Source organism: Pangasianodon hypophthalmus, chromosome 11 (genome assembly GCF_027358585.1).
Source record: "Pangasianodon hypophthalmus isolate fPanHyp1 chromosome 11, fPanHyp1.pri, whole genome shotgun sequence".
NCBI classification, from domain to species: domain Eukaryota; kingdom Metazoa; phylum Chordata; class Actinopteri; order Siluriformes; family Pangasiidae; genus Pangasianodon; species Pangasianodon hypophthalmus.
In genome coordinates this window covers 5,471,006-5,759,363 of record NC_069720.1, presented here as the reverse complement: position 1 = coordinate 5,759,363, position 288,358 = coordinate 5,471,006, and the positions used below count along the sequence as shown (strand labels likewise).

The 288,358-nt window shown below is 38.1% G+C and overlaps 12 protein-coding genes and 1 pseudogene across 23 annotated transcripts in view; 9 read left to right on the top strand and 4 right to left on the bottom strand.

Annotated features, from left to right (window-relative positions):
* sos1 (son of sevenless homolog 1 (Drosophila)) overlaps window positions 1-19,324 on the top strand; it is a 48,103-nt gene extending 28,779 nt beyond the window's left edge. For 2 of the 3 annotated variants that reach the window (XM_034308690.2, XM_053237892.1), the window contains 13 exons: window positions 7,307-7,388; window positions 7,593-7,715; window positions 7,998-8,101; window positions 8,730-8,952; window positions 10,582-10,701; window positions 11,105-11,267; window positions 11,373-11,490; window positions 11,596-11,768; window positions 12,630-12,746; window positions 12,872-13,145; window positions 14,418-14,462; window positions 14,856-14,977; window positions 17,898-19,324. In XM_034308690.2, coding sequence (XP_034164581.2) covers window positions 7,307-7,388; window positions 7,593-7,715; window positions 7,998-8,101; window positions 8,730-8,952; window positions 10,582-10,701; window positions 11,105-11,267; window positions 11,373-11,490; window positions 11,596-11,768; window positions 12,630-12,746; window positions 12,872-13,145; window positions 14,418-14,462; window positions 14,856-14,977; window positions 17,898-18,317 — 2,084 coding nt within the window. In that variant the 3' untranslated portion in view covers window positions 18,318-19,324. The remainder of the gene's footprint in view (window positions 1-7,306; window positions 7,389-7,592; window positions 7,716-7,997; window positions 8,102-8,729; window positions 8,953-10,581; window positions 10,702-11,104; window positions 11,268-11,372; window positions 11,491-11,595; window positions 11,769-12,629; window positions 12,747-12,871; window positions 13,146-14,417; window positions 14,463-14,855; window positions 14,978-17,897) is intronic. The other variant, XM_034308691.2, reaches the window with a different exon arrangement.
* Window positions 19,325-20,453: 1,129 nt separating this feature from the next.
* Window positions 20,454-23,411, bottom strand: gemin6 (gem (nuclear organelle) associated protein 6). Its single transcript, XM_026930579.3, has 2 exons — window positions 23,130-23,411; window positions 20,454-21,949 (listed from the first exon to the last, which is right to left on the bottom strand). Exons 1-2 carry the CDS (start codon window positions 23,270-23,272, stop codon window positions 21,577-21,579), a joined length of 516 nt encoding a protein of 171 aa, XP_026786380.2. The 5' UTR covers window positions 23,273-23,411; the 3' UTR covers window positions 20,454-21,576.
* An 84-nt stretch (window positions 23,412-23,495) lies between these two features.
* Window positions 23,496-35,476, top strand: LOC113536561 (serine/arginine-rich splicing factor 7). 2 transcript variants are annotated; one of them, XM_026930577.3, is made up of 9 exons: window positions 23,496-23,633; window positions 28,220-28,400; window positions 28,982-29,158; window positions 31,046-31,120; window positions 31,788-31,865; window positions 32,558-32,611; window positions 32,723-32,767; window positions 34,867-34,902; window positions 35,037-35,476. In XM_026930577.3, exons 1-9 carry the CDS (start codon window positions 23,606-23,608, stop codon window positions 35,089-35,091), a joined length of 729 nt encoding a protein of 242 aa, XP_026786378.3. In that variant the 5' UTR covers window positions 23,496-23,605; the 3' UTR covers window positions 35,092-35,476. The 2 variants fall into 2 exon arrangements, with proteins under 2 accessions (XP_026786378.3, XP_053093868.1); XM_053237893.1 differs by lacking the exon at window positions 34,867-34,902.
* A 31,405-nt stretch (window positions 35,477-66,881) lies between these two features.
* Window positions 66,882-141,414, top strand: LOC113536546 (heterogeneous nuclear ribonucleoprotein L-like). The gene is made up of 13 exons (XM_053238097.1): window positions 66,882-67,298; window positions 111,461-111,579; window positions 115,919-116,156; window positions 117,479-117,566; window positions 121,210-121,304; window positions 121,444-121,516; window positions 128,801-128,872; window positions 129,261-129,475; window positions 129,644-129,765; window positions 135,070-135,271; window positions 136,472-136,529; window positions 137,725-137,823; window positions 140,196-141,414. The coding sequence occupies exons 1-13, from the start codon at window positions 67,077-67,079 to the stop codon at window positions 140,249-140,251; spliced, it is 1,659 nt and encodes a 552-aa protein (XP_053094072.1). The 5' UTR covers window positions 66,882-67,076; the 3' UTR covers window positions 140,252-141,414.
* A 15,962-nt stretch (window positions 141,415-157,376) lies between these two features.
* On the top strand, window positions 157,377-163,277 carry ist1 (IST1 factor associated with ESCRT-III). Of its 6 annotated transcripts, none has more exons than XM_053238263.1 (11): window positions 157,394-157,516; window positions 157,731-157,833; window positions 158,305-158,405; window positions 158,490-158,670; window positions 160,053-160,140; window positions 160,219-160,302; window positions 160,388-160,492; window positions 160,581-160,754; window positions 160,858-160,971; window positions 162,271-162,319; window positions 162,414-163,277. In XM_053238263.1, the coding sequence occupies exons 2-11, from the start codon at window positions 157,805-157,807 to the stop codon at window positions 162,578-162,580; spliced, it is 1,092 nt and encodes a 363-aa protein (XP_053094238.1). In that variant the 5' UTR covers window positions 157,394-157,516; window positions 157,731-157,804; the 3' UTR covers window positions 162,581-163,277. The 6 variants fall into 6 exon arrangements, with proteins under 6 accessions (XP_026786428.1, XP_053094238.1, XP_053094239.1 ...); XM_053238264.1 differs by having other exon boundaries at window positions 157,396-157,516; window positions 160,388-160,498; window positions 160,858-161,049; XM_053238262.1 differs by having other exon boundaries at window positions 157,400-157,516; window positions 160,388-160,498.
* A 2,231-nt stretch (window positions 163,278-165,508) lies between these two features.
* Window positions 165,509-181,280, bottom strand: LOC117598428 (polycystic kidney disease protein 1-like 2). The gene is made up of 22 exons (XM_053238261.1): window positions 180,852-181,280; window positions 179,002-179,127; window positions 178,772-178,846; window positions 178,628-178,686; window positions 178,476-178,538; window positions 178,208-178,351; window positions 177,973-178,091; window positions 176,739-176,856; window positions 176,433-176,561; window positions 175,585-175,798; window positions 172,935-173,119; window positions 172,593-172,823; window positions 172,373-172,474; window positions 171,473-171,651; window positions 171,187-171,330; window positions 170,395-170,597; window positions 169,789-169,979; window positions 168,936-169,071; window positions 168,542-168,737; window positions 167,411-167,627; window positions 166,183-166,267; window positions 165,509-166,065 (listed from the first exon to the last, which is right to left on the bottom strand). Exons 1-22 carry the CDS (start codon window positions 181,189-181,191, stop codon window positions 166,019-166,021), a joined length of 3,303 nt encoding a protein of 1,100 aa, XP_053094236.1. The 5' UTR covers window positions 181,192-181,280; the 3' UTR covers window positions 165,509-166,018.
* Window positions 181,281-184,986: 3,706 nt separating this feature from the next.
* On the top strand, window positions 184,987-193,459 carry dhodh (dihydroorotate dehydrogenase). Of its 2 annotated transcripts, none has more exons than XM_034308452.2 (9): window positions 184,987-185,073; window positions 185,838-186,050; window positions 186,331-186,530; window positions 189,941-190,023; window positions 190,150-190,334; window positions 191,110-191,223; window positions 192,033-192,186; window positions 192,704-192,863; window positions 192,950-193,459. In XM_034308452.2, exons 1-9 carry the CDS (start codon window positions 185,050-185,052, stop codon window positions 193,038-193,040), a joined length of 1,224 nt encoding a protein of 407 aa, XP_034164343.1. In that variant the 5' UTR covers window positions 184,987-185,049; the 3' UTR covers window positions 193,041-193,459. The 2 variants fall into 2 exon arrangements, with proteins under 2 accessions (XP_034164343.1, XP_026786161.2); XM_026930360.3 differs by having other exon boundaries at window positions 190,147-190,334.
* A 9,304-nt stretch (window positions 193,460-202,763) lies between these two features.
* LOC113536777 (adenosine receptor A3-like) lies at window positions 202,764-219,663 on the bottom strand. Of its 3 annotated transcripts, XM_053238298.1 has the most exons (5): window positions 217,456-219,663; window positions 214,874-214,991; window positions 211,568-214,752; window positions 207,929-208,275; window positions 202,764-206,961 (listed from the first exon to the last, which is right to left on the bottom strand). In XM_053238298.1, the coding sequence occupies exons 4-5, from the start codon at window positions 208,191-208,193 to the stop codon at window positions 206,096-206,098; spliced, it is 1,131 nt and encodes a 376-aa protein (XP_053094273.1). In that variant the 5' UTR covers window positions 208,194-208,275; window positions 211,568-214,752; window positions 214,874-214,991; window positions 217,456-219,663; the 3' UTR covers window positions 202,764-206,095. The 3 variants fall into 3 exon arrangements, with proteins under 3 accessions (XP_053094273.1, XP_053094272.1, XP_053094274.1); XM_053238297.1 differs by having other exon boundaries at window positions 214,874-219,663; XM_053238299.1 differs by having other exon boundaries at window positions 214,537-214,752; window positions 214,874-219,663.
* A 791-nt stretch (window positions 219,664-220,454) lies between these two features.
* Window positions 220,455-224,537, top strand: hp (haptoglobin). The gene is made up of 4 exons (XM_026930788.3): window positions 220,455-220,614; window positions 220,820-220,905; window positions 222,946-223,223; window positions 223,933-224,537. The coding sequence occupies exons 1-4, from the start codon at window positions 220,607-220,609 to the stop codon at window positions 224,443-224,445; spliced, it is 885 nt and encodes a 294-aa protein (XP_026786589.3). The 5' UTR covers window positions 220,455-220,606; the 3' UTR covers window positions 224,446-224,537.
* Window positions 224,538-231,914: 7,377 nt separating this feature from the next.
* On the top strand, window positions 231,915-233,093 carry LOC113536778 (ADP/ATP translocase 2-like; annotated as a pseudogene).
* Window positions 233,094-235,516: 2,423 nt separating this feature from the next.
* Window positions 235,517-241,978, bottom strand: sult5a1 (sulfotransferase family 5A, member 1). Its single transcript, XM_026930286.3, has 6 exons — window positions 241,771-241,978; window positions 241,445-241,653; window positions 237,694-237,820; window positions 237,496-237,593; window positions 236,033-236,213; window positions 235,517-235,901 (listed from the first exon to the last, which is right to left on the bottom strand). Exons 1-6 carry the CDS (start codon window positions 241,922-241,924, stop codon window positions 235,744-235,746), a joined length of 927 nt encoding a protein of 308 aa, XP_026786087.1. The 5' UTR covers window positions 241,925-241,978; the 3' UTR covers window positions 235,517-235,743.
* Window positions 241,979-249,678: 7,700 nt separating this feature from the next.
* Window positions 249,679-269,381, top strand: dpep1 (dipeptidase 1). Its single transcript, XM_026930552.3, has 10 exons — window positions 249,679-249,901; window positions 250,058-250,184; window positions 251,759-251,891; window positions 252,796-252,946; window positions 253,233-253,302; window positions 261,470-261,646; window positions 261,893-261,977; window positions 262,058-262,133; window positions 265,439-265,574; window positions 268,020-269,381. The coding sequence occupies exons 1-10, from the start codon at window positions 249,786-249,788 to the stop codon at window positions 268,203-268,205; spliced, it is 1,257 nt and encodes a 418-aa protein (XP_026786353.2). The 5' UTR covers window positions 249,679-249,785; the 3' UTR covers window positions 268,206-269,381.
* A 14,472-nt stretch (window positions 269,382-283,853) lies between these two features.
* The window catches only part of kcng4b (potassium voltage-gated channel, subfamily G, member 4b), a 19,403-nt gene continuing 14,898 nt past the window's right edge, over window positions 283,854-288,358 (top strand). Inside the window, exons 1-2 of the mRNA XM_034308719.2 lie at window positions 283,854-284,189; window positions 286,130-286,958. Of these exons, the coding sequence (XP_034164610.2) occupies window positions 286,209-286,958 (750 nt within the window). The 5' untranslated portion in view covers window positions 283,854-284,189; window positions 286,130-286,208. The remainder of the gene's footprint in view (window positions 284,190-286,129; window positions 286,959-288,358) is intronic.

The following is a 288,358-nucleotide window of genomic DNA, read 5'->3' as shown; positions in this document are numbered from 1 at the left end:
TATAATTCATATTAATGCAATAGTGCATTAATATAAATATTTAACTTCATGCCTAAATGATTTCTACTCATGTTCTACTCATGCATGTTCTCCATCACGGTCTGGAAAATGTGCAGTTAATTGTGTTGCATAACTCAGATTTCCAGCAGTGGCGTGTCGTTGCGCACTCGTAAGGTTTTTACAGTCATTTGCTGTTCTATTTGCCCAACAGCACCATGTGTTTGCCTTCTAGCACTGTAGCATAATTACGCCCCGATTACACAAGTTAAAGACCCAAATGCCATGTGTGAAAAAAGCGGAGGCTCAAAGGTCACCGCGTTTGTTTGGGCTGTTTGTCACCTCGTTCCTATTCCTGGCTGTTTTCTCACGCTTGCTAAATATTTGGACGTCATTTTACGTCATAGAATGCTGTGTGACGACCTGCTTTGTTTTAGTGTCATGGTGGTGCAGATAGCGTTTTTAAAAACTGATAAGAAGCTAAAGGAGGTAATAAAAAAAAAATGACATCAGCAGCTGTTTTTCCGGTGCAAGTTCAAGACAGCTGTCCAAAAGGCCATTGCTTAATTAGCTTTCAGAAGGTGCCTGTGTGTATGTGTGTAAATATATGTGTGTGTGGCTGTTTTATTTTTATTTTATTTTATTTATTTTTTTTTAAACAGGCAAATCCCTTAAACAGGGGCCTGGATAACCCGACCCAAATCCACTCAGGCTTGTGGGCAGCTTAGAGCTCATTTGGCTAATCAAACACAAGCCTATTTATAGGTTTAAGAAGGAGAGAGTGAGGTACAAACTTAAATTTTTGCTTTAGGTTGCATGATACTGTGATGATGATGAGATGCAGAAATCGCACTGATTTTCTTGCTGGCACCCCAGCTTGCGATCTGATTGGTCGAGAGGTGTAAAAAAAAAAAAAAAAAAAAGCACTTGACATCACTCCACAACCTTTTTTTTTTTTTTTTCTTTTTCTTTAAATGAAAGAATAAAGCACTAGATATTCTCTAACAATAATGTAAACTATAGCTATACACTGATCTGATGTCTAATGTTACGTAGGTCACCCTTGTGCTGCCAGAACAGCTCTGACCCATCGAGGCATGGACCTCTGAAGGTGTGCTGTGATAACCGGCACCAAGATGTTATCAGCAGATCCTTTAAGTCCTGTAAGTTTCAAGGTGGGGCCTCCATGGATCAGACTTGTTTGTCCAGCACATCCCATAGACGCTCAATCAGACTGAGATCTGGGGAATTTGGAGGCCAAGTCAACACCCAGAACTCTTTGTCATGTTCCTCAAACCATTCCGGAACAATTTTTGCAGTGTGGCAGGGCGCATTATCCTGCTGAAAGAGGCCACTGCCGTTAGGGAATACCGTTGCCATGAAGGGGTGTACTTGGTCTGCAACAATGTTTAGGTAGGTCGTATGTGTCAAAGTAACATCCATACGAATGTCAGGACCGAGAGTTTCCCAGAAGAACATTGCCCAGAGCATCACACTGCCTCTGCCAGCTTGCCTTCTTCCCATAGTGCATCCTCGTGCCATCTCTTTTCCAGGTAAGCGGCGGACACGCACCTGGCCGTCCACATGATAAGAAAACATGATTCATCAGACCAGGCCAACTTGTGACACAGGACAGGGGTCAGCATGGGCACTGAGACCGGTCTGTGGCTACGCAGCCCTGCTGTGTGTTCTGACACCTTTCTATCATAGCCAGCATTAACCTTTTCAGCAATTTTTGTTACAGTAGCTCTTCTGTGGGATCAGTCATGACAGGCTAGCCTTCGCTCCCCACATGCATCAGTGAGCTTTGGGTGCCCATGACCCTTTCACCGGTTGACTGGTTGTCCTTCCTTGAACCACTTTTGGTAGGTTCTAACCACTGCATACCAAGAACATCCCACAAAACCTGCCATTTTGGAGATGCTCTGACCCAGTCATCTAGCCATCACAATTTAGCCCTTGTCAGAGTCGCTGAGATCCATACTCTTGCCCATTTTTCCTGCTTCCAACACATCAACTTTGAGAACAGACTGTTCACTTGCTGCCTAATGTATCCCACCCCTTCACAGGTGCCATTGTACTGAAATAGTAAATGTTATTCACGTCACCTGTCAGTGGGTTTAATGATATGGCTGATCCATGTATATTTGGCCTACAACTCCATCATCAATACATCTTCATGCAGAAATATATATTTTTTCATCCATGCTCCATGAACAAACAGTTAGGCAGGGCATAATAAAGATCCAAGTGACTTTCTAGATTTATGCTCTTTGCCTAGGGTACACCCTACATAGTGAACTACAAGGGCCTGCAATTTGAAATTGAGCTGCAGTTTAAAAAAAAAAAAGTGGTGGAAAAACAGTAGATGATGTAATAAGTTATCGTTTCTATAGTAACAGCAATTTCACAGGGACTTGTATGGCAGATGCTACACAAACTTAAATATAATGATTAAGATGGTGACACTTTCTGTAAGGAAACATTTATTTTAACATTTGTAGATGGAGTCTCCAGTGTCAGGAATGGGAAAATAATGAACTTTGGATTGATAACCCTTTTTTTTTTTATTATTATTTTTAAAAACCTACTCTTCCAAGTACAAATTACTTTAAAAATTCTCAATTGCTTGACACATTTTACACAAAACTTTGGCAGGTATGGTCATGATATTTAAAACTAAAGTACAGATAGGGATTTTCTTCACTGCACTCAGCACAACAATGCTCATGTTTTTCAGTCTAACATCTAATAACAGAAGTGTTTATGGCTGTTCATGTGTGTTTTTGCTCTGCGGTCCCGGTCCCACTCCAGTCATCTCTCACACACGCATGCACGCACACGCACATACAAGTCTACAATGCAGCTGCCTCTGCTGATGTTCCCTGGAAAAGCAGTTTCAGTTTTGTTGTTATTCCTAGCTTTTAAGCCCTTCTATTATTGTAGCATTCTCTATGTGTTTATCATAGTAACTCGCACTGCGAGAACAATATAAATACGAATAATCATGCAGATCTAGTGATCAGCCAGGAATTTATCCTAATCCAGAAACAAATCCGACATCAGCAGGGAACGTATGAGATTATAATATAATGTTCCACGTGCAGGAGGACATGCTGCACTAAACAGTGCTGAACTCGTCTGTGTGCGAGCAGAGTAAGGATTCCTCTAATGGGTGGTCCCAGCCGTTCACACCCCAAAATAAACTTCCTTTCCAAAAGTGTGCGTGTGTGTAAGTACAGGTCCCTGTTTTCCTGCAGAGACTCCAGCAGCGTGCATCTCGCTCATTTCTAATAACTCAAGGGAAGCGCGGGCCTTTTGAGGAAAACGGTGTGTGTGCATGTAAATTCTCCCTTTTTTTCTTTCGGCACTAACAAGCGGGGAAAAAGGTGCATCCTGTCCGATTCACCTCGGGGCTGCCGCCCACAACTGGACACAGCTGGGTGGAGGATTGATGGATGCTGTTTGCTTGATTCCACCATATCAACCCCAACATACACACAACAATACACACGCACACATGCATGTTCATGCTACTCTCTCTCAAGCCTCTTTTCCAAATGATGCACTCATTCTTGTTTGTGTGGCAACCTGGAAAAACCTTCATGTGGTGAAATTTGGACATTTTCTTCAATATTTTTCTGAAAACTACCAATTTCCAGAAGTAAAATATTTCTCTTTTGCCTGTTTCTCAACCAGAAACATTTTAAAATCCCCAAAAGGGAGAAAATAACATTTAAAGATTTCAAAAGTTTGTGGACACCTGACCGTCACACCCATATGTGGTTCTTCCCCAAACTGTTTCCACAAAGTCTGCCTTGCACTAAACTGGCTCCTTATCCACCGTGATCTCCACAGAAAGCCTAGCCAAGATTAAAAAGTCCACATCTGGCTTTCCAGACTGCCTCACATATGCCATGAGAGTCCCATTATTTATCAAAAAAAAATTATTCAGTGTGGTGGAAAATGTTTCAACCACTGGAGTTTGTTTATCACCTGTGTCCTCTCTCCACTTAGTCATATTCTTGGAACATGCTTCTGATTTTCTCCCAACCTGAATTTCGTTCTCGATTCAAATGGCCTGTAATGGGATAATTTCTGAATTTCTCCAGTTTTTTAGAGAATACTTTTTGGATTTTCTGCCAATATGGTCACTTGACAATTCCCACCCACCAGCCAGTTCTCCACTATTTCATGAGTGCTAACACAGCTATCATGTGTTTCGTCCATAATCTTTCAAACAGTTGCTCATGCTGCCTCACAGGGCAGCGTAGCACACAGAGGAATTTCTGCCCTCTTCCACATATATGAACTCACGGACACCCACGATTGACAGGAGAGCATGTATGCCATGCCTCCAACCCATGACACCTACAGCCAAGCCAAAGTTTTTACCACGAACCTGAAATGCTAGTGTGGAACAAAGTGTTATCAATTTAAACTGATGTGTCTTATGCCGAGTTCACACTGCACGATTTTAGCCCGATTTTTCACTCTCTGACAGGATTTGCGAAATCGCCGACAAATGCCTGAAATCGGAGGCAAGTCGGTGCTCGTTCACGCGAGTGACGATCACGCAGTGTGAATTATCAAAGACGCGATCTGAGAGAAGCGCTGATGCGTCGCCGATGCTCGTGAAATATTTGGCATGCTAAATATCTGGACCTGTCGGCGATTCAAAATCCTGCTGTGTGAAATGAGTTCTGACTGAAACAAACATCGGCGATGACCTCCAGCCAATGAGAGAGCAAGATACAGGGCAGCGCGAAGCTCGTGGAGGAGTTATAGAATATCAGAGAACATGGCTTCGGTGCGGAAAAAGGCTCCTTCTCTGTCTGTTTGGACCCAAGAAATGGAGGAAAGCTTGGTCGAACTTTGGCAGGAGCACCCATGTCTTTTTGATGTTTCGTCTGAGCTGTACCACAACAGGGTCGGGAAAGGAAAAAAGTCTCCCCAACCATTTCCTCCTCCATAATCTTTTTTTCTTTTTTGCCCTTTCGCTGCAAATCAGCGCACAGACCATTTGGATTACGAACTTCTTGCGGGGTACCATTTCCAGTCTCGCGCGAGAACTCTGATCTCACGTGTGATCTTGCGTTATTTCCTTATCACTTCTCGTGTGCGTTTGGTTGTGAAATTTAACCTCTTTCTTAATTGTGGTTCAATTTTCATTCGCACATGAAAACCAACTTCTGCCTGTTTGTGTCTATGTCTGAGAGAGGGAGAGAGACATTTTTGGATTTCTGGATCTGTTTGTCCTGTCTGTGACTCCTAAAAGCTGATAGTTCTAAATCTATTTTAAGTGCACTGTGTATACAGATGTGTGTGTGTGTGTTAGTCCGTGTGAGGGCAGCCTTGTGCGTCAGAGCGGCGTCTGTTTCCTGGCCAGAATAATTCCAGGCTGATTGTTTGTAAACGCAAACTGAGGCAGCTATTGTTCCTTACTGGCCTCGCTGAGGAACCCAGAACTCAGCAGATCCATCATATGAACAAACAGCTCTCTGCACTGCGCACACACACACACACACACACACACACACACACACACACACACACACACACACACAATAGGAGTATCAGGGAAAATCTTAAGACTCTCTAACCCTTAAGATAAATATAAACTCCCAAGTGTAAATGTTTGTGACAGCTTAAAGCATTTAAATCTTTTCATGACCTTCGTGTTATAAGGTTCTCTGGGCGAGGGATCATTTTGAAATCATAGAGACATCAAAGTTTTGACATTCCAGCTTGCAAAACTCTATAGTGATACAAACTATATGTGCAGTTCAGCCAGAGCTCCACTTTAAATTTACGTCTGTGGATGGAATTTAAATCTGTGGATTTTTAACACCACGTTATTCTCTATGCTACTGTATATACAGTTTGGTTTTATTTTTAAGGTTCTTGCGATTTTCCCAGTTTGTATGCAAAATATAGACGACACGGCTACACAGCTACAAATCTAGTCGCTTTTATAGCGCAGTGCTGTTGAATTCTCGATTCTGATTGGTCGGGTGGTGGTGTCTAATTTTCTATGACAGCAGCTCTGAGAGTAGTTCCAGCTACAAGGCAAATCACAGGTTTATATTAATGCACTCTAATATGTGATTGTTTCTATACTAACTCATTGATACAGACGTCTTTGTTGGGCACTGCATGTTTTTAGAAGTGTATGAGGAGTGAGTTTTCTATGAGGAGATGCTTATTTAGCATTTTTGGAAGGAGTCTCCACTGTCTTCAGGACAGAGGGCTTTGTGGTTTTTCGGTTAATAAGGACTTATTCATTTCAAGAGAAAGAAATGAGGGAATGACTGTTTATAGCTGCTATAACATAAGTGATAACAGGAACTAACTTGTTTCAAGGACGTTCCACAACATTAAATGTAACTATAAGTGGATTAAAAGATGTGATGTATTGTTGATTATTTTCCTAGCAGTGTTTTATTCCGTGCATGATAAACAGAAGTAACATGGAAGTGTGTACAAATGATACAGTACACTACATACATTTTAGATAATACCAGTTATTATTTAAAAAAAAAAAAAAAAAACACAAAGTGCACACCACACATGCACAAAAAACAAACAAAACAATAACGGGGCCATGATTTGGTATAAATCCTCTGTTAGGGTCCCACAGTGTGAATAGAATACGCTATTGCAGTTTCATTGCAAAAAATTGTACATGTATGATATACCGTTCAATATTTAAAAATCAGAACCCCTGAGGTGGCCTGAGTTTATTTTGACCATAATTACTTACATTTGTTGAATCATTAGGGCTTGTGATTCTTTTTAGAGAGTGCAAAAACATTATGCAGTTTCCAGGTAACCCCTGTATCCTGTTTAATCCTAATGTAGCATTGTGCCATCTATAGGCCTTGTATGGAACTGCGCTTGCCTCGGTTGCAATGTAGATTAAATATAGAGCATAGCACTTTGTTCAGATGTACAGCAATCTCTAGAGTGTATTAGGCTCACATGTGGCTTCTGTGTCTTGCCCATAATTCAGCTAGAATAGCCAAACTGAGTCCTTATGACCACATGCAATATTTTTTATATGTTATATATTTAGTGTTATCCCTTATTTCATCAAGCAGTCATGAAAACAGGTGCAGCTCAAGGCCACTTCATGTTTCCCACCACTGACCAAAACAATATGAAGCCCAACAGGACAAAACAAAACCCTGGAGTCAACACTGAAATAGGAACAATGAAGTTTTTTTTTTCTGAAAAAAAAAAAAAAAAAAAGAATGACCATTAAGCGGCTGTTTTTTTTGTTTTGTTTTGTTTTTTTGTTTTTTTGCAGATCCCAATTTTGTGCGGACCTTCCTCACCACCTACAGGTCGTTCTGTAAACCACAGGAGCTCTTGGACCTGCTCATTGAAAGGTGAGATGACACTTTAACATTTGTGAAAATAATTACAATTCATTTAAACTCTTTCCAGGTGCAAAGTTAGTCTCTTGCAAACATTCTTAGTTCACTTCATTTTTAAAGTAAAGACTGTAGTGTTGCAGCAGCTTTGTGTAAATAACCTGCTTGACTTTTTCTCTGTGCGTGTGTGTGTGTGTGTGTGTGATGTCCGATGTCCAGGTTTGACATTCCAGAGCCCAAACCCACAGAGGCGGATCAGATGGCCATGGAGAACGGAGATCAGCCGCTCAGTGCTGAGCTCAAACGCTTCCGCAAAGAATATGTCCAGCCAGTGCAACTCAGGTGTACTAACCAGAACAATAACATGCTAATTTGGACATTTTGACACACAAAAAAAAAGCACAAAGTTCATTGATGGTGTCTAATAATAAAAGGTCCAGTTGACTAGATTTATTAAAACGTTTCACCACTCATTGTTGGGTGAGAGCTCAGGTTTTTTTTTTATCTCTGTGGTTGATTACTGCACATTCAGAATGTTCTGGAGGAATTAAAACCTTTTATAGACATATTTTGAGTTTGAGTTTTGTGTCTGCACAAAGTTAAGTTTGAGTTTTGTGTCTGCAGGGTGCTGAATGTGTGCCGGCACTGGGTGGAGCACCACTTCTACGACTTTGAAAGGGACGCTCAGCTACTCTGCCGACTGGAGGAGTTCATCGGAACAGTCCGAGGTAATCTCTCTCTCTTTCTCTCTCTCTCTCTCTCTCTCTCTTCTGAATGTTCTGAATGTGTTCAAACTTTTTTTGCATTCAAGGTGCCGTATGAATAAAAAAAAATTGTTAAATAAAAAAAAATAAAGAGAGAAATATGTAATTTTTTTTTTTTAGCTATTTATTGGAGCCATTTTTTAAATTAAAGTTATTAGATTCAAGGTTTGGATTAAATCTTAAATTCAACTGAAATCATATAGCTGAATAACTATAAGAAGTCAATAATTAATATAATAATTTTGATAATGTTGGGTTGTGATTTCCACTAAAATAATTATGGACACCTTGAGAACCATGGGCTTACAGCAAGCATCAGTAGTTAAATAAATAAAACAAAACTATACCTGGATGGAAAATATGTACATCACACTCTGCTCCTTTGCATGGAGTGAGAGATTTTTTCATTCTATGCAATCGATCCTGCGATGAACGTTAAAGCTGTTGTTCAGGAACCCAGCAGAGGGACTCTGGGATTTCTGAGAACTCTTAACCAACTTGTCCTATCAAATTAGATTTAGATTTTAAGGAACAGAGTGAAAGCATTTCATTCAGTTTTGAAAGATTTCTCGTCTCTCCTTCCTCTCCACAGGCAAGGCCATGAGGAAGTGGGTTGAGTCCATCACCAAGATCATCCAGAGGAAGAAGCAGGCACAGGCTAACGGCCCGAGCCACAACATCACCTTTGAGAGTTTACCTCCACCTATCGAGTGGCACATCAGCAAACCGGGCCAGATCGAGCAGTTTGACCTGATGACCCTTCACCCCATCGAGATCGCTCGCCAGCTCACACTGCTCGAGTCTGACTTCTACAGGTACACACAGTTTATTTTAGATTAACTGTAGTGATGTGATTTAATGGGTTTATTGAACATTAGGGAACAAGGCCGCTTCCTGTTTGTATTTTTATTTTTTTGATCACCCGCCAACTATCGGCCAAGAAAATGGGGCACTTTAACACAATGCAGGACATGGGAGTATTACTTATTGTATCCACATCTTGTATGCACACACACACACACACAAAAGGGAACAAGGGGACACACTTCCCTTTAGCTCTGTGCGCCTGTGGGAACAGGGGATGACCGTCGTACCCAGGGTTCTCGTTTTCCCTTGAGGCTGTGTTTCGACTCCCTACAAGAGCTTCAATAGTCTCTGAGTGGGTGTTCTGTGTACTCCAGCTTTGATCCAACAAAGCTTTGTTTTTGACAAATCACGATTTCTTCAAAAAAAAAAAAAAAAAAAACCAACCAAAGCACTTTCCTCACCTTTGGCCAAATACAAAAAAATTATGTCTATCAGGAAGATATAGGATATAAATTCAGAGATTAGTGAGTTTATAGATTTTCCAACTGATATTACAACCTGGCAACCCATGCATTTAAACACTAATGCAGTTAAGTGTTTAATGATGTAAAAGAAAAAAATAAACAAGTATAATATCTAGTCTAAGATGAATGGTCCAAATAATATTTAAATATGCTTTGCATTACTTAGGCTGTTATATTAGCTATACACCGATCAGCAATAACATTAAAACCACAAACAGGTGAAGTGAATAACGTGGATTATCTCGTAACAATGGCACCTGACAAGAGGTGGGATATTTTAGGCAGCAAGTGAACAGTCAGTTCTCAAAGTTGATGTGTTGGAAGCAGGAAAATTTGGCAAGCGTAAGGATCTGAGCGACTTTGACAAGGGCCAGATTGTGATGGCTCAATGTCTGGGTCAGAGCATCTCCAAAACGGCAGGTCTTGTGGGCTGTTCTCAGTATGCAGTGTGTATACGACACATCCCGGTATACGACAGGGTCATGGGTGCCCAAGGCTCATTGATGCACGTGGGGAGCGAAGGCTAGACTGTCTGGTCCGATTCCACAGAAGAGCTACTGTAGCACAAATTGCTGAAAAAGTTCATGCTGTTTATGACAGAAAAAGAAGTCCGATCCAGGGAGGCCCATCTCATCCTCTTAATAACAGTCTCTGCCAGCTTATAGTGCTGTGTTTTAAGACTACTTGTGTCCTGTGCTTCACAATCAAAAATATTGCATTGTGTAAACTAAATCAGTATATTTGTGGAGTTTAAAAAAGTACAATAGCATTAAATCATTGTATTTGCTTTGATATGTAGCTTGTGTTTTGCCTTAATGGTGTAATGAGTGTGTCAAATTGTAATTAAAATATGAGAAAGTGGCATTCAGATGCCTTAAAAAGCATTTTAAAAGCATTGAATTTGCTAATATCTCTTGACTTATTTTAATGTCTTACTGCGGCACATGGGTGATCATTTATTCTTTTTTATACCAGTAAACCAGTCCCCATAAATAATATCAATGTGATGATTTCGTGTTACTGTGTTCTGGCCAATTTTTCTCAGTGTAGTAGAAAGATGAGAGAAAGCAGGCCGCCATTTTGAACTTTGTATCCCATCTCTGTATCTCTCAGAGCGGTTCAGCCGTCAGAGCTGGTGGGCAGCGTGTGGACGAAAGAAGACAAAGAACTGAACTCACCCAACCTTCTGCGTATGATCCGCCATACCACCAATCTCACCCTCTGGTTCGAGAAGTAAGTCAATGGCTTCTGTCTAGTCATCATGCTTAGATTAGATACAGTATAATGCATGTAGTGCAGTCAGAAAATAATACAACTACCATAAGGCAATTGTACTTGGTATCGACCTAACTCTTAAGGGTTATAGCTCTAAGATTTCAGAATTTCACCCTCACTGGTAGCAAATTGCACAAATTACTCTCACAGATTTAATTGGGTTTATTCAGAGAGAATTCAAGGCTGTGTTCCAAACTATAAAATGCATAATAAGTAGTGTGCCTAAATAATAATGACACCAGTGGTGTACTGACAAATTATTTAGTAGTTTGGGACACTGGGAAAGTATTCATAATTCTGAGGATCTAATTATCTGCTGCTGTTTCATCAGAACTGACAGCTAATATTGTGTTCTCCTCAGGTGTATTGTGGAAACAGAGAACCTGGAGGAGCGTGTAGCTGTGGTGTCCCGCATCATCGAGATCCTGCAGGTCTTTCAGGAGCTCAATAACTTTAACGGCGTCCTCGAGGTGGTCAGCGCCATGAACTCTTCTCCTGTATATCGGCTTGACCACACCTTCGAGGTAAACTTTGCAGGACTCATATGAGAACCTTGTGTCAGATGATTACTGAGGAGAAACAAAGTATATAGTGAGTTTATAGTGAGAAAATTTTGCCTATTCTTCCAGCAAATCCCGAGCCGACAGAGGAAGATTCTAGAAGAGGCGCATGAACTCAGTGAGGACCATTATAAGAAGTATTTGGCCAAACTCAGGTCCATTAACCCACCGTGTGTGCCCTTCTTTGGTACGCTTTTCCTTTGTGTTTCAGTTGAACAGAATAGGACTTTTTTTTTTTTTTCTTTTCCCATTTTCAGGTCAGTTTAATTGTATCTGATTTGTCTTTGTTCAGGTATATATTTAACAAATATCCTGAAAACGGAGGAAGGCAACCCTGACTTCCTTAAGAGACACGGTAAAGAGCTGATTAACTTCAGTAAGCGGCGGAAAGTAGCAGAGATCACCGGAGAGATCCAGCAGTACCAGAACCAGCCGTACTGCCTACGGGTGGAGAGCGACATACGGGTTAGTCCGCTTGCAAAAATGAAAAATAAATTACAGTCCTTTTCCAGGACATGTAATTGAAATGATATTTAATCTAGCAGCTACATAAAACAATGGATAACAATGGATTTTAAATGACTTACTAGTATTACTTACTTATTAACAATTAAATCAGCAAGTTGAAACAAGTACCTTGTGCATACTTTACTACCTATAGAGCATGTGAATGATTCATTCCTGCGCTAACTATGGCTGCAGAGATTGACATAAGATCTGCACAAATATGCCTGAGAAATATTAGTGGAATTTTTTGAGGAATACTTTTATTATAATACTTGAATCACTGAATCAAATTGGTGTGTATTGCTTTTGAATCAAATCAGTGACTCTGAAGAAGAGCCTGAAGAGCCTGAAGAGTTTCACCCCTATCTCCTTAAAGAAATTGAGAAATATTTTGTTTTTAGATTGAAACATGTGTTTGTTTGTGTGTGTGTATGTATGTATGTATGTGTATATATATATATATATATATATATATATATATATATGTATGTGTATATATATATATATATATATATATGTATGTGTATATATATATATATATATATATATATATATATATATATATATATATATATATATATATATGTTGAGTCCGGTCATTTCTTCATATATGAAGGATTTTCAAAATATGGCAACATATTTTAATGGCTGAAAATCAGGAAAGGTGAATTAATATTTTTGTGATCTACACTGATTCTTCTAGTTGTTAAAGAAGCATGAATTAATGCTATTAAATTAAGTGAATGGAATCAGAAAGTCTCACCTAACATCAGCTCTCTGCTTTCTCTCTGCTCTTGTTTTATTCTAATGCTGATGCAGAAATTCTTCGAGAACCTGAACCCAATGGAGGACATGACAGAGAAGGAGTTTACAGACCATCTTTTTAACAAATCTTTAGAGATCGAGCCTCGCAACGCACGTTCCCTGCCTCGATTCGTAAGCTCATCCTGCTATACTAAATCTTCAGATAAAAGTGTTGGATAGTGTTTTTTTTTTTTTTTCTCCACACAAGGAATACACATGGATACAGTGTTAAATCTGCTTCCGCTTCCTACCCACAGCCTAAGAAGTACAGCTGCCCGCTGAAATCTCCGGGCGTACGACCGTCCTCAAGTCGACCCGGCACCATGCGCCACCCGACGCCGCTGCAGAACGAGCCGAGAAAGATCAGCTACAGTCGTATTCCGGACAGCGAGACAGAGAGCTGCGCAGCATCGGCGCCCAACTCGCCCCGAACGCCCCTCACACCCCCACCCGCCTCCGCAGCCTCCAGCTCCACGGACATCTGCAGCGTGTTCGACTCTCCGCAGGGTCCCTCCAGCCCCTTCCACTCGAGTACGTACTGTACACTCACACACACTCGCGCGCACACACGCAGATACGCAAGTGTGTCTATTTTGTTGTTATCTCAAGATCTTGTATGCAGCTTGTTTACTCTACACTCCTGCCACATGTAAAACACTCGATGGATTGTTTCAGTGATGACTGAGTTTTACTAACACCAACTAACCCACTACATTTTATTCAGCATTTAACCAGCATTGTACTACCACTGATCTGGCTGCAGTTTTTAGGAATGTGTGCATGTGCTGTGTGTGTGTGTGTGTGTGTGTGTGTGTGTGCATAAGCTACCCGCACAAAAAAAAAAAATAGAGCAGCAACAGTTGCTTTTCGGACAGCGAGACAGAGAGCACCCACCTCAGCACCTTTGTCTGACCAACCCGTGTGTCTCTTTGTATGTCTCTCTCGCTCTCTCTCTCTCTCTCTCTCTCTCTCTCTCTCTGTGTCCGTCTTATGTCTGTCTTTTGCCCTCTCTGTCTCTCTCTCTCTGTCTCTCTCTCTCTTGCTGTTTGTATGTGTTTCTGTCTCTTTCTCTATGACTCTCTCTCTTTGTGTGTCGCTGTATGTCTCGCTGTCTCTCTCTCTTTTTCTCTTTGTGTGTCTCTCTATACATGTCTCTGTCTCTGTGTCTCTCTTTTTCTGTGATCTTTTCTCTCTGTGTGTCTTTCTCTCTGTGTTTTTGTCTCTCAGCACCCAACGCTACCTGATTTTCTCTTGCTCTCTCTCTGGCTTTCTGTTCGTTCTGTTTTTATGTCTCTCTCTCTCCCTCTCTGTCAGTGCATCTCTATAACTGTCTGTCTCTCTGTATCTCTCTCTCTCTCTCTTTACAAGCATTTTTGACTTGCAATTCTTCTTTGATTGATTGATTGATTGTAATGGCTTTTACATTACATTTAACCTTTAGCCAGCATAATACTAACAGATGTACTGATCTGGGTGCAGTTGTGAGAAGTGTGTGTGTGTGTGTGTGTGTGTGTGTGTGTGTGTGTGTGTGTGTGTGTGTGTGTGTGTGTGTGTGTGTGTGTGTGTGTGTGTGTGTGTGTGTGTGTGTGTGTGTAAGCTCCCTGGAAAAACATATACAAAAATTCTCACAGATTTTTTTACCATTTTGCATTTGTTCTTTGATTGATGATGATGATGACGATGATGTATGGCAGATGTCTTCACATTTCAAGGCCTTGTCTACGTTGTTCCTCTCTCAGCATGTCTCTCTCTCTCTTTCTCTCTTTCTTTCTCTCTCTCTCTCTCTTTTCTTTTTGCTGCCAGACAGCGACACCATTTTTGCCCCGGTTGCGCTGCCTCATGGCCCACGTTAGTATAATCCCTACTTTAACCTTTCTCACTCTCTCATCTCCCCCCGCTCCCTTCACTCACTCATTCACACTTCCATTACATTTGTTTTGTCTTTCCATCACCAGAGCTGGAAAATGTTTCACATGTGCTATTATATGGGGGTGGGAGCCAAATGATCACTGCTTTTTTTGATCACAGGGATCACAGATGCCCTCAAGCCATTGTTCACATGATTAAAAAAAAAAATAAATCTGGGTGAGGATTTGGGGTCGGGGTCATGTGTCTATGATTCGTGTCTCACCCTTTATTTCATGCTTTGGTGTCTCATCGGTCATAGTAAATGATTAAAAGTTGGATTTGTGGTCTAACTTCTTCGTCTCTTCTCTCTCTCTCTGTCTCTTTCTTTCTCAGGGTCATCGTCCGTGTCCTCCATGGTGAGTTTCCACAGGAGTACAGACGACCCCCCTATCCCTCCTCCAGTCCCACCACGACGGCGTCCTGAATCTGCTCCTGCTGAGTCCTCGCCCTCCAAGGTAAAATGTCCTCACCCGTCTTCTACTGTTCCACTGCTGTCTATGGTTTTCAGATGGCACATGAGGTGAAATCAGAGCCATCGGCCATCATTGCATTTCTCTTAATAAGTCTGTTATAATAGACTAAAGCCCTATCCAGATGGGATGAAATTTATCCCGGGGTAATTTCCTGTTTTTACAGGTGCTACTCTGTGATTTTATTTCCATCCGGATTGCCCATGTTGGTGTTTTTCTCCATCCTCCTCTGAGAAAATTACAGGCTGCAATACCTAATGTTTTTTGCCAAAGTCAGCACTCGTCCGATCATTTTAGTCTCGTCTGGATACACGTGTGATTTTCTATGTAAATGCCTCCTAGAGTTGAAAAAAAAAGATGTCTGACTGCTGCTACTTGCTGTATTTAGTCTCGTAGTGCGTGTATCAATGGATCGGTGTCTCTTCCCCAGATATTAAACATTCCCAAATCCTGAAATTAAAAAAGGTTGCTTAAGAAGAGGCACTCAACCGTGTACTTGGTCTGGCGGTAAAACCATGACTACACACGCTACCTGGGAATTTTCAGGAGGAGAAATAAAATAAAGTCATTAAGAAAGTGAGATCCCGCCCGCAGGCTGATTAAAGGAGCCATTATAACAGCAGCTTCAGGTTTAAAGCATTACTTTAAATTCACATAGGCACAATATCATCAACTATAATTTTCTATAAATAATGACTAGTTGCATCACAGCCAGTTTCTTAAGTATATAATGACACACATGACGCAAAATACAACCGACTAGAAACTTGCTACTTCTGTGCTATTTTTTATTGCTGTCCAGATGCAAGAGTTTTATCACTAAGGAGACGTGTAATAAAAAAAAAAAAAAAAATGTATAAACTACTCCAGTCCGAATACGACTTAATTATATAATTTTGCCACAGACAGCATGAACATTAGCAGTGGCTAATTTTATCATTAATATTATTGCTTCTTATATTTATTTGTTCTTATGCTCATATTTTTTCGCACTGGTATTACTCTCCACTTTAGTACTCGTACAAATCTGGCACATTCAGATCTTTTTCCCAACTCTCCTATTCACCATAAATGCTCACTACATAGTGTAATATCTTTATAGCGTTATTTAATACCATTTAAGATACAGCCACAGAAAATTAAATTAAAAATTTAAAAAAAAAATCCATTTTATAACTTTATATATATATATATATATATATATATATATATATATATATATATATATATATATATATATATATAATGTGTGTGTATGTGTATATATATATACAGTTGAGGTCAAAAGTTTACATACCACTTTCAGAATCTGCAAAATGTTAATTATTTTACCAAAATAAGAGGGATCATACAAAATGCATGTTATTGTTTATTTAGTGCTGACCTGAATAAGATATTTGACATAAAAGATGTTTACATATAGTCCACAAGAGAAAATAATAGTTGAATTTATAAAAATGACCCCGTTCAAAAGTTTACATCCCCTTGATTCTTAATACTGCGTTGTTACCTGAATGATCCACAGCTGTGTTTTTTTGTTTAGTGATAGTTGTTCCTGAGTCCCTTGTTTGTCCTGAACAGTTAAACTGCCGTTCTTCAGAAAAATCCTTCAGGTCCCACAGATTGTTTGGTTTTCCAGCATTTTTTGTGTATTTGAACCCTTTCCAACAATGACTGTATGATTTTGAGATCCATCTTTTCACACTGAGGACAACTGAGGGACTCGTATGCAACTATTACAGAAGGTTCAAACGCTCACTGATGCTCCAGAAGGAAAAACCATGCATTAAGAGCCGGGGGGTGAAAACTTTTTGAATTTGAAGATCAGGGTAAATGTAACTTATTTTGTCTTCTGGGAAACATGTAACTATCTTCTGTAGCCTCTGAAGGGCAGTACTAAATGAAAAAATACGATATTTAGGCAAAATAAGAAAAATGTACACATCTCCATTCTGTTCAAAAGTTTTCACCCCCCGGCTCTTAATGCATGGTTTTTCCCTCTGGAGCATCAGTGAGCGTTTGAACCTTCTGTAATAGTTGCATACGAGTCCCTCAGTTGTCCTCAGTGTGAAAAGATGGATCTCAAAATCATACAGTCATTGTTGGAAAGGGTTCAAATACACACAAATGCTGGAAAACCAAAGAATTTGTGGGACCTGAAGGATTTTTCTGAAGAACAGCAGGCAGTTTAACTGTTCAGGACAAACAAGGGACTCATGAACAACTATCACTAAACAAAAAACACAGCTGTGGATCATTCAGGTAACAACGCAGTATTAAGAATCAAGGGGATGTAAACTTTTGAACGGGGTCATTTTTATAAATTCAACTATTATTTTCTCTTGTGGACTATATGTAAGCCTCTTTTATGTGAAATATCTTATTCAGGTCAGCACTAAATAAACAATAACATGCATTTTGTATGATCCCTCTTCTTTTGGTAAAATAATAAACATTTTGCAGATTCTATATATATATATACACACATATATATATATATATATATATATATATATATATATATATATATATATATATATATATATATATATATATATATATATATATAGAATCTGCAGAATCTGCAAAATGTTTATTATTTTACCAAAATAAGAAACAAGGGCTATATATATATATATATAGCCCTTGTTTCTTATTTTCTTAAATGTACCCATTTCCCCAGGCAACAAGACAATTTTACACACTTAAGAGAGTGAAAATAGAGCATGGGGTCTCCATACTTTCAAATATTTTTTTGTCATGTGTATAAAACATTAGGAAAACTGAAATAGTGTGCAAACAGTAAAATTAGTTTTGATCATCCTAATAACAATTTTCCTTGTTGTGTTTTCTTCAGGCCTCATCAATATATTCATATTCTGTCTTTTTTTCTCTCTCTTTTCAGATGATGTCAAAACACGTGGACAGTCCCCCAGCCATCCCCCCGAGGCAGCCCACTGGTAAGCTGTATCCAATGCGCTACTCCGTGCCGGACGCTCCCTCCAGCCCGCCCTCCCTGCCTCCCCGCGAACCCTTGCGCACTCCGGATGTGTTCTCCAGCTCACCTCTGCTCCTCCAGCCTCCTCCCCAGGGCCGCCGGGCCGAGCCCAGCCACTTTTTTCCCTCGTCCCCGTCGCCGCTGGGACCCCGGAAACTCCCGGCCTCGGCTCCGGCGCTGCATCTGCTCGAGTGTGACGCTCCACACGGCGCTGCCGGACCCCCTCTGCCCCCTCGCCACAGCACGGCTATCCCTAAACTGCCCCCAAAAACGTATAAAAGGGAGCGGGAAGGTCCGCCGCTTCTCGAGAACGCCAACCCTTCCTAAAGAGGAAACACTAAAGACTGCAGATGAGAAGTGTGATATATATATACAGAATAATGACTTTTTCAAAAAAACAAAAAAAACAAAAACAAAAAGAAGACTGTTGGATGAAATGCCAGTTTTGGACTTTGGAGGAGAAAAAAAAAAAAAAAAGACAAACATGAAATGAAAAATGTGCCCTTAAACCGTTCAGATTGTGTTTTCATGATGTGAAAACTTTGTTTGAGATTAGCCAGCCCTCCTGCAGGTTGTCTCTCTGTATATTTTTTGGGGTTGATTTCTTTTTTTGTTTTGTCTTTTTGAAAGCTGTTTGTGTTTTTGTCCTTGTCTGATGTTTGTTCATTTCATTTTGCTGTTCTTTTTCTTTTTTTTTTTTTTTTGTATGTTGCTTATTTTCAGCCGTGAGCTCATCGGCCTTTCCTCCTTTCCTCCCCCTGCACAGCTGCAGTCAGGACCACATTTAAAAAAAAAAAAAAACAAAAAAAAAAAACATACGCAAATCATTAACTTTAATGCTGGACCGCAAAAGACTATAGAGCAGTTTGAACCAGCTCCTAAATAAAGCAAATCAACAAAGCACGGTTTCTCTTCACAGACTATATGTGCCTGCTTCCTCGATGCCGAGGACTGTTTCGGCCAGCGTGATGCTAGACGACAGGTAGGACTCGACCAATAGGACTCCTTCTGCCTCAGCCTTTGGCTTAACCACACCTCATTACGTTTAAAGAAAAAAGGGACTGGGAGATGTGAGCTGCGTTTGTGTTTAACCCCCACGGGGAGAGGTCTGTGTGCCAGTAGTCTCAAGAGTACCACCAGTTAAAGGTACCCTCCCACAACCAAAGAGGTACTTTCATGCATTCAAGAAACATGAAAAAAAGAGAAGTGATTGTCCTTTATGTGTTAGAACTTTTATTTTCTGAATCATTTCTGTTTTTGCCAATAAGTATGTAAAGAAGAAAAAAAATGATTGCCTTCTTAAAAACAAGGGAATAAAAGTGTTTCTACCACTGTGTGCTGAGAAAATCATGCTAATGTTCAATATGAGTAATGAGGAATAATTAATTAAAAAACAAACAAACAATGGGTACAATGAAACCACTGGAAGAAATTTTTTTTTTTTTTTTTTTTTTTTAAAAAGTGCTTTCAGAGAGTCAGGAAATTGCAAGAACAAATCCTGATGATGCCACAGCCATGGCGTGCTCTCTCTCCAAACCCCCCCCCCCCCCGCAATCAATCACAGCAACACTAGCCAATCACGGGTGCCTATGAGATCATGTATGCAGAAGAGGGCAGATAACGCTTTCTTCCAAGTGTGTTATGTTGTCCTGTGACACACCACGAGCAGCATGTGTTAGTCCTCACCATGTCTGCTTGGTACAGTAGCTGTCGACAGTGGACAGATGACTGGAGGGTGGGAATTGTCAGGTGGCCAAATTGCAGAGAAAATGGGAAAGAGTGAAATTCTTGCTTTTCCCTGGAACGTATCCATATGAGTAATCAGTTCATGATATGATAGAATCGTGTGCAAGCGTGTGATGTACATGTGCAGATTTATGTTTTATTCAGAGTGTTTATGTGATGATCCTTTATGTTTAGGGACAGGTGCTAGAGCTGTGCATTAGTAAGTGATAAATGACACTTCAAGGAGAAACACTATCTCACAACACTACTGTTTAGGGGAATGCAATTAAAGCAATGAGAAAAACATCATGGTTGAGGTTCTGTAGGAGTGGAATGGAATGAGGTTTGATGGTGAAACTGGTGAGTACACACAATGCGTGTGCACACGCACTTTTATACAATAGATAACACAGACTATAACTTGCATTCATAGAATTCTATATCTAGATTTTTGTAATGCCTTTATACATATTATTGTTACACCAACCAGGAACTGACAGTAAACTGTTTTTTAATGTAATATAAGTAATGAAAATGTGGAGCTGATGGGCGTGGTCTCTTCCAGGATGACCCGCCCCATTCACAGATCTCACTGAATGGTTTGATGAGGATGTAAATGTAATATAGATATAAATCATATGCTACGGCCTTCACGCTCGCCCCAGTTAACATCTATGGGAGCTTTTGGAGTGACGTGTTAAACAGCGCACTACCACCATCAAAACACTCGCATACATGGAGGGACAGAAAATAAATTCTATTATTACTCATAGTATTCAACAAATAACAATGTGATATGACAAAATTTTGTATAAAAGTTTAATCCATTTTTTTTTATCTTCACCAAACAAATACTCTGCACCCTCCAGTAGGGTTTATTAATACATAACTACAAACAGTATTACTTCAGAATTATTTCCTGTTCTCAGGTCCTGATCAGTCAACAGTTCTCATTTATTTGGGCCTCATTTATCAGTGTTTTAGTGAAGTTTTGTGTAAATATTTTCATAGGCTGAACTCTACTAAAAATTCTTGCCAGAAACATGTCTATGTTGATCACCTGTAAAGTACCAAGCACGTTCATGGCACTCTTACATTTAGTGATGCCCATAAAACTCCATAAAAGGTTAAGAGCTGAAGATGACAAAATGACAACAAAACAGTGAAAGAGCGCCTCATAAGCACGGCATGTGCTAAATCTTCCAGTAATGCAGCTCAGCCACTGCAGCGCATTGGCTGCCGTAGACACACACTAATGCGCCCTTTTATAGGGGTTCATTACTTTTGCTGTAAGTGAAAAGCTAGTCTTATTTGTCTTGATTTATGGATTTGTTTGGATTGCTTTCTTTCAAGTCAGGAATATGAAATGACAGTTTCACAAAATTTAAAACAAATTATTTGTATAATTGAAATAAATAACCATTTTAAACTAATTTATATATATATATATATATATATATATATATATATATATATATATATATATAAATAAAATATTGCAGTAACACATCGCCATTTATATGATTTGAAGCTGATCAATCAAGATTGACATTAGTGAGTCTCATTATACACTCTTGTAGGATATTAATTTTTTTTGTACTAACTTTTCATTAGAGAAAAAAAGAAAATTGTTTCATAAATGCTCCTGTGAATGATTTGTTCATATCCAGATTGATAAATGAGGCCCATTGTTTGCTTTGGCATTAAGGACGTATGTAGAAGTAAAAAAAAGTAACAGCCTGTCAGTGCAGCAAGTGCTTTAATCAAAGTCCAGTGGATTCTAAGTCTCCCTCAACAGAAAGAGGAACGCATGGACTTCATGAACTCTCACAGAGAGGACACAGTGTGACGAGTTGAACTCTTACTGCTGGTTCCCTCCTCCTGGCTTGCTTTCCACGAGACTCTGCACTCTGGCTAGAATGATTTCGTTGCTGCTGCTGCACTGCTCGGGTCCGTACGGGGCGCTGATGGTAAGCACGTTGGCCACGTGCAAGACGTCTTCCTCTTCCGTAACGGGAATGAGGTTCTTCTCCAGCCATGCTCGCAGGTCCTTCTTGCGTTCCACAAGCTCCTCTGTGCTGAATTCCTGACTGCCAGTAGGTATAAACAGAGACCTCATCTTCCTCTCTGTATCTTCATCTCCTGCCCTGAGGAGCTGTACGTCTCTCACCGTGTGACCCAAGACAACCCTCACAGAGGCGCTTCTTTTCTCTTCGAACGTCACAAGGACGAGGCTTGTGGGGAAAAAAAAAAAAAGATTAGTAGCTGTTCCAAAACAATCTTGTTTGAATTCTATAACAGACTGTGCGATAAAGTGATAAATAGGATCTTCATTGTATGTCAGATTATATGATAAAGATCCTCTAATCAGATAATCATTTACCGTGATCCGGGCTCATGTGGAAAACGGGCTTGTATAAACAGAAATAATCTTAATAATTGAGTTTGAGGTAATAATTATTTTTGTCCATTAGCATGTCTCGCTTATGTTTCGTCATTGCCACTACTGTGTTTGTAGCTGTCCCATGAGTTTTGTGTCATTCTCTGCTGTAACTGTGCGGCCATTTTAATTTCCTAGCTAAATACCTTGTGCATTGGTCCTGTCTTGGAGATAGGCCTGTTTATCTGAAATTCAAAATATTTCATTTAACTTATTTAAGAAAACATACCTTTAATTTGTTAGAACGCAATATGAATACTCAAAGTGTCCTACATTCGAATAATCGACTCCAGGTGACAATTTACCTGCATGTACTTTAGCAGAAAGATGGGTGTTGAGATCTCTCCTGGAGGATCTTTGCTGTTTGGCAGTATTGTTGAGATTTTTTAAAAATTAAATTGTCTAGTTAAAGATGTACATCTCGTATTAAAATTTGATAAATCAACATCCATATCTATGGAGTTGGCGTTTTACCATAATGAACCTTAAGCTGGGTGATGTAATCAAGGATCGGTTCAGAATTTCCACATAATTTCACATTGACATTTTAATTTGTCATGAGTGGGGAGGAAAAAGAAAAAAAAAACAAATTCTGAAAGAGCAAAATGTTCTAAAAAGGCGATTGTTTGCCTTCTACGTTGTCATTATGATTAATGGCAGCAGCTTTCCATAACCTATGGCTTTCTTCAGAAAATATCTGAGTCAAAAACAAAAAAAGAAGTTCTTGCTCTGAGCATTATCCTTAAAGTTTGAGATTGTTGAAATGTTGAACCATTATTAATTGCAAGCCATGTCTTCCTGTGACATCAGCACAGGACACAAACACTAACTTCTCACAAGAATAACTAAAATACTTCACCAGCTATCCAAATGGCACCAGAATCACTACATACATCAGAAATATTTCAATATACTTATATCTAATGTGTTTGAGGGTGGACTTTTCCTTTAATGTGGATTATCAGTGTGCACACCTGGCAGAAACAGGATCCACAGTGAACACAAAGCCTTCATACTGCTGTTGATCCTGCGCGGTCACTTTTACCTCCTGGTTCACAAATTTCCACCATTCCTGCGGTAGCTTGTTGCACCATTCCCCCATTTCCGCTGGATACATTTACAGAAAAAAATTAACAGCTCTTAATAAACCCTAATGACAAGAGCAAAAACGTACTTCTACTTCATAAAACAAAAATATTCCAGTGGGGAAAAAATATCACCGCTTTTGAGCTTGAACGTACCGGAAACTGAACATGTTCGAGAATTGCATTGTGGGATTTTGAGTTTTTAAATGCTACTTCCCGTACTTTACTCGCGTGTAAGGACTACAAAGCGCGAGAGAACGGACACTTTTAAATGTAACACGCATTTTCCTTTTCATATTGGTTCCGTTTCCATCTGTCAGTCTGTGACGTTCTTTCCAGAGGACAGTGTGTTTGGGTTCTGTGAGATGTCAAGATACAGTCGGCACGGAGGAGGTAAGCTAGTTGTAAATATTAAATAGCATATTTATCGTCAAATTTATAAATAAATAAATAAATAAAGATTAATGGTATCCGAGTAGCATCACAGCACGCGTGCTTTTGCTCGCGCCTCTACAGCGGCTGTAATGGCCGACTGCTGCGCGTGCACGAATTTCTTCGAATGCGGGGATTGCTAAACTAAGCTAGCTAGCGATAATTTTCTTTTTTCTTCCATGAAAAATGTACACAACCACAATTAATCTGATATAATAATAATACTTTAAATGTGTTTATGTAAAATTTCTCACTATATATCGTAAATAAATAGGTATTAGCCATTGTCTAGAACGGCTAAGCGAATAATATTTATGAACAATTCCGTTAAAAATACAGATCCGCCATTTTGGACACAATCCTTATACGAAATTTTTTAAAATACTTTTTTAAATACTAATTTGCGAGTCCAAAATTAGTGTGTGCTGCGGATGTTCATACCTTTGATCATTTGCGCATATGCAAAAAAAAAAAAAATTACTTTTAACCTATAAACCTTTGAATTTTACTAATTTATTGAAGTATTTGTCTTTATGTTTATGCACCTTTGCTTCAGTGGACACTGTAGACTTGTACCCCAGAGCTGCTGCTGTAATCATAATGACTGTGCTCATCCCAGGACTCTTTATTTTCACAATCTGCTCATACTGAGCATCTTTTCTTACACACTTAGTACCGGTAGTCTTTCCTCTTCTACACCTGTATTCTGTAATGATTTCTAATCCCACTATCCAGTGTCACTGAGAAGATGACGGGATCCATTTTGAGTCGTAACGTTTCTTCCTAGTGTCCTCTCAGGGAGATTTTCCTCACCACTGTCACCTCTGATCTTGATCTACACCTGTAAACCTGCTTTGTGCTAAAAGCAATATACATATGAAGGTGAATTGAATATCTGCGTTTAGGAGTGTTATTGAAGAGGAAATAAACTTCTGCACACTGATCAAACAGGAAAGACCAACTTCTAAAAGTTCAAACTTTCAAGCAGACTTTCACATGGTTGTATCTCTGACAACCATGACAATCTCCTCTGTAATTACATCGCAGTATTGAGTTTCTGCTTTACCCTGACTGTAGGGCTGGGTGATATTGCAAAAAAAAAAAACCCTTGCTTTTTTTCAACTTTATGAACAAAAGTTGAAAAATAATGCAAAGTGTTTTTATTTATGAGAAACATGTACATGTGCAAAAATTATTATTAAAAAAATTATTATTTTTGCACACGTCAGTGAGCCCTTCTTTCGCGACAGAGTAAATGGGAACCATGTTTTTCATGACATGAATTTTGCTGCCGCAACAGAGAAGTGAACATGGGCTATTCTTCTCAAACCCGAATTCCTTCCCTGTTTACGGAGTGATGTCCAAACAACAAGGCTGTGCACAGCATCAGAAATGAACATAGTAAAACTTATTGCCCTTGAATTAGTTATACTGTAGCCCTCCCTCCGATCCTCTCACTCACGCTGCTCGACTGGTCCCACCATCCCTCAGGGTACAAGGAAGGCATATGTCAAGATTCTTCTCTATTCTGGCGCATAGGTGGCGGAATGAACTAGATGTCAGAAAAGCTGAGGCACTGGCAGTCTTCAAATGACCTCTAAAGACCTACCTCTTCCAGAAGTACTTACATTTAAAACAGATTGTGTTGTCTGTGTGCTTTTCTTACTATATTACCTCCCCAACAGAGTTTTTCGACTGATTGTGTTCTTAGTAAGTTCTGTTTGTGCACTTCTGTAAGTCACTCTGGATAAGGCCGTCTGCCAAATGCCATAAATGTAAATGAATCAACATACAGACATTCGCTTGTTAAATCTAAAACACTGACTATACAGTTTGCCGTTTGAGAAGGATATTATACATCATTCATTGAAGTTAGCTGCCTAGCTTGTTGCTAACAAAATACGAACATGGGGACGTCCAGTTTCCCACTTCGTCTGTTGAACGTGCCGAGGTTGAAAATGGCATAATTCCGACTGGCGAATTACCGCTTAGGATGTAATGCAGCATTATATTTTACATATACTTGTTCATTTGACTTTAAAAACCTGTACCATTTTCATATCTCTGAAGTGATAATTGAACCTTTCTTTGCTACGAGCTCAGTCCTCGGCGAAGTGCTGCCTGTTTTTCTTTTTTTTTTTTTTTTTTTTTAAATCTAAGCGCACAGTGTTTGGGACTCGCGCAGGTTGTAGCAGGCGTTTATCAGGTTAAGAAGGCTGTGTTTTTCCTTCATATTGGTTTAAACTTTTAAATAGCACTGATGGATGTTTTATTATGGAAATTAATAAGGAATGTTGGACCGACAACATCCAACTAATCAGCATAAAGAAGTAGAGTCAACGTGCCTGTCAGTCATTTTACCTGTAATTACAGAAACCTCTGTCTCTTGGACTAGCATCCTGGCAGTGTGTTTGTGTGTTTTGGGGAAGAAGCTTTGAACGAAACACAGAAGAGGGTGTTTCAGCTAATGTCCGCTCACCTGACTGACACCTTTAAGCGCTAGAGTCTACTAGAACATGTGCACTGCCTTTGTTGTAATGTTATGTTACCCTGAGGACCTTCATCAGCTCCTGTGGTGGCTATTATTTGAGTCGAACTGCTCCACACACTCCTCCTCCGGCATTCTCTCACTGACTTGGGTGTCCTCTGTGATGTGACTGTCTTTCAGTCTTCTGTTTCTTTCCACATGGTTTGATGGACCGTTTAGACATCTCAGACTGTTTTCCTGGTTAGATATTGTGTTCTGCTTACACAGCTTCATGTCTGCTGCCAGGTTCTCTTCTAATCTGGTTGCAATCTTCACCACTTTAGGAGCTGTAGTGCCAGGGGAGTTTCATCATTCTCTTCGAGAGGGTCGTAAATGTTGGTGCTCAGTGACATCTGGCACACACACAAATCCTGACCATATGGCTTCAACTCTCTTTGTAGTTTCTTGGTGGCTTTCTGTTGGCAGAATGCCACTTTGCTCAGTAGACGCAGTGCAGTGTTTTCAGATTTTTGAAACCCCGGGGCAATCAATGCTTTTTGTTGCACCTGTCTTTCTTGCTTTGGTCTTGATTAGTGCAGCAATACTGTTTGCTTGTAATGGAAAAATATAGTATTTTAAGAGTGGACACTTCCTTCTCTTGACACTGAGGCCATATAGTCTTTGCTAGTTCTGATAAACACGGAGGCAAACCTTACCTCACTGGTACAGATGAGCACACAGAACTTTGCTTCTTTGCTGGACAGATAAGCACAGCGGCCACACCTCTTTTTTTGGACCAACATGCATGGCATGCCTCTTTTGCTTGGGCTGACAGTCATGGTGTATATGCCACTCTGATGCCTCCTTTGCTGAACAGACAGACGTATCAGCCACACCTCCTGTTTTTGGACTGACTATCAGCCATGCCTCCTTTGCATGTGTATATTTACATTTACATTTAAAAAAAAAATGGTGCTGGGGATTGAACTCCTGACCTTCCGATCAGTAGTCCAATGTCTTAACCACTAAGCTACCACTGCCCTTTGCTTGACTGACTGGTATATCGGCCACGCCTCCTTTATTGGGCAGGCTCACCCATAATGCCTGTGTTTACCCTGTGTGTAGTACAAACCCATGTGTAACCTTTTTTTGTATCATAAATCTTGTGACTAGTGCAAAGTAACCTCTGTAACTCACTATTGATGTTATGCTTCCTGATTTTTTTTTTTTCCCTGGACTGCTGATATGAGAACAGTTTTGCTGGCAAATGAGTCCTTGTATTTACATAAACACTGCATTTTTCCTAATGGAGATTAATTAAAGTTCTGCTTCATTAGGTTGCTCTTTTGGTAACTGAATTTTACTCCTTAGCCCTTTTCTTGACCACATTACACAAACTACATATTTCTCTAAATCAGTGGAATAATATCAAACAATATCTTTTTGGAGTGAAAGAGCTTTTTATTCCTGAATTTCCCACAGATAGAATACATTACGTCTGAGTTGATTTTGGTGCTTGGACTCCTAAATACCACAGACCCCCCGGCTACGCTTCACGTTCCCCTGGAGCTCCTCTGATCCCGTTTTGAGAACCACTGCTTGAAATGATCTAATAGTTTTGTGTGAAAGTTTATTGAAGTTAGCATGGCTGCCATTTACATTTGTGTTTATGGCATAACGCTAGCAAAGAAATGTTTGCAGTTCTTGCACTGCAAAAGCTCATTTTCAGCAAGGGTTAGGCCCTGAAGCAATATTTAATTGTGCATGTGACCGTGGTCGAGGCATGATGGTTACAACCACTGCTCCTTAGAATAGGTGAGCACATGATGTTCATTAGATTACTTGGGCATGGCTTAACATCTGCGTGCAGCTGGCAGTCATGCAGAATGATCAAATTTACAGGGAGGAACATCTGCTAGGACCCAGATTCTGTCCCAGTTCCTGGAGTGATTTTAATCTGCACTGTTAATTGTAAAAGCTTATGAAAAGTGTTCATGTTTTGATCAGATTTACTGGACCTGGACTAGGCTCAGAAGTAAGAATGGTCTGAACTACAGCTTCTTTATTTATTCTTTTGTAGAGACTAAAGTTTATGTGGGGAACCTGGGCACTGGTGCAGGGAAAGGCGAACTCGAGCGGGCTTTCGGTTATTACGGGCCTTTGAGAACTGTGTGGATTGCCAGAAACCCTCCAGGATTTGCCTTTGTGGAGTTTGATGATCCCAGAGATGCTGAGGATGCCGTCCGTGGCCTCGATGGCAAGTAAGTGGGAACATGCACAAATCACTTTATCACTCAGCTATTACTATGACAGAAGAAGGGTCCTATAGCATATAGGGTCATTTTTTTTCATGCTTAATTACAGCAATTATTTCTGAAACAAAATGCCAGCTGATTATTCAGCCATTTCTAAGTGTGTAAAGTGTTGTTGTTTTTTTTTTTTTTCCCCCATTAATTTATGGTCACTGGTCTGTGATTAAACATCAACTAACAAGCCTAATATCAAAAGTACAAAATAAATTTGCCTTTTTTTTGGCAGCAAGGCTTTATTGGAAAAAGTCTTCCTTTTATTCATTTGGATTAAACCAAATCGTTAATATAATAAATGAATGTAGCAGTAATTTAGCCCACATTTCCTAATCATTAGTTAGCCTTGTTAACTTCAAAATAATGTATTCATGGATATTAAGAGAATTGCTTAATAACAGGACTTGGACAATAAACTTTTGTTCAAATCAGAAGCACAGTTTAAGATATACTGACATTTTTAATCTCATGTTTAGTGAAAATGAACTGTGATCTACTTTTACACTACAAGTATTTTATTCGCGTTTCTGTTTCAGAGTGATCTGCGGAACCCGTGTGCGTGTAGAGTTATCAACAGGTATGCCGCGCCGCTCCCGTTACGACCGCCCACCCACTCGGCGCCCCTTCGACCCTAACGACCGTTGCTATGAGTGCGGAGAGAAGGGACATTACGCGTACGACTGTCACCGCTACAGTCGCCGCAGACGGAGCAGGTAAAGAACCGCCAAAGCAACCACCACCAATTCAACACCTACACACATTAATGTTAATGAATAGTCAGTAAGTAATACAGAACATACATTACATACAATGTGTAATGTGTTAGTTAATCTTCAGAAAGACTGCTTTATGCAGATATTCTGCATGTTGGTGTGTTAATGTAAATGTAAATACAGTCTCAGATTTTCTCTACACTGTATTTCCCTTGAGCTAGGTTCTCACACAGGAGTGTCTACGTGTCTCTTTATTGTTTAAAATTCTGATGTTGCTCTCATTTTCTCCTTGTTTGGCTCCTGTATATACATATAGTGGTCGACCGATTGTTTTATAAAGGGCTGACATTTAGACATTAATGAGGATATTTAGAGATTAATGAGGCAGATGGCATGTGGCCAATATTAAATTTTAATTAAATACCTTGTAAGAAATGAGAATGACACTATTTAAATGTATTAGGCATTAATGTTATGACTTAAACAGCCCTATTAAACATGGAACAATTTTAGACCTATCCCACATCTACAAGCTTCCCATGATCATAAGCACAAACCATTTTTTAATTAAGTTACCTGTTTGGAGTCAACATTCCTTTTACTTACTTACTGACTTGCTTGCTTGCTTATTTATTTATTTATTGATTATTTGATTATTTGGAAAACCAGTAATCTATAGGGATGGGTGTTATGGTAAAAAACATTTCTTCTCAACATTTTCTGTCTAATCTAAATGGAAATAAGGCCTAAAGTCTGCCTTGGGTGTTAAATATAAAGAGGCTGTGACTTTTCAGGATGGCCAACCAGTCAGGAGCTCACTTATATCACTATATCACCAAGCCAGTGTATCGGTCAACCACTATATCCATATATAGCTATATAAATGTTGTTTGTTTTACTTTCAAGGTTTATATAATGCTCAAATGTTGTGTGCGATTTTATTTAATGACTCACCTGGTCAAAACCTTTCAGGTTTCATCGTTTGATTCAGAGTGTCACGACCCTTTACGATTTCATGAATCTTCTAGCAAATGCCACACTTACGGTCACCTGCTTTGACCAGGGCGTGACCAGCCAGACCCTCTCTAAGTCTCCTGCCACTTCTACCTGCAGCTAATCGTTTCATTCGGGGCACATAAGCGTGTGTGTGTGTGTGTGCGTGTGCCCCCTCCTCCCCCAACTCCAAACCCAAGTGATCAGCAATCTGAGCCAATTTGACTATCAATTCGGGCCCACGCTTTTGCTAACGAGAGCATCGAGACCTCGCCAGACAAAGCACTTCGCACACTTCTATCAAGTCTCAATCAAGCGATTTGGCTGTCAGTGCGATCATCGTTAGAAAGCGAAGAAAACGACTAGATGCAGAGGTCGACTGATGATAGATACTTCTAGATCGCCTAGATCTGCTAGACCTCGGTTCCAAAGAGGGTCGACCTGCAAACTTGCAAGGTTTATTTTAAGTACCAATTAATGTGTCTTTCTCTCTCTCTTTTTTTTTTATTTATTTTTTTTTTAAATTTCCTTTGCCTGAAATTAGTCAAGCGTAATGTGTAGTGTCATAAGCTGTCTTCACTGTTTTTTGGTTAAGCTTGAGAAAGACCTACTTTATGCAGGGTTCCTGTAAAAAGTTGACTGCTGTAAGTAATGTAGTGCTAAAGTGAATTACTGTACCTTTTTCCGTTCATGCTAGGTAAGGCCAGTGGCAGAGGTGCAGAATGGTGTAAGCAGATGTAGGAAGAGGTGCAGGGACAGTTTCAGAGACAGAAATAATGTCTGAATGTCTTACTCACTGTTTCTCTGTAGAGTCAGTACTTAAAGTGTTTTCTTTCTCATTGCATCCTTTCGCCCATGCCTCCATCTCTGCGCCCTTGTTCGTGGATTGGACAGGTCTCGTTCTCGCTCCCGCTCTCGTGGAAGGAGGTATTCTCGTTCCCACTCTCGCAGCCGGAGCCGAGGCAGGAGGTGAGTGTGTATACTTGTGGTTTATAATCTTATAAAGATTTTATAAATACATATCGCAAAATTATGATCATGCGTTCTTTTATAGGAATTTTATAGACTGTTTTTAAACAACATAGCTCGGTATTAGCCAACATCATTGCATATATTAAAAAAACAAAGATATTTGGATTGTAACATTCCAAATGTATGTATAATGTAAAAATGTAGCACTGTTCCTTAAGGGAGCACTTTATATTTGTTTTGCTTGTGGTGCTGATTTTAATTTAATGACGAGTAAAATACAGTGAAAAAGCTGACCAGGTTTCCCTTCCTTTCATTTATTAAAAGTGCACTTTAAATAGTTGGCAGAGGTGAGAAGCTGTTGCAACTGGAGCCAGACAAAATATAAAGTAAAGTCTGTAACATAAGCTAGACAAGTCTATTATCTAGCAATATTGTGAGTCTCCAGTTTCTTTTAAATATATCTCTGAAATTACAAGTATTATAGTTTTAGAAAGACTTTACGCACTTTAAACATTACACACTTCAAACATTACGCACTGCATCTTTTTTAATAATGTATCTTTCTCATATTGGTGGTTTGTTAGTGTTATATACATGTTTTAAAAGTGAATATTTTAGGCTTTGCTTGCTGTGAATGTGAATTTAACAGCAGTTTGTGTTCCAGGTCGAGGTCCTTCTCTCCGCGCCGTTCCCGCTCAGGCTCTCCGCGGAGGTCCAGGTCTGGCACACCCAGAAGGTCCAGGTGGGTCTCGGTGTAAGATTTCAGAGTGCGTCTTTAGCAACTAAAAGCCGGTTTCTACTTGACGCATGACTGTGTGCAGAAGCAGCAGAAAGGCATGCTGCATTGTTCACACACACAGACTAGATGAGCTTTGTTAAACCAACAAACCGTCATCGTGATTGTTGTCATGAGCTGCAAATTTTTTGTTTTGAAGACTGTTTGAAAGGTTTTTAAAATTCAAACACAAAACATAATAGGAAAACCGGTTAGTATTAGTCTTCAGTAACAGTCCAGAATAGTACATAAGTATGCGATTTGATGGCGTTGGTTTGTTCAGTCAGTAACAGATGTTGTCTCATATGGTGCTACACTGACCCCTACTATTTACGTTGATATTACACTACACAAACATGTCGCATTAATTTCCGAGGGTGTGCACAAGCGACGCTCCAGACGACTGTAGGATACGTGTGGCAGCCATCTTGCGTACGTGTAGTTAAGTTTTTTTTTTTCTTTCTTTCTTTCGATTTTACTAGTCCAACCTTGTACAAAGCAAATGAAGTGTGCTCCTTCTTCAAGATATGATGTACTGGAGAATAAACGGGGCTCTTTAAACAGTTTCTGCAACATCAGCCTCACCCTGATTGCTCAGAGGGACTTTAAACCAACTCATGCATTAATGATGTAATTTTCTCTTTTTTTGTGGTTTTAAGGTCTAGATCACGATCCAGATCTCGCTCTCGCTCTGCCTCTCATCCGAGGAGCAGGTACAAAATACCAGCCAAAGGAGCTGTCCATAAAATTTTATTCTTTAGATGATTTAGAGACATGATTACTTTGTCCAATTAATTGTCTTTTTTGTGTGATTTTAAATGTAGATCAGGCTCTGTTGGGAGATCCAGGTCTGGTTCTGCAGCCAGGAGGTAATCCCATACACACACAAACACACACACACACAATAATGTCATGACATTTGTGATGCCTTTCTTCATGTTTAGCATGAGCTGTGATGGTCAAACAATGTACCTCCGCATGCTAGTCGATGATAAAGAGCTGCTTTTAGATACTTAAACTCCAGGGAATATATATAGCTGCTTACATGCTACAAGCATTACTTTTGTTTGCTTTAGAAGAAATGTTGACCTTTTAAATGTCCTACTTTGCAATAAACACAAAGAGCTTGTCATAATTATGCAATGATACAGGATAAACAAAGACATTAGAGCATTTCATTATTCTTAAAATAAACAAAGAATAAACAAAGGTTAACGTTAATTAAAGGGCGTGCTCAGAATAAGACAAACATAACTAAGGAATAAAACACGGTGGGATGTGTTGGGAGTTACTGTTACCACCCCGAAGTTATGAAATGGATTTCCTATAACAGCATGTCTCGAAGTGTTTTATTCCTCTTATACCACAGCAATTTGCAGACAATTACATTTTTTACTTATTAAAGAAGGACATGTGACACTGTTTCAGTTTACTGCACAGGTGATTGCTTTAATTGCTTCCTGGGAAGCTCAAACTCTCCTAAAACTTCATTAAAATGTGGCAGTGAAATGTTTCTGTATTATATGTAAAAATCTGTCTATATTGTTCATCACTCTTGGTGAAATTCAGTATATTCACATATCAAATGCAATCTCGTTTGAAGCCTGTAGATGCACCGCCAATAGATCCTATGGGATTCTATGGCGGATTCAAGTACACTGTGTTTAATAGGAGGAAAGACTAATGTTCATTGGACAACAGACTTTTCTTAAGTCATTTGGGTCCCTCCTGGATGCATGGCTTATCTGGGAGTCAATGAGTGCTTTAAACGCTGGTTTTTCATAGATAAACATATCTCAGCATATATCTTAGACAGTTCGCTATTTGTTTGTCCTGCCCGAATGCACAGCATCTCCTTATGATGACTGGGAGATCTCTCAAAGGCTCTGAACCTTGTAACCAATTGCCAGTCATTGAAACGTTAATGAACATGACTGACATCACAAACTTAAACATGTTGGCGCCCGTCGGACTCTCAGAGCACTTGTAGAAGTTGTTCAGTAACCGAATCCTTAACAGGTTTACACAATTTGTATGGCTTGTTTTTCTAATCCTTCTAATTGGTAAATATTGTAAATAAATATAAAAACTATAAAGTTGTTTGATTATTATTTTTTTTTGTTTCTGACTTTTTTCAATTTATTTATAGGTCTACCTAGTGGTCACTACCTTCTAAAGTGAAACTTAGCTGGCTACTTAGCAGCTTCTCTGCTTTTTAACGCGATATGACACTAATTTTGTCGACTTGTATTTTTGTCGGCCTGATTTTCTCTTACTTGTGCAGAGAGACTGAGAATTAAAAATGTGATCAACAGATGAGACCGATTAAACAGAACGCACACGCATCTATGCTTCACACAGCTTTTGCTGTTTTGAAAACCACCAGCCACTGCTGGTTTAAGGTTGTAGAACATCAGCAAAGGTATTTCCAGTTATCACTTACATTAAAGCAGGTAAAAACAGTCGTTCCCTTCACTGTCAGGAAGTTAATAATCAAAAAATGCAGCTTGTTACAACGAACCCGTAACGCAGTGTCGTCTGTCCTTAGACTTTTCCCATTGTGGATAACTAAACGTCTCATAAATATATATTAACTGTCTAAACATTTTTTTCTTAAATGTTAAATAACGTGTTTTAATCTGTTGGAGTGTCCGCTATACACGTCTTTATGAATGACCTATAGAAATGATAGCGTATCAGAACGAGAGCACTAATATATACCTGTGATTTGCAGCTTCACTACTGTCAGAGCTGCTGTAACTGAAAATTAATCCAATCAGATTTGAGAATTCAACATCGCTGTGGTATAAAATTGAAGTATTCAGTATAATCAGACCATCTCTAATGCATGGCACACTTTATTATCTTGCATGGGCCAGAGGCTGTCCCTGACAGGATAAGGAAACAAAATAAAGCCACTTGAGTAATTTCTCAGTAAACTGAAAGAAAGTTTTTGTTTCAATCTCAGCCCTGGCAAATCTAGAGCATCACCTCAAAAACAAAGGTAGGTTTCCTTCGTCACTCAAAGGTTGGGTTTATAGTTGATTTTGAGATTTTGGTTTTCTTTTGTCTTGTACATGCACCCTAAATCAGCGGTTTGTTCTTGCAATAATTATCTCATTTTTTTTCTTTTTACAGTCGCTCTCCTTCTCAAAGCCCCGGCAGAAGCAAGAGCCCAGAACGAGACGACTGAGGATCCTTCAGCTATCTTTTCTTTCTTTCTTATCTTTCTCTCTATCATTGTTTGCAAGTCAGTTTGAATTAAATTTTTCTTTTTTTTCCCCCTTCTTGTTTACATGACCAATATGGTCATTGTTTACTTCAGTACAGGTAAATCAGAAAGATAAAGAAATTGTGTGTTGCTTTATATTCAATAGTTGAGATATCAGGAATGACCTTTTGTGTGTGGTGTTTGTTTATAGAAGTAAGAAATAATTTTATCATTGTGTATTTCTTATTGAATACAGTAGCTGGTGTTTACAGTACAGATAGGTTTGGATTGTTTTGTGCTGTTTTTTTTTTTTTTTTTTTTTTTTAAATAAATGTGCTTATTAAACTAAGTTCACATTTCACAAAAATGCAGCCTGGTTCATTATTTTCAATGCATCAATCTGATTCCTGCCCGTAGGTGGTGCTGTGGTGTCGACTTGAACACCAAATCACGAGAAATATCTCAGCTGCCTTCAGTTGTTCGCCTACACAAATACCCAGGAATATTTCATTTTTAGCGACCATCTCCATGATGTCAGGTCTGCATACTGGATTTTATTGATTTCTTTGTTCAAACAAGTCATATATTATTAACAAAATTGTTAGCATTACTATCACAGATGTGCACAGTTTAAGGTTAAAGAGCAGAGGAAATGAAAAAAGGTCAATTTTCTCGCTTTAAATGTGTCCCAAATTGCAGGTGAAAAGAGCGAAGCTATGTGGTGTGTGTGTGTGTGTATGTGTATGTGTGCACGCATGTTTCATCTTGATAAGGTGTGAACTGCATTAGCAAGTGGAGCATCTGCCAGCCTGTGGTGTGTGGCACAACATCTGTTTAAAGAGACGCCTGTGAGAGGTCCACCCCCCCACCACACACCTACACCTCCTCCCCATTGCTGCTGTCTCTCAGTTGGCATAGAGAAGAAAAGGGTGAGTCAATGCAGCTGTATTAGGGTTTTTTTTTTATTTATTAAAAAAAATTTTTTTTTTAAATCTCCATCATGATGCTAAGCCACAGAGACAGCCTGCGTTCTTTTAATAGCCCCATTAGCTGAAGGCAAAATGTCAGCCACCTAATGTGATCCAAGCCGTGCGCGGCTCAGAGCTGATGCGACTCTGATGGAGGAACAGCAGGACGGATATGGCCTTCTGAGGCACATGAGCATGGAAACGATTACGAGGGACATTTATTTAACGAACCAGGGTCATTCATTCCTTTAGTGGCATTATAGCAAGTGTATATCCGGTCATCACATTAAAGGCTTGTTTACAGAGCTAATGGGGGTTTGATCTTCTGACTGTTAATATTCCGAACCAGGGCTGGGCAGTATGATTAGTATATGATAGCAATATTACGATACGTATTTATGATAAACATCTAAACGCAACACTAATTCCATTGTAACTCACAATAACAAGTACCTGATGGGACGTTCTTCCTTTTTTTGCAACAGCCACTTAATATTTCCTTCACTTTCTTTGTAAATTATTTAGGAAGATTACCCATAATTCTTATTTAAGTTTGATGTAGTAACCAGGCACGTGAAAGCTCCAGTGTGCTTGCCCAGTCTCATGTTTTGGTTGCCCCAAAACTAGTTAAGTGCATTAACAAAGACTTAGAGAGATGATCAAGAGTATTATTATCCGCTAATAAAGTTTCTGTCCTTGCATTGCACATAAAAATTTTTATTGAAATCTGGTTAGTGTCTTTCTTTATTTTTCTCTCTCTGTATATACTGTATATTTAACTGCAAGATGACTGTTAGCAGGAGAGTTGTGTGAAGGATTTGCACCGAGTTTCATCACTTTTTCCACATTTTTAAAAGCTCATTGGTCATCCATGCACACTAATTCAGAACAAGTGGTGTGTGTTATAGTTCCAGCATCGAGGTGCTCAGCACCGCTGTGAAGCGCATTACATCGAAATATACATACCAAATGAAAACTTTTTTGAAAACATCAATAAAGACTAAGGTTTTTTTTCCCCCTAACTCTGATGATGCATATACATACTCAAGGTACATAGAACTTTTCAGCATGTCTTTTCATTTCAGAAGAGCTCCAGGTAGAACCCTTTTGGGAACCCAAGAGTATCCATAGAATCATTGAGGAACCCTGTTTTTCTAAGCATATACATGCATATTGACTGATCCCAGGGACATTGTTATTGCTAGCGCAGTTCCAATGGAGAAACCAATTCCGAGATCTCAGTTATATGGAATAATGGTCAGTCTCCTAAAAACAAAAGAGCAAGAACTTCTTTTGTCACTCACCATTTTACAGCAACATTATATTCATGAGGGATCCAGTGTAGAAGTAGTGCAGATGCCGTTGCAAACCTTGGACTCAGAGTCCAACTATATAACACAGTTATATAACAGAGTTACAGCAGAGCCTCAGCTTGGCTAGATAGCGATCTACGAGATGACGAGCGCAATGGTGTTGGTGGTATTAACAAAAGTTGAAGCTTTGGGAGCTGATCTGTTGGAGCAGAGTGTACAGAAGAAGAGGTGAGAAAGCTGGACAGACTAAAAGACTAAAGCGCTGCTGCATAGCTCTCTTTAGGTAGAGACGGCTAAAGTGAGGGCTAAATCCCACTGCACCACTACCAGCAGGTTGTTAAGTGGTAATGTAGGAAAGTGAAAATAGACCAAAGGAGTTTAAACTAAAAATATCCACTTCATTTGTAATTCAAAATAAATCTTGGATGCCATATAAAGGTTAATATGCTCTATGTACAGGGTTCTTTTGTTTGTTTATGTGAAAGATCAGTTGCAGAACCTGCCAAGACTATTTATTTAAGCTACTAATGGACCTAATGGACTCTTCAATAACCATGATACAAGATTGCAGTTCATAATGCAAATGTCTAGCACAGTCAGAATCCCTGGCTATTATCTGATGAGTAGAGTCAGGTTTGTTGATCTGCCCTGTTTCAAGGTTATTTCTTTCATCTTGGCTACAGAATGACACCTTTGGGTTAGAGCTGTGCTTGAGCTGTTGCAAACATGATCTATGGAAAGAAAAAAAAAAACTGTGTTGTACAAGTATCAGGAAATGAGCTGAATACGTTCTGCATCTCATAGCAAGCTACAAACCACCGCTGAACCATTGAGCCTTTTGCTCACAAGCCTTGCTGTTATGCTGTGCCAACTGGAAAAAGCAAAGACTTAGATGAACTACAGGGTGTCCCAAAAGTCTGCATACATAGGGGACTTTGTTTCCTAGCACTACGTCAGTTGTCCCTTCGTCAGTGGATGTTCATGGACGTCCACTTCTCACTTCCAGTCTTTTTGAATTTGTTAAGTTTGGCAACAGTGATGTGTGTGATGTGCTTGCCATGTTTCCTGTTAAAGTCCATCGCAACCTTGTGACAGCTTTCCGATCCAGCCATGAGAATGATTTTGTCAAAGCCATTCTTAAAGGCTGTCTGAAAAAATATATAACATAAACAAAGTATGAAAAATTTTGGAAGACATTTTGCTAAGTGTTAATTTCCCCTATGTCTGGAGACTTTTGGGACACCCTGTAGAGCTAAACTTTACTAGGAGTCTGGGACTTTTTTTTTTTTTTTTTGCCATCTGTAAGACAATGACGTGATTAATTCAAGTAGGTTTGTTAGAGAAGGCAAAATGCAAAGAAAATATGAGGTCCCTAGAGCTAAGCATGAGATCCAGTACTAATTAGGTGGGTTTTTGCTAGATCTTGGCATCTTTAGATATATACAGCGTGACTAGCATGATGCATGATGAAAGTTTATTTTCTTAAAGCCTGTTTGTTATTGATTTATTTAGTCTTTGCATGGCTTTACCCTCAAATAGATCCCTGGGGCTTTTGCAAGAGAAAATTCACTCTCCTAACATTGTAACACGATGAGCTAGGTTCAAGGTGCTTCAGTAATGATGACTGCATTATTCAAATGTATGCGCTGGTGACATTTTCCATCCTCTCGGTGTGACAAATTAAAAGCAGCACCAGGTACTGGCGGCGTGGACTACAGCCGATCAGGAGAGCTGCTGTGTGCCTTGTGGAGGGTATCGTAAGCATGATGTGCGTATTGCATGAAAAAGATATGGTATAAGTGTGTAAAAGACAGGAGAGTAAGTGGATATTACTCTCTTGGGTGGATTTCATCCTGTTAAGTCTTTAATGTCCCTGCATCATTGGCTAAACTGTTATTAAATGGTTTGAATGTCATGATTGTCTGAATGGCAATTAGAGCTCAGGTCCCTCTGGTGCCAGTGTGCACCGGCAATCTATTAAAAAGCAAATGAGTCCATCAGAATTACAACCAGGGGTTCAATATGTCAATTTCATCTCTGATCATATGAGGGCCACTTCATTTCAGATGCAGATTATTATGTATTCATACCTCACAAACTTTAGCCCAGGGCTTAAAGAAAGTACAATGAAAAAGTGTAATGGACTGTAGTATAGATATAATGTAAAGAAAGTGTAATGTTCTATTCTGTATCTGGCTGCTGTGTGCCACCATCCATTATCAGCTATATATACACTCACCGTTCACTTTAATAGGAACACCTGTACACCTGCACATTATGTAGTTATCTAATCAGCCAATCATGTGGCAGCAGTGCAATGCAAAAAAAAAAAATAAAAAAATAAAAAAAATCATGCAGATACAGGTCAAAAGCTTCAGTTCAGTCAAACAGAATGAAGAAAAAGTGTGATCTCTCTGATCGTGGCATGGTTGTTGGTACCAGATGGGCTGATTTGAATATTTCAGAAACTGCTGATCTCCTGGGATTTTCACACACAACAGTCTCTAGAGTTTACGCAGAATGGTACAAAAAACAAAACAGGAAAAAAACATTGAGTGAACGACAGTTCTGTGGGTGGAAACACCTTGTTTATAAGCGAAGTATCTAATTAGATAAGTGCATGAAGTACAGCTGTTTCTAATAAAGTGGATGGTGAGTGTACACTATTTATTTATTTATTTTTTAATTGTATTTTCTTTGTGTTCATTTTCATACCTCTAATATTTAATTAGTGTTGCGATCATGGGGAAAAAAAACAGAACGAAAAAAATCATTTTACTGAACAATTCCTCTACAAAAGTTCTCATACATCTCCATAATTTATAATAATTTTATATTTTATGAAAGATTATCTTATTATAATCAGACTGTCTATATACCAACTATTATATTTAAACTCAACCCTTAAATGTTTTTCATTTTATATGTCCTTAAATATAAAGTTTCTGTGGAAAGCCCTACAACAAAGTATTTCTTTATCAGAAAAGCTCTCAAACTTGAATAATAAGAAGAAGCTAAGAACTCCTATCTTTACAAAGAACCTCTTGAAGAAGACTTTTCAGTATAGGCTGAATCAGCTGTACTCAGTGGTGGCACATTTCCTCATTCAACTGAGTGATGAGTGATGAGAACTTTTGACATTTAGCAATTCGTCCAGTACATACTGCCATGACAGAAATTAGTACTTGAAATTTAACTGTGAGTAGTAGTAATGGAGCAAGAAGGATTCAAGTGTACTGTTATACCTAAAACCAGGATTTAATAATGATTTCAGTGGTTTCAATGTGATGGCCTTGTTTATTTGTCATTTGTGTCCACATTGTTTAGTTTTTTTTTTTTTTTTTTTTTTTTTTTTTTTTTTTTTTTTTTTTTTTTAATACTTTGGCCCTATTTTGTCAAACTGGCACAGTCGACTATGAATCTAGCTTTAGTGCTATTAAAGCACAGTTTGGTGCACAATTCAAATGACCACAGAACATAGTCCTTGGCGTTCTGCTCTTTTACAATAAAGTAGGAATAATAGCACTGTTGGAGAATATTGCATCACTGCATTAGTGTATTAAAGTCTGTGAAAGGAGGATTCCTGGCAGGAGGTCATTTAAAAAAAACTTTAAAATACGGCAAGATATACAGACTTTATTTTTTTTTTTTAAGAAAAAGGGTGTACATTCATATTTTCCTTAAGTCCCTAGATTCATGGCTTATTATCCAAGTATTCATTTTAAACTATATTATTCAGTAGCTATGAATAATTCAGTAACTACTATGAAGCTAATGAGAAAGGTGTGTAGGTATGCCAATGAGCAATGTAAGGCTGGATCCATCGATGACTCTGGGGAGTTTAAAGGGTTAATGGTTGACTAACCAAATTGCACATATGGCACAAGATGACATTTAAAAGCATGAACTAATTGGCAGCGCAGGCACCCGCTGGACAGGCAAACTTCTTTTTATGGATTGTAATTGCTAAATTTGAATAATACATTCAAACTCCATGTAGTTGTTCATCCCACTGGAATTAAATATGCTTGAAATATCCTGACGATGGATTATTTGGACTGCGCGCCCTCAGGAGCTATCTCTCCTACCACATTCTCTACAGGGACTAAACAAGGATTGATTTATTTTTCTGTTCTTGTCCACTAGTAGCCTGGCAGACTGCAAAACTTTGATTTTTACCCCAAAATAATGTCCCTGCCGCCTGAGTTTCTGAGCCTTGAAATGGGTTTTCATCAGTTAATGGCATTTAGAAGGTCTACAGAGTGAGCATGTCCTACCCTGAGAGGTTTCCCTCCATATTCGCATTCATCACTTACCTCAGTGTCTGTCATGAACTCTTTTTCTTGTAAGATTGATGGCTCTACTGAACTCCTGTGTATAAATATTTCTCTGTGCACTCTCTGAGAGGCATTAAATGTTCGACTGTGATCGATAAATGAGGCTAATTGAATTATAAAGTTCCCAGACAGGAAACGGCAGAGGGTTCATTTGTCTAAATGGTTTGGTAATGATGCCTCTCGGGTGCGAGGCGGGGGAGCTCATTTGTTTTTCGGTCTGATGTTGGGCGGTTAGAGTGCTCTTCACCTCTTCGCCGAGCCACGGCACTTTAGCTAAACTCAATTTCTGACTGGACAGACCACCGCAGGTCAAAACCGATTACAGCTCCAAATCTGGCTGAGAGCTGCATTTGCAGCTTTTCAACAATCATTTTTCCATTAGCAAACACAGGCAGGTGCATTAATTAAAAGTCAAGCGCATTACCTTGCACCACTTTAAGTCACTTTTTCAGCTGTGATTCCATGTGAGATTACCTGACCTGGTGGCACACACCTGATAACCTGAAGTAACACATCAGCTGCCTGGCTTCTGACTGGAGAGGAAACAAGTGCTCTAATTATCATGCTTAAATTAGTAAGGACAAAAGTATATTGTGAAAATCAACTTATTTCCTTTGATGTCTTCAGTTTATTGAAGAAAAATCAAGCCGAAGTAAAAAAAAAAAATAATAATAAACCCTCGGATGTTATCTACATCATGCAAGAGATTCATTTAAATAATTCCCTCTGATTGGCCCACAGCAACCAATTAGCATACGGCACAACCCACAAAACAGCATGCAGTTGTTTTAAGAAGAAGCTATTCCTCTTTATACTACTGTTGAATTCTTGATTCTGATTGGTCAGAAGGTGTTGATTAATTTTCTGTAACAGCAGTGCTGACAGTTCTGGCTGTAAGGCAAATCACAGGTTTATATCACTCGTACTAATACGTTATCGTTTCTATAGTAACAGCTCAGTCACAAGGACTTATATGGCAGCCAATACATAATGTAAGTCTAATATCAAACGGATTAAGAAACATGTTATTTAGCCAAGAAAAATGCATAATTGTCAATAAGGTGAAGCTTTCTGTAAGGAGATGTTTAGTATTTATGGAAGGAGTCTCCAGTGTCAACACTTTGTTACAGTCAATTTTCCGCCATGGGAAAGTCTTCAGGACTGAGGGCTTTGTGCTGTCCGGTTTCTCTGTAACATGGCAAACTACATTTTTTTTTTTCATTTTTTGTCTTTTTTTTTTTTTTTTTTTTTGTCTTCTTAACTTCAAGAGAACGAAAAGGGAAGTTGGTGAGCGTTTAGAGCTGTTACACGTGAGAACAGGAACTAACGTGATCTAAACATGTTCCACAACATTAAATGCAATTATAAATGAACAAAAAGTATGTGTTGTTCTTTAATACATAAACTCTGTGGCAGGTTGCATCACACCGTCATGAAGCTGATTTTTTTTTTCAGGTGTTTTATTCTTTAAATATGTTTTAAGAGATGGTGTGACACCCATGTGTATGTTTACATACTGTGTAGTATACTAGTGTGCGATTTGGGATGTTACAGCAAACTTAAAATAGGAAGTGAAAAAAGTCTGTAGAAATGAGCCATTCCTGCTGCAAAGTGGAAAATCCATAAATAAATAAATAAAATAAAATAAATAAATAAATCCTTTCATTAGTCCCCCAAATGCGAAACTCTGTAATCTCTGTGTAAAGTTGGTTTTTGGAGATCTTCCAACTGCTCTCATACTCCAAATCTTATTCCTCTCAGGACAGCACTGAAAACACACACACACGCAGCTCATTTTGCTTCATCAACTTCACCACATAATAAATCAGCCATATATCAGGTTCGGGTCGAAATGGTTTCAAAAACGTGGAAATTGCTTCACCCTTCTTTCAGAAGGCTGTTAAAATGAATATTAATGAACATTAGGGGTCTGATTTATGAATATTAATGACTAGTGCGGGTGTCTGTGAAAATCAGTTATGATTTTGTGAGAGAAAGTCTCTCCAACAAGTTTACATATGTATGTATGTATGTATATATATATATATATATATATATATATATATATATATATATATATATATATATATATATATATATACACACACACACACAAACACCAAAGACCAATTGAAATATGTTTTATGGACATCCTGCTGCTATTAGGCCGAGATGATCAAACTGGTAGACCATCTTTGCCAGCTGGTAGAGAGACACCAGTATCTGAATTACTGCTACTAATGCTACCTCATAAGCAAATTATTTTAAGAAATGCAAATAACATCTCAAACTTTTTATTGGGCAATTTAGTCAATAATAAGTAAGCTGGAAAATAGTTTATGCAAAGAGCTCACACTACATGCTCGATAAATGACAAACAAAACCCCTATTGAAGTCAACCATTAAAAGGAAATAAATTGAACTGTGTTGCATTGTCATGGCTTGCTTCTTTGTCAGTTTTATTAATGTGTATCAGGGGTGCGTGACAGAAATCTGGAGACCTTTCCCAGAAAGATTCCGGCCCCTGACGCTTTTCTCAGCCGCTTCCCTTCTGCCAAAGGAAGCTCCCGCTGTTGCCTTGGCATTTAGGGAGGTCATACTGCTCGACCTGCTCTGGGATCAGTTTGCCCTTTCTGCTGTCATGGCTGTGAGCTTGTTTGAGGTCAGGAAAGTTGGTTCTGGATCAGCGTGTTGGCGTACCAACAGGCACATGAGCACAACTGCCACCCACAGCTAGTTTGGCAGACATGTTGGCAGAGAATAAGGTCTCTGTTCACCCAGTTTGGCAGCTTCCTCCTACACCATGTCATTCCTGCGCCATTCTGCTGCTGCCGCCTGCGAAAATCAACACCAACAATGAAAAAATTGTCTCTGAGACCTTCAGCTGCATGTTCTGAACATTTCCTTCTCACAGAAACTGTATATGTGTGTAGGTGAGTACAAAAGCTTGTGCACCCTTTGGGCAAAATGACAAAGGCAAAGGATGTAAGTTTATAGCAAATGTTCCTTGCATTTGCTACCAACACTGGTATCAGGTATCTCTTTGATACCATGCTCATTTACTTGTACTCATCAAAGATACCAACATACGAGACCATGTGATACTATGTGACTTAAGCCTAGCGTACGTTGTTGTTCTAATAAACACAAAATGACAGCGATCTGGACGTATTTCACGCTTGATGATGGCAATCAAAGCAAAGCAGACTGCAAACTGTGCTCTGTGGAAATGTCAAGAGGAGGAACTATAGCATAGTAAACTGATAAATATCTTCAACATAAAACTCAGCAGGACGAGTTCATTATTGCTCAGAAAATGGTCTGTTGATTTGATACTTCATAAAAGAAAATGCCTTTTATGCTTTAGGAACACTAACACCATTTCACACAGCAGTACCTGAAGTTGCAGGCAAACTAAATAGTTTCCTAAGCAAACATTTGATGATGCGAATAACTGATAGGAAACCTCTAACTCCAGCATCTCACACATTGCATGGTTAGGTTTAGTGATTGCAACATACTTCACACATATTTTTGTCTGTGTTCTTGAAGCCACAGAGTCATAGGAAGTGATGTTGTCTGGGGAAGATGTGTGTTTGAGAAAGGCAAGATTATATATATATTATATATAAATATATATATATATTTAAACAGTGTTTAAAAAAAAAAAAAAAAGCTTGTGAGCTCAGCACACTTTGTTCATCTGGGAGAATATGTGGAGACCTGCAACTCAATATGTGCAAATAACTTCAACAAAGCAATAACCTTCATTTCTCAGGCCATTTCAGTGTGGAGGAGGAAGGATGTGGACATTGTGTCCTTTGCGGAGGCAATGTCTAACATATGTTTCAGACCATGACACTTTTGTACACACTAACACCCAGGGCTGACTTCTTGTTTTTATCCATGACATCATTCAAAAATATGCTATGCTGTGATGTTTGTATGTATTTTCTTTGAGGACTAATTAGATGCCTTTGCAAGAAACTGGAGAGACATGTTCAGGACGAGGTTCTGCAGAGGTCTGCACAGTTCGGGTGGTGGTCATTGATAGGGGGTGGAGTTATCCAACATAAATCTTGAAGCGAGAGGAGTTCATTGCTAGTGGCACATGTTGGCTAGGTGAAAAAAATGTCTACAGACAGTGTTATGTGAGTGAAAATAACAGCTATGACCCAGTATATTGTTCTTGGCAATCAGTTTCATTCAGTGAGAATGAGCAAAGTTAAGTTCAACACAATTAGCGCTGAACAAGTCACAAAACTTTAAAAGTGTGTTCATTTGTGGTCTTATTGTTCTGTGTGTCTTGGCAAGAGCTGGTCACTGGGAGTGATAATGTGAAGAGTGCTTGGACCCCGCAGATTGCTGCTTGCAGCTATATTTATTATTATTAGAGGTCCAAGCACACTAATAATATCACCCTTCTTCTTCTTCTTCTTCCTTAAAACAAATTGTGCAGACCAAACCGTAAGTCCTACCTTTTAAACACAATCTCTCAACCAAAACCTCACAGGAAAAAAAAAACCCATAAATTTCATGTGATTATGTGAATGAAATGTGACCATGTGAAAAACATGTGATTGTTCGTTTCAGCACGTGGCATCATGTGAACAATATGCATTATTCATGTGAGAAAATCACAGGAAACTTGAAAACACACTGTGAGAAATTGTGTGTGAAAAATTGATTCACATGCCCTACATATGTAAATTAAATGTGAGAAATCACATATGAAAATAACTGAATCATGGAAGAAATAACATGAAAAATTAAAATCACATGCCCCAAATGTGAAAAATAATAAAAAAATAGTGTGAGAAATCATATTTGAAAAATAAATAAACATGAAATAAATGAATCCTGTGAGAAATCACCTGAAAAATTAAAATGACATGCATTACATGGGAAAAATTAATAGGTAAGAAAAATAAATCATGTGAGGAATCAAAAATAAAACCACATGCAAAAATAAAACCATGCAAAACATTTTGTTGTGAAAATAAATGAACTTTGTGTAAAAATAAGTGTGAAAATAAAAATGTGAAGTGGCTAAAAACCATGTATGTAAATTGAATGGGAATTAAAGTTCGCAGGACTTTTTTTCTTTTTGGGAAACCACAGACATTTGTCATTTTGCACAACAATTTGTGCCGCTAGCACCGAGGTCAGCAGCCCACAACAGTGAGAAGATGTGAAACCCAAAGCGGAAGCATGTGTGTTTGTACTGAAGCCCTTGTGGCCTGAGAGTTATTTCCTGTCCGTGTTGTGTGCAGCGTAACATTTTAATCGGTGGCTTTGTTCACACACATCAGCTTTCATTCGGCCCATCACCTGATTAGGTGCTTTCTACAACATGAAACCATCTATTGTACTGAGTAAAAATTCTGTAACATGAATTTAAATACTATGTTTTAATAATGAAAGCGTGATTCGATGATTGCGGTGCCATTTAGCTCTTCTAACTTTCAAAAATGAAATTTATATTTTAATGCTTTTAACCATTCAAAAAAATGTTACTCCATCTCAGGTGACATTTTCATTATTTACAAGTTTTTTTTTTTTATTTTGCTGACTGGCTGCATGTTTTTTGCATAGAATTAGCAAAATATGGTTAACTAGCCTAACAGCATGAAGACGTGAAGGCCTTTCTAATGATTTACTTGCTTTCAATCTATAATTTGACAGGGTTATACTTTCAAAGTGATCTTGTCACTCAATATCACAATATCATTGAAAATAAAGAAAAAGAATGAGAAACCTTGATGATCGGATGATGAACTTCCTGTTGACGTGTGACTTGTGACTTATATATACTCCTTATATATAGAACTAAAATGTACCTTTCTCTTAACCTATGATGGACGACTCATGGAAAAGGATGTTACAAGCATGAGATGTAAATGGATTCACAAATTAGTGCAATAACAGTAAGAAGCATTTTAAAGATTAGGTTTGATTATTTGTTTAGTGAAGTTATATCATCTCTGATACACCTGATAGTGATGGGAATTCTGACTCTTTCCACTAAGTAAGAACAGTTGGCTTAGCTCAGCAATAAGAGTTTACTCCCAAAACTGGCCCAAGTTGTTGGTCTTTGCAAATCTATCACCTAAATTGTTGTTAAATTTCTACCACCCAGAGTATACGTGTTGGTTAACAAGTTCTTGTTATAAATCTTATGCCTCTTGTACTGCAAGATGAAGAGTAGATGCAGTAAAGGAGCTAATGCGCCATCGTTGCAACAGCCGCCTGCTCTTTTCGCTGTGCCCTCGACTCCTCATTCCTCGACTAGCTCAGATGCACAAGCTGTGCATGCGGTGGCGTCAGATGACAAGGCTGCCCTCAAAGCTGAATTACTATCGTCACTACGCAATGAGATTGCAGAGATATACCGTTCCGAGTTGCAAACCGTGCTGGGGAACAATTTTCGACTATTAAGAGTGAGCTACAGGCAGTGAAAGCGGAATTCGCCAATAGCACGGTCATGGAACAATCTTTATCGACTTGCTTGGACGATGTCACCATGATTCAAGAGGAAGTGGAGTTTATCTCTGCGGAAGTGAGATGATTGGAAGATAAATGCGAGGACCTAGAAGCTAGAGCTTGACGTAATAATATCAGGATCGTGGGAGTCCTGGAAGATAGACCCTCCACTACGGTCGCCGTTTCTAAGTAACTTAAGGATGCACTACAGACTGATAAAGATTGATAATAAAGATTGTTATCATTGTTGATAGATCTCATCACACACTGCAGCCAAGGCCTAAACCTCATGAACATCCACATGCCATCGTTGCAAGGCCACATTATCATTCGGATTGTGTAGATATCTTACGTCAAGCAAGAGAGCTGAGGCACTTCAAGATTGGGGACATGAGTATAACCATCTTTGCTGATCTCACTGCTAAGGTTGCTCGTGCAAGTGCGAAAACACTTTTTGATAAAGTGTGTCAGCAGCTACGGCAGATTCTTGGCTTGCGTGTCACATACAAAGGTTTGGAGAAGCAGTTCAATCTTCTGGATGAGACTGAGGCTTATGTCAAGTCCTAACTGTCACAGGCTGATGGTTCAACTGATTCATGAGCAGGATGGTGGCTTAAATGTTTAATGAGTCCTTTCAAATGGTCACTTAAGTTGGGTGAATTAGGGCGGCTGGTTGGTTTTTTGGCCTCTGGATCTGGACCATTGCATATAGGACATATCATTAATAATAGTTATTATATTCAATTTATACAATACATTATTCGTATGGTTTTTGGTTATGGTTTTTTGGATATTGAGGCATGCTTCGTTAACACTCGTCTTTTAAAATATGCTTTGAGGCTGATTTATGTTATCCAGTCACTCTTCTTATGTGGTTGCTTTTTCTTCTCTTTGAAAGTGCGGGGCGGTGGGAGATGTTTGTGGGGTCTGTTGCTTGTACCGTTCTCAATCTTTCCACCTGCTTCCTTTTCAATTTCCCTTTCTTTTTTCTCCTCTTCTTTTTGGGTTGGTGGGTTTACTCATCTCTAATGAGGGAGGCCTAGAGTAGTATCGTAAATGAGTAACACTCTTGACAGTTTGAGTAACTCCGCTCTTCCATTAGATTTCTGAGTTGGAATGTTAAGGGTATGGGCAACCTGGTTAAGAGATCTAAGATATTTTCCCATCTGAAATTTCTTAAAAGTGATACTGTGTTTTTACAAGAGACTCACTCAAGAAATCGAGACTATTTGAGGCTTGGGTGGTCATGGGTGGGTGAGGTGTTCCACTCTAATTTTAACTCTAAGGCCAGAGGGTTGCAGTTTTAATTAATAAGAGAGTTCAGTTTTCTGCTACAAAGGTCATAGCTGATAACAATGGTAGATATTTGATTATACTAGGCATATTATTGCAAAATCCTGTTCTCATAGTGAACTACGATGACCCAAATTTCATAAACAGGTTATTTGAAACTCTTCCCTCATTGAATAGTCATATATTGATTTTTGCCGCTGATCTTAATTGCGTAATTGAGCCTGCTTTGGATCGTTCAAATCCTCCAGTGTTGACTCCATCATCCATGTCTAGAGCAGTGTCAGGGTTTATGGCTTGTAATGGATGCATGGATCCATGGAGACTTTACAATACTCAGGTCAAAGTATTATTATTTTTTTTTTTCACAGGTACATTAGTCATATTCTCGTATTGATTTTTTTTTTTTTTTTATAGATGGCAGTCTTTCCCTAAAGTTACATCAGTTAAATAACATGCTATTGTTATCTCTGATCACGCTCCCCTCAGTGCAGACATCCAATTGTCTGTTCGGCCTCGCTATTTACCACCATGGAGGTTTAATTCTTTTTTGTTGTCTGATAGATTTATTGAGTTGATTTCAACTTCAGTTGATATTTATGTAGAATATAAGTAATTTCAAAGAGTCGACTCGTCTGTGAATGACACAGGAATAGCACCTGAAGGAGAGGAAGAATAATGCAGCATATGGTGTTGTTTAATACATGTTTCTGTGTTTATCTGCGACCCACACACATCATCGTAAAACTGTCCTTCATCCTCCCACACACACTCTCACACCAACATCCATTGTACTTGAGGCTTAGTAGATCAATACACACAGCTGTTTCTCTCCCTCTCAAGCCACAGTCCCACCTCCTCCTTTGCCCTGGTGATGCAGCACGAGACAAAGACACGGATAAAAAAAACAGGATGAGTGAAAGGGTAGAGGTGGGCTGCAATGCGACAGCCTAATGGCAGGGCAGAGAAAAGGGTGAAGAATTAAGCGGATAAACTCTTAGATTTGGAGCTTTTCAAGTTCATGAATGAGAGATGTGTTTGGAGTGTGAGGGAAGACAGATTTGCCTCGCTCATGGGTCTCGCACACCTACGGGAGTAAAACTAGAACATATGGCATAGAGGGGCTTTTGGGTTTCGTAGAAAGGGGGGATGGGATGGGGTTCAAAACAGATTTTCACTAACTAAAAATAAGTCATGATCACAATATGGCAACAAAACCAACATATATCAAAATGTACTAACAGATACAAAATGTACTAACTACACTACAAATATATCCTGTCTTAAGATTTTCAGGCTCTCTCTGCCCACCATCGACACTTCCTACCACATATACTGCACACATTTTGTGTGCTTTGTCTTTAAGAGATCGCAAGTTTGAATCTGTGGCTGGTAGCTAAGAAAGCAAAATTGGCCATGCTCTTTAGGTGGGAGGGATGAAATACTCTCTCCCCTGTTAATCACAGCAGTACTAGCCAATCACCAGCATCTGTGAGCTCATGCGTGCAGAAGAGGGCAGATAGTGTTTTCCTCTGGATTTGTTACGCTACCCTGAGACACAGCATGAGCAGGTTGTTTGGCTTCTTGTGTCTCGGAGGGAGCACGTATTATCCTTCACCCTCACGGTTGGTAGCTGTTGTAGGAGAGCTGGTTGATAGGTGGGAATTGGCAGGTGAAAAAATTGGGGAGAAAAGGTGTGGGGGGGGAACGCTGAGACGCTGCATCTGCACCAGCTTCTTCCCCGAGGCAGTCAGACTATTCAACACACTGCTGTCTCCCAACACCCACGATTTTACAGCCATCACTATACTTGTGCACTTTATAATGCTGCTATGAGACACTTTTTACTACTTATCTTGCAGCCACACTTCCTCCATCTCCTTTTCTAAACAACTGCATAATATGGTATAGCTTACAGTTTACAGAGAATCATTGCACTGGTTTCTTCAATCTGGCACTGTTTTGTTTTCCTGTCTAGTTAGCACTGTTTTGTGTATTTATTATAGTAATGTGTAATATGCTACTGCTTTGTTATGAGTTATGTCGTGATCTTGAAAAAAACATTTCATTCGAATGTATGGAAGTTAGAAAGGTGAATGACAATAAAAACCCACTTGACTTGACTTAAAGGCTAAGACTGTAATGATGTAATTGAGGCTAGAGGCGTGCGTCAGGACATCTTGATATCCAGCAGGCTGTAGTTACTAGGGCTGTAATCAGGACCAACATTGTCAAATCCAAGACCAGGACTAGCCAAGGTTGTGTTAAGATTGAGTCTTAAAGGGGATTGAGGCCCTTGAAGTTAAGATCCAGTCCAAATAACAGCCAGAGTCAAGATTGAGACAGAAAAACCATCAAATTGTTACCGAGGTCAAGCTTTTACTTCAACTAGTTGGCTTCATTCGTGCATTGCGCCAGTGATTAGGCTGTTTTCTAGAAGAAAGATTTATTTCTTGTAAAAATTTGTGCATGAAAAAAGAAAAGAATATGTAGGAGAACATTATTTTTACCAAGACCGATGAGTATTGAGTTAAGTCCAAGTCCAAATGCCAAGAAGTCCGAGACAAGTCCAAGTCAGTACACAAAACACTCAAAATGGACTCAAGTCCTACAGCCCATGTTTTTACTTTCATCCCTGCAGGTCAGATGTGAAGCTTGTACAACAAAAAGCCATAATCATTAACATAACATTGGACATGGAGCTTGTGCAGTGCTGTGTACCGCATTCATTCATTCATCTTCAGTAAATGCTTTATCCTGCTTTAAATGTCTGATTTGTTTATGTTTTTGGAAATACAACTGATTACGTTCATTAGAAAATATTACATTCAGGGTAAAACCAAACTAATTTCGGAAGCAGGCAGGATTGGTCAAAATTCCTTCGGGAGCGGTGGGAATGGGAAGAGCATATCTCTTATATAGGCCCAGTAGCAACTAATAAAGATGCTCCAGTCATGTCCTTGTGTACTTTTAGTGGTACTGCATTTATTTGCTTCAGTGAATAATCTCAGGAGAATACTGTAGATTTGTACCTAGTAACTGTACAAGGGAGAGAGGGTGAGTGGAGAGAGTGTGTATGAGCAGCTGAATCTGATGTATCCTGTGTTCTGCTACAAGGATTTTATGTGTGTCAGTGATAAAGCATAGAGCAGATGTGTGTGTCTGTGTGTGCGTGTGTGTGTGAGATAGGAGGGGGGGGGACCTGCAGTGTGTGAGTGTGTTTTAAATAGGACTCACCACGGGCTGACACAATCCACTCGCCCTTATGTTGGCAGGGGATGCTATTGAGAGACATCAGATAAACTCAGTGATGTGTCTCAGCTTTTGTGTGGTGTGTGTGTGGGGGTGTGTGTGTGTGTGTGTGTGAGCGAGCTCAGCTGTACCTAGTGAGAGTGCGTGTAAGATCCAGAAAGCCTTAATGAGTCTTAACTCCGCCCTGCTGTTTACAATATTCCCCTGCCATGAGACATTAGTGCTGCAAGCTAAGGCCAGGACTTCTTTAGACAAACAAAGCCAAATGCTTTCCTAGAAGCTCCAGTAAGACCTTGTTGGGCCAGACATCTTAGAAATGTAGAGGATCTAAAGCCGGTTCATAAATATTAAAATCTATAAGTCATCGGGCTGTGCCTGTGGCCTATAAACCGGCAGCCATTTCAAACAGGATGCTGCCTTTATGAGGGCTCAGGGGTGACATAAAGCTAACATTGTAAAGCTAGCCTGAGCTCTTTAGACATATATCGATTATTTTAGCCTGTCAAAACCGCTTAGGCAACCATTGCAGCTGTAAATGGGGGATGATAAATCTCTGCATCCTGCGCAGTGCCTTCTCCATAAAGAAATCAAATCAAAAGTGAACAACACAGCATTAACGACACAAGCCTTAATGTTACCCAACATGAGCTCCCCACCCACACACTGACAATACTTCATTTCTGAAACCAGTTATAGGGAAGAAACATAAGTAACTATACTTGAGTATAATTGTGCCAAAACCTGTGTGGTTAATAGCAAAAGACTTCCTCACTACCCATACTTCCTGCTCAATGTGCTACAAGCAGCACATTTAGAACCAAACTCCTCCTGTTCAGCCTTAAACTGGAATAAAATAAAGCATTATTAGCTCAGCTCGCTGTTAGCTCAGCTCAATGTACAACCTTTATTATACCACAACACAACACTGCTGAATTCTTGATTCCGATTGCTCAGAAGGTGTTGATTAATTTTCTATAACAGCAGCTCTGACAGTAGTGCTGGCTTTAATGCAAATTACAGGTTTATATTAATGCACTCGTTCTAATGTTATTGTTTCTGCAGTAACAGCTCATTCAGAGGAATGCTACCTAATCAAAGGCTGATAAAAATGATGAAAAATATGCTGTTGTTTAAAAAAAAAGAAAAACATATCCTTATTGATATGGTGAAGTTTTCTGCCAGGAGGTGTTTATTTAACATTTATGGAAGGAGTCTCCAGTGTCAGCACTTTGTAACAGTAAGTACGTTTTCAGGGCATGACAAGCTGCATTTTTTTGTTTTATTAACTTCAATAGAGAAAAAAATAGAGGCTGGTGAGGAAAGGACTGTTTATAGCTGCTATAATGTAAGTGATAACAGGAACTTCCACAACATTAAATGTAACTATCAAAAACCTCTGTGTCATTCAATAATAAATAATTTAAAAAAATGGAATCGCTGGCAAATTGCTGTGATATAAGAGAAATAAAGATACGGGGATTTGCCGTTATAGGAAAATGATCAACTTCAGGGTGGTAGCAGCACTCTGTTTTGCGTTGCTTAACCTGTAGACTTGTTTAAAACAGAATTAGGGGACAATTAAAACAGAATTCAGGCTTTATCCACTCTTTTTGGTAAGAATCCAGGCTTCACAACTACTTTAAAATCCAACTTTTATATACGATCCAAACACTAACTTTTTTACTGTAGCATTGTAGTAAAATGTAACATTAATACTTCGAATAAAACATCTAATCAGACAGTTGATTTTTGGATTTGTCTATGTTTTAATTTTTCTCTGCTATGAAAAAATAGTTAGACATTTCCTTCAACAGTGCTTCTATGTACTTTTACATCCTTACATTTAATTTTTTAAGCATTTTGGTCATGAATCATTAGAGGTTTCATTATACTGAAATTCAGACACTGAGTAGCTGAAGATTTTAGATGAAGAGCTGATACTTTTCTCACAAAATAATTATGTAACCTGAAAGTTGTTGTACTGTAAAATTCGATTTTACACATTGTGCATAAAGACAACAGCAGCTCACCATCTGCATAATCTGTTATATTTTGTAATCTAATGTAATCTGGTATTTTTATATTAATGAGAGAACTGTATGAGGAGTGTCATCCTAACTGTAGTCTCAGCGAAAGATGCCAGTGTTATAAGTTCTAAGTGTTTTGGGTTTGTGTTGAGTTACTTTCTGATCTGTTCTCATTTTCCACATGGCTCCCTGGAAAACAAGAAGCCACTACTTTTAACCCCCCCCCCAACCACACACACACACACACACACACACACATATGCTAATCTCACATTCCTCTGTAGCACTGAATTAACCGCTAAACCCAGTTGATGTTCTTTCTGATCCTGAAGGCTGCTGGGACTTCTCCAGAAAACAGAAGTGTGAACGGGTAACGTGAAGTCCTGTGATTGTTTAACTTATAGCAGATACCACTACTGACACTGTAGTAAAAACACACAGTTCCACTTCCCACAGGACTCTTCTGTATTTACACAAGAGCCAGCATAGACATAGAAGCTAATAAGTAATAAACTAGTGGAAAATGAGACACTTCAGATGACTACAGTGGAAATGTGAAACATTCCATACGATTATGTACTACATGCTCTAGGTGCTCGAAATGAATTCCTGAGTGGTCCGAAAGTGTTGATTAATTTTCTATAACAGCAGTACAATAGTGCTGGCTGTAATCAAATCACAGATTATATTAATGCACTCGTTCTCATATGTTATAGTTTCAATAGTAACTCAGCTAGAGGGACTTGTATAATAGATGCTCCACATAAATAATTTATAAAAATGTATAATCCTTCATATGGCAAAGTTTTCTCTGAGGAGATTATTTATTAGTTTTGGAAGGTGTCTCCAGTGTCAGTGCTTTGTAACATTAAAACTGTAAAACTATAACTAAGTTTTCCCAGGACAAAGGAGTTAACACAGGAACTGGATAAAAAGGACTAGCTTGTTTCAGGGATGTTCTGCAACATTTTAAATGTAGCTCTAATTGGATTTAAAAAAAACTATGATGTGTCATTCTTTAATAAATAAAAAAAAATGGCAATTGTTGCTGTGGCATACAAGGCGTTAAATACATCTGAGCAATGCGGTTTTTGGAAATTAATCAACTTTGGGTGGTAATAGTAACTCCATGTTGTGTCGGGCTGTATCACACCACCTCATTGTTGATTAGTTTCTTATAATAACATACCGAATCGTTGTTATCAAAATGTTCCTTGTTTACACTAGGATTTAGCTCAGCGTTAGCTGTCGTATTGCAAAGCTGTGGACTGCTAGCTTCTCTCGGGTGACTTGCGTTGCCAGAATCAGGGAAATTCATCAAACAAGCATTGATTTTGTTTGTTTTAAAAATGCCAGGAATGAAAAAAGTGTGATACAATTGTTGTGCCAATAGTTGTGTCACAACACCTATAAAGAGGAAATAGGACATAAGCCAGGGTGTGAGTCCTGTGCATGTCTCACTCACGATACTGAAAGTCCTAGTACCTATATTTGGAGAGTAAATAGATATGTTGTCTATTTATTAGAAGTGTAGAACTTTCTATTTCTGAAGTTTCCACTTCCCTGTGACAGAACACATTAGATCCAAGTTGTTTTACTAACTATAAGAAAACAATAATAAATATAATAATGGAGTGTTGTGATTTTGACCACTTTAACCCTCTTTATGCTTCACAGACACCTGGGTGTCAGAACCAGAGAACGTTTTGGGTGGCCCCACATGGACGGCCTGAAGATCTCTGGGATTGCTGGGGATGATGGCGCTTGGGGTCTGTCGAGATGGCTTTGGACTGCGGTTCATACTGGCAGTTGTACTGTGAAGGCTTTGGACTGCGGTTGCTGTGGTGGCTTTAGGGAGCAGGTTTGCACTCAGGACTCCATCAGTGGACCGTCGATAGGTTCAACAATACAGACTTCATGTGAAAACTGTAATGAATTTCCTGGTTACACAATTGCGCTATTTGTCCATGTAGTACACAGTTATAGAAGGGATTTATTTATAATTTCACTATCCATTGTCACCCAGATGAGGATGGGTTCCCTTTTGAGTCTGGTTCCTCTCAAGGTTTTTTTCCTCATAACGTCTCAGGGAGTTTTTCCTCACCACTGTCACCTCTGGCTTATTCATTAGGGATACATTTATAAATGTACAATTTATATCCTGAATGTATTTGTTTCTGTAAAGCTGCTTTGTGACAATGTCCATTGTTAAAAGTGCTATACAAATAAAATTGAATTGGAATTGAATTGAATTTGTTCTAGGGTTCTGTATGGAAGGTCATATCCCAGCACTGCCCATGAGGCTCTACTAAGTCTTTGACTCTGGGAGGTCTGTAATCCTGTATGGATCGTGTTCTGCTTGGCTTTGTAATTCGCTGTAGGCAAAGCGTCTGGCCAGTGAATAAATATAATGAAAGCCAATCACTGATGAAGTGACACAGCTCGACCATGTAATAGCAATCAGTCAGCTTAAATTGTTTGATTAATCTCAGTAACTGATGTGAAATGACCAAAATGGTTTCAGTGGAGGTACGGCTCTGTCTTACTGCATCTCTCCTCCACCCTCCCCCTCACTTCATGCCTATTTTACAAGGATTCACGATTAAGATGCAAGATGAGAGAAGACTCTCGAAGGCCAAACATGTTCCTATAGAAACTGGGTCAGCGATGGCCATTTATAATGAATTGTTTCTGAAGCACAGCTGCTGAAGTTGCTTTTAGAGATTGACTGACACTCAGGACCTCAGGGTTTTTTCGGCTGTGTCTAACGTTTGAAACATTAGAGCATTATGCTGCTGTGAAATGCCCTGACATCTCACTGCAGGGCAAAATAAATAAGTAATAAAGTTACAACATGGTTTTTTTTAAGGGTTACAAAATTATGTGCACCATGAACAATGCTATATATTTTGTATTACATTAATACTTTGATGTAATATTTATTCATTTGCAATTAAAACATGACACAGTCCAGTCACACAGCTGAGCAGCTGAGGGTTAAGAGCCTTGCCCCAAAGGTCCAACACTGTTTTCTGTAAGGATCTGAATTCCAAATCTTCTAAAATCAGACTCCACAGAATCCACTAAGCAAACCATCTCTCAACATATCTAATGCACAATATCAGGCTCCCACAGCTCAGTAATTGCTCTGCCCACTGTTCGATGCATAATGTATGATGATGTCTAGACTCCTTTTTTATTTTTAGATGTTGAGTATATCACTACAGTAGTGAAATACTGTAAACTGATCACTTCCTCAATCTTCTCGGCGAAGTGCTGGTGATATTTCCCTATATTAACATCATGATATCGTTTTGCTGTGTATCAGGTGTCAGTGTTTTTCTAACTCCATTATCAGTCGCTGTAACAAATACCTTATCTGATTCTGAAATGTATTTTTGTACCATGTTTCATTATTACCCATACTGCAATATAACCATATCACTCACTCCTACATGCATGGCTAGTTTGGTTATGGTCAGGGAGAATACAGAAATCAAACAGAAACTGTTTCAAACAGAATGCATTTAGCCTTAGAGGAGAGAACATTGGGACTGGCTTAGTCTGGTCCCTTCGGTGTAAAGGTAGCTCAAAGGGCCTGGACTAAAAAAATTTGCACTTCCAAGAGATGGTAAAGGAGGCCCCATATGCTCTGAGGAAAAAAAAAAGAGTTCCATCTAGCACCCTTCCACATTCTCCTGTTTATCCTTCTAGTGAAATCTTTAATAGTTCTGTGTAGAAGCGTGAAACTTCAGGAAAGAGTCCAATAGAACCCTTTTAGAAAGATGTTATCCAAAGAACCACTGAGGAACCTTTTTTTTCTAAGTGTGTAGAAAGTTTATATTATATAATTTTACAAGACCCAGGGATACAAAGCCATGGCTAGCATGTCCATTTAAAGAAAACACATTCATGCAAAGGATTAGGGATGTAAACCCCAGGCTTCCACATGATACGATACGATTTTGATTTTTAAAGCATCGATTTGATATTTGATAATACCACAGAATCAGCTATTATACGACACATTACGATATGATTTCTAGTCATAAAACAATGAACAATATTTGACCATAACACAAAATCTGCTACGATATGATATGATTCTATCTGCTAAGATATAATACACTGCCTGGCCAAAAAAAAAGTCGCACACTCTAATATTTTGTTGCACTGCATTTAGCTTTGATTACGGCACGCAGTCGTCCTGACATTGTTTCAACAACCTTGTGCAACTTCACAACATTTATTTCCATCCAGAGTTGCATTAATTTTTGGCTGAGATCTTGCATTGAGGACAGGAGAGTCTAACCGCTCTGTAAAGTCTTCTCCAGCACATCCCAAAGACTTTCAATGGGGTTAAGATCAGGACTCTGTGGTGGCCAATTCATGTGTAAAAATGATTCCTCATGCTCCCTGAACGACTCTTTCACAAGTTAAGCCTGATGAATCTTAGCATTTTCATGCTGGAATATACCTGTGCTGTCAGGGAAGAAAAAGTCCATTGACGGGATAACCTGGTCATTCAGTACATTCAGGTCCTCAGCTGACTTCATTTTACTGCCACACAATGAGGCTGAGCCTCGACCTGACCAGCTGATGCAACCCCAGATCATAACACTGCCTCCAGAGGCTTGTACAGTAGGCACTATGCATGATGGGTGAATCACTTCATGCATTTCCCTTCTTACCCTGACACGCCCATTGCTTTGGATTAGGGTAAGTCTGATTTTATCAGACCACATGACCTTTTTCCATTGCTCCACAGTCCAGTCTTTATGCTCCCTAGCAAATTGAAGTCATTTTTTCCAATTAGTCTCACTAACAAATGACTTTCTTGTGGCCACACAGCTGTTTAGTCCAAATCCTGTAAGTTCTCAACACATCGCGCGTGTGGAAATGCTCTTACTTTCACTATTAAACATAGCCGTGAGTTCTCCTGTCGATTTTTTTACGATGTGACATCACCAAGCGTTTTAAAGATCTCCGATCACGATCATTCAAGATTTTTTTCCAAATACATTTCTGCTGTAAAGTTGACGGATCACCACTATCCTTCCAGGCTTTAATAATGCACTGGACATTTCATAACCCAGTTCCAGTGATTTCAGCAATCTCCTTAGTTGTTTTCTTTGCTTGATGCAGGCCAACAATTTTCCCCTTCAGTAACATCTTTTCCACGACCATGGGATACGTAATCTGCCATGGTTGTTTAAGAAATGAGAAGCTACACACTGCATCAGTTAAGGTTAAAAGAATTGTTGCCAGCTGAAACATATTAATCACTGCAGTAATGATCCAATCATAGGCTCTTAAGTATTTGCTTATTTAAACCCAAACAGCGACCTTTTTTTTGGCCAGGCAGTGTATGATTTCAATTCATAACACACTGATTCCTTATTTGACCATAATATAATGAATATTAAAATAAATATGATACTATTTGATACGGTTTTGATTCAGTAGGCAACGATTCGATATTTGACACTATCAATGATTCTGCTAAAATACAATTCAATAGGATACGATTTTGATTCTTAAGGCAACAATCTGATGATGGACAAAACTGTATCTGCTATGATATTATACAGTGCAGTTTCAATAAATACCAACTGTTCATTATCTAACAATACCACTAAATATACTATTCAATATTTAGTACTGCTATGATATGATACTATTTCGATTTTTAAGGCAATGATTCAATATTTGATGCTACCACTGAATCTGCTATAATACAATATGATTTTGATTCATAAGGCAATGATTTGATATTTGACCATTTGTTATTTGAATCTGATTGAATATGATTCGATTTAGTAGCCTCTGACTGATACTCTCATTAAATATCAAATTGTGACCAGCTTTGTTGAGAATCTGTGTTACTCCTGCAGTTAATTCACAATTACTGATCTAGAGAAGGACTAAATTATGGGCAAAACACCTTGCTAGCCTACTTATACCTCAGTTTAAAAATATGAATTCTTTTTTACACACTAGTTGCCTGTATTTTTTAATCAATTATAATATACAGCACTCAATTTAAGATTGTTGCCTGGATTAATTTGAATAGTTATATTCATTTGAATAGTTGAATAGTGAATATAATCCAAATAGCCGTTCGTCACACCCTAATATAAAGGCCCTCAGATTTATTCACGTTATTCTCTAAAACAGTGCTCAGACCAAACTTATTTATTCTTCAGTAAGAGATTTACCATGGTCAGGGTCACGGTGAATCCAGAGCCTATCACAGGAACGCAACTGGGATTGGACGCACATCCACACCTAGGGACAATTTATTTGAATGGACAATTTAGAATGGCCAATCCACCCGTGATATTTATGAGAGGTGGGAGGAAACCGAGAGGAAACCCACACAAATACACTGAGAACATGCAAAACTCCATACAGACAGTAACCTGAACTCAGGATTGAACCAGGGTTGAATCACATTGAACCCTGGAGATGTGAGATGGCAACCAGCCGCACCATCGTGCCACTGTAAATACAATTCTCCAGCTACAAAAATCAGTCCACTTGAATGGAAAAAGACATGAAAGGATATGAAAAAAGGTTTTTTCTTCCAGTAGTGGTTAATTTTCCGTTGCACTGAATTCACCTAGTTCCTCAAAGGTTCTTTGGATCCTATTGGTTCCAACTTTCTACATAAGGACCTATTTGAAAGCTTTTGTGAAAAGGAAACCCTCAGTTGTAGGGTTTATGGTATTCTACATGCTTTAGAAACTTCAATAGTTCCCCAAAGGGACAAACTAAGAGGAGGCTGTTGTTTCATTTTTCTGTAAAAAAATAAAGGAGGAAGTGCTAAAGGTCTTTTCCTTATGATGTTCTTAATTCTTTTACCACTTGTCCCCCACAGTAGCAAAGATTTCTTAGCTACAAATCTACAGTATCCAAGTGAGATTATCTACTGAAGTACTATCCATGTGGGTTCTCCAAGAAAAAGGGTTCTTCAAGAGTTTTTTATATCGTTGAGTGTCCTTAGCTTGGAAATGGTTCTACTTGGAACCTTTCTGGTTGTAAGTTTAACTTTAACCAAAGTAAACATTACCACTACAATCCTTCTGAAATCACATCATATCAGGAACACCGATAGTCGCCTGGTTTTGCGCCACTCTGCTGAAGAATACAGCGAGTCTTAAGAAAGAGAAGTCACCGATCTATTGAGAAAGTTTTCTCCTGACAAGCAAACTAGAAAAACAAACAAAACCCTGTGGTCTGTCAGTGAGTTGCAGATCTGTTTCATCTTGTGTACCTGCAGGAGCAGCTCATACAGTATATTCGCAGATGCCTGCCACTTTGTGTTGCAGTCGAGAGCTCGGCATTCCTGATGTGCACAGAAGCCAAATGAGCAACTGCCATTTCATTAAACTGTAGCAAATCTGTGCATCTGTGGCGCTCGAGCAATCGGCACTTAAACAAAACCTGGGAAGGCTTCCACTGAATCTGGCTGTGAAATGTACACCGGTGTTTCAAGGTTGATTTCCCTTAAGATGTGCTTGGAGTCGTTTTGGCAAGCTATTTAGAAAGAATACAGAGTAGAATATGCCAGTAGTCTTGCAGGACACCCGTTGTGTTTTGGGGAATAAATGCACGTCTGATGCACTCCTCTGTTATCTTGACCTTGAGATGACCTTGCTAAAGTGCATCGTCTCTGCTGTTTCTGTGGATAGCTCTGCTGCTGGCGATCAGCCAGGCTTGTTTAATGCAAATTTGCCAGTGTCTTTGTCTGCCAGCAAAGGTAGCATAACACAGACAAATTGGACGCAATAGCCCCAAACGTCTCACGGTTACATGAAGCGCAGCAACGAGGCTTATTACCTTTTCTTATTTATTCAGTGTGGAGAAGGAGAAAGTAGACGTGTAGCATTTCAGGACCAGCTCAGGCTTTCTGCTTGAGGTCACGTAGCGTAGGCTGTCAGTACAGCAGCAGTAGCACTGACGCCCTCATCTTCATTTTTTGGCACTGTGCTAACATTTGTACAGCCTGCAGGAATCTGGGGGAATTCAAACTGGGCTCTGAGGAGAGGAAACGGCTGTGTCCTAAATGCTTCAGCGTGAGACAGGGATGACAGTTGGGTCCTGAAGGGAACGTTTGCAATTGCCTTTTTAGAGCTGTAGCTCAGTGGTTAGGGCTCTGTGATTGGAAATGTGTGAGTTCAAATCGCAGAACGGCTCCATGTCGCCACTGGTGGACCCTCGAGCTAGGCCCATAACCTCTACAGCTCTGCTTGGATTGTATCCCAGGATTGTCTGCCAAATGCATACATGTGAATAAGTAAGTGCAACTATGGGCATGATTATGTCCCAGCAGTGGATTTTGTGGAGTTTTTAACACAATATTTTATAAGATGCTATTTTTAATGACAGTTTATGAAGCATATTGCTTCTCAAAATGACAGTTTTGTTCATGTCACATAAAAATCAATTACTTAATGATAAAATATAAATCTTTCCACCGAAACTGCACAAAAATATTTGAATAAATATTGCTGATCAGTCTATTAATATGATTTCCCCCCATAAATATACAGAATATATCTGTCCTACATTTATAGACCCTTACAGTAACACTGGCCAAATGACTTAAAATAATGCTTTTTCAACACCAAACATATTTAGTTTCCATGGAAACATGATTTAGCAAAAGAGTGCAATCAGAAGTGAGAGGGAAATCTAATGTAAGTTACAGGAAAATAATCAGTATCATCAGGTACCACCCCAAAGCTGATGATTTTGCCATAAGAGCAAGTCCTGAAATGTTTTATTCTTTTTATATTACAGCAATTTGTCAATTATTACAATTTTTATTTATTAAAGAATCACAATTTTTATCTATTTTTAGTTACATTTAATGTGTAACATCCACAAAACGTATCATTCTAACAGCTATAAACAGTCATTTCCTCACAGCCTCTCTTTCTTTCTTTCTTTCTTTTGAAGCCCTCCGTCCTAAAGACTTCCCTCTGTCAGAAAAATTACAGCTGCATTTACTCTTTTCGCAGATAATTTTATCCAAAAAAATGTATAATGACCTGAGTGACTGACAGTTTAGAGCCCAACAGTGACTACTTGGTAGTCTTGAGATTTGAACTCACAACATTTTGCTCATTAGCCCGAAGCATTAACCACTAAGTCACCACTACCTAGTGTGCATTGGTTTCTTCCAGTATTTATTGCATATTTTTGCATTCGTCTCAAACTCTCATGTATTTGCACTGTATGTAGTCCTGTGTACTGTGCTACTGCATTATGTGTTGCACCATGATCCTGAAGAAATGATACTTCTTTCCAGTGTATACAAGTTATATGGAGGACTGACAACACAAACCCACTTGATCTTGACCTTGACCTTTACTTCTGACTGTTAAAAAAACACTGACACTGGAGACTCCTTCCAAAATGCTGAATAAACATCTCCTTATAGAAACTTCTCCATATCAATGATTACACATTTTTTTTTAAATTTATGTTGAGTGTCCACCATTTAATTAATTAATATGAATCTTTACATCTGGAACTACTATCAGAGCTACTGCTATAGAAAATGAATCATCACCTTCTGACCAATCAGAATTGAGAATTAAACAGCACGGTGCTATAAAAGTCTACAGTGACTTCTATATCTTATAAGGTTACTTTGCAGGTTGTGCAATGTAGGCTGTGTTGCTTATTTTTTACATATGGTTAACAGAAGCACCTCAATATGATTTGGGTAATTTAATAATAAACCTAACAACAAAATAACAATATTCAGTTCAATTCTGTTTTCTATTTCAGTAGTGCTTTTAACAATAGACATTGTCCCAAAGCAGCTTTACAGAAATCTGGATGTAAATTTAGACCCCTAATGAGCAATTTAGTGTCAGGGAATAACTCCCTGAGTCGACCTGAGGAACAAACCCTGAGAGGAACCAGACTCCCAAAACCAAACCTTGTCGGTATTAAAGTTAAAAATATGCAATAAAATGAGTTGCCCTAAAGCTCCAGTGTGAAACCGTGGTTCAGATTTGTAGCTTCAGGACAGGAAAGGCTGACACTTGCCTCGGGCCCCAACACTGTGTGGCTCGGTGAAGGTTTGGCGGCTTATCATTAATAATTTAGCTGTAAATCGTTGCTGAATTCATTATGTTGCCAGCAGCTGACCAGGCTGTCTTGTTAGCTTGGATTTTAGATTACATACACACAGGAAAAAAAGCTAAAACTTAGGCTCAAAAAGCAACGTTTTATATAATGTAATGTTATGTAATGATGATTTAACAAGGGACGAGCCACAGATTACAGCCTGTGTAGTGTTTATCTAGCAAGCTGAATATAACGAATATAACGCTGAATTATGCAAGTAATTCATTTTACCTAACAAATAAATTCAAATTAAAAATTGTAAAAGCATTATTGCTATTAATCATATAAAATTTATAAATGTATTTTGATTCATATCTGATTATTTTTTTTTTAATTCTGGGTAATATAATGGTAATAAAGGTTGGTTAGAATAATAATAATTGTCAGAAGGCCCTTTCTTTCTTTCTTTCTTTCTTGCCTTTGCTCTCCGCAGTCTCTAGAGTCACATCTTATAGTATTAACATTTACTAACTTTATTAGCCATTAAGTACAGCAGTAAATTCATGGTGGTATCAGGCTTCAGAGGTTGTAGTAAAACAACAGTGTATTGTAGTAAAAGCATAACAAACTACACTGGATTACAGAATAATCGCACACATCTCCACATGTTTGATCACATATGAAAATGGATTATTTGTGGGGAAAAATCACATCTGAAACATGTGAAACATCTGAAAATAAAAGAATAATTTGTAAAATAATAACAATAATAATAAATCCCATGAAAATTTAATTATAAAAAATTACATGTGATAGTAGACTCATGTGTAAAAAATACATGTAAAAATAAATTAATTAAAATAAAAACACATGAAAATAAAAACATGCATTGCATGTGAAAAATATGTGAAGTGTCTAAAAAAGATGCTCATGTGAATCTTCAGTGGGGAAATAGACTCTTATCTAATTGCACTCTAATTAAATTCTGTTTCTCTAATTAAACTCATCCTCAAATCTTCACTCAGATTCCTATAAAACTTTAAATCAAATTCATGCTTTGGTTGCTTTCACATGTTCTTTCCACTGTGAAATATTAAATGCCTGCTGCTCCGTCTCATCTGTTTCCCAGCAGCTTTCTCCAGCCAATCAGAGACGCCGCTCGGGTGGCAGCCTCGTGGCTCGTCCAATGAAAACACTTTGTTCACGGACTCGCGCGAACAAAGCTCGAGGGCGCGCTCGCGCGTCAGTGTGTGCTTGTTTTTTGCTGGCTCGGTGTTGCCAGATTTTGAGGATTAAGGCATGTTTTCTTTTTAGCACATTAAACTGGAAATTTTGTGCATTCCTATTCCTAGGGCTTTATTTTATTTATTACAGAATTCAGCTTCCTGTCAGGATGGTTTGTAATAAATTCCAAGGTTTGTAATAAATTTCCAGGTGTTCTAAATAAAAATAAATAAATAAATAAAAAAATAAGCTTAAGATCTTGTTTTTGACTCAGGCCTTTAGCTAGCTAGCGGTGTGCCTGCAATATGCAGTTTTATTCTGTCGTGTCTGTTTGCTTTCACATATTTTATTTATTTTATCTGTATTCTGTGATTTTTTTAATTAATCATAATTTTTTTTACATAATATTTTCCCTTTCTCCTCTTTGTTTTGATTCTTATAGTTTACTTTATTGACATACTGAATGACTTTCTCACTTGTAAATGAAATACATTTCCTTTCATTGAACAATTTTATATATTTCATTCTTTCTCTTGTAATATTTTTGTTTCATTTGTGTTAAAAAAAGGGGTGGAATTTATGTGTAAAGAGTGCTGTATAAACAAAGTTGTTGTTATTATTATTGTTATTATTATTATTATTATTATTATTAGTAGTAGTAGTAGTAATATTATAATACAGAGAATATCTCCAGCATTAGTCCTATAACGTATGAGAAGCGTGTACTTATGGGCGTGCTAAAGCGGAATGCGCATGCGCAGGAAGTCTCGCAGAACCGGACAGACGTGCGACGCAAACACATCCAATCTGGCAACTCTGAGCTCGAGGCTTTTCTGCTCTGCAAACGTGCGCCGTCGTGAGGTCCAACGGACTGCCGCTGACCGCGCGCGCTCTCTCTGCTCGGCTTGGCGCTGATCGTCCCGCTCACCGCGGCGTTATTTGCTTGTTTTTTTTCTTTTGTTTTGTTTTGTCTTGTCCGCGTTGAACATGTCGCTGATGGAGGAGTACGCGGAGGAGGAGTACGAACGCGCGCCCAAGCGCCTCAAAACCTCGGAGGTGGAGGAAGGAGAGGAGCTGGAGGAAGGCGAGGACTCGGACTCAGCATCCGCCGGGCTGCTAGGAGACGAGGAGGAGGACACGCGGCGCTCCGGAGGGCAGGACCGGGCCCGGTGGAGCAGCGCGACCTACACCAGCAAACCGGTCCGGAAGGTGAGACAAAGACGGAGACACGGAATGAGAAAGACAGCTTTTCAGGGTGTGTGGAAAACTGCAGGAGATCCGTCCTAATCAAAAGCAGTCATAATTAAGGCTGTCGGGATTAATAGCGCGCGCCATCCATAGTTATCCCCTCTAATAAACATCGCCTTCACAATGTTACAGTAAGCATCAGTGTAACATCAGTCTAACGAGCAGTAATAAAAGCCTCTAATAAACATCACGATCATGCAATAAATCCGGTCAATAAATCATGTCAAGCTTTAACTGCGCAAAAAAAAAAAAAAAGAAGAAGAACAAGCTCACGAGCCAGCACGAGCAACTCCAAGTACAAATAAGACGCAGGTTTTTCTTTCATGCTTCACGAGCACGTCGCGGCCCTTCTGTGTTCTCTCGATCGGACGCGATTCGAGTCTAATCCCCCTGCGCAGAGTGCGAAGTGCACATCGCGCCTGGTGCTGATTAAACACCAGGCACCAGAGAGGTGAACGCAGCTGTAGATGAAGTGTCTGCGGATGTGGTGCGACTTTTGCATAATACTCTTTTTTTGCATAGGCTGTGGGTCCGAGTGTCGCTCCTAACGCGTCTAACTGCACGCGAAGATCAGAAGGAGCCGACGCGACGGATGCACGTGCAGCATCTCGTGCTGCGAATCACTGCAAAAATTTGTTTTTGTTTGTTTTTTGTTTCCGTTATGAGAAGCAGCAGATACTTTAAGATAAGTTGCATGTATGTCAGTCAACACACAATGCCTTCATGGTGCAAAATACATCCAGTTCAGAGTTTCAGAGTCGCATCAACCCCCATTCTGCATCACTACATCCCTGAACATCCCTGAGTGAGACATCATGTCACCTCTGGCTACACTGTAACCCTGGGGCTGTTTAGGATCTCTAATTAGTTATCTAAGTTCACATTGCAAGCTTTATTGCACAATTCTGCCTTTTTTTTTTTTTTTTTTTTTTTGCTTAATCTTGATAGTTCACATCTGTAACATCTGCAAGTGAAACATATCAGTCTTTATGCATGCGTCGTTGTGAAAAAATGTCTTATCCGTCATATTAGAAGCAACAAATGAGCACACTAGCAGCCCAAACCTGCATCGCAGTCACAGTATTTTTAGTATTTTGCCTCCTTCAACTTTTTTCTCTTTATTTTTCTGTGCCGCTGTAGCAGTGTTTGTTTTTTTGTGGCCACACTTGACCATTTCTTGAGAATTTGTTTCAAACATGACTCCGAGTCCGATCATTTCCTTCCAGTTTTGCTTGAATTGATTCATTTCCCCAAATTTCAGATAAATCACCAATTTCCCAATCCTTCTACTAAATACACTCACCGCTACCGCTGTCCTGTATAACAAGTCACATGAATTCTGACGGGACCGTTCTCAATCATGTCGCATGGCCATTTATCAGATACATATCCGATCTAGGACCACATATTCACTGTCGTAGACCGACGCATTTAAATTAAGGATAGAATTCCCACTTAAGGAAAATATGTAAGTTCAGCAAAAAGTAAATAATGGCAAGCTCTTAAGTTAGTCATTAAACAGAAATACATACAATTGCGAACTTAATTTATTGTATTAAAATGGACTGGATTTTATCAATATGTAAAAGCTACATAAGGCCATGATCACTTTTTCACAGCGAGGTTAATGGAGCGTCATTTGAAGGGTTTTGGATCTTCTCGGTAGACGACGATGCTTGGCGAGAGTTTATTGCATAGCTCACATTTAGGCTCGCGAAAAGTATGTAAGACGTCTGAGATGAAGACTGTACAGGTTTCAGGACACGGTAGCTTCTCCTGTCTTATTTGAGATGTTTCGTACACTCTTATATTATATAAGTTGTTTTTCAAAGAATACACACACACACACATGCACACACGGGCATAATACTCTCAGCTAATGGCTCAGAATTATGCAAACTTATATATCTCTAAAGCTAAAACGAGTAAGTCACTCACATTTACATTTACACATCCACAAGTTATGCAGAATCTAATCCACACACAGATCTAGCAGTTGAGCCTTAATGGCCTTGCTCAAGGCCCCAATATCACATGGCTCTCTCTCTGACTGGGATTTGAGTTAACGTTCCTGCTCCATCTCCTCTCTCGCTATCACTCTCTCTCTGTCCGCCGTCTGCAGCGTAGCTCTTTATCCTCATTTATGTTTCTTTTATTGACGTACGGAAAGAAAAGCAAGAGTCACAACAAAGAAACGCCTCTCCGTTCGTGCTCTTTCTGGCTTCCCGAGGAATGAAAAGCATCATTTCGGGTCAGAGATGAGAGAAATGTCACTTTTTTTTTTTAACAGATTTTACAGATCAGACCAAAAGCAGGGCAGGAGGTGCAGGAGAGCCGGTGTTATCCTCATTTTGATGAAAAACATGTTTGGAGCAATGAATCATGGGTCGGAGATAGCAAGGTGGTTGGAGATTCAGTTTGCATCTTCGATCTGCCCACTTTTTGTGCTAGTGCAAATGGGAGAAGGATGAGAGTGCAGTGAGCAAGACGCTGCATCGTCCTCCTCTCTTTCTCTCTCTTTCTCTCTCTCTCTCTCGTGGCTGTGTCTCTCGAGGCTCTCGATGCATCTGGGTCTCTCTTTTTTGGATGGCTGTACGATGGCACGGATGACTAATGAACGATTGAACGCGCCTTTTCCCTCCATGCTCGTGTGCACGACCCTGACCAAGTGTCGATCACTTAAAAGGAAAAGAAACGGTGACACTAAAAAGTGCATTAATTATCAATGACAAGTTGAGCTGGAATGAAATATTTATGGTATAATAACAATAATAATAATAATAATAATAATAATAATAGCACAGCTACACCTGTCATGATAACTGCGTAAACACCGAATTGTTATTATTTGAGCTGTTTGAATTATTTGGGGTCATAATTTGAGGTCAGAACAAATTCCACAAACATATAAATATCTTGGTTTGGTTATAATGAACTGATTTTCTTCATCCTCATTTATTTAGCACAGAGTAAATATTTAGCGTAGCAGCTTATTCACTTTCACTAAATGTGTATTGTGTTGTAGATGACAAGATTTAGCGTGTTCATTATTTATAAGGTTTTGGGTGTAGTACATAATGTATGATCTTGTAACCTCTTTGTGTTTTACAGTAATTGGTTTTAGAATTAAGTTAATATTTGTGTGCAAAATATTGCAGTCCTATTTTTTCGAGTTATCATATGTACTAATTATATTCCTATTATATTAGACATAGGTCTAATTATTATTATTATAAATTATTATTATTATAATTTAAATGATATATTTAAAAAAGATTTTTCGGTAACACATTCTATGAAGGCCATATATGTATTGGTTTATGAATATACAGTATTTATACCATGCATTTGATTAGGCCTAATAATAATAATAATAATATCATATAAAATTCTAATAATTTTTGTAAGTATCTATGAAAAGCCATTACAGATTATACACATATTTCTAATTAATTTATTAATTGTTATCCGAATGCATTATAAGCAGGGTTTATAACACTTATAATCGCCAAAGACGTCCAGTCCTAGTTTTTTGTACAAAACTTGTAATGTGTTGTAATAGTACTTTTTTATTTATTATATTTATTATGATAATAAATTATGAACACTACTTATAATTTTTACAACTCGTAATGCATAATAAAGATAGCTATAATGCGTAATGCATCTTCGTAAATAATTATAACAGCATATATAAGTTGTTATAATTGTTTTAAGGCTTTATAACATGACATGAATGTTATATATCATAAAAAAAAGACCGTGATAGAAAGCGTTAACAATTTTTTTTTTTTTGCAAACAGTGATGCAATGTGCATTATTGTGCATTATTACACAACTGATACACTGGTATCTTAAAAATGGCGTAAACAACATAAAATACAATTAAATTTCCATTAAAGTTGCAATTATCTGCCAGAGTGTCTTCATAATGACTTGCCAACGTACAACCCATTACCAAAGTGTCACAGCAAAAACTGCCGCAGCAAAATAATACTTTTTGCCGTCATCTTCTAAATTCCCAGATCTATAACATCGCATCTATTTTTTAAACTTAAAATGAGTTTGGGTTCCTTTGAGGCACTGTTCTACTTTCAGTAGTTTATCAAAAACAACGCAAAAATAATAATCGTCTTTGACTGTACCTGTCGTGTTTGTACTATAAAAAGTAGGCCGTCTCTACTTCTCTCTGTTTACTTCAAACAGCACAGCAATCATGGAAATAATGTTTCTGTCATGTAAGCACTATTCATATGGTATTAGTTTCTCAGCACACTGCCTCTCTTGTTCAAAAGGCTGTGAAGTTTCAGGATAAGCACATTTCCAGCAATTTTCCTTTTTCTACAAATCTGCATCGCACATGGTGGTGATATCTCATTACTGAATCATGAATTCGTTTATAGAAATCTACGGTCATAATATTCTAGCGTATGCGAATATAAAATGAAGCTTTGTTGACAACATTTAGCTGTACTTAGGCTTTAATGGGCAGCTTATTCAATCTTTTTTTTTCTTCTCATTAATGAGCTCCTAATAAACACAATGTGGAAGCACAGTAATACGACACATAGCAACTAGATGTTTGAGAGAGTGTTAAAAAGCATCTGTGATTGTGTGGTTGCCGGAGGGATTTAAAAATGTTCTAGCTGTACATGCAGAAGTGTATTACAGGGGCGGGTGACATGCTAAAAAATGTTTTCAAGTGCGAGAATCAACATCTGCTTGTGAAAATCATTCGTATGAGAATAAACTGTTCCACTCTTAAGTTCATGGGAAAGAAATGGGTGTTTGTAGTCTTATCAGAGTGGAGGGATAAAACAATATATTGTCAATATTGTCATCAATAATTTGTAATCCTCATATTATAACCAGAAAGCTTTCTTTTTTTATCACAGTAAAAAACAGTGTGCCATACCAGTGTATCATCACCCCCAATACCAAGCAGGCCACAGAGACTTGAAAACATAAGACTTAAAAAAAAATATATATATCCAAATATATATATTTGGAATAAAATATGATATTTGTATAAGGTGGGTTTAGGCTTGGGAGAACTGACAATTGTATTGGGAATCGCAGACACAGTCCAACTTTCGCAATGTCTATCAAGTCAGGCGAATTAAATGTCTGTCGGAAAACATGGTCTCTGCAGCTTTAAGCTCGACAAAAATAAAGTGTGTTGTATTTCCTAATATGCGTTTCTTTTTTGTCTGTTTTCTTTTTTGTCTGTTTTGTCTGTTTTTTGTTGCTGCCAAGCTGATAAAGCTGTGAATGTCTTTGCTTTCAAAAAATTAAAATGAAAGTTTCTCCCTAAAAATGAGAGATTTAAATTAAGAAAATGAAACAATGTTTTGTTTATGACATTCACATTTACATTTATGGCATTTGGCAGACGCCCTTATCCAGAGAGACTTACCAAAGTGCTTTGAAGTCTCTATCAATAAATACATTCTGATACTGATTCGCTAGGTCACAAACTAAGAATACCATCAGTACAAACACACTGTTGGGGAGGGAATGTAGTAATTATGAGGGCGACTTCATTATACAAGAATTCAGTAAGAATCTCCTTTGCTGTTCAACACATAGCACATGCATGTGTAGTTTATATAATTTTATTTAAATGTTATGACGAGCTTAGTTACAGCTAATAACTTGAGTTTATTTACAATCTCTACTTCAGTATTGCAAGCATTCCTGACCTTGTTAACAGGTAATTAATTGAAAAAAACCCTAAATGTTAATGCTAGCAATTGCATGTATAGCCTGCTTATAATACTGCAGGCGATACTGTCGTCAATAGGATAGGACATGGCATTTTACACACAGTCTCATTCTACATTTCCGTGTGCCTTTGATTTGTTGATTTGTTACCCTACTGAGCTCACCTGTTCTGTGTTATTTTCTAGTTCTGTATTTTCTGGGTTTGAACCCTCACTTGCTGTTCTGATGTAATAATGGTTTGCCCTTGATTAAAGCTGTCTGGCTGTGTTTTGACCCCTGGCATTGAAACCCCAAGCCTATAATCATGAATTTTATAATCCTCATATTTTAATGAAACTTAAAGAAAAACACATCATTTATATTTCCCTGTGCCTTTGTTTCTGATGTAGTTCTGTCTCAACCTGTGTCCAGTCATTGGTTTGTTACCCTATTATGTTTACCTGTTCTGTGTTATTTTCTAGTTCACAGTTTTCTAGTGTTAACCCTTGCATGCTATTCTGATTTTGACTCTGGGTTGCCCTAGTTTAATGTTAATTATAGGATTTTCCAAAAAATAATTTGATTTTATATTCCTCATATTTTAATGAAAAGAAAAAACAATTTCAGATTTCTTTAAGTCTATGAAGCTCAAAGAAATGTCCATGTGTCTTTGTTTCTGTTTTAGTCCTGCCTCGCACCTTTTCCTGTCACTGGTTTGTTACCCTGTTGTATTCACCTGTTCTGTGTTATTTTCTTATTTCGTAGACCTATAATAATTAACATATTAGAATCCTCATATTTTAATAAAAAAAAAAGCAGCTACGTATTTCTGTATCAAGCACAATGTGGTCATACCAGTGTATCATCCACCAAGTATGCCACAAAGACTTTAAGACTTTTTAAGACCGTTATGTCCCAGGTGCTCAATAATAGCTGTTTAAAAATGTTAATGTTAATCCAACACTGTGTCGGTTTGTTTTAAAATATTTGAACACGTGCCTGAAACAGCCTGAGTGGCATGTGGGTTTAAACACAGCAGCACTTAATGAGTCTGCAGGAAGCAGGGTCGACCAGGTCGTGAAATTAACTATTGATTTGAAGCCAGTGATGTGCATGCTTCAGATGCACAGATACGATGGGCTGCAGTAGGGCTTCGGCAGCACGCCTGCCTCGTTCTTCTGAGGAGCTCGTTATGACACTGATGGGAGAAAATGGAGGAATGATTTTGTTTCGGTTTGCAGGCGCAGTGGGACTGACATCAAATGTATAGCAGGTGAATATACTTTCACACTGTAGACATGTCACATCTTGGTGTCATTGTCAAACTAGTCGATTAGGGGAGTGGACCGACATCATATATCTGTGCTTAAATGGCCTTTGAATGGGTTCACATCCATTTTTATTGGCATTCCATCCATATAGATGTATACCGTGGGCCGAAATATTACTTTTTCAGAATAAAACAGGGGTTTGTGCAAACGGTGCAAACAGTATAACAGTGCAACAGTCCAATAAATCCACAAACCATTGTAACCTTTGAGCGTAATTACAATGAAAGTTAATTCAGTGCAGTTGATTTCAAAAGGAATTTATTTTTCTTTTAGGGCAATTACAGCAACTCGAACATGACAATAATAATATTTAATACAATTCTCCAGAAGTGCTAGCAGTCAAATTTAAAAAGTTTTAGGTCATAAGGATAATTAAAATCATTATTTAAAGTCGTTTATACCACGGCACCGTTACATTATTGATTCTGATTGGTCAGGAGGTTTTGATTAATTTTCTATAACAGCAGCTCTGTCTGTAGTGCTGGCTGCAGATTACAGGTTTATATTAATGCGTTCTAATACGTTACTGTTTCCATAGCAACAGCTAATTCACAGGGACTCGTAGGGTGAAAGCTCCACATAATCTTAGGCTAATTATAAACAGAGTTTTAAAAAATGTTGCTATTTAACAACAAAAAGCTTAGAAACGCAGCTCTGGTGAAGATTTCTGTAAGGAGAATTTTTTAACCACTTATGAAAAAAGTGTCAGCGTTCAGGACAAGGCAAGTTTTCAGTTCATAATATATTTTTATTATCTTCATGAGAGAGAAAAAAGAAAGGCTGGTGAAGGAACAGCTATTTATAGCTGCTATAACGTAAGTGATAATACTATAAAAGTATGGCATGTTCTTCTTTAATAAAAAACCTTGTAGTCGTTGGCAAATTGTTGTGGTATAAAAGGAATAAAACACTTCAAAATTTTTATTGTTATTGTTATTCAAAAATAATCAAATTTGCGGTTGCAACGTTTTGGGCTGCATCATAACACTGCATCGTTGTTTATTTTCCTATAACAGCACACAAGCAGCACATAACACAAATAACCAGGATGAGTGGAGAGATATGTTATACTAGATGTGGTTTAGCACTAGGCCAGGGTTTGTTTTCCTGTGTTTGTCACAATGATAAGTTTTCAAGACCTCTTTCAGATGAAATCTGTAGTAATGTGAGGTAAATGTCAAAAGTGCAGAAAGATCAGTTTACCAAGCAAACAGCTTAATCAGCAACAGCTTGATTTTCCTGTTTCAGCAAAACGTTTACTTCTGAAGTGTGTGTAGGATTCATCGGGACACAACTTCATGTTTAAAATAATATCACAGATGTGTTGGATCACAAGACATCTCGTGTCCTGTTTAAAGTATCTTCTGTAAATGGAACTGCTCTCGTGGTTTGTGTGTATGTGTGTGTGTGTGTGTGTGTGTGTGTATGTGTGTGTTTTGCAAGCACCTTTCCTTTTCAACTGTGCAGTTGCTTACGCATGTGTTCTTTCTTGTCTTTTACTACTGTTTGTGTGTGTGTGATTTTGTGTGCTCGCTCAGTGTTGATCTTTATCACAGGAAAACCTTCCAACTATAGTTTTCTTGCCTTATGACACATGCAGCACATGTTAACATGCAAAACGTAACTCATTCATTCTGATCCAACACATAATACTCTGAGTAAAAATCATGTTATAACTTCAGCATTACTTATGTTCATGACATTGTTGCTAATTCCATTCAGGATCTGGAAACCTTTGTGTTTGAACAACCGGACCTGGTATGCTTTTTATTTTATTGCATGTTGCGAAAATAAAACTTAGCATGTGAAACTAATTGAAATTACAGTGACATGATTTGCAAAGATTTAAAAGTGAAACAAATGTCTATCCAAATGAATCAGACTCAAACGGAAATATGACACATTGCTTCCGCTTCTTTAGCATAATGCGTTGTTAGCTAAACTAGCTGTCCTGCTGGGCCTTTTTCAGATCTCTTTTCCCACGGCTAGTTTTATGTGCCTTTCAAACGCTGATTTACTGAGATGTGCTATCTGAAGCTGCCAGCCAGAGTGAGCACATCAGGAATAAGATTAGACCACAGATAGATGCACTACTTTTTTTTTTTTTTTTTTACACAAATAAAGTCAAGGCTTGAGACTAAACAGAATTTACTGGGGCCAGCGTAATTCAGACCATTAAACTGTGTCTGAAAATCCAACTTCAGATAGTCCTTTCGGCCTTAAAAAAACTATTCTCAGTAACTTCTGACAAATCAGTAAAAGTAGAATGACACGTTCTAGGTTAATCCCAGATATGTCAACTAGCAACCACATGCTTGTACACATTTTAAGACACAAAAAGGAATTTCAGTACAAGAAAGTGTTGCTGTGAAACTAGAGCAAGACATTTGTGGGCTCCTGGTGTCCCTAAAAATGAAGTTGCAAGTATTTACATTATCATAGCCATATAAATTAGCATTATCTGCCATATGTAGATAAAATTAGCTTTAAAAATGGCAGAAAATGTTTTTAAAGTGATGCTGTAAGTTTACAGTATGATAACTGTACCACTATGATTGGGCAATGTGACAATATAATATCAATATTGCAATAATTTGCATGATGATACACTTTTTTAAAGGTATTGTAGGTATTGTCGTGGCTTTTATAACGGCAATCTGTGAATAAGAGTCAAACTCTGTTATTCACGCTAAAAACTATTTGAGTTGTTTTTAACACCAAGTTTTTGTAAAGTTTTAATTGTTTGCAAACCTAAATAATACACTGATCATCATAAGCATGTGCCACGAATTGTATGATTGTGATAAGATATTTTTGCCATATTTCCCACCCCTACAACCCAATATCACCCAAATTCAGCATCACACAGTCACTTCATGTAAGAATAACAGTAATTACCAGCATCACAAAGTCCTCCCCTCAATGAATGCTGCTCATGCTTATTCTTTGTACTCATGTACTTTTGTTTATGTTCTGCCATATGCCATTCTTTTGGTTTTAGTCCTGTCTCTGCCCCTGTCCTGTCATTGGTTTGTTACCCTGTTGTGTGCACCTGTCTGTGTTTAGCCATTGATTAGTTTGCCTATTTATCTCCAGCTGTTTCATTTTCTCGAGTCTTATAGTGCATTTTGCATTTTTACCTTGTTTGATCTGTTATTTATTTATTTTTTACTGTGTCTCAATGTTTGATTATGTTGATGTAGCCTGCCTGTGTTTTGACCTCAACCATGGACACTGAAGTGAAGTGACTTGTGGCCAATACTCGGAATTTGTGCTCTGCATTTAACCCATCCAAGTGCACACACACAGTAGTGCACACACACAGTAGTGAACACACACCCGGAGCAGTGGGCAGCCTTTTTTGCTGCGGCGCCCGGGGAGTTGGGGGTTTGGTGCCTTGCTCACCTCAGTTGTGGTATTGAGGGTGGAAGAGAGCGCTGGTCATTCACTCCCCCCACCTACAATCCCTGCCGGACCTGAGACTCGAACCTACAACCGTCAGGTTCACCTTCGGGTTGCAAGTCCGACTCTCTATCCATTAGGCCACGACTACCCCCAATTATGATCCCAATTATGATCCCAATTATGATCCCAATTATGATTCTTCAATTTGCTCTTGCATCCAGCTTTCACTCACCATATGTTACAACGACACTGAGCTTTTCCTCGCTTCACACTCGGCATTGAAATTAGGTGTTTTTGGGGTAACACACATAATGTGGTAATGTTTTTCAATATAGAGAGCTAAGGTATACTATGTTATTATTAAGACAGTGCTTAAAAGTTAAGAGAAGTATTAGATAGGCATGTATAGAATGTTCTGACATAGAAAGTTCTGACATTATACACCAGTATAAATGGTTTGATTATAACGTGAGATCACACACTCTGAAGCTGGAAGTTTCTGAAAAATCCAACTTACAAACCGGAAGCTCGTATTTACTGTAATTCTCACTGTATCTGCTTACAGCATTATACGTTTAAAGAGAGTAATATTGAATTAACATATAAAGATGAAAATTTCATTATAATCATATTTTCTCTTTAAAACGTTCTCTCAGACAGTCTTGAGAAAAGAATGAGGAAAATGAAATTAGTACCACAACTGAAGTCATACTTCCCATACTGGTTATAATTTTTTTTAACAATTCTCATGACTAAATCTTTAGGGAAACCTTACTAAGGTTAAGTGTAGGATTGGGAGTGGAGCATTTGTATCTTTTCTCACAGCTGCAGTCGTACGAATCCAACCACATCACCCTTGTTCATTTAAATTCATATTCGAATTTAAATTCAATGTTGCCTACCACGAATTTTCAAATTTAGGGAAATGCTAATAAAATTATCATAAGAGGAACTCACTTGACTTTGTCATACAAGACATCATAAGGCCTACAGCCATTTCTTTGGAAAAAATGTGGGCTTAATATTCTTGTGTGTCCAGATCCTTCCACAAAACTCTACATGAATGCATTATGAAGCCTACAGGCCTTTTGAGTGTATGATGATGTTGGAAATAACCTACTGTGGGTTGACTAGTTTTCAGTATCAGAGATGGGATCGGAGCAGTGTGCAAACTCATACATCCGCATAAAGTACAAGCATTGAATATGACAAATACTAATCTACTGCACAGTACATTGATGTAAGTTTTAATATAGAACTCAAGAAGCGGTGAAACATGTTCAGCAAATTTCGTGACAGTCTTTTTTAAGGTACTCGGACACACACTTGTATGAAGCAGGTTTGGTGTGTGGTTTGAAGTACAGGCTCGACTGACATAGTAAAACCAGTTAGTAGTGCAGCCTGTGGTGTGTTCAGAAATATTCGCGAACACGAATGAGTTCATATGAAGTTTCTTTGTTTAGATTTTGACACTGAATGTTGAGATCACCTCTAGAGTTCAGTTGCAGAAACACGCTTCTGGTGCCTAAAAAGTAGGCTACCCTGTGTAAAAATCTTGTAGAATAGGTTTTGATAATGTGACAACAAATTACATTGCTGTTTTACATTCCTACATAGAGTTATAGGGTTTCTTAGTGGTTGTACGTTTATTCCGAGTTTATGTGAATTCCTAATGATCAGTTTGAATTGTAGTAGAAAGCCAGTTTCCTTTTTTTTTTTTTAAATCTCAAAGTGTTTGCACTTTAGACTCTGTAATATATGATGCCAAACACTATGATCTAATTGATTAAAATAGTTTTCTTTGAAGGTCATCAAATGTGCTGAAGACACAAAATGCTTCTCCTTGATCCCATACAGTGGATATAAAGTTTACACATCCCTGTTAAAATGGCAAGCTTTTGTGATGAAAAAAATTAAACCAAGTTAAATCATGTCAGAACATTTCCCACCCTCAATGTGAAATTACAACGTATAAAAATTAAGTGAAAAACAATCAGTAACATTTTAGGGAAAAATAGGAAAAATAAAAAAGTTACAATAACCTTGTTGCATAAGTGTGCAGAATGTGGCTGTGTTCAGAATGAACCAATCACATTCAATCTCATGTTCTAAAGTAATTCTCATACAGCTGTCATCAATGAAATTTTTCTGATTAACCCCAAATATAGACCAGCTGTTTTTGTAGGGTTTTCTTGACATCTTCTTGGTTTCTTCTGATTGCTGAAGCCGTGGTCTGCAAAAAGCTTACAAAACATGCATGGTATCTCACGTGTTGAAAGGAATTGATCAGGAGAAGGGTCCAAAAAAACCATGGTACCATGGAACACCGCAAAGGCCATCATCAACAAGTGGAGAAAATGGAGCACCACAGTGACCAAGAACAGGACGTCCCTCCAAAACTTACCAGCGAGGCTGCCAGGAGACCACCGGCAACATTAAAGGAGCTGCAGGAATATGACAAGTACAGATTACTCTCTGCATGTGACAACAATCTCTCGTATTCTTCACATGTTTGGGCTGTGGGGCAGGGCGACTAGACAGAAGTCCTTTCTCACAAAAAACATCCAAGCCCAACTAAATCACTCCAAACCATGTGGAAGAATGTGTTATAGGTATGTTTAAAAAAGGTATGTTTAGTGCAAAAACGCACATCACCAAAAGAACACCATATCCACGGTGCAGCACGGTGGTGGCAGCATCATGCATTAGGGCTGAGTTTCTTCAGCCAGAACTGTGGGTTTTATCAAGTTGGAGGGAATCATGAACAGCTACAAATACCAGCTGAATTTAGTGCAAAACATTCAGGTGTCTGCTAGTAAGCTGAAGATGAAAAGGAATTTCACCTTTCAGTACGACAATGACCCAAAGCATACATCCAAATCAACAAAGGAATGGCTTAACCAAAAGAAGATCAGTGTTTTTGAATCAACTAGCCAGAGCCTAGACCCGAAACCAACTAAAAATCTGTGGGGTGACCTGAAGCGAGCTGTGCACAGGAGATGCCCTCACAATTTGATGGATCTAGAATGTTTTTGCAAGAAAGAGTGAGAAAACATTGGCAAGTCAAGATATACCATGCTGATAGACTCTTAGCCAAAAAGACTGAGTGGTATAACATAATCAAAAGGTGCTTCAACAAATTATTAGTTTAGGAGTGTGCATACTTACACAACTAGGTTATTGTAGGTTTTTTTTACTTTTCTCTTTTTTTTCCCCTAAAAAATTTCTGATTGTTTTCACTTCATTTGTATACACTGCAATTGCACATGGAAGGTTGGAAAAGATTTGACATGATTTATCTTAGTGTCATTCTATTATTTCACAAAAACCTGCCATTTTAACAGGGGTGTGTAGACTTTTTATATCCATTGTATACAGAATCAGTCACATTTCTCAGAAATGTGTTGTATATTAGCCATCTAAATAGAGACGATTTACATGTATAAGTATGATTTAAAGCTCACATAAGCTAAGATAGGCTAGGTTTACAATGGAAGTATGAATATTCTTGAGTATGACTTTATGACATGAATATATGAATATGAGTATTCTTGAGTGTTTGAATATTCTTGAGTAAGGCCCAGCAGGACAGAAATCCTGCCTTACAGAAATCCTGTTAGCTAACATATTAGATTTACCAGTGAATGCTATGAACATTCATAATTATGATTTAAAAATTTTCTCACAAATCCTGTCAGGTTAGGTCATGTCATCTAGCTCATTCGCTTTACCTATGAATGCTATGAACATTCCTATTTATGATTTAAAAATTTCTCTCAAAAATCCTGTCAGGTTAGCTAGCTGGTTAGCCTTACCATTGAAGCATATGAATATTCATGAGTATGACTTTAATTTTGACAGTCAATGATTTAAAATGTCTCTGAAAATATCCTGTCAGGTTAGCTCAGGTTAGCTAGGTGGCTAGTGTTACCAGTGAAGTGTATAAATATTCATGACTATGACTTAAAATTTTTCTAAGAAATCCTGGTAGGTTAGCTGATGTTAGCTAGCTCATTAAGCTCATGAGTGAAGTGTAAAAAAAAAAAAATTGAATATGACTTACTATTTCTCTCATCTTATTTGCTAGCTCATTAGCTAGCTCATTATCTTTACCAGTTAATCAACAAAGTATAATTTAACTATTGGCTCAGTAATCCTGTCAGGTTAGTGGATGTTAGCTAGCTTATTAGCTTTGCTAGTGAATGCTATAAACATTCATAAGTATGACTTAAATTTTCTCTCAGAATTCCTGTCAGATTAGATCACATTAGCTAGTTCATTAGCTTTATCAGTGAAATGTATAAAGATTTATGGGTACGATTTAGTATTTCTCTCAGAAATCTTGTCAGGTTAGCTCATGTTAGCTAGCTGGCCAACTTGGCCAGTGAAATGTATAACTATTCATAGGCATGACTTTTTTTATGAATATTTATCTCAGAAATCCTGTCAGGCTAGCTATCTGGCTAGCTTTACCAGTGAAGTGTATGAAAATTCATGAGTACAATTTACGATTTCTTTCAGAAATACTGTCAGGTTACCTTATGTTAGCTAGCTAGCTATCTTTACTAGTGAATTGTATAAATACTCACGTGTATGAGTTAAAATTAGTCTCAGAAATCATGTAAGGTCAGCTCATGTTAGCTAGCTGGCTAACAAAATCTGGCATACTGTAATATCAGCATTATAGCTATTTTAAGTGTTCTTATTACTGCATTCCAGCATACCTGGATACCTTCACACCTAAATACTGTATTGTGTTCTGTATTAGTACTGTATTTTTTATGTGGATTAATTTGAAGTGCTGTGTGCTGTGAAGTGCTGTGGATTGATTTGAAGTGCTCATGATATCTGGGAGATTAATTCGGTTAATTTGACAAAAGTGTTGGTCCTATAACTATTGTTAAGAAAAAACATTCACGTCTGTTTTTTCTCCATTCTTTATTTTCATGTTAGCGTCTGACTTACAGTACATGAGCATGAGTTTTCAATAATCAATTGCTGAAACAGTCCAGGGACAAACATTATAATGTCTGGTAACATTTTTAGCATTTACTGACCGGCCAGTGGCTCTGTAGACCACGCAGTTGTGTCTGGATGGTTTTTTGAATGCACTCTTCTGTGTGCAGTCATTCCCGAGCCGTAAAAATATTGCAGACGAATGTAATTGAGTTAATGCGCCCGAATGAAGTGGTTGCTGTGTTCAGACAAAAAGGGTTATCATGCATGCTGAAGCGTTCGCTTGCAGGAAATGTGCAGCATGTTTGCAGAAAAGTGCTTTTCCCGTTATCCAGAGTACAAGAAGCTGCTTGAATCAGGCCAGAATGTGAGAAAAACATTTAATCGGAGGCCTGTTGCTTATGTGTAATTCAACAGTTTTGGTGACTTTATACAAAACCTTCTCATTAATACATGTGTCATCCTTTAAAATGGTAATTCTGTTCCTTTTGGGTTTTCAACAACCTTGCTTACTAATATGTACAAATGGCTTAATTTATATGTAATTGTTTTACAGATTTGCAAGACCGAGTACTGGGTTCTAATATTTTTATCCATGGCACAGTTTAGTTTTTCAGATTGTCAAAATTTATTGACATAAGTTGGACATGATTACATGTGAGTAAATAATAATACTAAATAAATCTGTTTTAACAAGTGCATTTCACAGTGTTAGCTGTGTTAAATAAGTCTGTGTTACTTACAGTTTTTTTAATGCTGAAGTTGGTGTGAAGAATGTGAAATAATGCTAGTCGAAGAAACCTTAATGTAAAGCATTACTGGTTATTTTAAGTCTATTTTAAAAAAATGACACAGCAAAAACAACAAATAGGCAATTTTGACAATATATTTCAGAAAACTGGTCAATTTTCTATGAAATGTCGTATGAGGTCATGACCTTGATCAGATTCAGGCTATTGCTAATCATTTTATCATCATAAGAACTTCTCATATAAGGCAGCATTCAGCCAGATAAGCCTTCTTTTGGAAAAGAAGTAGTTTTCTTGCTGGTAAATTTACACGAACATGTTGTGAAGCCTCCAAGCCTTGTCACAAAGGGTACCTAGGTTTCAGTGTTGGAGATATACAGACTTCTTGACCATGGCTGATTGAGGATTGATCACTTTTCGGAATCAGATCTGTCATTGCTGTCAGTCATTGCTGTGAGTAATGTGTTAACTGATCTCACCTTGTGAAGTGCTGTGATTAATATGATAAGAAGACCACTAAGACTAAATATAGTTAAGTTGAACACAGTTCTCAGTTACAGCTGTGAAACATGTTCAGTGCATATCGTGACAGTCTGTTTTAAGGAACTTGAGCGTATATTTTATGAAGCCGGATTAGTGGTGTGTGGGTTGAAGTGCAGAACTGACCAATATAGTAACACTGGCTAATAGTGCAACGTGTAGTGTGCTAGAAAACATTCCCACAGCACAAATGAGTTCTGAATTTTCACAGATGAATCAGAATTTTTTTGGGGGGTTTTGCTGCATCACTTAAATCCGGCGGATCAATGCAGCATGTGGAAGGTTCATACCCTACACACAAGGTGTTTTTCTATAGACGCACACCGTCTGCATCACACCTAGGACAGGTTGACATTCACTCTGTTACCTCAAGTGACATGATGAGTCCCGACGTGCAACACAGGGACACATCAAGCTCGGTGCACTCTCTGATCTTGATATCTGCCTTCACAGAGAAATCTTGAAAGGGCAGACGGCTCTCTGAAGTTCTGAAGGCTCGCTATCTCTCGGCTGGCTGTCCTACTTAGCTGCAATTTCTCTGACGGCTGCTAACGCTCAAACCGTGTCTGACATCAGACGACTGATAGAAGCGGTGCTTTATATTCTCCAGCTTTCCTCATCATCATCGTCATCATCATCGTCATCATCATATATACAGTATTGTGCAAGAGTCTTAATGATTTTTTTTATTATTATAACAGCACCTTGATTATTTTTTTTATACAAATTTTGTCTTAGATGTTTATTTCTTCATTATTGAGTCAGTAAAAAACATTTTAGATTTCCAAATATTACTTACAACAAAAATTGACCGTCACAGAAAAATTTGTATGTCAATAAAGAAAGTAGCATATTACATAATAGACCACTTAAAACAGGGGTTTCCTGCAAATACAGAAGCAAGTGTGACAGTCAAAGTCTTCAGAAGAGCTGTGGCAGCTTCTCCGAGATGCTTAGAAAAACTTACTAACATTTATTTTCATTATTTTTGAACGCATCTTTGCTTTATAGCATTTCTCTGCATGTGCCAAAGACATTTGCACAATACTGTATGTATAATGAGCTGTTGGTTATTACGTGTCTAGTAAATATATGAATAGCACAGTCAAAAATTTTAAACATTTGTTTTAAAACGCTTTATAACGTTTTATTGATTTTATTCATTGCTTTTCAAAAATATGTCATGTCTCAGTCTGATTTTGCAAAATATCTTCATAATGTCTGAGTTCAGTAACATGGCTTAACCTCTTAAAGCTCCATCGGCAGGTCTAGACTTATATTCCTCACTCTCGTAACTACACCCTGTAGTATGAATTACTAAATAATTCATAGTAGTTACTGAATAATGTTTTGTTTTCAATTAAGGCATTAATTTCAGTTATGGCATGTGGTATATATGAGAAGGAGTTTACAGAGAATTGCTAATAGGCATAATAATATCATGGTGTTAATGTATATTCCATTACTACTTCTCTTTGTATCAGATAAATATTTCTACAGAAAAAAAATTGCAAAACGACACATTACTAGTACAATACAATGGTAATGTATTTAAAATACATATATGAAATTAACTCCATACAAATTAATCAAATTAATCACTGTTATCTATGGATATTTTCAAGAATATTACATACATAATTTTTTTTTTTTTGGTGTTTTTGAAAAGTGTTATTAAGCCAGAAACTGTGAAGTGCCAAAGTTTGTGCACCCTTAGGACTACATGATGGCCATATAGTAATAAGAGAAGTTTGTTAGGTAGGTAAATGTGAAAAGACAAAATGAAAACAGTTCAGAACTTTTCATCTGTCTTTCTGAATGTGATCAAAATATGTGATAAAATTTACACCAAACACCTGAACCAAGGTGACCAACATAGTATGAGTCAGTAACTGAACACAGGGATCCCACTGACATGCACTGGTGTCACACACACACACACACACACACACACACACATACACACTACAGTGTCAGTTTAACTGAACCACCGCCCAAAAATATGGTAGCATCTTTAAACTGATGGATGTGATAGAGAGGTGCTGATGCACTGTGCAGAGCAACATTCAATAATTTCATGAATTATTTAGATAATTATTTTTTACATAGCCTATCATTTCTATGCATGTCTATATATCTAGCTATAGTGTAGTGCCGTCTGTGAAATGTGCTTCTGTGTCTTGTAATACTTTTTTATAGCAGTCCAAAAAGTGGATTATTTTTGTCCACTGTTAAAAAGGAGAGAAAGCTCAAGGCATTTTTTTTCGCCCGCATGTGTGTGCCGTGGATGGTTGAGGTTAACTCTTCTCACAGACTGCTGTGACTTTTCCACTTTGCGACAGCTCAGCTGTGGCGTACTTTTTACTGGCTCGCCCCTCGGTGCCTCTTTTCATTCTGCCTTTGATGTGCCTGGGCCAGAGGAGCGCTGCTTGAAATGTGCCAATCTCCATAATTAATTTCAGCAATTTTCCTAATCAAATTGAGTCCTGGTGGAAATTCATTGAATTACAGTCTGAGAACAGCAGAGCCATTTTAATGCTAGAGGGAGGAACAAGAGCCCATGCAGTTTTCTGCTATTTCTGGTCACATTTATAACTTGTGTGTTTGCTATTTATGAGTGCTATTTTTACGCAGTTGTTACGTCCTTGGTGTCATACGACCAAGATGCAGCGGTTGATAAAGAAAGTTTGTTTGTCTCTTATAAGCTTGATTAGGTTGTTTATGCATTTGTGTAATTAAAATCAGATGCATAATACATAATCAGTTGAGCGTGAGCATTGCAGGGCCATCTGTTGCACATTTTTTTTCCTCTCTCAAGCACCTTTTTGCTTCTCTAGTTAATTATGAATTTGCAAAACAAGCTCATTTTGGAGTATGCGCATGTGAGGCGTGTGTGTATGTGTGAATTTGTTTTTTCTTCTGTTCTGTTCTGTGTGGTGGACTGAATATTTAACTGAGGTTTTGGCTGGGATTCAACTTAAATGTTCATTCCATGATTGCAGCATCAAAGCAACGGCAGAAAATCATCCCACCATTTTACTGTTCTCTGCCTAACAGATGTCTCACTCGGAGTGGTCTTGATTTAGGATGCTGCATTTGTTAGCTGTATGTACCACACCGCTGTTGAATTCTTGATTCTGATTGGTCAGAAGGCTCAACACCTTCATTTTCTATAACAGCAGCTCTGGCTTATGTTAATGCACTCATTCTAATATGCTGTTGTTTCTAAGGTAACAGCAAGCAGAGACTTGCATGGTGGATGCTCCACATAAACGGATCAGAAACTTTTGGAATTGTTGATATGGTGTCGTTTTCCATCAAGCTTTTTTTGGAAGGAGTCTCCAGTGTCAGTGCTTTGTAACAGTCAGCGGTGAAGCCTTAGCTTTAAATTAAGGAAAGAGCCTTGCTCTTTGCAGTTTCTCTGTAAATTTTTTTTTTTTTGTCGTATTAACTTTAAGAAAGCGAAAAAGAAAAGGGACTTGCGAGGTTAAAAATTGTAAGTGATAATAATTGTAAGTGCTAACTTATTTGGCGTTCTACAACATTAAATGTATCTATAACATGTTCTATAATAAATAAAAAATTGATAGCTTTGCAAATTGCCGTGGTGTAAGAGGAATAAAACATTTTGGGACAAATTGTTATTGCAAAAATAATCAATTTCAATATATTCAGTTTAATATATCTAATATGTTGTCAATATATTCAAACATTATAAGCAAGGGAGAATGTTATAATGCAGATTTTACAATAACAGTATTTTTTTTTTTACGAGACAACACACAGTGGCATAAATATAATTTATTAGTTTGTGAATTTATTAGTCTGTCATGTACACCTCAAAGCAATTCCTGATTTTTCCGAAACATGCTCTGTAATTTTTTAAAAGATGTTACAGATAGATTTTCTTCTGTCACACATTCATTCAGTTGCATTCAGGAAAAAAGCCGTAGATGTCAACATGGTAAGAAGAGGAATAGCAGGAGCTTAATGGTTTCTGAACAGAAATGAAAGATTGAGAGCGGAGATGAACGCGGCCGTGTCTCTGTGCTCGTGTGCTCACAGAGCCAGAGTGTGTTATTATCCTCCGACAGTTAAAGCAGCTTCATTGTGCCATCAAACGTGCCATCATACTCCGAGTTCAAAGAGCGCTGAAGTGCTGCTGGATTTAAGCTTGACTTTGAAGGGAAAACAAGCTTTGGGTATGTATTACTGAATGAATGAGAAAGAAAGAGAGAGAGGAAGTGTAAGAGAAAAGGTCTGTGAAGATCATTAATGTGAGCAAGAGAAAAATTTCAGCCTGAATGTAAAAGTGTAATTATAAAAGTAGGGCAGAGAATTCAATCTGTGATATCCCCCATCTTTCTCTCTCTCTCTCTCTCTCTCTCTCTCTCTCTCACTGTGTTTGTTTGTGTGTGTGTGTGTGCGTGGTCGCATCTGTGTGGAGAAGGACAGTGCAGTTGCATGCACTCGTGAGCTGAATTTGAAAATCATCTCCATGTTGATCGGGGTTGCGAAATTCAATTATGGACCAGCTGTTGGTTTGTGCAAGATGGAGGGAGGATGGATGGGAGGATAGATGGGTTCAGATGCGAGGATGGATTGGTTTGAATGGGGAGATGGATGTGTTCAGGTGGGAGGATAGATGTGTTGGATTGGAGGATGGATGGGTTGGATGGGATGTTGGATTTGCTCAGATATGGGGATGGATGGGTTGGATGAGAGGATGGATGGATTGGATGGGAAGCTGGATCGGAGGATGGATGAGATGGATGGGAGGATGGATTGGTTTGAATGGAGAGATGGATGTGTTGGATGGGAGGATGAATGGGTTCAGATGGAAGGAATGGTGCATTAGATAGCCAGATAGATGAGTTGAATGGAAGGATAAACTATGTGGCTGAGAGTTTGTGGACACCTGACCATCACACACATATGTGGTTCTTCCCCCAAACTTTTGCCACAAACTTGGAATCAGACAATTGTCTAGAATGTCTTCGTATGCTTTAGCATTAAGATTTCCCCTCACTGGAACTAAGAGGCCCAAACCTGTTCCAGCACGACAATGCCACTGTGCACAAAGCGAGCTCCATGAAGACATGGTTTGCTAAGGTTGGTGTAGAAGAACTTGAGTGTTCTGCACAGAGCCCTGACCTCAACCCCACTGAACACCTTTGAGATCAACTGGAACGCTGACTGCACCCCAGACCTCCTCACCCCACATCAACTCCTGATCTCACTAATGCTCTTGTGGCTGAATGGACAAAATTCTCCACAGCCACGCTCTGAAATCTAGGACCAACTCCGTATTAATGCCCATTGTTTTGGAGTGGGCACATAGGAGTATGATAGTTAGGCGTCCACATACTTTTGGCCATATAGTGTATACTGGAAAATGACATTAATGTTTCCACATCTGTGGTTGTGAGAAAGAGAACCCATTAAGGGCGTGTAGAAGTGTTCCTGTCAGGGACGTAGAATATCTGGCATTGTTGTTGTAGATGTGGACTTGGCACTTGCACACACTACAGGAGAGATTTAGGGAGAGATTTAGTTTTATAGTTGTATTAGCTATGAAAAATATAGATGAAATAAGATAAAATATTGTGTTATTTTTTTTGTGACCACTTTCAGTACGGTTGAGAAATTGCTGCTTCTTGTTGGCTGCCTTCTAGTGTAAGAGCAATGCTTCTGCTGCTCAGTCAAGGCCATCCGTTAGGTCGAGTATGAAGAATTTAGCTAGTGCAAATGCCTGTGTGTTTCAGGCGTCCTTGAAAAAGCTCTTAGGGTAAAGAAGGGCATTTTCCACATTCGTGTACCTTTTTAAGAATTGAATTGGCCTTTTATTATGTTTGTACTTGTTAACACTTTAAATGTTTCATATTCCTTTTATTTTTATGTATGCACATAAAATTTTGACTCAGTGCTAAAAGAAAGAAAGAAAAACAATCTTAATTATTGATCTCTCTTTCCAGGAAAGATCCAGAATTTTTGGTACTTTCAGTAACGATGGGTAAAAAAAAAAAAGGTTGTGAAAAAATGTGGTCAATTAGAAATGTATTCTAAAAAAATGTAAAAATCCTCAATCAGTAGGTTAATAGCTTGATACTTTCATGATCTTTAGCAAGGGTGCCAGTGAATAAGGAGCTGTCTGTAAATGTGATGAAGGTTTCTCACGTTTTTTGCGCCATTGTTTAAATAGGTCATATTTGCTGTTAATTTTTTTTATTTTTTATTTGTAATTTGTTTATTCTTTTTTCACATTTTAAATTGTGCCACTCTCTCTAGCGCTATTGCCTCTATGGTTTTAATGAGGTACAATGAAGTGTCACATTGTTGGCGTGCTCGGCTGTCATGCCTTCCAACGCATTTATTAGCCTTGTATATCATTAGATTCTGACACATATGAACTTTAACGCTAACAGATTTAGCATTAGAAGGTCGAACGTGGCCCTTGGCAGAGCTCTAGTTGTTCAGGCCATTACTTATTGGCAGTCTATACCATGCTATTGTTGAATTCCTGATTCTGATTGGTCAGAAGGTGTTTGATTCATTTTCTAACAGTATGGCTCTGACAAGTAGCGCTGGATGTGAAGCAATGGGACCTTCAGTTAATTTTTCCAGAATTGGGAAAAAAATGTGATCTCAGTGACCAGGTGATGTTTTCTGTTCTTGGCTGACAGGAGTGGAAATCAGTGTGGTCTTCTGCTCTTAAACCCATCCACTTCAAGGTTTGACATGATGTGCATTCTGATATCTCTTATCGCAAGTGTGTTTTTAGACACGGAACTGGCGACTGCTGGATATCTTGTGGTTTTCACACCATTCTGTATAGATTCTAGAGACTGTTCAGTGTGAACCACAAGGTCAGCAATTTCTGACATACTCAAACCAGCCTGTCTGGCAGCACCAGACATGCCACGGTCAAAGTCACTGAGATCACATTTTTTCTCCATCCTGATGTTTGATGGGAATATTACCTGAAACTCTTGACTTGTATCGGAATTGTACCACTTCCACCTAATTGGCTGATTGGTTAATTGAGCAGGAATGAGCAGGTGCACGTGTTCCTATTATAGTGGTGGATGAGTACATATCAGTAATTCATTTATGTATTTACTGTTTCTATAGTAACAGCTAACTGGCAGAAAATTGATAATTAAAAAAATAGGTGCAAATATACTTCTTTAACAAAGATCAGAATTACCTTTGCCTAACGTACAAATACACAGGAATTTAATTTGGCAGATCAGCGCAAGAACCTATAATATACAAACAAGCAAATGTGTAAATATATACAGATATATAACAAAAATTACATACTTTTAAATATAGTATAATAAACAGAATACAGTATACTATATATATATACATATATATATATATATATATATATATATATATATATATATATATATATATATATATATATATATATATATAATTTTCTTATAATAGCATGTCCCAGAGTGTTTTCTTCCTTACTTTTACATGACATCTAAAGTGATATTGATCAGACTCTAATGATCCAGACAAAAACAAGGATTTTATTAATCCAGAGCCAGTCCGATCAGTATAATCACCTTCACCCATATTTTTGTCTCAGGCTCTATTTCCTGAGCGTGATGTTGTCGTAGAATGAAATATCACTTTAATAATGCTTAAGCCAGAAACAAAGCTAGTGCATTTTAGGATGTGCGTTTCTATCACAGGTGTTGTGTTCGCTTTTCACAGACGCCTTTAATCTATTTTATAGTACTTCTGCAGCCCAGTGCGGTTTTCACTTTTTAAAGACTTAAGTGGGATTCTGCCTCCTTTCACCTTAAGCTGAAATTGCTGTCTGAGATTGAGATTGATGAAGGAGTGAGCCTCCCCTGTATCCCTCCTAGCTAGTGAAAATGTCAGAATCTCTGCTGTGGCTCTGTTTAGTAAAGACGAATAGCTTGGATTTAGCACAAACTGGAGTTTGTAAGCCAGCAGCGTGTAAGGCTCAGTTAGCTTTGATGTTGATATGGTCTGAGTCGTGTTAGCGTTGATTACCTGCGCCACATTAGGGCCCGCTTTGAACACAGCTCTGATCTGGGCAGGGTTTGTCAGCTCCGAGCTGCATTAGTGCACTTTTTCCCGGGCACTGTGCCTTGCTATGATGTATCGGGGGAGTTATTGCACTGGCCAGTCCGCTGACCGTGTGCACGGAGCTGAAGATTCAAGAAGGATTTAGCCTCATTTTTCAAGCACATAGGAGCGTTTCTTTTTTTTTCTCCCACTCACTGCAGTGAAACTGCCCTCTCTATACCCCTCTCTCTCTCTCCGCGTTCCTCTCGTCTTTAATGAGTACCTCGGGGAGTGCGATGTAAGGATGACCTGACGAGTCTATTTCAGAAAAGGCTCTGAAATGAATGAGGAAGAACACTTTTGAAGTGAAACAAGGCTTTGTTTGTTATGTTATTTCCTTTTCAGGTGCATAGTGTGTAATTATTTGAGATTAGAGAATTAGCAGAACATTAGCTGGCATTAATAGCACCATAAGCAGAGAAGAGAATATACAGTGTAAGTGTAGGAGGAGAGGTGAGAGCGCTGTAGGTGTTTTTGAAAAGAAGTCCTGAACCGGAGTAGTAATCCGTGCCAAAGTGCAGCTATTATTATGAAATATATAGAGACAGAACTAAAATAAAAAGAAAAAAATGATCATAACAGTTTCTATGAGGCACATAGGGAAGAAATATAAAGCTTAATGGCTGTGCTTGGTATTCTTTGTTAATGCACTGTAAGCAATTTTTCGCAAACCCTAATAAAACCTGATAAACCTTATATAGTAAAGTCGTATAATTAATTCCTTGATTCCTTGTTGGAAATGCTACTGTTGGTTATAATTAAAAAAAAAGATTAATATAAAAGATTATATATTAGATATTATTATAACCTATATAAACCTGAGACAAGGATAAGGGGTGCTACAGTATTTTTCTACGTAATGACAGATTACTAATAGTTTTACTCTACTCCTTGAATTTTAACATGAAGTGCATTAAGGAGACTGTATTTAATTGAATCAGTTTAAAAATATCAGCAAAGGTATCTTTTTTGCTAAAAAAAAATAATAAATGTAAAGCAAAACACTGTATTTAAATAGAAAAAAATAATAATACAAAAACTGCCGAGTATTAAAAGTAACATAAAATGTTATTTATTATTTAAAATATTTAATTGCGTTATTATTCATCCTTCTTCTTAATAAGTGCTTTATAGTTTTGCACAGATAATTACAGACAGAATGAATTATTCATTAACATCATTAATAAGTATTTTTGAGCTTTTTCAGACTTTATTAGAGTTTGACATTTTTTTAAAGCTTTATAAATGCAGTCCACATAGGAAGCGCTCAGATTTTCATAAACACTTGCAAATTCGCATCCACTCAGTTTATATAAAAAGTTACAAAGGTGTGTGTTAGGGAAGAGGGGCGGGGATAGTGTTTCTTACAATTAATATACAACTCATATATAAAATCTTATCATAGAATTTTTTGAGCGTATATTGATTTCTTGAAATTTTTTAGTTTTTTTTTTTATATATTGCTAGATTTCTTGTGAGTCTTGTGTGACCATGACTAGAGAGCCAATAAAATCTTGCTTTTCTCCATCAGTATAACCCTAAAAAGCAGCATTGAAAAATGAAACAGTTCACACTTGAATAGACTTTCTTCCCCTCTCTTTGTCTTTAATTGACTCTCTTCATCTCATAATTGATTAAAGAGGATTATTCTAGCACTTGTGCTGCTCAGGCCACATGAACGGAACGGCCCGTTAATCTTTATTGGACTCTTTGCTCTGTTTTATGCTCTTCCTCAAAAGCTTGCTGTTATAAACCAAACGCATGACTCTTGATACAGAGTGAGGCATCTGCTGCAGTGCAGAGTGTTTCTCCAGACGGCTAAATTTGTATGCCATGGTCTGTTCCCTTTCACCACACCGGTGAGCCGGTGAGACTGATTGGTGTGTCACAGCATGTCATTATCAGTGAGTCCTCCTTCGTGCTGAACCACCTACAGCTTTGCGTTAAACCTCCCACTTGCAGCACACTCCTCTCCTTTTCCTTTCGGTGTTACACAGAAATAACAAATAGCCACAGGCATTTTCACGTCTATATTCAGGGCCACAACATCAGACTTGATAAGACCAGGGCTGTGTAATCTCAGGCTCAGATGCTCCTCACATGGGATACGAGCATCTGATATTTTTTGTACACTTTTCTGGCCACAGTCTTCAGGATCTTCATGGTTGCAATCTGACTGGCTCTCTGCATTTCCGTGTTTTGATTTCGAACGCAAAAAAATGACACGGTGAGAATTTTGGAGCAAGATGCATTTTTGTCACTGGATTAAAAAAAAATGTTAACAGACGCCTGTAACAAGTTTTGCTTGAATGAGGAATTGAAACTCCTGGATGGGGCCAGAGGAGAAATCTGTGATTGGTCATCTGCTGTACCAGTCAGTTTTATTTTCACTTCTCTGTATGAAAGTAGGCGGTTCTTGGCTGTGTTTATTAATGAAATGTTGTGAAACTAGTGCTGACGTAACGTTGAGCTGACCAACTCCATTGTAACTGACACGAGTTTGTGAGCTGATTGGATGTTAAAGTTTATTTTTTATACCAATTATTATTATATTATTTTCCCTCCTTTTCCTTTTCTTTTAAAATACCTTTTGTAGATGTTCAGTAAAATTATAGTAAATCAATAAAAAAGCACTGACTTCTCAGTTTTCCCAGCTTTTAAAGCGTGGTACTGCTACTGAATTTACAGTACATCGTGTATCTAATTATAACCTTTTGGTCATATTGCTCACCTCTTAGATACGACTATTAAGCATTTATGAAGAATATCAGGTCATGGTCGTGCTGTAGCACTACTTATGTACTGCTTCTTTATTCATGATTAGAGAATGGTCAGAACATTACGCCGCATTAACAAGCCGAGTTTGCATACTTAATCAAATGTTCATAAAGAGTATCAAGTCGCAGTCTTTAGTTGTCAGTGATGCCCTGAAATACTCACATACACCAGCACATGGGGGATTTTCCCTGTTCAGATTCAGGAAGCAGGTCAGGGACTCAACATTCACAACGTCGTTGCAGTTATTTTTACCTATATTTTATTCAAGAAACTCTAACATCCAAATGAAACCATGATAACTATGATTAGCTGCTGTGTGTTCTTGGGTTTTTCTAACGTATTCTCCCGTTTGCTATTTGGGTTGATTTGGTTTCATATGACACATCATTACGCAAATGTGTGCCTCTTTGTCTTAACCTTTGCCTGCTTGTTGTTAGCTCATTAACCCTTGCAGGCAATGCAGACCCTTAGCCTGCCTCTCATTCTGAGTACTGCCAAGCCATTTTATTCTCTTTGCCTGAGTGGTTTTGATAAAAACCATAAACCTGCACCTGTGTCCATCCATTCACCTCACAATCAGCATTCTTAAACTATCAAATGCGGATGAGTGGAGATGCAAAATGGGGGTCATTACTCAATCACACACACACACAGACGCATACACACACGTCACCACTTTCGTGTGTCCTCCCACCGTCTCCTCACCCTACGTCCTTAATCATCCAACGCTTGAAGCCAGAAAGACCTGTTTCCATAGTGACAGTGAACAGGATGAGGGTGGTGGTGGGGGGGGGGGTGTAAAGGGTTTGGGGAATGGGGGGTTGGGGGGTGAGGGGGTGATGCTGCCCCGGTGTTGAGATAAAGTCTTCCTGTGTTCTGCATGGCATCTGAAGCCCCCTAGAGCTCCCCAACCTTGAACAAGGACATATTTTTTGGTTTGGGACAGAGCACGACTTTCCCTGTGGCTGTTTGAGGACCAAACTCTTCCCCCTCGTCTAGGTTTTCTTCAACAAAACAAGTGTGTTGCCAAGCATTGTTAAATTTAAACACACATTGTAACCTTTATTGTGTGAACAACCTAATGCATTCTGTAAATGTACTGTAGCATAACAAATAAATTAAAATAATACATATAAATACAGTAAAAGTTTATATAGCTTATGTTATAGGCTGTATTGGCTGTATTCAGAGTTGGTGACGTCAATATTTACATCATTAATTCAGAATTGGTTGACGCAGGTACTTAAGCTGATTTTCTCTCCAGCCTATTCAGATTAATAAAATCATCTACATGCAGTTCACGCTTCCAAAGTTTCTAGATTTTTCTTTAGAAGAAGCATCCAACATGGGGTTTCTTAATCGCATCTAGACCACAACCTTTAAACACAAGCCCTCGCCTTTAAACTAAAAAAAAAATAGTAAATTTGCCGTCAAATGTAATGTAATGTGACATTAAAGCAACAGACAATTTAAAAAATGAAAAAATTAAAAAAAACTTTATTTATGAAAGATTTATAAATGAGAAGATGACAAGTTTTGAAGTCTAACATCTAATAGTTGTCTAGTTTGCCAGAATAGTCCTAGTTGTAATTGTTTCACGTTAATCCTTGCTAATTTGGTTCATCTGAACAAAACTGCTTCTACCCTCATTTTGCTGCAGCTTATAAAATAGCACTTGATCCAGCACTTCCTATTATTTTGCTTTTTATTTTTATTTTTTAAATATTGCTTATCAGGAGTTAATTAAGCATCAGGAGCACATGAGATACTAAATCAAGGTCATGAAATTGTAATGTATGTGCAGGATGCAGGCTGTTATTTGTTTCTTTTTATTATTTTGTGTTTTGTGTGGTATTACGTTTTAAGTGCATTTTGGCTGGAGTGCCGAATTTCTTATCTATGCAACGACTATAAAGGAATCTTATCTTATCTTTATGACACTTTGCGAAAAAATTCAACTTTAAGTGGACGCTACTCTTAAGTAATTAATCAGTAGTGTTATAGTTATGTAGTACATATTTAATATGTGCCTCAAATGGCATTCAATAGTTGTTTTGAGTGTATTTACAGCCCAGAACATAAATTTCAGTGTGACATATTGGGGTTTCATCAAACTATACAGACAGTGGTGCTGCATTTAATACTGTTCCTTGTTCAAGCTCGTAGTGTGCAAGAAAAATGTTCAAAGTCAGAATCTCATTAATAGTATAACTGCATTCTGTAGTTATGTCTGAGGTCTGAACACCAATGTATTAAATACCAACGTATTAAATCCTCACCACACACACTTAACTCCACTCTGGATACGGCCCGTAGATTTTATTTAGTTTCTCTGAAATCTGGAGTCTTTGTATCTTTGTGGTCTTGACTTTCTTGTGACCGTAGTATCTTTTGAATAAGCGTAGTAGGTAACGGCTGCGACGTCTGCGTGAGGATGCCACAGACTACGCGTTGCTGTTCTATTGCACTGCAGCCTGCCATAGAACCGAGTGATTAAGATAAAATGATGAGCTGAATGAAGGTCGACCCCCATCCCTCCACCTACACTGACATCCTGTTAGTCATTCATCAGTATTGCATAAGCATACACATACACACACACACTTTCTTATTACTATCCTTGTGAGGACCTTCTATTGACATAAATATCAATGCAGCTAATTAATGCTATGCTACACTTACCCTTAACCTCAGCAACCAAAAGGAAACATTTTGGCTCTTTTAGTTTTTTGAAATAAAAACTGCAGTTTTTGGTCATAACTGTTAGATGTTCCTGTCCTTGTAGGGACATTTTGGCCCCACCAAGATATAAAATCTCATACACACACACATGCAATCTTTTGATCTGAGTCTCTGAAGTGCTCACTAACCATGTGACAAAATTCAGGCTAGATCATGACTTTCTAATTTGAGGTTCTTGGGGTGGTCTCTGTTTTTTTTGTTTATGCTGTGCGTCATTTCTCTCTCTGTCGCACACACACATACACACACACACACACAGTCTTTTCATCCTTTGATCATGCGACAGCAGACTAGACTCATGGCTTACAAATCTGAGTTTCCCGGAGTGGTCTCTTGTTTTTGTTTACATGTCTGTGTGTGTGTGTGTCTGTGTGTCTGTGTGTGTATGTGCCTGTGTGTCTGTGTCTGTGAGTGTGTCTTCCCTAAGTAAAGTAGGATTTTAGCACGTTTACTTGTGCATCTGCCGGAAATAAGGTCATACTTAGTGCTGTTGCATGTTTGCTTCTGCAGAAGCTTCAGGTGCCAGTCAGCTTGATGTTGATGTTTTAGAGCGACTCGGTTGATTTTTCCGACCACAGAATGCTGGTTTGAATCAGAATGAGCTACTGGAAGTGCGCAAATGATAGGCAAGGTGATGAAAAGTTTGATGAGAGCAGATTTTCAGGAAGCTTATTATGTTAACGAGGGTTTTGTATTGAAAATTTAAGTCTGCTTAAGACACTAATTTGTTTTTCTCCAGCACATCGTAACATCATCGTGTTCAATGAGCACGTTCATGTTTAAACGGTAATTCAGTAGGCCGTAATGTGTAACGAGTGGCTGTTTAGAAATTTCCGGCACTGAGATGATTCTTTGGAGTGTTTGTAAATCAGAAGGCTGCAGGTCACACTTCTGCATTTTGCATGTGTGACTCTGACACATTACAGTGACACAGAGGAAGTGAATCAGAAAGGAGTCCACTTCTCTCTTCCACGACAGTGGGTACTGTTTACTATCTTTTTACTGTTTTTCAAAGGTGATGGATTACTATCCACAAACCCAGAGTCTCAACTCTTTGCATTACCTTTGTGTTTTAGAATCAGCAAAATTTATTGTAGCATTAAAAACTCATAGTTGTGATTTACTAAACAGACACAAGGGCCTCCTTGATAGCAGATGAACAAGGTGTCCAATGAAAAGGTTTAAGAGACAAAAGCACACCAGTGATACCTCCAAGGACGCAACAGAAAGAAAGAAGTTGAACTTTCCATCCATGATGTTGAAATAAAATTTTATATTGGAACAAATTACAAACGAAACATCTACTCTAAAGAAGATAAAGAACAAACTACTACCATGTATTACAGAACATACTCGTCAACTCTGGACAGGATTCATTTCCCACAATTTTCACATACTACAGTATAACCCTGTTTTGTATGGTGTAATACACTCATAGACCATTAGTTTAAGGATTTTTAAAGATACATAAATAAGGAATTTTTTTTAAAAGATATATAAAATGTAAATCATCTCCAAACCACTCCAATACTACATACACCATTATACCTTTTTTTCTTATCCTGCAATCTATTTACCTCAGAAATGGGAAGTCAGAGCTCAGAATTACATCATTTTCAACCTCCGTATTTTCAAGCTACAAAGTGTGGGGGGAAAAAAAAACACATACGGGGTGAAAGATTTTTTGAATTTGAAGATCAGGGTAAATTTAACTTATTTTGTCTTCTGGGAAACATGTAACTATCTTCTGTAGCCTCTGAAGGGCAGTACTAAATGACAAAATATGATATTTAGGCAAAATAAGAAAAATGTACACACCTCCATTCTGTTCAAAAGTTTTCACGCCCCGGTTCTTAATGCATGGTTTTTCCTTCTGGAGCATCAGTGAGCGTTTGAACCTTCTGTAATAGTTGCATATGAGTCCCTCAGTTGTCCTCAGTGTCAAAAGATGGATCTCAAAATCATACAGTCATTGTTGGAAAGGGTTCAAATACACAAAAATGCTGGAAAACCAAAGAATTTGTGGGACCTGAAGGATTTTTCTGAAGAACAGCAGGCAGTTTAACTGTTCAGGACAAACAAGGGACTCATGAACAACTATCACTAAACAAAAAAACACAGCTGTGGATCATTCAGGTAACAACGCAGTATTAAGAATCAAGGGGATGTAAACTTTTGAACGGGGTCATTTTTAGAAATTCAACTATTATTTTCTCTTGTGGACTATATGTAAGCCTCTTTTATGTGAAATATCTTATTCAAGTCAGCACTAAATAAACAATAACATGCATTTTGTATGATCCCTCTTATTTTGGTAAAATAATTAACATTTTGCAGATTCTGAAAGGGGGATGTAAACTTTTGACCTCAGCTGTACTTGTATATACAGCATATCAGTATAAAGTGCTACTCAGTGGAGTTATGCAAAATTCCAGGGGCCCTATCAGACCATGCTGGCTACAAACGTACATGCTGCCTCTTAAAATCTCAAAATGTTCACTCTCATCCCAGTGCCATTTTTTTTCTCACAAGAACATGGATGGGAATTGAGTAAAAGCTCAAGTATGGATGTTTGCTGCTGCAGTGATTGCAAGTTGTATTTGCTGCCATTGTTCATTACTTCAGTACCTGGATGTTTTGAAACACTAGTACTTCTGCATTTGTAACACGGAAGTGTGGAAAAAGGTCTATAGTACATGAAGTATCTTTAGCTGTGATCAAAACATGTTTTTTTTTTTTCTTCTTCTCGCTAATGATCGTGTTCCAGCTGCATACTAATTAAACTTCAGTTGGGTTTTTATTTTTTCGTGCGTCGTGTGCCCCTACCCTACGCCACTGGTACTAATTTGTTTACTGCTGATGTTAATTTGAAGTCACTTATTGAACTCGGAATTGAGGTGACCATCCCTGAGTTGTTTTTTCCTAGTCGGAGGATGGAAATCATAAGTTAACAACCATTAGTCAAATGCATCATTACTTCATGAAGTGTTGCTTCTCCCATTCCAACATGGTTGACAGTGAAAGATCTTCTTCTTCTTCTTCTTTGGTTCCTAGCTGGCAACACGGCGGGCGGGGTTACCTATGGAGGCGGTACGCTGCTGTGGGTGCCTCTGGATTTCGAACTTCACTCATGATGCCTTTCTGTCTTGTACGATCCATGGCAATGGCCTTGGCGTTGTGGAGACTTGAGTGGGTAGTTTTTCAGGTCCTCCTCCATTTGCTTGGACCATGTCCTCTTTGGCGCAGATCATTGCACCTTCTAGTCTGCTGGTCGTTTCTGCCAGAGACGCTGATATGGTATCCGATTGGTGTTCGTTCGGCAGACGTGCCCAAACCACCTCAGCCATCTTAACTGAACCGTCTCTCTGATCATCGGCTGGTTGTCGCATCTTGGCCAAATTGTGTCGTTGCAAAGTCAAACAGGAAGGGAAACACCCAAGATCTGTGGCAGGCATCACATTTAGAAAACCTGACAGATTCCACTATACACAGTGTGGAGACCGAAACGCTGGGCCACATTTGGCCCAAAATTGAAATGTTGATGGTTGCATTTCTGACCCATATTGTAAATGCTGTAAATAAAAAACAAAAAAAACCCTGAAAACAGAAGCACATGCTTTTCTTGAACATTTAGGCTACTAACTAAAACTACTAAAGCTACTAATACATGCCATGCAGAAACACTCGAGATTCGTCTGTTTGTTCTCAGGAAAATGTAGAAACTTTGTAGAACTTTTTTGTGCGATGTGAAAGAGTGTAAATAGCTGTAAAAGGTGTGTCAATTTCCTGCCCTGGTCTGCACTGCTGCTTGTGCTGTGGTTTGATGTACAGCATCAGAAGTTTCGCATGGCCTTTCTTCTACATCCTGTTGGACCCGGGAGGTTTTGAAATACAGTAAATATATTATCTGTAAAGTAAAACCTGTAATGACTTGCATATACACTGCCAGCCAAAACTTCTTAAACATGTTTTTAAATGTTTTATTACAGTTTACTCACTATTGGTATTAAATAAGGGAAAAACTTGAACAAGTGTCTCTTTAAATACTTAACCCACTTTCAGATTCTGATGAGACTCTAAATGAGAGCTTTATTAAAGAAGAGTAAAACTGTACATTACTCTAAGACTGTATGTTACTGTAAAACTGTCAGTTACCTTAAGCTGAGATTTGTCTTACAGTTGATATGAGACTGTTATAGTATAGTATGTTGAATGCTACAAATGTCTAATTGAGTGATCCAGAGTGGCCTTTTCCAGTTGGAGCTACAGTATATTTCCAATGAAATACAATTTTTCCAATGAAAATAACAAGTCAAACATTTCTCTGCTCACTTACACCCATTTCTTACTTAGATTTTCTAATTCTTCAGGATTTACAGGACCTCGAAACCATTTCTTGAACCTTAACTAAAAGGTTAATACTTTTGGCTGTATGTTATGATTACTAAGATAATTTCATGTTAATTATTACTAAAAAAGTGACACTCAGACATATTGGTGTACTATATCATTCTGCTATTCTGTAATTGGATTTCTAATGATGACTGAGTTACAGTAAAAAAAAACATGGCCACCATCAACCAGCATTTCACAGGGTTTGTACTGAGCTACCATCATAAAACAATAAAATTATGTCATGTATAAAAGCCTGCTTTGAAAAAAATTAATAATACGGGGTCCAAGCACTCTTCACAAGAACCTCCATCCGCAGTGGATAGTTCTCGGCAAGTTACGTGAAACATTACTTGTGAAGAGTGCTTGGGCCCCGCAGATCACCACTTGCAGTCATAGGGTTTTTTTTTTCCCTCTAAACACGATGAGCTACTTCTGTCTGGGCTTTTATACATCACATAGTTTTTTCAAGCTCAGATTAAGAAACACTTTAAAAACCATCAGTCAGATATATCCAACATAACATTATTTGGATGTAATTTTACAAACAGCAGTGGAGGTTAATTTATTTTTTTTGGTTTCGTTTGAAGTGCAGCATCGCTCAGGTACTTCGTGGACTCCTGCACATCTTCGCTAATGGCCACGACTATCTTCAGATAAGCGACAGACCACATTGTTTTTGACTCTGAAGTAAGCAATGAATCAGCTTGTAAAACCAGAGGAAGTAAAAAAAAAAATAAAAATAGCGGAGCACAGACAAGTACACTGTTAAATTATCATTAGGCCTCTGACTTTCTGAGAACTGAGGTGCAGCATGACGTTCAGCAATTGTGCCATTCATCGCTTCTCTCATAATCAAGCATTCATTCAGCTTGCTCTGTGAATCCTCTCTCTAAAATCAGGGTTATAACTGATATAGTTCAATAAGTGTTTATTAAAAATTCCATACTATTAAATCCATACTAGTTTGACTTTATTGCGAAGAGCTACACACATGTTTAGTAGCCACAGAAACCGCTTCTAATGACTTGCTCAATGTTAATTTTTTAGGAAGTTATCATAACACACATGACACAGCTGAATAGGTCTATACACTTAGGTAAAATAACATGTTTTGCAATGTTGTTGCGCAAAAAAATGATTAACCAATCAGGATCCCGTTTCTGTTGCTCCGTTTCCGTTGCTCAGTGACAGCCTTTTGAATACTGGAGGTTTAGAAAGAAAAACAGAACTTTACTTGTGGTTTTATAAGAATATAATTTGAAAATATAAAAATAGAAAAAAACATTTAATTTCCCCCATTTCTAGGATCCTATTTGAATCATTTTCTATGAAACTGTCAAAGATCTTTAAAAAAAAATGTCAAGATTGGTAACTAATTCTAAAACAGTTGTAACAAAAGTCCTGTTGAATGTGTTGAGTTTTTTGTTGGATGTGAGGAAATTTATGTACGTGTTCCTGATGTGTGTGGTATGTGGTATGACCAGGGTTGCCAGATCTGCATGACAAAAGCATCCCAAATGCTTTACTAAAGAGCAGTACTAAAAGATGTAGTTTCCCTAAAGAATTCTTTCAACAAAGTCAGGTAATATTATAAAGTCTCATGCAAAACTGGCTGTCAGTAATTTCCCAAAGTTTTAGTGTAATGGAATATTGAGAAGGGCACTCGGGTTATTGCCGAATGCACGCTGCTTAAATTGCTCGTGTGTGCTCGTACGTCAGTTTTGCACATAACACACAAGGGTACTTGCAGTATGCCGCCTAATTACACGTGCAAACAGGTTAGTACATCTATCCCCCAGACTCAGAAATCTCTCCAATATTAATTTCTGTAATATTACATTTGCGTTAGTGTAGTAAGGTTAGTCTGGCTGAGCACAGTGTTGTATTGTGATGTTTTTTTTTTTTTTTTTTAAAGATCATTAGAGAGAATGCAGCAGTAATGAATTTTGCTCAGCATAAATAAAGTTATTTTAGTGCTCTGGAGCTCTGATTGCTGTGGTCCGAACTAATCAACTTCCACTTAATGGCCTCCAAACTCAGTCCTGATTAACTGCAGCAAATTTTACTTTTTGTCCTGTGAAGTGAAACATATCTACACATCTCTTTATCGTTCCCTTTCTCTCTCAATGCAATTTGCTCATTTTATGAAGGTGCTAGTGTGGGCCGATGCTGTTGCCTTGGCCTTTCATCTTCTAATATTTATCGTCCTATTTATTCGCTTCCATTCAGCCTTCTCGTGACACAGTCTCTCTCTCTCTCCCTTCAACCATCCCTCTTTCATCCTTTCATTTCCTCCCTCTATTTGTGTGTGGGGGGGTAATGTGATGAGGGGGAGTCTGTTAACCTCGTCTGACATTGCTCCTTATCGGCCGAGCGAGCTGCAGTGGATTATACGGTGGATTAATGGGAAGAAGAGCCAGGCTCGCCGCGAGACACTGCTGCTTGCCGTCATAACTCCATTCCTCCGCTGAAGAAAGAAAGAGAAGGGAGAAAAGAGGGATTAATAAAAGTGCCAGTGGTAAAATTATGTTTGCGAACAGTCGAGTTACCCAAGAGAATGTGTTAACATGGTGAGGTTCAGGCTGGTGCAGATGCACAGGGATGCAAGCGTGCTTTTGCAAGCAAACGAGCAAAGAACGCAAGTGCACGTTTACAGATATGCACTGTGTGTGCTTCATTACGCTCCACATTTGACGTTCTTTTTCCGTTTTAAAGAAATGTAGTGATTTTTTGCTTCCAGCTCTCAATTTTCAGAATTTTTTCTTCAGATTTTCCATCATTATCTTCCATACAGATTGGGAAAAGAAAATAACCAAATATTCATTTAAATATTTTACTTTTATTTGTTTACCCTAACCCCATTAACTACACACATCATAAGTCAGAAAGAAGATAAACAGTTATCTTATCATCTCTCGAGAATATCACTTATTCCTAAAACATAATGTTAAATATATTTATATTGCCTCAAAAATTAAAAACAAAACAAAGGCATTTTCTCAGCCTTCGAAGGAGGAACATCCACACAATTATTTTAGGTAGTTTTGACTTTGGCTATGTAATAATTTTATCCATAAAACTATGTAAACTATGCACCCTTAATGCAGGTGAATACTGTTTTTGACAGAATTCCATGAAATTCTATTTTGACTGTTTGGGGGTGTCATCAAAAAAAATCTACAGAATCCAAGAAAAATCCATCTTTTTTGTTGCTGAATCCTTTCAGGTTACGTTTCATCCTGTAAGTAAATAATAAAAGAAAGTGAGTTAGGGTGTAAAAATGACTGGCTTTATGTACTAGGGATGCTTTTGGCATTTTGAAAACTATAGACTCAAGGCATACAGAGAGAATGACAGAGAGAGCAACAGGGAGAGAGAGCGACAGAGCTGACGACAGAAAGACTGAGAAATGAGGGAATGTTCTGGGCTGTGTTTGTTGCAACAGTTCACTGAGTCTCTGGTGTGCTGTAAGGACGAACGAGATGTGGATCCACTCCTCATTTTGAACTAGAGCCTGAGCTGAGATTTGATAGAGAGAAGTGGGAGGATTGAGAAGAGCTACAGACAAAAACAAGAGCAACTTCTCCTCTCCATAGCAAAATTCACACTGCATTTCAGGCCGGAGAGCAGGGCGATGAATTTTAAGAGACTCCTCTCTCTTCTGGCAGTGAAAAAAAACCCTGCAGGCATGACCTGACTCAAAATCCTCGAACTAAAAACTGACAAAAAAATCCTAAATCTTAACAGCAAACCGTGTGTAGCCAGGCCTCACTCGCCTCGTTGAGTGGTAATTAGTAATTAATATTCAGGACATAATATTTAACATTTGTTTTGGACAAATTTGTTGCTTCTCGCTGTGTTTGGATTATTTTAAAATTCACTCACAGCTTTTGCACATTGTTTGTACCATTTTTTTTCCTCGGTAGACTACACTGATTGGTCACAGTGAATAAAGTGGAATAGTAGTGCTCGGGTTTATGCAATGATTGCTCAAGTGCAAATGCTTCAACGATGACAAATCCAGATCATGCCCTGCCCCTAAACCTAAGCTTAATCTTCTTAAATTTTCCAGCTAATATTAGTTTCATATTAAATCATTAACTTTTTACTTCTAAATCAGCCGATATCGATAACCATCCAGTATTTTTTTTCTTTAAAGATACTAAGCTTTAAAATGATTTTGAAATGACTTAAAATGATGAAAAAAATACAGCATGACTTGCACATAACTGCAGCTTTCACACAGAAATGACCTACACTGCAAATGTAATATAGTATTAAGTGTAAATATAATAAAAATCCATTATAAAAAATATAGTCTCTATCTGTAAACAGTTACAGTTTAAAAGTCTTTTCCAAATCCAATTCGAATCTTTTCCATTTGTTACAGGATCGGATCAAATCCGTACTTTTTTTCTCGGATATCCGATCCACCATTTCAGATCAGTGCTATTTTTATTTGTAAATGCACTTTTTAAAAAAAAAATTTATTTAATTATAATTTTGACTTTAGTTTCACTTTTATTTCAAATTTTGACATAATACCCCTTCTGGGGTAGTATACCCCATCATAATACCCCTTCTGGGGTAGTATACCGCATCATAATACCCCATCTTCTTTAACTTAAGAAGAACTTTTTTCTGCACGTTGTACCTTTTGCCTCATTTCAACTCTTAAAAAAAAAACTTACAGACGTGCTTGTGAAAATTTAGGTCATAGAAATACAGGTTATAAAAATGAAGGTCGTGGTTATTCGACTAAAAACATCTGGGGTTTTCAGAAAGAGCACACAATCCTGAGTCTGTACATGATGAAAACGACGGGTCTCATTTCTCATCTCCATATTTCTGTTTTATTTCAACCCAGCAAGGACTTTATCATCAGAGGATCACTGTGCCAGTGTGAACGTCTCTATGGAAACAAAATGCATGAGTTGCCATTGACGGTGACAGTAATGATGATGGAGTGCAGGATAGTCATCGTTTTGCTGTCACTACTTAAAACAGTTGATGTAGATTTAAAATGTATCATGGTGGGAGATGAAACTGAGAAAAAAAATAATGGTGATTAATAACAGACAGTCAGCTTGTGAAACGAATGTTTCAGGCTTTGTGATGGTGATTCGGTTCAGTAAAAATTCTCAAGTTAATACGTTGTTTCTCCAAGTTACTGTGTGAAAAACTTGTATATCATTAAGCACAAGTTCATCCAAGTTTACTGCGAGCATGCTAAAGCAAACTTAGAGGAAAGTACACACTAACTTTTACTTACTTTATACCTTTAATACACTAGCATGTCTTTGAGAGTACAAGTAGTACACTAGGATACACACTGTACCATGTGAACTACTACTTTTAGCTGTCCTAATAAATATAATAATTATTATAGTAATCATTCTATTCATTTAATTATACCAGAAGAATTATATTCTAATCAACAAGATTTATTATAGAATTATTAGAAATATTAAGCTAATTCCTCAAATATACTAAATGTTTACACACCCTTTGTGAAATAAGGTGCCAAATTCTTCATAGCTTGAATTTCTTAAGGTGAATTTTCTACCAGCTGAATTTTAAGAAAGGAATTAAAACCTAATACATTCAAATATCTACAAGTTTGCGATGAAAATTTCCAATAATTACATTACATGACTTAGAAATGAGAACTAGTGAAAATGTGAGGAAATTGCACACTAACTTTATTATGATGATAATTGTATTTATATATTATGCCATATTAATTATACAATATAATAATTATGACACATTTTATATATAGTAATATTAACACGATTAATAAATAAAAGTGTAATATAATAAATATAGTTGTTATAAATATCATGAAATATTATGAAATAAGGTGCCAAAGGTGAATTTTCTCCTACCTGAATTTTAAGAAATGAAATAAAACCTAATACATTCAAATATCTAAAATTTTCCAGGAAAATTTTCATTGCACATGAAAGGTTCAGGTTGTATTGAATCAGATTTTATTGCAAAACCCATTTTCTGAAGACATTTTGACATTATTTAACTGTGATTCTGGAGCTCCGTAATACTATTAGCACACCAAAGGCTATTCAGTGGTATTAAAATGGTTCATCTTATTCTGTAGAGCCTGAGTCATTTTTATCATTTTCAGATTTTGACTTTTGGTGCCCTTCAGTAATTGGAGGATAATAACTTCATCAGGTCTCATTTATAGGCCCATTTTTATACACACAAGACCATTAAATTCAGAGATAGCTCAGAATGTTTTTTTATCCCATCTAGATTGTTAGATTGTTATCTTTTCTGGTGCAGGGGGCAACGTTATATAGAAAGTCATGAGACTGAAAATGAAACCATCTGATGTACAGGTAGTTTTCCAAATATAGAGATTATCTAGGGAATAAAACACAACATGGCAGCGACGGGGCGATGTGATGTGATATGCAGCCTGACATGGCACATGTTTTATTTCCCTTATACCACAGAAATTTGCCAACAGTTACCATTTTTAGTTATTAAAGCGCATCATGGTGTTTTTTTTATCCATTTATAGTTAATGTTGTGCAAACAAGTTCCTGTTATCACTTATGTTATAGCAGTTATAAACATTCCTTTCCTAACCAGCCTCTGTTTGTAAGTTAATAAGACTAAACTAGCACAGCTTGTGTTGTCTCTGAGAAACTGGAAAGTACAACGACCTCGTTCCTAAAGACTTTCTCATGACAGAAAAGCACTGACACTGGAGGCTCCTTCCAGAACTGTTAAATAAACATCTCCTTACAGAAAACTTCATCATATGATCAATGATCAGTTTGAATTCCAGCCGGTGCTCCTGTCAGACCTGCTGTTAGAGAAAATTAATCAACACCTTCTGACCAATCAGACTCGAGAATTTAACAGCGCTGTGGTATAAATATATAATATTTGCTGTATCCTGCGAAGTTGCCTATGTACGTATTACGCCGTGGTCTAGGAATTTGCACTGTGCTGAATTTTGAATTATGTAGCAGAGGAAGATGAAATGTCCTTGACATAAAAGGATGAAAGCGAGTACAGCCAGCACACTGCTGTAAATATAACTGACTCAGTGCTGATTTGCTTAGCCTGTGTGCGTGTGTGTGTGCGTGTGTGTGTGAGACTACTGACTGCTCTAAGACACATTATTGCAGAAGTGTGTGACAGAAAGGTTGTGATGCCGTGGTCCACGTCTCTGCAGCTCGGCCTTACATGTCCACAGAGACGTAAATGCCTGCCTCAGAGTCGCTCTGGGGTTTGTGGCTTGTTGATGGCTGAGCTGAGAACTGAGGAGTGAAGAGAGAGCGTGAGAGAGATAGATAGATAGATAGATAGATAGATAGATAGATAGAGAGAAAGAGAGAGAGAGAGAGAGAGAGAGAGAGAGAGACAGGCTTGTAACTGCCACCATGATGAACTATTCCATTCAGTCTGATGCTGTTTCTTTCTTTCTTTCCTTCTTTCTTTCTTTCTTTCTTCCTTCCATCCTCCTTTTTTCATGTCCCGATATTCTAGTATTCTTTCTCACTTTTTCATTCTTCTCTTACTTGCCTTCTTCCTCCCTCTATTTCTTTTCTTATTCCTCATCTTTCTTTTCCTTCCTTCCTTCCTTCCTTCCTTTCTTCCTTCCTTCATTTTTGCAGTTCCTGATGTTTAGTTTTCATTTCTGGTGTTCTTTCTCAATAGTCACTTTTTATTATTCTTTTCTTACTTTTCTTTCTTACTTCTCTCCTCCCTCCCCCCCTCCCTCCCTCTCGTTTAGGTATTATCATTATTTAAGCCTCGAGTGTGTCCTGGTATTCACTGTAGGAATATTTCCATATTGCTTTCGGAAGGAAACATTAGAAATGATTTATTTCTCTACTTGGTTTTAGAGGACCAGGAGTTCGTGTTATATGTTTGAATGCCTTTTTAACCCTTAGAATTAAATAAGAAAGGCTCATTTTGTTGGGAAAGATTATTACAGCTGGTTTTGCTGTTGAAGTGCTGGTAGAGTTAATAACATTTAAATGCTCGTACTCAAACGAGTCACTTCACTGATCAATGGCGATTGTAAACCGGTGACTCAATCATGCGGTGTAGTGAAGCGTGCAGTAATGATGGGAAATGTAATGTTTTCATATTCCTGCTATACACTTTTCATTTCAGTGCTTACTCTCTTTCCTACCACACATGCTCGGACTTCTTTACATAACCAGTTGCTTTGCATTGCTTGTATTGCAACGTGTATCCTTCTGTCTCTCACTTCGAAATCTCGGAGCTCAAAGCTACACACTGGTCTTAATGTTCAGAGTGTTACAAGGCATCCTACATGACGGTGCTGAACGTTTCTCTCTCTGCCTGGGTTCTGTGTTCAGCTTGTACACAATGAAGCTCCAAAGCTGCCAGCTGTCCACAGAGGTCTTTATATCCATCTCTGTCCTTTATCCTCAGCTCATGAGACGTGTTTTTGCTGGACCCTGACCTCCTGCAGAAGATGCTCTCTGAGATCACACTGACAGAAAATACTAGTGAGATGTTACAGTATGAAGTGTAGCGTGTATCTCAGCTGTCGTTCTCAATAGCTGAATTAATAGCTGTCGCATTAAAAGACTTTCTGTTTATAAAACCTGCATCTGAGATGCACAAATTCTATTAAAATAGACCTAATGAAAAATATATAAATATATCACTTTTCTTTCTCTTTCCCTATTCCTGTATTATTGTTTTGCTTTTTTCTTCATTTTTTGCCTTTTCCTCTTTTTTTCCGCTCTGTTTCTGACATTTTCTCTCATTCACCCACTTTTTTCACTCACATTTTCTCTCATTCACACAATCTTTTTTCTCTTTCTGCTTTCCTCCTGTTTTCTCATTGTCTATTACCCTTTTCCTTCCTTCCTTTCTTCCTTCCTTCTTTCCTTCCGCTCTGTCTTTTTCTCTCTCACTTTCCCTGTTTCCTTACTACTTCCCGTTCCCTTTTTCCCTGGTTTCTTTCTTTCTTTCTTTCTCTCTCTCTCTCTCCCAATGAAATGCGAGTCTGGTTTGTAATACTTGAGCATGCCCTGGTCTTCCGTATAGGAATATTATTATATTATTGCAGTCTTAAGTAAAGATCATAAAAGCAGTGTTTTTGTTTTGGAGGATTTAATCTGTTTGTATGACCTTGTAGGGTTTAAAATGAAATAAAAAAATTTGTTTTAGTGCATGAATAGGGCCTTGCCTGTTACTGCACTGTTCATATTGTGAAATAAATTAGAAGGTTTGGAAAGATAAACTGAATTTCAGTTGCAGTTTAATCATGAATGATTAATGTGGGTCCTGAGGCAAGAGGAGTTGAGAACCGCTGCTCTACCTAACCTACACTATTCTTGTGTTATTTCTGCACTTTCTCTCCTAAACACTGTGCTTTCTTGGTTTGCAGGATAACGGGGATGAGACCCACAGGATTGCGCCGTCCCCCGTGGTCCATGTTCGGGGACTGTGTGAGTCAGTGGTGGAAGCTGACCTGGTGGAGGCCTTGGAGAAGTTTGGAAACATCTGGTAAAATTTTTTTTAAAAAGTTTAGATCAATCTATTCTATTCTAGATCAGTGAGATCAATAGGATCAAATAGATTAATGAGATCAGTGGGAACAAATAGATCAGTAGGATCAATGCGGTCAGTTGGGTCAAACACATCAATAAGATAAAAGAGATGAGTGAGATAAAATACATCAGTGAGATCACTTGGGTCAAATAGATCAATGAGATCAATAAGATTGATGAGGGCAAACAGATCAGTGAGATCAGATAGATCAATTTGATCAAAGAGATCAAAGAGATCAATGGGATCACAGAGATCAATTTGATCAAATGCAACTGTGAGATCAAAGAAATCAGAGGGATCAAATAGATCACATGCAGCGTAGGCGAATAAATTATAGATAGAAATAAGGGAATAAATCTTCATCATATTTAAATACTGATATGAGATGTTGAGCGAAAGGTAACCAGAAATCATTTAAACTAAAGCTTTAAAATTAGTGACTGATATAATCAAAGATATTTCTTGCACTTTGAAGTTGCCGTCTCCTGGATGCAGTCAATACCAATGAAGTCTTAATAGGGTTGTGATGAAGACAGTGGCTATAGTGCAGTGATAAACAGGGTTAATCTAAAACAAACTCTTTTCAGAGATTTTCGTGAATTACTGTAAAGTGGAGCACAAGTGTGTAAACTGATATAATATACAGACACAATTCACCTCTTTTTGTAAGATCTCTCGTTATGATCATATGATTGGATCAAGATTCATATCTTTAACGTATGAGTTGCACCTCACATACTCTCCAAATGTCTACTCATCTGTCCTCTCTTCTGTCAGTCTGCTTTGTGTATGGAAGAAAACACAACAGGATGTTGAGTTACTGTTATGACCCCAGAGTTGATTATTTTCCAATAATAGCATGTTCAGTGTTTTTATTCCTCTTATACACAGCAATTTTCCAACTATTACATTTTTTATTTATTAACGACACTTGTGTTCTAGCAGCTATAAAGGGTCATTCCCTCACCAGCTTCTTTTTTTTTAAATTTTACTTGGTGAAGAAATTTCAATCCCTGTTAATTGCAAATCATATCAACCTTATTTTATTGTGCAGCACTTTAGCATTTTACAATTTAGCATTTTAATTATGCTATAAATAATGTTCACTTAACTTCTGAAACTAACCAGCGAACAAACAACAGGACAAATTTTTCCTTGAAAGCTTTAGATTTAAACCAGCATTCAGCTTCTGCTCAGGAAATCAAACATTCAGAGCCAGGCTATGCCAAGGTCATGGCCTTCTTCTCTCTGATCTGTCAGTTAGAGTGTCAGCGGGGAAAAAAAAGAGGTACCTCATTTTGAGGTACTTGGTGGAAGGTGGTGGACAATCCACATAATCTACAGTAAGGCTAATAAATGTTGATATGGTGAAGTCTTCGGTAAGGAGATGTTTATTTAACGTTTATGGAAGGAGTCTCCAGTTCAAGTGCTTTGTAACAGTTAGTAGGTTTTCCACCATGGGAAAGTCTTCAGGACAGATGGGTTTCTGGTTTCTTGGTAACATCACAAGCTCCATTTTTTACTTGATAGTTATGGCTGATGATAGGAGCTAACTTGTTTCACATGTTTGACAACATTAAAAGTAACTATAAATGGATATAAAGTATGACGTTCACTAATAAAAGAAATAGTAATGGTTGGCAAATTTGCTGTGTTATAAGAGGAATAAAACAGAATGTGGTATCTTAGGAAAATAATCAACTTCAGTGTGGCAACATTAACCCCACATCACACCACCTTATCGTTGATTATTTTTCTGTAACAGAAAAGTTAATTAACTTAGTTAATTAACTTAGTACAAAGTATACAACATTATACTTTTTAGAATAGGGCTAAAGTTGCTTTGCAGCTCCAGTGCAAAATGAAAAAAGCAAGCTTCAGATAAAAATCATGTCTTGGCTGCTTTGAGATAAAGAGGACATTGTGTAAAATGTATTTTTGGCTACTCTTTCAACATGCTCCATTGTATGTATTTAGAGAACATGACAGCATGAGTGAGATCATTCTCTGTCTAAGGGTAAGTGTTCTAGGAAGTCTTTAGTCACTGTTTTTATTTTAGGGTTATTAATATTGGTGAGAAGCTCTGGCTTCACTAATGCAATAAAAGCCATATTTAATTGTGCGAACACTTGATCGGTGAAAGACTTAATAACTCTCCTTTTATGTGTAAAACATTTTAACATAATTTTAGATGTGTTCAAGGTAATTCATGAGTCCTCCATTTAAAAAATTCATATTGCTGAGTTTGGAATATACAAAATTTATGTAGCTCTTTTTCAAACTGAAGGTCGCAGTACAGTGGAGTTAATAGTTTTTGGGGGATTGGTGGAGATATACAGGAAAAGAGTTTAGCTTGTGTGAGATGCCTTATCATGAAACGTTATGATCGCTCTCCCGCTGCCATTAGATATGCTGGATAAGGTCAGTGTGTGATAATGATGTTCGTAGGGTATCGGATGGCACAGGATTAGGCCTGATGCTTCTTTCCGGTGCAGCTGAGTGGAAATAGAGTAGCGCATTAGGGTATTTTTAGGCCGGCAGGAACATCAACGAAGGACTCTGTGAGAACGTCTTATAGGAAGTGGTAGGCTGTGACATTGTATTTAAGCCACAGTAGATCCTTCCCAGAACTGTCGTGTTAACATGAGACTGCAGCGAGACAATGTTAGCGTATACAAGACTAAATACAAGCCTGCAAGGCAAGAAACAGGAAGGAAATAAAGTCGTTGGTCTAAAGAGGAGAAGAATGGTAGTCGATTCAAAGATGATCTCAGTTTGGTGTGATGATTTAATCTTCACATTCGCAATGGTCTAAATTTATACCATTATGGAATCTTTCCAAAGGATTTCCACGGGCTATCAGTGGGAGTTCATGAGTCATCCCGTATAAGGCTTCAAGACAAGATGCTGCAATCACGTGAAATATTTTTTGTGTACACTGGACCCCATGAAAATTCCTGATACTCCTCCCCCTAAAGCCCAACATGTCTTTGGGATGCACGTGAAGCCCAAATCATAAAATTTTCCATAAATCCCGAAGGATCCCATGTAAGGAATAAAACACAACACGGTGTGATATTATAGGAAAATAATTAACTAGTGTTAATTGTTGTGATGCAGTTACTTTCCTGAAATTTATTAAAGAACATCTCATGCTTTTTTAACCATTTATAGTTACGTTTAATGTTGTGGAACAGCCATGAAACAAGCTACCTGCTGTTATTACTTATGTTATAGCAGCTATAAAGAGTTCCCGTACCAGCCTCTCTTGTTTCTCTCTCTTGCCATATTACTGAGAAACCAGAAAGCACAAAGTCCTCTATCCTGAAGACTTTCCTGTGGCGGAAAACTTATTGACTGTTACAATGTGCTTACACTGGAGACTCCTTCCATAAATGTTAACATCTCCGTGAACAAAACTTCACCATATCAACGATTAGATGTTTTTCTTTGTTAGATTTAGGTTGCCTGTCCACCATACAAGCCCCTCTGAATGAGCTGTTACTATAGAAACGATAATGCATTAGAACAAGCGCATTAATAAAAATCTGTCATTTGAATTACAGCTGGAGCTATTGTCAGAACTGCTGTTCTAGAAAATTAATCAACACCTTCTGACTAATCAGATTTGAGAATTCAACAGCGCTGCGGTATTAAGGACTTTGAGTAATCACCAATTAAAACATGAAGTTATGTAATAAAATCCATATGCTCTGCATAATAGGATGTATATTTCACATAAAGGACTTGCCCATAAAAATAGAGTACAAACTCCAAGGACAGATTCCAAAGGAGAACACATAAAGTCCATTTGGTTTGTGAGATAACAATAATGTTAATGTTCCATAAGGGCTATACCTACAGTGATAAAGCCCAACCTTTTTCAGTGCAGTTCTCCAAAAGAATTTGGAGCTTCCAAACACCATTCAGTGTCAGAACCCATCTCAAGTGAGTCTGATGTTACGACCTCTTAAACATGAGGATGGCCAGCTGATGCAAATCTTATAATCAAAAATGATTTGTATGTCATGCAAAGCAATGCTCTGACTCTGATGATGGAGGTGCACAGAGAAGAACAGAAATGAATTTTCACAGTTCAGGGACTGCTGCGATCTTTCATTTATCATCCCAGTGCCACATCACCAAAATCCATCTGGACAAATATTAGTATTGGTCCTATAATAAATGTGATCCAGTTGGTGCATTTCATATTGCATTAAATTCAGTTTTATGTACAGAGAGAGGAGGATTAAACAATACTATGTTAAAGAATGAATCCCATCTCTCCTTGCAGCTATGTGATGATGATGCCGTTTAAGAGGCAGGCGCTGGTGGAGTTTGAGGATCTAGAGAGCGCTGACCGATGTGTGGGCTGTGGCTCCAGAGAGGCCGTCTACATTGCAGGACAGCAAGCCTATTTCAACTACTCCACCAGCAAGCGCATCACACGGCCCACAAACGCAGACGACCCCAACAGTGGAAACAAAGTGCTGCTGCTCTCCATTCAGAACCCACTCTACCCCATCACTACAGTGAGTATGATCCAGTAAAATGCACCATGTAGGTAGTCATGCTAAGTTACGTTTGCTTGCACAGATTTTATAAAGAGCTGTTTACATGTATCCTAAACCTGACAATCTGTCACACTACATTCATTTGATGAGTGATATTTAGTGCCAGCATTACCATAACAACAAGAAGTCCTATAGTCCAAGTATCTACTTCTCAGCAAATATCTTTCAAACAAAAGGCGGTGAAAAAGAGGTGAAAAAGATTCATCTAGCTTCCTATGCAACCTCACAGTTACTTAATAAATCATCTTTTGCATCAATGTGTCATTGTATTCTGAGCCTTTAGTCACATCATTAATAGATCATAACAAATTAAATCCTTTCATTCAGATTTCTTTACCAAGTAAAATACCTACAACCTGATGTTTTGGCAAGTGAACAATTAAAGGTATAATGACAAAAAAGTGAAAAAAAAAGGATAATGATACTCATATGGTTCTTGTAGAGGTCTAAAAAAAGCTGAAAGAAAACTGAAAACTCTGCTTTGAAAAAGTCTAGAATTTTTGCACAGTGAAAGAGGCTCTGAAACACAAAGTTAACCTGAAAGACTAAGGAGGATGTGACAAGATGAATGTTTTAATCTGTGTGTCAAAGGCGAAGATGGAAGAACAATCTCCAAATTGATGTGGAATGACACTGAACGATTTCCTCAAGGTGAAAAACCTGAGGCAGAAATTGAGAAGTGTGTTGACTCATTAGTGTGGTAATTTGAATCCGTTTGAATCGTGCCCGGTTACCGTGACTGCTGCACTCATTCAACTCCAACACATTGCTAAATCACCAGGGTCACAGCGGCAATACCAAATCAATAACAAACAGCCTTGAAACGTACCTCGGTCCCTTATCTCAAGCCCAGCGCTGAGAGCTGAAAAAAACAAGAGTACTAACAATGACAATCATCTAGTGCACTAATCTCACTAATGGCTAGTCAGAAGAAACCTCATTGATTATCATTATGTGAGTTCCGGCTTCAGGAGCCACCAGCCGAAGCCCCTGCAGGTCTCTCTTATAGATCAGTTTCCTGAACAGACACAATCAAGACTAGATAATAGGCCCTGCTGTACTGCTAGGTTAAGTGGTGTGGAGCGTTCAATAGAAATAGATTTGCATATCAAAAGTGACCAGGCTTGATTAATAAGATGATGAGATGCTTTGTTGTTCTGAATCCAATGCAATTTATTTCTACTCAGTCCGCACTGTGATTTATGGAAGCGCACTTTGTAGATGATTATGTATCAAGTACTTCTTTCTGAATTGGGACACTCTTCTGTTTCATGTTACAGGATGTTTTATACACAGTGTGCAACCCTATCGGCAACGTGCTACGCATCGTCATCTTCAAGCGCAACGGAATTCAGGCCATGGTGGAATATCCTTACTGGAAAGAAGCACACAGGAGGATCAGTAACAGGGAGTTGAGTTTGTGTGAAAATAAAGCGTATACATTAAAATTTGGACATTTATAGACACACTTCCAGCCCGTGCACTTACACAGACATCATCTTATTAGATAATATTCAACTTTACTGTCATTGTACAAGTACAAGTACTAGTACAATGAAATGCAGTCACATGCTTATCACATGCAGCTCCCAGCTTCATTAGCATGAGATTCTCTCCAGCGCACGGGCCATCAGTAAATGGGGCTAGCACTGGGTATGAGTGAACTCTGGAATGTCAAGTCATTTGGCAACCAGTCTTTAAAAAAATAGCTCACATGACCTAAGCATGGCTAAAGGGGGCTTTCACACTTGGGTTTTTTTTATTTATTAATTTTTTTTCTGAAAAAATGCTGCCCAGAGCACCTGTTGTGCTAATATGATAAAAAAAAAAGGCCTCACATGTCACACAACCTGTAATGCTCTTTCCGGTCCTAGCTAATAATTGACTAACTAACTAGCCTAGCATTCTATCTAGGCTAGATTTATTATTTTTTAGATTTATTATTATCAGTAATCAAGATGAAATAGAGATTGTTTAGCTCTTGAGATGAGTTGAGCAATTGTTAGCTTCTCAGTTAGAATAAAACAATATTAAAGGGTGAGCTAACCAGCATAGCTAGCTAGCTAACTGATTAGCAACTTACATCTGTTGCATAACTAGCTAAATGTAACAATGGCTATGAATTCAGTTAAATTCTTTCCTTTATGGTTCTTTAGACAGCTGGACAATGTTTTATGAGTACATTTTCAGCCCTACACACCCCTCAGCTAACATTTTTTTGCTTTTTGATTTGTTTAATTATGTGCAGCATGAATGAGCATGTTGTTTGTCTTCTCTGTAGCTTTGAGCTACTTGTACAACTTGACTGTATGATGCCACAGTTAGAGCGGGACATCACACTGAATGTCCCAAAAACAGAGTTACATTTACATTTACATTTTGTTACATTTTTTCTTACATTGCAACATTGGCAATGAAATATTTTTGATTCAACCTGTCATAAATTTCCTTATTTTCACTCACTTACTAGACTCGTTTTTTAGATAGCTAGCTTGACCTCCATGTTATTTTTTCTCACTTGCCCCCAACTTGTGAACTGATTGGTTGTGAAATTTAAAAAAATGCTTGATGTCAGTTGGCTCTACTTTAAAAAATATGAGGTTCTGCTGTGACCAAAACATGCCACAAGCTTTTTTGGCCACATTCCACTCACCTTGCATCCACTTCTGATAGGATTATATGTAAAACATGCACTAGCGATTGAAAAGATTGCCCAAGATAACTTCTGCTCTGGAATTGAATGAAATACTGGAATACTCAGCTTCACTGGGAGATGACTTTTGCTGAGGGAGAAAGAAAATCTCATTATTATGATGTTTCTCCTCATCGGTGTCTCATGCAAGTAGTTTACTCATCAAAAGTGCACTCTCTGATTTTGCCCTAATTTACACAGTGGCTTCAAAAGCTGCTCAGTAAAGCTGAGTATTTGGATGGATATTACATAGTGAATATCCTGAGGTATTTCAGCTTTATTAGTGATTTTAGTGCCGCAGTCTATATCTAGCATTCCCATATTACAGCCCATCAAACTAGACAAAAGGCAGAAGGGACTTTAGTATTGCACATGAAGACATCTTGCTTGGCTTTGCCTCCATGCTTGCTAATATGCTTCTCTGAACAGTGGCTTGAACATATGGACTCACAAAATGTTTAGACAGCTAGCCTTGGCTTTGACTTTGCCTGGCCACCATGCAACCCACATTGTTGTGTCTCCGGATTATTGTCCCCCGCATATGTTTACTCACAGACTTGAGCTTGCGCTGAGAGTATATCTTTTTTAGGGGCCAAGCACTACAGGTGCGTAGGCGCCTATTGTAATCGTTCGTGTTCTTATTATTCTGCTTCTTCTTCTTCTGCTGCTCATGAGTCTATGGCAGCCCATAGAACCATACATAGGAAAGTTATGAAATTGGGCACACAGATAGAGGACAGTCTGAAGCGTTACCAAAGCAAATTTGGAGTTGCTATCTCAAACTCTCTAGCACCACCAACAGCTCAAAGTTGCATTCATGTTTATGCTAATAACTTTTGAACTGTAAGGGCTGCAAACAAAATTCTTTTTTCCTCAGATTCCTTGACTTGTGCAAGGTCGAATGCGCCCTTTGACATAATTTTCCATCATGAAAATTTTTCCACAGTTTTGAATTTTCTCTAAAACCTACTTTTTCAAACTCCTCCTAGACCATTTGTCCGGTTTTCAAATCCGATCATCAGCAGACCATGCCGAAAAAAGTTATTGAATTCAAGTTGGTTAGTCAAACCATTCTCAAATAATATGCAAAGGAATTTGACGATGAGCATGTCGAAATGGACATCAGGCTATATCTCTGTAACTCTTTAGCATATTCATACAAAACTTAGTGTATGTCATAGCCATCATGACCTGAGGGTATCTGCACAGTTTTGGAGCAGCGCCACCTAGTGCTCATGAGATATGAAAAAAAAATCGTATTTTTTGCTAAATAACTACTGAAAGGTTTGGCCTAAAATCCTGAATCTGATCTCTTTAGATTCTGTGGGGCACATTGAGGCAAATGATATGAAATTTTCCTATGTCGACCATTTTGGGTGTTGGCCAATTTAGTCGTAAAATGCTGTATTTCCCGAACGTCTTCTGCACCATACCCTGAAGATACTCAGAAAGTTTAAGGACAGTGCCACCTTGTGGTCAAAAGATAGATTCCTTGGGTCATGCTGAGAACAATGATATCAGTTATGCCATGGTCGGCCGAACTTGCTGTCTGCCATTTTGTAATGCTTTGAAAACTTACTTTTTCAAACTCCTCCTAGACCATTCGTCCGATTTTCATAAAAATCTAATCCGACCATCTTCAGACCATGCCGACAAAAATATATGGAATTCAAGTTGATTAGTCAAACCGTTCTTGAATAACGTGCGAACGAGTTCGACAATGAGCATGCCGAAATGGATGTGAGCCTATATCTCCATAACGCTTTGGTGTATTGAGACTAAACATAGCCATCATGACTTAAGGGTACCTGCACAGTCTCGGAGCAGCATCAACTAGTGCTCATGAGATATGAAAAAAGCGTATTTTTTGCTTTTTGGACCGGTTTTCTGATTTTCACCAAATTCGATAATAAGTTATGGACAAACAAACCAAAAGTATCAATTTTCTGATTCTGACTCGGCAAATAGAGGTGTGAAAGAGCCCTAAATATATGTATTTTCTTTCGGCTTGTGTACAACCATAATAGTCGTCTTTTCTGCTTCTCTGAAAAATAAAAAAGATCTAGATGTCACACTAACATTGGCAGAGATGTCATTTTCACATTTTTTAGAAAGCTTTTGACTGGGTATATTTTGTGAGTATGCAATTGCTACCCAAAAATGCTGTCTATTTTTTTTAACTGCCTTTCAAATGGAAGGCAGAAGTGTATAACTAGTTAGTTCATGCCTAGTTTTTGTCTGGATTGAGTCCTAAATGCTCAGATGCCTGCAGTGACTTGGGCTTTGCTATGATTTTCCTTGACTGGCTGTCCTCCACATTTGAATCGGTCCAGAATGCCCAGAAGGCCAAAGCGGCCCTCAACGGAGCCGACATATACGCCGGCTGCTGCACACTGAAAATCGAGTACGCTCGGGTAAATCTGCAGCGCTCACACACACACACACATACTCCTGCACACACTTACACACAGTCACACACGTACACACACCCACCGGTGGAGCCTAACACACATGCACTGCCGCTGTGCTTTCTCTCTCCCTCCCTCATTTTAGCCCTCACGCCTCAACGTCATCAGAAACGACAACGACAGTTGGGACTACACCAAACCCTTTTTGGTCAGACGAGGTAAGAAACTGGTCTGAGAGTGTGTGTATGTGTGTATGGGTGTAAATGCATGGCCATCTTTGCTTATCGACACTGTTTTCCCCTCATCTACATTATGTCTTGTTCATGTTTCTGTGTGCATGTGTGTTCTGAAATTTCTTTCAATCTTGTAATTCTTTCTCTGGGGTTATGAAAGGCATGAGAGCCAAAACATGCTGTGTGGTCCACAATAACATCCTTTCAGCTGGAAGCGCATTTACATTTATAGTTATTCCCTTTGGGAGATGCTTTTATCCTAGGCAACTTCCAAGTGAGGCAGAATACAAACCAAACATATCTATATGGTAAATGAGCTGACAATGATACAAGAGCTGCAAAGCAAAATATCCACCAACTGATCAAAGGCACATAGGAGATACAGAGAGAGTCACAAACACATGGACTGGAGTAAAAGAAACATGAGGAATGTAGTATAAAGCACTAGTACAGTGGTGTTACATAACAATAGGTGTTTTCATGCAGACTCATGCATACTTCCGGTTAACCATTTATTGGGTATAATCATTTCCACTCAAAACACCAATAGCAGTGTTCTAGAGTAGCCATAGCTTACTTGTCATGCATTCCCAAGTGATGATACTTGGAAGTAAGATTTCCCGGATTCCATAGATTCATTCTTTAGGTGGAACAATTGTTTGGAAAGCCAATGCGTATCCTTATACAACAGGCCAAAAAGCTTGCCTAATAATAACGTTAGTTACTGGGCTAACGAAGCTAACAAGTAATGGGAGTCCATTCGTTCATTCATGTTCAGTTACCATTTTTCCGGGACATGATGTGGAATCTATCCTAGGACCACTTTCACATGAGGTGGGAATACACTGCTTCAGTAGCTCTGCAAAGGTTGGAAAAGTTTCAAATTTCAGAGAACATTCTGGAGAAAGTATGAATAATTAGTTGGCAAAGTAAAACTCAAGATACTGAATCTGTCTTGCAGTTAATGATCTTTAAAAATACCAAGAAAAATAAACATAGAATGTCTGGAAATTTGGGTAGTCTTAAAAGGGTCAAAAAGTGCAAGAACTGTGAGTAGTTGAGCTGTGAATTGCCAAGTGCCTGTCACGTATTCCAACAGATTTTTTTCTGATTTTCTTGATATTATAAAGATCAAATCTGTAAGATCAGGAGATCACCTGAATATAACACACTCTGAAGGTTAGCTGGTCCGACCTTGATTGTAACAACAAGGAGTCAAGCTTGATATAATGTAATATTGAGTCGAAGGAATTGCTGGCACGACAAGAAGCTTTGTCCCTCGCAAGTTGAGCTGGAGATGGCAATCCTTCACTTAGGCTGAGACGTCTGTGAGGCATGTGTGTCCTACTTAAAGAAGGACAGGTCGAGTAGACCTTTGTCAGCATAGTCTGCAGATGAGGAATATACCTTTCTTTGTCCTCCTTTGCTTCTTTTCTTCTTTTGTGGCATTGAAGACTCTAGAGTACACAACTAGAAAAAAGTATCCAAGGGGTATTTGGAATACATAGTATCTTTAAGGGTTCCCCCAAAGGAACAAACCAAAAAAAACACTAAACTGGTACTAACCCTCTGTTGTAGACTTCTACATAGTACCTTAAAGGGTTCCCCTAAAGGAACAAACCAAAGAAAACCCTAAAGTGGTACTAACCCTCTATTGTAGACTCCTACATAGTACCTTTAAGGGTTCCCCCAAAGGAACAAACCAAATAAAACCCTAAAGTGGTACTAACCCTCTGTTGTAGACTTCTACATAGTACTTTTAAGGGTTCCCCCAGAAAAAGAAATCGAAAAACCTTTAAGGGTCTTAACCCTTTGTTGTAGACTTGTACATAGTGGCTTTAAGAGTTCCCCCAGAGGAACAAACCAGCACACCTTTAAGGGTGCTAGATGGAACCTTTTCATCTAAGGGTATAGGTCTCATGTCAACATGCATTCTTATAAAAAAGGGTTCCTCTGGGGATTGCTGGATAGTAAAATGTTATTAGCTTTCTATATTGGTTCTACTCAGACTCCTCTAGGGAAAATCTGTTGTAGGGTTCTATAGAAAGACAAGCCAAAAATCCTTAATGGTTCTATATTGGACCATTTTTCTAGCTAGTTAAAGCAAAACCACCACTTCAGTAGCACACCGTGGCAAATTCCTCAGGTCAAAACTCAGCGGTTTTCTTAGAAGTAGTGAAGGACAAGAGTCTTTCTATGACAACAGTGTAGATATTCTGGACAGAGAAGCCTGGTTTTTGGAGGCTTGTGACATTTCCGATCATCCATGTGCAATGTTGTCTATTTTACCCCCAATGGTTTTACATCAGTCAACAGTTTCAGATACCTAAAACATGTCAGTTGTCACATGTGGTACAATAGTGTACATGCTTAAATGCATGGTCATTTGCCACCATATAACCATATATAAATGAAGTCCCTTAAAAAGTGGCAAAAAATCTAGACGTATTCCTGCGAGATATTCAGCATGACCTGGCTGACTGACCCGCCATCACAGATACTCATAAAAGCCCCCAAATGCACGCTACTGACAGTCCATCAAGGTCTTTACATTACTATTCGGTATCAGAAGGCTGTAATGGAAACCTGAAAGTGATTGTAGGGAAAAAAAGCATCACTGAAAGATTAAAACGATGGAAGAAGCATGATGAGTGGGTAAAGAGGATGAGGTGAGACAGTCTTGGAAACAGCAGAAATACATTGCAAGGGCATAACACCATGTGATTAGCCATCTTATGGGTGCCCTGGATCACAGCAGCACTGCTGCAGCTGCCGATACCCCCCTAGTTCTTTCCACAAATAGAGGATAAACAGTGTTATCACCAGAGAGCTGGTGATGTTTAGCAATTGATTGGAGCCTTCTCAATGGGATTCGAAGGTCTGTTTGACTTTGTCCATGGCGCAGTTCTCTCAGCGGTGCGCTATGTGCACGTTGTCAGCCTCCATTGTTTTATTATTGAGTTGCAGACGGGATGCTGGAATTTGAATGCTAATTGAATCGTGGACTGCAGAAATAAATAAAAGCATATTAATCGAGCTGCCAGCAATAAAAGGAATGTCTCTCTCTGTCTCATTCCTTCCTTCCCTTTGCTGTTTTTCTCCACCGGGGCTCAGGTATTTCAGTCAGCACTTTGTAAAATTACAAACATCATGAAGGTGTAGAAGAAATGCTTCTCAGAGGCATGAATATAATAGAGTCCGTCTGGCCAAAATATCAAGAAAAATGAATGTCAAGGCCATTTCAAAAATATTTTTTTTTTGTTTAGCAAGGTAACTTCATGTCCACAGTCTTAACACAGCTATCCTGGCAGCATATTGATTATATTTCAAATCAATCCCTTTAGAGATTTTTTTTAGGTTTACACCCACCTAACTGCACCCACCCCTGCCTTTTTCCCCCAACAACAAGGTCAACTGGTGTTTGACAGGATTCAGGGTCGACTTAACACAGATTTAATGGTACTATTGGATGGTAAGACGGCCCAATCGTTAAATGAGCTCTTGAGACAGCGCCTGTGAAAAATAGGCGCTGACACTGGAATGAAAATAAGAAGAAATAATGATATCCAAAGCTGTATGAACAAGAGACAAGTAGAACAGGACCTCGACATTTGCAGTGTGAAGGTCACCTTGAGTCCTAATCCCCTCCCCCTCACTGTGTGGAAAACATAGACCGGTGGTGCCCGCAAACTCCCACCGCTAACCGCTCATTTTGTAGCAATTAGCATCACTCTGCATGACTTCTCCCTGTAGGCCTCCAGAGCTAAGTAGAGAGAGAACAGGAAGAAAAAGAAGAGGAGTAATGGAAAGAGAGATGGAGCGTTCTGCTCTGTTCTCCTTCCAGTCTGACAGTTTTGAGAAATACTTTGTTCCTTTGCTTGCTTTGAAGTGGTGTAACAATGCCTCGCGCGTTGCATCAGTGCGGAAATCCTCATCACATTTGCTTTTTTCTTTTTCTGTGAAAATCTCAAGACAGCGCTGAATAACAAGGCAGTCATGATTGTAAATAACAAGACACCGTCTTTCTCTGTTTGTGAAATGAACTTTCAATATTTGTGCTTAATTGAACTATAAAAATTCATGTTTCTCAGGACTTTATCAACTTTAGCAACCTGTCTTCCTCCATCCTGCTGTTTGTTATCAGTTGGAGGATTTACTGTTGGATGTGAAAGTGAGTGTTGTGCTTATTGTCGAAGGAACAGGGTTTTTTTTTCCAGCATCGTTCGCTGTGCACAGTTGGGTTCTCATTACTCCATGAATATTTCCATTACTGGATCACAGCTGGATATAAATATCCTTTTCCCACATTTTCACTTTGGGTTGTCTTTTTTACTGATGCAATGTCCTGTCAAATGGCTTGACCTGATTTGCAAAGAAGACTTGACTGTAAAAAAATTGTTTATTATGGGCAGCTCCAGGACACTTTTGAAAGAAAATAGCCGTTCCAACCGTCCATGGTCCCGTTTTGCATTTTGCCTTTGATGCAGTTTTTTGCCTTCTTGTCCTTCTACGTCGTCTCTTGTTTCTACTCTAACTCAAAACATCTCTTAATTTTATATCATTTCACTTTTTACTGCCATTGATCTTAAAAAACCTTTATAGAATTTTAGAATTGTTATAAAAAGTGCCAAATATAGTGAATAAAATAAGATAACAATCATTTTGATACATTAAATAAATAAAAATGTTTAATAAAACCATACAGATAAAAACTTTGAAGACAAACACACAGAAATGATCATCCAAAGATTGAGCTCTAGATTTAAGATGCACAAAGCAATTCAGTAAAATAATGAATTCAAGTCCTGGAGTTAAAATCTTGATAGAAACTGTAACACTGCCTCTTTGTTCTCACAAACATATGCTGTCTGACTGAGTGTAGGAGGATGAAGATCTTATTTGCAGGGAGGCTTCAATCATCTCTATCCATGTACAGATATTCTGTGTGGGAAGGAGGAACCCCATTCATTTTCCAAATATAAATTAAGTTAAATTTCCAAAATATTGCAATGTTGCATTTGGGACTTGTAATTAGCAAAAAAAAGTATTTTTGACTACTAAAAATGATGTCGTTTAATTCAGTTTTTTTTTTGTATAGTGCTTTTAACAGTACATACTGCCACAAAGCAGCTTTACTGAAATGTGAATGTAGATGTATCTGAATGTAGAATGCAGCTTATCATGCTACTGAGAAATTGGCAAGTGCAAACTCCTCTGTCCTGAAGACCTTCACATGGCAGAAGCTTGAATGTTATAAAGCACTGACACTGGAGACTCCTTCCCTAAATGATAAATAAGCATCTTCTTACAGAAAGCTTCAGCATATCAACAATCAACAGTATCAGAAAATTAATCAACACCTTCCGACCAATCATATTTGAGAATTCAACAGCAATGTGGTAGACAAATGAATACAGTTATACAGGAGTAGAAGAGTAAAGACATGAAATCATCTACTGCTTCTATTCTCTTTATCGTAACTGGTTTGTGTCATGTATGTTTCCTGAAAATCACCCAAAGGTCAACTTTGTTAATGTGTAAAACCAAAACTAGTTCTTAGTATCACACCTTTCAAAATAGACTTGTTTGTACTCTTGTTTCTCTTATTTGTACTTGTTTTTATCCTCTGCAGTGATAAAAACTATTACTGTCATTTCGTCAACAAATTAGATTAGAATCCTCATGTGCATACAGTAATAACAATAACAGAAGCAGACACAAAATACATCCCTGAGGTGTACCTGTGCTCGCTGCTTATTTGGTGAACGTAACATTATCTCACTATCGCTCAGTAAGAAAGCCGTTCCATTTTAAGCTTGTAAATGTCTTGTTAATGAGTTTGCTAGGTGGAACAGATGTGGGAGGAAAGAAAACAGCAAGACTGCAAATAATGGCCTAAGAACATAGAACATGAAAAGAAAGTCGCGATCTCAGTATTATAAGTTTCTGTCTGACATTTTGGGGAATACAGTTTTTTCCTGTGGTGTTTGTTTAGTAAAATCTTTGGTTTTGATATCATAAATTTGGTTCATTAGCTTCTATCTGCCAGCCAATCATCATCCAGGATGAACATAGGGTGAACGCAACATAGGTGACCTTGCCCAATCAATATCCACATTCTGTTAACGATCTGACCAAAAAGAACAAAATTAAAGCCTCAGTATAAGTAAAAAAAGTAAGTTTTAGTTATAGATGTTCTACATATCATCCAGGACAGTAATAAAATGTAATGTATAAAACAGTTCACAGTACAGGTATTAGTACTGTACTTGCTGGTTTTACAGCATATAAACATTCTGCCACATTAAAAATTGTTTAGTGTCGTGGAAAGTTAATACTGTGGCTAACATCAGATAGCATTAACTTGAATAATAAACTGAATAAATTGAACATTGTTAAGATGTTAACATTGTTAACCCGTGTTAAAACATATTTTTACACTGTTAAATATTTTGCAAGAAATTTTAAGGTAAAACGTCTAGTTGTTTAGGAACAAGATCCAGTTTTAAAAAGTGAAATCATATGAATTTTAGATCTTAGAGAATACATTTAGAAAAAAATAAATTCATATATAAATTCGTAAAATGCATATATTATTATATTGTGGTCTTAATTGGCTCAAAATGTCTTCCTCTATTGAGTTTATTATAAATTATTTGTCATTTAATAAGATTAAAAGTTTAATAGGAAACTATAAAGGAAACTAATAGTAATAGTAACTAATATTAATAGGAAACTAATAGTGAGATACAACCTTATAAAGCCTATTGGTATTTAATCTTGCAGAATAATAACACAGTTCTCTGTTTGGCCAGTGTTCAAAATTTCACTTTCAGCTGTCCCAGAATTTTAAAAAGTAAACTTTTACTTTTTTTAATGTAAAGTTTTAGGCCTTGCTGTAAATGTAGATTCGAGAGATGTATAGATATGCTTTTCATCTACACCGTCTAGACCGTACCTTATAATACTAATGTCATGAAGTGTGCATTTTTTTTTTGAACATTAAAGTGGTAACCAATTATATGATCTGCTCGGCTACAGGAATGGATCTCTTTCACATTTGTGCCCCTTCACCTCAGTCTGCGCTGCAGTTGTGCACCGCTGCCATTTCACGTCTTATCACACTTCACCTCTCATTCCTTTCGTTTTCTCTATGCATGGTTTATCTACGTGTGATGATTGTATGTGTGTGTGTGTGGTTTGTTTAGACTCTTTAGCGCTTTCACACCCCCATTGTGCTTCTTCTCTGGATATGTGCTCTGATTACAGAACGTGGTAAAGGTAGACAGAGGCAGGCCATCCTGGGGGAGCATCCGTCCTCATACAGCGACAACGGTTACGGTCAGTCTCCATCACTCTGTCTCGGCTTGTCTTTTTTTTCCCGCCTGTCTCTCTGCAGCTGTTTCTCAGTTCGAGTGATTAAGCTTTCTCACCCTCTGTCATGCAGATAAGTGGGAGGTAGAAGAGAAGGATGTAGGAAGGGAGGGAGAGATGGAGGAGAGAAATGACATGTTGAGGGAGGGAGGGGGAATGAGATAGTGTTCTGCTAAGCACGGTGTAATTAGTAGGACCTGCAAGGGAACCGGAGTGTATCAGACTAGAAAATAGTGTGTAATTTCTCTTGCTCATTCTTTCTTTTTTCGTTTCTGAAGCATTGCACCAGAATCTTAACAGCTGCCTTCTGTGACTGACAGTACTTCCCTTCTCTCTACCCCCCATGGCTATCCAGGGACACACTGCCCCCTGCTGCCTCTGCCCAGTAACACCAGGTTCAAGAGGAGTTCCCACGAGGTGCCCGATGTTGTGGCGTACCCTCTGCCCCAGACCTCCTCCTACGTTGGCCACTCCTCCAGCTCTGTTGCCATGGTGAGCGGCCTGCATCCCGCCAAGATGAACTGCACCCGCATCTTCAACCTCTTCTGTCTCTATGGTAACATTGAGAAGGTGAGTGGGCCATGACAGGAACAGTGCTGCAGTGTTTTGTCATTCCTGACTTTTCCCTAATGGAAGTGGAGCTAAAAGATGGACTAACCACAAGTACCTATAAGCAATAAGCTATGAAAGTCAACAGCTCGGTGCATTGCTGAAAATGTGGTCCGTGTTCTTTTACAGGTGAAATTCATGAAGAGTGTGCCTGGAACAGCTCTGGTGGAGATGGGCGATGAGTATGCGGTCGACCGTGCCGTCACACATCTTAACAGTATCAAAGTCTTCAGCAAGAGGCTTAACGTATGGTATGGATGCCCTTCTTTTATTAATCACACAAGCTCTCCAGGTATGCAGTGTTTAGTATCTTTGAATGAAACCCTGTGATCTCCCATTAGTGTGATTCTGCACCCAAACCAAACCAATCAGCCCAAACGCGTGTTGATTCCTGTGCGAAAGCGGTTCGACTCTAAACTGACCCAGCTGCAGGACCTGAACCAAACATGCTGTGTTTTTTGGTTGCAGCATTTTTTTTTAAAGAGACGAGCTGCTAAACTATGCCAAAGGATGGAGCTATAGCGCTGCAGAAATATCGTGTGTTCTGGATATTTGGGCCTGTAAACAACAATAAATGATGGATGCGCTACAAAACGTTAAAAAACCTAGTTATTTATAACAAATAATCTACTCATTTATTTAGCACGGACTCCATCTCCGTCTCTAAAGGCTCAGGAGATTTTTGTGATTTCTACTCACTTATCAAAGGTTTATTTCCTTTTTTCCCATCGCTGTATTTCTGACCAATGAATGAAAGAGTTTTCCGAAGTTTTCTGCCCTACACACCCCTCGAACAACGTCTTCCTTTATTGTTTGTTTAATTGTGTGCCATGGGAAACCAAGCCAAACAAATATCAAAGCAAATGTATCAATTTTGCACAACTTCAGACTCGCCAAATGAACCAATAGTCGTGAAAGTGCCCTAAAACTAGACATTTTTATAATTATCGAATTATTTCTTTAGCACTGGCTCCATATTCTCTGTTCTCAGGTGATTTTTGTGATTTCTATGTGCTCTTGTTTCTTTTTTCATCACTGTATTTCTGAGTTTTATTTCTGAGTATGTCTTCAGGCCTACATGTCCCCTTGTATTTTTTTGCTTTTGGGTTCATTTAATCATCTGCAATGTGTCCTGACGATTCCACAGCCATCCGTAGTTGGGGGCCGAGATAGCAAAATTGGCCGTGCTCTCAGGATGGGAGGGATGGCATTCTCTCTCCCCTGTTGCTCACAGCGACACTAGCCAATCACGGGTGTCTGTGAACTCGTGCGTGTAGACTAGGGCAGAAAAGATGTGGAGGTTGGCTTCACGTGCCTTGGAGGAAGCACATGCTAGTCCCACACTCCTTGGTTAGAAGTTGTTATGTGATAGGGGAGAGTTAGCTAGTGGGTTGGAATTGGCAAGACCAAACTGGGCACAAAATGGGAGGGTGGGGGAACCAAAAATATAAATAAAAAATCATGCGCAATGTGAAACCAAACCAAATGAATCAATTTTGGGTATCAATTATGCTCTCATTCGGACTCACATCCAATAGGCTAATAGTTGGGAAAGCACTCTTAGTTAAACCAAAAGCCTGTGCTTGAGCTAAACCAAATGAACACAGGAATGTATGCATGTTTGTAGTCTAATGAGGACAAATCACATTATGCTAATTGCGTCACTATGAATTTTCACTCTGCATTTAAAGGACCCGTATCCTATTAGGTTCAGGCATTTTTGTTTTATTCATGAGATGGTTTAAAATCATACCTAAATTGTTGCAGTGTGCCTTTTTCGGCTTTTGCATCTCACAGTTGGTTTTGACTGACTTCCCTCACTAGTTATTAATATTTATAAAGCAGACCCCTGTTGTTCATTAATATTCATTAGATTGCTAATAGCCTTCTTAACGAATGGAGGAAGCATTTGGCATGTCAACACACGCAGACATCTTATTTGAAGTCAATGTTTTGTACAACCCCGAGACCAATAAGCTGCTTACAGTCATAGTGACGTGCGTGTTTTGTCAGCTCTGGACTATGAGAAGTTAGAGAGCAGTTGGAGTTTCGCTGAAAAAAAAAATACCCAGACGTTATGAAATGGGAACAAACAGAAACGTCTCATTTCCCCAGGCTCTTGTCAATAGTCTTGTCAATTATGAATTCTCTTTTTTTTTCCTATAGAGTTGTATATATCATCCCAAGTCTCATACTTCAAAGTGCACTTAAAAAGTATGTGAAAATAGTGCACCATCAGGTGTTTGAAATGCAGCTGGTGTGTGTGTTGGTTGTGCTGTATGTTGATTGGCCCTAGTGGACCATAGCGAGCTGTTAAAACAAGTCTCTTGTGTGAAGTAGATAAAGTCTGTGTTTGTTAATGATGCGTAAAAATAGAGCTTGTGTCACCAGTAATAAATGAAGAAACCACAGCAGGTATAGATTTCACATTTTCTCACAGTAGCTGCAACTCTTTGCCCTACGTTCACATTAGCGAGCAACAACATACTCGCAAGACTTGTAGTTTATCTCAGGTAGTTCCACAGAGAAATGGTAGAAGCCAACATATAGAGTGTAATATAAAGTGCGATTCATACACACCACTTTTTATGCATTTAAGTTTGATTTAAATGCAAGGCTTCATGCTAGCTTCATTAATCTAGCAGCTTAGCAAAGCAAGCCAACTGTCCTAGCTATGTACACTAACCACTGCACCAGCATTCTCTGCTACTTCCTTCTAAGCTTTGTTTTTCTTCCTAATATCTCTATGCATGTTTAAAGAAAGGATGATATGACAGGATAATATTAAAGAAAGTTTTTCTTCCATTTTTTCATGTCAAACAGTAAATGGGAACTAAATGTTGGTAGGAACTAAAGTAGTGAGCGGGGAACTGAAGAAACATCGGACCACACACTCCATAGGATTGGTCTAAGGAATTATTTGCATTTTTTTGGATTTGTCACTTTACTATATCATACCTATTTTGCATAGAGTTGAGAAAATCCGTATCACACACATACAATGGATATAAAAAGTCTACACACCTCGGTTAAAATGAAATGAAACCATGATAAATGATGTCAGAACTTTTTCCACCCTCAGTGTGAAATCACAATGTATAAAACTAAAGTGAAAAACAATCAAACTTTTTTAGGGAAAAATGGAAAAATCAAAAGCTTACAATAACCTAGTTGTGTAAGTATGCACACTCCTAAACTGAAACTTTGTTGAAACACGTTTCGATTTTTTTTTACACCACTCAGTCTTTTTGGCTAAGAGTCTATCAGCGTGGTATATCCTGACTTGGCAATATTTTCTCACTCTTTCTTGCAAAAACATTCTAGATCCATCAAATTGTGAGGGCATCTCCTGTGCACAGCTCGCTTCAGGTCACCCCACAGATTTTTGTTGGATTCAGGTCTAGGCTCTGGCTAGGTGATTCAAAAACACTGATCTTCTTTTGGTTAAGCCATTCCTTTGTTGATTTGGATGTATGCTTTGGGTCATTGTCGTACTGAAAGGTGAAATTCCTTTTCATCTTCAGTTTACTAGCAGACACCTGAATGTTTTGCACTAAAATCAGCTGGTATTTGTAGCTGTTCATGATTCCCTCCAACTTGATAAACCCACAGTTCTGTCTGAAGAAAAGCAGCCCTAATGCATGATGCTGCCACCACCATGCTGCACTGTGGATATGGTGTTCTTTTGTTGGTGTGCTTTTTTTGCACCAAACATACCTTTTGGAATTATGGAATTATTATACCTTTTGGAATTCGACCCATCAGACCATAACACATTCTTCCACATGGTTTGGGGGGATTTAGTTGGGCTTGGATGTTTTTCGTGAGAAAGGACCTTTGTCTAGCCACCTTATCCCATAGCCCAGAAGTGTGAAGAATACGAGAGATTGTTGTCATATGCAGAGAGTAATCAGTACTTGCATTATTATCAGTAATCACATACTTACTGCATTATTGCTGTTGGTCTCTTGGCGCCTCCCTGGTTTTTGTCTTGTCCTTTTGTAAATTTTGGAGGGACGTCCTGTTCTTGGTGATGTCACTGTGGTGCTCCATTTTCTCCACTTGTTGATGATGGCCTTCACACTGTTCCATGGTACATCTAATGTTTTGGAAAATTTTTTTGGACCCCTCTCCTGAATGATTCCTTTCAACAAGTGAGATACCATGCATGCTTTGTAAGCTTTTTGCAGACCATGGCTTCAGCAGTCAGCTGAAACCAAGAAGATGTCAAGAAAATCCTACAGAAACAGCTGGTCTTTATTTGGGGTTAATGAGAATAATTTCATTGATGACAGCTGTATGAGAATTACTTTTGAACATGAGATTGAATGTGATTGGTGATTGGTCTGAACACAGCCACATCGTCATTTATAAAAGGGTGTACACACTTATGCAACTTTTTTATTTTTCCTATTTTTTCCCTAAATTGTTTCTGATTGTTTTTCACTGAAGTTTTGTACACTGTAATTTCACATTGAGGGTGGAAAATGTTCTGACTTGATTTATCTTAGTTTAATTTATTACTTCACAAAAACTTGCCATTTTAACAGGGGCGTGTAGATTTTTTATATCCGTTGAACATAGAAAATGAACAGTCACATGTCGCTTTATTGCCTGCTAATGTGAACTTAGGGTTGTTGTAAAAAATAAAAAAAAAAACAGGAAAAAGGCTTTTAGTCATGTGGTACTATTTGAACGATAAAGCTTTATACATTAAGAACTACATTATGGAAACTTCCAGCATTTAACTGCTCTTCATCTAGTGTTAGACACTTAAAGAATTCTTTGCCTCATTTTTTTCTCATTATATTTCGCTCGAGAGCCCTTGGGGGATGAAGAGACATCTTGTTGAATCGACCTACTTCATCCATCAGGATAATTCAGTGGTGTAGGAGCAGATTGACTTAAGAGAATGTGTAGCATACGAGCACTAACCTGTCATTTCATTAACCTAACCAGCTTCTTTCTAACAAAAAGCTGCTGGTTTTGATCCTCCGGCGCTTACAGCATGGGCATGTACAGAACTGGAGAAGGTGCCAAAGATGCCTTCGTGCAACAGTGATTTAAGCTGCTGTGTGCATTTACATAAGCCGTGCTTCTGTGCCTCTGTGCTGCCAAACTGGCGAGGATTTATGCTGAGGATGAACAGTAACCATTTTTAACGAGCTGAAAAATGCACTAGCAGCTGAAGGTCGAGCTGTTTATAATAAGATATAGCTCTCGCTGTTGTCTGACTTTTCTTTTTCTAGCCGAGAGCCATGTCTCCTTTCGTTGCCTGTGGTGTCGTTTCCAGAATAACACTGAAGGGCTTTTTTCAGTGCTCTAAATCTGTCTTTCCTGACTGATGCTCCCTTCAGCCTTCACTTCTGAAGGATGATAATCACTTTCTCTCTTTTGTGTTCTTGCTTGTCTCTCCTCCACCATTTAGTTTGCCTCTGTTTGTTTCTTGTCCTTCTTTGATTGAAACGTCTATCATTTTCTGTTTTACCATCTTCTCCTCAATTCTTCTCTCTGTCTTTCTCTCTCTCTCTCTCTCTCTCTCTCTCGCTATGCAGCGTGTCCAAGCAGCATGCGGTCATCCCCAGCCAGGTCTTTGAGTTGGAGGACGGTTCGAGCAGCTACAAAGACTTTGCCATGACTCGCAACAACCGCTTCACCAGCGCTGGGCAGGCGTCCAAAAACATCATCCAACCTCCGTCATGCGTGCTGCACTTCTACAATGTCCCTCCCTCCATCTCTGAGGACGACCTGCAGAGGGTTAGTGCTGTTTGGACAAGATTATAGAATGCAGGAGAAAAGCGGTGATGGCATTAAAAAGAGCAGAGCAGAGCCGTCAGTGCAGCTGTTACCCGGGAACGTCCACCCACACTCAGTCCCTGTCACCTGCTGCTGTCAGAACATGCCTTCTGTTACGCTCTGATAACATTTAGCACTGATGGAAATGCCAGTTGCCATGATAACCATGATAACCATGTTAAATGAATTCTCTTCCATAAATATAGTGTATTTTACTGCATTTTTAAAGTGTATTAGGTAATGAATAAAACACAATGGAGTGTTTCTGTTACCACACTGAAGTTCATTATAACAGCACGTCCAAAAGGTTTTCCTCTTTCCAACACTGGCTTTTTTTCCCTTAATTTATTAAACAGTGACACGTCATTTTTAACTGTTTATAGTTATGTTTAATGCTGTGAAGCATCCACTGTTATCAGTTATATTATAGCAGCTATAAACAGTCATTCCTTCACCACCCTAGCTTTTTTTCCCTCTCATTTGAAGTTAATTAAACAATAAGAAAATGCCTAATCCTGTCCTGAAGGCTTTCTCTTATTGGAAAGCTTTAAAATTACACCCTTACCTCTGACTGTTGCAAAGTGCTGACACTGGAGACTCCTTCTGTAAATGTTAAATAAATATCTCCTCATGGAAAATGTCACTGTATTAACAATTCCAATTTAAAAAAAGTTTATCTGAAGCGTCCATCATACAAGTTCTAAGGTTGTTACTATAGAAACGATAACGTATTAGAATTAGAACGAGTAATTGATAATATTTTTTTAGATTAATATAAACCTGTAATTTGTCCTGTCAAAGCTGCTGTTGTAGAAATTTAATCACCTTCCGACCAATCAGAATTGAGAATTTAATGATGCAGTGGTATAAGCACATAATTTACAAAGTACACTGATTTATGCATATAAAAACACATTGAAATTTGATAACACCTGCAAAAAAAAATATGCAAACTGAGTTATTAACAGGGTTTACAGAGAATTTTACACTCAATGTAATTTGCTAAAACTAAAAGTCATTTTGGGAGTGGAAGCTTGCATGCGCAAATGAGTACAATAGAAGGGAATGTATTATATTTGTGGGAGCTGTAATAATAATAAGGTTTTGATGCTTTGTTGTTAGTGACACTCACACATTCTCTGTCTTATTGATCTTTTCCAGTTATGCACAGAGCAGGACGTTCCAGGCTTCATCAAGTTCAAAGTGTTTGATGCCAAACGTAAGTCCCTATGTTAGCATGTTTACATCTGTTTCTGTGTTTGTAATGTTGGAGAATTGGTCTTTACGCGGTGTAGAGTCTTAAGTCTAAAAAACAGGCCACAAATAAAGATTTTTTAGTCCTTCATTTCATGGATGAGGCACAGGACTTGTAAACCTTTTTAAATCCTTCCAGCTTAAAGATTAATACGTTTTAAAAATGTAGCTGCTACAGTTCACATCACTTCTCATACATTCTTCTATATTCTGTCTTTACTGGGAGGTGGTTAGAAGGAAAAAAGAAACTAAAAAGCACTGCCATGCTGTTATATTGCATCCAGACTCACTTTAAATTTGAACAGGACACAAGATAATATTAGTAATGGTGTTAAATAAATTCATGGTGCAATGATGTAGTCATATCATATCAGCATACGTAGCATAAACATCATGGTCTGTAGGAAAAGAAATGTGGAAGCTCATCCATCATCTGTTAATTAATGTTAATATAGATATACAGATATTTTATTAAAGCGCCACACTGGAAAACGCTGTTCAAATAAGCCTTCTCACATAAGGTGTCATATATGAGACAAAACTGGCTATAAATGGAAATAACTCCTATGATGGTCCACGCATGATATTTTATGTGATCTACAGTTCTGTTCAAAAGTCTTAGATACCTTGTTTTTTTTAGTACACACTTTTTTTCAATAAATTTTTATTTTATGACTTCTACATCATTGAGAACAGTTTAGATTTCCAAACAATAGTTTTCCAGCACAATTAAATGTTACAGAAAAATGTTTGTATGTCAGTAAAGAAAGCAGCATATTACATAAGAGACACTTTTCAGACAAAAAACATAATGAAGGCTGCTGAGTTTCACTGCAAAAATAAGAAGCAAGTGCAACAGTCAAAATCTCCAGAAGAACTGTAGCTGCTTCTGCAAGATGCTCAGTAACACTTACAGCTCATTTCCTTGTAAAACTGCACACATTGTACCTGAGACTACTAATTTATTTTTAAAGCAAAGGGTCGTCACACCAAATATTGACTTTGCTTCATTTATTACTGTTTACTGCTCATTATAGTGTTTTTTTTTTAATGTAATGAAACATTTAATTTCATTATTTTTGAAGGCATTTTCAACAATAATTTCTTTGCATGTGCCTGAGACTTTTGCTCAGTACTGAATATATGATGTGTGTTTACAGCAAGCTCCAAAACCATCTCCGGCCTCCTGGAATTTGACAGCAAAACCCACGCAGTGGAAGTTTTGACAGTACTGAATCATTACCAGATCAGAATACCCAGTGAGTAACGCTGTCTCCCTCATTTCCTGTGGTCTTTACCTTTGAACAAAATCTGTACCACTTTATTCTGAGCTCATGTCAGTTGGTGTTGTGAATGCTAATCTTAGCTCCTGTGCGTGTGCACTGTCCTGCTCTGAAGTGTTAGTACCCGAAACTTTAGCCTACAGAATCATTTCTGTATATCAACATAATACTTTTATTTAAAATACATTTAAATTTTGTTTTATTGAACTTATTTTATGAATAATTCATAAACATTCGCATTCGAATCACATAGATTCCTGTTTCGAAATTGGCTAGCTAATTTTCTGAGGTAAAATTTTCACAATCTAAAACAAAATGCAACTATAGTTTGCTAATGTAAATAACAAAAGACATTTTCAGTGGATAACACAATTATCCAGTAAATTCAGGTAGTTCTTTTAGAATTAGCTAACAGAAACCCAGCTGAATGTACCTAAAGTTAGCTTACGTTTAATGCTAACGTATTTAAGTTAGCCATGCTAACGACAAAGGAATGCTAAAAGAAAGATAGATAAATGTTGCTAAACATAAGCTTAATTTATCTTATGATTAGTGTAGGTTGTTTAAATTAGTGTATATTTAAGTTAAATTAACCTTAAATGTAACTTTGTCTTCATTATAAACATGTATTTAGCAGTAACAAAGCTTGCTGGCAGGTTTTTGCTGTGCTGTAAATAGAGCTAATACAGCATTTATAACTTTCTCTCTTATTTTTTTATGTAATCCAAGCCAAAGTCTGCTGAAAGTGAGTTTTTAGAACACGATTGTTATTAGTATAGAGAACCAGAAATCCGGAAAGCACCAGACGTTTGGATTAAACAATTTACTGGAGTCGGTAATTTGGATTTGATAATCGTACTTATCCACGCACTGGCAGACACACACACGCATACACACACGCACACACCCACATACACACATGCAAACATACCCCTCTTAACGGTTTTGTGTGTTGTGCATCACCCTGTGCAATTAATCTTGCAGTGGTAAATGTAACATGGCTCTGTGTAATCGAGTCACAGCAGGCTTTTTTCTTTTTGAGCTGAGGACGAAGCAAACAGATGCCTGCCTGTGCTTTTGTACTGCAAGGCATTACATAAATCTTCTAAAATACCAGTTATTCGTTTGTGAAAGGTCATGTTCTAAAATAAAGAACATCTCATGTTAACAGAATGGAAAATACATAACAAATATTCATGTGTGTTTTTTGATACAACTTCTTAGGATGCTTTGCTCTTAATATAATATATCATAATATTTTGTGTACACTAACTGATGCTAATATTTATTCTATTAGAAAACTTAAGGCCATTATCATTTTTATAGTAACCACCCATTAACAGGGATGTGTAAGATGGACACTCCGCATAGTCAAAGACTAATAATGAAAAAATGGTTGTTATTTAACAAAGGTAAATGTATAAACTTTGATGGTTCTGTAAGATGTTTATTTAACATTTATGGAAAAAGTCTCTAGTGTCATTGCTATGTTACAGTCATACGTAAAGCTGTAACTTTAAAGGCGGATGATGTTGTGCTTTGTGCTAAGTGATACCAGGAACTAACTTATCTCATGGACGTTCCACAATATTAAATGTACACTATATGGCCAAAAGTATGTGAACCCCTGACCATCACACCTACATGAGCTTTTTGAACATCCCATTCCAGATTCAAATTGAAATTCAAAATTCAAAATTACAGCACACAAAGACATTCTATACAATTGTGTGCTTCCAACTTTGTGGCAACAGTTCAGGGAAGAGCCACATAAGGGTATGATGGTCAGGTGTGCACATATTTTTGCCCATGTAATGTATCTATAAACTAATAAAAGGTACAATGTGTCATTCTTTAATGACTAAAAATTATAATCATTGTCAGTTTGCTGTGGTGTAAGAGGAAAAAAAAAACACAAACCAAGTCATCATTTTTCTCATTCTTTAAATTAGGAACATTTCAATAACTGGTGCATACATCTTAAAGCCCTAAGCGTTTTTCTTAATATCTCAGTATGAGTAAAAATGATTTCCTTCTTGTTGGTCAAACTGGCCTGTGATCAAATCGGAGAGAAAATGGGGGAAAAAATATAAAAAATAAAATACAAAGCAAACCTATTACTCCTGCTTGCATATTTTTAGGTATTTGTACAATCTGACCAGAAAAGATACAAAGCCCAGATATGGGCAAGTGGGCGGGGCTAGCAGTCGTGACTGCATTTTTTTCATTCCTATTTTTATAAGTGATACAATTTGTCCTTTTGTATAGTAGTTTTCCTCTCATCACATCCTATTGGCTAGTGTTGTTTTATTCTGAAAGTGTAACAAGATTTTTCTCCACTTCCACAGACGGCTCCAATCCCTACACCCTGAAGCTGTGCTTCTCCACCTCCTCCCACCTCTGAACAGGAGCCGAAGACACACACTTCTCACCATCGCGCTGTTTACACTGGATGGAGACGACGGGAATAGAAAGCTACAGAGCGTGAGGCGAGAAGAGCGGAGCGAGAGGGATGACACACACGGTCATCGCTCTTAGCATGAGGACTTCAAGCGCAAAACACTCAAGAATTGTTTCCTCTTTTTTTTTTTTTTAAAGACTCTAAAATGTTTTCTTCTCACACTCTGGTATAACCAGAAACTGACCGACTTTATGATAATGATGTCATCTCACTGAAACTGAGTTTCCCATGGGCAAAAAAAAAAAAAAAAAAAAAGAAACGAACATGGACACCTTTTTATTTTCTGTGTTTTTGTCTTTATCTATTCTTTGAAACGGTTAAAATAAACTGTGTGCTGCAGAGAACACACAAGGTACACAGCCTAAAAGACAATAACGTATGAATTACTGTTATGCTGACGATACTGACTTGGAAAATAGATGTACAAGAGTGTAATGAGAGGTGTGTGTGTTGACATAGAGAGAGACATAGAGGTATCTGACAAACAAGGAATCTGTTAATAGACTGTAAGTTAGATCCTTCTGTAATATTGTCTTGTATAGATGCCAAGGCATGAAGAATTATGAGAATTACTGGCACACAAGGTGGCCTTACAAGCCTTTAGGTTGAGATTTGCGCAAAAATTTTTAGTTGTGTTATTAGTTTCGCTAGTCGGGATCATGTGCTAAAGGCTTTATTAGATTTAGGCCCCTGAGAGTCTGTGCTTTAATGGATGATTAGAATATTACCCCTGAAATTGTGGTGGTGGTTGTTTGGCACACTGTTGCTCCACAGCTAGACTTGAGAATCTAAAATCCTGCATCGTATCCTCTTATCTGGCTCAAAAATGATACGTGACAAATTTCATACCCATCACGCAAGGCAAGCTTCACCTCTTCCAAATGAATTATTTTAATAATGGCAATAATTAAACTACATAAGAAAAAAATTTTCCCAATCTGAAGATTTGAATCTAGCTTTGGATCACAGTATGTCAGACAGAATATAAAGATCATGTGTGCAGTATTCTCAGTTTATTCTCACTTGTCCATATGTATATTTGACACTTCACACCATCTGCGGTTCACTGTGAGCATGTCCAGCCATTAAACACATCTGCCAGTTGACATGTGTGTCATTTATTACCCTTTATTCCACAGCGCTGTTGAATTCTCAACTCTGATTGGTCAGAAGGTGTGGACTCTTTTTGAAAAACAGCGGCTCTGAAAGTAGTTTCGGCTGAAAGGTAAATCACAGGTTTATATTAATGCACTTATTGTAGTACATTTCTGTAGTAACATATACTAATTTTCATTTTCTACAGTCCATTTTAAACTTGCAGCCATTCTGGAAACTTAAACGTCTGATAAGATTAAAATTAGACCATACGGAAATCCCTGAATCGTTGTAGGGAAAAAAAAAAAAAAAAACAATCTGTGTGCTATGTCATTATTTCGACTTAATATCTCATTATGTCAACTTAATAATGCATCATCATTTAATATTTTTAATAATATACCTAATAATATACCTAATACCTAATGTCTTATTTTTCAATATAGTATGTGATTATTTTAACTCAATATATTATTTTTACTTAACTCGAATAACTAATTTGACAAATCAAGATGGCTCAATATAATATACTTTTATTAATATATGTTGAAGTAATGAGTTATTAAGTTAAATAATGAGATATTAAGTCAGAATAATGTCATACTATCTTGAAAAGATGAGTTACTAAGTCAAAATAATGAAACATTAAGTTAAAATACTGAAACTTCTTTGAAATAAATTACATGTTAAGTCAAAATAATAATAACGATATATTATGTTGAAATAATGACATAGAACTTTAAAATATTTTCACAATTTTTGGTTCTGGGATTCTGTAAAATTATTCCTTAACTCAGACTTAATGAACTAATGAAGCAGCAACACTAATCTAAAAGTTTAACTAAAATGAGTATTCGATTATTTTCAAACTAGGTTTAAAATTCTGTGCAACTGAATTTATAGATAAACTTTGTTTTAATCCAAGTTTCAAAAGCTTAATCTTCGTTAACGTGACCTCGCATTTATGGTAAATAATATGAATGTGAATGGTGTATTGTGTGTATAATAGACTACAGTGATGCTCTGGCTATAATTCTGTCTTCTGTGACTTGGTTGTACTATGTACAGTACACACTCTCCTCACATCATCATTTTGACAAGCTTTAAGGGAATGTAATATCTGTCTGTGGTTGCTATATGAGTGCTTGCTGGATGCTGAGAGAGAGAGCAGTGTGGAGCGATCACAGCGGTCAGCTCAGGAAATTAAGCTCTCTGCAGGTCCATCTGGTTCAGCGAAGACCAACAGCAGGAGACCGCCTTCGTTGTTTCGTCTTTTCCTTCACACAACCTCTCAGGCTTTCTGGCTCTACCTCACACGGTAAACCCTGTCTCTCACTTCTTTATCACAATTTTCTGCTTTTCCTGCTTTTTTAAATACCTAGTTATATTAATCTCACGAGTTACGAAAAACTCATGAAGTATTACAGTTGAGGCCAGAAGTTTACACACACCTAGGTTAAAGATATTCAAACTTAATTTTTCACAACTCCACACATTTCACATTCAATTCAATTCAATTTGTATAGAGCTTTTAACAATGAACATTGTCTCAAAGCAGCTTTACAGAACATAAGAAACAAAAAAACATGCAAACAGAAACAAAAACATGCAAACGTCCTAGATGTTAGACAAAATTATCCCTAGTGAGCAAGCCTGAGGAGACTGAGGCAAGGAAAAACTCCCTTAGATGATGTGAGGAAGAAACCTTGAGAGGAACCAGACTCAAAAGGGAACCCATCCTCATTTGGGTGAAACTGGAGAGTGTGATATGAACAATGTCCTTTCTGCATTTATGTATAGTCATGTAGAATTTTATGTGTATATTAATTTGGAAGTTGTTGTCTTCCTCAAAGTCCACATAGGGTTGGCAGCGATGCTTTGAATACCCAAATCCTCCCGAGGCAGAAACCGTCTGGAGCTGGTCCATCTCTGGATGCCTCAGGATCCTCGTAGGGTTGGCCTCTGTCTACTGGAGCTGGCACAATCTCTATGTGCCTCGGGATGGGTAGAAGAAGGGAAACAAGTGGAAAGGAATTAGCATAGCTGCTGTTCATAATATTAGCAAGCACTAAATCATAATGTGCAATTAATCAGATGTACTGAAGTACAAGGTTATGGTAATTCCCATACTTTTCCTGTGTTAGGCCAATTAGGGGATCTGCTCTATTTCAATAAGAGGTTATTTCAGAATAATAACTAAGAGATAGATTTATTTCAGCGTTTATTTACTATATTACATTTTCAGTGGGTTAGAAGTTTACATACCCTTTGTTAGTATGGCATTGGTGGCATTGCCTTTAAATTGCTTGAATCAAACTCTTGTTGTAGCCTTCCACAAGCTTATCTTTGCTGAATTTTTTTTTTGCTCTTTCCTCCTGACAGAACTGGTGTAACTCAGTCAAGGGTTGTGGGCCTCCTTGCTAGGACACATTTTGCAGTTTCTATGGGATTCAGGTCAGGGCATTGTGATGGCCACTCTAATACTTTCACTTTGTTGTCTTTAAGCGAAAACCTCAAGACAGCCGGAAAGTTGGTCGCAACTGGGTCTTCCAGCAGGATAATGATCCTAAGCATTGGAAGTATTGGAGTGGCCATTGCATCATTTTGTTGGAAGTATGCTTAGGATCATTATCCAACCGACTTTCTGAGGTCTTGAGGTTTTGCATTAATATTTCTAAATAATCTGCCTTTCTCATGATACCATCTACTTTCTGAAGTGCACCAGTCCTTTTTCCAGAAAAACATACTAATGGCATGGTGCTGCCACCCCCATGCTTCATGTGGGATGGTGTTCTTCGGATTGAAAGCCTCAACCTTTTTCCTACATACATAGCACTGATCATTATAGCCAAACAGTTCAATTTTTGTTTCAACTGACCAGAGAACATTCCTTCAAAAGACTGATGATCACCTACAAACTTCACCCTGGCATTTTTATACCGGTCTTTGAGTAGGAGCTTTTACCTTTTACAACAGCCTTTAAGGCCATGGTGATGTAGGACTCTCTTAATGGTGGATTTACATACAGTACTGTGCAAACTTTGTTTATGATTTTTATTGTACGACTTCTATCAAGTTAATACATAAGCATTTTAGATTCCAAACATTAGTTTTCCAGCACAAAATTAAATATAACAGAAAAACTTTGTCTGTCAGTAAAGAAAGCAGCATATTACATAAGAGACACTTTTCACACAAAAATACATAATGAAGGCTGCTGGTTTTTGCTGTAAATATAAGAAGCAAGTGTGACAGTCAAAGTCTCCAGAAGAACTGTAGCTGCTTCTGCAAGATGCTCAGTAAACTTACAGCTCATTTCCTTATAAAACTGAGACTACTCATTTTTTTTAAAGCAAAGGATCGTCACTCCATATATTGACTTTGTTTCATTTATTACTGTTTACTGCTCTTTATGGTATTTATTTAATGTAGAAACATTTAATTTCATTCTTTTTGAAGGCATCTTTGCTCTACAGCGCTTCTGTGCATGTGTTTAAGACTTTTGTAATTGATGCCCCCAACTTCTTCACCAGTTCCTTTGTTGTTGTCTTGGGGTTCAGTTGAACCTTTTAGACCAAAGTTCATTCATCCCTGGGAGTTAATTTGTACCTGTTTCCTTAATGATATAGTGTCTGTGTGGTCCCAAGAGTTTTATATATGCATACAATTGTTTGTGTAGATGCTCGTGGTACCTTCAGTTGTATGGAAATTGCTCCTAAGGTGGTCCATAATTTTTTTTTATGTTGTCTGAGTTGCTTGGATTTTTCCATGGATTCCTTGGATTTTTTTTTATCAATAAAACAACAATTTAAACCACTTACATAGCTCCAGTGTTCTGAGGAAGCAGAAATAAATGTCAGACTGTGTATTTGACATTTGTGTTACATTTTGTTACCAATTTATGAACTGACTTTGGATTTGCACTTCATAAAATTACATTTTCTATATTACATTCGCACAGGTGTATATTTGACAGGAAAATAACTCCATATTACTATATTGTTTGTTCTATTTATCACACAAGATTACATACTTTTTCATTAATAAATGTCGAAAGGGTTTATAATTTATTCAAAGCAGTAGCAACAATAACATGTACAGAAAACCACTAATGAAGCAATATCTGGAGTTATTTTTGAAGTGAAAGCAGCAGCTAGCAGCATTGTGAGCTGTACATGTTACCATTTAAAGCAAGTGTCCTGATATGAAAAAAAAGAAAGAAAATTTGGTATTGGCACTGGATATTCACCTATTCACATATACTTCAGTTTTATACAATAATGTACAGAGAGCTAAAGTAAATATTCTTCAGTTATACGTTTCATTTGAGTAGAGGTTTGTATCCTAAAAGTTCTTACTTATTATGTGGTTTCATCCTGAGCTAGGGTTACTGTACGTGTTTAGTTTTCTCCTTGTCCATGTGGGTTTCCTCTAGGATCTCCGGTTTCCTTGGACCTTCAAAAACATGTAAATGAATTGGCGACTCTAAATGCTGTGAATATGTGTGTGAATGTGTGTGCATGATTCCCTGTAATAGAATGGCGTCATCCAGGGTGTATTCCAAACTCACTTCCAGTGTTCCTGGGATAGACTTTGGATTCAGGGTGAAACGGTTACTGAAGATGAATGATGCAGTGTAACTACCAGGAGATGATGATGTCACTAGAGTGCTGAATGTAAGCCTGAGCCCACTGATGAGATGAGGTTCATTTGTGATAACTACGTAAATAATAACAGTTCTTAGGATTTAACCTGCAACTATATTTCTTTCTCTACTCTTTGTCCCACCTTGCCTTTTCTTATTAATAGTCGTGGGTTCGGATGACTGAATATATAAACAGACACGAATTCAGCGAGGAATGTTAATGCTGGTTCGTCTTTCACATTGTGCCCCAGCTGAGGTAGGACTAATTATAGAAGGTTCGGTGAGCCAATTAATTTTCTTCACTCCTCCTGTAGTTTCCCTTCAGCTACTGATACTCTATCACCTGCGTCTCTTTACACATATGTCATGTGAGGAACAGGAGGATGTAAAATAAGGAATACGAGTCTGAATTTACAACAAGGAACTGATTTTAAATGACTTATTTAACATAAATGAATAAATAAACCAAAAACACTTCCTAGATGAAACCTTTTCTTTTACAAGTGTACAGCTTTCAGAAAGTAACTTTTCTTGACTTACATTAGTGAATTACATTAGTATTTGCACAACACACACATACACACACAACATTCCTTTCAATACACCCGCATATCTCATATTAATAAATATTTATAATGCTGTTAGCTTTTTCACTGCAACTACCTCAGCTCGTTGATTCACAGCATTGCATTGCATATACAACTGCACAAATCTGCACTTTATTCCACATTCATTTCATACTTTTATACTGTAAATTCTGTTTTATGTCACCGGACAGTCGTAAAAACATTTCACTGCACGTCATACTGTGTGTGGTTGTGTGTGTGACCAATAAAATAAAATTTTTTGTAAAAATGATTTGATTTGATTTGAAGAACTGTCAGCATTATAAATGTGCTAGCAAGGCTAATCCCTCTGTCTCTTTCAAGGAAAATATACATAAAAATAATGCTGTTTTTGGCATCCAATATAATCAGATTTGCTGTTAACAAAGGTTCCTTAAAGTCGATTCTTTTACTGTTTTACTCTTGGGGAACTGAGTGCAACAGCAGCACCAGTGGTTGTAAGTAAAATTACACAAAATGGTATGAAGTAGAGGCAGGGGCTGATTTCTTTCTAGCACAGACTGTAGATTCATGCAGTCTATCACTGAGAGTTGTGTCAAATGATTACACTTGGTGAATCCTTAGTTTTCTTGTCCATTTGAGCTAATTTATTTAAGCCTGCTTTGCTGACACATCTGTAACAAATCATCAGTAGTGATTTAGAAGCTGAATATGAATTACAATCATGGGTGTATTAACAATGAACAAGGTGGACTATTTTCTCAATCACAGACTTTTCAAAATGCCTTTGGAGAGACTGGAAATAAATAGAAGAGGTATAATGAAAAAAACATTTAACCTTTTACAAGCTTGGGTTGTAAAAACTAAGACCTTGGGTTCAGAAGCCAGGTTCAAATCGAAAAGGAAAATGGTGAAAAACTGATTCAAGCAAGAGACAGAGTAAGAGTGAATGAGTGAGAGAGAGAGAGAGAGAGAGAGAGACTTAACGATTAAATCAAAGCTTTGGAATTAATTAAGATTCAACAAAAGCTGATAATTGTGCTTGCTTGCTTGCTATACACCTACGAAGACAGCATGCAGTGATGATGTTAACAGCAGGAGAGTCCACAGCTAAAGATGCAACAGGTAATGCTATTGTTATCACTTTCTTTCAGTGCTCACTACCCCACACTTCTTGCTTGTCAAAGGCAATAAACGAAGCTATCAGTTAACTTATTTGCAAGGACATGCGCCCCTATAGCGTTACAGAAAATGTTGGATTCAGATACACGATATATTCACTGAAACTCAGATACACAATACAGAGTCGGCAACATTTTAGTGAAACTTGCATCCCTGTGTTATATGAAAAAATGAAGATTCTGGGAGAGAATGAATGTAGTACAGAGAATTAATGTAGCACCAGTTCACGGACAAACTAAAGACAGTGAAGAAATGTTTGAACTAGGATACATCAGAATCATACTGGATCAGACCTAAATCAAATCGTATCAGTGCAGAAATGAATCATATTGGATCAGTAGTGAATTGAAGTGTATCGATTCGTTTTTGCATTGTATTGTAAACTACGTATTGAGAAACATATCACGTAGACTGAAAGAGGGAGATTCACACTCCTACTGAATTCACTTCAGATACATTATCCAATCAATGTACAAATTATACAAAGGGACAAATAACAGAGCTGGCTAACAGCAAGCATAGCTTTTTTGTTTAGCATTCTTACTATTCAGTAGGGACACAGGCATGATTAAGGACTTGAAACACTTAAAAAAAAATAGCTATCACAAATGATGTTGCCTATCTGTCTTTCAGTTAGTGTGTCCCTTTTTGTATGCATAATAGTTTTATGACTCTGTGCTACAAGGCTGAACTATAATGCCGAGTTGTAATACTAATGCCGAGTTACTGATGGCTCGTTTAATTTGTTAGCAATCACTGTTGAAGAACGATTTTTGAAAAATACACTTTGACCAACATGTTTTAGGACAAACCCTATGTACCGTCAGGGATTTATCTCCATCCAGCCAGTATACCAGCTCTCCTCCAGTGTTGCTCTAAAGCATGACCTGCTTTTCCTTCCACATCTGCTAATGTTCGGCCATTTCAGTGTGCTCTGTGACACGCTCGAAAGCAGACAATCCTCACACTTTAAATTCTTGAGAACTCGTCTACGGCTTGGGGGGAAGATGGATTTCAGTGTGTGTGTCACCCTTTACTGCTTGCTCTGTGCCTGTGTGCATGTTGAAACACTGTGCCCTAGTTTTGTCAGAGCTGATTTGGCCCCTCAGGATTTTCCCGGAGAGGCAGGAGTTTGACTTAAGTAGCTGGAGTGGAAAAGATCAATCACATTCTCTCTTCTCTCTCCCTTTCCATCTCTCTCCTTTTTCTCCTCAACCTTCTGGCTGGTGCCTGTCCCCTGACATATTACCTATACTGAATAAAGTGTGAAGAGAAGATTTTTTTTTTCATTTGTGCTACAAAAAAAGTTTCCCCGGGCCACAGAGGTGGTGCTTCAATGTGACTTCGTTCAGCAGCCTGAGAATGCAGCGTCAGCAGCGTAATCTTACACTAATCCAAATGAAATGTCATGTGTAAAAAACTCACTCATACTACACTCAATACTGAGTCAGTGCACCAACGAATGTGTTGAATATTAGAGTATAAATCAGCATCATCCAGTAAAGCTTCAATGTCCTTATCTGTCTGTGCTGAAAATGAGTTCTGCCACACCATCCACACTTATCCTCATGCTTCCAGGCAAACAAACAAACAAAAAAACCCACTATTTCTACAGGTCTTTACAAAATCACATGATATGACATGACATGTAGCTCTGGAGAAGAGCTAATGCATAGTGGTGTTGCTCTAGGCTTTTGTGCTCAGACTGTAGTGATCCTATTTTAACATCCGTAACTCTGAGAAGAGCTAACGTACATACATTTGCAAATTAAAGGGAAAAAACAATGGCCCTCTTATCAAATTCAAATTCAAATTCAAATTTTATTTGTCACATGCATAACCATACACAGTACGACTTGCAGTGAACTGCTTTATACAACTGTTCTGACATAAAATAAGAAAATATAGAAAAATATCAAATATAAAGAAAAATATTAAAGATAAAGTAAAATATATGAAGGGATTTTTAAAAAGTGTATAAGAATATATATTGATATATATGGATAGTGGCAGCAGCAGTCTGACAGTACCTATATAAAGTGCGGATATGTGCAGTTTTGTGCAATATGTGCTGTTTGTGAGATGTAATGTGCAATGTGCATTAAATGCAATACTAAATACTAAATTGCAATACTCATATAAATTAAAATAAAATAGTAACGTTATGACTAAATTGCAATACTAAAATAAATTAGTAATGTTATGAATAAATTAGTAACTTTATGCTATGGGGGGCATTTATTTATATCCCTAGCACGATTTGGTCCACTTGTCCCCTTAGAAGGAAGCGTCAATATCAAATTAATATACAGTTTTTCTCATTGATCACCTTTATTCTGTAATGAAACATTTCTATCCCAGTGGGTGTGGTCTCTTCCGGGATGACTCCGCCCCCATCTACAGGGCACGAGGGATCACTGAATGGTTTGGTGAGGATGAAAATGATATAAATCATGTGCTATGGTCTTCACACTCACCAGATCTGTACCCAGTTGAGCATCTATGGTAGATTTTGGACTGAGCGCTCTTCAGCACATCATCTTAATGTTTTTATATTTCAAAAGAATGGTGTTCATCACTCTAGTACAGTTCCAGAGACTTGTAGAATTTCTGCTAAAGAGCATTGATGCTGTTCTGGAGGCTTGCTTGTGGTCCAACACCTTACTATGTGGGGGTTTTTTTCCTTTAATTTGTCAACCTGTATGTATTTGTGTCGGTAAATACACATAAAGTAATTCCTTAATGAACAAAAACACAATTTCTGATTTTCCTCCAAAGCCTGGAGATATCCAAACATGAACTGATGTAAATCTAATTAGTTACTGAAAAGAAGAGATACTGGAGATTTCTAATGATCCCAGAAATCCTCAGTACCCTGGCTCTGTGGTAGGGAGATATGGGTGAGATGAACAAATATCCACATTATATCATCATCTGGAAAATCATTACAGACCTTAAGTAATAAGTAACCACTAAAAAAACATCAGCTCGTGCTGTTATAGATAATCAACAATCAATAATTTATAGATTAATAATCAATGATGGGGTCGTGTGATGCAGCCTGATGTGAGATGGTGTTACTGTTACCACATTAATCCATCCTGAAGTGTGTGAAATCCTAAAGTTACAGCTTTATCTCTGACTGTTACAAAGCCCTGACACTGGAGACTCCTTCCCTAAATGCTAAATAAACATTTCCTCACAGAAAACTTCACCATATTATTAATGACACAACAGTTAGTTACGGTCCACTGATCTGATTGGAAGAGTGGCGTTCCAAGGGTGCTTATATTTAGTATAACCTGAGTGTGTATCACTCACCTAGTCTGTGTTGGTAGAGTAAAAATTTCAATTCTAGCACCAGTCCCACTGAAACGGTTACTACAGTAGTGTTAGCGCCATCATCAGCGGACATGGCAAACGATACATTTTTCCTGAATATAAATTACATAAAATATGAAAGCTTGTCAGATGAAGATAGAAAGGAAGAAAGGAAGCCAGTTTCACCAGATGGACCTTTAACAGGAATGTACAAATCAATGTGAGCTAGCTAGCCAGCTAGCTGACAGGCTATCAAGAGTGTGGCTTCTTTGGGATCTATTTCTTATTTAACAATAAACACACTATTTGGCCATACTGTGGCAGAAATGTCAGTCTCTTGATATTAATTTCTTATTTATGAAACCGTTATATAAAAGCAATATCACACTCCCACAATGCATACAATCATGTAGATACAAGTCAAGAGTTTCAGATAATGTTCACATCAAAATCAGAATGAAGAAAAAGTGTGATCTCTGTGACTTTAACCATGGCATGGTTGTTGGTGCCAGATGGTCTGGTTTCAGGATTTCAGAAACTGCTGATCTCCTGGAATTTTCACCCACAACCGTCTCTAGAGTTTACACAGAGTAGTACGAAAAACAAAAAGCATCCTGTGAGCAGAGGGTCTGCAGGCTCAAACACCTTGTTGATGAGAGAGATCAGAGAAGAATGACCAGACTGGTCTGAGTTGACAGAAAGTCTGTAGTCACTCAAATTAGCACTCTTTACAACCCTGGTGAGCAGAAAAGCATGTCAGAATGCACATCAAACTTGAGGTAGATGAGCTACAGCAGCAGAAGACCACATCAGGTCCCACTCCTGTGAGCCAAGAACAAGAATCTGAGGCTATCATGGCCGCACACTCACAGAAACTGTGCAGCTGAAGACTGAAAAAAGACCATTAAAACCACCTGATTAATATAGTGTAGGTCCCCCTTGTTCTGCCAAAACAGCTCTGACTTATTGAGTCATGGACTCCACACAGCCCCTGAAGGTGTGCTGTGGTATCTGGCACCAAGACGTTAGCAGCAGATCCTTTAAGGCATCACACTGCCTCTTCCGGCTTGCCTTCTTCTCATAGTGCATCCTGGTGCCATCTCTTCCCCAGGTAAGCGACGCACATGCACCCGGTCATCCACATGATGTAAAAGAAAATGTGATTCATCAGACCAGGCCACCTGCTTCCATTACTCCATGGTCCAGTTCTGATGCTCACGTGCCCATTGTAAGACAGGACAGGGGTCAGCATGGGCACTCTGACCGCTCTGTGGCTACACAGCCCCATATGCAGCAAACTGTGATGCAGTGTGTGTTCTGACACCTTTCTATCATAGCCAGCATTAACTTTTACAGCAATTCGTGCTACAGTAGCTCTTCTGTGGGATCGTACCAGACAGGCTAGCCTTCGCTCCCCACAGGAATCAATGAGCCTGTTGCCAGTTCACCAGTTGTCCTTCCTTGGACCACTTTTGGTAGATACTAACCACAAGACCTGCCGTTTTGGAGATGTTCTGACCCAGTCGTCAGTCATCACAATTTGGCCCTTGTCATAGTCACTCAGATCCTTACAATTGCCCATTTTTCCTGCTTCCAACACATCAACTTTGAGAACTGACTGTTCACTTGCTGCCTAATATATCAAGGTGCAACTGTAATGAGATAATCAATGTTATTCACTTCAGCTCTCAGTGGTTTTAATGTTATGGCTGATTGGTGTACATAGTAACTCTTTATCATGCAAGCATGTTGTCATTGTAATTTAAATGCACAGCACAACGTGCCTTCGTCTACTTGTTTAATGTTCTTCACTGAATTGTCCCTTTTCCCCAGAGAGGGTTCAGCAGGCCACACACCCACACACACACACACACTCACACCACTGTGACAGGATGCTGAATCTGCATCATGTCAAATAGCCCATTTAAGATTTTTTTTTCTTAGCAAAAAACATCCAAGTACCATATAAAAACAAGGCTATGTTGAGTTACAGTGTGTCCCATTATGAAACTAAATTAAATAGTTTAGTGACTACTAAAGAAATGTACAAGTAACAGTCAATGTGCAAGTAACAATTATTTTGTTAATTAAATAGAGTTTTAAGTATCTAAGTATTTGGTTTGTAGGTGTTTTTTTTTTTCAAGACACATTCAAGCTGTTGATTAAAATTCCCAGTCTAAATTAAAATCAAAATCCTTGCTTTATTCAGTGGTATTTTTTTTTTTTTACAATTCAGAAATGCATTCAGACATTCAGAAATCTTTCACCTGCAGTCATTAGTAAATGCAGCACAGAAGCTACAGCTAATTGCAAGAAGCTAATTGTGAAAATAAATCTCCAGAGTCTTCAATGTTGACCAAAATAAGGAATCTGTTCAACTATATTCTGTGAGCACTACAGTTAAGTTGCATCTGAATTTCATATCATTATATATAATAATAATAAGATAAAACTTTAATTTTTAAGATTGCATTTTTATTTCATTATTTTTATTGCTGTGTATAATACTGAAGATTTGATTTAAAATAGTTGTTAATATATAGTTTAATAGTTTTTTAACATGAAATAGTCATTTTTTTTCTTGAAACAGTACATAGTGTACCGTATATTTATATAGATCTTAATGGGGGTTAAATGCCCCCTGGAATAAAACACCATCTGAGGATATTTATTCAACCAATCACAAATGTCACCAGTTTGCCTTTCAGCACTTTCTCTGGACGCTGCCATAGTCAGCTAAAATGTATGCTAATATCATTAAATTATTCCATGCAAACATTTTTTTAGTTAAATCGACCTTGCTTTTATAATGAAGACATTTTCTATATGATTACGTTAGTCCCCTGATACTTGTGACAGTTCTACAATTATTTACTAAAACTCTGTAAAACATTTGTATGCTCAAAACTATGCTGTTGGCTCTAAATTAGTGTAATATACAGTACGGTACATGTCTGTATTCTGTACTACCTGTTAATTCTGCTGTTTTGTTTTCCCTTAAAGCTACAATGCATTTTTTTTTTGTTTCGTTAAAAATGAAAAACCTACCCATGACTACTGGATCAGGGAGTAAAAATACTTGATCATCTAAAATACAGGAATTGGGGGAAACTCAGATATTTCAAACATCATCAAACCCCAACTTTAGGAATAAAAGAAGTGACAGGTGGTGACGGGAAAAACCCAGCACCCAATCAGGAGAAAGAGTGAGAGCGTGAGAGAATAAACAAAGCAAACGAGAGTGTTAGAGTCCGATATTATACCACAACAAGGAAAAAAGATTCCTCGTTAAGTTTTAGCTGTTCTCTTGCTGAACAGGCACAGCATCAATGTATTCTCTTGGATGAAAGCTGGTGAAGTGCACGCTGTTGAATTTCTGTAGTTTTTGTTACTCATAGCCAGCTAATCACTAACAAGTGGTTTTTGTGTATTAAACTCAGTTATATTGGGTGAGAATGAATCATCTGAGGCATCTGCTCGCCCTCAGTGCATGTATTTTTTTTTGCTCTGTTTTTAAGTTAGCATTTTAGTTAACACAATGCACCTTGTGTCTGATATTTTTAACAGGTCGGGGAACAAAACACACAGATCCTTATCCAGAGTGATTAGATAATAATTTACATGGAAAACACAGACAAATGATGTACTATACACTATACACGTACACTATGTACAATGTACTCTACTGTCTAGTAAATTATTTTCAGAAGGGTAGTATCATCTCAAATGGCACACTAAAGGTTTTTACTAACCAGCAGTATAAGCCCTTTTTTCAGTCAATGGCAGATGATGTCAAATGCACGTAATGCGACGCTGCTAGCTTTAGCAGACTATCCAGAGTCAATGAAAATGAATTTCATCGTATCAAGGTAACATAAACAGTAAAATGAAGAAATACATTTACTGACGTTTTCACACTCCCTTTTTTTGATTCTGAGCAAATTTGAGCCACACTTTGTTTTTTTTCGATTGAATAAGTGCATCATCCGTGTACTTGAGGTGCACTTCTTCTACTCACACTATTTATACTACAAAGTGGCAAAGAATAGTGCATAAGTACGCGATTTGGGACGCACCTTGGGTAAAAAAATACACACACCGGAAGCGAACAGAGGTGATAGTGTTGTTCCCTAGGCTGTGTTTTAGAAAGCCGGAGTCAGTGAGTTAATTCACTTCGACGTGAGAGCCATCTCCCTTCCAGGTCAACACGCATCAACACACTGAGATTACAGTGAAGCTCCCGTGAGGTTTTGCTCTTTCACGTGGAACTCAGTAACCGTGACAGTCACATTAATGAGCACAATGAACAGTCGTGAATCACAAACTGCATGCTACTATATAAAGTTTTTCAGTAATTACTACTTAGTGCATGTTATACAATTAGGGATACAGTCTTGAATTTGAATGTGCTTTGACTTTGCACTGTAATCAGAGCCTGCTGTGACATCTGTTCTGTTTCTAAATACACATGTTTAGGCTGTACTCAGTCAACAAAAATCTAAATTACACTAAACTACAGTACACATATGCAGAATTTTGTGTTTATTCTCACAAACACAAAAAGCAGTTCCATTTGAGGACCAAATATAAAATAAAGTTTCAAATGAATGACTTTAATTTCCTCAGACATGCTCCTTTTAGGTCTTAATACACATAAATAACATGTTAAAAATATAATATAAATAAATAAATACTATTAAATATTTTAATTAAAATGACTACATTTACTCTGACTCTTATAATAAACTGAACTCTACCGACATCTAGTGTTGCTTACGAGAACTGCATCCAGTAGGCCTTAAATAATTAAAAAAAAAACATCATTTTTTTGTACAGTGTTATGTACAAATAGAAATGGAAAGAAGAAATTAAAAGATTTTTCTGTATTTTACATAAAGAATTTAAATGCATTTCAACAAGTTAAATTCAATTCAATTTTATTTGTATAGCGCTTTTAACAATGGACATTGTCACAAAGCAGCTTTATAGAAAAATATAAATTCAGTATATACATTTTAAATTTATAAATTCATCCCAAATGAACAAGCCAGAGGTTACAGTGGTGAGGAAAAACTCCCTGAGACATCATGAGGAAGAAACCTTGAGAGGAACCAGACTCAAAAGGGAAAGCATCCTCATCTGGGTGATAGTGCAATTATAAATAATTCCCTTCTATGACTCTATACTACATGGTCAACAAGTGCAATTGTGTAACCAGGAAATTCATTATAGTTTTCACATAAAGTCTATTTTGCTGAAGTTATCAAACTGTTCACTGGAGACTTGAGTGCAAAACTGTTCATGGCAAACTGCAGTCCTAAAATTATTATAGCAACTGTAGTCCTAAGCCATCATAGCAAAACTGTTTGTATCAATTGCAGTCCAAAGCCATCTTCATGGTTTCTAAGTGATACCATACTCAGTAATCTCGTATGTTTCGGCTGTCCATGTGGGGCCATCCTCAGCAGCAGCGAGTGATTTCCAATTGATGTGAACTCCAACTAGAAGTAGGGCATCAGGATGGATCAGGCAGGTCTGGAGACCAGAAGGGGTCAGGATCACTGATATCTCAGGAGTAGCATGTGTAGCTCGACAGAGAGAGAGAGAGAGAGAGAGAGAGAGAGAGAGAGAGATTGTTAGGTATGCCAGTTGTCATGTAATGGTTAAGGACAATGTACACCGTGTGCAAAGTGCAAGCAGGGACTCCGGAAAGACTAGTTATGACATCATAACTAAAAGGGAGAGGCAGAAGGTCACACAGACACGAGGACATAAAGAGGCCAGTCACTCCACTGTCAACACACGTGAGTGAACATGTGAGAGTGGGGGGCCACAGCATCCAAACATCCCAGTTCACCACAACACTCCATGCCCATGATCCCTCCAGATCTGCTCCTTTACCTGAGAAAAAACTATTCACAAAAAGCTTAACAAATATGTTTTCAGCCTAGACTTAAACACTGAGACAGTGTCTGATTCCTGACATCCTAACACCTTTCTCTGAATATCAGTATATATGTTTTCAGTCATCTGTGAATTACTTCAACTTTGTATCTGACTTTGTATCTTTATATCTGACTTTGTACTAATGCACTAATGCATTGATTTTCTCTAAACTTTTCCACTCAAATGTAGTTATTCCTGTTATATTCAGACTTATCTCTTACCTCTTATTTGACATTTAAAATAATTATTTCATGATTTTGAGCGGTTTCGTTCTCGTTGCTATATTTAGTTTTTCACCCATTGTTGTTACAGGGGAGTTTCCCACGATGACTGACGATGTGACGTAAGACGTCATGAGTTACGTTCAATGCGGAAGTGCAAAAGAAGCTTCATATCATTTCCAACATCGAAATCGGTTACGCCTGTATAGTTTACACACGAAACCGAAGACAGGTAAATATAACATCAACTCTGCACTTCTAACTTGTTACTGATTCACAAAGACTTGTCTGTTTGTCTCAAGTCTTTGTTTACTTTCTTCCTTTGACATTAGATACCTAATTAGCCGGTTAGTGTTGTCTCTTCCTGGTAATGATTACTCGCGTTTCTGGGCCTTTTTTCCCTCTCTCCCTACCCGTTTTCCGATTCCTGTGCTGTGATTGGTTAGTTAGTTGTCTGTACGAGCAGTCCATTGGTTGGAAGCGATGATTGACTCAAGAGTATGACTGTTAACCAATCGTGATGAAGGGGCGGGAGTTCTGGGAATACGGGTAGGAAAATATCGCGTTTCCTGGTTGCTAGCTTGGTGGACGCTAACTTGTTTATTTACACGGGTGAACTTGATATATATATATTTTACAGAATGTTAGTGTTTTTTTTTTTATATTAGAAATGATTAGTATTATAAGTATTTCGATAATGACATGTTTGTGTGAGAATTAGGTGGTTATAAAGATTATCATTTAACGCAAATGTGTTTAGTTGGGCAGCTTAACTAGTTATGACTGTCCTTTGTTATTGTATAATTTTTTTATGTAGTTTTATGGAATATATATATATATATATATATATATATATATATTTTAATGAAAGAGGGAAAGGGTGCAAGCTATAGTCTTATAATTAGAGCTGTAAAAATGGGTGGTCTGTTATCATATCTCCACCCAGAAGGCAGTCATGCTGAGAACATGTCAAGCTGTACAGCTGTAAAGCTTTCTTTTGTGTTTTGTAATCATCTACAGTGATCTGTCCATCATGCTCGGTGGTGGATTCAAAGGAGAGAGACTGCGAGTCAATCTCAGGCTCGTCATCAACCGCCTCAAACTACTCGAGAAGAAGAAAAGTGAGTCTTTTTTTCCTCTCTTACTTGTTGTTTTAAAGCTGTAGACATTACCGCTGAATCTTTTTCTCTTTTCTGTATTTCCAGCTGAATTAGCTCAGAAGGCCCGGAAGGAGATTGCGGACTACCTGTCGGCAGGTAAAGATGAGCGAGCACGGATCCGGGTGGAGCACATCATCAGAGAAGATTATCTGGTGGAGGCCATGGAGATTCTCGAGTTGTACTGTGATCTGCTGCTGGCCCGCTTCGGTCTAATCCAATCTATGAAGTGAGTTTCAGAGACAAGCGGTTAACTTATAATCGTCAGGGTTTGTAAGAATGCGTGAAAGTCTTAAAATCTTTTATTTGTAATATGCGTCATTGAGAATTAAACAACCAGAGAATAATTAAGTGTTCATTATATATGTAAAGACTAAAATACTTCAGAATGCGCTGTTATTAGAAAAGAATCAACAACGGGCGGTGTGAAGTGGAGTTACTGAGACCACCATGAAGTAGATTATTTTGTAATAACAGCTCATCCTGAAGTATTTTAGTGTTTTACCCCACAGAACTATGCCATCAGTTGCAATTTTTATTTATTAATACACAACTGAAACATTGTACGTTTTATCAGTTTATATATTTAATGTTGTGGCACATCCTCAAAACAAGTTGGTTCCTGTTATCACTTACGATATAGCAGCTATAAACAGTCATTCCTTCACCAACTTGTGTTTTTTCTGTCTCTTGTGGAAAAAGTTCGCAAGACAAAAAAACAGCTTGTCATGCTAAAGAAAGATCCAGTATCGTAATACTTAAAATTACAGCTTTACCTCTGACTTTTGACTCTGATTTTTTTTTTTGCTCCTTCCAGTAAAAAAAAAAAAAAACAAAAAAAAAAAGTTACTTGTAACTCTGTCTGTCTATGCCACAGCCATGTGATTCATATTGAGCTGAAAAGATAATCTTTTTTACACTAGGGGGAAAAAGAGCCCCTTTTATGAAACGTGTAACATGTAAATGTTTTTGTAGGCCAAAACCAAACTAAAAATTCCCACTAGATTTGCAATACTTTCTTTGTCCTGACATGAAAAATGCCAATAAGCCATGAATTACTGAGTGTTCCCAGTTCATGGCACAGCTGATGGTTGACTAAATGATAAATGAGCGCCTCTTAAACAAGGCGTGTGCTAAATCTTCCAGTAACACAGCGCAGCCATTGCAGCATGTCAGCTACCACAGACACACACACCCCCTACCTTCTGATATAGGGTGCCATTACTTTTGTCCTAATTGAATAGCTAGTCTTATTTCTCTTCATTTATGGATTTGGATTTTCGATTGCTTTCTTTCAAGTGTTTAATATGAAATGACTGAGTTTCAAAAAATGTTTTTATTAAATGTGTGTGTGTGTGTGTAATTGAAATAATTAAGCTATTTAAAATTTTCAATGTAATTAACGATTTGAAGCTGATTTGAAGCGAGGGTCACATTTGTGAGTCTCCTTATACATAAACGCACAACTGTGAACTAACTGGATTTTCATGAATACCACGTTTCCTGTGGAAATGCTCCTGTGAACGATTTACGAATGAACTTGTTCGTATCCAGCTTGGTAAATGAAGTCAAACGAATGAAGGAAATTGAGTTTTGTCTTCTTCCTCACAGAGAGCTCGATCCTGGCCTTCAGGAAGCCGTGTCCACGCTGATCTGGGCGGCTCCTCGCCTGCAGTCAGAAGTCGCCGAGCTCAAAATCGTGAGTAGCCTCACACACAAGTAACACAAATGTATGGATTTTCACATTTTTTTCAACTTGACTTCGTTTCCTTTGTAGGTTTCAGACCAGCTGTGTGCCAAATACAGCAAGGAGTACGGCAAGCTGTGTAGGACAAACCAAATCGGAACAGTCAATGACCGAGTATGACTTCATGCAAGACATAATTTATTATAGTATAAAACATACACTTCTGTGCTGAACCTCTCTGTTGGTCATACTTTACCAGCTCATGCACAAACTGAGTGTGGAGGCCCCGCCAAAGATCCTGGTGGAACGTTACCTCATTGAAATTGCCAAAAACTACAATGTCCCGTATGAACCCGATGCTATGGTGCGGGTAAGGTGCATACATTACTAGGTATCACTTATTGTTGTGGTTTATTCAGATGAGTTTGTTTAATTCAGTGCTGTGTTTATAGCCAGAGGTAGGAGAGGAAGCAGACCTCATAGACGTGGACAGCGACTTTAAGAAGCACGGTGGTGGAGGCGGAGGTGGTGGAGGTTTCACTGCACCAGCTGCTGCTATGCCCATGCCTATGCCCATGCCCATGCCAACACCAACAGCCTTCAACTACCCTCCACCCAAAGGAGCTGTGAGTCACGCCTCCCTCTCAGCCACGCCTCCCTATCAGCCACGTAGTGAACGCTACTTTAGCCAGCATGCTTTTCTAACACTCTCTTCCTCTCTGTGTATAGGAGCCCTTCAGTGCTCCTGCTGGCACCTATGATGTTGCCTTTACCAACTTCCAGCCTCCGGTGAGGGGAGGGCAGCCTCCTCAGCTCCCCAGCTGCCCTCCAACCTACGAGTCTGTAAGTGCAAGTACTTGTGCCCCCTCCTCACCCTTCCAGACAGAGATGGACGTCCTTTTGGCCTTTCAGGAAAGAGGAGTTTGTTCTAGTTCACCTGCACCTATCGCTTCTCGCTGCTTTATGTCCTCTTTTTTGGAAAACTAACCCCCTGAGTCTTAATATTATATATAACCAGGTATAACGAGGTTTAGATGCTGGAGTGAATGGAATGGTGCCTGGATAAATTTAAATAGATTACTTTCGGCCTGAATCACTACTCTACAGTCGAGTGTAAAAGTTTGCACGCCCTTAGGCATGAATGAAATGAAGAAAAAGAAATGTTATTTATAGCTAGTGTTGTTTCTGAACCTTTGGGGACCTTCAGCGACATCCTACTCCTCCCCCTTCCTGCCATCCTTCCGGACTTCCTAAATTACTTCCTTCTTCACTTTCTTCCTGACTTCCTTCGTTTGTTTGTTCATTCCTTACTTTCTGACCTACTTTTTCCTTACTTTCTTCCTGACTTCTTTCCTTCCTTCTTCCCTCCCTCCCTCCCTCACTTACTTCCTTACTTTCTTCCTGACTTCCTTTCATCCTTCCTAATTTTCTTTGTGGCTTCCTTCTTCCATTCTTCCTGACTTACATCCTTCCGTCCTGAATAACATCCTTACTGGCTTATTTTCCTGACTTCGTTCCTTCCTTTCTTCTTTCTGTCCTTCCTTTCTTCCTTCCTTACCTACTGACTAACTTGCTTACTCCCTAACTTCATTGTTTTATCAATAGTAATAAACTATGTCAGTATAAAAGCGTCTTCTAAATGTGACATAAATATTGTCTAATTACTAATGATCTAATTGAGAAGATTCTAGTTGTAATATCTGATTGTGGGATATTTTATTTCACAACATGCTTATTAACATTTTATATGCCCTTAATGAACTTGTGTGTGTGGATAAAATGAAAAATAACCCCCATTCAGGAAACATGGGGGTGTAAACTTTTGCACTCACCTGTATGTAGTGGTTACATTATGATATATTTTTTTTTTTTGTTTGTCCGGTGAACATGTGTGCAGCCAGTCTCAGGTTAATGGTGTTTGTTGTTTGTGATTAACATATCCTGTAATTAACATGTTCTGGTTTTTGCTGCTCAATCATGGGCTTCTTTAAAAAAAAAAAAAAAAAAGGCAGAGCTGGAATGAGAAAAGAGATTTCCTTTTCCCTAGAGGAATAACACACTAACACCAGTGTCTAATCTATAATATTCAGAATAGTAATAGGTTTTTAATTCTCTCTAACATGTATTTTGTTTTTATTGAAGATTGATGAGTTGGCTATCAATTCCTCTGATTCTCACCAGGTTGTCCCAGGTACGTCTCCATATTCTCTGACCACAGAAACCTCACATTGTGGTTGTGGATGTTTATTTCCTCCAGACACCTCACTGTGTGTTTCTCTGTGCAGCCCCTGGCCCGTCTGCTCAGATCTACGATAACAACGCACTTCCCGAACTTCCCTCAGTTCCTGACACGCTCCCCAACTCGTCCTTGGGCGGCAATCCCGGGGCGTCAGACGACATCGACTTTGACGACCTGTCACGGCGCTTCGAGGAGCTCAAGAAGAAGACCTAATCTCTCAAAAGCCCACGTCCGTCCAACTGTATGCCTGGTTGATGGAATCTTCGGGAGAAGAAAAGAAGCCCTGGTCAGAATATTTACCCAAAATCTTCATCTGGAAGCAATGATTTCTAATTACGTCTGACATCAGTGTAACATTTACCTCATGCGAAAAAAAATGCACTGGTGTCTTTCTGGTGGAGGTTATTTTAATCATAACATTGCAACATGAAGGATCTGATGGAATATGAGCACCATAAGTCAAGACTTTTCACTAGACTATTGCTATAATCCCTTTTTTAAGCACTTTCCATATATGGCCTTTCTGTAATGTAATGTAATATAATATAGCTAGAGCATTGCCATGCCCAGATTGTGTGATGTCATGGTCAGGCCACCTTTTAACTTTGTTACTGTCATGTACCTGGATTTTTTTTCCATTGAGTGATAAAAGAACATGATTTAAATATTAATAATAAGAACGATTTAAGCCAACCCCTAGTGTTCATGCTATGTCAGAGGTGTTAAATGAGCCAGCAGTTGTTTTCAGTACTAACAGAACAGACGGGTTTAACCTGATGCCGTTTATTACACCCAGCGTCGAGGCAGGGACTTTCCCAATGACTTAATCCACCACGTGAGCTACGTCACGGCTCAACAGGGCTGATCTGATTTGTCATGTGACCTGAATATCTCTGCAATGACATAGCTACTTTAAAAAAAAAAAAAAAAAAGAAAGACAAAAAAAGATGAAATTAGCAAAGCATCTCCTAATATTGAGTAAGTGAAATATTAAGAAGTGACAGCAGTCTTGCTTATTTCTACTTAATGCTCAGAATAACCTTATTAACAGATTTACTAAGTTTTCACATGAGAACACATGGTCTTAACAGCTGACAAAATGACGCACTGGTCTTTATCTTGGAAGCAAACACTCCCAGTAGTATTATTACCTTCGTCATTATATTATCATCTCCTGATCTGTGGCCTTGCCTTTTTTCCATTTAGGTCCAGTTTCTAACTGTATATCAATTTTTTTTGGTGAAGGGTTTCCTTTTGTTTTTTTATTCTTGGCTTCTGGAGAGTGTTAATATTTTTGACATATAAAAACTGTTTTGTTTGTATAGTTCCAAAGTCCTTGGCTTGTTTTTTTCCTTTCCTGTAACACTACTGTGCAGTGATGTTTCTGCTCAGATCAGCTAAAGGAGCAATATGGGAGCTTTAGGAATGCTTGTTACTAGTTTTACCATGTAGTGGAAACATATCACATGGTCATATGTAATAAAGTATATTTGCTCATAACTTTTCTCACACTAAGAATTTTATTAAAGGACTGATTTGAGCCATGTATTTGAAGGTACGTTTCTTTATTAACGGCACGTTTCCTGCCCTGGACGTAACGCGTCATTGATTTATTTCGACATGTATTTAGTGCAGTACACTTTGTGTATCAGATCACATGCCAACATTACATTCTGAAAGTCTTCACCAGAGGGTGCTCTTACTTTATGTACTGCTTAGTTGTAGTCCAACCTCAAAGTGCTTTGGATAAGCAGATGCAGTTTTTATTCTAATTCTCGTCTAATTTTCATATAATACCAGAGAATAGATCTGCTTTACGTTAATGTTCTAGCGTTATTTACTGCATTAGGTACAGAATAAAACACAGTGGTGTGTAGTGTCATGTGCACCATTCAGAAGTTGATTATTTTCCTCTAACAGCATGTCCCGAAATGTTTTATTCCTCTTATACCACAGCAATTTGCGTGATTACAATCTTGCTTTAAGGAACGATGTCATACTTTCTTCAGTTTATAATTACAATTATACAACAGTTAGTTCCAGTTCCCTAATTTGATTGGACGAGTGGCATTCCAAGAGTGCTTATATTTAGTATAACCGCACTGGGACGTTTCACTGTGTATCACTCTGCTTGTACACGTTTGCGACATAAAATTCCAGTTCTAGCAACAGTCCCGCTGGAACCGTTACTACAGTAGAGTTAGACATCATCAGTGGACATGGCAAATGATACATTTTACATGAATATAACTTCTGACTTAAAAAAGCTAGTCAGATGATGACGAGGAAGCAGTGAAGCCAGTTAACGGGAATTTACAAGTCAATGTTAGCCCAGCTAGCCGATGGGCTATCAGTGAGTGAGGCTTCTTTGGGATCTATTTCCGTTAGCAGAGCAAAAATAAACAAAACATTTGGCTATATTGTGTCCGTTACTCAATATTTATTTCTTGTTTGAGAAACTATTGCAATTTTGCACTCACAATCATGCGGTTGCACTGAATATCTGCACTGCTGTGATTAGTTACAGCACTCGCCCCGCAGCCTCGTCCCTACAGCCGAACAATCAGTATCACCGCACTGTTAAATGACAGTATGTGGTTTGCCTTTTACCCCGTTCTAAGTTTTGTTCCAATATTACACTGTATAGTGAATAGTTTCAGACATAACGAGAATTAATCCAGGGTCAAGGTTGTAGTTAAAGGTTAACGTTTTAACCACTGTTTTTATTAAGCCATATTTAAAAATCAAGTGCTCAAATTTAAATCGATTAAATCAGGTAAACAAATCCTTTATTAAATCTAAACTCTAATGTTGGTACCAACCACAACAGTCTTTTATGTGTGAAGCACTCTGAGATTTTGACTAATTAGTTTTGATTTGTGAATTACTGCATGTCTGTAAGTGCACTTTAAATTTAATACAAGACTCAAAATTAGATATGAGAAGACATTTATTTCAGAATATCCATACAGATAAATGAACAATTACATAAAGAAGGAAATTAAACTGATCTGGTAATGTGTCACTTCCTCTTGGATCTTAGGATGACTGAAATAAGTTTATGAATATGGATATATTTACAGTTACCCCCCAACGCTCTCAAATGGGAAAACCAGGCCACTTTTTCCACATCGACATTCCCACAAAGCTGTGATGCAGTGTTATGCATTTTTTTTTTTACACATTCTAATGCTAAGCATACAATAAATTGCACAGTTTTGAAAGTTTTACTAAGACTTTATATTGTACCTAAATTGCAAAAATCAGAGCACTCTGTAAGCAATTAACCAGTGACACGATATATTTTAGTGTGGAGGGCTGTAGTACTAAATATGGGTCCAATCTGGATCTAAATACCTTAAAGATGACATTGCACTTTAACCTCTTAGTTTTTTATTTAAAATCCTGTGTGCACATTGTGTCACTTTATAATGACTTACAGGTTGCACTGTACTTTTGCATGCATTATGGGATTTTAGAGGGAACATAGACAGATATAGTACACATTTATGATACAAAAGATAAAACCTCCACCCTGATAATGGTTTACATCAAAATCTTCAAGAGTCAGTTTAAGATTTTTGCACTGGTCAAAATCTCATCATCAAAGAAGGTCTGTCTCATCTGAGTGTTGGACTTTAATCAAAAGCATCAGTGCATGTGCCGTCCGCAGTATGACTCGCATTTTTCACGTTGTTCTGCAAAAATAAACATGATCCATTAATATGCAAATATTAGAAGCTAAACCTGCCATTCTTAATAATTCAAGGCATCAAAAATATGTTGAGTTGCATGCACTCTGCTTTAGTTCCTACCATCTAGCAAAAGTTCAACCTCCTGGTTGTCCTCAACTGCCACCGGCCTCAGAATGAGTGCGAAGAAGATGGCCAGACCAACAACCTGTCATTTCAACCAACATCCATGAGTTACAACATGTTCTATATGAACACACTGCATATACTGATGTCACTAATGACGTACTCATGCCATTACTGCACATAATGATCTCATTACTGCATGTACTAATGTCATTACTGCATGCACTGATCTCATTACTGCATGTACTAATGTCATTACTGCATGCACTGATATCATAACTGCATGTACTAGTGTCATTACTGCATGTACTAATGTCATTACTGCATGCACTGATCTCATTACTGATGTACTTATGTCATTACTGCATGCACTGATATCATTACTGCATGTACTAGTGTCATTACTGCTTGTAGTGATATCATTACTGCATGTACTAATGTTGTATAATAATGATGTCATTCTGGATGTAACGATGTCATTACTGCATGCATGATAACAATACTGCTTGTACTGATGTCATGACTACATATGTGGTGGTCATTGCTGATGTCATTACTACATATACTAATGCCATTACTGAGGTACTGATATCATTACTCATTTCATTAATACATGTACTTGATACATTAATACGTGTACTGATGTCATTACAGTATAATAATGATGTTATAAGCATGTACTGATATCATTACTGCTTGAACTGATGTCATCACTACATACAGTATACTGATGTCATTCCTACATGTACTAATGCCATTATTGAGGTACTGATATTATTACCGCATGTACTGATGTCAGTACTGATGTACCAGTTTCATTACTGCATGTTCCGATGTAATTACTGCATGTAGATTTCATTATTGATGTACTGATATTACTGCATATATTGATATCATTACTGCATGTTCTTATTGAAGTACTGATGTCATTACTGATATCATCACTAAGGTACTGATGCCATTATTGCATATACTGATGCCATTATTGCGTATAGTGATGTCATTACTGATGTAGTGATGCCATTATTGCGTATAGTGATGTCATTACTGATGTAGTGATGTCATTATTGCATATAGTGATGTGATTACTGATGTAGTGATGTCATTACTGATGTTATTACTGATGTCATTATTGCATATAGTGATGTGATTACTGATGTAGTGATGTCATTACTGCATGTACTGATGTCATTAGTTGATGAGTAACCTAAGCGTTCACGTTCACCTTCAGAGGTTGGATGATGAAGATGCTCTGGAACATGGACAGCGTCAGGGTGATGACCCATCGAATGGATGACTCCTTCCCATACTGAAAGCCGTACAGCAAGGTGAAGAAGGTCGAGATGCCGCTTATGGTAATGAGAAGACCCCAGCCGACAAAGACAAACCACCAGGGCAGCTTGCAGCCGGATTTTGTCTTCTTCTCTTGCACAGGCACAAAGCTGAAAATGAAAAATGAATGAAATAAAAAAAAAGAAGAAAATAAAATTGATAACTAATGCAAAAGTCTAATAATTTTTATTACTCAGTTTATTATTAGTCCAAACTACTTCATTTAACACATTAAACTCTTAGCTTGTTATTGTTATCTTTATTATTCAGGAGCTACAGTAAAACTAACAGGAAAGGTGTGTAGTGGACCACTGTCCTTGGAGATTTAGGGGTTAAAATTTTAATTATAAATATTATAATAAACAAGTTGAATTCCTATTTAAGGGATTACTGCATTCGATTATTATTACTGATGAAATGTAAACATTTCTTGGTAGGTGACAGACTTATAGATCTTATTGTATACTAAGAATGTATTGAGCCAACAGGATAAAAAGATCTGTACTTAATGATTAGATTTTTTTCCCTCTTTTTTCCGTTTGTGTGAGAAATACTCTAATAAAGTGTTTCAGAGTATAACACGAACCGCTGGACAAGTATTTAAAGAAACTGACAAAATAAAAGTGTTCAGAAAACATCAAATAAATGAGTGAACAACTAAGAAGAAGAAAAAAAAAAACGGCTGTAACAGAGAAGATAAAAGAAATCAACTAGAATGTTTTTTGTTGTAATGTAATGTTTAATGTTGTAATATATTGTAAAGTTAAGCCACTTCAAGATAAGAGCCCTTAATCGTCCAATGAACCTTCAAAGAACCCGTGAAGAAGCCTCTTTTCTAAGAATTTATGTAATAATGAATACATTTATGGTACAAACTCCACATTTTTAGTAATTATTTTTTTACTATCTGAAACCTAGAATTTAAGTTCAGATAAACTCTCTTGGTACTTTAAGTGTTTTTTTCACGCTTTCTTTATTCGTTCATTGGATAATTAAGTGTTTGTGGATAAATCAGAATTCTGACCTCTGCACTGGATGAGTGCTGGTCAACACCTCCGCCTTCTTCAGCATCATGTTCACTGTGTTCTTAGCCAGATCGAGGTCCTCGGGGTGAGGAAACACTTTCTCTCCGGCGCGATCCAGTAACGTTGACAGATGGCATAAAGTGTGAAAGACAAAACGGCTGCAGTGGGCCCAGTGCTGATCCCCGACAGTCTGGCCTGAGTGGACGAAATGTAGGAAAGGCTTTTAGTTTTATCTTCAGAAGAAAGGAAGCATGTAACATACTTCAAAATCATGTTAATGATGTGTTAGATGTAAAGACGCATCTAGTAACACACTTGTAATAAACTTATTCAGAGATAAATTCATTCCGAGAGATGTAAGCCACTGACTAAACTCGTTTCTGTAATGCCTACCTTGTATATTCACGATGACATCATGCATTTGATTAAGTGCAGCGAACAGATCTGCGGTGGTCTCAAGATTTTCCTGCAATGCAATCACGCAATTTTTGGGGCTTTTGCTGAGGAGATTTACAATATCCTGTGTGTCCTGAAAAGACAACAATTACGTACATAAGATACGGGTACATGCAAAATTTTGGCTTCCCTTAGGATCAAATGAAGGCAAAGAAATTTTCTGTAATAAGATATCAGTTCAAAAGTTTGCATCTCCAGTTCTAAAATTTGTTTAATAGCTTGTATGCTATTACGCCTTTATAATCACTTCCAAATCGTTCATCTCCTCTGAGCAGATTTGGATCCCTTTCATTACTCTGGCAGATATCATACACTCTCTTTCTCATATCGCCATTATAAAGTAATGTTTCAGTGGATGTTTTGCTGTGGGTAGTGTTCCTGCCTCACAGTTCCAGGGTTCCCGGTTCAATCCTGAGCTCTATCTGAGTTTCTTCTGGGTTCTCAGGTTTCCTTCCACCTCCCAAAAACATGCCAGTAGGTGGACTGGCTATGCTAAATTGCATTCATAGATGTGAATGAGTGTATGCATGGGCCGGTGTCCCTTTTCAGGGTGTATTTCTACCTCCTGCCTAGTGAACCTGGGCTAGGCTCCAGATCCACCACAGTCCTGACCAGGCTAAAGATTTTTCCTTATCTCACCCATGACCAGGGGGATGCAAACCTTTTTCATTTATTAATTGTATTATTAAATTTGATCCTTTAACATTACAATATTCATTATACAACAAATTATCAAAAGTTACAGATCGCAGAGCAACTATAATATTTCAGAACTATTTGACTTGAGGACCTTGAGGATAGTCTGCATGGAAGTAACGGAAGATTTGTCGCTTTTGTTGGTCTTGGGCATGTCCTTGTCATCTTTTTTAACGCGTGGTTGTATACTGCGGAATATGGTGACAATGAGGATGTTAATCGGGAACATGAGCAGGGCGCTTTCCACTGCAACCATGATCTGCTGCCAGGTGAGTTCAAAGGATCCTGTGGAAACAATAGGACAAGATGTTTAGCCTACTGAAGACTTAGAAGAGTCTGTATTTTTTAATATATTTCACTATAACTATTTACTATGTAAGCAATAAAACCTGCTGCATGCTGTTATAGGAAAATAATCAATGACATGTTGGTGTGATGTGACATGATGCGAAGCAAGTTACTCTTGTTTTTATTCCTCCATTTGATGGAATTGATTAAAGAATGAAACATGGTAATTTTAACCATTTATAATTACATTTAATGTTAACGATGCTGTGCTATAAACTGCTCTATCTGGTCCAGTGTGGATTGTATTCCATGTACAACATAGGAAATGTGTCGACCATATTTGGACTGTACATTAGCGCACAGCAAAAAAAGATGAAAGTCAAGAGTACGAAATGTGGATCAGCACTCCAACCTAGCTTAATGATGACAGGAGACTCTCCATCTTTGGGAATGTTCCAGAACATGATGTTGATGACCATGGTGCACAGCAGCAGGCACATACAGCAGGAGACTCGCTGCACTCGGGTGAAGGGGCTGTGGCGTGGAGGATTCACAATAGAAATCCAAATGTGCTCGTCTCGGAACCCGGTGGATGTCCGAGCATGGAATAAATTGCTGGGTGGGACACGGGGAACGAGAATGGGAGATTCATTATTAGAAATAAAGATTAAATCTAGAATCCTTAACTGTTTTTCAGTTGTCCATCTAGTGGAACCATTAAAGCTTGTATGTAGAACCTTACAGCAGAGAGGCTTCCTGTCAGAAATGGTTCCAAGTAGAAATCTTAACCCCTTAAAGTCTCAGCTCATTACTTAGTTATTTGTTTTAAAGCATATTATTCACTAACTACAGTGTAACTTTAGGAATGGTGTCTCAGTATGAGGCTGAGGAATGTAGGTCTGAATCTATTGACTATCCAAAGATCCACTGAAGAACCGTCAAGAGTGTAATTAGACCATAATTAAACCATAATAAACAGTAATAAAATGACATAAGCACAAAATAAAGAAAAAAACAAAGTGTTCCTCTGTGGTTCTTTGGTCTAGAGAGAAATGCCAATCAACTTCTCTAAAGTTCTACACAGAAAATTCTACACAGAACCTTCCCAAGGAAGAACAAGTGTCTGTTAGGGTGCTAGATGGAACCTTTTCCCTATATACATTTCTAAAACAGTAACTAAATTTTATGTGATTCTTCTCATTACCCAAAACTGGTGATCTCGTTCTTCTTTGCTGGATTGAAGGTTCTTTTACAAGGTGTGTCGCCGTTGCCCTTTAGCCAGGTGTTGCACAGGAAGTGCCAGACCTGACGAGTCTGCAAGTCCTGCACTGTCACCTTCTGCAAGTACCTGATAGGAGTTTTCCAAACCCAAATTAGTGAAAGATATAAGTACATTGCTTTAGAAAATCCCGTCCCTATATACCGTTCTGCTTCTGACCCATTCAGTGTATTAAAACCCTATGTTGAAAGAGGAAAGAAGACATGTTCACCAGTCTGGATCTCCTCCTGTGTTGTCATGCCACAGTTTGATGTTCTGCAGCTCTCCCAGAGAGAATGGAGTGCTGAGCATGAACATGTCCACTCCTCCTTTTTCAAACACAGGTTGATCTGGGTAAGCTAGGTGATGGATGTCGCTCTCGCCATCGGTGCCTTCTAGGGTCATCATAACCTGTCCAAAACACACGCACACATAACACTATCTCAGTGTCCCCTATGAAAAATATGTGTGGTGGGCTGTGAAAACCCATCCTGTGGTGCTGTGGCTGAAAATGACTTTTCGACTTTTTCTTGTATGACAATGAGGCATAAGTTAGAACCCCCCTGAAATATTTATTGATCATTCCAGATGCTTATTCATGGGTGTTTAACATAACACACAGACAACACAAATGATTAGAAAGCATGTGTCAAATAACATTTTAATTGCGCTATAGTGGTGTTCATAAAAGGTTAATAGAGTCAGCATTATGATTTTGCAATATTTAACCACCCCAAATGTCAAATGTACATGTCCATAAGTTTGTTAAATCACATTTTATTGGCTACCAGGTGCTATGATGAGAAACAGGATTGACCAATCAGGATTCTTTTCCCGATTCTGTTTGAAAGCCAGCTAGCTAGATGCAGGGATGTCTAGGTGACAGCCGATGAAGTACTGAAGGAGAAAAAGAAGCTTAGATCTGGCTTAATGTGGTAAACTGACATTTGCTCCTATTACTAGCATGTTATTTTAAGAATTTTGTAGTGGAGCTGCCATTAAGTAATTTTATTTCCTATGCTTATTAATGGTATTAATATAGCAAGAATGGCCTTAAATAACTCAATAATAAAGAAAGACACATTCTGATTGTTGGACTTTAAAGGGATAAGTTCGAATCACATGCACACACCTTGGCTGAGGTTCCTGCTCGCTTCCGGTTTCCTGTCTGTATATTCAGCAGGTAGTTATAATGAGCACATGGATGATTGTCCTCCAGCAACATCACCTTGCGCTGAAACGATACAGAAAGAAAGTATTCTCATATCTCTCTCTCTCTCTCTCTCTCTCTCTCTCTCTCTGGTTAGCATTATCAAAATTTCAGATCATATGAGGATGGAAGTTGTCTGTACCGTTCTCAGGGCTTTTTTGTCAGCATACCACGCCCATAACACAAGGATCAGATAGAGGAAAAAGAAACCACATAGGACAGAGACAACCACGTAATTTTGATTGATGGTGGCGAAAAGGGCAGCTGTTTGTGACAGGTCTATTGGATTGGGCATCACAAAGAAGGAGCTCCCGTAGAAAGTGTTATGGTTACATAAGCAGTGAGTCATTTTGGGTACTGTTTTAGGACCAACCTGTGTGAAAGAAGTTACACAGAGATGCACACTGTTATTTCCAATCACTTGGATTATAATGTTGATTATATTCTGCCAATTTTTTGCTCTTATAGATAATTACACACTTACCCAGCAGCCATCTCTGCTCCAATCTTTTTGGTTTACATCCCAGTACACACACTTAAAGTTCATGAGTGAGATACTGACTGTCACTGGACGGGATGACGTGTAGTTAAACAGTGTTACGTTCACATACATGGTCCCGTTAGTAGAGTTCATCATCTCTGGGTGGATGATCCACTGATAATTATCGGCTTCAGGTGCAGGAGTGAGAAAGCAGGAACAAAAAGATAAATAAAAATTGCAAATCACATGGCATACAAGCATGCTAAACAACATAATTGTTGATAAGGAAGTTGCTTTAAAGCTATATTTAACAATCAAAACTGGGGTTTTATGGTCCAAATCCCTGACCTGCTACCCTAAAAGGCAAAATCCACCCTGAACGATTTGCATATCAATCTTTATAACACGTGATCTTCAGTGATCCCCAAGATTTACTTTTTAAGAAATTCTTCTTTCACCAACATTTCACATTTGGTTTATTTTCACTTTGGTTAACAGTTTCCTACATTACCCATAATGCTGTTTGACTACCCGCTGATAGTGGGAGTGCAGTGGGATTTAGCCCTCGCTTCATCTCTACAACATCTCTACAACCAAACTGTACCTTTAAGCCATATTTATTCCTGAGCCCAGTTGCTTACAGATATAGATATAGTGCTGTTTGTATTTGGCGACATACACTACAAGTCAAACATTTTTGAACACTTGGTTAATTTTTTTTAATTAAACATAAAATACTAGGATGTGCTGCATCAAGTGCTATTTTATTAGCTTCAATTAACAAGGGTGGAAGCCATATTGTTCTGCAAATTAAACCAAAATTGCAGCAATTAATGTGATGATTAGAATCCTACGACTTTTCAGGCAGCAATATATTGGCAATATACTAACCTCCGATGTTATATCATATTACATTTGGCAATTAAAAAAAAAACACTATTTCCTTCTTCAGTCCATATTTTCTATTCCAAATTCTTTTCAGGCTTAAAGGAAAGTGCTTGTGTATAAAGGAGGTGGTCTAGACGCTACTGAAAAACCCACACAAACCACTACAACTAATGAAAAATCTGGCAATCCTGGTGACAGACAGCATAAGGGAGCAGTTGTGGCCTAATGGATAGAGAGTCGGACTTGCAACCCGAAGGTGAACCTGAAGGTTGTGGGTTCGAGTCTCAGGTCTGGCAGGGATTGTAGGTGGGGGGGGAGTGAATGACCAGTGCTCCCTTGAGCGAGGCACCGAACCCCCAACTGCTCCCCGGGTGCCGCACACACTCTGGGTGTGTGGATGGGTTAAATGCAGAGCACAAATTCCGAGTATGGGTCACCATACTTGGCCACAAGTCACTTCACTTCACTACAAAGCATGGGCATAAACTGACTCTGAATATGTGTAACTTGTGGGGGGGACATAAATATTGACCTAAATTTGAAATCTGAACACAGCCATTAACTTTAAACTTTTTCTTGAGCTTTAACCAAAAATGGCTCCAAAAATGTTTTTTTCTAGTTTTCTATACAATGGATATAAAAAGTCTACACACCCCTGTTAAAAGTAAAAAGTAGTAAAAAACAAAAAAACAAGAAACTAACATAAATCATGTCAGAACTTTTCCCACCTTTAATGTGAAATTGCAAAGTATACAAATAAAGTGAAAAACATGAGTCTATCTGTGTGGCACATCTTGACAATATTTTCTCACTCTTTCTTGCAAAAACATTCTAGATTCATCAAATTGTCTCCTGTGCACAGCTCGCTTCAGGTCACCCCACAGATTTTTAGTTGGTTTCAGGTCTAGACTCTGGCTAGGCCATTCAGAAACATCGATCTTCTTGTATTTAAGCCATTCCTTTGTTGATTTGGATGTATGCTTTGGGTCATTGTTGTACTGAAAGGTTAAATTCCTTTTCATCTTCAGCTTACTAGCAGACACCTGAATGTTTCGCACTAAAATCAGCTGGTATTTGTAGCCGTTCATGATTCCCTCCACCTTGATAAACCCACAGTTCTGGCTGTAGAAAAGCAGCCCTAAAGCACATGCTGCCACCACCATGCTTCACCGTGGGTATGGTATTCTTTTGGTGATGTGCTTTTTTGTTGCACCAAACATACCTTTTGGCATTATGGAATTATTATACCTTTCAAACACATTACACATTTTGCCACATAGTTTAGGGTGATTTAGTTTGGCTTGGATGTTTATATATGAAAAAGGGTCTTCTGTCTACCAGCACTACCCCATAGCCCAAGAAGATGTCAAGAAAACCCTCCAGAAACAGCTAGTCTTTTTTGGGGTTAATCAGAATAATTTCATTGATGACAGCGAAATGATAATTACTTTTGAACATGAGATTGAATGCGATTGGTTCATTCCGAACACAGCCACATCCCCAATTCTAAAAGAGTGTGCACACTTATGCAACTGGGTTATTGTAACTTTTTTATTTTTCCTATTTCTCCCTAAATGTTTCTGATTGTTTTGATGGGTGGGAAAAGTTCTGACATGATTTATCTTAGTTTAATTCACAAAAACCTGCCATTTTAACAGGGGTGTGTAGACGTTTTATATCCACTGTATGTGCCGTCTGAGAGCCTGCTGGCTAAATCATCTCAATGATTTGTATAAACCTTGGTTTTTTTCAGATCACACCTTACCATGGCCAGTCAGGATGGTGCGCTGGCTGTGATTGTTTGACTGGTAAGTGGGAGACAGGAGCAACTGAAGAGAGACATTTTGATCTGGTATTGCAGTAACAATGACAGTTGCGTTTGGATCAGTGATGTTGAAGGATGTGATGAGAGCAAACCCATATTTTAAGGACACGCTTGAAAGTTCTGGCTCAGGGGCTTCGGGACGTGGCAGAAATATCTGCACAGAGATGAGAGAAGAATACCTTACATCAGTCCACCATTCACAGGATTAAGCAATGCTGAGATATTACTGATATTACATGATTCACATTTATTTACTTATTTGAAATTTACACATGTGGTTTCAAGAGATTTCACGTTATATTTCAAATGTTTCATTCCATGTGTTTTTTTCCCAAAATAATGAATTTTTTCACATGATTAATTTTTCAAATAATTCATTTATTTCCATGTGATATTTTTCACATAATTCATTTTTCACATGTGATTTTTTCACATAATTCATTTATTTTACATGTAGTTTTTCAAATGATTCAGTTTTCACGTGATATTTTCACATATGATTCATACGCATACATTCACATTTTTTTTTACGTGGTTCTTTTTTTTCCACATGATTTTTTACTGATTCATTTTTTCACGTGATTTTTTTTTATGATGCATTTATTTTCACATGTGATTCCTTTTACAAGATTATTTTATTTTCATTTCTCTTATGATTCATCACATTATTCACATGTGCAAGTTCAGGGTATGACAAGTAACCATGTGTGAAATGTATGTGATTTGTCTCTAAGGGTGAGGCTTGTAACGTGAAATGAGTGCTCAGTAAAGAGGTCACCAGAACTCACCTCGATGAAGCTTGAGAGATTACTGAGTTTGATATTAGACGAATCCGCCGAGAGTGACAGGCTGCAAACGGTGCCGGTGATGCTAAAGTTTGATTGTTCACTCAGTGGGTTAGTTTTATAACTGAACATCTGGACAGAGGTGAACAAAAATAAACACATTTTAATAAAATAAAATGGCAGAAATTATGTTAGAGCTTGTATTAGGTATTAGGGCCTCGAATGCTGCGATATCTTCAGCAGATCAGCGCTATGTGCTACTTACATACACAGACATGACAGTAAAAGACTGTGATTGGCTGAGCAAACCTGAACATCGACAGGGGCAGCTGGCAGCTGTGACTTTAACGCATCAAAAGAGGGAAAGTGGAAAACACCCTGCTCCATATTCCCAATCACCATGGTGTCCAGATTTTTTGGCTCCTGTCTTTAAAAGAGAGAAAAAAAAAAACAGCTGAATATGATACGAAATAACAAACCTACTTATTTTTTTATGTTTTTCTTAACTGGATAAGTATATGGTAGTGTTCATATGGCTTTATAACACCTGCATAAGCTTTTCATGTCAACTGACATAAACCTAAACATTTATAAAGGTTTTTACCAACAGGCATCAGCTGACAGACTGCTGTCTTCAATTTTCTATTTCTTGGTCAAAGTTCTTAAAAAAGGTTTATATCAGTTGTCACCAAGGGCTCATGCAGGTGTCATGTAGCCTTATGAACACTACCATTAAGTAAAAAAATTGAAGATGGTAGTCTTTATGTCAGTTGACTTTTATTTATTATAATCATTTACTATAACCCATTTTAATAAATGATTATGCAGGTTTATGTTAGTTGTAATGAAGGGCTTATGCAGGTGTCATGTAGCCTTATAAACACCACCTTTAAGTAAAAATTGAAGAAGGCAGTCACTATATCAGGTGATGCCTATAAGGATAAGCCTTTATAAATGATTATGTCAGTTTATGAAGGTGTCATGAACACTGCAATTTAGTAAAAAAATTGAAGGTAGATTTATGTCAGCTGACATTTATTGGAATAAGCCATTATACATGGTTATACAGGTTTAAGACAGTTGTTGTAAAGGGCTTACGCAGGTGTCATGTAGACTTATGTCAGCTGGCATTTATTGGAATAAGCCATTATAAATAATTATATAGTTTTATGTCAGTTGTCATGAAGAGCTTATGCTAGTGTTTCATGCAGCTGTATGAACATTAGCCTTAAGTAAAAATTAAAGAAGGCAGTTTTTTTTTTATTATGTCAGCTGGCATTTATTGGAATAAGCCTTCATAAATGCTTATATAAGATGTCATGCAAGGTTTATGTAGGTAAGCAATACCCTGAGTAAAGTGTTACAAAAATGTTTGGGTACATACCATCTTTTTACTCAGTACTTGAAAGTATGTGTCACTTACTTACCCTGTTAATACCTACAAGAAAACTTTATCCCAGTATATAACAAATCAAAGTATGGTAACCCCTTAATGTGTTTGTTTTAATTGTAGAATTAGAGTGTAAATGCAAGATACACCTACCTGGTTGTAAAAAGCGTGCCTGATAAAAAATCCCAGACGTATACTGTGTTGGTGTTTTGCTGTGTCAGTATATTTAACTGCTGATAAATCAGGGTAGCCAGAATAAGCAGCTCCTCAAGCTGTTTGATTCAAAGACACACACATAAAACAAGAAGAACAGCACATAATGGTGGTTAGGTAATGTAATACGCATCAAAACTAACTCTTTCTGTCTCTTTTTTTTTCTTTTGCTTACATGCTCTGGGCTGTCATCTGGTTCACACTGCTCGACGGTGTGCAAAATGAGGCCTCCAGTACAATTAATAGTGAGGTCCTTCCTAGAGTCATCTATTTCCCTAAGCGCCTTTAGGGCTTTTAGTATATCTTTTAGGTATAGCTTCTGTGAGTTGAAAAGAGAAAAAGTGAGATCACACACACTGACAAATGATTTCTTCCAGCTGACACCGAAAGACACACGATAGAGTTATTTTAGAGATGACTTGGAGTATTTGGAGGCATGTCACCTTTGAATCATGTGCTATCTCCACTGGTTCGTTTGCAATTTTGTTTAATATTTGCTTAGCAATCTGCAAAATGCATGACAAGTTTAAGTCCAAGAAATATTAGCAATTGCGTCATATATATGTAGTGACGTGTTTAAAAAAAATTCACTGACCGTGAGGACAGCTACCAAGTCTGATGTTGATGAATCCATTTGCTGTAACCATTCACTTACTGAAAAGAAAAGGAAAGAAATTTAAAAAGATCTGTATACAGAATATATGGTCTCATGCTCTACTGTCATAGTACATCGATTTACTTATGGGATTTGTGCTCCTCCGGACCCGAATGCTCCTCTGCACTCGTTTATTTTCATCTTCATCTGCTTGTGAATCTGTTAGAGCACAACATGACATGGTATGGTTGGTTTAATTTAAAGAAGTAGATTTACGTCGTTTTACATAGGACACTGTGTGATTTGTTATTTCCAGTGATTCAATATACAAGTGTCATACATGTAAAAAGTGTCATATGTAATTTTTTTTTTACCCTGAGTACACAGGTAACCCAAGGTCATATTGCAGTAGGGCGTGGTCACCAGCTGGAATGGATCCATTGTCACGTAGGTGCAAAAATGTGGACTAGGTCTATCAGCAGGTTGAGCAGTGGGCATTGCTGCACATGTAGTATAAGAAGAAATAAAACATTTACTCATTATTTACAGAAAATAAATAAGAAATATATTCATGCCAGAAACAGTAAACATGTGTTTTTGTTTTATTCCTTAAACCTCCTGCTTATTCAGCTCATCTTAAAGCATATTATTCAGTACATACTATTAACTAAAGTGAAATGAACAGGAAAATATAGGCAGTTACTGAAGTTACTTAGTAACTAAAAACATTCGCAAATATTTAGAACCAAATGAAAAAGTAAAGAAATGAATTTTTTATAGCAATTTGAATTTCATCTTGGTGCCTTTATTATCACCTGGGGCTGGGTGATATGATGATGTAATATCAATATTGTGAACGATTATGTCACTATACACTTTTCTGATATATCGTGTTATATCCGCATATTAAGATATATCTGTAATATCTTAATTTGGTTTAATAATTACAAACTGACTGCTGATTTGATGTTAAAATTTTGTACTTAGTCTTTAAAATGCTAAAAAAATAGAGATGAAAAAAATCGCATTTCAGAGCTAAATAGTTTGATTTACATTTTATAACTAAAAAATTTATTTTTAAATATAAAAATCAATTCATTTTTTTGTAGACATTATCAATCAGTTTTTTAATGCAAGTATCAAACAGTTTTTTAATGTCACATTACTGTATTGCTGTGTCATACCACCCAACCCTGTTATCACAAAATAATCAAGATTCAATAATCAATAATCATTATCACAAGATATCAATTCAAAAAGTGTGCATCCAACATTGCCTCCACATTCTTCCTGCCATTTTGTTACAACTGCTAGATTAGTTATGGTACGTTCTTCAAATCAATTTTTTTCTCAACAGATTTTCTGTTAATTTTGGATTGCAGAATCAACCGACATTTCATTTGAAACATTTTATTTTTAGAGACATTGTAAACAAGACATACGTTCTCATTGTTTTCTATTCAAAAACCATGGGGGATGCAAACATTTGCACTCAACTGTAAAACTAGATCTGCCAATTTGAAGGTTCTGAAGGTTTGGAACCTTTAAACCCATGCAACATAATTACCATAGCAGTTTTATAATTAAGAACTAACTTCCATATACATATTACTGGAAGATCTGTGCTTATAATCAGAATAAAAATCTTTAATAAAAATATGTATTTTTCTAAATATTATGTAATTTGTAGTAGAGGTGTGTGTGGGACCATTTTAATTTCACGCCCGCCTGCTTCTGAAGGAATTTAGACACACTTGACCTGCCAGCTCCCGGAGATATGCTTCTGCAATATTTTTTAATGAACCTAGTTGGTTTAATCGAATAATCTAATTATAAACCCCGATTACAAATTAGCCATTTAAACCACCTGACCAGAATAAAGCAGAGACTGAAGATGCATTATAGAAGCAGCTCTCATATTAATGAACATAGCCTTTCTTTTTTCCACCAGCTTCATATTTGACTCACTCCCTCCCACTGGCATGAGAGTAAAAACCTTGAACTACTACAGTTTTTTTTGTTGGGATCGCAGTCCCGTTGCACACTCCTGACTATCTAAGACTAAGACTAAGCAACTACGTTCAAGATAAAAGCCATCTACTCTGCTTTTGTAATGTAATAACATTTATTTTGCTTACAACAGTTCCAACTACAGCTTTAAGCTGTCCTGCAATATTTGTTCAAAGTTTGGTGACAAATTGGACAGGATTTTTTTCCTACTCACCCTGAATAACACATTCTTCATAATATCCCGTCAAACCCTCACTGATCCACCAGCCTGGAGCCGCGGTCTGGAGGTCCTTGAACACTTTGGAAAAGAAATCCTTGATTTCACAGTCCAGATACTTCAGAAGTTTCCCTTCTCGAATCTCGCAGGCTTCACTCGCCTGTCCCCATGAGTGTGGCTTTGCGACAAATTCATACACCACGTCCCGAAAAACGGCTTTGTTGAAATTCTGGTCATCCGATACATCTCGAGACGTCTTCAGGGACACGACATGTGCGGATAAGAGAAAAGTCCCTGAAATCCAACAATAAATGCAGAGTTTTCTTAGGAAAGGCATTGTGGAAAGAGCAGAAAATGAGCAAACTTCACTTTCAGTCAAGATTGAGGAGACTGGAACACAGGGAGCTTCTGTCCATCTTAGGCAAATCCGGGCAACTCTCTTTGTGAAAACAGTGGATGTGAGCTAACTTCCTCATTTTCATTAGGAAAATGATAGGAGACACTCAAACTACATGCAAAGTCTGATTTCAGCTGGACTCGGCCTCAAAGATTGGTTTTTGGCTTGCTTAGACTGTGCAGTACAAAACAAAATGATATACACCGACTGTTCTTTTGACTGAATTTAAATGGAGAAAAGAAATTAAATAATTGCTTTTGACTGATTGATGGCCTACTTGAGCAAAAATTAGTTTCACAAATGACAAAATTTGTATAACAAACAAACAAACAAACAAACAAACAAAAAAACAATTAACACAATTACAAACATACAAGCTACAAACAGGATACATTATATCAACACTACTGATCATTCACATTAAAACGTGATGCGTATTATGTGATAAACATAATACATTAGTGTATAAGCCTAATTTATAAGCTGTCAGTGTTTTTCTCATGGAAATCCCCATTGTCCGTGATGAAAAGTGTCACTCTGAATTAGGAATGGAACATATGAACATTCAGTATATTATAGTATCAATGTACAACATTATATTACAATAAAGATTCAATTAAACTGATATTTGTATATCATCCCTGCCTCATATGTGATACATAAATACTACTATAAACAACATTTTTAAGCAAAACATCACAAACCAAAAGGTTTTCGTCACAATTTTCACATCACAATACAGAGAACAGTGTGTAACAATGGTAAAATGAACTTATTTGAATTTATTTTTATGCATATTATCAACAAGGAAGTTCCACTGCATGTGACATCGGTGATGCGCACATCTGAATCAGGAAGTTAAAGGATATATGTGTGTGTGTGTGTGTGTGTGTGTGTGATTTTACCCCATTGCTACTCAATACTGCTATAAGATTCATAGCTCTGTATTTTTTAACTGTTCGTTGCTTAGGATATTATCCTGACACAAGCTGTATACAGAGTGAATTCAGATATACCGGGACAGTTTTTGAATTTCCACATTGTCTAAGCTTTTTTGTCATTAAAACAACAAACAAAATACCCAACACATGATACTGATTTCTGAAATCCTCAAGGAAAGGAAACATGTTTCTTCATATTCTAAAGATGGATGGCCTATCCTTTTGTCAAGACAGACTAAAAACCATTTAAATGACATGTTTGGTCTTCTGAGACAGCATGTTTCGATTGGATTAGGCCTTTGTAGCATACTTATCCTTGATGTCATTAAATCAAATTACAATAACAGGAATTTCTAGATTCATCAGCATCATCAAATGTACATTGGACAGTAATAAACTAAACAAAGTTCATATTTTGTGTGACAACGCTTTGCTTTTTTTTTTTAAATAGAAGTCTCAGAAACAATTTGTGCAGTTTTATAAGGAAATTAGCTGGTATGTTTTACTGAGCATCTTGGAGAATCAGCCACAGTTCTTCTGGAGACTTTGACTGTCACATTTGTGTTCTTTTTTCAAGACAGTTTTTTTTGCATGCAAAACCGAGCAGCCTTCATTATGTTTTTTTTTCCTGAAAAAATGGTCTGTTATGTAATATGTGTATTTATTTACTGACATACTGACAGGTTTCTGTAACGGTTAACTTTTTGCAAAAGTAATGTTTGGAAATATAAATGTTATTATGTTTTGTACTGACTCAATAATGCAGAAGTCATAAAACAAACATTTATAACAAAATTTGGATTATACGTTATTCTTTATATTTTTTTATTTATCAGGGTCTAAATAACAATTGTGTCATCCTCAACAACTTCTATAAGCCTTCAACAACAACAACAAAAAAACACAACAGATTTCAATATGTAGTCATTTATTATCCCAAAAAGTAAACCAACATTCAGAAAGCAGGTGGGAAAAAATAAGTACACCCTTCCTACTTCTGCAATCATTAAGAGAGTAATTAGCAGCCAGGTGTTACTAATGAAATGCACAAGATTAATTAAACAACAACAAGTGTGACTACCTCTATAAACGCAGAACTTTTGGCAGTTTGGAGTTCTGGAGCACTCAGGTGTTTGTCTACATCATGCCAAGAAGAAAGGACATCGGCCATGACCTCAGAGAAGCAACTGCTGCTGCTTATCAATCTGGGAAGGTTATAAGGCCATCTCCAAACAATTTGAAATTGACCATTCTACAGTGAGAAGAGTTGTTTACAAACAGAGAGCCTCCAAGACAGTTTTCCTAGTCTTCCCAGGAGTGGGCGTCCCAGCAAATTCAGTCCAAGGTCAGACCGTTTAATGCTCAGAGATGTAAAGAGAAACCCAAGAGCTACATCATACAGGCCTCTGTCAGCACAGTAAATGTTTATGTGCATGACAGCACAATCAGAAAAAGATTGTTTGTGTGGCTTTCACGGAAGGGTGGCCAGGAAAAACCCGTTCTATCCAAAAGAATATTTCATTATGACTTAGGTTTGCAAAATTGCATCTGAACATACCACAAAATCTCTGGAATAATATCCTTTGGACTAAAGAGACCAAGGTGGAGATGTTTGGTCATCATGCACAGCTCCATGTTTGGTGAAAACCAAACACAGTGTATCACCAAAAACACCTCATACCAACTGTCAAGCATGGTGGTGTAGGGCTGATGATTTGGGCTTGTTTTGCAGCCACAGGACTTTAGAAACTTGCAGTCATTGACACAACAATGAACTACACTTTATACCAGAATATTCTTGAGACATATGTTAGGCCATCTGTCCAGCAGCTTAAGCTGGGCTGAAATTGGGTCATGCAACAGGACAATGATCCCAAGCACAAAAGCAAATTGACAGCTGAATGGCTAAAGAGGAAATCAAAGTGTTGGAATGGCCGAGTCCAGACCTCAACCCCATTGAGATGCTGAGGCGGGATCTTAAGAGAGCTGTGCATAAACGATTGCCCTCAAACATCCCTGATCTGAAGCAGTGTTGTAAAGAAGAGTGGGTCAAAATTTCTCAAATGATGTGGGAGACTGATAAACTCCTACAGAAAATGTTTACTTGAAATGTTTACTTATTGTTGCTAAATGTGGTTCTACATGTTACTGAATTAGCCTATACTTATTTTATTCCCCATCTGCTTTCTGAATGTTGGTTTACTTTTTGGGGAAAAAAAGACTAGATATGGAAATCTGTTTTTTTTTTTTTTTTTTTTTTTTTTTGTCACCAGAGGTTATTTGTTTGTTTGTAGAAGTTGGTGTGGATGGCACAATTGTAATTTAGGCCCTGATGAATGAAAACATAAAATTGAAGGAGGGTGTACTTTCTTTTTCCCATTACTGTATGAACCATTAGCTCAGTAAAAAAAAAAAAAAAGTAAATCCAACAAGGGTGTATATATTAATATATACCAAAGTATATACAAAGTATTGCATTAAACATGTGTAATTAAACAAACACACACACATATATATATATATATATATATATATATATATATATATATATATATTGCATTAAACATGTAATTAAAGACACAAACTAATCCCTTTGTCACTTTGGTATATATATATATATATATATATATATATATATATATATATATATATATATATATATACCAAAGTGACAAAGGGATTAGTTTGTGTCTTTAATTACATGTTTAATGCAATACGTCACTTTGGTACATATTTATTAGAGAAATAATGTTGATTAATACTACACAGCACGCCTTATAAGTGGCTCTAAACATCGCGAGAACTCGCGAGAGTTGACTAAAATCACGTGTATGCGCCTCCAGTGTTTACAGCCTGAATGGTCATGGCGGGACAGCTGAAGGTAACTTAGCGTTCAGCATTAAAAGAACCACAACACTGCAATAATACCTGAAACATTGCGACAAATGCTATAATGCTACATATAAACACTAGATAGCATGACGTGTTTAACCCGTGACTTTTAGCAGTTCAGACTGAATATTAGACATGGCACATGAGTTTCCCTCTCAGATATGAAATGTGGTCCATCTCTTCTCTTCTGTCTTGTGTTAATTCATCACTACTTCACGACTTTCACAATTCCGATGCTATAAACTATGTATTTTGACTAATTGTGAACAATTTTGTCACACACGCAGACATTACTGGTGCTGATCAATTTCCTTCAGCCATGTGATTGCTGCCCTTCTGGGTTCTATCTTGTACGCATGCGCAGTATGAGGTTTGTGATAGCAGGGCTAACAGCGATATAGCTCAGTCAGCAATATGTAAATGAGTTTTACAAATCAAAGCATTTTCTGATTTTCTGAGATAATCCTGATTAAATCCAAATGTTCCTGATGAATCATAACATTCATGCGCTCAGAGAGATGTGAATAGTTTTGTTCTTATTTACACTCATTGTCCACTTTAGTAGGAACACCTGTACAGGTATGCAGGCATCCTATCATTAAATCATGTGACAGCAGCACAATGCATAAAATCATGCAGATACAGGTCAAGAGCTTCAGTTAATGTTCACAGAAAACATCAGAATGAAGAAAAAGTGTGATCTCTTTCTTTTCAATTTAGTCATCCAGACTCTTTTTTTTTTTTGCACCGCAGAAGCGTCTGAAGGATGCTGTAAAGATCCTGGGATGTGGCAGCACCTTATTCCTGGGATACCTCACTGTGACCGGGGACGAGCGCTTCTATGCTACCACCCTCATGCCCGTGCTGCAAAGACTTGTGGGAGCAGAAACAGCTCACGTCATGGCTGTGCGCTTACTCAGCCTGGGCCTGGTGCCCAGAAGTCGCTACCAGGATCCTGCATCACTGGTGAGTGTACAAGATGTTCATACATATCTCTATTTACATTAACACGTGAGCTATATTATTACCGTCTATTGCTATAATTATTGTAAATGACCAGTGTTAGAATAGCTGATGTGCTTGGATTGTGTTCTGCGTCACTAATCAGTGGATAAAGCATTTGTTTAATGTAAATTATTTCCTGTTTTTTTTCAAATGTTTGATACAATTCGACATGCATCATGTGACATTTTGTACTAAGCCTTAGCAGTATTAATCTAATTAGATATTTTGTGTGGTAATCCAGGAGGTAAAAGTGATGGGACGGAGGTTCGGGAATCCAGTCGGGATCGCAGCAGGGTTTGATAAGCACGGCGAGGCAGTGGATGCTCTGTACCGGCTGGGCTTCGGCTTTGTCGAGGTGGGAACAGTCACCCCGAAACCACAGGAGGGAAATCCGAAACCCCGTGTGTTCAGACTGGAGGCCGACCAGGCGGTTATTAACAGGTATGAGGCAGCTTTAAGCATCACAGCACATTATATTTGTTCCTTTTCTGCAACCACTAACACCATTTGTGCAGCTTTCTGCTGCTTGGCCTACCACATTGCACTGTTTAACTATTGCAGATCATCCAAAACGCAATAGTGCACCTGATCTTCAGTCAACCGAAACATGCCTGCTCTAATCCTGACTATACCACAGTGCTGCTGAATTGAATCTGATTGGTCAGAAGGTTTTATTAATGTGCTTATTCTAATATGTTATCATTTTTATAGTAACAGTTCATTCACTTGCCTTGCACTTGTATGGTGGATCCTTCATGTAACCTAAGCCTAAAGTAACCATGTCACCCAAGCCTAACATTTATGGAAGGAGTCTCCAGTGTTATTCTGTCTTATTAATTTCAAGAGAGAGAGAGAAAAAAAGAGTGGCAGGATGTGGCCAGTTGATTATATTTCTATAACAGCATGTTCCCAAGTTTTTATTCCTTATTTGATCACTACAGACCAAACAGTCTGATTCATTATAGCAATTAAATAAAGAAAGCTAAATCTTTGTGCTTGCTCTCAGATCTTAATGAGACTCAATACCTGAGTCACTTCTATCTATTCTTCGGTTATATTTTCAAATTTTAGAGTATATAATATGTAGGCGTTTAAACCAAAATGCTATAAGGGAACAATGTTTATGTTATAGATTTTAAAAATATTGAACAATAGGTAAATTGTTGGAAGCGTGCTGAAGCATGTCAGAGGAGTCCAAGTAATAATTCAATAATAAATTTGAAGCAGAATTATGCAGAATGCAAAATATATAATATATAATATACAAATAGCTCATTTATAATATTTCCAACTGACAGGAAAAAAAAATCTTTGCATGTAGACGTGACCGAGTGCTTGGGATTGTATTCTGCCGCACCTTTAAGTCGCTTTGGGTAGAAGTGTAAAAGTGTCAAAGGGAATACATGTAAATGTGGCTTGCTGAATTTGAAATGGGGAAAGTAGAAATGTGAAATGTCATGGTAACGTCATGGTAACCAAGGACGAGGACAGGGAAACCCATTTATAAACATGTCGGTATAAGAGACGTCATTTGAAATTAATCTTGATTAGCTTTTTTTAAGTCTTTGGATTAAGTTGTTTTAGGATACGTGTAGATTCATGTGCAAAACCTTTTTAAAATTGGCCTCAAGCCTTTCGTGAAATCAGTGGACAATTTTATCTGCTCACAAAATGAGTATAGGATTTATGTAAATAAGATGCAGGCTATTTGAATAGTTGCACACGTTGCCAAGAAATCAGCATGAAGTAGAAAAATCCTATGCATAGACACATCCTGGGCTACGAAATTAATTAAAAATTCCCGTCTGTGTGGCTTATGAGCTTGTGACTAGCCTTGATGCATGCTGGACACCACGATCAGCCATTCTAGCAAGTTCCTCATAGGCAGGTTAAGTGTGTGAGCCTCTGCTCTTGACGTAAACGAGTGCAGTGTGTACACACTCCTGGTTTTGAATGGCAAATTCTCTCTTTGGTATGCATACTGCATAAGATTGGAAAAAGGTGCCCTTAGACATGCGACAATCATGAAATCTGAAGTGACGATGATCACAAAAAAACACCATTTTTTAAAATTTAATCATAAGGTAGTATTTTAATTAGCAGGTCAGTTGTGTGATATCATTAGAAGATGGTTAATTAGTTTACTACATTTAAAATTAAAGCTCGGTTAGAGACATGCCTAAGAAATATTTCACCATTTGAAGAAATTTAATATGCAGTGAGAAACGCAAAGCATTTAAATTTGCATTATTATATTCTAAAAAAGTGCAGAATTTAACAAAACTATGTACTCTTGGTTGTTTTTTTTTTTTTAAAGCAAAACTAAATATCATGAAATATTGTGTGTCACATATAATCTGTTGCCAGATTATATTTTATTAGACTGACCATTTCGACTGTTCTTATAGATATAGCCTACTTTGGTGTAAGTACGTGTTATTTACTTATTCACTCCCAATCTGGCAACCCTACATAAAGATATGATTTTTTTTTTTTTGCCTTATCATCTGTTCCTATTGTCCAGTATGTAATAAATATGTTATTTAATTAGGACTTCAGACAGATTGTATTATAAATTCATTATGAACTTAATAAAATTAAACAGCTGTATAAATATTGGCTCCCCTCTGTCAACATCTTGCTTTGGAAAACAGTGTAGTCTCACAAAAGAACATACAAAGCCCAATAGAACACAAGTCTATACAGTATCTCTTTTTCCTTCCCATGTTTCCAGCCTGACATTAAATATAGCCTTCAGCTTTACAGTTTATTTGCCTCGATTCAGTTGATGGGGCGAAAAAAGTAGTTTGCAGTCTATTTGTTGCTATGGAAACCCGTAACTGATGAATCTTAATGACTGAGTGGAATGATCACGGTCACCGGAGCTGTTTGCTTTGCTCAGATTTCAACAGCAATCAAAATATTGTCACGCTTTCAGGCTGAAAGGAAAAGACGTCAGCCGGTTTATAGTTTAATACGCGCTACACTTTGATAAAGTGCTGAGCCAGACGCACACGAGGCACGAGATGAAAGGCTGCATTTATTACACAGGGGTTTTTATGAGCAGAAATATTTTCCCTGAGAAATACTCAGAGGGAAAGAATCAGCTAAAATGCAAACATTTGTTTCAGTATTAGCATGGTTTATTTTCTTTATTTAGTATATATTAAGTTAGGAATAAAGCATATGGGAGAGTGCAGTTATAGGAAAATAATCAACGATGGGGTGATGTGATGCCGAAAGATGCCATGCAGCATTATTGATACCACCCTGAAACTGATTATTTGCCATTAACACCACATCCGAAAGCATTTTAACAGTCTTACACCACAGTAATATGCTAAAAAGTACAATTTTTTTTATTGAGTAAAGAATGGCACATCTTGTTTTTTTTTTTTATCCATTTATGGTTACTTTTAAATGTAATCACTTGCGTTATAGCAGCTATAAACAGTCATTCCTTCACCAGCCTCTCTTTTTTCCCCCTCTCTCTCATGTCATGTTCCCGAGAATACAAGAATGCACAGCTTACTGAGTGTTATAAAGCACTGACGCTGGAGACTCCTTCCATAACTGTTAAATAAAAATCTCCATACAGAAAACATCACCATGTCAATGATTTTGGATTTTTCATTGTTAAATAAACAACAAATCGTTCATCCATTTATTATTATGTGAAGTGTCTACCATAAAAGTCCCTGTGACTGAACTGTTACTATAGAAACAGCCAGAGCTGCTGTTATAGCGAATTCATCAACACCTGCACTGTGGTATGAAGTTGTTGCTGTGTTGACTTGTATTAAATTAGTAATGATGACATAACTAGTTGTGTATGTATATGTGTCTTTCAGATACGGTTTCAACAGCTGTGGCATTGCAGCTGTTCAGGAGAGATTAAAAGCCAGAGAAGTTGTTCAATCTGGGCTCACAAAAGGTAAACCTGCGACATCCTATAGCCTTACTCTGAACACGAAAGCCACAGAGCAATCACTTCATTTCGTTTCCTGTTATTTCAGTGGAAAAGTCTCAATAAGCCGGAATTATTATACGATCTCAGCAGGCAAACCGCTAGGCATCAACCTGGGGAAGAACAAGCTGTCCACTGATGCCGTGGCTGATTATCTGGAGGGAGTGAGGACGCTTGGCCCCCTCGCTGACTACCTGGTAGTGAATGTGAGCAGCCCGAACACTCCGGGCCTCAGAGACCTGCAGGGGAAGAAAGAACTGCGCCATCTACTGGACCAGGTAGAACACGGCTCAGTTACCCAATGCAAATGACTGTCCTTGGCTGTGAAGGCTTTACTCATTTACACCTTGGCTTGACTAAGGCTACAGATGAACCGTGCTATGGCTTGACATACCTGATGTGAGCAGAACGGATTACTATGCAGTCTGTATTGTGAAAAAGTACATTCAGTTCTGTTTAGCTGTTTTTTTTTTTGTGGTTTGAAATGGACGTGAGTCATATTGTACATTGTACACTCTTTTTTCTTCTTGTTGTTGTTTATTTATTTTTTTGTTATTCAATGTGCAGTGCTAGTGACATCAGAAATTTGCAACAAGAACAACATGGACAAAAAAAAAAAAAAAAGAGGATGAAGGCAGGGGAGGAGTGTACCAACACCTGGAGCAAAAACAAATCTTCTTATGTCTTTGCTTAAAAACTCCCAGACTGCGTCAAATACGCTCAGAGCTGCGTCTGGACATTGCTCTTATGTAAAACAGTTCATGGCAGAATTGATATACAAACAAATGCAATATCGTCCAAAAATAAACCAAACAAAAATCTGATTTGGTCACTAAAGTTGCCTGACAGATGCTGTGTGAGCTGTGTGATGCTGTGTGAGCATAGTCTAGATATAAAATTGAGATATTATGTTGTGTAACAGCTGGGTCTGGATTTGTTTTTATCTCTTAAGTTATCTGGGCAGTCGGTATTCACGGTGGAATTACACTGTGTCACTGTATTGTGTGTGTGTGTGTGTGTGTGTGTGTGTGTGTGTTTCGATCGTGAACTCAGGTACTGAAAGCGAGAGACAATCTGCAAGGAGCGAATCGGCTGCCAGTAATGGTTAAGATTGCTCCGGATCTCTCCCAGCAAGACAAGCAGGACATTGCAGAGGTCATCACAGAGGTCAGTTCTTTCTTTCCACTTAATTAATAATTATGTCATTTTGTAATCTTAATTATAGATATAATATATACCACTAGACATTTACTTAGTGTGTGTGTGGTATTTTAGTTTTTATAAAATCATGTTCCTAAAAAGTAAAGCAAATAAATTATTGCACAGTACTGTTGAATTCTCGAATCTGATTGGTTGACTCAAATACGTTATTGTTTCTATAGTAACAATGTACACACGGACTCGTATAGCAAACCGTTTACATGAACGAATTTTAAAAATGCGTAATCATGGTTGTGGTGAAGTTTTCTGTAAGACGATGTTTAGGTAATGTTTATGGAAGGAGTCTCCAGTGGCAGAGTCAGAGGTAAAGCTGTAATGGGAGAGGTTACATGACAGAGTTTGTGCGGAACGTGTGGTTTCCCGGTAACATGACGTGTTTGTCTTATTAACGTCAAGAAAAAAGAGGCTGGAGAGGAAACAGCTTATAACATAAATCGGTACAGGACATTCCACAATATTAAATGTACCTATAAACAGATAAAAAAAGTACTGTGTGAAGTATTGTTCTTTCATAAATAAACTATTAGCTTTAGAAAACTAGGTAGGCAGCAGAGGAATAAAACACTTCAGAATGTGTAGTTATAGAAAAATAATCAACTTCAGGGTGGTAACAATAACTTTGCTTCGAGTTGAGCCACATCACACCAACCAGTGATTGATTATTTTCCTGTAACAGCATGCCCCAAGTGTTGTATTCCTTACATATTATTGCTGTTGTGTCTGAATGATTGCTTTCATGTGCTTTTGTGTGTTAGCTCGGTGTGGATGGTTTAATCGTTTCCAACACCACAGTGTCCAGGCCTGAGACCCTGCAGGACCACAACAGGAACGAGGTGGGGGGTCTCAGCGGGCAGCCGCTCAAAGAGCTGTCCACTCGTACAGTACGGGAGATGTACACCTTAACGAAAGGTAAAAAATAAATAAATAAATAACACATCTACGGGCAATAAAGAAAGTGTGCTTTGAGAAAGAACCTTGTATTTAAATTAGGAACTATTATTTGCACACACCAATAAGTCTAATCACTTCAACCGTTTCTGTGTCCAAGCCATTTTTGACAACGCTACATCCATATTTATGATACATCCCTTGCTACAGGTTTGAATTGTCACTATGCTCAAAGGTCAGCAAGTGCCAAAGCAGCTTTTATCTACATGTTTTTGCTCTGCGAAAGCACTCTTAATACTAACGGAAACTAGAAAATGAATTTATATTGTCATTTATGTGGAGATTTGTGATGTTTTATTGTTTATCTGTTCAGGCATCATGTTTCAAGACCAAATTTCTCTCTTCCAATCAATTCGAATTGCATGAACCTTCTCTTTAATGTGTTTTTTTTTTTTTTTTTTAAAAAACCACCATGTAAAGTCTGGATGCTGAAACTGTCTTTTGCATAACTGGAAACATCCATTTGTTTGTGTTGTAGGGAAGGTGCCTATAGTGGGTGTAGGTGGAGTGGCTAGTGGACAGGATGCCCTGGATAAGATCCGTGCCGGAGCATCTCTGGTTCAGCTCTACACAGCGCTGGTGTATCAGGGTCCTCCGGTCGTAACCAAGATCAAAAGAGAACTGCACGAGCTCTTAACGTAAGTACACTCTCCATTTTCTGTTTCCAGCCTGTCTTCCTTTTATGAAGTGTTCTTATCTTTGAAATATTGTGCGTCTCTTACAGGGAACAAGGATTCAATAGTGTATCAGAAGCAGTAGGTGCTGATCACAGGACGTCTGATGGTGTCGGATCATCACACACACAAGGGAATTAGGCTCTAAAGTGCAGCTCATGTGTAACTCGCCAGCTCAAGGGAGTGGCTCAGACTGGTGTTAGATGGTGAAGTCAGGTTTCCAGCGTCAGATTTTCTCCTTCATCTGATCTGATTTGTGGATTCAGATCACTGACGCAAGACCCTGAGCTGAAATGTTTGAATGTGGGCCAGTATGGAATTGAAAAGGTCTGAATATATGAGGTGACATGATGAAACTCAAGTATCAGCAGTGCGACCCAAGATGTGGAGTGACTGACTTAAAAATTTTTTTTAAAAAAACATACTTTAACGGAGGGCAGAGACTTATTCATGAAGTGTAAACAAGCTGACCATGGATCAATTTTTGTAGCGATTATGTGATGTGCCTTGTCAGATTTTTAATGTAATGTAATAATAATAAAAATCTTTTGAATACTAAATACATTTACAAGGTTGCCATTCAAATGTTTCACAAAATTTACATTGAATTTTTGAGTAGTCAACAAAAAATGTGGATAAACTTTTGAATAAAATGATTTGATATGGTTGCCAGGTCCAATTTATCTGCGGAGTTAAAAGGAAACTTTTAAAGGGTAGTTTTAAAGTTTTCAACTTTTAAAGAAAACTAAACCCTGAACATCATTAATATTAATCTGTTCAAGATTTTTTTTTGTAATAAAATTCACATTAATAGAGTTCACCTTTTTGGTTTAAACTCCTTTCACTGACATATTGCTTTATTTTCACTTTGTTTAATGGCTTCCCGCATTACCCACAATGCTGTTTGTCAGTGGTGCAGTGGAATTTAGCCATCGCTTCATCTCTAACTAAAGAAAACGATGCAGCAGTGCTTTAGTCCTTCAGTCTAAAGTCTAGTGCATAACCTCCATATCTGTACACACTGCTCAAACAGAACAGCTAACAAAGCTTCAACTTTGTGCTCATACACCCGTCAACACCACACTCGTCATCTCCTCGATTGCTAACTAGCTGGGTCTCTCCTGTAACTCAGCACAACTGCGCTAGCATTAACAGTGTCCCCATGTAACGTCAGAGTGACTTCGCATGGGAATAACGCTAATAATACAACTCCAAGTAACAAATTAGCACCAGAATCGCTACACACATCATATTTAAATGGTTTAGAGTTTATAGAAATGCTGTAGAAGCTAACAAATGTGCTGAATTAGCATATATAGTCACTTGACATTCATATGGGTGCCAGTTCTATCTCCAGCATGATTGAGAAGTAAATTGAAATATATTGAACTGAAGTCATTTGCAAGGTTTATCGTTCCAAGTTTTAAAGTTCACAACAGTGCACTCGCTCAAAATATTATGTAATTTCAGAAAATGAACAGCTGGCTCAATTATGCAAAGTCTCAACCAGATGCCACAATTGCATTATCCTTGAGATTTGGGGCTGTCAGTTTTTCAAAGATGGAAGACAGCGTCTCATCCAGTTTCCCTTCTTTTCTTCTCTGAGATGTAGAGTGCAGTTTTGACAAATAGCCCACAGTCACATCAGCGAGCGCTTTATTGAAGAACGTCTGCCTTCCTGCTTTTTATGTTCCCTGAATTGGATTGACAGATTGAGGACTTTGGCTGATTGTTGTTTTTTTCTAGAGGGGAAGGATGGAGTCACATGGAGGTAGAGACTAGTTTTAACATCCAACACCTCTGTGTGAAGTGGATGGTAAGAGAGTGTGTGAATTGCTTTTAAATTAGTTTCAGCATCTTTTGAAGTTTTCAAAGTAGCTTCAAGGATCTCAAAATGTCAGAATTTTGCAAGCCTTTGTTCCCCTCAGCGCAGTTATTAAAAGCGTCCCTCCCTTTTCCAGCTCTGGCTTTAAACAGTCAGTGGTAGCTCATTGGTTAGGGCATTGGACTATAGTTTAGAAGGTCAGGAGTTCAAAGCCCAGCACTACTAAGCTGCCCATGCTGGGCCCTTCAGGAAGGCCCTTAACACCCAACTGCTCTGTTGCATAAATGTGATAAATGTAATGTCCTTACACTTCTGTGATTTGCCGTGGATAAGGGCAGATGTAAATTGACTTTTGGCTGATGAGATCAATAAAGATGAATAAACATGGAGTTTGGTGGATTGGCACAGGACTGGCAATCAGCTACAGAGGTGCCAACATTTAAAGTTTAGCTGTAGTATATTGTTTTTTGACCCCTTGCTACAGTGATACATGAGACACCTGAAAATGATGCTTTTCTGCTCTTCAGCAGGTAAAAATTCACCTGACGGAAAAACCAATTCACTGAAGGGGAAAGGATGTGGGACCTGGAAGATGTGCATCTGCTTCTGGTAGTGTTTTCTTTCACTTTGCACCAGCTTTATCTGTGTGAATTTATAAACTTGAGTATGGTGAGCCAATAGAAAACAAGACTGGGTTCTTTTTTATTTGTTAAAAAGGCAGGGCAGAATGTGTTGTTTATCATTTGTGCTGCTAGCATTTAGCTTGTACACTGATATATTCCTGGGAGTTAAATGTGACCCTTGGTTTGCAGCCACACTGATATATTTCCTGGGGCATCAGTGTTTCTGGCTGACTGTGACTGACACTTACGATCTCTAAATAATTTCTAGTGTGCATCAGCTGTCCAACTCTTGCTCTGTCCCTGGGCCTTGACTATTCTGTATCTGAAAAAAGGACAAAGTCATCAACAGACAGGCGTCATACCAGATGACAAACACACTTGCCCTGTATTCAGGCCGTTGAATTGTTGAATTCTCGATTCTGATTGGTCAGAAGGTGTTGATTAAGTTTCTATAACATCAGCTCTGAGAGTAGTTCTGGCTGTAATTCAATCAGGTTTATATAAATTCACAAATTTTAAAATGTGTTTTGTTTAAAACAAAGATTAATGGTTGATATGATGATTTTTTTTTAATGTTTATTTTAACATTTAGAAGGTGTCTCCAGGGTCAGTGCTTTGTAACGGTCAGTAGGTTTTCCACCATTGGAGAGTCTTCAGGAAGGAGGACGTTGTGTTTTGGGGTTTCTTGTAACAAACTTTCTTATCGACAATGAGCAGTATGTATTTGGCTTATTACCTTTAACAGAAAGTGAGGAAATAACTGCTGTTATATATTTATATGTTATGTTATATAAGTTAGATATTATAGCTTATAAGTTATTAAAGGAACTATGACAATAAAGGAATAATAAACATTGGGAAATTTTGTTATAGCAAAATGATCAACTTCAGGGTGGAAACACCGGGCTGTATCACACCACCTTGTCACTGATGATTATTGTTACTACTATGTACGTTTTTTTTTTTTTTTTATTTTTTTTAAAATGACTCTCAAACATTTCGCTTTGATAAGTAAGCAAACAGTTTGAAATGGGAGTGATCTCCTCTTCCTGCTCTATTTCCTGATCTTGTACAGATCAGTAAGTGAACCGTAGTAGATCCGCATTAAATGAAGCAAGCAACACACTGAACACTCTCTCTACCAGTTCAGCTGATGAAAAACTGAGCTCTGATTGTGACTTTCAAGTTTCTAAAGCTTGTGGACCGTGAAGTGTAGAAAAGATATCAGACACGCTGGGCCATGGGCAGAGTATCTGAAGCTGGTAGTAGAGCTGTCCTGCAGGAAAGGACAGAAAATGTCATTACCTTCCCTGTATGACATTTACCAAAAGAGTTCTTCACAGTTATAGATCTAGTCAGTGTAAAGATATTCGATAAAATTATTCAGACTCACCTTTGTGGGCATTGTGAAGGACATTAGATGGGCTGCAGGGGTGTCAAGATCAACTCTATACAAAAAAAAAAAGGTTGTGAGGGAGTCAAAGTCATAGAGTCAGGATGTCTCCCACTGAGAAGGTGACGTGACATCTTTGACAGTGAGAAAAGAAAATCGAAATTATTATCGTACCGTTTATTGTGAAGGTTTTTAATCAATGCAGTTTAGTCTCTAAGAGTAACATGATAAAGTGCGCTCTGGACCCAAACCAGGTTAAATCATGCTAGCTGATTTATTCATGTGTCCTGTGTATAGCGTAAGGCAACATTCAGACCTGCTGCTTCCTCATGGGTGAATGTGCACTGGCCTGATTCGCCTGGATTTGATGACAGTACACCCAAGGCATCCTCAGAGGTGGACATGGGTCAGAACCTAGGACCAGAGATGTCAAATACAACCCCCATCAGTTCATCCACCTGGGTTTAAGAACAAGACACACTCAAACAGAAGGAGATGAAAGATACAGAGCCCATAATATCATAAATATAGGGAAACTCCAAAGATTTGCACTTCCCAAAAACAGTTTATCATCCTCTCCACTTCAGTGGAGAATCACCTGTAGATTTGAACCCAAGAGCTGATGCTGGAATCATAAACACTGTCCTGTGCTCATCCCAGGACTCTTCTCTCATTCACTATCTGTGAGAAGCACTTATTGAATTAAATTAACTGGTGATTGCATGAGGATTTACTCTCACAGCTAAGGCTCATTGTTGATGTTTGTTGCCTGTTAAGCCAGTCTTGTACTGTATATCATTGAGCAATTTGTAGTGATTATGTTCCTGTAGCGTTTCTTAGTGGTTTTGAGATTTGGAAATGATTGTGCCAAGGCTCGGAGTAATATTACACTGAGCTGCGCTTTGCGTTATGTGTCTCAGATGGGGATCTGTGGCAGGAGAAGACTGCCTGAGGACTCTGGAGCAGGTGCAAGCAGCTCAGCCTCTACTGCAGCCATAATTACATTGCATGATATGGTTCACATACTTCTATGCTATGTTATATTGGTTATACAATTTCTGACAAAGGTTGGCAGTAGGGATGCATCAATACAATTTTTTCAGAGCCAGTACGAGTATGTTTTTTGGTATACAATACTTAGATTGATACCAAAATGAAAAAGCTATATTTCATATTAGGTATTAGGTATTAACCAATTAGGGGTGCCACAGAACAATTTATTTAGCTCTGCTTATACTGATAGCTGCCCTGTGCTTCTAAGAGCCAACTCATTGTGCTGAGATTTAAGTTAAGGCAGTTAATATAGAGTGTGAGGACGAGTGACCTGAGCACGCAGAACAGTCTTAGCATGTGCATTAAAAATGAGTGCAAACAAAAGTGTAAGACCCTGGCAAACGAGAGGACAGGAAGCCCACGTGTCTGGATGCTCAGTGCTTGCATAACTGAATTGCTCTCATGCGCATCAGTTTCTCTGCACGCTCACTTCACTGCGCCACACTTGCAAATACCTTTGCGTGTGTGCAGTTCATGGTATCTTCCACCTTGAGCTTATTGCAGTCATCAGTACTTCTCTGCTCAGGCCGGCTGACCTCACGCACTCTATTAAAGATGCTGTTTAAAGACCATGAAATTTTTTATCAGGTTATACTTCAGGTTCTAGGAAGATGCTGTAGTTCCTGTAGAGCACACGTTACAGTCTATTTTGCCTTGATCATTAATCATGAAATACATACCGATAACTGTTATCTCAAAGTATCACATGGTATCAAGGGCGTTCACACATACAGCCACTCAGAGTGACAAAGCAACCACAGACCATTCATTTTCAATCAGAGCTGGCAACTTATGGTGACATGAGCGACAGCAACCGTTGGCGGCTAGATGTGGGCATGTCCAGCGATGCGACGAAGTTGAGAAAGGCTTGACTTTATGTAAAGACTTGGTGCAGCGACTACCAGCGGGAGTGAAGACAGTAAAGCCTATGTGATCCGTCTCCTGTCAGATACTGTAGTGCAGGAAAAATTAATTCTAGAGGTTAGAAATTGGCCAATTCTATCATCTTACGATATGTCTCTGGCGGCATACAGAGAAAAGTTAAAAAAATGATGCAAGGAAAAACGTATTCAAGATTGTGGGCATTCCAAGCAAGTTGATTAATGCATTTAATAGCCTGGAATATTAGCTGTTAATTATTACCCATGAAGACCATGTGCGAAATGACAAATGGCATACCATACCATGATTTGCTGAGTAACCTTACTTCATAGGCAATCAGATTAGGTTGATTAAATCCTAAAAGAATGCATTTAAAGCTGAGTCCTGTCCAGCCTGATATACTGCTGGAACCAGACCTCGTCTAACCGCAGCTCCCGTACCAGCCGGTGGTACTCACCATGCTGCCTGTGAGCTGGCGACTTCAGAGTTCAGTGACTGGCGACTTGCAGCCATAAAATCACTGCACGTGTGAACATACAGTCAGAGTAAGAGCATGTAAACGGAATGGATACCAGATACCAGTGTTCCTATAGTCAGCGTTGGTCCTGCAGTTTATCAGAGGAATGCTAGAGTAAATGATTAGTTACGCACTGGAGTTTGGAATCACAAAGTGCTGGCACTGGAGACTCCTTCCATAAATGATAACTAAACATCTCCTCACAGAAAATTTCACCATAACAGCAATTATTTTATTTATTTTTCTTTGTTTAAAAACATGCTTTTTTAAAATCTGTTGATTATTAGCCATAGCTTATGTGGATCATCCACCATACCAGTCCCTGTGAATTATTGGTTACTATTGAAACTATAATGTCTTAGAATGAGCACAATAATATAAACCTGTGATTTGCCTTGCTGACAGAGCTGTAATAGAAAATTATAGTTAGTTCCGGTCCACTAATTTGATTGGTCGAGTGGCGTTCCGAGAGTGCTTATATTTAGTTTAACCACACTGGGATGTTTCACAGTGTGTATCACTTCGCTCATCTGTGTTCACCACGTAAAATTTCACTTCCTTGTTCGAAATGGTAACTACAGTAGATTTAGCAGACGTGGGAAACAATACTTTTCAGGAACATAACTTTTGAATTAAAATAGGAAAGCTCATCAGACGAAGATGAAAGGGAAGAAGGAATTCAAAAGATTTCAAAAGATTTGTGAAAAGTATTATATAAATAAAATCCTCACTATAGCTGACCTTCATTCGCTAAAGCCCCCAACTCAATTAGTGAAAGCGACTATGACTGGAGATTGAAGATCTGAGAAAGAAAAACAAATGAGAATTGTGATGCAGTAACACAACGAAAATTCACTGGCATCAGATTTATTCAAAATGCATCCTTTAAGAAGAAGAAAAGGAAGAAGCTGGGATCACATTTTAAATGCTTTTAATATTTAACATCAGAATAGAATCTAACTTCCCCCAGCTTTTGAAATCTTCAAAGTGCATTTCACTCCAGATCACTAATAGCATCAAAACTCACTAAAAAGGTGGCCATGTCCTTCCCATCACCCAGACAACTCTTTATTAGACTTTATTAGGTTGGTAGCATTTATCAGGCTTTTCTCACGCATGTAGATGTAGCAGTGATGAATCATTTTTTACAGGAAAGATAATAGTCATCAAGAGGCCATGGGTAAGTCAACATGGTGCTACCACCACCATGCTTCAGTGTGATGTGAACATCATCTCCCATTTGAGCTGTGGATCTCTCCAGTTCCTTCAGAGTTACCCTTGACCTCTTGGTTGCATCTGTGACTAATGCCCCCCTTACCCATTCACTTCTACCCATCTAGTAACAGGTGCATTTATATTGAGATCACATAACATTTGATTTGCACACAGTGTGACTTCATGATTCATGAACTGATTATGGGACTTCTGATGGCTACTGGATGCACCAGAACTAATTTATGGGTTTCACAGCAACAGGGGTGAATACTCATGGAATTACAACTTTAACTGTAAGTTATGGCAAATTATATTGATTTTGTGGGATACTGTATGATATGGAATAGTTATGAAATCCTGCTCTTTCTGTATAAACTCTTTCTGTATAAGTCACAATAATCAAATTGTGGTAGTATGTGGTATGGTGTATCATTGTTCCATTCAAATTTCCTCCTATTTTATTCATCTCTTAGTTGTTTTGGAGGCATGAATAAAGGCTCTACAGGCCATATTTCATAGATCTCATTCATTTTCAGCCCAGCATGCACAAACCAATTTTGCTCAAGTGACTTGGTTATTTTGGTTGTTTCTATGTGAGTCAGCAATTAAGGCTTCTGTCATCAGATCTCTGAAACTAAACAGTAGCTGGAAACGGGGGTAGTTTGTGGTTCAAACCCACAGGTAGCCTGTATTTAGTTGTTTTCCACCCACTGTATTTTGATTAAAAGTGTATCTCAGCTTGGAAACGTAAAGATGGAAGTAAACAATGGATGACTAAATGGTACAGGCTGCCTTTGCCTGTCGCCTTGCCAACTGCATTGTTTTTAAAGAACTGATTTCCATATTTGCCTAGAGAAAGCGTGTGACCGGGTGAAAGCAGCAGCCATTAAGCAATGCTTCTGTGACCAGCTGCATGAAATTACGACACTGAGCTGTGAAACTGTGCTAATGGAGCGCAAATTGATGTTGGTTAACTTCAACAGTCCTAAAACATGTATTACTCTGTTTTAAATTCAAGTCAAAACAGTATTTATTTTGTTATCTGATGTAAAAAGGTTTAAGGACTTCATATAGTATGTAAATGATCACCTGTGGCTTCAGGTTTCAAAGTTACGTTTCACATTCTATCTGAAGTGGCACATGAAATGTGGCTGTACTCTGTATATCTTTTTGCTTATGAAGTTGTAGTTAAGAAACTTGCTCTAAAGTCACCTTGAACATCTCGACACTGTGTCCAGTGCCTGCATATTCAAATCAGTGATTTACGCAAATGCATGAGGACTTTCTTCATTCCACTGGTGTTCTGACCGCAAATTCTTTTTAATCCTCTCCTAAAAAAGCCTTCATTTACATTTCACTTGGGGAATTCTAGAAGAAGGGAGGTTTAAGCCAAGCATAAAGTCAGTGAGCTAGGAATAACAGAAACACATATGCTAAAGTACAAGAATAAAGAGCTGTACATTTCTATTGCTTAATAATCAGCAGGATCTGGTTTTCATACAGAAATATCTGTTCAGTGTTAATATTATATGACCTTATAGTTTTCTTTTATTGTGTGATTGGAGATCAAGCTACAGGGTGAGACTAAACTCAGTGCAAACCTGCCTTAATTATTTAAACTGTTAAACGTCTGTATAGTGGTCATCTGCTATAACACAAGTCACAAATAGTACTGATTTTACATTTTAAATTAAGAAATATATATCTGAAATACAAGACTTAGTGGCTTTTAAATTAAGAAAAGCCCAAAAAAGTCTGGACAACCCCCAAAATTTTGCCCAGTCTCACTGTGAACTTTCTATATATACGACAGCGCTGTTGGATTCTTGAATCTAATCAGTAGGTTGTACCGAATATCGGCTGTAGCTAATCACAGCCATGCCGATATTGTTAAACAGGCGAGAGTCAAAAACACGAAGTTAAAGAGCGGGGCATGAAATCAATGACAGCTAGAAATAACAGAGCCTTATTAATGAGATACAGAAACAGCAGGACTTGTAGTGTAATGAGACAATGGTGGTGGCTGCTGGGAAGTGGAGTCCACGGCGGACATTTTGTGAGGCTGTGATACAGCATGGAAAACTGAGTTCATGGTTGTTACCGGCACTGAAGTGACAAAGTGACAACAGGAACTAACTTGTTTCGCAGACATTCCACAGCATTAAATGTAACTATAACAGATAAAAAAATATATGTTGCTCTTTAATAAATAAAAAAAATTTAATCACTGGCAAATGACTGTGGTATAAGAGGAATAAAACACTTCAGAATAAAAAAAAACAAAACAAAACACAGCAATTTATTAAAAAAATGTTTTTTATTTTTTAAAGAACAACACATTGTACTTTTTTCCCTCTCTCTTAATGCTATTTAGACTTGTCATGTTACCAACAAACCCGAAGGCGCGCTGAAGACCTGAAGACTTTCCCGTGGTGGAAAACTTTATAAACTGTTATAAAGCTCTGACACATTGGAGACTCCTTCCATAAATGATAAATCAACGTCTCCCCTGAGAAACTTCACCACATCAACTGTTATATGTTTTTATAATGTTTTAGAATAACTGTCAGAGCTGTCTTATAGAAAATTACACAAAATCTTCTGACCAATCAGAATCAAGAATACGACAGCACTGTGATATGTATAATAAGGTTTAATTTTTTTTTTTTTTTAGGATTATTTAAAGCATTACTTTCATATTGTCATTATCCCCATAACCAATATTTCATTAAAATCTTTGTGGCCCTATTTCTGTGCCCTCCATTTGTTTCTGTTCTGTTCCAGTAGGGACAGCAGTAGGGATACAAATTCTTTCCATCTTTTTTTTCAGGGATTTGTTATCAGCTCAAAGGTTTCGGTTGCACTTGAACACTGCTTTTGAACTCCTTAAGGATCCTTGTATTATTAGTGCTGATTGCTCATGCATGTGGTGTCTGTCGTCTTGTTCTAAGGAGAGACTCATGGCTGTCTTTCGAAAAATTGGGGACAAATTAAAAAAAAAAAAAAAAAAAGAAACGACACATGATATGCTAACATCTTACTTTTCTGTATAGATTTTGTATTTACATCATTTTGTATTATGTCTTGGTTTTTCATTTTATTTTATTTTATTTATTCACCTAGGTGTGAAATGACATTTTCTTTACACATTTCATTGTCTTTTTTGTCAATAGCTCACAAATTAGCATTTGTCTTTTGTCTTTGAGTTTTGTAAGTATCTGGGCCTGCTATGTGACTAAACATAAATGTAATTTATTAAGATGTCTATTTGCAGCCAGGTTAAAATGGTATTGACCACACAGTACAGCAGTTACACTCCTAAACACCACGAAAAGAAATTTAACAGCTTTAGCTAAGCTTCTCAAACACACTGTGGTGCCATGCCAGATTAGCAGTTAGCTTAGATTAGCAGTAGTTAATAAAAATGTAAACAAGTTTAACAAGCTAGCTTATGTCAGTGTAAGTATTGTTACATAGTTAAAGCACTAGCAAGCTAATATATTAGCATTAACCTATTAACAATATCTAACTTACTGTATACAGTGTAAACCAGTAGCCAAGGATGCTATCTACCAACATTAGGCTAACTATTATGCAATTAAAAGTCTTACTGGCCAGCTAGCTAACAATAAGCGTTTGATTACATAAACCAATAGCCAAGTTTGCTTGCTTCCAACATTAGGCTAACATAAATATTATTAAAAGTGTTTGTTGGCAAGCTAGCTAACATCAGGCTAAGCATTTTTCTGTGTATGTGTAAACCAGTAGCCAAGTTTGCTAGCAAGTGTAAATGTTCACACGCAGATTGGTGGCTACTGATAGAGGGAGAGTGGGCTACAGGTGAGAATTGGCAACTAGTGTTGGGTACAAATTGTATCTGGGTTAATTATTTTCAGCTATTAAAATTTTCAAAACTTTTTAAGCCAAAGTCAAGAGAAAGGTTAAATGCAGAGCTAGTAAAATGACACTACATTGATGAGTCTTCTGTTGATGGAGAATCTTTAAGCAATGTCCTGGATGTCCCACACACTTTCCACATCCGAGTTAAGTTGAATACAGCATAATTTCTGAAATAACAGCAAATCTCTCATATAAAACAATGTTAGGGCTAATTAGCAAGTAAAAATCCATAAAGGTCCATAAAAAATAATGTTCATACAAAATCAACAGTTCAAAAAGAAATTAGTTAACGATAAATAAAAATTAAAACCATTTAATAATTTGCTGTAAAATCTTAAGTTTTCTGGTTCGAGTTGAAATAAAGTTGGTAATTATACATTATTTTGAATAGTTAAATGATTCCTAAAAATGCTGATTTTTGATTGATTTCAGTATCAGAAATGTAGCAACCTGAAATGAAACAAAATGTGTGGCGGTTCAGGAAAACCTGTCACATGTCACCCTGACAAACAGCCAAAATTGATGAAAAATTGATTTAATTAAATTAATTTATTTATTTATGGCAGGTAATACACAATGGGTTCCAAAAGTCTGAGACCCACTGAAACTCTGGGATTTTTTTAAAATGTAAAACTGAAAATAAGCAGAAAGTTATAGAATTTTGAAAATTCTAAAACAACAAAAAGGAAATGTGCAACAGCTTGACTATTCAATATTCAAGATTCTGCACTATGTCTAGGTCCCTATTTAAATGTAAGCAAATTTTTGATATTGACCATGTTAACTCCTTTGTAGAAAAGGTCAGATTTTCCGTGAGCCTGTGTTCAGCTTGTGCTCAGATGACACTCTAAACGACAATCTAAAATGGATCATAAGGTTTTGCACAAACTTGTGGAGTCCATGCCGGCTCGAGTGCACACTGTTATTAAAGCAAAAAGGGGACGTACCAAATACGAACAAACTCTGATTCATGTAAATATTTCAAAGATTCTACTTTTCACTCAAGTTGTTGTCAATAATTTAATTTGTAATGCAAATTGTTGTATTAAATTAGAAAAGAATGCAAAATAGAAGCATTTTCACTAATGCTCTCAGAATTCTGGACTCCACTGTATATTGCCTCTCTTCTTTAAGAAAACATAAATATATTTAACCACGACGACATGAAAATGTTTTATTGCCTTTTCGCGTCTGCTACAAAGATCGTATTGTGTAAAGAGCCAGATTAACAAACATAGCAGTTAAAACAATCAGTCTGCCTAAAGATGTCTAAACCTACGTGTCTTATTCTCGTGATTTGATCAAGGCTCTGAATAATTACATGTCGTGGTGAAACAGACATTAGTCTAATCAATTCAGTTTGTAATCATACATCGGCTGTCTAATCAGACTTTAAAATGCTAGAACTTTACTAATGATGATATAATTGCAAAAAAGAAACATATTTCAGTTCAGTAACTCTATATTGTATTTAAAAAAGTCAAAATTTGAGTATGTGAAAGGTTTTCCCATGTCACCACAGAATTTTAAGGTAAAATTCAGTAAATATTCCAATCAACAATGATGTCATGAGAAATCTGCAATAAAGATTTAATCAATCATAACAACAATATATACAAAAAGCAAATCCAGCCACATTCCCTGGAGATGATCTGTTTTTTTGGCTTTTCAAAAGCCAGGTGAAAAAATTCCTGAAAGGACCCCGCCATCCTCATGGGCAGGTGGTCAGGAATAAGAAATATAGGTGACGCTGGTGTAGACGTGGGATTGAGTCTATACCTGGACCTGTTAGCTCTTCTCAGAATGTGGTGGCGAACGGTCCCTGTGAAAAAGAAGCAACACCCCTTTCCTAAACCGATGATCCCTGACGCTGTAGATAATCACATTACAGCAGCTGTTCCCTGTCAGGATCCAGAAGGCGAAGAAGGAGAAGTTGCACCAGGTGTAGCCAACCACATTGCCCAGAACAAAGACAGCAATGGGTGAGAATGAGGCAGCAAAAGCGAAGGTGAGGATGCCAATAGTTTTGGCTGCCTTGATGTCTGAAAAGGAGGGTCTGTAGGAGCAGGTGTTTGCGCCTCCCTCGAGTCCCTCTGACAGGAGCTTGCGCTTGCGGGTGTAGCGGCAGATGCTAGTGAAGGACAGGATGTTAACAATCAAAGTGCTGCCCAGGAGTGTGAAGTCGAAGGCAGGAAATAGCAGCAGTATGTGGGTGTCAGCAGGCAACTGAAGACCCACCGGGAGTGGGGCATAGATACACATCCGACTGCACTCATTGTACTCCAGAGTAAAGTTGTCGCTAAAGATTAGGGGCACCACCGCAAGCAGGAAGCTGCCAGTCCATGATGCCAGGATCAGAAGCAAAGTCCGCCGCAGGGTCACAAGTGTATCTTTCTGTAATGGCCATAAGATGGCCACGCTGCGCTCCACCGTCATCAAGAAGATAGTGCTGATAGAGACGAAAGTGCAACCAGCAAACATTGGGCCGATCACCATGCAGGGCTGCCAGGAGCTGGAAGGTTCTTGTTCTGAGACTGTAGATCCACTCTGGTACCACGTAGGAGGGGTGCTGGTCACCATGATGGATATCTCAGTGTAAACGGAGAACGGTACCACCACCATCCCGACCATCATGTCAGCTATGGCCAGAGATACTGCAAAAAAACACAAATAGATGATAGCACTTTAGTTCCATGAAATGTTCATAAGACCTTCATAACAACTGATAGAAACCTACATAAATATTTATAAAGCTTAATTCCCACAAATGTTAGCTGATATAAAGACTTTTTCAATTTTAATTTTAAGTTCACATAACAAGTAGTTCCACCTCTGTACAATTACAATGAGATAAAGTACATAGTAACAAAGTACGATTACTTTGAAGTGACAAAGTATGATTACTTTGAAGTAACAGCATACTATTACTTTGAAGTAGCAATGTACAGTTACTTTGAAGTAACAGCATACTATTACTATGAAGTAACAACACAGAATTACTATGAAGTAAGAATGTACAGTTACTTTGAAGTAACAACACAGAATTACTATAAAGTAACATACTACCATTACTTTGAAGTAACAACATACAGTGTACAATTTGAGGTAATAAGATATGATTACACTTTTTCTGTACTTCTCTGTTTATTAATGATCTGTACTTGAGTTTTTCTATCACTAATAATTTTCTGCCTTGAAAGAACAATCTCTCTTTTCTACTCACTACATAACACAACATTTCTCTAATCATACAGATTCCAGAAGATTTACAGAAAATGATTGTCCTTGTTGACCTACGCTGTGCTTAAAGTACTTTTGTTATATCAAATTTCTGATCACTGCTCAAACCCCAAAACTTTCAGAAGGTCATATTTTTTTAAGGCTTCTGCTAAAGACTTAGATGCAGTTTGTCATTCAAGAAAGTATTTATTTATTTATTTATTTATTTATTGTGATAGTGAAAGATTCAAGTCAATCCAAAATTATGATTAAGATTTACGATTTAAGATTTCATTTATTTATGTTTAAAGGCACATTAGCAACTTCGTACTGCCCTCTTGTGGACCCCTTGTTGTACTGATAACTCTTTGATGATCAGAGCATGTAAATGTTTGTCGGTACCTTTGAGGTAGCCCTGTGGCGTGCGGGACTGGCGCGTCTGCATGAACACTGTGAGCGTCACCACGTTGCCGACGACAATGGCGAAGGCCAGACCGACCATGAACGCCACAGTCAGTGTACGGTTCAGTAATCCACAGCAGCACATGGTGCAAGGAGGCTCTGGAGAACGAGACACTCCTGGAGATCCAGCTGATGTGTGATTAGAAATGTCGATTAGCACACCAGGGCCCCAGGGCACGCTGAGGTTTGCCGTCACTGAGGCCATTCTATACCATTAATCCCTTTGTGAAGGGTCAAGGTGAAGTGAATTTGTTGCTGGGGCCTTTGCGATTAGATTTAACACAACCCTATAGAATGACAGAAAGAGAGAAAATACAGTGAGGTAGCTCTATCAAAAATACTGATATGATTTCTCTTATTTTTGTTGCTTTGTGCAGTGACAGTTAAGAAATAATAAACAATTTTAGTGAACAACCTCATCAAATGAATCAAAATCCTGCAGGCAATCAGTAATAAATCAGGCGTCCCAGTCAACATAATGAAATGGCCAGTACTTACTTGGTACAAGAAAAGTAATATATTCCATTATTGACCCTCCTCAGTTTCTTTCCTATACAAGAGCAAGCACAGTGGAGCTAGCTAATAACAGTTAATTATAGCTTATCCGAGGAAATGCATTAATTATGATGGTGGAATGTAAGTTAGATTCTGTAATGTACTTGTAGATGGCTTAATGAGTGTCTGCACATGAATATGAGTGTGTGTGTGTGTGTGTGTGTGTGTGTGTGTGCGCGCACGTGTCTTGGTCTGTGCGGGCAAGGTCTCGCCATTTCCACTTCGCTCACCAATCCCAATCCCAGCTGCTGCCCCTGTCAGTACTTCTAATCTGCCGTTTCTGGACATATCCCCTCAGGCAGTCCTTGTGCTAACCTTAGACTTAGCATGCTAATCATTAAGTGCTAAGCAGAAGCCCAGCTGAGGCGGCTTGCTAGATATGACAGGATCCCAGCAGGACCACTGACTGTCTCATACATACACATACTCATCAGTACTGACACTCTCCCTTGGTTTCTTGCTGTCTGAAGGGTTTCATTAGACCTGCATTTAGTTTGTGGCAATCTAATAGTGAACATGGATTCCCTTCACTGGACTCTCTTCTGAATTAGCAGAAGAAAAATGTTAAAACACTCTAATATGAGAAGCTTGAGGAAAGATGGGTTATACACTGGAATGAGGCAGTTCTCTCAGTAAGCATTCTTACACATTAATATTTTAAAAATATTACAGTTTTAGCTGCAATCTTTGGGGTCCAAGGACCAACTACAAATAGCTTGTCAGTGCCCATCAGTTTTACATAGACTGTTCCAGCACTGAACTGATCTAAAAATCAGTCATTTTAATCATTTTATCCACTCGGACTAACTGATAGACACATTACAGCTAAACTGAACCTACATTTTTTTTTAAAGTCAACTTAAAAAATATTCATTTTCACTCTTCAGATTGTTGTGAGTCAAAGAAAAAATGTTTAGACTAGCAAACCAACTGTATCCACTTGTTATATTTAATGTATTATCCATTTTATCTGAAAAACAGGAACTCTCCCTAGTGGCCAGTTTTTTTGAGGTTATATTTTGTGCTGTTACTCCATTGTTTACACTGTCACACTATTACGCCATTGTTTACACTGTCACACACCTTCTGAAAGCTAATGGCACTATGTACCTGAGGTAAGGACATCGCTGCCAAGCTGCATATTAGAGCTGAAAGTCATCTGGAGTAACCTACCTTCACTACATAGGATTTTATAGAAAATTATCAACACAGACTCCTTTCCTTTCCATAAAAGGTTTCCATGAAGCCTATGCCTTAGCTCCATGCTTTTGTATAATACTTCTCCGAGTGTGAGTGAAGACAGTTTAAAAAAAAGAAGAAGAAATAACAGTCAGAGGGTTTCAGCTTGATACTTCCCCAACCTCCGTTCTCAAAGGCTGCTCTTCTGTTTCTTCCACCTTACAAACAAGTCCCATGAGACAGATTTTGTTCCTTGGAAACTCAAAACTTCACTCCACTCCACTTCTCAAAAATACAATCCTCGACAGTAATAAACATCAGGATTAAAGACCAATTTCTGATGTAAACTTTGCTTTGTAAACTTTGGAATTGCTTCTCTCCAGTTATATCAAAGTACGGCTTTTGACACGTTTAACCACGATATTCTGCTCTCCTGAATTTCAATCTGTTGGTATTTCTGACTCTGATACAAACATAACAAGAAAAAAACACTTAAGAAGCTTGTCATATTACAAATGCCTTCACACTGAGGATTTTCCCATGTTGGAAAACCAGGAACAGCTTTATATCTGACTGTTACAAAGCATTGACACTGGACGCTCTTTCCATAAATGCTATATAAACATCTCACAGAACATCTAACCATATTAACAAATAGTGTTTTTTTTTTTTAAAAATTTGTTTAAATGTGGAGCATCCACCATACAAGTCCCTGTTTATGTTGTTCCTATAGAAATGCTAATGTATTAGAACAAGAACCTTGCATCGTGCCTTTGTAGAAATTTAATCAACATTTTCTGACCAATCAGAATGAAGCATAAAAAATTGCTTTAGTGTCATAGTAAATAGTCATTAGTAAACATAAGGTGTCCCTCAAGGATCAGTCCTCGGTCTCCTCGTTTTTATCATGTATATGCTTCTTCTTGTCCAGATTATTCGCATGTACTCGGACTTCCACTGTTATGCCAGTGATATAGAGATGTATTATATATTTGCAGAGAAGTATTATACGTTTGCATCTCAGGAGACCCTGAGGTTAAGAACCTGTGGGTTATTGGGTAAAATTGAGCCACATTTTGTAACCAGTGTTTTTAAAAAATCTGGGTGGTTTGTACCATGGGCTATGCCAGCCTCATCACGCTCCATCTCACTCAGAATTACATTATCCTCTCACTTTATTTGCACTTTCTTTCCTTCAGTGCATTTATTTAACATGCCACATTCACCTCTTTAGGCACTGTACCCTGATATGGATTGTAATGTGCCTGAATGTGTTGCTAAATGTTTAGTCAAGGTGCGTTTTTAGTTCTTTGGTACAGATCTTTTCTTCACATCCTAATGTAGCAGTAGAAACTAACTCATTTTTGCAGAAGAGTCTAGTGCTCTGTGACAGGAATGCCAAGGAAAGAATAAATTTAATCTCCATAAAAAATATCACCAATACCCTAAAAATGTAATGTGTGTAAAACAGTGTTACTGAATTTTTATAAATAACGAATGTTATCTTTTAACCCATGCCATGTTGTGTATGATGTGAAAAGAAATATTAAGAAGTACACTAAGATAATAATAATAATAATAATAATAATAATAATAATTATTATAATAATAATAAAAGGTTAAGTCAAGAAGCCATAATGATCCCTATATCTCTGAGGTAACATGTAAAGCTTCTGTGTAAAACTTTATGAAGCATGTTTATCTATCAGAGTAGAACCAAGTAGATCAATTTAGGACCCTAAGGACCCATAACTATCCAAATAACTCAAAAAATATTGTAAAAATTAATATGCACATTTGATTGAATTCCCCAATGTATAATTTATATGTTCAGTTCATTCTTACCTTCATTTCATAGTTTCCTAGTTCCTTCCATGTGAATGAATGAATAGTGTCCACTGATCAGCAGGATGCATGTAAAAGTCCAGTAGTTACATCATGTTAAGTCCAGGTTCAGTCCAGACATCAACAGATGTTGAGCATCAAATCCACTGAAAAACATCTTCCAAACCTGCTCACAGGTGAGATTTCTGCTCCCTCCTCACCTTCCTTGCTTTCCTCTTACTCCCTTTCTCCCTCTCTCTCATTTCTCATTCTCTCTCTCTTTCTACCTTGCACACCCCTCCCCTGGATTGATTCATCCAATGGTCTCTCCGTTCTCTTTAATCATCTCATCTCATGTCCCTGATTCCTGCGCTGCACTGTCCTCCCCTCTTTCTCTTTTCCAGTCTTTTCCAATGGCTTTTCCTCCAGTACCCTATAATCGGGGGGTGGTTCACTTACTCAGAGCTCAATGGCTGCTTTTTTACTCATTTCCTTTAATATATACATGCCTTCTCTCCATCTCATACACACTTGCACACATATACAGTATATAATCCATAATATGGGTCATTTTCTTTCAGCCAGAGCTGCCACTATTATGTATAATTACCTATCTAAAAGCATATACATGACAGCATCCACCTATATTTATGTGCTGTATATACTTAAACCACACACAAATGTAAAGGGGTAACAAAGTAAAAGCAGTGTGTCATTACATAACAATAAGGAATGTGGAGGATGTGCAGAAACATGTTCATATACAACATGCAAGTTAAGTTATATAACTCTGTATTATGAATAGTGGAAAAACAAGAACATGGCATGGGACACCGTAAGGCAATATATGTCTTATGGACATTTTATAAACAGGTCTGTTGTAAAAGAAGACACAAGACAGGCTGCAGAACATCTTAAAAAGGCAGTGTAAACCTTGGCATAAATGGGATAGTTTCCCTGTCTTCAAAAATAAAAAGATAAAATTTCATTTTTGGCATTAATATAAGATTATTTGCTCTCAAAAATGACTTAAAGCAGATTACTGTGGAACCAAGCACACTAGTATATTGCTGCCTCAATCCTACTCCATCAGTCATTGCAAATTTGGTTTAATAAGGATTCCACCCTCTTTATTCAGTAGTTTATAAAATAGCACTTGATCCAGCACTGTCACCTCCAGCTCCAGATCCAGTCCGGACTTTACAGTTTTCTAACTCACCTGAGCTCCAACTCACCTGTATCTCATTTCCTGTAAATCACTCAGTGTATTTAAACAGCACCCTTTCGCTCAGTTATTTGCAAGGTTTTGTCATTTCATTTTGCAATTCTGAATGTTTTTGCTTTGTCTTCCTGGTGTTGACCTTTTTTTTTTCTGCTTCATTCATTTCTTGATCCATTGTTCCCTGTTTACATTTGATCATATGTCCTTTTACCTGTTTTTTTGATTATGCTCATTGTTATTAAATGCATTAACTTACAACTACAACAGCTTTTGAGTCCATGACAGGCACATCTTATTATTTTGCATTATTCTATTATTTTTTTTATATCCTTCTCTGACAGTTAATTGCACACACATGCTAATGTAGCCATGAGATACTAAATCAAGGTTGTGAAATTGTTCTCAGCAAGCTCCACTCCATGTGTACAAATTTTGCTCAAGGTCTGAATACAGATGTGGTCAATTTCAGTATGAACTCTTCATTACTTGTGAGTAACTGAACTCTGAATATGGTCCCTGAGGAGCACATTTCAGTTTGCATGTTAAATTGTCGAGGGAATGGTGAGAGTATTTTGGCTGACAAAATAAATGTAGTCCATCTATTCAAATCTCCACTGGAGAGGAAATCAGAGATAAATATTCAGCTAACCCCAAAAAAACCCATGCTGTTCCCACACATTCATGATGATAAGCAAAATAAATGGACGTCCACGTGAGGCAGGTAGTCCAAGACCGTTACATGCTGAAAAAGTCAGACAGCTTGATATGTTTTCCAATGAAAGCTATGTTATTTTAACCAGTGTGTTCTATTTGGGTTAAAATGATTCATTTCAAAGTGTTTCTAAAGTTGGATCAAGGCTTTTTTTTTTTCAATATAGAAATTCCCAAATGAACCTGAATTATGGATGATAAAGTAATTTTGACAAGGTGAAATAAAAGTACTATAATTATCTTATATTTGTGAATCTGAAACAAAAAAGTTTGTCCTTGTCATATTCTGTCCATCATTTATCCTCCCATCTTATGGCACCAAGACCAGGATTTTACAGATTTAATTAATTAATTAATTTCCTAGATGCATTTATACAAAATGACTTACATTTAAGACAAGATACTATCTAAACATACAGTTAGGCAGATCTTGCACAAGCATCCTACTGTGCTACATTGGCAGGCCTGGGATTTGAACCCAAGGCTCTCTGATCATTAGCTCAGAATCTCAGACACTGAAAACCTTATGCTGAACTGGAGTAAAAGAATTTTTTAATATTGTGTGTTAACCCAGTAAATAGGACACACAACTTATTCAGACAATGAGATACAAAATTGAAGTCATGAAATCATCATGTATGCATGCAATGTACTTTTTTATGCTGTCACTGTGCTATTTTGAGTTCAAAAATGAATACATTCATCCGATTAATTCATAATGTCATATTTAGTTTTATATTGCCATTTAACATTGGCCTGTACATGTTTTAACAGGAACATTTCTCTGAATGTTGACTTTTCATAGTTGATATTCACCAGACTCTTTGAAAAACTGTTTTAAATATATTATAAAGACAAAAGAAAAGAATGTGGATATGACTGTGTGTTCTGTTCATAAAGTAAACGTAAAGTTGATTTATCGCCGCATGAACGTCACTTCAGGAATGGAGATTGCGTGTTTCAGACCTTTTATATATCATGCGTGAATGGATATAGTATGAACACAGAGCAGTTCTGTGGTGTGTTTCTGTGTAACAATGACACTAATGATACTCACCTCATCCTCTCACTCAGACACAGATGCTTTATATCCCTGCAGATATATCCTCAAGTCAAGAGCTTGTGATCTTCCTGGAGAATCACACCATCTGACACACAACCTTAATGTAATTCTGGACGACCAATTATCTTTCTTGTGTCACATTGCTGACCTGACTCGGGTATGCAGGTTTCTCCTTTAGGACATTCAGGTATTTATTCATTTCCTTGTCATCTAGAGAATGAACAGATATATCATGCTGCAGCATTTCATTCTACTCCTGTAACTGATCCTAAACTAGCTTCCTACAAACAATGATGCTTGCCTACAAAGCCAAAAACAGACTCCCACCTACCTGAAGGACGTTCCCTTTCAGCCTCTAGCACAGTTCAACTGGACCCACCACCCCTCGAGGTACAAGCAAGACGTGCATCAAGACTCGTCTCTGTCCTGGCACTCAGGTGGCAAATGAACTTCAAAAAATCAAAAAATCACTAAAAACTTAAATGAGCACTAATTTTAAAACATCTCGACTTGTACTAACTTGTCTCTCTAGCTTGATAGTATTCTTAGACCCTGATCTATTTGTTCTAGCATAAGGATATGTTTTTTTTTTAATAAAGCTGTGGTTTGCCGAATGCTAAAAATGTAAATATAAATGTAAATATAAACAACAGACTTTTACAGGTGATTTTTATATACAATAATGCACAAAAACCTGGGCCTGCGGTTTTTGTACAGCTAAACACTCTGACCTTGTACAAAAATATGTGCCCCATGTGTCGGCTTGCTAAACGGATTATTGTACATACATCTTTATGTTCAAAGCATTTTTTTGTTAATGAAACTACATTTGAATAAAGTTTCTTGAATGAGAAATACACTTCTCATTTACAAATACTTTTCCAAAAGAACCAGTTATATGTATGTAACCGAGTAACTAAGCAACAGCAGTACAAAGGTCCTCATTTACAAATCCATGCTTTCTAAATTCCATTAAAAGGCTAATTATTTCTTTTGAGTGACCTACAATATAAAAAAATGTTGCTATTTAACAGATATAAGCTCATCTTCCATTGATTTGGTCGCTTTTCTAGATCATGGTGCAGTGTGCACTTGTCCGGTTTAGCTCCACACAGTTGCACCTAGTGGTCAAAAATGGGAATTACAAGAAGCTAGCAGAGACCCACTGGGACAGGAATCACGCTGCCCATGCTGGGGAGGAGGAGCGGGCATGAAAGTTAATTTCAGGGTGCCAGGGTCTTGGTTTTTACATCAAATTGGGTTAGTTTAAAAATAGTCCATGGCCACCAAGATCTAGTTTTATAGCAATAATAAAATAATTAAATTTTAAACAATTTCCAAACAAAGGCAAAGCGTAAGTGCAGAAAGTGTGCATATGATGTACAGAACTATTTCTATTGTAAGAGATTTTGCAAAGGTTGGAAGAAGGAAAGGGGAATGGGGTCACCGGTGACGTGAATGTCATATTCACTATTTAATCATTTTTGTTAACTTTTGATACTGATTGAACATTTGTGAAATCAAATGCATTGTTGCTGTAAATTTCTTTAAATTTCTGTCTTTTTTCCTGTTGCTTTACGTGGGAGGCTGTATTGGAGGCCAGTGGTTTTGCAGTTGAGCAGAATTAAATTAAATGCCCCAGGGCTTTTTCTATAACAAGGATGTGTTTAGAAAGAAGATCTCAGTCAGAGATAATCAACATAAATGATTTGAACTCTCTGACACATGAGCCCAGCAGGCTGTGCGCTATTCTGATTAGGCGTTATAGGCTGTTATTTTCTTCTATGTCCCGAGTGCATACAAGCTTCATGGAAATACACAGATTTTCATGTCATTAATGCAAAAATAACTCTGAAATCAAATTGAACATTTTGTTCAGTGTTACGTAAGGACATAAAAGTCCTTTTTAAAAAGAAAAAAGTGGAGATGGCACCAATCCAATACCCAGGATCAGTATCTGTCCAATAGCAGCAAAAAATGGTAGAGCACATATAGGAGAAAAGCTATCAGTTGTCAAAACCTGTAAAAATGGCAAAGATTTGGAAAAGTAATTTATTTTTGGAACAGGAAATATTAATAAAGATAAAGAGATTTTAGATAAAGAGAGAATGTTTTTTTCTTTTGTTAGGATTGATTTTATTATATTTATACTTATACTTTATTATATTTACAGTGTAAGTGAATTTTGTGTGAAAGAGTTTATCTGTGAAGTGCTTCAGTTAAAAAAATAATAAAAAAAAATCAGATGGGTATGGGTATTGGCTGATACTCAAGTTTTCAGTATTGATATCGGTGTCGTGAAAAAAGTGGAATCATGCTATTTCTAGAAAAGAGAATTTTCATATGTCTGCAAAAGAGACATATGTGGTGGTCTGGGAAAACCCACAGGATATCTATATATCTATATTTTATTTACTTTCAGGCCTTGCCTAGTCTGTAATGATCATGTTCAATAAGGAGCCAGTTTAGCTAATGTGGTAGTTAAAGATATTTAAAACATAACAGCCTAAAGATATTTAAAACATTGCTAGTTATGTTGGCTTGACAAAGCTACCATTCTGTTCTGCTGTTTAAGCTTCTTCTTCTTCTTGTTGTTCTTCTTATTATTATTATCCGAGACCCAAAATTTCTAAATGCTATTCCTTCTAGAGCTTTCAAGCTACATGCACCAAACTCTTCTAACTGATCGGAATTACAGTTTTCCAGTTACTGAAGCTCAAAATGGCCAAAATTCAAGTTGACTTCCATTTAAACATTTGGACCGTTATAACTCCTAAACCTTTCAAGCTACATTCACTAAACTCGGTCCTTCAGACTATTCTGACTTATCAAGCTGTATTTTTTTTAAACTGAACGGACTTACAGTTTTCCCGTAGTGGACAATCAAATATCCCAAAAATCCCATAGACTTACAGTGATGGAATGTTCAGAGTCTGGCTCAAGAGTGTTCACGATTTCAAACTCCAACTGTCAAAACTCATACACACCAGTGTGCACACGGCCTGAAGCCCCTCTTCTCTCCCTCTCACTCTGTCAATGTACCTGTAACAGAGACACTCACTTCATCTATCTCTCTATCAAGGCCACACACTCTCTCTATCCATCCATCTATCAATCTAACAGTATCACTCTCTCACTCCTTCTGTCTTTCTACTAATAACACTCTCTCTCCATCTATCTACTTGTGTCGCTCTCTCACTCCATTTGGCTTTCTACTTGTATCACTCTATCTGTCATCTATCTTTCTACCAGTAACTGTCTGTCTTTCTGTCTGTCTGTCTGTCTGTCATCTATTCTTTCTTTCTATCTTTCAACTTCAAACTATCTTCAATCTCATGAAACAGTTTCAACCTTTCAGACTGGCTTTGTCAAGCACCAGCTCTGTCATGACAAACTTTACCTATCTAGTTACTCACTGTGTTTGCTCTCGCAATGAATGTCACACACTGATCAACTTGTTGGATATGCTGTAGAGATCCTAATCAAATCTTTAAAGGCAAATGCAGCCTTTAAAATGCAAGAACTTTACTTGTGATTGAGATGCAAAAGAGAAAAATATTTCAGGAAGTTTGTAGTTTGAGAACTATGTATAGTAGAAAATGTCAAAACCCCCAGGTTGCCACACATATGGCCAACAATCCATACATTCAGGTAAATCAGAATGTTGATTTGGATTAAGTATGTTTAGTCAGTATATAATGGGAGGCTCATTATTCATTGGCTCTCTGCAAGTTGACAAATCTTTGGACTTTGTCCTGTAGTGTTCCCACTGCAACGGGAAAAACCTGAACTTGTCAAATCTGTTGACTCTCTGACGCAGTGTCGATGACTAATATCCAGCTGCACACTTGTCCCTCACTGCCATTATTTATCAACCAAACATGGACAGTCATGGCATTGTGCAAATGCAGTATCTTTTGAAATCATCAATTGGTTGTAATATTTCTGTAATAATCAAATAGCAAAAATCAAAAACACAAAACCTTTTTTAAAAGAATATTTAATTTCACTAAACAAAAGAGGCCTAATTTAATTTATGAAAATACACTTGGACTTAAACTGTGATTTTTTTAAAATGCTTATCTTCTCTTGTAAGGCTGATTCTGATCATATACATCATTGTTTGGGTCTGTGGAAGCGGAGGCGTGATCGAGCGCTGGTTTGTGAATGGAGGGTGGAGCTGGAGAAGGTGAGTGGTAAAGGTTGCACACCTGAGAAGAATTGTATTAACAAAGGTTCTGTGTTGCAGTGAGCTGTGGCGAGGATAAAAAGGGGAGAGATGAGCGCCTCAAGAGAAAGGCCCAACCAGCACAGAGCCTTGTGTGTGCGTGTGTCTGTGTGAAATAAAACTGCTGATAAGTGAAAGCAAAAGAATAAAGCACTTTGTGAGTGATTGCAAGTCTGCCTCCCGTATTTTCACTCTCTTCCTGACCAGAGCAAGTGTCACACTGTCACACAGGATAAACCTGTGGCATCTCTGGATGAGGCAGGTAGCTGCCTGAAGACCACCTGGCGGCATATCCGGGGTCAGGCGATCCCCTCCCTTCTCCTTCTCTCTCTCTGTCTCTCGCTCTTGTACCTCTCATCCTCCTCCTTGCCCCGCTCTTTCCCCGTCCCTGCACCATGGAAATGGGGGCCAATTCCCCCAAAATCCATTCCCTGATCCCATGGTTTCCCACCCCCTCCCTCTCCATCTGTGTCTGTCTCTTCTTCCACTCAGGTTGGTGACTCCAGAGCCACAGGTCTAGGATTAAGGCCTGGGCTGGTCTGCTGGCATTGCAGGGAACTCGGGCATTTCCAGGACCAATGCCGCCACATGATGGAGGTGGGGCCGTTGGTCCGGATACACCCCCGATCGAGCTGGGATGCACTGCATACCGGGGAGTGGCCAAGGGGGTACATACCACGTCTTGGAGGATTCAGGCTGTAACCAGACCTCAATTCACCACTGCCTGGTTCAAGGTGAGGCATTGGGGAATGCATGTGTGGTGAAGGTGAGGTGTGGGCATGGAGATGTTCACAAATATCCACTGGTGCCTGTCATCATCAAATTCCAGGGCAAAAACACAGAGGCGGTTAGTCCTCACCTCACCTATCTACTAATCCTGGGGACAAATTCCGAACATTCGTGAAAGAAATGTTTGTGGATGGGTCTTGCAGTGGTGAGCGACAGTGTGGAATGTGCACAGATCAGACTGCACAATTATATTTTGACAGGTTTGACTGTAAAATAAAAAAAATTGAGACTCTGATACTGAAATCCCACTTCTGTCAACATTTGAGAAATACAAATTAGTTTACTAGTAGGTACCTGGGAGGCTAGCTAGCATCCATACTAATTGCATGAGGACATTAATGACATTTAATAATTTCCTTAAAATGTTTTTTCTATAATTTGGGTAACAGTAACATCATTAGTCAATATCACAATATCATTAAAAATAAAGAAAAAACAATGAGAGAACTTTTCTTCTTTCCTTCAGGAAATTCAGAGGATGTAATTTTACATACTTTAATTTTACCTTTTCTTTGCATACATATATGTTAATATAATATCAGTTGGAGACAAATGGTACCCCAATTGTGGAATCACCCAACTAGCTAATTTAGCTAATAATAAAAATAACAAAAAAAATAATAATAATAATTTTTTTTAAAAGAATTGTACAAAATTACATGTTCAGGGGTTCTGAAGATATAACAAAGTACATATCATTTTGAACAAGTACTCACTGGAAAGTTCTTGTCATATTTGTGCAGTAATAGTAAATTGCTCAGTCCTGATGCTTGTGTACTTTGTGCTCTCTTTATGTCACGTGCTGATTGAAACCTGCACTCTAAAGGTATTCACCTGTCTCTGTTCCAATGTTGGCCCAAAACGTTGTGCTTTGCCAAGCTGGGGCTTCTCTGATTGTGAAATTTCTGAATCAGCATTGTGTGTTCAACAAGAACAGACAGCTCAATAGGTATAAATATGTAGATCCACAATCTCATAGATCAGTCCTGCTTACATCTACTATACAACAAGATTCCTCTGAAAGCACCTCTGCTCAAAGAAAAGATCATGAAGTGGTACGTTCCTATTTTTCTTCTTTAATCCTGTAGGGAAGATTTAGAATTTAGAGATTATTCCAGAGTTAAAACCTCATTCAGAGACTAATAATAATAATGACAGGACAGGTTTTTAGTATTGCAAGAAAAGATTCAATGCTACAAAATGTAAACTCTTTGTTAGTAAATTCCAGTGCGAGTTTTTAAGTGCTTTTTTTCTCCACAGGTTCTTTGCAGCTGTTTTCCTCTGTGGTTTAATGATGTGTCTAGCAGAGGCACGTGTGGTGGATGAGATAAAAGAACACATTGCAGGTAGGATTATTAGCTCAGTATTCAGTAAAGAGTGTGAGAAATGTGTAAAAGTCATTAATAAATTCCCATAATAAGAATCATTACACAGTGCTGTTGAATTCTCAAACCTGATTGGTCAAAAGGTGTTCTGGCTGCAAGGGAAATCACAAGAGTATGTTAATGTGCTTGTTTCTAACACGTTGTTGTTTCTATAGTAACAACTTACACAATGACTTGTGTATAGTATGACAGACTATACATACAAACTGATTTCATTGTTGATATGGTGATGAGACATTTATTTTGGATATTTGGAAAGAGTCTCCAGTGTCAGGACAGAGGAGCTTTTATTTTGCCATTTCTCAGTAACATAACAAGCAGGATTTTTTGTTTTATTAATTATTATGCTGGTGAAGGAATGACTTTTTATAACTGCTATAAGGAAGCAATAAGAGGAACTAACCTGTTTCACAGATGTTCCACAATGTTAAGTGTAACTATAAATGGATAAAAAGTACATGTACTTTAAAAAATAAAACGTGTAATTGTTAGCAAATTGCTCTAGTATATACAATACCACAATTAATTATTTCCTAGTATGTTACGAAGTGTTTTATTACTCACGTAAGCGTACATTCTAGGATATAACCACCTCAGGATGATTATTTTCCTATAACATCACGCCCCTGAGTGTTTTATTCCTAACTTAATAATATGCTGAATAATATGCTTTATGGTATCTGTGAGGCTACAAGGTTAAAATATATGAGGTCTGCTATACAAAATCAGAAGACATTCCTACCACAAACCTCTCCATGAGTACAAATTTCTCTCTAAATTTATCAAACCAAATCTTGTCATGATGTAGTAATGCTTCTCTGTTAGATCCCAGTTTCTGCTGTTACGAAAGACTATTTGCTCTTAGATGAGGATTTAGCATGTGTCAGCACAGACATTCTGTCCAAGAAAGTCAGACACGAGTATATAATATAAATAATGTATAAAGTATGTAAAATAAGATAATGGTCAGTATTTATAGTTTTAATCAAAACATATCTAAATTTCCTTTGGTTTGTATTGAAAATTGTACGTGATGCATTTAGCATTTCAACTACGCAGCTCTTAGGCTGTCCTCATTTGACCAGTGTCAGTGAGAATGGCTTTGCACATACACTAAGAGGACACTTTATATCAGGGGTCATCAAGTTGTGGTCCAGAGGAAGACCCAGTAAAGTCTTTTTAGCAGACTGAACTGAGGACACAAAAAATAATTTAGCAGAACTGAGCCACTATATAAAAAAAAAAAAACTGGCTTTAGTTCAGCGACTCAAACACAAACAATTGCACCTTCTGTAGCAGATCCTCTGCTGTGCCTTATAACATGCATTTATATAAATCAATGAGAAAGGGAAGAGTTTATAAAGCCTTTCATAGTTTGTATTTTTATATTTCATTTACCCTCACATGTCTTGTTAAAAGTGAAAACAGAATGTTTAAGGATGATCGAACAGAGAAGTATGTGTTTAATTCTCATTGCTTTAAGTTAGCCCTTGACAACTGTTAAAAGTGGTAATGTGAAGCATCATCAGTGCAAAGCAAAACCGCTTCATGTTGATGTGTCCTATTTATAGTCATTACTTGATCATTAATTTTTAAGCATTAAAAATTAACATTTGCCAGCTATAACACTGCATCCCTGGAGCAGAGAGGGTTAAGGGCCTTGCTCAAGGGCCCAACAGTGGCAACTTGGCAGTGTTGGGGCTTGAAATCCCTGATGTTCTGCCCATTAACTTAGTGACATAACCATTGAGCCACCACTCCATAATATACATGATTTACTCTGTTATAAGACATGCACTGTTCCAGATTATCAAATTGTCCTTTATGTTTCAGACCAATTCTACATAGCCACACTAGTTTGAACTTTTTTTGTATGGGACAACAATGAAGTTGACTAATATGTCAACATTTCCAGTGATTATTACTATTACGAATTGCCGCATGCACTCACAGCCTTCAGACACTGATGACAATGTTGTATCTATTTAACATCGAACACAGATGCAGCTCTGAGGACCAAGCGTATGGTGGGGGGTCTCCTCACCCCCGGCCATGTTCCCTGGCAGGCTTTGGTGCACCTCAGTGACAGCAAGCTGGATGGAGGTATCGGTGGAGGAGCTCTGATTGCCCCTCAGTGGATTCTGACCGCTGGCAGGAATCTATTTGTGAGGAAGACACAAAAAGATACGAGGGGAAAAGAACCCTTGATCCCAAAAGTCTATCTGGGTATCATCAGACGTACCAAAGCTGATCCCACTACTGAAGTGGCAGTGAAGAAGGTGAAAGCTTCTCTCTATAAAGCAGTGTAAAACTGTAAACTGCATATTGAGTGAACCAGTAGCCCATGTCTCTAGTGAGCATTAGCCCGCAACACTGAAAATGAAGTAAATAAGTTTTTACTTGATATATAAAAACAAAACAAAATGCTACCAGTTCTTGCAATTATGTGGGAAAAAGGATTGAACTATATCAGATCTTTTTTTTTTTTTTTACATCTAATAAACTTGTGTATCATCCAAAATCCTGAGTTTCCAAGTCTAAATATTGCCCTAATTTTACCCCAACTTATTGCCTCAATATTCTAACTATTGCACTAATTTTCTGCCTTAATTTATTACCTCAATATTTTAAACATTGCCCTAATTTTCTACCCTAATTAATGCCTTAATTTTCTGCATATGGCATGAGTATTGCCCTAATTGTACCCTAATTTATTGCCTCAATATTCTAACTATTGCCCTATTTTTCTACCCTAGTTTATTGCCTCAATGTTTTTTATACATTTGCCTAAATATTTTTCAAGTTTCTAAACTAAATTATTACCTCAATATTCTAAATACTGCCCAAATTTTCTACTCTAATTATTGCCTCAATTTTCTACATATGGCAAAAATATTGCCCTAAAATTCTACCCTAATTTATTGCCTCAATATTCTAAATATTGCCAAAATTTGCCTTAATTTTCTACCTTCTTCTCATTCACTACAGGTGTTTCTACATCCAGCTTTTCAGAATGCCTCAGACGTAGACAATGACCTGGCGCTGATCCAGCTGAAAGAGCCTGTGAACTTCACTGACACCGTTTTCCCCATCCCTCTGCCTGAGAGAGGGGACAATCTGGAGGAGAGCGAGGGACAGAGGGGCGTCATTGCTGGTTGGGGCTGGGGACCACTTTTCACATTCTCTGAAAGCCTCAAGTTCCTCGCCCTTCCAGTTATCCCGAGTAACACAAAGCACAATAAGATCTGGACAACACGCACTGAATTCCAGGAGAATGTTTGTTACGGAGATGCAGGTGGAGCTCTGGCCCTCCTTAACCCTGATACGAAAAAAGTCTACGCTGCTGGAATCCTTTCCGACGATGAGGCATGTACTAGAGATCGGGAAGCTATCTTTATCAAGATCTCGGCATATCTGCCGTGGATCCACAGTGTGATGAGGGGCGACTCAGAGTTTTCGTCTCTCCGCACCTCCATCATGAATGATTTGCTTTCAAAGTAACCATAGATTCTTTACAGTTCTGTATAAGAGTGCATAACAACCACACTTTTACCAAAAACTGTCAAAAAATAAATATATTCAAGAATTGTCAATTTGTTGTTATCTTATTTTTTGGCCAAAAAAGTACAGTATTTTAGTTTAGCCATCCTATTCTGTCCTGCTGCTAGGAGTTTCAAGCATGCATTTGTGGAAGCCCATTCATTCACTATATCTAACTTTTCAAGGACTAGGCATATGTATTACTGCTGAATGAAGTCACTATTTCATTATATTTTGTAATGGGCTAAGGTTAATAACACACCCTACACCCAAGTGCAATCGCTGTGTTCACACCTGCCTCAATGTACTGCACCAAACCAAGCAATGTACAGTAAATGACAGAATTTTTTTTTAACAGTATAGGATTAATATTCCAACACTGCAATATAACTAAATATATTAATTTTTGGGGGGGATATTTACCGGTATAGGATGTGATGTCAATTTGCAGAAGCAGCTCAAATTCTCTTGATTTTCTCTTTCCAAAGCTACAGTGAAGGCAAACAATCTCCTCATCTCCAATCTTTATTTCATCTTTAGATAGTAAGTTAGGCTAGTTAGTTATTTGATAATAGCTAGGAATGGTAAAGGCGTTGATATGGGTGATGTGTGTAGCACGTGTGCCTTGTGAGCAGCATTTTTCAGCAAAAAAGTGCTCTAGTCAGCACTTAATTTGTATACTGTGAACGTAGCATTAGAGAATCGTGGATACACAATGTATTCACTGGTGTAACAGAAGAGTGTTCGCTGTATCAGCAGGAAGTCAAATCCCAGCAATGACACAGCCATCCATGGCTCCTCCCTGGTTAGTCATTTGTCATATGTTAGAGAAGACTTAGCTAGTTTTATTTTGTAAAATGTTACAGCTCTCGCAAGTACATGCTCGTCAACGCACAACATTCACCTAAAAGAGCAATTCGAAGAGTCGACTCATTTGCAATTGACTCATCAATAGTTCTTTCTGACTGTTTTAGTAAATGTGTATGTCTTGTGTACATACAGCCGCTGTGACTGAGCTTCTTAGGATTATTTCTTCCAAGAGAACATGAGTCAAGGTTACAGCTGAGCACACATCAGTGTCTCCTCCACCTCCATCCACAGCTCCTGCTACGCCGCTATGATTTTCCCATCTCACACTGATACAGCATTCAGTGTCTACATGTATGTACTCTAAAGCCACTCAATGAGTGATGAAAGCACTTTTAATGTGTCAAGCCAGATTAGAAAAAACACTTCCAGCTCTCTCAGTCTCAATATTGTATTGACCATGGGTATAAAGTATTGCACAAAATACATGTACACAATTCAGTTTTTCCACTGTAGGAGAAACTACCTACCTTTCATTTTAGGAGTTTCTTTTCTTAAATAGTATTTTTTTTTTTACCTCAAAAGTGTATGTGAAAAAAAATATTGGAACCCCTAAAGCATATAAAAGTCAAATAAAATTCAGATTTAATCTGGAAAAAATATTATTGACTTGTTCTCACCCATTCTTCAGGTGATTGAGTTTACTGGAGTTTGTCAATTGCAGGCATGCACTGATGTTGCTTGAGCAGCAGTTTGAAAAGATTCAATGGTTTTACACTTCTCAGAGGAATCAATTAAATTCAATTTTATTCATTTAGCACATTTAACAGTAGACACAATAGTCACAATCACAAACTGATAGCTGCAGTTCAATACGGCAGATGGGAGTTGGCTTGTGGGTAAAAAGGTGTTTGTGTGTGACAGATAGAGACACACATAGAGGAAGAGAGAGAGAGAGATGTTGATATACTTGCCTTTGGGCCTTGGTAAATTTAAATGATTTTACTTTACAGCTAAGTTTTACATCATAATGTTGTTGTGAATATATTGCATATGAAGCTTATTTTTGGTTAGATGAAAAGTATCCGGGGGATGAACTTAACATTTCCATCTCATTTTAAACAAGCACTACTGTCAGCTCCAGAATTTATAAAAATGAGTTTATACAGAAAATGATTAATAACTAATTACAGAAAAAATATTTTCTGTAGAAAAACTGCTATTAAAATGCAGATTAGAATTTTTATTTTAAATCTCTGCATGGAGAAAAAAGTAATCTAAGAGGAAATTAGAACCATCTTAAGATATTAGGAGATGCTGCTTAGGTCCAAGCAAACAAAATTAAATGCACTTCATGATACATGTCAGTGTTTTTTGCCTCCAGTGTATGAGAGAGTTCTTTCTCTGCTTCCTTCTGTCGTTGTCTGAAGTCCTGATTTACTGAAATCACAAATACTGAAATCACAAATACTGAAATCACAAATACTGAGTCCTGATTGGTGCGTGTTTTTAGATAAAGATGCAAAATTTCAAAAAATACTTCTGTGAAATATTTTTGTGTGTGCTAAGTCTTCCTTAAAGCTGTGATGAGTTCAGATCTCAAAGAGACGGAGTAAGACTGAAACTGAAATTTTAATGTTAAAGGCAAGGAGACACAGTGAAAATTAGTGATGATATTAACCCAAAATAAAAGAGTTTATACATGGGTGTATGTTCTGTTCATTAAGTAAATCATGTTTAAATGCAGTTGGCATCAGAGGTTGTGAAATTTGTTGTGAATAATTTATAATAATTTATACTAATTTATCATGTAGAGAAGCATTCTGATTACTTTATTAAAGCATAATTTTGATAAATGTTCTTATTACGACTTGTACATTTAATTCAGCTTAAATGTTTTAGTTTGTCTTTAAATGGCAGAAACAGGCTTCTGAGAATTTTATACCTGCCATTTGGTCCTACTAATTTGTACACTCGATCTCCATTCCCAAGTGACTCTCAGGCTTAGCTAAACACATTGCAGACACCAAATGAATTGATTTGCATTGACACCAGCCTGACTTTGCACATGTAACACTTTTACACACACGTGCCCCAGTGTGTAATCGCTTTCATCTCTACTTCCCTAATGCAAATGTCAAGTGCCCTCGTGATCCACAGATGCAGCTTTTTACCAATAAACACTGCTTTCCTCATCAGACAGGCTGCTTCCTCTGATAAGCTCCACACAGGCATTTCTGATGAACCTCCATCAGTCTTTCAGCCCCGGCCTGCAGACCTTCACTGTTGGTTGTTGTGAAAGTGTATATTAAAAGGCATGTCATGTCATTAAAGTCAAATTTATATTAAGAATTGAAGTTTCACTTTAATTGGCATATTTGGAATGATGTCTTAATAAAAAACATGTTTATTGGATGTATTAGCTCATATAAGTAACTATCAGGCATGTGCTGAGAAGGATTTTTCTCTATTGTAAATGTATTTATAGGAAGATAAGATGCTGACAGCTTGGAACACAAAAAGTCCGGATTATGTGTTTTGGAAAAAAAAAGAGAGAGACATAAAAGCATAACACTTCTAGCTCATCTTACAAATGAAATGATGCTGGATTAGTCATACTAGTATAGTGGATCACTTCTACATTTTAAAATCTATTTCAGATGAAATGAATAAATGTGATCGATGATGCACCAAAATTCCAGCCATTTTTTGAGTGACAGGTGTGACAGGTTTAATGTCTCTATATCATGACTAATAATAATAATAATAATTATAATAATAATAATTATTGTTGTTGTTGTTATTGTTTATACATCATTGTAATTATTTTTATTATTGTATAATATTATTTTAAATATTATTCATATATAGTACTTTTTATTACTATTTATTAAATATATTATTTATTAATATTGTTAATTCTATATATCACTGCTATTATTTATTATATATCACAATTATATATGTATAAATATATCCACTTTCTAACTCTATTGTAATGTAAATTACAACTGAGCCTACCATTTCCGCTTAAGGTGTAATATTTGTATATTAGGATGGTAATTGTGTTGTGTTGTCTGAGATGTGTTTTGAATGTATCACGTTGTGACCAAACTACAAGAAAAATTCCTAATATATATATATAAATGTTTATGGCAAATAAAAAGATTCTGATTCTGATATTAATAATGTTTAGCATTAATAATGTTTAGCATTTTAATGATGCTATGATTCAATTCAATTCAATTCAATTTTATTTGTATAGCGCTTTTAACAATGGACATTGTCACAAAGCAGCTTTACAGAAATAAATGGATTCACAAAAATATATTGTAAATATTTAAATTTATCACTGTGAATTTATCCCTAATGAGCAAGCCAGTGGCGACGGTGGCAAGGAAAAACTCCCCGAGATGATATGAGGAAGAAACCTTGAGAGGAACCAGGCTCAAAAGGGAACCCATCCTCATCTGGGTGCAACGGATAGTGCAATTATAAATAAATCCCTTCTATTGTGTACTATATGGACAAATAGTGCAATTGTGCAACCAATAAATTCATCACAGTATTTGCAAGAGGCCCGGCTGGTTAAAATCTATCCACTGTCCACTGATGGAGTCCTGAGTACGAAGCTGCTCGTGGCAACTGCAGCCCCAAAGCCACTACAGCAATCGCAGTCCCAAGCCATTACAGTACAGCTCCCCATATGTGATCCCCAAGCCATCTCCACAGCCCCCAGGTGGCACCATCCCCAGCAATCCAAACAGTTCTTCAGGCAGTCCATATGGGGCCACCCCCAGCAGCAGCGAGCGAACTCAACCGATGAGAACTCCAACCAGAAGTAGGGCATCAGGATGGGTCAGGCAGCGAGGAGGAGCAGAAGGGGTCAGGATCAGTGGCATCACTGGCATCTCAGAAGTAGCATGTGTAGCTCGACATGTAGCTATGACTGTGTAGATCATTATAAATTACTGTTGACTGTTACTGTAATTATTATGGACATTATTTAGTTTTAATTTTAATAAAACTAAGCATACTTTAGCATACAAGATGCTTCAAATCTACATTTTTAATATAGCAAAGACTATATTAGCAAAAATATCAAAAATCAGTAATGACAAGCTTTGCTAAATAAATATGATTACACATGTTTACGTGTCACTTTTTTTCTCCTCTGAAAGACTGAGAAACTGCTATTCCATTTACTGCACAGGTGCACAAAAAGGATCACAAGGTCATGTACATCAGATGCAACCTTGAAGAACTAAACTAATGCAACATTCACAAGCTGATGCATAATCATGTTTCATAGTGTTCTAAGGTCACCTACTATCAAACAATGCTAAAAGCATTGTATTACAAAACTCATTTCCTCTCCACGAGAGGATGCACTTCCCATGTCTTTCTCAACTAAATTTCTCAGCAGATGACGCCATGCTTAAATTACAAACTACAATGGAAACATTCACCATAAGAAAGTAGACACAAAAGTCAACACAAAAAACACGTCAGTGCCACTTAATGTGTACAAATGATTATTTCAGGAAGCAACCACACTACAACTCCTTTACCAGATTCGGTTGTGTAAGACCGAATTATGGATAGTGTCATTCAGAATGGCTGCTTTACATAATGAACAATTGAGAAAGCAGAACAGAATTGTAGTGAAAAACCACAATCATCTGGGGGAAAAGAAGCAATAAAGTTTTTGTTTATTCTGAAGCATCATAACCATCTCATGTTTCATGCCATAGAGCTACTGACTTTAGCTCAAGTGAGTGGTTGGTGTAGTCCATTACAATAATATTATACTGTAACTATTGTTACTGTCACTGATACATTATTATTATTATTATTATTATTATTATTATTATCTGGTCCAACCACGATCAAAAAAACACACTCCTTTAGGCCCGATGTCCCATCCGCAGTGCTATTGGATTGGTAGAAATATGAATCACATGTCGAACAACGCAGGTGGCAAAAAGCACAAAGCACCTGGTCATATAATTTAAGTAATGTTCATTTAATTAAAAATTAAAATTAAAAATTAATTAAACATTAAAAATTATGTTCATTTAATGTAAGTTGTAAGTAAGAATTGCATTCTTGTAAATTTTCATTCAACAAACATCAAATTTATGGTAAATGAAAACCGGCCCCAAATATTGGTTATTGGTGTCCTTGATTACTAATTTCGACCTCTAATTATTATTATTATTATTATTATTATTATTATTATTATTATTATTGTTGTTGTTGTTGCTTGCTTTGTTGTGGGATCACATGACCCCACAGAAAGCTATTTGAATATTTTCTTTCTTCATTTCTGTTAGGTGATAGAAAGCTGGAGCTATGCATCTAAGAAAGAACTTTAGCCTAGTACACCAGAGTCTTGTTCCTTTTTTTTGTCAAAATAATATAAGAAACTATTGCTGCAAAGAACTGCAAAAGTTCATCATGAAATGAACTGATGTAATCACTTGTATATTATGTTATTAAACTAATACATATTCTAATCTTTTAACATGATGCTGTACAAAAAGAGTTGCTCTATGTAGGCACATGCCCGGAACATTTCCAATATGGCATATTATTTGCGTATGTCATGGACAGCAGATGGGAGGAAACAAAGTCCAGGCATAACAATCAGATGGGCAAAGCAATACTGAAAAACAGAAACAGACAAAGAATCATGTAACTGGCAAACAGGCATAAACTGTGCTAGGCTGAATAAAGTAACCATGAAAACAAAGCAAGATCTAACTCAAAAAGCAGGCAATGGACAGTAACGTCATAGAGGGGTTTCTGGAGCGAGACTTCAAAAAGAATGTTTGTGAGTCCAGGAAACTGCAAGACTAACTGCCAGTAAACTAGCATGCATTTGTCAAGAGATAGACAAGAGTGGTATTTCAGTATCAGAATTCCAGTTTCATCATATTCTTAGTGATTCATTAACAGTTGGCGAAACCTTTCAACATACACTGTAATGACCATGCTTTGTTCATTACTAACATTAAAGTTAGCTAGCTAGTTTATTATACAGGTTCTGTGCATAAAAATATCAGGTACCCCAACATTATTGTGACACCCTCCTGGGATATTGACACTCTCCTATTACCCCTCCATGCCAGCAGAAGGTCTCCTCGCCTGATTACTAACTACCTCTTCCTCACTACCTCACCTTCCGCCTTCCTCTTTACACTGACTATATTCTGTAAATCTGGTCCAAACTCGTAATCATTGCGAAGTCTTGCCAACTATTTAGTCTGTTTAAGTTCTAAGCCTTGTTTTCAGTGTTTGCTCGTTCTGTATTTTTGACCCTTGCATTCTGTTTTTTTTTTTTTTAATTTTTTTATTACACTTTGGATTTACCCTTGTTTGAATTGTTGTGGGTATTCTTTGTCACTAATGAACAGTTTTGACCACCAGAGGTCGCCAAATTACTCTCTATGTTGTTGACTTTGCCTAGCCTTGTAATTACCTTGCTCACCTGTACCTCATTGTCTCCCTGACATGTGATCTATTAGCTTATTACCTTCAGTGTATTTAAACCCTGTTTAAATTTACTGATTCAATACTGACATCATCTTCTACTAATTGCATGACTCTGTAGCCAAGTAATGCAGAACGTCAAAGGCATGATTGTGAAACGTATTAAGACAAGTTGTGTCCTTTTTGTTCATGTGCAAGATCTGTGCTGTATTAGTCAACATTCAACATATTCACTGGATAAAATAAGTAATTACACTATTGGCACATCCTACTAGTCTGAAAATTTAATTTCCTCCAAGCACAACATATATGTAATCAGAAGCATCCATCCAAGAAGAGATGACCACATTACATTTTTGAGTTCAGGGTATTTTAAGCTTCTGAGAGGTTTCAGAAATTGATCGTTTTAAGAATTATATTATCCCTTTCTTGATCAGCTCCTTGCAAACACTTAATAATTCCCAAATTTCCCCACAGGTACAACATGCCAAACACATTGTGGCTGACAAGCGCTACAAGGGCTTCATCGACTGTGTCGTGTGCATCCCCAAAGAGCAGGGTGTCCTCTCGTACAGGAGAGGCAACCTCACCAACATGATTCGATACCTCCCTACGCAAACCCTCAACTTCATCTTCAAGAAGTTCTTGCTGGACAGCTTGGGACAGAGCATGCAGTTCTGGTGCTACTTTGCTGGCAGCAGGGGAGTGCCACAGGTGCCACTTCGCTCAGCTTCATGTATCCACTGGACACATCTGGTGGTGCACATTGGCAAGGTGAGAGTGGAGAATGAATTCACTGGACTGGGTGACTGTTTTGGGAAAATACTCAAGGCTGACAGTCCTAGAGGCCTTTACAAGGGTTTCAGTATATCCATGCAGGGCATCATCATTTACAGGGCTGCGTACTTCGGAATCTACAACACGGTTAAGAGTGAGCAGAGTAGAGTTTGAATTTCCAGGCAGATTTGGATATGTGGATACTGATTGCTCCGATCTGTTGTGTAGGTACATTGCCAGATCTAGAGTATATCAACTTTTTGGTTAGCAGCTTTCTTAGTAGACTTAGATACTTTATTTAACAAAAAAGAGCTTAGCAATAAATCTAGTGACTTTGTAAAGCCTGACTGAGTTGCATTTGTCACTGATCGCTGTTGTTCCCAACAACCAATCACTGATCACCATTGTTCCCAACACCCAATCACTGATCACCATTGTTTGTTCCACATGCACACTTAGCTCTTAGCAGGCATTAGCAAATACTTGAATTGTACTTAGGTACTACAAGATATCATGTATTATTGAAATTGAACACTTACAACAATCTTACAACAAAAATGCATTCTGACCTCCAAAGTACTTAAAATCTTTTTTTTTCTTTTTTCATAATATATCTTTTGCTGGAGTTACTGATTCATACAGGATATGTCTCATTCATTTGCCTCTCATGTAAAAATGAAATATTGGCCTTTAGAATATACCAAATTTAAAGAAGTATGTTCAATTAAGTTAACTTTAAGGTTGGTAAAAGTAGCTAGCTAGTTAAGCTTTGTAAATTAGCTTGTGAAATTAACTAGCTAGTTACACTTTGCAAAATAAGTTTGTTAAAATAGCTAGCTACTTAGGTTTTTTTGAATTAGCTTTTTTTTAAATTAAATTTTAATTTTCGGATTAAATTTAAAATTTTATTTATTTATTTATTTATTTATTAAATTAGCTAGTCAAGTATATTGTAAATGAGCATGTTTAATTATCTTGCTAGTTAAGTAGGGTTTTTTTAATTAATTATTTTTTTGCTAATGTGCCTTAGAATTCATTCCACAATCATTATTAAACATTAGCTAAACAGCAAACCAAATTATTGTTTGGCAAACCAAATAATACTTTCCTTATCATTGATTGCTTAGCGAACTAGGTAGTCATGTAGGGTGTGACACGATAAACTTGTGGTCAGCTTTTTTATCAGTTAATTAATCAGTTTTTACTGTTGAATAACTGAGTATATTTAAATGTAGATACTTTTTGACTTTTCCTCAAGTAGATTTTTGCCTCCTCTACTTTTTTAATTAAGAGTTTGACACAGTACCCATGCTTTTACTTAAGAAAAGTTTCTCTGTATTTTTCACCTCTGAAAACCATATCTCGCCTGATAATTCCTGGATTGTTGCTGGTTACATACAGCCTGGAAGCCCTCTGTTTTTGCCTTTCATTCCAGCAGTGTAATGAAATAATGAAGTATCAGAGTAAAACCTTGTAGCATCATGATCACTCTGAAGTATCAGTACTATAGTAAAACCACATAGTATCATAGTTATAGCATAATTAACTGAGCTGTGTAAGAAGCTAAAACTAGATTCAAGTCAGTATCTAGCAGTCTTTTTGTGTGCATCTCCTGTTTAGTACATGATTTAATTATAAGCAATAAATGATTAATGAACAGTGGCCTGTCTTGTTTTACACCTCCAGGATGACCGTTGACAGTTAAAAGGCGTCTGATTTCTTGAGTTGAAACCTTACACACAGGTTTTCCTGTTGTGGAAAACAGCAGGTGCAAGACATTTGTCCTACTGATCTCTGGTGTAATTGGAGTTTATGTTAAGACTACGGGCCCAACGAAAATCACAGTAATATTAATTAAATTTCTCAGTAACCCCATAAGCAACGTGTGATTTATTGTTTTCCGGCTTTATCATTAGACTATTCATCCTGTTCGAGCTCATTTTAATGAATTACTTGGTCATTTTAATAATATTGTGATTTATTACTATACTCATTGTTTAGTATTCACGACTACTTTATTTATTTATTTATTTTTTGTATTTCAAAGAAAAAACACACCCAAGGTACAAATATACACATAAATAGAAACACGTATGAAAAATGACAAGGACCAAAACAGAATGTCATATATAATCATGGAACAGGTCAAACCTAAAGTCTGGGGAACTACACGTTGTATCAACAGTTACACTTTGGAGCTCGTGTAGTGAAAGAAGACACAACCCTCAAGATATTGGATAAAAGAGTCATCTGCATTCAGTTGTTGGGGGAAGATAATGTGGAGATGCTGTGTGTGCTGTGTGTAGAAAGAGTTGTAAAGAGAAATGCATCCTTTTTTTCCCAAGGATGTGTTTGCCTCCTTTAGATTATTTCTAGATAGAAGTCTTCTACATCCACATGACAAGGATTTTCATTGGAAAAATCCTTGCTTTATACAAACACGAATATAAATCTTGCTACACATTTGATCTTTTCTCTTCTGTGTCTCTTTTCATTTAGAAAAGATACACATGATACGTAGAGAAGAGTCAGTCAGCTTAGTTTGCTGTAGAAACAATAAGTCTGTACATTAAAAGAAGATTTATGGCTGCAAAAGCAGCACCGTTGCTATTGCAAAGGCCACAGAAACATGCTGGAAGAAAAGTTTGAATATTCATTCAGTCACTGTTTTATCCTTTTTTAGGGTAGTGGTTGATCCTGGGAACACTGGGTACGTGAATACAGCCTGAATGGAACATTCACACACTCGTTCATGCCTAGGGACAATTTGGTGTAACCAATCCACCTGCTGGCATGATTTTGGAAACTGGAAGGAAACCGGCAGAGAACCCAGAGGAAACCCACATGTACACATGTGAAACTCCTCACAGAGAGTAACCCAAGCTCAGGATCAGACCAAGGACCCTGGAGATGTGAAGCAGAAAAAAATTACCCACTGTACCACCGTGCCACCCAAGTTTGAACATATTTAATAGCAAAATACACTGTATATTTTACTTAGTCCTGGGTGCAAGTTATAATTAAAAAAAATATCCAAAGTACAAAGTGGTTGTTGTACTTCTTCACGACATTCCTGATAACTGTACAAAACCAAATAACAGTGAAGGCAATAAGATGTGGAATGATTTATGGGAAAGCACGATAAGATATTAATAATAGTAGGATCCATAAGGTGCTATTTCACACGGTGGAGAGAGGTAAGATCTCTGTGTCTATGCTGGATTTTTTTGTCTCCCACACAAACTTCAGCATGGAGTCCGCCATCTTGGAGGCATACACTTCATCAAAGTTGTGACTTTGCTCCTGGGAGAAAGTGTTGACCCAGTCTCCAATCTGACCTGCAAAAAAAAAAGTGAGAGCTTGTTTATGTCTGTTTAGTGCAAAAACCTTTCTCAACCCTTTGCTCTGAATTTGATAGGCTGCTTTTAATTCTTTTAAACAATCGAGATATCATTTATGAAAGTCTCACCTTTCCTCATGAACTTGCCCTTGCTGTGGTCCATGATTTCCTGAGGAATCAAGGTGTAGTTCACCATGCAGTTCTGGCTCATGGTGTTGAAGCCACAGGTCTTCTGGGCGCTTGTTAACTCATCCTCCAGCAGGGAACACTGCAGGAATCGGCTCACTTTCATCAGAGAGCCACGCAGGTCCTGCTCCAAATCAATGACACATTACTACTCACATGTCAACAGAATCCATGCTAGTGATCTGGAACTGAATTTAGAAACCTCTTATAGAGAAGAAAGCTAAGATCATCAAAGATTTATGAGATGTTATTACTGAACAATGTCATGTTTATAAGTACATATCCCCAGCAGTGTAGTTTATATAATAACATGAATCAAGGCATTTCAGTTTAATTTAAATTTAAAAAATAATATAAATATATGAACAATTGACTGGGCAATATAATATAGTCAGATAATATAGTCAAATTTATCTAGTATTTCCTATTTTACAATAAGCCAAATATATGATTATTAAACCAATTTCTAGACATTTTTTATACTAATTTCAAGCTTGAAATAGACTTGTTCTACATATGTTCCATAATTTTTTCTAGTTTTTAAGCATTTATTTCCAGAAAGAAGAAAAAAATAACTGCCAATAGAATAAGGAAATGCAAAGTATGATATTTGTAAATTCATCTTTTAACAGGCTGAATAATCATATATTGGATTTATAATAATCTCATGATAAGAAATATTAGATAAATTTGCCCATATTCAAGATATTTTCACCTGCTGAGATATAATTTTTTAAAGTCACAAAGCCCTGCCTTCTTTCAAGAAAAATAAATAAATAATTCAATAAAAATAATGCTCTGGCTATCCAAATAATTGTCTAATTTGCTTGGCTTGATGGGGATTTTTTTTTTTTTTTTTGTACTTCGGTGGAACCAAAAGCAACAGCACAACCAGCAGTCATAATCCTAAGGCTGGAGCTGATTTCTTTCTAGCCCTGACTGTTGACTTACGCAGCCTGTGGTTGACAGCTGTGTCAAGTTTTGGGTCAATGATTACACAGAGTTAAGCACTGTCTAGAGATTACTTGTGCATATGTCACAACATCCAGATCACGTCATCAGTAGAGATTAGGAAATATGAAATTAGGAAGCAAGAATGACACTTCCTATTTATACTTTTAATGAGTGTGCAGGTGCGTGTGTGTGTGTGTGTGCGTGTGCGTGTGTTCCTGTAATAGTTTTATATCTTACTATACCATGCTATATTGCTTAACTCTAATGATTTCATATATATATATATATATATATATATATATATATATATATATATATATGTGTGTGTGTGTGTGTGTGTGTGTGTGTGTGTGTATATATATATATATATATATATATATATATATATATATATATATATATAAGGATATTGTATACAAATATATCCAAGTAAGTCTAGAGGGTTATCTTACCTCCCACATCTCTTCATATGTGATATACAGAAAGTTGTCAATGTTTCTTGCATTGCTGGTCCATCCTTTCACATGATCAAACCAAGACCCATAGTACACTACAAAGAAATTAAGATGACATTCAGACATTCATATTAAACAAGATTACACTTTTATTGAAGTTATCGGTTGCAATTAAAATACATTAAGCTTGCAAACCTGTTCCTTCCAGAAAGTCACTCAGAAACTCGGAGAATGTGCCTGGGTCTTTTAGGAACTTGGCCATTTTATGGAAGTAGTAATAAGATACTACCACATCTTTAGGATTTCTTGCCACATATATGACCTGAAACCATATATTTTAGAAGTTTTAAAAGGCAAATACAATTCAAAGCACCAATACATGGTGAGAGTTACAATGTTCAAGTTACAAAGAATTACACGTGCTTAAAAAGAGTCTACTGTTTGTCCAGAAACAAGATGATAGTTCTTGCTGCAGAACCAAAAATCCAGGGGGTGGAGCTGGACCTGATCCAACACCTCCTATAACCTTTACCCCAACCTCTAACCTGTAACTTTTAATCCCCGACATGCTGTACAACATGGAGCAACACTTTTGGTTCGACTCCATCCAGGTAAGAGGATCTGAATCAGGTCCGTTTGCTAATAAACCAAAGCCATAGTGCTGATGTCATAGCCAGGAACCAAAATTGTATTCAGTTCAATTTTATCCATAGAGTGCCTTTAACAATAGACATTGTGACAAAGCAGCTTTACAGGATTCAGGATGTAGATTTAGTTCCCTAATGAACAATCCAGTGTTGACAGTGACGAGGAAAAACTCTGAAAACAAACAAGGAAGAAAACTTTAGAGACGCTAAATGGAATTTGTACTCTTCTGGATGACACCAGATAGTGGGATCATATTTCATTTCAAACAGTACAACAGAGTGTGTTGAAAGGATGTTCATTATGAGCTGATTATGAATGAGTCCTTTGATGATTTGCTTCCCTTATCAGCCATAATATAACCTGTTTAATTGCCATCTAGTCAGAATAGAGAAACTTCTGTACTTTATGTTGTATCTTTTACATCAGAGTTTTTTTTATCTTAGCTGCAAAGGGATCTTATGCTGGATCTTGTGCTGGATCTTGTGCTGGATTTAACACAAAACACTGAGCTGGTTTGCCCTGACATTGTACATGCCATATACTGAGTAAAATCACTAACATGATGAATTACATTTTCAGTAGGTGAAAAGCAGTATGCCAAAGGAGTAGTATTTTTGAATTTTCAGTATTCATAAAATAGTAGGTGAGAAATACCTGGATGACCTACTGCTTCTGCAGTATGGAAGCAATGCACACTGCTCTATCCCATAAGGTAACGGGACTGGCGCAGAAGAGCTATCAGAACCAAAAATGGCGGAAGGCAGCGTGTCAGCTCTTTTTAAATTGTAGGTCACGTGACAATGCCAACATGGCGGATGTAGTATGTCCAGATTGTATTCTTACCACACACATATACTGATCAGTACGTACTGTATCAAGGGCCGAGCAGTAGGTACTGAATCGAATGCAGTACATATTGTCACAGTACGCGATTTCGGACGCGGCCTCACACTTTTGAAAGTTAAAAGATTGAGAAACTACCATGAAAGCTAGCCAACTAGCATTTGCTTGTTAATAAATACACTAGCTCACAACAAGGTCTGCTATTGGAGTATGTCAGCTAAACATAAATAGCTAACTAGCTATTTGTTGTAGTATGTTGGCCAGACTTACTGGTGACGTCGAAATTTTACTTATACTTTATTCTCCCTCTTATTAACAGTTTTATTCTGTATTATGTTTTAACATTTTGATTTCTGTTTTGACTCCTCTTTGTACTTGTTGATTGTCTGCATACATATTTACCTCATTATTTAGTGTTTATTATATTTTTGGGTGAGATTTGATATCCTCAAAGTTGCACCACAAATGTGAGGTGATGTTTTCGTTTTATCACATCTTCAAGTTTCTGATTTCTTTGTGCCGGAGAAGAAACCAGTTTGAGCCAGTTTTAGCTTGTTCACTAAGACAGTGGTGAAATCTGCTTATCAGTGACAACGACTCTACTTCCTTTGGAGGCTCAGGAAGTTTCAGCCCCCCATCAAAATGACCAACTTCTACAAATGCACCACAGACAGCATCCTGACTGGGTGTATGACTACTAGATTCTATTCTATTTCATTTTTCTATTTTATTCATTATATTTTGCTTTTATTATACTCGGTTTTATTATGTATCACTGTTGCACTGTGGGACGAGGCACTAAGGAAAGACATTTCACTACATTAATGCATCACGTGTATGTAATGTATGTGACAAATAAAGAACCTTGAACCTTGAACCTCAAGGACACTCATGGACAATCTCTTCACAAGTTTCTGTCACTTTTGGGCATGTTGCAATATTTCTAAGAACAATATTTCCACTTAAATAGTGCTAAGGACTAAGTCCTGTCTCTGTGCAATATACTGATATATTGTACATATTTATTACACACTACACATACTACTACATCTAATTTAATTGTAGATTTTTTACATTTTTAAATGTTACTGTATACTGCTGCTTCATCTGCTTTTTATACTCTCTACTCTATAGAGGACTGCTCAGACACTACAACTGCACACAGCTATTATTTATTGCATTCTTGTGCACATACTGTGACTGCACATATCTGCACTTTATTTACTATCTATACTATCTAGGCACACATAGACATACATACTAATATATGCTGCATACTTTGTATATATATACTGTATAATCTGTATAATATAATCTTCTGATGTATAGTTTTTTCGTATTGCACAGCTGTAGAGTACCTGAGTTTCACAACAATCATTTCAGTGTACAGTTGCTTTTTTCTATGGCATAATAAACACATTTTTGAGCATCTGGACTCAGCATGATTCTCTTCACTCTTCTTCAGGCTGGAATTTTCACCACCTTTTGCATCGATGGGTTGTTTGCTTAACCTAGCTAAATTACTAGAGTTAAATTACTATTAAATAAACTAGACAGTGTTTGCAAGGAAGGGCTGCCACCAAAACAAAATATCTAGCTAATAATGCCAAAAAATATGATAATAAGTAACTAGCTTTACACTGCTAGTTATACTGTGTCACGGTCATTAGAGTAGCTAAACAGAAATAGCTAGCTAGCTATTTTGAAAAAAGTAAGGTTTTAGATATAAATATTGTTTAAAGCTGGTGTGTTAGCTACTATCACTTTTAAGTAAATTAGCTATTAAATAAAATAAGGTACTAAGTAAGCTGCAGTTACACCCTGAGATCATGGAAGTAGCTGAACTTTATTACATTACGTAGAGAGCTAGCTTGTTAACAACATAATTTAGACGTGATCCTAAGAGCAGCACTGCTAGGTCTGAACAAAATTTCTAGCCCAACTACATCCCACAAACCACACAAAAAAACTGAAATTAGAACAAAATGTTTGACCATTGGAAACGAGAGAAGCATATGTCTTCTTTTTTGCAGTCTTTATCCACTCCATAATGCACTTTTGCCTCTCCCTTGGCACTATATTTAACAGAAGTTGTTTATATTCAAGTTCACTTATTTGCTATAAAACAAAGACCTTAGTGGTTGCAGACTAGTTTTAAACTAACCCCACCTGCAGAATTGCTTTTTCCACCTGCAAACTTGCTCCAAAAACAACTCTGCCTAAAAGAACTAGCTTGGCAGGAGGCACCAGCATAAGCACCACAGTTAAACAGGAGCCACACCTAATAGTAATTTAAATGCCAAGATGAAGGGGAGCCACGCCTGATATTACACTCTGCTTTACAGTGATTACAGTTAAACAGTTTGTGTCCTAAATAAAACAGATTTGACCTACAGGTTTGCCAGACCAAAAAAAGCTGTAGGTAAAACTTGATATTTCAACATGCTTGAGTTACCTTTGCCTTGGAGCCTTGGAGTGCAGAAGCCAATAGTTCGTATGGCAGATGAGTGGTGAGAAGCCGAGGTCCTTGTGAAGCCTTCAGAACATCTGGGCAGTAGTACTGCTCAATCCATGGAGCTCGTGCCCAGTTAGGCTGTGTTTGAGATTTTACTGTATCTCCTCTGCATGATACCATTGTGACAACTTCTTGCATCCATGTCGTCCCTACAGTAAGCAGAAAGAAAAAAAAACATGAAATAGTGTAGAAATGAGATGTGTAAAACCAGTGACTAACACTAAAACATCACAAACACAGATATTAAAGTTTGAATTTGAACCTACCTGATTTGGGGTAGGTGACAATCAAAGTGTCTGTATCCTGAAATTTGAAGTTGGTAGCATAGCGAAGGGATTCCTGAGTATGCAAGTGTCCAGGAAATATGATGCCCTGAAAAGTCTCTGTAACATCCAGCCGAGCCATCTCTCTCTGAGTCATAATACGTGTCTGTCAGCATGTGTGTGTGTCTCTGAGAGGAAGTCGAGGCAGCTTTAAATACTTTCCTGAGTGGGAAGAGACAGATGAAAGTATTGTAAACATAAACTGTTAGAGCTGGCATATTAGGTGGAAAGAATACAGAGGCTAGTGGGAATTACCTGAGAAACCAGTTATTTCACCTTTCAGTGCTGGGGGAATTATACATTGCTTCTTTTTGATACATTTCAACTTCTCTAAAGCCAAATGCAATCCCTCCATTGTTTAAAAGGTTCCTGTACTATTTAAAATAACATGCATACATGTGGTTTATGAATGGTCTATTTTTTTACACTGATAGCTCTGTTTCCATCTCTAAACCTCTAAAGTCCCAGTCTATTATTCTAGTAAAGAGTTTTTAGTTACTACTTAACTACATTAACTTCATTAACTTCAGTGAAAACTAATAGGAAAAGTGTGACCATACTTCTACTTATTTTTTACTTTATTCATACAAGAATGAAAATAGGCATCAATTCAAGATTGTGTTATAGCTTTCTTTAAAAAAAAAAAAATTATACCACAGTTATAACCCAGCATTGTTGAATTCTTGTTTCTGATTGATCAGAAGGCGTTGTTTAATTTTCTGTAGCAGCACTGACAGTAGTGTAGCTGCAAATTACATGCTGGTTTTAATACATTATTGCTTCTCTAATTACAGCAATTTACTCAAGGATGCTCCGAATAAATGGATTAGAAAACATATAATTGTTGATATGGTTATTTAACATTTATGGAAGGAGTCTCCAGTGTTAGCAGTTTGTAGCAGTCAGTAGTAAAGCTGTAACTTTAAGTTACACAAAAAAAGTCTTCAGGACAAAGGAATTTTCACTTTGCGGTTTCTCAGTAACATAAATTGAACTTTTACCTTATTAACTTCGAGAGAAAGAAGAAAAGAGGTTGGTAAGTGAACAGCTGTTTAGAGCTGCTATAACATAATTGATAATGGATCTAACTTGTTTTGCGGACATTCCATGACATTAAACGTAGCTATTAACAGATAAAAAAGTATCATGTGTCATTTTTTAATAAATAAAAATTGTTGGCGTTGGCAAATTGCTGTGGCATAAGAGGAAAAAAACACTTCGAGATTCACAGTGTGGTAAAAGTAACTTGTCATTACATCAGGCAGCATCACACCACCTCATTGTTCATTATTTTCCCATAACAGCAGTCTTTCATTTATTAGATAAAATATGCAAATGAGCCCATACATAATTTAAAAACAAATTAACTGAATTCTGTTTGTTTTTTTCCTTGTAATGATCATAAATTGGTCTTTCTGATACAAAAATTATATTAAAATGATATTTCTTGGAATTATTTTAAAAAAAAAAGGAACTTACATGTCTAACAAGTGCATATCTTGCATATTTTTAGAAGACTTTTATGTAAGACTATTTACAGTAACATGTAAGATATTATAAAAACCCACTATGGCTACTCTGAATGCTAAAATGAATTCATGGGAGCTAGGTCACCTTGAGAAATTCACATGAACCTTTTTTTGTTGTGGTTACTTGTGATGCCTTCAGTTTCCCTTTTGAGTCTTGTAAGATTTACCACTCCTGATTTCCTGTCACATAAGACACAGATTCTTCATCTCACACCAGTTATGTCTAACCAACTGATATGAAAGCAGTCATTTGGTTGTATTCATATGTAGTGGCCTATTTTCTATCCTTTCCTTTCTCACTTCTTACTTCAAATTCTCAAGACTCACACAGTGACTCATCTGAGATATATATATATATATATATATATATATATATAGTCAAAATCAAACAGTACTACCATGTGAAGGAGTCACACTATCAGCTCTTGCACTACCAGCAAAACAGCTTAATTTTTTTCATCTGGCATAAGCAACCTTAATATAGATGAATGTGAGACAGGATATATCACAGACGTTTTGTACACATGCAACAGGAAGACGTGAGCATGAGCAGGCAAGTTAATATGAAAACACTGCGCATGATTGCGCAAAGATTGTTTTGGTCTTGACCAATATTTTTTCTGCCTATGATATACTTTGACATGTCTACTTTTTAAAAGCATAAATATATTACCACAAAACAATGTAGAAAAGTTTTTTAAAATAAATTTTCTAAACTTCCCTAGGCTTCAACAGATATGGGGCCTCACACTATCCACTAAAATTTTCCACATGATTCAAAAAAAGTTTTGGAAGCTCTGATTTCTTCATAGTAAATTACTGAGCTCTTGCACAGCACAGCTGGTTTGCATTTGGTGAAGCCCACAAAAGTCCATAAAAAGCAAAGCTCACAGTGCTAAAATAACAATCGAACTGCAAAAAAGAATTTCTCAGAGGTAGAAGTTATTTAGACTCACGTCTATGGCTATGCCATAAAAATATACAGGATGTTGCAACAGTCTCCATATGTAGGGAAAATTAACACTTTTTAGCAAAAAGTATTCCAAAATATTTCATACTTAATTTATATTATATATTTTTTTTCAGATAGCCTTTAAGAATGCCTTTGACAAAAGAAAAACCAATAGAAATCATTCTAAAGGCTGGATTGGGAAGCTGTCACAAGGTTATGATGGACTTTAAGAGGAAACATGGCAAGCACATCACACATGACACTGCTGCCAAACTTCAACAAATTCAAAAAGACTGGAAAGTGTTGCGGACCACCCGAGAAGTGGAACATCCATGACGAAGGCACAACTGACGTGGTGCTGGCAAACATAGTCCCCTATGTATGGAGACTACTACACCCTGTATATGTATTATTTAACAGTGTAACATCACCTGAAAAGTTTAAAAGCTGGAGACAAATTATAGAAAAGGTGAATTAGGTGTGATTGAAGTGAGGTGACAAGAAAATGGTGTGACATGAAAATGAAGGAGAAAAGATCTAGAAGAAGAAGTGTTTATTTGTCACATATACATTACAGCACAGTGAAATTATTTCCCCAGCTTGTTAGGAAGAATATGACAATAAGGTTAAGGGACACTGCATGCTTCTGTCAGCTGAGGCATTTGTTTACAGCTTACAGCTATTCATAGACAGACCGGCCCATCCTGTGACTCAGCTGATATTAAGACCACATTTAGCTGGACCAATGCCCAAGTTCCAGTAAAAGTCAAAAAAGAAAACCGCTCAAGACAAGACTCATGTCCTAAAGCCCTAATTTTCACCCTTTCCACTTTTGGGTGTAACCAGACTTTAAAATGCTAGAAATTTACTTGTGCTTGAGATATGTGCAAAAAAAAGAAATATATTTCTGCTTAGGAAAAGTAGAAAATGTCAAAATTTCACTACATGAATGCTTCAAGGCACTAATATATATATAATAAGAAATAATGTGATGATATAGAATATATTATAGATAATATATATGTAAATGTATAGAGATTAACCTACTGACTCCCAATGACTGCATTTCATGTAAAGCAGATGTCTTGATTTTGATTTTGGGTCAAATATACAAGAATCTATTCCTTTACTAAGGGCCACTGTACATGTTTTTGCAAAGGTCAACTAGCTCATTATGGTGAGTGCTTTGGAAGTGTCTAGAGAGAAGGAATACCTTCTTACATCTGATCATTATCATCATTTTACCTTCCTCACACTAAAGAGGAGCTTATTTAGAAATACTAACTGCATTTTTTTTGTGTTGAAGGAGACTAAAATAAAAAAAAACAATTTTCAACATATGGTTATAGTGAAGTAGTAAAAATATTGATGAGGTGAAAAATAAGAGAAGACCAGAAACAAACTTTGAGATAGACATGACTTGTTTTTCTTCACCACTACCATTACCAGTGTTTACTCCATGACCCACTCTGTACTCTGATACTAAAAAGAGAACTACATAATGTAAAGCACATTGTTAACTTCAGTCTTATTTACACAGTGAGGTTAAACACTTGCTTTCTCTCCCTCATTTTCTGTCAGAGTGCATTCACTTATAGCTGTTATCATAGAAGACAGGTGTGACAAGATACATGGACAATGTAAAGAAAATAAAACCTGCAATTATATTCCTTCAGATAGCAAATTGACCAAATGATGAACAGACCATCTTGGCCTGTAGCATAACAGAATAAACATGGCTTTACAGTTTCATCATCCACACCAAACATTTAGATGCAACTAGACGTGCAATGAGAAATAGGCACCTACAAACGGAAAACATGTTGTGTCGACTTGCGTAGACCCAGAGAGAGATTAGTCCTTATTATTCATCATGAGTGCTGTTTAAACATTGTGCTTACTTGTGATGACAAGCCAAATGTTGCACGGAAAACAAACAATTTAAATGGTTTGATGGTTATTCAGGCCTTTTTTGATTGAGGGAAAAGACTAAGAATAAATAGACTGATTAAAGTAGATAAATAAAGTGCTCTATTTCTGATACTGGTTGATGATTGCACTACAGATGCAAAACATGAGAACTAAGTCATTTTTTCACATTTTGTTATGTTTCAGCCTCATGCTAAATACTTTAAATAATTTATTTTTTCACATTAGTCTACACTCCAAGGACAATGCTAAAACCAGATATGATAACTTTTCAAATTTATATAAAAAACCCCTGAAATATCACATATTGACATAAGTATTCAGACCCTTTGCACACTTTGATACTTGAAATTTAGCTCAGGTACATCCTATTTCTCTGGACCATCTTTAAGATGTTTCTAAACTTTGATCGGAGCTCAGCTGTGACAAATTCAGTTGATTGAACATGATTTGGAAAGGCACACACCTGTCTATGTAAGGTCTAACAGTTGAAAATGCATATCAGAGCAAAAACCAAGCCATGAAGTTAAAGGAACTGCCTGCAGAGCTTAGAGACAGGACTGTGTCAAGGCATAGATCTGGGGAAGGCTACAAAAAAATTACTGCTGCATTGAAGGTTCCCAAGAGCACAGTGGCCTCCATAATTCTTAAATGGGAGAAGTTTGGAACAACGAGGACTCTTCCTAGAGCTGGCCGCCTGGCCAAACTGAGCAATCGAGGGAGAAGGGCCTTGGTAAGAGAGGTGACCAAGAACCCGATGGTCACTCTGGTTGAGCTCCAGAGAACATGTGTGGAGATGGGAGAAACTTGCAGAAGGTCAACCATCACTGCAATACTAATAATTAAATTTCTATGACATTTACTGTCTTAGAAAATGAATCATCATCTTAGGACCAGTTGGAATTGAGAATTCATTTGTGTTGTCACTTATTCATTTTTTTTCTTGAAAAAATGGAAGTCCGTTTTGTTCCCCAAACTATATACATCATTACAGCGTCAGGCGGTGTAGAAACTGAGAACACCAGTAATAACAGTAATAACCATATCTTCCTCATTTTTCAATACGAACAGAAAAATTGAGGAAATCATGGTTTCCAGTGCACAAGCATATCTAATGAGTAGTCATGTATTTTATAGAGCTGTTAATTTTTGTGGCAAAAAAAAACCCTGCTAGTAACAAACTTGGTTAGCATCCAGATTAACTAGAGAATATTATTAGAACATTAAATAAGCATTCAACAAGTTCTAAGAGGACAACTAACATTCCAGATACATGGATTAAACTGTAATTAATACATGGATTAGTGTAATTGTAATTGTTAATATGGTGAAGTTTTCTGTGAGGAAATGTTTGTTTTTCATTTTTGGAAGAGGTAAATCTGTAATTTTATGTTTTGAGACACAGGAAAGTCTTGATAAGCTGTCCTTTTTTTGTCTTATTAACTTCAAGAGAAAAAAAAGAGAGGGTGATGAGAAAATAACTGCTTAAAGCTGTTATAACGTACCGTAAGTGAAAAACTATTTTGTTTCACACACACAACTTTCAGTGTAACTCTAAATGGAAAAAAGTATGATGTGTCATTGTAATTGTTGGAAAATTTCACTGCTATGACAGGAATTTAGGATGTGGTGTTTTAGGGAAATAATCAACTTTAGGGTGGTAACAGACCCTCTACTTGTCATCAGGCCACACCCTGTCATTGATTCTTTTCCCATAAAAGCATGCCCCCAATAGCATACTTGTTATCGCTTACTTGCTGTAAGCTTGGCCATCACCACGAGTTTATTGCAGTACTTGTGTTAGCTGTAAGGTTACTCTACTGTAGGTTGCTACATGGTTGAAAGATATAAATGAATTGATGAAGAAATGGATGAAGAAACCATAGCAATTTTTTCCCAATTTACCACGGTCAAGGTTCGCTCTGTAACAAACTTTTATTATGTCTCAGTTATGTAACGTAATGGTTATATAAGGTTAATTTGTTCCAGGAAATTTAAACATTGTGGGCCTCACCTTTCATCTGGCATAATCAATTTATTATGTCATGTAATATGTCCTGCCATCATTTGTTTATACGATCTATACAACACATATAAAGTTGTACTGTTATAAAATGTGTATAAAATAATATGTCCGCTGTTCTATAGGGATGACAATAACCATGGGAGCAAAAATCTTCAACATACAATGTGCAAACCAAATAGTGTTTTGGTGTCCAAGGATGACTCATAGCTTAATGACCACAGGCTTCATGCTGGCATCAGTTGCTAGATTGATTGTACAGGAAATGCTCTGCACACTGGCTTGCACAATTTTGGTGGCTGGAGGAACATATTAACATTTTCATCTCAAGCTGTATGATGCAGAGAGATAATAACACTCTGCCCCTACTTGATTTTTATTTTTAGTGTGTTTTTTCCTTTTTGGTTAATTGTAATGTAATGTGATGGAAATGTAGCCGAGGGCTGCAGCGTTACTGCCTCACAGCTCCAGGGTCCCTGATCTGATCTTGAGCTCAGGTTACTGTCTGTGCAGAGTTCTACCCATGTACATAAGGTTTCTACCCATGACCATCCTCCTACCTCCCAACTGTGAATGTGTCCCATGATGTCCCATCCAGGGTGTGATCCAGGCTTGTGCCTTGTGGCATGGCATATTATCATGCTGGAAGCAGTCATTATAAGATGGGTAAATTCTGGCCTGTGAACTGTTGACACTAGGCAGGTTTGGACCATGAGCCTGTGCCCACTGTAAATTCAGATTCCTGTTGTTGGCTGACAAAAATAGAACATGATGTGGTCCTCTGCTGTTGAAGCCCATCTGCCACAAAGTTTGATGTGTTGTGCTTTCTGAGATGCTTTTCTGCTCATCATGATTGTGAAGAGTGCTTATAAAGGAGTTAACATAGCCTTCCTGTTAGGTTGGACCAGTCTGGCCAGTCAGAATGAGATAGCAAGAATGTTAATGCTTAATTATTACCATTATTAATGGCTTTTCATATATGACTCGGATGATATATACATTTCATTATTTCCTGGATAACAAAAAACATAGTGCACCCATAGAACAAATATGTCACACTGAGATATTTTTGTCCTCTGAGTTTAACTTGATTGAGGCATTTTATAAAGCAAATATATATGTATAACGCAATAATCACAGAGTCTGAAGCTTATTTCTAGTACCTAGAGTTTAATGTTATTTTACATAACATTATAAAGCATTGTGTATCAAACCCCATGGATGTGCACAATGTATTGATATGAACTCTGCCCCAGGACACAATAATTTCTATTGCATTTACCACCCTTTTATTATTTTGTACAAAAGATAATTGCTTGTTTATGAGGCAATTTGACAAACATCTCACTATAAATTTATGACTGCCATAGGCAAAATTCACTTTACATATTAACCCAAAGACAATCAAAAGGCTTTAAAATACAACTCTGATATTTTCCGCATGTCCATAGTCTGTCTGTCCCAGACACACGCAGAGAGATTGGGAAAGCTGTGGTAAAGCAGGACACAGGAGTAGTTGGACGACATGAGGTGTATCTGGGATGTATGTTTAGTCCTCTTGGCCTTTACGTTTTCCTCCAGAGCAGACATATACAAGGAGCGAGCACTGGGGCTGATGTCCGAGGCGCCACTGATAGATGGGTAAGAAAAGTTCGCCACCACTTCTTCTCACCTTTAGCAGATATTAATATACACACAGGATTCACAAAATCAGATAGTCCAAAGTCAAAAAAGATGATGCGTTTATGTTTATGGATACCACAGTACAATCCAAATATATATTCTGACATCACACAGACACAATGATTTACCATGGCAACTGAGGAGCCGGTTTAACAATCAGCTAAACAACGTGGACCTGTTCACACTCAATTCCACGCACACCAACATCCCCAAAATCAAAGACGGCCGCTTAGCAGCACAGGTATGTGAATATTCATGTACAAACATGGTAAAAGTACTCCAGTTGTTACTCAAATAAAAGTGCCACTACTTCTCTAAATGAATACCAAATGCTCTGGTGAAACTTGAAATACAGCTTGAAATCCCCTAAGTTAACGTCAGAAATATAAACTTTTAAGCTTACTTAGTGTGAAAATAAATGTACAAAAAAAGATTCACGAAAGAAAAAGACTTGCCCGTTTCACCAAGGACGAACCAAGGAACATAGGAAAACATTAGCTAAGGCCAGGGGTGGAAAGTAACAAACTACAAGTACTCAAGTTATAGTAATTGGTTCCCTGTAACAGTACTGTTTTGAGTACAGTTAAATCAGAGGGCTTTTTTATAATTAAAATATTCAACTTTGCTACATTTGTTAATCGCCATTATTATTTATTTTATATAATTCAATTTTGAGACGCAGTCAAAATAAAGCCTGATGAAAGTCTACCCTTTGAAAGAGTGGAGACTTGAGCATTGCTGGCCCAAATATCTTCAGGTATCTTCTGTTTTAAATGCTTCAAAGGTAACAGGTTGGTAATTATCTACACGGAGAAATTGGCATTTCATAGTTCAATATCCAACCTGCAGAAACACATGCAGGTAAGCCATTAGCTAGCTGAGTTAGCCATTAACCAGCTAGATCTTCTGATGTTTTACAGTATGGAAGCTTAAACCTAAGATGTCGGTTAAATGTTTAGTTGTGTTAAATAAAATTAAATGCTCCTACAGCCTATCGGTGACACTCAGGATAATGTGTAAGGAGAATTTTTGCTAGAAATCTAACTATGTAGCTAGAAACGTATGAATTTACATGATCGAGCTACCTAGCTGGCTAACAAAGCTAGCAAGCTACTGAAACCTCAACAGCATTTGGCTAGCCAGTTAAATTTACCTTTCTTTATATACTGTTAATGCAGGTGGTGTTCACTTCATCATAGCTCATATGGTTAATTGTTCAGAGACACATTTCTCAGAATATAGAACATTTTCAGATTAGTCGTGTCAATTGTAGACACATTAAAAAAAGTAATTACTCAAATATTTTTTCACCAGACGAGTTATGTACTTTTACTTGAAGACTACTTTTACTTTTATTGACATGAATTCTTAACTAACATAGCAGTACTTTTATACAAGCTGGTATATTTTGTATGCTTTCCACCACTGGCTAAGACTAACTAACAACAGATTTATTCATTGTCTCTCACTTGTTAGCTAGCAGGATGCTAACCGATGATACAAACTAGCTGAATGCTAACAGAATCTGATAGATTACAGATGGTCATTAGGTTTCATTCTTAGGACTCATTAGTTATCTGATGCTAAAGAATCACCTTATGACTTTACAAATATAGAATTGTGGAGATGTAGTAAGTAGAAAAAAGAGGAGTTTTCTTTTGAAAAGTAGTAAAGACAAAATTATGTGGTGAAAGAAAAAATCAAGTACAGAAAAAAACCATAAGTGCAGTAATTGTACTGTCCTGTTGTACTTCTAAGCCCTGCATGTATACTTGTGCAAACATATACACATATGTGTCTGTTCTTGTTCTGCAGTTCTGGGCTGCGTATGTCCCATGTACCACTCAGTATAAAGATGCAGTTAGACACACTCTGGAGCAGATTGATGTTATTCACAGAATGTGCAACAAATATCCCGAAGAGTTCATGTTTGCAGCAAGCAGTCAAGGTAGTGTAACATTCCCCTCCCGAACACTGACTCATTGTTTCTGTATTTTATCAGAACTTTAAGTTTAAGTTTGCTTCACCTGAGGCAAAACTGGTAGCTCTCGTAATGGGTTTAATCTATGCTAAATAAGGAATAAAACACTTCACTGTGTGCTGTTATAGGAAAATATTCAATGACATGAAGCAGTGTTACTGATACCACTTGGAAGTTGATTATTTTCCAATAACCGCCCATCTCCAAGAGTGTTTTATTCCTCTTATACCATAGCAATTTGTCAGGATTTCTTTATTAATTAAAGAATGACATGCCATACTTTTTTTTTAATCCATTTATAGTTATATTTAATGTTGTGGAAGTTACACAAGAACAGTTCCTGTTCTTATCTCTTGTGTTATAGCTGCGGTAAATAGTCATTCACTCACCAGCCTCTTCTTTTTCTCTTTCTTGAAGTTTATAAGCCAAAAAAGGCAGGTTGTCATGTTACCAAGAAACTGGACAGCACAAAGTCCTTAGCAGGAAAGTCTTCAGGCCAACTGACCGTTGCAAAGCTCTGACACTGGAAACTTCTTCCATAAATGTTAAATAAAAGTCTCCTTACAAGAAACGTCACCATATTCATAATTATACATTTTTCTTTTTTAACGTTTTATGTGGAACATCTACCATACAAGTCTCTGCAAATGACCTGTTACTATAGAAATGATAATACTGAAATGAGCACATTAATATAAACCTATTATTTAGGTTACAGCCAGAACTATTGTCAGAGCTGCTGTTATAGAAAATTAATCAACACTTTCTCATTTGAGAATTCAACAGCACTGTGGTAAAATGACAAACAAAATCTAAGTGGAACTTCGTAACACCGGCCTTTAATATTACAATCTTTGTCTTCCAATTCCAGACATACTGGATGCCTTTGCCAACAAGAAGACAGCGAGCCTGATCGGAGTGGAAGGAGGTCACTCTATAGATAGTAGTATGGGGACATTGCGCACTATGTATCAGCTGGGAGTCCGTTATCTGACTCTCACCCACAGCTGTAACACACCCTGGTGAGTGGGTGGACCTCAGATTTAAAAATTTGTTTTCTCTAAACTATAAACATATTGTGTTAATAATCAAGATTTTATCAATCATAGTATCCTGGGATTTAAATTGACTTCCACTTACGATTAAGAGAAACACCCGTTTAAACATATGCATTAACAGGAAGATCCCTGTAATGGTTAACAGGAACAAGTTTTCCCTGAAACAGAACCACATTGTTGCATGAGTAACAGTTACATATGTGATGATGAGAAAAGCATTGCTCTCAAGAAAAGATGTTTAATCTTCCAGGGTGGATAACTGGCTGGTGGATACAGGCTCAGATCCCATAGAGAACAATGGCCTGAGTGACTTTGGCAAGGTTAGCACATCACCTGATTTTCTGTTGAACCAGTTGTTGATCAGTGCGTGGGCTTGCTCCTTATCTGCATAAGTGTGAGGTTAAAGTGCTGGAAAATACAACCCTTCAGCATGTAATTCAGTAACACTGCAGTTTTTATGACTTCATTATTTGTTGAGGAGCAACACTTCTTTCTATGATTTCAGAGTATGGCTATAACACTTATCATTAGTTTTAATGGTGTTACATATTTTATATGTTAGACTTTAATGGACAAATGTACATTAAAAAATATATATATATTAAGCTATGTTCCAAATCATGCTTCAAGATCATCTAATGCTCTTATTTTCCTTGCATTAAACATTTATAAAAATATCAAACAACTTTTGGTTAAAAGATCTCAACAAGTTCCCTCTACTAGTGAATTTTTTTTTTTTTTAATTTTCTAGTTACCCTTTTTATTTCTTTATACCTTTTTTTTTAGTTTACTTGATTTTGATTTGATTTTGTTTTTAATTGCAGCATTTAATTTTTTAAAACATTATTATTTTATTATTTAACTACAATTTTTCACATTGACATTTTGCTAGCACTTTTTTTTACCTTTTTGCTGTTTTTTTTTTTTTACTATTTTCAATTGCAGCATTACGTTTTTTTAATTGTAAAATTAAAAATACACTTTATTATTTAGCTATAATTTTTTCCACTTCCGTTTTATAGAATTTTATTTTTATCTTTTGTATTGAATTTTTCCATTGTTTTTAAAGGCAATAGTTTATTCTACTTGCATTTAACTAGCAATTGTTTTACTTTGTTATTTTATTTTACCATTGTTTTTAGTGCAGCCTTTAAAATTGTTATAAAATTTTATTATTAAGTTATAGGTTTTTTTTCTACTCAGGTTGTAATGAAACATCTTCCGATGCTAAGCTAGGGCACATCATCAGTGATGTTTCCTGAGGTCCTCGGGTGTTTCGGGTCTTTGGAACATCAGACACCCTCTCTCAGGTAACCCAGCTGAGGTTGGTCAGGCCTCAGATAGTGCCCTAGCAGCATTCTTCTTCACGGATTCGCTCTCTTAATCCAGAGCCACTCTGCAGCCTCTGTGCTGTTATAGATGGCCCTCCTCCTCCTCATGCCTGTGAGGCCGAGTGCAATGTAAGCCCTACAGAGGGACTGTCCTGCAAAGCCTCTGCACCCTACCTCCACAGGTAAACATTTGCCTTCCAGCCTTGTCTGTAGCAGTCACTGATGAGGCCCTCATATTTTCTCTTCCATTCAGTGGCCTCCTCCATATGGTCTTCCCATGGGATGGTAAGCTCCAGCATAACAACCTTCTTTGTTGCCTCTGACACCAGAATGATGTCAGCTCTAAGAATGGTCTTAACGACATGCTGAGGAAACGTCTCCAGGTTACGTATGTAACCATGGTTCCCCGAGGGAACGAAACGCTGCGTCACGAAACGCTATGGGAACGCCCCCGCGTGACCGCGCTCTGAATCACGTGTCTAATCCGTCCAATGGATGGGCGAGACGTCACGGGCGGGGTGACGTAGCGACCCGGAAGCATAAAAGCCCGAGCGGCGAGCCCCGCGTTAGCTTACTGGAAAATGAAGCAAGCGCCGCAGGGACGCCGGAAGTGTGGCACCGAGACGCAGCGTCTCGTTCCCTCGGGGAACCATGGTTACATACGTAACCTGGAGACGTTCCCCTTCAGGAACTCGAGCTGCGTCACGAAACGCTATGGGAACGAGTATACCCACGCCGCCAGACTTACAAGTCCCTGCCTCCAGGAGGAGGCAAGCCTAAGGCACAAGGACAGAGGAGCTGGGAGTGGCCCGGGTATCTAGGTCATAAAACCTAGCAAAGGTCAGGGGCGTGGACCATCCCGCCGCGTTGCAGATGTCCTGTAAGGACACACCTGCCAGAAAGGCCTTAGAGGCCGCCACCGCTCGGGTAGAGTGAGCCTTGACCCCCAGGGGACTGGGGAGACCAGAGGACTCGAAAGCCAGAGAAATGGATTCTACAATCCACCGGCTGAGGGTCTGCTTAGAAGCAGGAAAACCCCTCTTAGGGGGACCAAAGCAAACAAGCAACTGGTCCGCCTTTCTCCACAGGGCAGTTCTGTGGACGTACGCGTCCAGTGCTCGCACTGGACACGTACAATTGAGCTTCCGATGGTCGGGCTCCCTAAAGGGAGGAGGACAGAAAGCCTGCAGCATGACCGGCCGTGGTGCCGAGGAGGGGACTTTCGGTACGTACCCCGCTCGGGGGTACAAGAATGCTTTGGCCAAACCAGGCGCAAAGTCTAAATAGGAAGGGGCCACCGAGAGGGCCTGAAGATCCCCCACTCTCCTAAGAGAGGAAATTGCCAAGAGAAAGGCAGTTTTCAACGTCAGAAGACGGTCCGAAATCTCCTCTATGGGCTCGAAGGGGGGTTTGCAGAGAGCCTCTAAAACTACGGCCAGGTCCCACGAGGGGACCCGAGATCGAGCTGGAGGTCTGATCCTCAGCGCACCGTGGAGGAAACGTGTCACCCAGGGGTGCCTGCCCACTGACTGGCCATCGAGAGGGGCGTGGCAGGCCGCAATAGCCGCCACGTACACCTTCAGGGTGGAGTGGGTCAGTCCCGCGGAGAGGCGGGCCTGCAAGAACTCCAGCACTGTACCAACTGGGCAGTGAACAGGGTCAAGCCGGCGGTCTCCGCACCAGGAAGTGAAAAGTTTCCACTTCAGGGCGTACAGTTTCCTCGTAGAGGGAGCTCTGGACTGGAGGATGGTCTCCACAACCTCGGTTGAGAGACCGGAAGCGCGGAGTTGTGCCCCCTCAGAGGCCACACCCACAGCTTCCACAGCTCCGGGCGGGGGTGAAGATGGCCCCCCACCTGTGAGAGGAGATCCCTCCTGATCGGAATCTCCCATGGGGAGCCGTCTAGGAGGGAAATCAGGTCCGAGAACCATACTCGGCCCGGCCAGAACGGGGCTACTAACAGTAGACGAATTCCGTCCCGGCGCACTCTCTCCAGAACTCCCGGGAGCAGAGCGACGGCTGTACCATGGCATCCAGTCCAAGAGGAGCTGGATGAATCAGAGAGAACCAAAGGGGACAGTGCGACGTCTCCTGCGTCGCAAACAGATCCACCTGGGCTCTGCCGAACATACGCCATATGAGCTCCACCACCTCGGGGTGGAGTCTCCATTCCCCGGGCACCGGCCCCTGCCTCGACAGGGCGTCCGCTCCCACGTTGAGATGACCAGGGATGTAGGCCGCTCTCAATGAGAGGAGGTTCCCTTGGGACCACACAAGGATCTGGAGCGCCAGCCTGTAAAGGGGGCGCGAACGCAGACCTCCCTGGCGGTTGATGTAAGAGACCACCGTCGTGTTGTCGGTGCGCACCAACACGTGGCGGCCTCTTAGGTCTGGGAGAAAGTGTTTCAGAGCTAGAAACACGGCCAGCATCTCCAGGCGGTTGATGTGCCAAGTGAGATGGCGGCCGCTCCACAGACCACGGGCAGGACGGCCACTCATGACCGCTCCCCATCCGGTGAGGGACGCATCCGTCGCTAGCACTACGCGGCGACCAGGAGTTCCCAGGACCGGGCCCTGAGACAAGAACCCAGGTTCTCTCCACACAGCTAAGGCACGGCGGCATCGTCGCGTGACCTTGATCATGCGGAGCGGGTTTCCTCTGTTTCGGAAAAACCCCCTGGTCTTGAGCCACCACTGTAGGGGTCTCATGTGCAGCAGGCCAAACGGTATCACGTTGGACGCAGCTGCCAATAGGCCCAGCAGTCTCTGAAACTGCTTTACAGTGAGTGACCGGCCTACTTTCACTCTCGCGACCGCTGTGAGGACCGACTCGATCCGAGCAGAAGACAAACGTGCCTGCATCGTGGTCGAATCCCACACGACGCCTAGATAAGCGGTTCTCTGAGCTGGAGAAAGCACGCTTTTCTCGGCGTTTAGTCTTAACCCCAGTTCCTTCATATGGGCGAGAACGGCATCTCGATGCCGAGCCGCCATCTGCTCTGAATGAGCTAAAATCAACCAGTCGTCGATATAGTTCAGTATGCGGATGCCCTGTAGTCGCATAGGAGCCAGGGCAGCATCCACGCACTTCGTGAAGGTGCGGGGTGAGAGTGCTAGGCCGAAGGGAAGAACCCGATACTGGTAAGCTTCGCCCCCGAAAGCGAACCTCAGGAACTTCCTGTGCGGGGGAAGGATGGAGATGTGGAAATACGCATCTTTTAGGTCGATCGTGACGAACCAGTCCTCGGACCTGATCTGAGACACGACCTGAGTGACCGTAAGCATCCTGAACTTCAGTCGAGCGACTGAGAGGTTCAATTGCCGCAAGTCCAAAATGGGACGCAGCCCTCCCCCCTTCTTGGGAACAATGAAGTACCGGCTGTAGAACCCTGACTCCCTGTCGTGAGGAGGGACCACCTCGATGGCCTCCTTCCTCAGGAGAGTACGTACTTCCTGCTCCAATACCAGAGCCTGCTCGGGACCCACCACAGTGGGAAGAACCCCAGAAAAATGAGGTGGAGGCGAGCCGAACTGAATTCGGTAGCCTCTTTCTACAGTACGCAGGACCCAATGAGACACATTCGGCAGAAGTTTCCACGCTGCCAGAAAGCTCACTAAGGGAATCAGTCTCTCGAGACTGACCTCTGGTGTAATAGAAGCGGTTAGCTGGGTGCCCTGAGGCGGCGAACCGACATGGGGGAAATGAGCTAACCGCTGCGAAGGCCTCAGGAGAGGCCGCGAGCCTCCCAGACCCGCTACGTTGCCGGGCGAGAACTGGGAGAGGCGCTCGCTGGAGACCGCTGCGCCCTGAAGCACCATAGGTGGCAGGGTTGGCAGATCGACCTCCTGAGGGCACTGGGGGGACCCGGGCACCGTAAGATGAGGTGTACGCCGCGTCGCCCCAGAGGGGCCCGCCCTCGGAAGCCCTGGGCCAAAACCATCAGGGCTTCTTAGCCGCGGCCCTTCTGGACATGAGGACGGTCCTCAGATCCGCCTTAGTGCCCGAAGGGCCGGGCCCAGAGCGTCGTCGCGACTCCTGCTCCCGCCTCGGGGGAGCACGGGAGGCGACGCTCTGCTTTTGGGCCTCCCTGTAGGAGGGGGCCGTACACGGAGGGGGCTGCCCCCGCCCGGCAGCCCCACGAGCTAGAGAGCGACGGGGGAGGAACCGCTGGAACGCCGCCGCCTGAGCACGGGCCTGCTGGTATCTCTCGACGACGGAGTCTATCGCGTCGCCAAACAGGCCCGAGGGAGTAAGCGGGGCGTCCATGAGCACGACCCTGTCCTTCTCTTTCATATCGGACAGGGTCAGCCAGAGATGCCTCTCCGCTGCCACCAGGACTGCCATAGACCGACCGATAGCACGGGCGGTCTCCTTGGTGGCGCGGAGGGACAGATCAGCGGCCCGCCTGAGCTCAGCTACCTGCTCAGACATACTCTCCCCCTGCTCATCCAGCTCTGTAAGCAGGTCAGCCTGGTACGCCTGTAACACCGCCATGGTGTGCAGACACGCACCGGCCTGACCTGCTGCCGTGTACGCCTTGCCTACCAGCGCTGAGGTGGTCCGCAGCGGCTTGGTAGGCAACGCCGGAGCCTTCAGGGACGATGCAGCAGCAGGGGACAGATAGCTGGCTAGCGTCTGTTCAACCCTGGGCATCGCCCTGTAGCCGGAGTAGTCCAGCCCCGCCACATTAGCGTAATGGGAAGACGTGGGGCTGAACAACCGGGCCGAAAATGGCCTATTCCAGGACCTCGACACCTCAGTGTGGAGGTCCGGAAAAAAGGGCAGGCTCCGGGGCGGAGGTGGCGGCCTACTGCACAAAAAACGCTCCTCCAGTCTAGAGCCCTGAGGCTCAGGCCGTGACTCAGCGGGCCAGTCAATGCTAAGCTTAGCGACTGCCCGTGCAACCACCTCGAGCAGCTCCCCGTATTGAGGAGACTGCGGCTCAGGGTCGACGCTCTCCACATCGACCTCCTCGGAGGACGATAGGTGGAGCGCCGAGTCCGCTCCCCGGGGGGAAGAAACCGCAGAGCGTGCTTCCGAGCCCAGGGAGGGGACAGAGGACCTGGAGGGTGAGGAAGGAGAAAGGGACGGGCCCATCTCCATTCCCTCCGCCAGGTCCATCTGCGAGCCCCACGAGCGCAACCGCCTCTCTGCCTCGGCAGAAGCGGGGCCGGCACCGCGAGGCACGCTAGTGAGGGCTCCCTCCTCAAAGAGAGCCCAGCGGGAGCGGAGAGTGCGCAGCGGTAAACGCTCGCAATGTGGGCAGCCGGCTCCCTCGAGAGCCGACTGAACATGCTCCGCTCCCAAACAGGCAACGCACAGACTGTGTGTATCCCCGCCCGTAATAAATCGCGGACAGGGAGGAACACACGGCCTGAAGCGCTGCCCGCTCTCGCCCTTAGTCTTAACCTTGGCTTTAGGCATGCCAACGATAAAACACCAAAAGACAAAAATAGACAGACAATAAACACAGAGCGCTTGCTGAAAACAGGAAGCTGACGCTTGGGCTTTTATGCTTCCGGGTCGCTACGTCACCCCGCCCGTGACGTCTCGCCCATCCATTGGACGGATTAGACACGTGATTCAGAGCGCGGTCACGCGGGGGCGTTCCCATAGCGTTTCGTGACGCAGCTCGAGTTCCTCAAGGGGGAACCCTAACCCAAGGGGAACCTGAGTTACCTGCCCAAGTCCACTGTCAGCTGCCGTATTGAGAAGTGCTGTATTGAGAAGCCCTGCTGTTGCTTTAGGTTTTGTTCTTGGTTTCTCTCCAGCTCTAATGAAGCTGATGGTTTGCGTCAAGGGTTTTGACCTCTGGCATTTGATGATGGCACTACTGATGATCTCTGCAATGGTCTTGAGCACTTGGTCATGCTGCCAGCGGTATTGGCCGTCCCCCAAAGCCTTTGGACAGCAGCTCAGGACATGCCCAGGGGTTCCCTTTCTCTGGCAAAGGATGCAGGTGGATGTATCAGCCAGGTCCCAGCAGTGCAGGTTGGACTGGCGGGGAAGGACATCATAAACCACCTGGACCAGAAACCTGTTGCAGTGTGGCTCTGACCACCACAGATCTGTCCACAAGATCTTCCTCTCCATGCCTTGCTCCCATCTTGTCCAAGCACCTTGGTGTCTCATTCCCACTGCTCTACTGGACCACTCCTCCTCAAAAACTGCTCTCACCTCATTCTGGACTAGTTGCCTCCGCTCCTTTCCCCGAGCCATATCATAACGGGGGGTTGCAACGGTTCCTAACCCAGCCCTTCCTCTGGCCATTGCTCCCATCAGGACTCCTGGCCATTGCTCCCATCAGGACTCCAGGCCTCCGCTCTGCATTTCCTGTTGGTCTTAACTGCTACCCCTGCCCCGGAGACTTTCCGGTCGCTTGATCCTCTCTCTCCTCTCTCCCCTGTTACCTCCGACATCCTATCTGCATCCTTGTTAAACATCTGCCACTCAGTTGATTTGCAGGCTTGAGGCCACCTGATCCTTCTCATCTCTGACTGAAGGGACTGTATGCACCCCATGGAGCCTCTGGGCCCAGCTCCTACTCTGTCTAACCAGGTGCTCAGCCTGTGCATTGTGGTGCCTGCAATCGCTCCCTTCAATTCATCTGGTGGATCTTTAGGTCTCTCTCATTCTTGCAAATCTTACCACACAAACATTCTATACTTATCGTCATTTGTCCATTGCCATTATTCATTAACCTTACATGTATATCTCACATTTTATTACCACTTTGTTTTTACCTTTTCTATTTAATTTTGCCATTGCTTTTAGCAGCAATAAAAACATTCTATTTTATTATTCAGCCACATTTTTCTGCTCTAATTTTTGCTAGCAATTTATATTTTACTGTCTTATTTTATTTCATCATTGTTGTTCAATGATTCACTAAAATCAGTTTTCGTATTTTAGTATTTATTATTTTACTAGAGATTTTTTTCTACTTACATTTTACTAGCGTTATATATATATATTTTTTTTAACTTTCGTACCTTATTTTGTATTGTATTTTTATGTATTCTCCTTTTTTATTTTTTGACTCCATTCCACCTCTGATTCCTCTTTGATAGATGCGTTATATCTGGAGGGTTTGATATACTGCCATTATTATGACTCTCCCAGGTGAAGCAACACTTTTTGAAACTCTTTTCACAGCGGCTGATTCATGAAATGAACCGCATGGGCATGCTGGTGGACCTGGCTCACGTGTCAGAACAGGTGATGAACCAAGTGCTGGAGATCTCCCAAGCCCCCATCATCTTCAGCCACTCTTCTGCCTACAGCGTCTGTCCTCACAAGAGAAATGTTCCAGATTACATCCTCCAGAAAGTGGTGAGAGACTTTAAGCTTGTGACATAGATTTTATTAGCATGCATGTGATCACTTCATCTGACACAGCAAAAGTAATAGAATTCATCCACGTTCCCAGCAAAGAGTAAGATGGTTGTTGTTGTTGTAGTTGTAGTGACTAACAACCACTAACAACCCAGTTAGTTGTAACTTTTTGCAATTACAGCATGTTGGAATTTACAGGAACCAGTCATTGTGGTGTCACTGAAACTTATGTAATTGTTGCAGAAAAACAAAAACGGGATTGTTATGGTGAATTTCTATAATGACTACGTCACATGTAGCCAAAAGGCAAACCTCTCAGACGTGGCAGGTGAGTCAGACACATAATGAGGAACTAACATATTTAACTTCCAGACGTTTAACACCACTTCCTCTCTCTTTCCATGCAAGATCACTTTGACCACATCAAGAAAGTGGGTGGTTCCAGTATAGTTGGTTTTGGTGGTGATTATGATGGTGTGCCCAGGTAAGCATGAGTCAGGAGAGTTTCCTTAATGTCCTAATCTGAGCCGTGGCCTGTATTTAGATGAGCTATAAAAAGAAACCATGTGATATTCTGTCACTAAAGAGGAGCTGATTGTGGCAAAAAGCAGGGCCAGACAAAGACCTTTAGAGGGACAGGTGAAACTCTGTATCTATACATGTGTTCTTTTCTTGTAATGATGACATTGACAATGACTCGAAGCCTCGTGTAGGGATTGCTTCGAGATTTGGTCCAATTTTGGCAGGCTGTTTGGTGTAGTCTATACTCTCACCACAAGCAAGAAACACTGTCACTCTCCGGTCGAAGTACACTATTCATGTGTAGATTTTAATCTTACAAATTTGATTACATGAATGACTTATTAGGTGTAACTAATAGCATTATAAGCTCTATCAACATACAAAATGATAGCTCTGCATATTATTTAAACTACATGTCTAGGTTAATATTCTGTTTCAAAATTTTTTTATTTGACTTGGCGTTGATTTCTTTTGGCATCTACTGGTCCAAATTTTACTATGCATGCAGTTCTGTCATCTAAAATATCTAGTACAAAGGAGGGTGGTACAGTACTTCGCGTTGCCGCCTCACAACTCACAGGGTCTTCAATTCATTCTTGAGCTCGGGTTACTGTATGTGTGGAATTTCACATGTTCTATGTTCTCCTTGTGTCCATGTGGGTTTCTTCCTGCCTCTACGGTTTCCTCCCACCTCCCAAAAATATGCCTGTAGGTGGATTATTTACTCTAAATTGCCTCTAGGTGTGAGTGTATGTGTGCATGGTACCCTGTGATGGACTGCAGTCCCATTCACCTCGTGCCCAGCATTACCAGGATGGGCTCTGGATCCACCATGACCCTAACTGGGAAAAAGCAGTTACTCACGAAGGATTTAATGGCACACCGGCCTAATGTTTTTTGACCACTAGAGGTCTCTAGTGGTTCATTGACAAGTGAACCATTTTTCAACCCAACTGCAGTTGAACTATATTTCCCAGAATCCTCTGCAAAACAATGACCTATAAGACTTATTACATGATCTGTCACATGACCTGTTATCTAGCTTTCATGCCCCAGATTTCAACTCACACACCTGTTCCCAAACAGTGATTAACTACTAATACACACCACAAAGTGAACAAATGTTACCAAGCTTTCACTATTGAGTATGGTCTATTCTGGTTGTGGCCCTGTTTGTTAATTTGTCATTGTAATGGTGAGATAATGCTTCATGAAGAACTATGCACTGGACCAGTAAATGCCAAAAAGAAATAAAGTTTAATGGCTAATGTAAGCCATATCAAGTAATGGAATTCTTTAAAGTGTATTAGTGTTTCATTGAAGCTTATACATAAAGTTTAAGTATTATGTGTGCAAAGATATCTTAATGAATGTTGATAGTGCTTATAATGCCATTATTTGCACTTAATATGTCACTGATGTGGGATGTGGGACTAAGGAAAAGCATTTCACTACATTACATAACATGTATAAAGAACCTTGAACCTTCTTTCACTGTGCAGTGAACAGGGCTTTGAGATTGAGTATGCTTGTATATGGTCAGAGTATAGATTAGATTACACAATCCACTAAATTCAGACCCAGTTCTAAATTCAGTAAAGCAGCAATCATTAAACAAGACTTTGAGTCATCATTGAAGATGTTATTACAGGGAAACAACACAAGTATCAAAAAACATTGCTTAACCTGAAAGTACACTACCTTCTTGAATTGAAGCTCTGGTGTCCAGCATAACATCACGACCTTTTGGATTTGCCCACTTTGCCTTATCAAGCAATAAACCTGCACTTGCATTCAATCCCCTGTTTGTACCTGACACAATAAACTCACTACAACCACATTTGCAGCTTGGCTGTATATCTTTCTCAAGTGCAAATATAAATTCAGGGTCGTAGGTCATGTCTGCATGATGCATAGTGAATAATAGCAGCCAGGGCATTATTTATACTTAAATTATCATGAATTAAAAGTCTTCATATTGCCATGTAAGCCTTCTTTAAAAAAAAAAAAAAAAAAAAAAAAAAAAACAGGTCTGTATGTTTGTAACTGTCTGTATGTAACTGTGAAAAACAATTGTTTCCAGCTAACCCTCTTGATACTCTGAGCAAAACACCAGCTTTTATGTGCATAATTTAGCCAGGGGAAAGCCACGAAATCTCTGAAGATTATATCTGCAACACTAGAGCTTTTAATGAATTGGTGACCGGATTCTTGAGCTAGACAAGAATAGACTCTCTGTCTCAGACTTCATTACTTGTTCTTCCTTGTTGAGGTCTTGACCGAAAAATAATACTTCATTTTGTGATTAATACACACACTGACAGCAACATCAAGTCATCTTGTTTTTCGTGTTATTGTTAATGAAACAGTCAGGCAGATAAGAAATGATGTAAGAATACCTCATACATTAAATAATTTACAACAATTGTATTGTGCGCTGGGACTTGAAAGCATTAGGTTAGAGATACACCACACAGACACACACACACACACACACACACACACACGCACAGAGTTCTTGACTTGTTAGGCTTGAAATATTAAAAATTGTGTGATAAGTACCATTCCACCACACTGCTGTTGAATTCTTCGAATTTTCTGTAACAGCAGCCCTGACAGTAATGCCGGCTGTAATTCAAATCACAGTTTTATATTAAGGTGCTCATTCTAATCTTTTTCTGTAGCTCATTCAGAGAAACTCATATGGCAGAGACTTCACATAATCAGAGCCAAATAATGAATGGATCTACAAATTGTGCTGTTATTTAACAAAGAAAAATGTTTGTAAGATTTTTTATTTAATATTTATGGAAGGAGTCTCCAGTGACAGTGTAACAGTGAGTAAGTTTTCTGATACAGGTAAACAGACAACTTCAGGCTTTTTTGGTTTCTGAGTAATATGACAAGCTGAGGGGGCAAAAAAAGAAAGGCTGGTGCGGGTATGACTGTTTATAGCTGCTTTAATGTAAGTGACAACAGGAACTTACTTCCACACCATTAACTGTAACTATAAACAGATAAAAAGTATGATGTGTCATAGGAGGAATAAAACCCTTCAGGATTTGTTGTTATATGAAAAAGATGGCATCACACCACCCCAGTGTTGATTTTTTTCTACAACAGCATGCCCTGTCATGATGTATTCCTTAATTATATATAGGATCCATAATTCTTAAATTTTTAAGAATTACTTTAATTACTTTTAAACAAAACAGACACACTGGCTCACACACACACACACGTAAAATTACACATGTTTTTGTGCAGGGTACCAACTGGTCTGGAGGATGTTTCCAAGTATCCTGACCTGGTAGCAGAACTGTTGAGACGTGGCTGGACAGATGATGAGGTCAAAGATGCTCTGGGAAGGAACCTTATTAGAGTGTTTAAAGCTGTTGAAGATGTAAGAATAGAGCACACACACACACACACACACACACACACACTTATTATCCTGCATCAACACATTGTTGTTTTCCCTTCATTGGCTTCACATAGCTGCCTGCATTGGATTTAAATCACTGACGATTGCTTACAAACCTAAAGACCTACCTACCTGAAATTAATGATCAAACACCACTCTGTGCCACGAGCCATAGATGCTATAAATGTAAATATTGTTGTTATTATTATTACATCACGTACGAGAGTTAGAGTTTTTATATCAGTCAGTTAGCTTTGAAAGCAGGACAGACACAGTCAATTATACAATGCAATGTTGAAATGTAGCAACACTCTGGAGTCTAGACAATAGTCTAGACATTAATCTCCTGTGTCTTGGACAAGCCACAAACAAAGACAAATGTTTCGTCACATAGCACGTTGCAGTTCATCTGTTTCGGATGTCTCTACACTTTACTGGAGTATAACACTATGTATGCCCTTCATGGCAATAACAAACCTACATAAACATTTATAAAAATCAATTTCCAATAGGCTTCAGCTGTTGTAGAGAGTTTTGATGAAATTTGATGAAATTTGATGTCATGTTGAGTCAGATGAGAGATTTTGGTGACATAAGGTTGCATTAGTACACTTTCCATGTTGATTTCCATTGTTGATGAGTGATTTTGTATCTTATTGTACTCAGAATAGATACATGTGTAGTCTATAGTCTAAAATATAGCACTAAAGTCCAGAGGAAAAGAACCCTAGTGTACTGCACTTCCTCCCAAGTGTTAAAACACTCAGTGATGCTACGAGACAGAAGTCACACATGTGTAAGTGTTAAGACTGTCAGCAATTCTGCTCTGCTCTTGTGGGGTGTTGCACACAGGAAGAGCACTAACACCAACATCATCAACACATACAATGTAGATCAGGGTGCCGGAACTCTATTTTCAGATGTTTATGTATTTATAAGTTTATTTTTTTGTACCTTTTAATCTGACTCTACAGTAATATGTTATATAATTCTCTGTGTTGTACATGCTTAATCACATAAGAATATACAGATTGAGTTTTTATGTAGCTGATAGTGAACTTCTTGACTGATCATTTTTTAATAAAATTGTCACTGACATGGTAACAAAATGTCCCAAAGCCCAAAACGTTTTAACCTTTAGCACAGTTGTCAGAATGTGGACTCATGATAAAGTGGCATTTTATACAAAATATTGTAAACTCTTTTAATGTTGAAGAAAAAATTGGGCCAGGCTGGAGTCAAATTATACTGTTTTAGCAATTATACTGTCTTAGCAAATATCTTGGGCCACCAAAAACTCTCCACTGTAAAAGTCATTTTGTTTTACAATGGTGAGATTTTGGTGGCCCAAGATGTTTAAGCTCCTTAAATGGTTCTGGTTTATATTGGCTCATATAGAAAAGGGCATCCTTTTTAGATTGAATTAGATTGAAAAGCTGTTTTAAAGAAAAAAAAAAAGATGAACCAGTGCCATCAGAAAGTGGAATTAGAAGCAGTGAATAAGAAACCAATAATCAATAATCACAATGTTCTGCATTTTTGTCTGGAGCTCTAGTTACAGAATCTGGTGATTATGGTTGAAATACCCCATGCAAAAAAATCACACAAATTTGATTTCAAATTTGATCACATTTCTTTTTCACATGTGACTGATATGTGAGTACAGGTGAAAAATGTGTGGAAATGTGTTTCAACCTGTTATGCGCTGAACTTGCACACGTGAACTCTAACATGTGAAAGTGAAAAACAAAACCTAAATGTGCTAAATGTGAAAAATACCTGTGAAGATGAATGAATCATGTTTATTTAAAAAAAAATCACGTGAAAATAAATGAATCATGTGGAAAAATCTCATGTAAAAAATCAATAATGTAAAAATAAAATGACACGTTTTTAAAAAAATCACGTGAAAATAAACAAATCATGTGAAAATTGTTTGTGAAGGTAAATGAATCATGAAAAAAAATAACATGAAAGTAAATGAATCATGTGAAACAATCACACGTGAAAAGAAATAAATTGTCGAAGAATTGATCTATTGAAAACAAATCACATGTGAATATAAAATCAATCATGTGAAATGAATCATGTGAAAAAATCATGTGAAAAATGAATCATATGTAAACAATTATATGTGAATATAAAACGAATTGTAGAAAAAAATCGTACTTGAAAATAAATGAATCATACGTAAAAAGAAAAACAAATAAAAATGAAAATAAAATGAATCATGTTTAAAAATAATGAAAATCCACTGCATGTGAAAGTGTGTAAAACATAACATGCGAAGTGTCTAAAACCCACACGTGTTCATTTCATATCTAATAATTCACGTGAGGTTGTTAAGACTTTTCTGTAAAGAGTAGAAGCCAGGAGGAGCCAGCCACAATCCCAAACCTACTGACTCACTGTTTGTAATTACAGGTACGAGACAGCCTGAACAGCACGGCTCCTGACGACGTCCCCATCCCTCTGGAGCAAGTCCAGAACCAATGCAGGACAGATTATGGCTATCCAGTCCAGACCAATGCTGCAGCCATGCCATCTCACAGCTTATTGTTTTTATTATTAACACTGAACTTATACTCACTGATTGCCAAGTTTATGTAATGGTACACCTACAGCATTCATATAAGTCCAGCTGTACAAAACTGAACACTATAAGAGTTAATTTACCAATATTTAATATGCAGAACCCCTTTCTGGTCAATTAAATGTGCAATAGTAATTTTTTTTAAAAAATATTTCTTACTAGTACAAATAATGTGGAAAATATGTGGAAACCTGTGAACCACCTGTCAAGGTATTCTCACACATACAGCAATTTTACCACTGCAAGTTGCCAATTGCTGCACTATGAAGTTGCCAGTAGGCATTCCTACGACTGGTTGAATTAGCTTAGTTTAGCTTAAGGCCTTAGCTCATTTAAAGCCGGATCACATGCGCTCTACTGTCTTCACTCCAATTGGTAGATGCTGCACCAAGACGCTCCAAGTTTGCATAAAGTTAAACTTTTCTCAGCTTTGTTGCGTTGCTGGACATGCCCAAACCTAGTCGCCAAAGGTCGCTGTTGCTCATGTCCCTGGAAGTCGCCAGCTCTCACGGAAAATGAATGGTCTCCGGTGGCTTTGTTGTAGTGAGTTGCTGTATGTGTGAATACCCTTTAAGTCTTTATAGATGCACCCATTCATTCCACACCCATCTAAGTCTATTCAGAAACGAACACATGTTCGTGTTATGCTCCAGTTCGTGCCAAGCCTAGCCAGATTTTTTTACTGTGAGTAATAAAACACACTGTGCTTAAAAAAAAAATGGCAAGAAACATAGTAAAACTAGAACAATCATTGGTCGTGTTTTTCCAAGTTGGAGAAATGTAGTCCTGGTGATAGGGATGAAGTTGGATGCGTAATTAGTGCCGTTCCTCCTAGACATGTATGCAATCTATATAAAGCACTAAATCATTTAAATGGCTGTCTTTACAATGAATGCACAATTATTAGGCAAAGTCACTATTATGATTTGATCATTATTTCTATGCATATTATCCAACTATTAACCATATAAACCTGAATGCTAACTGGGTATAATTATTTTCAGGTGGTTTAATTGTTTAATGAGGGAGGCTGTGGCGTAAATTGATTAACACCCTATATAATATATGCAGCACACTGCAGATTGCAAAACTATTGAGGCGTGACCACGGGACAATCATAATGCATTTCATTGGCTATGTACTTGTACTCTGCACAATGACAATAAATTTGAATCTAATCTAATCTAAGATAATCTATTAAGGTGTGCATAATTATTAAGCAGCTTCTCTACCCCAGGAAAATGGGACAAAAAGAGATTTAACTGAGACTGAAGAGTCAAGATTCACACTGCAGACTGCCAAACTATTGAGGCGTGACCATCATATGCTTTGTTATGAATACTCAACAGGGTCGCAAAAAACGTGTGGAGAAGAATAGGTGCAAGTTGACTGCAAAAGACTTAAGAAGAGTAAAATGTGAGGTTACCAGGAAGCAGTTAGCCACGGTCCAGTGCCACTGAATAAGCCTCACAAGCTGAAGCGTCATGATTAGGCCAAGAAATACCTGAAGAATGATGTCTCAAAGGTTTCATGGACAGATGAAATGACAGTGACTCTAGATGGACCAGATGGGTGGGCCCGTGGATGGATTACTAATGAGCACAGAGTAGCAGTTTGAGCAAGGCATCAGCAAGGTGGAGATGGGGTACTCATTTAGGATGAGCTAGTTGGACCTTTTCGGGTTGAAGCTGGACCGAAAATCAACTCCCAAACCTAATGCCAGTTACTAGAAGGCACTTTCTTCAAGTAGTGGTACAGGAAGAAGTAAGCAACATTCAGGAAGGCCATGATCTTTATGCAGGACAATGATCCATCACATACATGAAGGTATACCACTTCTTGGCTAGCCAGAAAAGGCACCAAAGATGACAGAATCATGACCTGGCCCCCTTCCTCACCTGACTTAAATCCTACTGAGAACTTCTGGGCCATTCTCAAGCATGAGATTTACAGTGAGGGAAGATAATTCACCTCTTTGAACAGCATTTGGGAGGCTATGGTGGCGGTGTCAGCTAAAATTGATTGTGAACAGATCAAGAAACTGACCGATTCATTGGATGGAAGGCTGACGGGGGTTATTGGAAAGAAAGGTGGCTATATTCATCACTGAATAAATTTGAAGGGCCAAAATTGTTGTTAATTGTTATATGTTGTTTTATGTTAGTCATCTGTTAAATAATACTTCAAGATTGAAGAATAAACGAGTAAGTGAAAAAAAAATTAGTTGCCCAATAGTTGTGCATACTAAAATTTGCCTAATAATTGTGCACACTATTAATTTCCCCTGAGAAAGACAAATCTCAATTTTTCTTTGTTAAACATTCTATTTTGATGTGAAATAAACATTTAGGATCAATTGAGACCACTGTATTTGTTCACCAATAAAATTAAGCTGAGAAATACCATTTGCCTAATAATTGTGCATGCAGTGTACATAATAATTTGAAATGTATGTAAAGCTAGCAAATATTGTGTTCGACTAAAACTTGTAACTCAGAATGTCTGACCTCTGACTAGGAAAAAAACAAAGAAAACACCCCCATCAACTCGGAATTTCAACTTGGAAAGTCAGGAAGGTCTTCACAGGCCTGACTTTAGCACATGACATCATATCAAAATGGCTGCTCTGAGCATCAACAGTAAACACAGTAGCACTTCTTTACTTTTACATGAGTTATACTAGTTATACTTTATATACTAGTATTTGACGTAGATCAATCAACATACAGACATATTTGCTTGGTAAATCTGTAATGCTAACTTTACAGTTTGCTGTTTTGTTGTGTGTTATATGTTATACATCACTCATCCCAGTTAGCTGGCTAGATTGTTGATAACAAAATATGAACATGGAGGCATCCATGTGTTTTTCATACTTTGTAACTTGAATGCATGGAGGTCGAAAATTACATAATTCCAAGTTCCGACTTCCCACTTCTGAGGTAAGTTAACCACAGCATAGCTCCTGTGCTGCTAACAATGCTAATGGTGACAGCTAGCGAAGGTCAGCTGAAAAACTCTTGGAAGCTCTTTACAAAAGAAAGCAGGACAGCGAAGTATCAAATCAGTTTCAGCTGGATTTCACATGTTTATAGTCTTATAATTTAGCTAGCAACCAGTTGAATCACCTTGTGGGCTACAGGTCATGCTAAAATGCTAACACCATTACCCATTTAATCAAACTAGCTGGCCACTGTAGATTCTGTAGGCGTGCTTTGTGTACAGGAGTAGGATTGAAAGCGGGCTAAAAAAAAAAAAAAAAAGGCCTTCCGGTGTTATTATCCTTCACCTATTTAACCACTAGAGCTTCAATCTTGACTAATCTTGACTAAAGCACCTTTAAAGCATTTAGTATTTACATAAACCCAACTGTATGCAAATTATTGATCCAGCACTCTGTGGAAGCCTTCATTCAACACTACAGCACTGAAAATGTTCATCAACTGTGCAGGTGTTCAGTAATCCTTCAAAACTCTGCAAGAGTGAATATAACACTTTAGCTGTTCATTCCATACTGTAGATATTTATTAAGCACAATTATAGTAGATGCAACACTGGAGATGGAACACTTTGTAATAAAAATGGCTTTAACAGTTGAGTGCATCCAAGTTTACATCCCCTATCATTTCTGCATGGAAAAAAATCCATTTATCTACAATGAAATTAAATTGTAAGAATGAAACGTGTGCACATCCAGTAGCAAAACAAGAAACAAAAATACTCTGAAAAGAAGGCTGAGGGCCCAAACATTACAGATGAGAGGCCCAAAGCTGTTCAAAGGATACTAAATATTTCTTCCACTATTAATAAGCTAACATACACTATTTAATCATTTTCCTTTTACTGTATTTCTTTATACTACTTTGCCTTTTTTGTTTTGCATGTACATTGTTTTGTTGAGTGCAAACTTTTGCACTCAGCCGTAAGATGTCTTGCAGAAGGCCGGATGCCTCAACAGTTTCAGTTTTGATTTAAACAGAAAGAAGTATTTTAGCCTGAAATACTCAATGCAACAATATCAGAAATATATTGTGTTATTAATACAAATAATAATAATAATAATAGTAATAATAATAATAATATCAATAATTATTATTATTATTATTATTATTATTATTATTATTATTATTTGTATAATAAATCAGTGGACTGATATTTCCACATGAAGTATCTCATGTGCTCACAATTATGGATTCATAATTATGATAAATGTTAAGAATGTCTCCCATAAAAAAGAATCGTATGATCTTGGCAGCATTATAATGTAATATCTCCCCCTAGTGGGCATCTGATTAACATCCCAAATTAAAGATGGAAAATGCATCACTGTTTTGCTTTTCATAATCATTGTATGTTCTCAATTTTGTGTAAGATTTCATTTTATATGAGTAATCTATGAAAATAAATCTATGAAAAAAAGTCAACAGCAAACACAGAAGGTAGACTGACCTTTGTTTTGTTGTCTTTATTGCCCTGCGCCTGAAAAACTTTCAGGGTCTCCTTGTTCATTCTATCTCTTTATCTCCTTGACACTGTAATGAGAGAGCAACATATGGAGCTTGCCTACTGTCCAGATGAAGAACCTGTTATTCTTTTATCTGTTATTAAAGCCAAACTTGTGTGCTTTCATCATGCTGTAAAAAGTCCTTCAATGCAAATTTACTGCATCAGACAGTGTAACAGGTGGGAATATTCACAGAAACGTCACTGTAGGCTTAATTATCCACTGGGCAATGAGCACTGTATGGCACAGTTTCACAAAGCTCATAATAAAAGTTAAACTAATAAACAGGGCTGTGATACCACCAGGAAGCAGCTATAAATATGATTTTTATTTACACTAAATGAATTTCCCTCATGGGATCAATAAAGTATATCTATCTATCTATCTATCTACCTATCTATCTATCTATCTATCTATCTATCTATCTACTAATCCTGTATCAAGTCTGATCTACTTTTACTGAGATATAGCAGGACCAAGTACCAAGGAAAGGCATGACACCAGAATTAACTACTGATCATGAAAAAAATACAGCTCAAACTCTGAGCTGTTGGAATATATTTAATAGTGAACACATGCTGGCCATGCTTTTATGGTTTTACTTAGAAAGTCTACTCAGGATCTTGAGCTTACAATTGAAGCCCAAGCTTTTCTATTTGAAGAAAGCCAACCTTCCACCTCCCATCGTCGCCACCTTCTAAAAAGGGGAAAATAGAGAGTGGGCTGACCAGCTGTCTTCCAGGTGGTATGGGAAGTGCACAGTTTTGGCCCACAAGACCCTACAGTGAATTATGAGAACAGCTAAAAAGATAATTGAGGTCTCTCTACCCACCATTGACACCTCTTACAAAAACCACTGCATTTGTAAGGCCACCAGCATTGTAGACGACTCCTCCCACCCCTCTCATGGACTCTTCAGCCTCCCACCATCTGGGAGAAGGTAACGGAGCATCTGTGCTGCCAGCACCACACTCTGAAACAGCTACTTACCTGAGGTAGCCTCCCAACATTCACCTGGACTAGTCAAACCCCTAACATAGTATGACTCTTGTAACACCAGTGCAATACTGCAGTGGACACTTTACTGTGGCATGTAAAAAAAAGCATGTTTTATCTTCGTGTTGTGTATTTGCATTTCATAGTCAGAAGCAGCAGCCTTTATTTGTCACATATACATTACAGCACAGTGAAATTCTTTTTTCTTTGCATATCCCAGCTTGTTAGGAAACTGGGGTCCGAGCGTAGGATCAGCCATGATACAGCACCCCTGGAGCATAGAAGGTTAAGGGCCTTGCTCAAGGGCCCAACAGTGGCAGCTTGGCACTTGAACCCCTGACCTTCTGATCAGTCACCCAGAGCCTTAACCACTGATCCACCACTGCCCCTTTATGTAGTCTTGTGTACTGTACTACTCTATTGTTATGTGTTGTACCATGGTCCTGAAGAAATGAAATTTCATTCCAGTGTACACAACATTTACATTTACCTCATTTGGCTGATCCTTTTTTATCCAAAGCAACCTACAGTTGAGACAGGTTACAACTGAGCAGTTGAGGCTTAAGGGACAATGAAATTCTTCCTTTGCTGTCCACATTGAATGCCAAGATACCAGAAACTATATAGAAATAAAAATAAAAACAGACATGCACATACATACAAACAAACATAATAAAGTGTAGACTTTGTTATAGAAGTAGAAATATAGATTATATATATAGAAATATATACTATGTACATCTGTATGTGTGAGTGTGCAGTGTTGACTTGTGCATATGAAGTATATCTCTATGTGCAATATTGACTTATGTACAAAACAATACAATACAAATACAAAAACAATAGTACAGTAGCCTGTAGTAAATTGAGTGCAACTACACAATAACAATAGCAGCTGTCACATTTAACAATGTGCAAATCGAAATGAAGCTTCTTGATAAGAAATAGCAGCAGTAACATTTACAAATGTGCAAATTGGGCTGTAGCAGTTCAGTCCACCTAATCTATGAGATGTGTGAGACTAGTCTGTGTCCACTGGCTACCCATTTAGAAGTCTAATGGCTAAGGGGAAGAAGGAGTTCCTTAGTCTGAAGGTTCTGCATTTCACACTCCTGTACCTCCGTCCCGAGGGCAGGAGTGTGAACAGTCCGTATTGTGGGTGGTTTGGGTCCTTAAGGATGGAGGCAGCTCTCCTGTGGACTCTGCGGTGGTAAATAGTCTGCAGAGAGGGCAGTGGAGTCCTGATGATCTTCTCAGCAGTCCTCACCACTCTCTGCAGACGTTTGCAGTCCCTCACTGTAGTGCTGCCATACCACACAGTGATGCAGCTGATCAAGACGCTCTCAACAACGCAGTTGTAGAAGTTGTTGAGGATCTTAGGCGACATGCCAAACTTCCTCAGCCTCCTCAGGAACTACAGCCGCTGTTGTGCTTTCTTAACCAGCTGAGTGGTGTTGAGTGTCCAGGTGAGGTCCTCGCTGATGTGGACCCCCAAATATTTAAAGCTGCTTACCCTCTCCACTTCAAGCTCTCGGATAAACGGTGGCTGGTGAGTTCTCCTCTCTTTCTTCATGTCCACAATCATCTCCTTTGTCTTGTCCGTGTTGAGGGTGAGGTTGTTGTCCTCACACCATGTCACAAGACTGGCCACCTCCCTCCTGTAGGCCACTTCATCTCCGCCAGTGATCCGTCCTATCACTGCGGTGTCGTTGCCAAACTTCACGATGATGTTGTCCTTGTGGGAGGCGACACAGTCATGTGTGAACAGTGTGTAGAGGATGGGACTGAGAACACACCCCTGTGGGGTGCCAATGTTTGTTATGATGGTGTCTGAAGTCCTATTTCCAATCCTGACAGACTGCGTTCTGCCAGTCAGGAAATCTAGGAGCCAGTCGCAGAGTGTGGGGTGTAGTCCAAATGCAAACAGTTTGTGGGTGAGTTTATGGGGGATGACCGTGTTGAAGGCGGAACTGTAGTCGATAAAGAGCATCCTGATGTAGGTGTCCTTATCTTCCAGGTGAGAGAGGGAAATATGGAGGGCAGCAGCAATGGCGTCTGATGTGGACCTGTTGGTCCGGTATGCATACTGCAGGGGGTCCAAAGTTTCTGGCATGCTGCTCTGAATGTGGGTCAGCACCACTCTCTCAAAACACTTCATAATGATTGGAGTGAGTGCTACTGGCCTGTAGTCATTCAGACAGGTAAAATGTAGCTTTTCACAAAAAGCTGACATATACTTGTCATGCAATCTCCCAAATTCCAAGATTGTGGAATGTATTGTGATGCTGTTTTCTGTTTTAGGAATTTCAATTTTGTGTTCTTACTGCTTTGTATTGTGTACAACTTATGCTGTGAAATGCAAGAGAGCATGTTTTATCTTCGTGTTGTCAAAACAAATGAAAATGCTGGAAATGACAAGGCCCTTGGTCAGACTTGTTCAGTATGCGAGAATTGAAAACGCTAGTGTAGGCAAAACTCCTCAGAATACCTCTAAAAAAAGGAAAGCAGATTAACAGTGTATGCTATTTCCAAAGCAACCACTATGCAGCAAAGTCCTGTTAGGGTGATCTTGCAACAACTTACAGCAACAGACTGGTAGAAGATGTCCAGGTTTATCTGGTAGAACCACTTGCAACAACAGACAGGTAGAAGATCTCCAACATCTTGCTGCAAACATTGAAGGATTCTCAGGTCCTTTTATGATATTCTTCTACCAATATGTTGTTGCAAGTGCTGTCTTCTTTATGGCAGCATGCCGGGCAGACATCATTACTGCAGGAGAAGCAAGGAAACTCAACAAACTAAATAAGGAGGATGACTCTGTCCTGGGATGCTCCTTGGACACTTTTGAAGTGGTCATGGAAAGAAGGACACTAAACAAACTAGTGTCCATCCTGTACAATGTATCGCATCCCCTCCATGACTTATTGGTTGAACAATAGATCATTTTCAGCAACAGACTGATTCAGCTCAGCTGTAGCAAGGAATTTTTTTTCTTTTCATCACTGTGTCAGGACATTATTGTGCATTAGAGCCTATTCTTTGAATAAGCTCATCAGACATCTGTTTGCATTTTTACATGTGGTGGCATTCTGACATTAGAAAAATAATTTTGCAAATTTCTTTTTGCAGAGAAAGCAGTTCCCATGACAGCATTTTATATTCCAGTGGACAGCACATGAAAATGCATGTAGTACATGTACAGATAGGACTATTGATAATAATTACATGCTACATTTCTCTGCTGCTTACATTGTGTATGTGCGTGTGTGTTTTAACATATTTTTTCCAATGCACATGAAAGAGATCTCTTGTGCTCTCATTTGATATTTCAACAGTAGTTCATTAGGGTTAGAAACCTACTTAGAGTCGAACAACTCCTCTGCGAGTATGCTATTCATTGACTTTTGCTCTGCGTTTAATACTGTCATTCCATCTAAGCTGATCTCCAAACTCTCCAGTCTTGGCATCAGCACTGCACTCTGTATCTGGACTCTGGACTTTTTGACCAACAGACCACAGTTACACTTGTTACACTTGGCAGCAACATTTCCTCCACCATCATGTGCCAACCTCGACCTTAACACCCAGAAAACCAAAGAACTGCTTGAGGAGCCACAAACACACCCCTATCCTTGTTAAAGGGACTGAGGTAGAATGGGTCTCTACCTTCAAGTTTCTGGGTGTCTACATCTCTGCTGACCTTTCCCGGAACTTCAACACCTCCTCTCTTCTCAAAAAGGCGCAACAGCGCCTGTACTTTCTGAGGAGACTGAAGAAAGCTCACCTTGCTCCTCCTTGCATCACAGTATGGTACAACGACTGCACTGCCCAACACATCACTGGAACACAGTTGCCCAACATGTCGGGCATTTATCAAAAGCATTGCTTGCAGAGGGCAAGAGGCATTATCAAGGACACCTCCTATCCCCACCATGGACTGTTTGTATGTCTCCCATCAGGAAAACGCTACAGAAGTCTGCTTTGTCACACAAAAAGACTCATGAACAGCTTTCTCCCTTCAGCTATACTAATGCTGAACTCAACTTCTAAGCATTAACTGCGAGCCTCCACCTATAACTAAACAGTAGCATTAGACACCATACTTTACTGTATTGTACATTATTATCTGCAATTATTTGCAAGTATTTGCACTTTACTCCAATTATCTGTAAATACTACAGTTTTATATATATATCAGACTGTTATCTGCACAGCTGCATTTTATCCTCTGCATGTAGCCACTGCTTCATATTGCATGCTCACGCAGTTTATCTCTACCTGTATACTTTTTATCTCAACCTACTGCACTATAATTCTTTTTTTTTATTTCACTTAATTGCCACTTGCATTACTGGTATCAAACTGTTTACCTTTCCTGTACACTGTTGACTTATTGCACCATAACTTTATCAGTTAACAGGTAAAGGTAAACAGTACTTGTTTGCTATTTGCACTACTGGTTGGATGCTAACTGCATTTCGTTGTCTCTGTACTCATACTCTGACAATGACAATAAAGTTGAACCTAACCTAACCTAATTAAAGAGAATGTATAACAAGAATAGAGATCCTAGAGACTTGCTCCTCCCAAAAACTTCTGCCATGATTCATTCAAGACTCACATTCACAACATTTTGAAATAGCTGAAGGATTTGTCCATTTCTCTCCACATATGCCACTCAGGTGCTTGTTCAGTCCCTTGTCATTTCAAGACTGGACTACTGCAACTTGCTCCTGGCAGGTCTGCCTCTGCATGCCTTGTCATCTCTGAGAGTTTTTCCTTGCCGCTGTCGTCTCTGGATTGATCATTAGGATCAAGATCTTGATCTACACCCAAATATCTGTCAAGGTATACAGTATGTCTACAATGGTGCTATACAAATAAAATGTAATCTATGTAGTGCATTCTACTTGATAAAGGTTTAGTCAGTGTAACATCCTCTGCCTTCTTTGAGTTTCTCAATAACTGGCTGGCATTTGAAGGACTTTTTATTCAGATGATAATGTTTCATGGCAATAGGAATAGGATCATATTGATTTTAAGAAGGAAATGGGGTACATAATGGGAAACCTAATATACAAGTGATAGTCATTGCATTTGTAAAAACACTAAAATGTACATACAAGTGCAATGATTCATTCATTCATTAATAGTTGGTCTTGAGTCTAGGTTTAAATTTGTTCCCTCTAAACACATTTGCATAGTATGGGGGTTTTGGATCCTGCAAGATGAAAAGTCATGTGAACAGGAGATTTTTACTTTCATGCAGGCACAAGCAAGCAGTCAGATATGAAGACTGCTGGATAAAGAAAGATAACATTCATTAACAGGAATATGAATGATGCAGTAACACTGATGCATTTACAGAGTTCATTCATTCATCCTTAGTAACTGCCTGGTCAGGGTCACAATGGTTTAAAATAGTTTGGTTATATTTTGGGAAATAGAACCAACTAAATTTGTGAGAAATGTCGCAGACAGGTACAAACAAAACTAATAACTGTATGAGAGGGTTTAGAAAAACTGCCATTTGAGATTTAAATCCAAATACAGAAACAAATATTTGGAGCACTAAATGCATTACACTGCATAAATACATGCATTTCAACCCTAGTTCACAGTACATGACAAGTTTTACAAGTGAAATTATATAGATCAGTGGTTTAGTTACTGATTATTTGACCCTGTGATCATTTCCTTCAGTTAGTCAAATAATCAGAGAGACATTTGCACACAAGACATCCCATACACAGACTGAACTGTGTGCAGTCGCTCTGTATTGTTAAACAATTACCTTGAAACAGTTTATGTTAATGGTCAAAGTCTTTGTCATTGATTCCTTGATATACTGTGCTTACTGAGTATCGCATTATTTTGATTTAAGTCATTATTTCGACTTAGTATACCATTATTTTGATGCACTAATTCATTGTTTTGAATTATTATCTCATTATTTTTGACTTAGTAACTCAAAATAATTAGCAATTGAAAAAATTCCTACCTTGCAATTCAGGGCTTCTGTAGTTTACTTAAGGTGTTGTCCTGAATACATTAATTTTTACAACATTTCAAATGGTTTATTTTATTTAATGTAGCCCAGAAATAGATCATTTTAAGAGAGAATTCTGCACAACTTTATCTAAAACTGCTTGATGTAAGATTTCACCCTCTCTGGTAGAAAAGGTTATTGCGAGATACACGCAGAAGAATATTTCATAACATGTTGTGGTGCGCTGTTCTCCACCTTTCATTTCACAGTTGCGAGTGCCAAGTAATACACATTCAATGAGAATAGAAGGCTGTGTCTCAAACAGCACACTTCACACTAAACGAGCAGTAATGACACCAATGGTGTACTGACTCATAATTTAGTAACTGAATTATTATTTTTACTATAACCACCTTATGGCTTTACTGGTATATTTTCTATATATATAATTCCCTTTCTTTCTAAATATATTTTCTTTAGATTTTTTTTTTTTTTTTTTTTTACAGTATTTATGTTTATCTGTAAATGTTAATCTGTCTATCTATACTATTTAGTACAGTCATATGCAGTATACAATATGTATTGTTTCACGAATGTAAGTGTTAATAAGAATTCTTATTATAAGTAACAATAAGAATTGTGACACAGCGATGGTTCACACCTCAGGAACATCAGGTTGTACAGGATTTTCCTCTTCCCTGGCTCAGTAATTATGGTTGTTTGTGTGTGTACGTGTGTGCGTGCGTTTAACTTTTAACAAAGAAAATAAAAACCTACTAACCTAACTCCTAAATGACACAATTTATGGGACTGTTGAATGCCATAGCCATTTTGAATTACTATTTGTTCTCTGAATTTAGACGATTACACTGAAGAATGGACTGGGTCACATTTCTAATCTGAAAAAAACTTGCTTGACAACAGAGTATCATAGCTTTCATTTCATTCCATTGTTGTACCTTACAAATCTCTCAAACAATCAAACTGCTCACTGTGTTACAAAGCTGCCTTATGGGCAGTTACAGGCAGTATGGGCAGTTACAGATTATTTTTTATATAAAATTCCCTGCATCGCGACATCTGAGAAGGATTGCGAAGGCAAGAAAACATTGACGCTCTTGGAAGTTGTTTCTTGCATCACAGCATTCTCACGTGTTGTGGTTATTTGATAGGTTGTCCCAGCACATGTAACCTGAGAGCCAGGCAGGCACAGGAAAGGAAATCAGGCCCAAACATAACTAATGGCACAACAAAGATGTCTTTCATGAACTAGAATTGTTCAGAGAAATATGACACTGAGCAAACAATATGATATGGTGCAAAATCAAAAAAGGTATAATGGGAGAAAGGTTTAAAATAAATGAATTCTTCATTAATCAAATTTTGCTGTATGTATGAAATTCAGTACGTGTAATCTGTGCAGTGAGTACGGATTGGGGACTGTAGTGAGTAGATTGAGACAACACTTTTAAAGTCTGAGAGTAAAGACACAAAAGTACAACACACAGGTTCTCAACACTGGGGTCATGAGGGGGCCTGCGATAAGGATGGGGTCAAGGGATATTTTTACCAATCATTATTTTTAGTATACTTCCATGCATATATCTATGCAAAGTTAATTTATGGATAAGTCAATTAATACTAATTGATACTATTTAATAACTAAAACTTCATATAAGCCCATTTTACACCAACCTGTAGCAGGGCCTGTTTATTAAAGTGGCCTTAATAATGGACACTGGCAGCACACAATGCAGCTATTTAAAATAAAATTAAGCATATTTTAAATTAAGGGGGACAAGGTTTGTGAGAAACACTACAAAATATTCAATGTTCGTGCTATATACTACAGGGTATGCCCATAATCATAATCAGCACATGGGCTATATTTTGGTCTGTAGCCTACTGCAGCAGTGCTTTATTAGTCAAACGTGTGTATATACAGTATATTTATATGTACAATATAAACTGGCATATACGGTATACATTGACTGAAGACAGCTTCTCAAGAAAGCAGATCTACAAGTTATAGTACTGGAGCTCAAACTGCTTGCTGTTTCCATAAACCAAAATTTGACCCTTCACTTTTATTCCCTGGTACTGTGCATTCCCATGAGTATTCCAGCCATTAGCAGTGCTTTTGTATACTGTACAATTGAACTCCAAATATCCTATACATCAAAGCAAAGGGTCCTGAAATGTCACCTGTTCACATAGTATAATCTGTCCAGAAGAGATTACTGTTAATCCCTGATACTCATTATTCTCTAGATTAAAAGCCACGCACAATTACATTCAACATATTTCAACATCAGACTGAAGCATCAACTTGACAATTCAAATAAAGTAAACAAGTAATTAACCAAATACAAATAGGTGAATATTTAATTAATAACTGTATACCATCTGTCATTATACTCCTATCTTCTCCTTAAAGGGAATGTGTTACACTGGGGATTGCTGGCAGAACTATTTAGCTAAAAGACCTTTGCAACTGATACGAATTCTACAACAAAGATCAATTAGATGATAACCGTTCACCACCATCCCACTAAATTAATTAAAAGCTTCTCCTTTCACAAGAAAAAAGCTAAACTTTCATAAATCCTGATTCCTTTTTGCTCTTATTAACTTATACTGGATTCTTTTACTCTATCACTCCTTGGCTAGTCGGACTTCTGTTGTGCCTGAAGTTGACGTTTGACATATCTGAGCTGGCGTAAGACGTTTGTATACAGATTTGTATACAACGACACAGTGCTGACTGTGAATTACTATTATAGGATTGTCAAGGACAACTCAAGGCAGCTCAGAAACATCAAATTATAAAGTATTTTTTTCTTCCCTGACTCAGTAAATATGTTTCTTTCCATAACATAACATAGCTGTAATTTATACACTTTACAATTTGAGGAAATCCAAATGTCCTGTACATAGGAAAGTGTCCTCAAATGTTACCAGGATTATTTTTAATCCCTGATACTCATTATTCTCCAGATCAGGAGCCAAGCAACATTAGATTCAACATCAGTCCAGAATATTACAGCACCTTTACAGTTCCATGATCAAATAATGTAAGCAAGTAGTTAAACAAATATACAGTAGTTTTTTGATTAGCCCATCTGTTTGCTATGCTCTTATTAGGAGATTGCTGGGATTTTTAAATACTGTACATTTCACTTTTTTGGTTCTTATTGTAGGTCTACAGTTGCACTTAAGGTCATCTTTTTCCCTAGCTTTGATCAGTGTCAGTTTCATAGCACCACTGCATAAATTAAAAGGATAAAACCCTCTGACTCTGATATGTTGTGGGTAGATTTTGCTGCTGTAATTTGGATCCCATTAGAAGGAATTAAATACAAAGTTCTTCTGACTGATAGCCTTCATCCTATGATGAAACATTTTTAGGCTGATGGGCGTTGTCATTTTGATCTTGATGGTTGCGTGAGAGCTCACTGCACGGTGTGATGAGCATGGAAATTATGAAAATCATATGCTATTATTAAGACACTTTATGTTAGTAAAGTTAAAGTTAGTATACTGTACACACATACTATATGTAGGCCTACATTATACATAGAGATGTAGGCCTATAAGATATATCAAACAAAGTTTACTGTTTTGGTTATTAATCATTGTTTGATGGTTGCATGAGAGCTCACTGAATGGTTTGCTGAGCATGGAAATTATTAAAATCATATGCCTATGACCTTTGCAGTCACCAGATATCAACCCTGTAGGACACCTATGAGAGATCATGGAGCGGTGTGTTAGACAGCACTTTCCACCACCATCAAAACACCAACTGAGGGAATGTCTTTTAGAAGAATAGCATTCATTGCTCCAGTACAGATCCATAAACGTGTAGAATCCATGTCAAGGCAAACTGAAGCTGTTCTGGTGACTTGTGGTTGCTCAGAATCTTATTAAGACACTTTATGCTGGGTTTTCATTCATTACTGTATATACAGTGTACAGTATATTATACACATATACTGTATATAGGCCTACATTATACATAGAGATGTAGGCCTTTAAGATATATCAAAGAAAGTTTATTGTTTTAACAAAAATAATTTTAAAATAATAAAATTTGAAAACAACAATTCAGTTGCCTCTTTGAAAACAGATTTTAAGCATGCATATTCTCCCTGGGTTTACCAAGGAGATGTTGATGGGATTGGCGGATTACTTCTTGCATCGTGAACAGAAACATCAGGAGTCAGCACGCGCCGTGGCGCGCGGACACAGCGGCGCTTAAGTGCACCAGCTCGGAGATGCTGCACAGCAGCGCGCGCGGCCACACTTCATACCGCGTTTTAACTACGACGGGACATGAACTGTGCCTCCAGCCACCCAAGAAAGTATTTCTAACAAGAGTATGAGCTGTCCTGAGGGGTGGAAATCTAAAACCTCTTCTTCCTTATTCGTTGTGGGAAGTGAGTGATGGTGCGCTCGTGCTGAGGAGTAACGTTTTTTGGAGGAAAGCGCACCATATAAGTACATCAGGTAAGTGCCAAAGAGAGCGGTTTTATTTTGAAGCTTTTTGGAGAGGGATGGGGGATGGACGGGCTGTGTGGAGATATTTGAATAAACAAATTGGACTCTCATGTGCAGAATGGTGATATATAAAATGAGTTAAAGTGAGGATTTGTGGAGCAAAAACTGAAGAAAGTGTGGGGAAAAGAAACAAATATGGGATTAAGCTGATGTCAGTCTTTGCCATATACAGCTTCCACAGTTGTGTAAACAGTTCCGCTTATGTTTTTGCTGTGGTGATGGAAAGACTATCCCCAAAGATTACTGCTGGTAGTTACTGGTAGTCTCTCTCTCTCTCTCTCTCTCTCTCTCTCTCTCTCTCTCTGGTGCCTTGCCAACACTATTATGGATCCATTTGGAAATGCTGTTTTCATATCAAAAGGTTTTTTTGTCCACACTAAAAAGCAGAGACAATAACGCTTGCACAGATCCATAGATGAGACCTTAATAGAATATTGCTCTGAGTTCCAAAGACCTCAGTTTCATACTGTGTTTTGCATACATTAAATATTCTCTTTATTAGGAACACCTACACACCTGCTCATTCATGCAGTTATCCAATCAGTCAATCATATGGCTGCAGCACAATGCATAAAATCATGCAGGTTAAGCGCTTCAGTTCATGTTAACATCTGACATTAGAATGGGGACAAAATGTGATCTTAGTGACTTTGACAGTGGAATGGTTGTTGGTGTCACATGGACTGGTTGAAGTTTACGTGTTTCACAAACTGCTGATCTCTTGGGATTTTCACACACAACAGTTTCTAGAGTTTATATATTAGAATGGTGTGAGAAGCAAAAAATATCCCGTGAGCAGCCGTTCTGTGGTTATAACTGCCTTGGTGATGAGGGAAGTCATAGGAGAATGGCCAAACAGGTTCAGTCTGACATGAAGTCTACAGTAAATCAAATGATCACTCTTTACAACTGTGGTGAGCAGAAAAGCATCTGCGAATGCACAGCATGTCGAACGTTTAGATGGATAGGCTACCACTGAAGAAGAACAAATCAGCAGGTTCCAATTCTGTCAGCCAAGAACAGAAATCTGAGGCTAAAGTGGGCAGAGTACAGTCTCACCAAAACTGGACAGGTGTAGATTGGAAAAATGTCACTTATCTTTTATTTTATTATTATTTTTTTAATTTTCATCTGTCCGGTTTCACTGAGCCTGTGCACACTGTAGCCTAGAATTCTCAGAGCTTCCATGGATGAGCAGGTGTACAGGTGTTCCAAATAAAGAATGTTTTTAATATATGCAAAACACAACATGAAAAATATGAAACGGCCAGTGAGTGTATTTTCAGACATTGTACTGAAATTTGTGTCAACCGCCTCCAGCTGTAGGCCCCTAGAATTGCAACCCCGTATGTGCAGATTGCGCTTACTGCCTAAGCTAGGATGTTTATGATATTTCTGCCAAGAACTTTGCTGCGATGTGCAGCAACGTCGTCTATGTTACTCCAGAAAAGCAATTCTGTATTCACTGTATTCACTGCTGTACAACTGATAAGGGCAGTTATACAGCAGTGAATACAATGTACAGCATTTATATTGTATAATGCTACTCTTCAGTTGAAAAAATGACTGTTTTATTTTACCGTTGTAAAATAATAATATTTCAGTGCGTGAAAGCTCGTATCTTGTAACAATCAGGGCAAATCACAAGGAAATAGACACCAGTCTTTTCAAAGACACCAACATTTACAAATTTAGCAGGTCCTGGAAATCATTTCTGGAAGTGCATTTCTGCGTATTGCTGAATATTTTACTGTGAGCGAAAGGCTAACACTGAGAAAAATCTATGCAAATCTATGCGTACACACACTGTAATTTTATGAAAAGCAAACTGCCTATGACTACGCATTTACTGTTCTCTGGTTTTTTAATTATGTTTCTTTTCATTACAGACTCCGTCTTCTGTAAACTGTATACACCAAAAGCACAGATTCCACTGCAGCCCCTGCACTCATAGGGCCTGATACCATCATGCCTATCATCAGTGCAAATGACTTCAGTAGTTTCTCCATCAGCACAGATGACAGCAGCTTCGACCGTTTTTTTACCGAGATCCCGGAGACGGAGACCATTAAAGGAGTGTACTTTCAGCGAGCCCAGCTACTACGTGACCCCTCCGCACTCGCAAACGTCGACCACAGCAAACTGGCCCTTGTGAATGTTGGTGGGGATCGTTACACATTTGCCTGGAGCACGCTGGATGACTTCCCACTCTCCCGTTTGGGCCAGCTACGTCACTGCAGCAGTCCCGAAGACATTGCCCGGCTGTGTGATGACTACGACGAGGTGAGCCGCGAGTTCTTCTTTGATCGCAGCGCCACCGCCTTCCGTGTCATCCTCAACTTCCTGGCGGCGGGCAAGCTGAGGCTGCTGAGGCAGGCGTGTGCTGTTTTTCTCTCAGATGAGCTCGCTTACTGGGGCATCGAGCCCACTGGGATGGAGCACTGCTGCAGGCGTGTTATGATCACCTGCCTGGAGGAGGTGGCTGAGAAGAAGCGGAAAGAAGAGGCTAGGAGGCAGAAGAGGCTGATGAAACAACCAGAACAAGAGAAGAAGGAAGGGTTCCATGGCTTCTTGAGCCGTCTCAGGGACGTGGTGGAGAACCCACACTCTGGCTGGCTGGGCAAGACCTTTGCCTGTGTCTCGGTGGCTATGATTGCTGTGACCGTGGTCAGCTTGTGCATCAGCACTATGCCCGATCTCAGAGAGGAAGAGAGCCGAGTAGGTGCATCAATACGTCACACAATACGTCATTATAGAGTGATTGCCTCATGATAGCAGCAAGGGTGGAAAAAGTACAGAGAAAATGTACTTAAGTAAAAGCATGGGTATTGTGTCAAAATCTTACTTAAATAAAAGTAGAAGTACTTGAGATCTACTTGAGTGAAATTCAAACATATTTACGTTTAAACATACTCGAGTATTCAAGAATAAAAAGTCAGTATTTTTGACTGATCAAAAGAACTGACCACAAGTCCTTCGTGTCCGACTAGCTAGTTCGCTAAGAAATCAGTCACAAGGAAAATATTCTGATAACTCAGACAAACCTAGAATTTAGCTTGCTGGTTAGCTAATGTTTAAGCCAGCTAGCCAGCTAATTTAACAAGATAATTTACAAAATTTAACTGGATAGCTAATTTAATTAGCAAACTAATTTAACTAGCTAAATTACAAAACTATTAGCTGACCGACATAATGTGAACATAATGTTAGCATATGATTTTCAACATAAAACATAATGTTAACATACTTCTTTAGACTTCTTTCTTGAATTTTAAAGGTTGATTTTTTTTTTAAGTGGGAGGCAAATGAGACACAAATTGGTAACTCTAGCAAAAGACAATATCTTAGTAATAAAGAAAAATGTCATGGCATTTCAGATTTGGAATGAGTACAAAATGTAAGGAGTAAAAAGTAAGTTTTTCTTTTTGAAATTTAGCATTCAGTTTCAGTGTAATGACTGAATGATAGTCACATTTCCACACATAACCTACATTTATTTGTAGACAATTGTCTGCTTAATCTCTGTCTGCTGCAGCTGCTGTGTGTGTGTGTGTGTGTGTGTGATTGCCCCAGACAAGAACTAACATGTTTCCCTGTACAGAGAAAACAACAAAAAATCCTGCTGACTGAAAATGCCGAGTTGTAGGATGTCTAAGAGTGGGACTTCCGACAATAAGGGTTTAAAATATGTGAATATATATAACATGTATTCCAAACTATTACATTTACACTTTAGTAATAAAAGTGTTGGACTGACAGAGAGAAGAGAAAGTCTTATCAAAGCTGCTCTCTATAGTAGTGCTCAAAGCACTACTGTAAAAGTTATTCTAATGCTTTTAGGAAAGGTTTTGCATTAGCAGAAGTGATTAGCAGAAACTAAGGCACATTTGTGCTACAACGATTAGATTAAAAAGTGTATTCCCATCTACGGTCAGAAGAATTATCCGATATCACCCAGAAGAGGATGAGTTCCCCTTTTGAGTCTGGTTCCTCATGTCGTCTCTTCTGGTTTGTTCATTAGGGATCTAAATTTACATTTTCTGTAGATTTCTGTAAAGCTGCCTTGTGTGTAAATGTCTATTATTAAAAGTGCTCCACAATTCAAATTAAATCGAATA

Bases quoted from the DNA above. Each gene is read 5' to 3' on its own strand.
- dhodh (XM_026930360.3), top strand. From the start codon at position 185,050: ATGGTCATGGCGGGACAGCTGAAG. The intron at 185,074-185,837 runs GTAACTTAGCGT...TTTGCACCGCAG, and splicing joins TCATGGCGGGACAGCTGAAG to AAGCGTCTGAAGGATGCTGT. The intron at 190,335-191,109 runs GTAGAACACGGC...TCGTGAACTCAG, and splicing joins TGCGCCATCTACTGGACCAG to GTACTGAAAGCGAGAGACAA.
- LOC113536561 (XM_026930577.3), top strand. From the start codon at position 23,606: ATGTCAAGATACAGTCGGCACGGAGGAG. The intron at 29,159-31,045 runs GTAAAGAACCGC...TGGATTGGACAG, and splicing joins AGTCGCCGCAGACGGAGCAG to GTCTCGTTCTCGCTCCCGCT. The intron at 32,768-34,866 runs GTAATCCCATAC...TTTCAATCTCAG, and splicing joins TCTGGTTCTGCAGCCAGGAG to CCCTGGCAAATCTAGAGCAT.
- LOC117598428 (XM_053238261.1), bottom strand. From the start codon at position 181,191: ATGCCTTTCCTAAGAAAACTCTGCATTTATTGTTGGATTTCAGGGACT. The intron at 178,352-178,475 runs GTGACATGCCTC...TTCAACTCACAG, and splicing joins AGATAGCACATGATTCAAAG to AAGCTATACCTAAAAGATAT. The intron at 176,857-177,972 runs GTAGGTGTATCT...TCTCTTTTAAAG, and splicing joins GGCACGCTTTTTACAACCAG to ACAGGAGCCAAAAAATCTGG.
- sult5a1 (XM_026930286.3), bottom strand. From the start codon at position 241,924: ATGACTCAGAGAGAGATGGCTCGGCTGGATGTTACAGAGACTTTTCAG. The intron at 241,654-241,770 runs GTAGGTTCAAAT...TGCTTACTGTAG, and splicing joins TGTCACCTACCCCAAATCAG to GGACGACATGGATGCAAGAA. The intron at 235,902-236,032 runs GTGAGACTTTCA...TTTTTTTTGCAG, and splicing joins GGGCAAGTTCATGAGGAAAG to GTCAGATTGGAGACTGGGTC.
- LOC113536546 (XM_053238097.1), top strand. From the start codon at position 67,077: ATGTCGCTGATGGAGGAGTACGCGGAGGAGGAGTACGAACGCGCGCCC. The intron at 121,305-121,443 runs GTAAATCTGCAG...CCCTCATTTTAG, and splicing joins TGAAAATCGAGTACGCTCGG to CCCTCACGCCTCAACGTCAT. The intron at 136,530-137,724 runs GTAAGTCCCTAT...GTGTGTTTACAG, and splicing joins CAAAGTGTTTGATGCCAAAC to CAAGCTCCAAAACCATCTCC.
- gemin6 (XM_026930579.3), bottom strand. From the start codon at position 23,272: ATGTATCCAGCGGAAATGGGGGAATGGTGCAACAAGCTACCGCAGGAA. The intron at 21,950-23,129 runs GTGTGCACACTG...TTTCCCCACAAG, and splicing joins GTGGATCCTGTTTCTGCCAG to CCTCGTCCTTGTGACGTTCG.
- hp (XM_026930788.3), top strand. The intron at 220,906-222,945 runs GTAGGATTATTA...CATCGAACACAG, and splicing joins GATAAAAGAACACATTGCAG to ATGCAGCTCTGAGGACCAAG. The intron at 223,224-223,932 runs GTGAAAGCTTCT...CATTCACTACAG, and splicing joins CTGAAGTGGCAGTGAAGAAG to GTGTTTCTACATCCAGCTTT.
- ist1 (XM_053238264.1), top strand. From the start codon at position 157,805: ATGAAGGGGCGGGAGTTCTGGGAATACGG. The intron at 160,499-160,580 runs GTAAGGTGCATA...CTGTGTTTATAG, and splicing joins AACCCGATGCTATGGTGCGG to CCAGAGGTAGGAGAGGAAGC. The intron at 161,050-162,270 runs GTTTGTTCTAGT...TTTTTATTGAAG, and splicing joins TGGCCTTTCAGGAAAGAGGA to ATTGATGAGTTGGCTATCAA.
- dpep1 (XM_026930552.3), top strand. From the start codon at position 249,786: ATGAGGTGTATCTGGGATGTATGTTTAGTCCTCTTGGCCTTTACGTTT. The intron at 249,902-250,057 runs GTAAGAAAAGTT...GACATCACACAG, and splicing joins GAGGCGCCACTGATAGATGG to ACACAATGATTTACCATGGC. The intron at 250,185-251,758 runs GTATGTGAATAT...CTTGTTCTGCAG, and splicing joins ACGGCCGCTTAGCAGCACAG to TTCTGGGCTGCGTATGTCCC.
- LOC113536777 (XM_053238297.1), bottom strand. From the start codon at position 208,193: ATGGCCTCAGTGACGGCAAACCTCAGCGTGCCCTGGGGCCCTGGTGTG. The intron at 206,962-207,928 runs GTACCGACAAAC...GTTTTTTTGCAG, and splicing joins GCCACAGGGCTACCTCAAAG to TATCTCTGGCCATAGCTGAC.